The sequence below is a fragment of the Pseudopodoces humilis genome, chromosome 7, assembly GCF_049639895.1.
Source record: "Pseudopodoces humilis isolate 2021_Gansu_Grassland_sample_001 chromosome 7, ASM4963989v1, whole genome shotgun sequence".
In the NCBI taxonomy this organism is placed as follows: domain Eukaryota; kingdom Metazoa; phylum Chordata; class Aves; order Passeriformes; family Paridae; genus Pseudopodoces; species Pseudopodoces humilis.
In genome coordinates this window covers 46812785-47029399 of record NC_142206.1, presented here as the reverse complement: position 1 = coordinate 47029399, position 216615 = coordinate 46812785, and the positions used below count along the sequence as shown (strand labels likewise).

General features: G+C 39.3%; 3 protein-coding genes across 4 annotated transcripts; all 3 read left to right on the top strand.

Moving 5' to 3' along the window:
- Positions 1-41643: 41643 nt before the first annotated feature.
- Positions 41644-83097, top strand: PPP4R3A (protein phosphatase 4 regulatory subunit 3A). The gene is made up of 15 exons (XM_005520189.3): positions 41644-42527; positions 49815-49870; positions 59053-59151; positions 61560-62177; positions 70947-71024; positions 71128-71244; positions 71737-71853; positions 72132-72263; positions 72347-72449; positions 73364-73522; positions 74660-74829; positions 76350-76492; positions 79050-79240; positions 79756-79982; positions 82218-83097. The coding sequence occupies exons 1-15, from the start codon at positions 42386-42388 to the stop codon at positions 82329-82331; spliced, it is 2466 nt and encodes an 821-aa protein (XP_005520246.1). The 5' UTR covers positions 41644-42385; the 3' UTR covers positions 82332-83097.
- Positions 83098-92863: 9766 nt separating this feature from the next.
- Positions 92864-188843, top strand: CCDC88C (coiled-coil and HOOK domain protein 88C). Of its 2 annotated transcripts, XM_014249934.2 has the most exons (31): positions 92864-93308; positions 93412-93512; positions 100737-100845; positions 131647-131716; positions 140808-140866; positions 142454-142537; positions 143847-143987; positions 144696-144880; positions 145412-145493; positions 145930-146088; positions 152362-152508; positions 154886-155030; positions 157670-157851; positions 160902-161039; positions 162477-163547; positions 165735-165862; positions 166767-166908; positions 167496-167684; positions 168069-168230; positions 169341-169618; positions 173398-173541; positions 174917-175103; positions 175329-175474; positions 176642-176731; positions 177507-177748; positions 181665-181847; positions 182210-182278; positions 183065-183133; positions 183915-184216; positions 185162-185377; positions 186582-188843. In XM_014249934.2, exons 1-31 carry the CDS (start codon positions 93249-93251, stop codon positions 187590-187592), a joined length of 6291 nt encoding a protein of 2096 aa, XP_014105409.1. In that variant the 5' UTR covers positions 92864-93248; the 3' UTR covers positions 187593-188843. The 2 variants fall into 2 exon arrangements, with proteins under 2 accessions (XP_014105409.1, XP_005520247.2); XM_005520190.3 differs by lacking the exon at positions 185162-185377.
- Positions 188844-199364: 10521 nt separating this feature from the next.
- On the top strand, positions 199365-216008 carry GPR68 (G protein-coupled receptor 68). Its single transcript, XM_088057885.1, has 4 exons — positions 199365-199490; positions 200126-200183; positions 200790-200896; positions 213926-216008. The coding sequence occupies exon 4, from the start codon at positions 214060-214062 to the stop codon at positions 215134-215136; it is 1077 nt and encodes a 358-aa protein (XP_087914011.1). The 5' UTR covers positions 199365-199490; positions 200126-200183; positions 200790-200896; positions 213926-214059; the 3' UTR covers positions 215137-216008.
- The last annotated feature ends 607 nt before the right edge of the window (positions 216009-216615 follow it).

The window sequence follows — 216615 nt, the reverse complement described above, 5'->3', positions numbered from 1 at the left end:
TAGTAATGTTTCCCCCTTCTTTACCTGGTATTGAGACCAGCATTATAAATGTATAATTTGCTATTTAAAGAACTAGCTACAGGCAGAAGGCTTTCATCCTAGGGCTTGACTTCTGTCTGATGCTCTACATGTATGAGCTACCTTTGTTCACAGCTTCAATGTTACGGTTCTTTTGGTGCTCCCCAAATTTCTGTGTTGTCAACCTCCATTGAATACAACAATGGGACAAATTTTTGTAATTTTGTAATTTTTTGTGAGTACCTGGGTGTCTTCATTTGCCTTTTTCATCCTCTAAAAATTCCCTTAGGAAATAATTTTGTGCAATGAGAAGTAGCAAACTGTGCTTCTGACCTTTGAGGACAGTAGTGTTGTTTGACTGCCACTGCAGTGCTTTGAGACAGAGGAAGGCTCAAGGAAGAGTCATAAAAAGCTGCACCTCCAGGTGGAGGGAGGCCTGTATCCCCTTCATGTATGATCTGGGAAACCCTCATTAGCCTGGGGACTGGGATCCCTTGTCAGACTGTCAGATTGTATTTTTTATCCTTATCTTGCAAAACTTTCTGGAGCTATGGAGTGGCTAAATAGAGACATTTTCCACAGGAGGAATGATATGGTTCACATATTTCTGTGAGGCAGAGAACCGATTAAAAGATCTTGGAGGTTTTCGAAGAAAACAGTCATGGGAATGTACTTCTTTGTTTTAATCCGGCCAAGCTTTGTTGTACAGACAGCATTGTCATAGGACAAGAGTGGATTCATACTTTGTGAAACACAGCAAAAGAAAAGGGCACATGCACCCCAAAAGAGGGCTGGCTTTCCTCTGCATTGGTATCATTAGTCCTTTTAACGTGAAGGTGGAACTATATATGCTTAGCTGCCTCTTTTCCTGCAGTAAGGGCAAGTTGGCTTGGAAATTGTTTAAAGGGATGTAATGAAGGGGGTAAAATAAAAGCAGTGCTTTTGTTTTGAAAAACATTGCTTCTCAATGCAATGTAATATGCCTGTAACTATTGACAAAGGTTTTATTTGACATAATTAAAGATAGATGCTTACGCATTTAGCTATTTGCTTAAGTTCCACCAATACTTCTTGGCATGAGACTGGATTCATCCTCTCTATTTATATAACACTTCATTCTGCTGTGTTCATTGACCTTTGAGCTCTAGAGCTAAGTATGCCTGATTTCCTATGGATTCATCCCTCATGGCTGATTGACTTTGGTGTGCCAATCAGGGTAGACTTCTTGCACCTTTCTGCTGCACATCACATAATTACAAAGTTTCTGTCTCTGATGGATTCTCCCCTTTCTAATAAGCAGTAAGCTTATGGCAGTTATTCTTTCACCTGAGAAACTGGGAAAGGGCTCTCTCTCTTCTACCTGAATTTTCTTGGGTTTTCTTAAATCCTTTGAAGACAGAATAATCTGTGGCATCTCTTCCATCAGTCAAATTTGGCTGTAATAACTAATGGGTTTAAAAAATATTGTGGACCTTGGAAGAGAAATAAGTGAAAGCAAGCTCTGCTACTTCAGGACCCTGGGGCTTAGCTGTTTTTACCTCTGTTCTGCCACAGGCCAGAAAAGCTTTTCAGATCATTGCTGATCATGATTCCAGCAATACTAACTCTCAAGGCAGCTCAAGCAGTCTTTCTAAAGACACCTTTCTTAAATCATGGACATGTTCTTGAAACCTGTCCCTCTGTATGAACAGATCAAATCACCAGTACAAGCATATGAGCCATGCCACCTGCATCAACACTTCAGCAGGAATTTTGGCAGTACAAGCCATGAATCCAGTATTCAGGTGTAGATCCTCAGGTGGTTCAATAGTCTAGTAAACTGAACTATGCATTGGTAGATCCGAGCCAGCTCATCTTATCTGGGGGTCTGGACATGCGAGCCACAGGAACTAGAAAGAAAGAAAATTGTGACTGTCACTGTTCATGTCTCAGAAAGCTTCAGTAGGGTGTATCAAGGTCTCAGAAGTATGTGCTCAGGGCTGGAAATACATTTTCAACAACTCACATGGAAGACCAGAACACACCTGGAAACTGAGATAAGAAACTGCGACACTGCAAACCAAATTTGTGATAATACTACTGGACTTTGCAAAGCAGTGGTATCCAGCTCACAGAAGCTCCTATAGGTATACTAAGGCTACGATTACATAGGCAAACCAAAATATTAGAATAAAGAACAAAGGCAGAATAAAGGCAGGTAACACTAATGAAGAGGCTGTAGGAGAAAAACCCACAGTGTTTCTCCATACTACCCAAATGGCACAACCTAAGACAAAGTTCAGCATTTTGATAAAGATGCAAAACCTGCAGTAGACTGGACAGCCACCCAGGAGATTCCTCATTCAAGTACCCTGGGGAGAGATGTAGCAGTGACACTGCTACACCAAAGGAATTTTTCGTAGTGGAAGGGTCAGGGGACCATGTTGCGACACATAAAGCACATGGTTCTCATGAAACCACATAAGCTACTGACTGCTATTAGGCAGGGTCACAGAGTGAAAGCCAAGAAATTTATGAGACTGTGTTTATGGTGAAAAGTGGCATCCAACTGCCTTGGTGTCAGTTAGAGCCAGAGATGGCAAAGAAAAAATCCTGATATTCTGGAGTTTTGGGACCTGTCTTACTTGGCACCACACACACACACACACAGAGACACACACACACATAGACTGGGGGACAAATGGTTTAGGCAGCAGCCTCACAGGACGTGGTCCTGATGTTGAGTGAATTTGTTACTGAGAATAGAAGTAAACCAGCCAAAAAAAAAAAAAAAAAAAAAAAATCCAACTTTCTTCAAAAGCCATATCACTAAAGAGCACATTTTGTTTAGGAAGAGAGAATATCTATGATCTCCCCTGGTGAAGTTGTCGTATTTCTCTACAGCTATCAATCTGGCAGTCATTCACTGCCAGACATATAGTCCTCACAAGCCTATGCTGAGTATTTTCACAGGAAAAGGCTGTTTAACACTTTGACAGCAGGCCTTTTTGGTAAGTGTAGACAGAAGGTGCAAAACAAACTGAAGTGCAAAGGGAGCATAGCACAGTATCACATTTGTATGGAGACACTACAGATTCAGCCAACTATCAGAAAGAAAGACACATTTTGGTACCACGCAGCCATTGGGGTATGATATGTCCGCACTGATTCTTTATAGTCCATTCAATTTTGAGTGTGCAATCATGTCAGGGATAATATTCCAGTGTGCTGAAGTTAATTGCTTAATTTGTGTTTATCCAAGCTGATTGCAGGCCTCCCAAATTACATACACCCTTAAAATATTGAAACATCTCCTGACAGCTGTAAGAAATTAGCCTGCTGTTGTAATTTACAGGAAGGAGACAGTAAGGACAAAACTATAGCACAGTAATTTCTGGAGGTTGATACTGAAAGCACAGATGGGCACAGCACACATTTTCAGAGAGTGAAACTGGTATTTTGTGCTTCAGAATGAAGATTCTTGAGCTGGCAATATATTCATGTTATATTCATGTCAAAATAAATAAATACATAAATAAAAAGGGAAGTACCATCCTGAGACCATAGTTAAGAGTTTTGCACAAATGAGGCAGTTATGCATTGCTTCAGTTTCTGGGCTGGGAAAGGGAAAGCCCCAGCTGCAGAATAGTGTTGAGCTATAGTCATCATCTTTCAAGACAGATACAGAAAAAAACAGAGAGAGTTTAAAGGAAATGATCATATCAAGAATAAGAAAATCTGACTTGTGAGTAAGGAGTAAGGTACTGGGTGACTTAAGATGGAAAAGAGAAAACACTGAAATAAAATTCTAATATTCTAAAATGCAAATGTTTGTAGAAAAGGAAGACAAAGATTGACTGTTCTCTGTGTCACTAGGGATGAACTGAATACTCATATCATCAGAGATTACAAGGAATTTTCAGCTAGAAAATATCTGCTTTGTTTTTTTAAATGGCCCAGCAATGTTTTACCATCTCTATAAAATACTGAAGCAAAAAGAATGTTCTCAGATACAACCTGACTATTGTAAAAGTTTGATTATTACTGAAGATGAATGAGAAGGTGGTTTCCTCTACTTCTCTAGTCTGCTGTCCTGCAGAAGAGTCTTTAAAAAACAGTTCTTACCAGGAGTTCAAAAATTATATATGGGCAGTTCTAGTGACATCAAAATTATATCTCTTTTTTACTGGCTTTTTAATCCTTTCCTGAAAGTTTGGCAGTATTCAGAAGTAAGACTGACCAAAAGTTAATTTTGCAAAGGGATTGTGATGCACTCACCTACCTCACTGCTGATGAGGAAATAATCTTACGCAATTCACCCTTTGGGTAGATATTTATTTCTGATACAATAATGGTCCACATGGTAAATATAATGTTAGTATTATTATAAAGCACAACTTTCAGTAAACACGGTTTCTCCACTTTTGTTTAATCCACTAATTCCCTACTGTCTGTTCTGTCCCACAAACATTGCTCTGTAAAAGCTTTCCATTACATCAGGTATGAACAAAAAGCTAAAACAAAGGTTTCATTGACTTCCTCAGTCAGGGGCCTCATCACGCCTTCCTTGGGCACCTTTCATTGCAAGGGGTGTGTCAAGTATGCACAGGGTTCCTTGTCAGGCCACCAGCCAGAATTATGAGTTTATAAAGTACTACTGAAAAAGTTTAGCAAATGTTGTTTTCTGATCTTCTAGTGATTTTCACTACCCAGGCCCACTTTCATCAGTGTAGTTATTAACAGTGACTTTGAATGAAACAAGATCAAGCTGCCTGCAGAAAAATCATGGTGGTATACAACCAGGGTGGAATTTCTTCCAGTTCCCTCTCCTGAAACAAATGGGATCATACTGAAATCAGTAAAAATGTTTTAGAGGGTTTTTTTTTATTCTTTTTAGGTGTCATCCCATAGTACCATCAGTTTCTTTTTCACTTAGAAGCTGGAATTTGATGTTTCTGTATATTGGGATGGCAAGGATTTTGTCAGAGAGAACAGCTATGATAATAATGTGGAACAGAACACTGTCAGCAAGAAAATATAGTCTGTTCTTGTTAATTTGCCTTAACATGGTGAACTGTGGGCTGCTCTGAACTTGAATATGCTTTGACTTGGTAACAAGTAAAAGGTAATTTAAAAATTCCCACTTTCTGTATTAATGGGACACATGCATGGGGAAAAGTTTAAGAAGGTACCTTTTGCTTACATATCTGTAATGCATAGTTGGAAACCTGAGCAGAACCACCGGAGACTTTTAAAATTAATTTATTTGCATTTCAGTCCCAATCTATCCACATTTGTAGTATAGTCTGTAGCATATGCAGATGAAATTGATTAAACACATCCTGAATTTCAAAGCCCTTCTGTGTCCAGTCATATTTGCTAAGAGTTTGACGCACAAGCAGCTTTGCTGATTCCCAAACAAGTTCAGGTATAACAGGACCAGGCTTACCATGTCTCATGTTGATTTTCTGATTATGATATTTTATTACACTTCATTTCTACATTGAAACCATTTCTTTTTTTCTAGAGTGCTTCCTGTTGGCAATGTGCCACTGTGTGAATGGCATACAGTCTTGATGCCTTTTGTAGTATCACATGGTCTAATGCCAACTTTCTGTTTAAAAAGGGTGTGAAAGGATTTAGTCTATGAGAAAATGATGCTAAGCATTAGCTGTGACATCATTTGAGTACCTGCCTCATGAATAACCCCGGATACACTCAGAGATACAGAGTAGAACTGAAATCTTTTTCATCAATTTCAACAAAAATTCTGCTATAAAATCCCAATGTCCTTTCTATCTTTAGTTTCTAGCTTAAGTAAAAGATTTGTTCTTGTTCATAAACAAATTCAAGCCGATACCGAATACCTAAGTACTATAAATGTATGCTCTGGACAAAGGCCAACTATGATAACCATACTTGGCCTCAGTAAGTGTCAAATTAATTTCCAAAGCTGTTTAATGTGGTTATCAATTTCCCATCTCCATTTGTTATGCAGCGTTGCTAAGTGCTCTTATAACACCTTTAATACAACCTCTGCTCAGCTGATTTTGTGAGATTTCCTCTGGCCATAGAAAGCTTTTAAAATGCATAGGTTGTGTTACAGCAATAAAAACATCACAACAGAAATTACGAATAGATATTTTTACAGATGAAAATGAATATACAGATGATCTAGTTTATTTTCTAATAACTTAGACCTTCTTCCTTGGAATGAATATTAATTTAAATAAAAAACAATGACTATAAATGGTTCCAAGATTTGTATGTGAAGCTGTGCATGAAAAACGGAACAGAATTAAGTGACTTTATCGAGTACTTACTGTCATGTTCTCTTCATAAGATGTTTTCTTGTGGAACAGACAAAACAAAATATTATTATTTAGGTCCACTGCTAATTTTTTGTCAAAAGTTTAGGTCTCAAGATAAGGTCTTAGTCCCTTAGAAACCAATTGACTTACTTTCAGTAATTTCTATTACTGGTCTTTTCCTAAGGAGAATATGTCTGTTAATAAGAAATGACAGAATCCTCATTAATTTTATTTATTTTCTTGATAGACTATTCATTGCCTTAGGTATATTCCACAAAGATGGAATAAGAGAGAAGCAGAAGACTTAAGAATAAGCCATGCCCAAATGACTATGGGGTAGTAGAAGATGATGTGAGCATCTCTGTGAAAGTTCATGCATCTGATTTGTGTGTATCTACAGAGGAATCTGCAGAAGGAACTGTAGAAGAAACTGGCAGAAGGACCACAAGATCGTTTTGTCTAGATTAAGGCCCCCAGAAAAACAGAGAAGCGCAAAAGATATCAGGCAGCTGACACACAGTCAATAGAGCTGAGCTTGGCTAGACACTTGTGCTACTCTGGCAATATCAACTATTTCTGAAGACTATTTGATTTTTCAGTGTGCTCTGGCTGCTTTAAGATGCTTCAGAGTAAAGCAAACCAAAGAAACAGTTTTTTTCATAATTATCAAGTTAAAGCAGGAGATGGAATTAATTTTCATGCTCAAATGATGCATTTTTCTTATTGTTTATGTGCTACTTTTTCATTAACCTTAATTACAAGTTTCTTTCATTTATCATTTTTAGTTTAGGAGTAATAACAACATCATTCTAAAGTCATCTGGAAAAAATTGTCTGAATTTTATTCTACATTATGAAATCCACTTTCAAGTAGTTTTGTCAGGGACTAATTTCCAGCATTGGTTGAAATAGCTTTTGCGGAAAATTAGATCTTTATTAAATGCACATTTTTAAACAAAAAGACTGATTTCTGGAGAAAAAATTGTTTTCTTTTAAATTAACTAATTAAATACTCAGAAATAGTCTCTTAGTCAAAAACTGAAAAGCCTCACTTTGGAAAGACTCCCTTATCTTCCTATGGGAGCTGTAGCTCAAATGACTCATTGTCCTCTATTAGGAGTTGCTCTATGTAAGGAGACTGCAACTCCAAGGAATCACTGCAGGAAATCAACACAACAGGAGACTGACAGACATAGTCACAAGCCAAACCTGAACCCTCAGGTACAGCTCCAAGGAACCAGCAGGATGACATTTTTTAGACTCTAGCTGTTAGGGGATAGCTGGAAATGTGTATCTTGTATTCCAAGATTCTACACCTTTTCCTGCAACATAAAATTTCCAAGACCAATGGAATAAAAGTTACTATCAACTTGTCTTTCTCTTTGCTCCTTTGAAACTAACATTATTCACACACTGGAACATGAGAACTGTACAAGGTTTCAATGTTGTGGGAATTTGGCACTGGTAGTACTGGTCCCACTATCTTCCAGAAGTGTCATCTGACAGCTAACTTAAATCATGTTATACCCAGTGTCTGCACATTTGTTTGCATATACCAATTAGAATTTATATAACCCTAAACTATATTGTAAAGAAAGTTCATCCACAAAATATCCATCAGCACAGCTTAATAAACAGTCTTATCTTACATTAGGCTTCTACTCTTTCCCATTCAACATATGGTTTCACTTTGAAAGAGCAGACTTACAATAAATGGTATCATCAGTAGGCTGATAAATGCTGTAATTCCTTACAGGACATCTGTTTAAGGAAGATTTCCCATGCCTAGTCAATGCTTAATTGCTTTCTAAAATATTAACTTTTGCTATATATTTAGGCAATGAGTACTGTATATAGGAAAAGAAATTATGGTTCTTGCCCATCTCTCCAACAATTTTAGTATTTCTTTTATTTTATATGTACATGCTGGTGTTTGGATACTTAACAGAATTGCTAACCTTAACTGCACTTAAGAGACAAATAGAATCTTGTATAACTCTACCGTAATGGCCCTGGGTTTGCTGCTCTTGTAATGTGGCACATAAAAAGTTCTGAGTAGTGAAATTTACATTTCACGGTGCAAATGTAGTGGAATCACCAGGTCCTACACTGGGTGCTGCAAGGTCCCTGAAAACCTATTGGCCCAGATGAAGACTTGGGCCTGCCTTCATGAAACATTTTCCTTGGAGGTCAGATGAGGTGCAGAGCTGACAGAGATCCTTGAGGTTTCTGAGGTTCCCTTGTGACTTTTTTAGTCTTTCTCCCTTTTGTGACATCACCAGAACACATACAGTTTCCATGTGAACCATCAATGCCTTTTGCCTAGGCAGTGAAATAGGTCATTGCAGTGAGACTATTTCTCTATGGTAATTGTGGACGTATCTACACAGCTCCCAAATGAAAAAAAGCACACATGCCTTCAAAATAACTTCAAAATAAGGCTAGTGTGGGTCTATGCTCAGTGCTTTTTCTTATAGACATGAGTCTGCAAAGAAGTGCTCCCAGGAGAGTGCTCAGATAAGTCATACATAGAGTGGTATGAAGACCGAGCACATCGTAGGGCTTGGAGTCTGCCTGGTAATGTACTGTCGTGACCTGTAAACATGGAAAAGGATTAAGGTTCTATCAACACACTGATGTGGGAGGTTTATGACTAAGTCAATCATTCTGTTTAAAATACAAACTTGTGCTCATCAGAAAAACATACAAAGGGGCCATTAGTACTGCATGGAGCCAGAAATTTCCAGGTTCTGCTCGCATAGAGCAGCTGGCAAAGACAGATTCTGAAGATGAAACAGAGGCAAGGCAGGAGATGATGGGACTAGAAAACCAGTAACCCCTTCCCCAGGTGGTATAGGATTCTAAGTCTAGAGAAATCATCAGCCCATGTCAGGCATTGGATGCAAACCTATGCCTCAGGATAGCAAGTCCTGGATCATTTGGCAAATGAAAGAGTCAAACCCCAACCAAGATTTCCATCAATCTTATCACTTTATTAAATATAATAACACTAAAATAATATCATAAAATAAATATATACTAATAAATATACTCAATGTAATATAATAAATATAAGATAATATAGCATAATATGATACAATAGATAATAAATGCGTAATATAATAACATTAAGATACATTTTGTAACACCCTCAGGTGAATGAGGTCACAATACAAATGCTGATCCTGAAGGTATTTGCCAAAGAACATGCTCCATTTGGGGATATTCCAGCCTCTTGAGAAGGAAACAATTCCCAATATAATTATCATTCTTGCACATTTTTTGGCATGGGACCATTAGAGCACTGAAAGGCTTTTTCTTCTATGTCCCCAAATCAAAGCTTTACCAGCTAATAGTGGAGACATTTGGACATCCAGATATGATGGAATGAACAGTTTTTCCTTCAACCTCTTGACAAGTGAATAGCATACCAAGCTGGTATCATGCTTTAGGCTGATGAACTGCCACATTGACTTGGGAAGGCAGGGTACCTGGAAAAATTTAGATTCACTGTCAAATTCTACAGCTTCAAAATCAACCTGTAACTGAATAGACAAGCAGAAATTTGGTATAGACTAATGCCTGTTTATTAAGTGCTTCTCTGTTTTTTACTTTGCAGTGCATAATGAAATCCAGTCTCAAAAGACCACCAATTTAAGAGGCCTATGTATAAAGATCATTAATAGCTCATTGTGAATTTAGCAAATTTGAATCACTTTTAGATTTTTTTCCTTACTCTAGGAACTTCTGTTTGTTCCATTTGGCCATTTCTGATGTGGATTCTGCTTCCTCATTCCATGTACACCCAAAGCTCTCTCTTCAAGTTTAGACAGATAATCAGGTGTTCAGGAAGTAGGATCAGTCTTGTCATAGTAATTTCTTGCAGCAACAGTGTCTTCAGTTGATCAACATTAAACTTCCTCACAGTTCTTTCCTGTTTAGTTGCAAACCTGTTTAACCTGTAACAAGTGCAAAGGTGTTGCTTGTAGAAGTGAGGGTCTTAAGAGTCTTATGCAGGCCAGCTCAGTTTTTAGCAAACAGCCCCACTGAGATTAATGCCCACATTCATGGACACACATTATACATGTTTCATAAAAGCCAGGCTATCTGCATATTGTCTTTCATAACTAATATCATAGCTCTGGTAAGACTGCCAGGAGAAACAGGAGACAAACATTTTGGCCATTGAAATGTTGCACTGGTTTGCAAGACATATGTCCTCTCCAAACAAGGTATAAGGCAAAGATCCATTACAGAATTCCTAATCATTTCCCACACAAGCAAATAAGGAAGGAATAATTGTATTTGCATTCTTTATTTTTTTTTTAATTTTCATGGGTTTATATAAAAAAAAACAATTGCTGAAAATCTGGATCATGTTTCTTGAAACTTTTGCAAATCCATACGGGTGTTTTTGTGCTTTTGCTTTTTTGTAGTCTTGGATTTCAACATCAATTGTTTCCATGGTAATGTTCAACACCGTTGTCTAAACACAGTCTGGTATCACCTCAAGTGTGTTTTGGCACAATGACTCCTTTTAAGTGTTGTAGGTTTGGATGGTTTTGGCATGATTTTGTCTTTTAGTATGTCAATACTAAAGCAAATGGCTGAGACTGTAGCTTATTACACACACTACATCATAAACAATCATTTTTCTCTTTTATTTTGTATTACCCAATTCTGTGTTTACATGTGTTGCCTACAAGCACACTGAGCTGGTGCCATCTTTCCCCTATATGTATGATTAATTCAAAGAGACACTGACTCACTCCTGAAGCTTTTAGTATCTAATTCAAAATTAACATTACAAAAAACAAGAGAAAACATTTTCTACTTAAACACCAGGCCAAGTCATATATACTGTGACTATAACTCCTTTCAGCGTCAATCTTAAATACCGAAGTGCAGCTAATTAAAATCCTGTCTGTCCTTCAGATGTCTTTCCTGCTGTTGTGTGTGGATAATGACATACTAGCTTCTCACTTCAGTTGCCAAACTAAACAAATGCAAAATAATTCTGGTTTGGGAAAACATTTTAGTCAACCCAAAACAAGAGTTTATTTTTATGTCTTTTTATGCATTACCTGGAAAATCAACTTTTAAATGAAAATGTGACTTCACAACTACAGTTTTGTCCCAGTTTTGCAGCAACAACATGCATAGTCCTTTTCTGTATTGTTTACGGGTATCCAGAAAACATTTCTTATTAAGTGGCATATGACTGTTAATAATTACTATGTTCTGCAAGCATGTTTTTCAGGAAATCTATTATTTGCTACGAATACGAATCCCTAGCCTGCTGGATTTTAAGAAGGGGAAAGCCATTTAATTTTTCTCCCTGTGCCAAAGAGGAACTCCCTGGAGTTTTATTTATTATCTTCTGTTGAGAAGATTAATTTTATATTCAGCTGTCCTGTGCATCCCGGCAGTTCCTGCTCAGAACCAGCTTGGCCCGGACCCGCAGCCGCATCCCGCAGCCGCCCCTGCGGAGCTGCCCCGGGCACGACTCCGCCGCACCCCCCGCTCTGTGAGGGGCGGGCAGCGAGGCCGGGGCCGCCGCCCTCGGCAGTGCCAGTCCGTGCCTCTACCCCTGCTCAACTCAGCTTCGAGCTGCCTGCTCCCGGGTCCTTTCGTCCCACTAATGTTAACCACCAGCAGACAGCGGCACACCCGGCCGCGGGCCTTGGCTATCTCCCCGCCGATGCCGGTGCCCGACCCCCGGGTCCCCACGCCGCCCGTAGGGAGACAAGATGGCGCCCGTCCCACGCCGGCGGCCGCGCTCTGCCCACCTCCAGGGCTGCCCGCCGCAGAAAATAAACTATCCTCTTGATCTCTCCTGCCACACAGTGGCTGCTGTGGAGAACTGTCGGGAAACCGCGTGTTAGGCCTCGGATAAATCGGGAGGTTTGAGGACAGATTGAGTTCCCCCGCCCTGTTGTGGTTAGTTCGAAGTACAAACCCACCCACCCCCGCTGCTTTCTCAGCTCCGGCTCCATCCAGGCTCGCACATCGACATGCTCCGGAGCCAGTTCACAGGTTGTTCCCAAGCTCCTCGGCTGTTCTTTTCTTTTAGGGGGGAAATAAACACTAAGATTGATGAGTTTGATTTATTCTAACACCATTATCTGTTAAATTGAGCAAGGGGCCAGAGCCGCATTGGAAGCCAGGAGCGGCTGGGGATGGTCTGAGGCGGCAGGACCAGGGTGGCCCACAGAGTGCTGCATGCATCAGGGCTGCCAAACCCATCTCCGCTCCTTCAGGGGTCCTGTGCCCCCTCACAGTGGTGCTGAGCAGCACTGGGCTCTTTGGGCTTAACAAGTGCTTGTTAGCTCCAGTCTGACAATGCACAATGGCATTGCATAGTACTGACACCGCTCTAGGGACTGCCACAGTTGCAAGCAGAAACAACCGCTATCAGGGAGTCGTCGACCAACAAAAGCAATTCCTATAGGTGAGTAAGTAGCCCTATATCCTCTTATAGATGATTCAAAGGTAATTAGGCCTTCTAAAATTAGTTTGGCAATTTCAGCAGATGTTGCTGCCTTCAGTCAGGTGAGAGAACCTGCTTCGTTCCTCATTGCAGAGGGTATCAATAAGGAGTCTCTTTTGATTTATAATGCACAGAACTGGAGTTATGGTGTCCACAGAGTCTTTGGTAAGGAGCCATCTGATGCATTTGCCTGATGAGCTGGAAACACCCAGATTTAATCACTGTTCTGGACCTACCTCAGAACACACATCAATTGGGAAATATTTCTCTTTGCCAGCCCACCTTCTCTTACCTAAAGAAGATACACAGAGAGACTACATTAGGCTAGTTCCCATTTACCCCATTGTCCAGGAAGGCTTTTAAGCCAGTGTCTTGCTTTCCATCCCATTTCTAATACTACTTGGCAGAATTAATTCATGATCTTCCTTGAAAAGGAATTCTCTCCATTTAAGGTCACAAAATGTACAGTCAGGATCGTATTAATTTTAATTTATATGTCCAAGAAAAGTACAGTTTAGAAATACGTCTTAGTTGTGCCATTTCGTTTGCTGAAAAAAAATGAGTTTCCATGTTACTTGAAAAGGAAGACTGATGGCCCTGTGCTTCCAACAATTCAAATACACATGTGCAAAACAGATGGATTCTGGGTTGACTTTTCCATCTTTCTAGCATCCAGACTGACAAGAGAGACACTTTAAATTATTTTTATCCTTGAAATAGACGCTTAGAACCTGTTGAGACCCTCTTTTCAGATATTACTCCCTAAGGACCATATTCCATATCACTGAGGAGTCTTATTTATTGTCCATTGAAGCCAATGGCAAATTTTCCCTTAACTGACCCAGTGGTCACAGATGAGGGCCAGGCAGGGAGCAGGCCTCTTCTTCTGCCAAGTTTCAGCTAAAGACACACACAGCAATACCTCTCCCAGAGAACTTAGAATCTAAGATAAGAGGTAACAGCAATCTGCCATTTCCTAATGTTTCCAAAAACAGTTTGAAGGTTCATAAATTTCAAATACTTCACTGCAAAAAAAAATCTTTTAATTTAACACAGAATTATAGAATGGATGGAACATAACTGGGCTGATAAAGTTCACCTAGGACATTCTGAAAGTTTTCTCTCCCCCATCTAATGATGATTCCAGCATTAGCTGAGAAACACTTATTAGCACTTGAATGAACTTTCAAAAAAATTCCTTTTTAAATGGATGTACTAAGCCAAGCACTTCCCATGTTGCCTCTGCTAATTCTGGAGCTAAGTGTATTTGAAGAGAAATGTATCTCCTTAACGTTTGTTTTCTCATTTGGTTGAGTCTACAGTGATCCTGTGTTCCATGTTTGCAAAATGAGCTTTGCTGCCAGTTTTACTGCAGGGTCAAGTATGATGAAAAAATATGTAGAGAGAAAGCCAAATCCTTCTTAAAACACAGATGTCTTTAATTTTCCAGATGTCATCCATGTTTAGTGAATAGAGTGCACGGCTGGATGCTGATGGATTGACCATGAGTGGTCAACTTTTGTTAGACCACTGGTCCTAAAGAAGCACACAACAGTGAGAATTACCAATTACACGTTTGTATTTGATTCTATAAAATATGCTTGGTGGTCATGACCCATTTCACAGTGAACAAATCTGCACTTCTTAAAAACCTGCAGCAATATAAGAACTCCTTATCACAAATATCAACTTATACAACCCTTTTTTCTTTCAGCATCAGATCCTTTAGATTAGATTTGGGGGAGAAGCATATATTATTCTGAAGTGGCACTTCTGCTGCTGCTAAGCAGTTCAGGTCTCGGGAATGCAAAAAAGGGCACCCAGTAATAGCAAGAAATTTAGAAAATACGAAGTCAGACAGAACTATTTTATGGAAACTTATAGAGATTAGACTTGGGGACACCACTAACCTTTAGATTTCTGTGATAGGGAAGGAGTGTGCTATTTACAGTAAGTATTTGGAAAGCTCTCTCAGCTTCCTTGAGACTAAGAAATTGATTTGGCAATATGGGCTATGACCTTCTTTATATTTCCCAGTGACTGTTGGGGTTTTTTCATGATTAACTTTCTGGTGAGAACTAAACTTAGAAGATTACTCTTAAGTGGTTTCTTTCATTTGAATTAGAATTCTCTAATATAAAAGTTTCTTTTATTTCTAATTTTAGTCTTCAAATAGTCTTTTCTGCTGTTTTAAGTGGCAGTTTTCCTTACTAAGTACAACTTTCCACTGTTTATTTTAATTGTCATGTTTTATTGGCTTATCATTGCTTTTGCAACACTATGTTTGGCAAGCATTGTTCTCCTACACTGATAATATACCGGTATCACAATGACAACATGATCTTATTTTTGAGAGAGTCAGCCAACAGGTTCTGTAATACATAAAAACCTTTTTACTACCGTTGTGCTTTGCATCAGTGTTTGATATCAGAAATTGAAATTCTGAGATCAAAAGTCTTTTCCTGGCTATGTCACAGACATTTTTAGATTAATTAGGGGCAGTAGTTTTCACCACGGTGTCTCATTTTCTCCAACACACTGAGCTTGTCTGGTTCTTAGGCACATTGGAACTTGCTGATATTTTTATAATACTGTAACATATTTGCGAGTGTTACTTGCAATTACTATTAACTCTATGAGCTGAGCATTGTAATACAGAGATATTAAGATGTTCTGATGTGTATGTTGTGGGAACTGTAGAAGACTCACTGCTGTTGTGACTTAAGCAATCCCATTGACTTACGAACTTGGCTGTTCTGATGTTTTATAAATATCTATTTTTGTATGTATGTATACATTTACATTAATATGTACAGGGCATATATTGGCTATGCAGGGCAGTAGTGTCACTACTGGTTTTATTCCTTCAATTTCTGCTTCCACCTGTTGAACTTCCTCATTTTGAACTTTGTTCCAGGATATTTGCCACAGGTGATCAATTATTTTCTGGTTTTATTACCCTGTATTTGAAGTTCTTTCCTTTGCAACTTGGGAGGGCATCACCTGTGAGTAAGGCTTTCCTATGGGTTTGTGTTTGGCCAGCTGGTAGAACTGTACTCACGTCAGCAGTGTATTACTGCACAGCTGTTTATGGTACAGTAACCTGCTTGTCCACACTTGGCTCCCTGTTCTGTAAGAGAGAGAAAATGCTAAGCATTCAGAGCTGACTGATGCTGTGATCTTTACTCACTGTCTATAGAAGGATAAATATGGATACTTCTAAAAGAAATTATATCTTTAAAAAATAGGGGTGTTAGTTATTCTCTTTAGATTTTGTTCTTTTGTACCTCTGGCCTGGAGTACACAAAACCTGCCATAAATCCTTCAGAGGGAATAACGTACCTCATAACAATTAACAGTATGAGCAGATGATTGCAAGCAGATGTGTGAGGGCTGCTTCAGATGCTGCTGACCCCTCCATTCAGCTGGCTGTGAGCATACATCTTATTGTTTCCAAGGTGAAATGAAATGTGTTAGCTCCCCAGGAGGCGAGATTGGCAGCAGGCAGCTCTGATTGTCAACATTTTTAAACTGCTGCTGCTGGTCTTCACAGGGTCAGATGTGAAATGCAGGTGAATTTCAGCTCAGTGATTGAAGCCATTGAGGCAATACTCCTAGTCCAAGGGGTGAAAGGAGACAGTCAATAGCCTTTACTCTTAGGGGGATCTGGGTATCAGAGAGGCATTACCAGTAGCAAATTTAAAATGTAATGTATGTTTTTCTGTGCTAGTAACCTTATTGTAAATTATTTCACATTTGAGAGGTAGACTACTGTTTTGATTTTGGTGATGACCACATGTCATTTAAAAATTAGATTTTCTTAGGCATAGGATAATGACTTTTCTTTTATATGCACGTTCTTTATTGAAGTAAGGGTATTATTAAATATCTGTTTAGTCTGTTGAGAGAAGTTATCACACAAACCAGTCTGTGGTATGTGATTTACAAAATTTTTTAACTGAAGGATGGAATGCACTGAACAGAATTATTTAATTAAATGTGACTGGTAGTGAGTGATCTCAAAATTTATCATCAGTCATATACTTGTCATGGTTTTTCAATGAAAAATATAACTGGAAACATGCACTTGCTGTCGGATGTGACATCCTAGCATGGTCCTGGGCAATAAACTCAAAGTGGTCCTGCTTGAACAGGGGTGTTGGACCAGGTGCCCTTCGGCAGTCTCTTCCAACTCCAGCCCTTCTGTGATTCTGTAGTCAGAAGTCTTTGTGCGTATTTTGAGTGTGAATTCAGCCTGCCACAGCACTGACTACACCACAGTTTCTTTTTTGTACCAGTAGCAAGCTCACTAGCTATCAGTCTTGCACTCTGATTTCGGTTATGAAACTTAAATTTCCACCTTGAAAATACATATTTGTAATCTTCGATTAATCGCAACCTATGATTTTCAATTTGATCCTCAATGTCTTCCACTCATAAATTTGTATTTTTGCATAAAACACATAACTTGCATATGTTAACTTTAGCCTGAAAGTAATGATGTGTAGGAGGTTGTTTTCACCAAGATTATGGCTACTCTGATCCCAGAATTTCTACAGCACATCAGCTTTCAAGGAAAGAAAAGGTCTGTACTGAGAATTTAACCAATTCAATCAGTTATTCATATATGAAGCCTATGAAGTGTTTTATCAGTTTAATTGCAAAGAAATAATAGCAGAAAACTTCTCAAGGTAAAACATGTATTTTTCTAAGAAAACCAGCTATTATTTATATAGGATAAATGAAGAGAATAACATGGAGATGAGAAAGAAGCTTTCACTGGTGTATAACTCTGCAGGGCCTGTTCCCAACAAAGAGATCATGAGCAACACCCATTCTTGCATCTTCCACTTTAAAATGAAATCGAACTGGTGATGTCCACTTTTTCCCAGTACATATGTGATTTCCATGAGTTATAAATTAGTTTTAATGACAATGCTGACACACTTGTTTCATTAATTTTCCTGTGTTGCCACAGGTCTTGTAGGACTATATAGATACCCCTGCCTGTCATTTATTCTTTGTATTGTCTGCTAGGCATCTTTGCAAGTCTCTCAAAGCTGGAGACCATTACAAGAGAAATTATGTTTTTAAATAAGCCTTCATTCACTCTCATTCCTTCAATAGTGATACAGTGTTTTGAAGTTCAGTGCTAAGAAACTTGATGATAGCTAATTGAAGGTGAGCTGAATAGTGGCAGGTAGCAGCTGTTTATTTCAAAGAGGTGAGTTGCAGAATAGAAACAAGTTTGGAGTGGTAAGCTAGAAGCTGAAACTTCCAGACAAATGGATGTACTGAACATGTGTTGCCTAGAAAAGATCGAGAGTACATTTTAGAGTAGGTCAAACAACTCTGAATTGTAACCCTGGTGTTTAGTTGCAGCTACTTGAATTTATCTGGGATGTTACCAGTGAATATTCTTATAAGAATGCAAAGGGATGTTTTTAAACAGAATGAACAAAGCTTTGATCTTCTGTATAATCAGAATAATTAGATCTCCAGCGGGGGGTGGTGGTGCTGCAGTTGTTTGTTTATGTTCAGGCATTTCAGTCTCCTGACTAGGAGAATAATTCATGTGCTATTTCCTTGGAGGTCTTTCAGAGTGCTAACTAGATTCCATCTTTTTTGCCTTGAGAAACTTTTAAGTGATCGAGCTATACACAAATAAAATTAACCATTCGTTTTGCCTGTTATTATATTTGTCTGAAAGTTAACTTGCATGATTTCTAGATTTATTTTATGTCAGAGAGATACAATCACTACTGATTTCTTTCTATTTGTCAGGGAACGATCGTTTTGCTATGCAGCGCCGCCTAGTGCACAGACTTGCTGCTGCATCCAGGGCCAGCTGCGACGCTTGGCACGGCTGGGAGGGATGAGGAGCCTTTCCCGGATAGCTCATGGCAAGCAACGTTACTCAGATCTTGAGAAAAAGAAACTTTTTTATTTCCAGCTTTATTTCTCCAACACGTGCAGTATTTGCCTTCTCCTGACTTTAAATTCATTCCTAGCTTAAGTATAGTCTACTCTTACTTTCTTGGTGGTCTGTATAATAAGCTGCAGGGCCATTAGGCTACTACCTGTTAATGCTTAATGTGTTATATTTCTTCAGCACAAGTCCATGGTTATTGTTTACAATATAGGAGGCCACAAACTGGAAACCCACATTGCCAAGGTTTGTATTTCCAAACACCAGACTTTTACCACATGGAATGCTTTTTCACATAGTAATTTCTCTCTGTTTATGGAAATGAGGTATGTATACAAAGAAAGTAATTTTGAATTTAAGTGTAACATAACCTTTTCCTTTTTTTTCCCCTTAAGTAGTAAAGATGTAAGTGGTCAAAATCCAAAACTGTTAAAACTGTTTTGGCAAAGTTTCAGAGGAACTTACAGAGGAACCAAGCTCAAAATTATTAATTTCACGCATTTTCAATTACTGGACACACTGTTTTGCACGGTGTGTACTATTTCTATCAGTGGTCTCATTTAAATTGCAAAAATTTCTAAAATAATAGTTATTCACCATCAATACCATCAGTAGAAATTGATCTTTAGTGTGGAGATCTTTCATTTTAGGCTTTTGTAGAGACTACTGATGAAGCTGTCTGTAAATCAGTTTTTGTTACAAAGAAATCTCAAATCAACAGGGAGAGGTTTCTTTATAAATGGCATCCTGTGTCCAGCCAGTTTAGTCTATGCACAGTAGTTTACAGACAATTATGAAAATAAATGGCACTTTTACACTTGATGAAACTCTTTTCAGAAAATATTAATTAACTAAAAAGCAATCTCTGCAGTGGCCCTGCCTCTAAGTATATGTAATGATTCCGAGTGCTATTTATTTAACCGGTGTGGCTATCTAGTGATGGAGGCAATTGTTTTCAATCATTGAATCTTGAAGATGAAAAAATTATAAAAGCAAATATGTATGTACAGTCATTCAGTCACCTTCATGAGTGATAAGGGAAGCCTTTTCTTCCCAAAGGCAGGTGCAGAATTTAAACCTACTTTTGCCATGAAGTATGGCATGACAGCTACACGAAAAAGCTTCTGCATTAGCCAGTCTTCACACATACTTTGTTAATATTGTTTTACCATAAACATGTTCTCTACAGAAACATTAATTCTTCCTGTTAGTAAGCTCTGAGCGAAATTCCACGTTAGAATACTTGATAAAGAGAGAGGATTTGTAGAAAGCAGTAGTAATGTGCTTATTTAGTTGTGTAGTTGGCAGAATCAAGCACAATCCTTCACCTAGTTGAAGAGCAGCAGGCTCCAGACAAAGTATTACGGTGATACTGACACACAAACAAGGAAAGTGTAGTCTGTGACCGTGCTAAGCATGAGCAGTTATGCTTCATTACTTGCTGAGAGGTCATCAAAGGACATAGCAAACTCATCAGTCATATAACATATATTCCTTGTTCATCTGCTACAGAATGCAGATGGCTTTAATTAAATAACTCATATATTGTTACTGTATGGATTGAATCTTGACAGAGAGATTCTCTCCCCTTCCAGTTGTTGTAGTGTGCTAAATATAACATACTAGCATAACATTGGCTTATATAGATGATTTCAGGAAAGTATAGATTTAATTCAGCTGTATTTTAATTAATCTCTTCACTTGACAAAAAGTAGCTTGTGTAAGGAGAGAACTCTTTAGAAGACACTTTCTGTGACAGAACAGTGATTCACCAATCCAAGAACTGATTTTAATTAAATGTTTTGGTACTATGTTTTGCCATGAAGGAGAATAAAATGTGTCATTTTTGTGTGATGAAAGCTCTGTGAGAGACAAAATCCCTTTGGCTCACTGCATCTCTACTATACAAAGAAACCTATCAAGTTCAACATACATACATAAATTTCACTGAGGGAGGTGTGAACTGATACCTTAGGAAGAAGGAAATTGAGTACAGAAGATTATTGAAATCAGTGGGAATTTTGCCATTACTTTTGCCATGCTTTGAGTTAGCCCTATGTTTTCCAATCTATAGATAAGTATATAGATACAAAGCCCTTTATTCTTGTAGAACCTTCCTGAATTTATTACATGTAAGTCTCCACTCCAATGACCACTGCAGGATAATGTACATGGTATCTTTTCAAGTATCTTAGGAAAAAAACATTCTGTTTTGTTAACTTGTCTATTTGCTTTGAAAAGATTTTTTTCTTCCCCTTGCCAGTTTGCTCTGAAAGTGTTTCTTTAGGTGTGTGCCAAAGCAAGAGATCTGACTGAAGCACTGAACCTCAGTTCCACTGTGTATCATCTTAAGCGGTACAACTTTTGCTTCTCTTCATGTGATTATTTCTAATTTGTTTCCTGTATTTCAGTTTTGTGTGTTTGGAAACATTTGCCAGGTCTGAGACTAACAGCAAGTGTTGTCAGTTTGTACTGTGATCATTTAGGAGCTTTGTATCTAACTACTTTAAGTCAAAATCTGGTAGGCTGGAAATTAAGAAGTTAAATGTTTTAAAGACAGTGTAGGTGAGCTGTCAAAAAAAAATCAAATAAGTGTTGTAAAATATCCTTTAAATCTGCAAGGAACAGTTTGCTTGTCATTGTACACAACTTCAAGAAGATTTGATTTCTGCAAGGAATTGAATAAAAAATATCTTTATTGTATGAAGAAATGCCAGACTATTGCATATATACAGCTGTATGTACATTTTAAATGTATAAGCTGGACTGTGTGACAACAGTAATGCAGTCAGAGCAAAATTCAGGTAAGAGATAGCTATGAATCCTTCAGTACCAGTCCCCATTTTATCACAAAGAGAATGATTTGACCTCTGTATTTAGAGCCCCTCTTCAGTTCCCTCCAAATTGAGTGTACTTGAAAAGGCTTTTTCATCCAGCTGGTGCAGCCAGGTTACCCTTGCCTGATGCAGAGGGCTTTGTGCATTCACCTCACCCTTGGAACACAGCTCGGTGTTGCTGCATAGGCAGACAGTACTGTACATGAAAAATTACACTTCTGACTTACACCTTTTCACTTACCCACTTTGAATTTCACCTGCTCTTTCATAATCAGTCTTATTATACCATGACATCTCTCTGCAACTCTTCATAGGCAAACACAGTCTGCACTCTGCTTAGAATCATTAGTGACATTCATCACCTTATTTTTCGTTCCTTTCCAATTTAGTTTTGAATAATTTGAAAACAAACATACAGAATGCAAGGAGTGGGGTACTGTACAAGTCACCTCTCTCCCATGAGATGCAGTGCTACTACCTGTACTGGCATAGGTAAATCCTCTTTGCATACTTTGTTCCTGACAGTACTGTTCTGCTGACAACAGCATGGTCAGAATATTACACCTACTGAATCAATTTACACAGTACTAGCCATCATGCAGTAATACAATCCTTTTGTACCATCTACTACTCATTTTTGCTAACAATTTAAATGATCAGTAAGAAAATATTCTAATACCTTTTATGCTATTTAGAGGTTTTTGACAACAGTCACACAATCCAGCTAGTCCTTTGCTATAAAAAAGAAATACTTATGGTATTATAGATTCTACCATCGAGATCAAATAAAGGAAACTTTGAAAAGGATGCCTGAAAGGTGTTTATGGACACCATGTCCATTACAGTGTGAAGAAAGAGCCTTTTTTATAAAAACTAAGAATTTACATTATTTCAAAGTCACAAGAACTTTTTTTATTTAATTATGTTGCATCAAAATTAATTTATATATAATAGTAGAAATTGAGAATAAATAACTTTTTTTTTTACCTTTTAGTAAGCAAACAAATTATTTGACCATGTATTGTACCCATGATATATCACTAAGCAGCAAATAATATTTTTTGAGCATAATTCAACCAGAATGAAAGGCAATCTCAAGAGCTCAAAAATTCATAGCCTCTGTATAGGCTAAGTGATACAATATTGGTAAGATGAGGATACTTAATATGTTAGTATTTAATACTTTCAAACAGTAACAAGCAAAACAGTGTTGGCCAAGTACTTCAGAACTTCCATTTTTACTTTTTTGATATCGTGTTTTAGAAGTTACAAGCAAATAATAATTGCTCTAACACATGTGAAAATTCACAGTTTGATTGTGGAAGTATGGTCAAATATGACATTCTTTATGAATATTTACTTTTTCAGCTCTTCAAAAGCAGACCCACCAGCAGCAATTCTGATTCACCAAAGCACCTCTGCTTTTGAAGGAAGCAAGTTCTGAAAGCAAGGGCACAGCCTGTTTAGAACAAACTACTGGGTCTGCCTTTAGCTCAGTGTTAATGATATCAATGCCATCAGACTATTTGACGATATCAGAGTATCACTCACTCCCCCTTCCCTTCCTCCCAGTGGAGGGCTGAAGAGGAGAACTGGGGGCACAAAAGGCAAAGATCACAGGTTGAGAGAAAAACAAATTACTGTGAACAGCAATGAGATAAGAAAACCACCAATAACAGCAGCAGTATTAATAATAAAATACTCTCCCCACACCCAGAAAATGACAGAGGCATTCTAGAATAAATTCCATGTCCTAGACTCTGTCCCCTCCTGACTACTGCAAAAATTAACCCTGTCTTGGCTGGAACCAGGACACTTAGCCACCTACATGATTCATATAGAACTCTGGAAAAATCAGGAGATCCTTCCCTGCATGATCTCAAAAACAGATGCCATACGTAACAGACAGTGTCTTACTTTTTGAGTATTTATGCAACTCAGCCTAAACAAAATAGTTCTGTTATCAGTGCTAAAGGTGTGTTGTGTTGTTGTTATTTTTTTATCAGAAGCTTTCAGACACACAGCAAGAAACAGAAAGTTATATAGCATTAGTGAGTATAGTAGATTATTAGTACCAAAACTACCTGAGAAAATATCTTAGGTTACCACTACTTGTTATAATCCATCATACCTGCTAACAAAATCAGTTTGACAGACATTTTAAAAGATGTCAATCAATCCTGAGAGATTTGTATCCTTAGCTACCCCTTTCTAGGAAACCATCTGAACTCTTCTCAGAAGCTGCATATTTTCAATAGGTAGATACTCTGTGGTTTCTACCTATCTTCTCGTTTATTAGGTAAGTATTTCTCTTCCACAAGAGTTCCTTGAATTCACAACCATGGCCCTGTGTGAAGTGATTTGTCACTTGTGTCCACTGTTAAACTGATGTATTTTATCTTTCTCTGCTGCTGTATCAGGTTTTTCTGATCTATTCCAAATTTTTAGAGGTAGGTGCAAGGGGGAATAAACATGGAGGGGAGATAGGACATTCAATCCCATATTGCATTTTAAAGGAAAATTTGCTTAGCAGCATTTACTGCAGTCATTGATAAAAAAACAGAGTAAAAATTAGGTGGTCTTTTAGCACTATTTCTCCACCATACTCTGTCTTCCATAATGTTCACACGTGCAGCATAATCTAACCTTCTTCATACAATTCTAAAGGTCTGGGTGGTTTTTTAAGAAATGTTGTCATTTAAAAGTAAGCAATTCCCACATGTTTTGTCTTCCCCAAACCACAAATCTGTGTAGAAATTGTTTCTCTGTACATTTCAGATGTCATTGTAATTTTTGTGAATTTTTTTCCATTCTCTGCTGTCTTTATGGACCTATTTAAGGACCAGGCAATTTCAGCTGATGTATGTACCACCTTACATGAATGTGTGCTCCAAAACAGCTCTCTCAGATGTCACAAGGCACTTCACCATGCATTTTAGCAAAGTAAAAACAACTTCTGCTTTTCATGAGTACTCCCATAAGGAGGAGAGATTATGGAACTGTATTCTGTGTGTACATGCATGCAGATATCCTGGCGATATCTCTGCATACAGACAGACTATAAACAATTTTAGCTTGACTTTTTAGTTTGAATTTGATACAGCTGTTCCACTTACTGAACAGCTCAGGACCTTCTGCCGATAACTGTGGCAAAAGCTGCAGAATATATATGGACAAGGCTGTGTGAACTCTATTTACTAGAAAGAAGGTAAGTAATTGCTCTTTGTCTTTTTCAGCAGACAGGCAAAGGACATACAATCACAGAATCTAAGCCTGTCCCACCATCTGGCAGCATTATGAGGACCTACTCTCAAATATTGTTTCATCTGTGCAGGTCACCTGGCATCCACATCTGGTATTTTCCTGTTTGTTTTGACTGCAGAATTTTTTTCTTCAAAATCTTTAAAGATTGTGTAAAAGACACACAATTTTACTTAGGGAATTATCCAAAACAATAAGAAAATTATACTTCTTGTCATTATTGGCCAGTTGGAACAGCTCTGGTAGTCACAGACTTCTCACTGGGACATTGTTCACATTATTTATCCTCTGTGATTGTCAGTGTTCTGGAGAAGTTTCCCATTGAATCTGAGGAAAGCAGTCCCTGCATAAACATATGTTAACTATTATGAAGAATTTAGAGGACACTGGCATTTCTAATCCCAGTAAGATGCAGATGCATTTGAACATGAGTCCTTAATTTGTTACAGTAAAGGGTGCTTTAATATATGTTCTTTCTTTTTTCAAGCTGTGAATTGTGGTCCTCTATTGCAATACTGCTGTTTCCTATTCAGAATAGGTTCACCACTTCTTTGGAAGCTTCATATGGAATGCAAGTTCCAAAGAGCATAATAGCTAAATAGTCATTGCTTTTAGCAGATGCAAAGTATTTTACATCCCTGACAATTAGCAGCAGCTCCCAGATCACAGCTTCTCCTCAGTTCAGACATCAGCAGGACTCAAAAGATCCTACACCTTATAGATGCAAAATTTACTTCTTGGTAGCTTGTCAGATCCCAATGCTCTGACTGGCTGCCTTTAGATATTCCACATGAGGAGTGTTTAATGTTTAATATCAAATTTACTTATTTGGTATAGTTGGCATTACATGGCAGTTCAATTTAGCAGAGTGATACAAAAATCATTTGAAATCACAGCACAAGCTTAATATAGCAGTTGCAATGTTCAGCTGTAGTTAAATCTTTGTTGTAGTTTGATTCTCATTAGTGGTCCCCATATGCTCACTGTCTTGACACGGCATCCCCAGTCACTAAGAAAGAATAAATGGATGAAAGCCAGATCAAGCCTGTTGCTCTCTTCAAAATGTATAATTTGTCCAATTTTTATGCTTTATTTTGTGCCAAGCTACCTGTGCACCGCCCCACCACCCCCATCCCCCAGTGTGGGTATGGCTGGTCACAAAGGCACTGCTCTTTGTTATTAGTTTTGGAAACTGATGATTCACTGATCCAGCTGTCTGTAACTAAAACCAAGGTTACTGTCCAGTTTACCTGATATCCAAGTTCAGCTTCCTTTATATTACATTATTCCCTGACCTCACTGGGATTTGCCCTTCTTTGGCCTCTCCTCCAGTGCAGGGCTGTGTGGGTTGGTTACAGAGCTGAGCTGCCAAAGCCCCTACTGAGTCCAGCAGTCAGTGCATGTTGGTATTTTGTGGCTTTGCCTTCCCTGAGCAACCGTAATACACTTACAGAGGTCCTTACTGAACCACGTCACCACACAGCCCAAAGTGCTACAAGTAGCCTGGTCTTGTGAATAGCAAGGGATGTCAGAAGCTATTGCACCATGAGCAGCAGCTCTTGCCTCACATTTTTGCTGAGCTTGTAACCTAAGCTTTTAAACTCATAAAAATTTGGATTTAAATGCATAAACATTTCCCATTTATTTAAAGCATGCATATAAATATGGCTATAGCTGTCTATAAACAAATACGCCCAAAACTGTTTTTTTTCTTATTTGTGATGTGCTTTGAATATTGTCATATAATCATTTCAGAAATTACTATAGTAACTAGTGGTCACTATAGAGGCATCTGCATCTGGTGCTGGGTGATATGGCTTAGTGGTTTAGAGGTTACAGTGATAGTCCTGGGTTTGCAATTAAACTTCATGTTCTTAAAGGTTTCTTCCAACCTTGATAATTCCATGCTTCTATAGTACATTAAGATGTCAACTACAAGGTGATCACTTCAATACCTCATTTTCCTTAATGTTTATTCTGCTAATTCTTGGCTAATTGCTCCTTTTTCTCTGAGTTTTTGCTTATTCCTTCTACTTCACCTTCCCTGAGGCAACACTCCATTTCAGCCAATTTCTACTCTTTGGGCATAGTTTGTACTCCACTTTTCCCCATGACTTTGAGGCAGAGGCCCCTCAGATTTTGTCTCTTTCAGAAAGAAGCTGACTCTTTATATTGCTCTTCCTGAAAGGTGATTTCCATACCTAGGAGTACTACAAGTCTAGTAAATTTGTAACATTCTTATCTTTTGTCAGCTCATAGTCCTGATGAGGTTTAAAAGAACCTTACTGTAAACAACCCTTTCCAGCAAGGCAACGGTTCGTATTCCATGTGGACACAGTTACTGTCTCTCACTCACATACACAACTTCTTAAATAGCTGGTGCTTAGCAGATCACTGAATAGGTCAAATTAATAGAAGAGAAGCAAAATGAATGTAACAGAGATCAGTACACAAACAGGATCTTACTCTAAGAAAAAAATGTGTATAGTTTGATAATTATTTTAATTGCATGAAAAAATTGTGGATGTTGGTGAGGTATGACTTGTAAAGAAAGTTATTTCTATTGCTAAAAGTTTGCATGATAAATTGTTTAGGAGGAGATTGTCTTAATTACTAATTACTCTTACCCAAGCTTGAGAAGGGCAACTTTGCAGTAATTTGTCTTCACTAGTTAAAGTTGGAGTTTACTCTGAGTGACAATTTGTTGGAAAGACAAGCAGATGGTATTAGCAGTGTTCAAATCACTAAGGAAACCAGTGTCTAGATACTAGAACTTAACATTCTAAATCAGGAGGAAAAAATACTTCAAAGACCTATTTCCTACAGATTCCAGCATTTATGAATGGAGATCCCTTTAGGAAATTTGCAAAATTTATGCTCTTAGATCCCAAAAAACACCTTTGAAAATCCCAGCTCTCAGAGGAGACAAAATCCTGTCCCATGCATCTGATGTGATGTGAGCTACACTTAACCCATTGGGGAGGCAGGAAGGAATTCAAGGTGCTCTTGACCAGGTGTTCTTGACACAGCAGTCCTTTATCCTATAATCAAGCACCCTGGTGATGATCAGAGTAACACCAGGATTTATAGCAGATCATGATGGAGTAGGTGATCTGTCAAGATGCTTATACAGTACACATACCCTTCAAGAATGCTAAAATCTTGATAGTTTGTTAGTTTCAGGCCTAGTTATTAGTCTCAGTAATACCTCTTCTGCTTCTTAAAGGAAAAACAAGTAACTGTGCTGCTGCCACTGATGCTTGTCTACTCGAAAAAACATACTGATAGTCTTGCATTGTTTGCTGTGGCTGAAATTCTGGCTGAAATTGTTCCCTCCCATAACTACCTGATACACATTCTCTGTATGAGCCCTTCATTCTGGATTCTCACTCACTGCACAATGATTTTGCAGCCTAATCATTGAACCCAGGTCTCTGGTCTTGAAACTTGTTATTAGTCACTGGAGTAGGAAATCAAAACCAGTTCCAGCTATCAGTCAGGAATTTAGGACCCTCTTCCTACCACAGTGTTACAGGTTGAACCACCATGCTTCCTCACACATGCTGTATTTCTGGCTTCGTGTCCCTGTGTAAATGCCCAAGAGCAACAATTTCTGCACTAGGAAAAATAGAGTAACATCCTCACTCAGCTTTATAAGCTAAAGTCAGGATTGTCTCTTGAGAAAAGGGTTTGGGTTGAACACAGGGCTGAAACTTTCTGAGTGAGTGCTCTGACTAGTAGAGTTGTACTGCCAACAACCAGCACACGCAGCAACAGCTGGCTTTGGAAAACTAAAATAGCTACACACACATTTTAAAATTGAAGAGGGGCACCTAGGATTCCTTTTACCCAACTCCATGTGCCAACAAAACAGATCTCCTTAGGAAACTGATGTGCCACCACCTACATTTGGATCCTTATTGACTTATGTGGGAGCTGGGAGGTTATTTGCATAGACCACAGCAGGCTTGGTAATGCTCAGACAGGGTTGAAAAAAGACAATGGCAAAGGCAATGGTCACAAAAGGAAGGACAGGAAATTCCATTTAAACATAAGAAAAAACTATTTTACTGTGAGAATGCTTAAATACCACTTGGGGACTCTCCATCCTTGGAGATATTCAAAACCTAACTGGACAAGATCCAGAGCAGCCCTTTCTAGTGGATTCTATTTTGTGCAGGGGATTTAGACCAGGCAGTCTGCAGAAGTCCCTTCCAGCTTCAATTATTCTGTGTTTCTGTGAATACTGAGAATTTGAAGGCAAGAAAGGCAAACTCTGACCCCAGACTCAGCTTTTTGTTCTTGAAACTCAGATAAATCCTATTTTTAGTATCCAAATCCTCACTGAGATCAAAGCAAAGAAAACCAGCTGTGAGAATTTCCTTTACACTTGCGTGTATTTTCTTTCATGCATTAACATGGTTAAAAAGAAATGTGTATAGTGTGGGGGTGGATGGGTGTGTGGGTGGATGGGTGTGTGTGTGTTAAAAAAGAAACAACAAAAAGAGGGAGGGAGCTGCCTTGTAAGAAAGAATTAAACCCAAGGGATGAAAAGCTCTGAGCAGTTGAAGTCAGAAAAGAAACTTTCAAATCTACACTTTGTACAGATTTTAAAGCTTAAAATAAGTGGAGATGCAAGGGCTACAGACAAAAAAAAAAAAAGTTAAATATCCTTCCACAGTTACTTTCATTTCCTTGGCTACACTACAATAAAGGACTAGCTAGCCAGTCAGCCAAACTGGCAAAGAAGCAATAACTGGTGTTGTGGAGGGAGTAGGCACAGTTATGATGAAGAAATTTTCCATATTCCATTCACATAGCTTTGAATAGAAGTGAGTTCTAAAGTTTGAATTATTTTTTTCCTTTCCTCGGGATTTGCTTAAACTACAGAGTACTAAACACATATATTTGCTTTCTTGCTCAATTTCATAGCTTATCTAATACTTCAAGTGTGTTTAATAAACCTTCTTGTTGGCAGTCAATCACTAGTGGATGTGAATGCAAAAGAGGACTGGGATTAAATGGATAGCTACACACTGAAATTCTCTGTTTGCAGCAAAGTCATTACATTTACAAAATGCATCCATTACAAGCCATTAAGAGAGAAAAAATTAATTCTGATCAATAGCTTTGCTTCCACATTTTTTTATTCTGAATGGTTGTTCAAATACAAATTATTTTCTGAATAGTTTTGGGAAATGGGAGAGTTATGTTGAGACGGAGTCAAAAAAGTAATTATTTATTTTATGTAGAGTAAAAAAAAGTTATATAAAATTTTACTGAAATTCCCTAGTCAACCTTCCTCGGTCCCTCGATAGTATATTAATATATGTCGACAAGGCATTCCTCTACACAATGAAAACTGTTCAAAAAATGTTATCCTTCATGAAACTTCAGGTAAAGGAAATGTCCCTCTTCTGGTTTTGGTTCAGTCTTGTTACTTTATTATTATTTCTTATATTCCTTCATATCGTACTCCAAATAGTCAGTTTCTTTCTGGTCTTTCTGTTTGATTCCATAGAGATGTGCATTTAATTATAAATGTCTCATCAGATGTAGTTCAGAAAGACTGACGGAAATCAAACTATAGGCATTGGGTGGGATTACAATCTTTGTAAGGATGCCTTCTGATGGAATGGAACGACTTTAATGATAAGGGAAATCTTTCATGGGTAGTGGGACATTTCAAGAATTGAAAAATAATATGAGAACTCTCTTATTAACTTATGATTCATCATAACGAAAGGTTGTCAATTAATCAGTTAAAGAAATAGTAAATGACTGCCAGGACATGGAAAGGTCATTCAAGAATTTTAAACATTAGATTCCTCACTTGAAAACTGTGGTGTTTAACCCAACATTTCATTAACCAGGAGAACAGGAAATGACAGACATGTCACCAGTTTTTAAAAACTGCTAATCTCAGGGGTTATCTGAGGAGTAACAATACCCAAGCTCTGACTTTCATGGGTGGCAAACTAATTGAAATTATTGTAAAATAGAAGAAGTAGAAATTTGAGTAAATTAAAATATGAAGGAACAATCAATATGGCATTTGAGAAAGGAATTTGTATAGCAAATGTAGTAATCATGAGGTTGACTTGTGATTTTTATGTACTTGGATTTGTAAAATGCCTCTTTGATAAAGGCACCTCACTAAGAACTTACAAAGAAATTAACTTTTCATGGAATGGGAGCAAAGATTGGGTAAACAACTGGATGGGAGATACAAAAAAAATATTATTTTCTGCAAATAACAAAGAAAATAGGGTTCCAGTGGCTCTACAGCTGTCCAGATCCTGCTGTACAATCTATTCACAAATGACAACATAAAGGTGTATACTGAAGCTCTGAAAGTTTGCAAAGATAACAAGCTGTGCATCAAAGTCACAACTAAAGCAGACAGCAAGGATTTGAAGAAAGTTTTAGCCAAAGCTGAGCAGCCAGACAGTAAAACCTCTCATACAATATATGCTTATCAAATTCAAACACAGACACTTGAAAGAAAAATACAAAACAGAGAACTCTTAGCTGTAACTGCTCATGAAAGGGATTTGGGGGTTATTTGAATAGGCAACACCATGCCCTGTGGCAAGAAAAGACAAACTGAGTATTACAATTATTTCCTTATGAAAAGAACAGAGAGCAAACCAGGAAAACATAATGATGCTGTTGTAGCAACCTTGAATCTCAAATACATGCACTTCTTGTGGATGGTGGTTATTGATCTCCAAGACCAATGTAGTAGCACTAGATAAGATACAGGTAAGTTAAGCTGTAGGGATCAGAAATAATGAATAGGTTCTATTCAAGGGAAACCGAACAGCACATTTCTTCATGGAAAAAAGATGATCAAAGGTGGAGAGAACATAAAATCAATTGTATAACTATGGTGATTCATTGTTTCTCAGAAGCACAAAAGCTATATAGTAATTTGAAACACACAAAAGGAAACACTTTCTTTCAAACATCACTTAGTTGTACAGAATGCTGAAACAGATGGACCTTTGATCTGACCAGTGTGGCAGGTCTTACAGTCTTATGACTGACACATTTCTCTGACTGAGTTCAGTGTCATGTTGAGGCAACATCAGTTGAGCAATATGAGAAGCTCAGTATAAAAATAACATCCTTTTCAAAGTATTCTTTCCATTTGTATCTACCATCCCTCTCTACTGTGACAGGCATTGCCAATAGCTAAAAATATGTGAGCACATAAATAACATCAACGCCTATCATGTGGCTGTGATCTGCTTGTACCATACTTGTCCACGTCATTTCTGTTACCAGTTTTACCAATTCATAATTGGCAACTGCTCCTCCCAAGTACTCTGGTAAAAGTATGGTCTTGCCACATACACTGAGAACTAACAAAATCAGGCTTTTATTATGTTAAATGTAGAACTATGAGCTCTTCAAAGACAGAGGAATCAGTGAAATGGTCTTCTGATCATTACTGTAGGAGCATTATAGAAGAAGAAAGCCGGTTTTGAAATGAGTGGTCCCAAAAGAAATTCAAACAAGTCCCTTTATACCTTTGCACTAGATTAGTAGGCAGGAGGAGCAAATTTTGCAATGCAGATGTATCTGTCAGTGCAAAGATGGTATTTACTGCATTCTTTTAAATGTCTATCTTTGCTTTGGAAGTTACTAACTTATTTTCACAACACAGCTATCTATAGCGTAAATCTATAACAACTGTGATTATCCCAGAAACCTTGTGTATTTGGGATATGGTAGCATATATTATAGCACAGAAGAGTGACAGCATATGTAGGAAATTAATTTGTTGCATTCCTCCAGTTCCACTGACTCCTGAACTGTGGCTACAGAAAGATAGAAAAGATGAAAATGGTTTTCCTCTCCTCAAAGAACTGCTGTTAAGACAGTTAAGACACCATTAGGTGGTGCCTAGGAATTGATGTAACAAGAGAAGAACATCCTACCTTGCACATTAATTTCTGCAAAAGAGCCATGAGCCTGTCTATTCTTATGCGCACATTTACCTGAAGTTGTCAACAGCCTACAAATTTCTTTAAGGAGAATGCACTGTGCAGAAATAAATCAACAGCAAAATCAGAGACTAGACTGAAAAAGTGCATAAAATTAGTCTAATTTTAATATATGCTAAAATATGCCTTTTGATATTTAAGATGAATAAATTATACTGCTATTTTCCATGTAACCCTATGACCTCCTGGGGGTTATTTTCAGTACAGTGTTTTGGAGGGGGAAAAAAATCCCTCAGGATCTCTAAGTTCTTCTGCTATGAAAGATCTGAACTGAGATAGCTGGAGGCAAGAAACAGCACAGTTCCCAATTCTGATACCATTCAGTGTACTACTATTAGAAAAGTGTCGTTTAATTGTCATTTCAAAAGCATCTCCTCTTTAAATGGCTGAAGTCTTGTTTTGCTAAAAAGTTTTTGTTTCATTTTGTGAAATGCGTGGATTTGAGTTCAGACTTCTATAAAATTGCATAATATGTCCTGTGCTTAAAATGCAGTTGATTAACAAAACTTGTATATCCTATTAAACTCATATTTCTGATATTCCCCGTACTGTTACTTTTCCCATGTCCATGCCTTCATCATAGTTGTGGCTACAGTGAATTCTTTATACAGTTATTTTGCAATATCGTCAGGGATCTTCTGACACTTGCCACTCCTCATGCCTACAAAGAGGCTATACTGAACTGAATGACAAGGTTATGTGCTAGAATCCCCAAAAAGTCACTTCCTGGGAAAACTGAGAACAATATTTGCAATGTGAAGAAGAAAAGCACCACACATGGGATAAACCAGAGGGTGATACATGCCAATTGGTAGAGGAAGGCTTTCAAGGCAAGTATACAACAGGGAAGAGAAGGATAGGAAAAAAACTGAAAATCTATTTGGCTTGAGGGGGAACCAAGTTGTGCAGGACCTTGCAAGCACAGAGATTATTCCTATCGCAGGGAATGTAGTTCAGCAGTGATTTCAAACTAGTGGCAGCTATGAGCAGGAAGGCAGGTGAGAACATAACTTAAGCACAACTCATCTGGATGTGCAGAACAGAATTGGCAGGAATGTAGTAGAGATATAAAGAGGGCAGCTGTATGAGTAAAGGAGGGAGATGAGCTTGATTGGGTCCATGGTTTCCTCGGTGAGAAGGTCAGGGAAGGGATTTAGGGCTGGTCCATGTCATATATAAAAGGTAACAGGAAAGTATAAATCATAATCCCCATGATTTGGGATTATGAGAAGTGAGAAGCACAGAGGAAAGCAGGAAGGGATCAAGGTTTCAGCTTTACTGACTGGAATTAGTCTTGTTTTCCTTTATCTCTAGTTGCCCCAGAATACTCTCATGGCTGCAAAGCACTGTAAGATCTTTAGATGATCAAGGCTCTAGGGCGGTTGTTTCAGGGGACCTCAACAAATGCCAGCTGGCAATTCTATTGTCTCCATACAAGCACATTACACTGAATGGCTATATTATACCACATACCTGAAATTGTAGAGAATGTCTTGACATCAGGGAACCTCAAACACCTATCTACGAGAGAATGGATGTTTACAAAATTTTTATGCAGAAGATTTCAGAAAATTTAAAGTATTCTCACTATACTATTTTAGTCAGTATTAAACACAAACACATAGAACTGTGATATATTTTGATAGATTATACATGCTCTCATTATTATTTTGTCAGGTTCTGTTACTAATGAAAGCCATAAACATCACAAATCCTACACGTTAATTAGTTTAGACAATTGTTAGTGAATATTTAATATCTATAATTCTAATAATATAATATAGTAACTATATAGTGACAAGCAATGATGATTAATGAAATGGTATGCACTTACACTCTCTTTATAGTAATGTCCAAGTGTGGGCCCAGCTTTATTTATTTAGGACTACTCATTCTCCCTGTGGATTTAGCCCCACTGTCCTTTACCCGCCAGTGCATAGCAGAACCATGTCACTGCAGTCACCTCACACTTCAACACCCTGGAGCATGAAAGCTGCCAGACCCCCTTTGCACCTCACTGCTCCAGACCTTCCTGGCGCACACACCATTCCCAACCTTCTTCCTCCTGCGCATCCGTTGATAATCCCCACATGCCTCTAATGCCTTTGCCCATTAGTCACAAGTGTCTGACTTGAGAGCTCTGCTTTGAGGCCACCCATGCTCTGCAAGAGACACTCATAGTAGATTAGTACATTGGACTACTAAGTTTGATTTCAGCATCAATGTTTCCTTGCAGCAGAGCATTCCATCAGTTTCTTCAATGAGCTATGAAAAAGAGCAATTATTCTTGTTTTGACCATCCCACCTACATGCTGGACTTCCTGCTCCTTAGTTCTCATATTGGAGGGGACATTAAACAACTGACCCTTACTGACTTTCTTCATGCTTTTCAAGATGTTACACATGTTTGCCAAATCCTATCTCGGGTGTGAGCCCAAATCCTATCTCTGGTGTCAACCAGAAGAGAGGTAACATATATGGAAAAAGAGGAGGCTAGGCTGAGAATGTAGAATCAGAGGAATTTCTATGTTGCTACTGAGGCGAACCCATTCCATAACAATTTAAGTTGTTTTTCTAGGTAACAATAATAGCAAAGCCTCCAGTGTTGGTCTACTTAGCTTTGCTTTTAGCTAGAGAAGGGGTGCAAAGTGAGGACAATGCACATTTCCCTCCCTAAATGCTTGGCCTCTTTTGCTGCAGAGCTCATCCACAGAGCCTGGTGTCAGGTTCTCACCTCTACTTTGTTGGCTTCATATGCAAAATGGAAGACATTAGAAGCAGCTAAGATAATTAGTAATCTCTTGAGTAGCTGGATGTGCTCCCGATCTGTTTATATTACTTAGTTGCAACTTGCCCCACAATCATTCCTGTTCTGTGCAAGTGTTGAGTTATTTGCATCTCTATGACTATCATTGTCACAAACACTGAAGTGACTCATTTTAAAACTAGAAAAAACAAACTTATATTTGAATTGCTGTCAGTACAATGGCTGATTCTAAATTACTTTCTTAAAAAAACTTACCTGCCTCCTTTTTTTTCAGGACATTTTTTCAGGTTTCTGTCATATTTTTACATTTATTACACTTTATTACATACAGGTATATTGTCACTCTTGCTAGCTTTTGTCCAGGAACCTGAGCCTAAATTTCCACAGGCCCAGTCCAGTCGTCCCAGATGACTGCTCTAATTGAAGTACCAACCTGCTGAGACTCTGTGTGTGTGAGTGTCCACTACCTGTGTCCATGTGCTGCTGTCTTGTTCTGGCTCTGACAATGTCCCTTCTCCATCTCTTTTGGCCTTTCCCCCTTTTTACTCTAAATCCACCTATGTAGTTCCTCTTTACACAAACTGGAAACACATCCAACAGTTCCCACACTCACCTCAGCATGTGCCTAAGGTATTGAGGAATTTATTTGAATGAGAGTATTGCAGCAGATAGTAATTTTTTAGGTGATTAGGTAGAGATATAATAGAAAAATTGAGGTAGTTTTTACCCTTATGGGTTTCTGATGGACTTTCAAAGCTTCCTGGAAACAAAGTTATGATTTGGATCTCATGCTTCCTGCCTCTCTGTCCATCACTTTCTCAAAAGACCATCAAATATATGAGTCTAAGAGAAGCCTGTTGTAGCCCAAATTACAGATGAAGTACTGGAAACCTTATTCTTAAAAAATACCTGGGAGCAAAATTTATGAACAGGAAGTCTGCCATAGAAAAAGGGAAAAAAGGACTCAATAACTCTTATAAAAACTTTACAAACACAGTCAACGGGCAAAATAATACATGTAAAAATAGAAATATATACTGTGTAGGGACAGCCAGCATAATTCAGATGTCTTGGAGTTCCCCTTGCAGAAGGAGGGGGAATTTTCACTGCTGGATGAAATAAATGACCCAGGCACATTCTCTGCATCATGAGTGCTTTGAAATTCTTCAGTCTGTTGATAATGAGGCCTACGTATTTAGATAAATAGCATTTCCAGAGAGGCATACAGGAATTCAAAACAAATATAGACTTTGCATGACTGTGCAGTTGCAGAGAGCTCTTTAAAGGAAGCTCCACTTGGAAGACAAGGGTCTTTTCAATACTGTGAAAATTAAGACAACGATAGGGATTGGAAGAAAAGAGATGACATTTCTGTTGAAGGGATTCATATGCACATTATGTAGGAGGAAGAGTCACAGAATCTTAACTGCTGACCTTCATAAGTTCATGTTTGTGGTTTAGGTACAAGAACAGGGCTACTCCTTCTTAGGGATCTGTGGCAGGATGTGAAAGTTGAGCAGCAGCATCTGAGACATGATTCAGAGCGTATGGCTGCAAAAAAGTGCATGCTGCAGGAATTTGAGATTTTGGAGTGCAACAAATGGATCTGAAAAAAAAAGAATAAAGCTCTTCAGAGCAATCCTTTCTGATCTATTTCAATTTCTTAAAATTTGTTAACATTGAGGACACCAGAATTACAGAATATGGCATTAAAGCTACTTTCATTCCTGATGTTACATTCTTCCACAGTGTGCTAGTTTACAATATACCCCAAAGGCATATTATAGGATCTTACAGACACAGAGCAGTATCAGAAGTTTGTGTTGGGTCGCTTGTTTCCTGTGCAGCCTTGCCTCTTTCAGAGCTGCCTTACTATATATTCCCATAGATATCACCCTGTATTTGGCTGTATCTGAAGGGTCCTGTCTAGGAGGTGTGGGTCAGAGCACAACCAGACCACAACCTGACTGCCTGAGCTGCTCATCTATCAGATCTTGAACAAATACTGTTTACAGCTCAAAATTTTATGTGAAAATGTCATTGCTTGCCTTAAAAATGCAGTGATTACTGGGAAGCACTGATGAGCTCACAGACATTTGTAAAGCTGGCATAAGCCAGAAGCAGCTGCCAGGAACCTTCCCAGCTGTCCTAGGCTAAGCCATGCTTTCTACATCAGCATCTTCAGTAAGTGAACCTGTCTGTTTCTGACCCTTATGTCCTTATCCATTTCTTGCCATTCTTCCAGGCTCTCCAAGTCAAACACAGCTTTTTATGCACAGAGATTTTACATTGACTTTCTAAACATTACAAGAAATCCTAAATAGCATCCGTCCTACTCTTGATTTCTCACAATCATCTAGGATCATCTCCACAGATCAATAATTCCTTTTGAGCTATGCCAGTCACCTCAAATCTAACCTGTGCAATGTGAGTTTTCTTCACAGAGTACAATTTTAACTTTCCAGAAAAGTACCTGAGAACTATCCATGTATAGTATATCTGCACCATTACCCTTATGAGAAGCTTTGTAATTTAACAATAAATTAAACATTTTTCTCCCTAAATCCACATTAGCTGCTGCTGCTATAAGCCCATCTTATAATTGTTTATTGCGTTCTGTGTGAGCATTTATTGTCTGTGACTGATGTCAGATAAATTAGTCTACTATTATCTGGGTTCTTACTTGTCCAATTTGAATACTTACAGTCAGTCTTCATGTCTTGCAGAATTTCTGCAATAATTTAAGCTTTATTATAAGTTAGTAAAGTTTCATGCTTCCTGAGATCACGCTTGCAAGCCTTCTTAGGACTCTCAAATTCAAGTTTTTTAGGACCTGCCATACTTGAATATGTTTCTATCTAAGAAAAGTTGTTAAATATCCTTCTAAAAAAGGACCAGGAAAGCACCAAGTCATCATCATATGATAGAAATACATCACACATTCTTTCAAGGACAAAACAAAATTATTTATTTATTAAACGATTCTATTTTTTTTTTTTGTATCAATAGTAACATTTTTAAAAATCTTGATATAATAGGCCGATAATAGTGTTAAGATTTAGGAAACACAATGTGCTCCTAAAACTACCAACCATGCAAATTTCTTGCCATCCTTATCCATTTTTTCTGTGGTAATAACTTGTAAGGACTGCTAGGTTTGCTTTTTGTCTACTGTATGTACTTATTTCAAACTGCTGTGTTTTACTTCCCCACTGAAATAGAAACATATTTTTTCTGAATCTCCCCTCTTTCTTGATCACAATATTCTGACTCCTTTATAGCCATCTTCTTTATAGCCTCCCCCTATAATGATAATTTTTCTATTTAATTTTTTTCTTTTTACTCAGACATTCGTTTTCCACAGCTTTTTGGGGCACATGTCAGAATATATGCCTTGGGAGCAAGAAGACATAGCGAGTGTCTGTGTGTGCGTGTGTAGTGTGGATTGTAATCTTGTTTGCACATACCGAGTGTAGCATATCTATATACTCAGGCAAGCATAGACTTTCATTCTCGCAAAAATGTTCACCATAATAAAGTCTGAAGTTGTTAGTTTCCCTAATATAATTTTTTTTTTGTTCAGAAAATAGCTAGCTAGGAGTTTAAGGAGCTGTAATAATGTCTTGGTACATAAGACCAAATTTATATGCGTGACCCGAAGTTCTTCACAATAACAATTCAATTTTGTTTTCCAAAATTATTATTAGGCGCTGAAAGAAAAAGTTACCTTGTTCTTTAGTCTTGACTGCTGTGCAGGAAAGTAGCTCTCTGTGGTAAACCCAGTTTAAGTTTACTCTTGTTTCATCGATCTATGTGTAGTTACTTTCCTAGGAATATGAAAGTTTAAAACTTTCATATACTCTCAAGTATTCAACTCTGTATCTCATCATTTATTACACAATTCCTGGTAGGCAAAAGTTTCTGTCAGGGCTAAGTCCTCTATTATTTAAAGGAACTAAAGGAGCCTAAACCTTTTAACTCAGGTAATGACAGCCTCTCCTGATGCCTGAAGGTATTTCTTTCTGGACACAAACTTTCAAACTGGTAGAAATGGAGAGAAGGATTTGAGGAGTGACCTGACAGACTTGCTTTCTAACTCATGATTCCAAGAAAAATAAACAGAATGTTTCTTTCTTTCCAAACTACTTTCCAGCATGGGAAGTTGTTCTCAATGCCCTACCTTTTTTTTTCTGGAATGACTGGGGTAGAAATGTTCAAAAAAAACACAAAACCTTTAATATAATGAGAATTGGTTTAAAACCTGACAGGCACTATTTTTGGACTGAGCTTTGTTCAGACTGGTACCAAAATAACACAAGGCCCATTAAAAGAAGCTGAGCCCAACATTTTCATAAAGCAAACTATGCAAACTGAAATCTGATTAAGTTCTTGTTTTCAATTCACAAAAATAAATAATTAAATAAATAAATAGATAAATAAACATTGCAGTGAGCACTGTGGTCTCTATTTAATCTGATGGCCACAAGAGGGTACAATTTGTAAATGGAACGTGAATATAACAGTCCTACAGAGTTTTCTCTAAGTGACATCAATCTTTTTCTGAAGTCACAAAAATCCATCTCTAGGCTGGCCTGAGGGAAATTTTGGCACAGCGCCTGTGCCCAGGAACATCCTCTCGAGAGCTGCCCAGGCCACCAAGTGAAGGCAACGAGCATCTTGCTGTGTGGTGGTTCCCCTTCTGCCAGGGCCACAGTCCACAATTCCCAGACATCTGAATCTCTTCAAACCTGTCGCTGCTTTAGCCAAGAACACCATGCTGAGAACAAGAAGCACAACATCCTTCCAGCTATGTCACAGGCACATACAACACCTTGGAGGCTCCTGTATTCTTAACCAGCCCTTGGGCATCAGAGCAAAGGCTTTGTCTGGACACATCAGGAATCACAGAATACTCTGATTTGGAAGGGACCCATCAGGACCATAGAATCCAACTCCTGGCCCTGCACAGGACATCCCAAGAGTCACAGCAGGTGCCTGAGGGCATTGTCCAAACACCTCTTGAACTCTGTCAGGCTGCTGCTGTGACCCTGGGAACCTTGTTCGGGAAACTGCATATCAATTCTGCAACCAAACACTCTCACAGGGCAAAAGAAATAAAAGACGGACAAAGGAAAACAGGGCTTGACTAGAGGCTTCGTTGTGATACATAATTAATTCTGGTGAAAGCTGCAAATTTGTGGTTTTGGCTCAAACCACCCTTAATAGGACTCACTTTGACAAACGAGTATCAGGACTTGTTCAAAAGCATAAAATAACGGAGTGTATATTGCAGTGAGCTCCCATGTACACTGTGTATCTAGAATGTACTGTGAAAGGGACTCTCTTCTGCTGTAGTGCTGGTGGGGTCCCAAACGCACCAGTGTTTTCACATATTTTAGGGAAATCTGTCAAACATATGCTCAGATGTTGGCAGCAGTGGCAGAAGCAGAGCCTCGACAGCTTCTGTTATTGGAATTTTTTGATCCCACCTATGACTGCAGAGATCCAACAGACATTCAACCAAAAGCTGTTAAACTTTGGGATCACTCGGAAAGGTGTAACAGGAGGAAGAAAAAAAGGAAAAAAAAAAAAAAAAGAAGGAGAAGAAAAGAGAAAACCACAAAGCCGGGGTCCGCCAGTGCCTGCCCCAGGCCCGCGGTACCGGCGCGGCCACAGCCGCACGCGCGTTCCCCGCGCGGGGCCGCTGGCCCTTTAAATGCCGGCGGGCGGCCCGTGCCGCCGCTGGCTGGGAGACCCCGCGCCTCCAGTGAGAGGTGAAACCAAGATGGCGGCCGTGCAGTGACTGAGGCGGAGCCGGGGCCGGAGGGAGCCGGGCCGCACCAACCGCTGCCGATCGCCCCCTCCCTCCGCAGAGCACAGCGTTTCTCTGTCGGCCGGACCGCCGAACGCCTGGAATTGCAGCCACGTCGCAAGGCGCGCAGGGGGGTCGGGACTGAGCCGCCGCAGCACCGGGAGAAGGAGGAGGAGGAGGAGGAGGAGGAAGAAGAAGAACATGGCGGCGGAGTCAGGCTGGGAGTGAAGGCGCTGTTTGCGACCGGAGCCCATGGGGAAGACGGGACGCTGAGCTCAGTCGGCCGTTCACCCCGTCCTGGGACGGGCAGTGTCCGCAGGCCACAGGCGGGAAGGAGGGCGGCTCCTTGAGCCCCGCGCTGACGGACGGCGAGCGAGGGGCTTCAGGCCTGGGCAGCTGCTGCACAATAGAGCCGGGCTACAGGCCACGGCTAGCGGCCCCTCTCCCGCCTGCCTCCCTTCCTCTGATTCCCTCCGGCCTCACCAGCCTCCCCCCTGTTTTCCTCGGCAGGGCTCCGGCTTCCAGGAACGCCTGCTCCTGTCACGCTGGGCCGGCTGTAGTCCGCCGCTGCTTCCACTACCGCGGACCCGCTTCTCCTCCGGGATCTCTTTTTCACCGTCTCTCCTGCCTGCCCTTCTCCCTGCAAGGAGCCTCTCTTCTCTCTGCGGCTCTCCCTGCCTAGGTTTACTCGCCTTTTGTGCAGCGTCTGACTGTACCTGAAAGAGCAGCTCCCCTTTTCACATCTTCACCTCTTGTTTCCCCCTCCTCCCCGATCCTCTGTTAGCCTCAATAATGAGGATCCCGTTGGGGCACTGAAGAGGAGTAAGAAGAGCTTGCTTGGCGTGCCCGTGTGGGGCTGCTCCCTTCTTTCCCGCTCCCCTCCCCAGAGGGGGGCCTGGCCCCCGACCAGCCCTCTGCTCCTCCAGCGATTGCAAGCCAGAGTGGTGGCTGCGGTGTGGCAGGCGGCAGGATGACGGACACCCGGCGGAGGGTGAAGGTTTACACGCTAAATGAGGACCGCCAGTGGGATGATCGAGGCACAGGGCATGTGTCCTCTTGCTACGTGGAGAGGCTCAAGGGCATGTCCCTGCTAGTCAGGGCAGAGAGTGATGGTAAGTGTGTACGGCTGAAGGTACGGTCTTTCCTCGTCCTACCCAGAAAAGGAACTGGGTGTAGCTTTGTGTCTGTTGCCTTAATGTTTTGCTGCATAATTCAAATGGTATTCCTAAAAGCAAGTAGGCAGTAACCAGGGTTCATTCGTGCTAGGCCAAGTGAAAGAAACAGAAGATTGCCATCAAGTGCAAGCGTAGTAGGCATTTGTTGAATACAGTGTTGCATGCAAAAGGCGTTCGAGTCTCGTAAATCTTGCATGGGTTTGGATATCTACTGGTCTTGTTTCAAAACTGGTCATTGGATGTTTCTGGAAGCGATCCCCTCATGGAAGTTGTTCAAAACTTAGATTTTGGTTTTTAGTATTTGTTTTTAGAAGATCGTTGGATGGCTAACACCCTTCTGTTTCCATCTGCCCTTTTCTTTGGTAGCTTTTAGAATTATGTAAAACATTCTAACAGCTACCAACGGTTTTCAAAGTACGGTTATGGTAGGAAAGACAGTACAATGGACAGAACAGCATTTTCAGAGACGCCTTTTTTTGTTGTTTTTTTTTTTTAATGGAATGGGAGTTCTCAGTCCTCCAGTGGTTCTAGGTTTTCCTGAAAATAAATTTAAAATTATAGATTAACTTCTTTCACGTTTTCTGGCAACATATGTCAGTTGTATATATTAAGTAGTAATAACTAGCCCTGTAGCTACATGTTTGGGCTAGTCTTGACAGTTGGTTGAGTTCACGACTGCTGTGATCAGTGATTTTAAAATATGTACTTAACAGTATCAAGCTTGTATCATTTGGCTTTTAAAGTCTGTCAGTGCATGACTTAATACTTCATTAGATGTATAACTACTGTATTTAGCGACTTGTAGATCTAGTTGTGTGACTGTCAACAGACCTTGTAATTTTATTTACTGAGCTTTTTTATTGTAGGGAGTAGGATGAAAAGCAACTTGAGAATCATTAATCCTTTCTTTTTGAGAAAGTTCTGATAAACTGTACAATATGTAATCTCTATGGCAAAGATCAAAACTGATTTGGAGGAATAAGTCATCTAACCAGGATTTTGGTAACTGAGCTTCTGCTAAGTTCCCAGAGAGATCTTGTAGTTTCTTGATTTTATTTTAAAAGGTTAAACTGATACCTGATTTTTATTTATTTTACAGTGAGGAAGATGCATTTAAACCTTGAGCAGCTTCATAGTGAAAGAAAAAACATTTGAATTGGGAATAGATTTAGTTTAATTTCAACATGAGGAGGGAATTAAAAAAATAATCACTAAATTTTTAGGCTAATTTTTACAGTGTGTTTTGTCATAGATACTGTCCTGGCTGCCTACATGGTTGTTTGGGTCATATTTAAAAACCTGTCATGTCTCCTGTGTGTTAAAAATTTTCTGTTTTGTGGTGGTGTTGTTTGGGGGATTTTTGTTTGTTTTTTTAAAAATATTTTTAGAAAATAAATCAAAAGATCCGTGGTTCCTAACCTGCTTGTGAAGAAGAAATAGCTCATTCGAACTGAAACCCATTTATTAACTAACCTTCAGTGGGATATGTGTGCTTCAGACTGACTGAACTGAGTTGAACTGTTGTTGCCAGCTCTCTTGTAAATGAACATCTTTAGGAAGGAAGATACAAATTGGTATAAAAACTAAGTCATTGTTTTATCTTGCATAGCTGAAATACTCTAATCAAAGCAGAACTGTCTCAAATTTACTAATTGCACCTCATGCACAGATGTTTATTTGGTAGGATATACACTTTAGATCTCTCTCCATCTGTGTACTTTGTTCTTCAAAGTATTGACTACTACACAGAGTTAAAGTTCTTAATATAGTAGGTAGTATCAGTCCTGGGTAAATGTGCACTCTATTAATAGGCTAGTTTTTCTAACTTGCTTGTGTAAACACCTCATAAAATTTGATTTCTATTTTGTTTACTCCCAATGTCTATTGTTTGTGTGCTAATTTTGAAGGCAAATAGTCATTTTTACATGTGAGCAAATAATCTGGAAAAAGGTAATGCCATAACTGTGCTTTATATACTGTGCAATTTGTGTTTCCTTGCATGCTTTTTTAACTAAATGAAATAGTTGACTGTGATTTTTAACTTTTTCCCAGTTAACAAAGACATACAGGTAGTAGGAACCGAATTGTACACCATTTGCCTCCATGTTTCCATTGCATTCTTGTATTGTCTTTCTTTGTCAGCTCCTCCTCTTTTCACAATGAAACTTCTTCCTTCCTGCATTTCTAAACCAGCTTTTCCTAGCCTTTGAGCTGAAATTCATCCTGTGCACACTGGCATATTCTTATTGACTTACTCCAGGAAGCTGACAGAAAACCTCGGGATCTGCCTGAAGGTGAAGGCTCCATTTCCTGAGTAGGGGGAGGTGCTGGGGATGTCAGCAGTAGTTTCTTCTTATGTGTGTGGGAAATTCCCACTCCTGTTAAAGGACCAGTTTGGCTATGCACAGATCAACAGCAGAATTACCAGTGGTTTCTTTGGCTGACCATGTGGGCTAGCACACGGTTCAGTCTTTGGATTTTGCAGCTGTGACTTGGTGTAGTAGGCTGCTTTACAAATGGTCGAGATTTTATAGAGCAGTCAGGGTGTTCAGATAAGGCAAGTACAATCAGTATGCCACGTCCAGTGTAAGCTATCATTTGGAACTGGAGGAATAAAAACTGAATAAAAGGCTTTTTTATCTGTAGAAGTGTTTTTTTTTAAGTTGTGCTGGTGTTTAACACCATCATAAAAGAAAATAATTTAGAGTAGATGAGTGAGTTATGTTGCTAGCTGCATGTCTAATGTTGCCAGGCACTAAACTGTTAAGAGTCATTGCAGACAATTTGGAATAATCAATTTTAGTACAGAAATACCATAAACTGCTTTCATATCAGGTATATTACGCTTTGAAGCATGAAATTGTAATTTTTTTACTCTTTAATAGCTATTCAATTTTTCTTTAAAACCTTGGAAAGTTTCTCTGTGTGATTCCTAGTTGTAATGTATTCTACTTGAATTGCAGCAGAGCAAGAGTGAAATATTTTCTTACAAATTATCACCTACCATGTGAGTTTCTTTGTGTCATCAGAAGCCTTTGATTTCTTACCTGTTTCTGACATGGCATTTTAGGCTACGGTGGCCCACCTTATTCTTAAAATATCTTTGTGCTTCTTGGGGTTTACTGCATGGTTTCAGATCACCTTTTTTTTTCTCAGCCCAGATGAGTGAAGTGACCTCTAAAGAGAATGTTTCTGTTCAAGTAATTTGTGTTAATTTGAAAGCTTAAACCTTTAATTAAAACTTATTGGTCCTATATCTGAAAGTTAATCCCTCCATTACATGCCATATTTGTGAGCTCTCTTTTAGGAACGCTCATAATTTTCATTCAGAAGTTGCAGTTAGCTGATGACTTCTGCCAAAGGGCAAGCACCTATCCTTGCTGTTTCTGTAGTACAGGTATCAGTAAACCTGTACAGCTAGCAGGCTTAGACAAAACTTGGCTTAAGTTTTTTTTACCTTGTTCAAACTCAAGGGACTGATTTTATTGACTTGTTTTTAGGCAAGCAACACATTGTTTATCTTTGATCAAAATAAAAAAAAGAATGGGGGAAGATGATCTTGTTGCTTTTCTCCTGGTTCTCCCCTTTCCTTAATATTTGTGTTTGACCCTCCAGAAGTGTCTTAGACTCGGGAATATTCTCTTTGAATTGTAGAACACTTTCTACAATTTCTACAAAAACAATTTGAGCTGTTTCTTGAGTTTCTGAGGATTAGTTTCTGATTCAGTTGCAGCAGAACTGATTGCAGAACTTAAACCTCTGTGTGCATCTTGCAAGAAGCAGCTCTGGAATTTAAACTTTCATTTAAATGTAAACATGTTTATACTGGTGAGGGGTAATGAGCAGCACTTTTTTTTTCTGCTTTTGAGGAAGACTCTATGTAGTAGTTGGGTGGGAGAGGAGCAGTGTTCCACATTAACTGGTCTCTTCCAAATACACATTTGTAAACAAAGCTACAAATTTGTTGTTTAATAAGACTGTTGAATTGGGATATTTGATGTCTCTAAATAGGATTGAAAATAGCATTGAATGTCTGTATGTGATCTCTTTTGAGCAAGTCCTTCCCTATACACACATTCCTTCTGGAGCACAGAATGTTGTTTTCTACTAACAAAACCCCCAGCTGTGCTGTATTGCATTACAGTGGCAGGTAAAAGAATTCTGCAAGTCAGTTTTCTTTTTTATACGTGGTTTTAGGGATTATTTTTTGGCTCCAGTGTTTTGCAGTTACCTTTACAAATTCATTCAATGCTGTAATTTAAAAAGTAACTAGATCTGCATGATTTTGGAACATTTATTAAAAACATAGCTTGCATACAGGTGAGTTTTCAGGTCTTACCTAACTTTGAATAGAGTCACTGGGTCAAGATGAAGTTTTGTTACTGTATTTTTATGAAGTAGGCTGGACGGTTTTAACATTTTCTGGGATAGTACCAATGGAAAAATACCTACCTAGAAAGTAATGCTTATGACAGAAGCATCTCAGACAAGTGATAATTACTTTGAATGGAAGTTTATTTGTGGTGTGTTACATTTCTGTAATCTTTTTCTAAATAATATATCTCTGTTTCAGACATCTGTTGCTACTGTCTGGTTTCCACATGCAAGTAACAAAGATTTAACGTTGCTTCATACCAGGAAGGAGCCTGATCCTGTAAAATTTAGTGTATGAAATAAACTCACTGAACTAACTAGTAGATTAGTCACTGATCTTTGACTTGTTGAACCCTTTTTGGGGAACTTCCTGCACAAGTGGAGCGTCTTATTCTCCAGAAGGATGGATTTGGGGCTGTTACTAGTTATACAGCGCAATTTACCCTTCAGTATGTTTCTATCTCCAGATCAATATTTTTCTAGTTTTTGTCCAAAATGTTGAGGAATAAGTTGAATCACATGGTAATGAGAAGCAATTCAAGCCTTAAAAAGCTTGATTTGTCTTTCCTGCAAGCATCAGGTTTAGTAGACAAGAATAAATGCTCTTTTTTTGGTAAGTCTAGTAATGAAGTAATTTTCTATTGTCTGCTTCTAGCTTGGAAAATGAAGTGTCTGCATTCAGTCATTTTCAGTTTTTTAAATAGTATTTTGTCAAACATGGCATTCAGGTTATGTATGATATTCTTCTAAGGTTGGGACCTACGTGTCTGTAGGTCTGTGTTCAGCCATTAAAATATGATGTTGAAATTATCAATCAATCAATGAAATTAAGAATCTTAGAAGATTCTAGTTCATACTTGCTACTATTAAATATTTCTAGAAAGTAAAGACTTTATAGGAGTTTGTCAACCAATTTAATAGCACAAATAATATTCTAAGACGTTGTGTAGTAAAAGCTGTGACTTTGAAAACACAACTGACTCTGTATCCGATGATTGTAATGGAAAAGGCTGGTTTTAGATGTTCATTAGACAAACTCAAAATGCAAAGCTTGAGGGTATGGCCAGAGTATGAGCGATGTATTGGATTAGTGTAAACCCCATCTTAGATGTTTTCCTTCTCTGTCCTGCTGTGTGGTTTGTGATTATTTTTTTCTTTAGTTACGCAGTTACACTTAAGCAAATAAGCTGCTTTGGTAACAGAGCTGGTGCATGTCAGAAAACTGGAAAAACTCCAAAAAACCTGAATAGTATATTTGGGCTGAGGCAAGGGAGCTTTTTCTGTGTGTCTTGTTTTCCCTTGAGGGGTATTTATTTCAGTTTTGTTGTTGAATTGTATCTGAGTTTGTAAACAGCTTTTACTCCAAGAGCAGTTGAGACAGGGTGATAGCTTCTCAAGCCAACTTCATTAGTGAAGGCTGCCTCTTGTAGAAAACAGACTTAGAAGTTAGGAACAAGCAGCCTTCACAGGTACATTAATTTGAAAAAAATACTTAATTGTATCTGATGATCACATACATAGTAAGCTAGTGGATATAAAAATCATTGGTAAAGCTTCTAAATTCGTCAAGTAGTAACATTTCTCATCAGACAGTGGTATGTTCTGATATTTATGTAATTATTTAATGATACACCACTCTTACAGGAAGTGAAGTTCTGTGATCTGGTTCTTCAGTCTCTTCCCTCACATCCCCAGGGCTAACATCATCATCAGTGTCAGACAGAGGGATTGAGTGTACCCTCAGCAGTTTTACAGGTGACACCAAGCTGCAGTGGTGTGGTTGACATGCCTAAGGGATAGGAAGGATACCATCCACATGAACCTGCACAAGCTTGAGAAGTGGGCCCTTGTGAACCTTATGGGGTGCAAGGTGCTGCACCTGGGTCAGTGCAGCACCCTGTTCTCAGTCCAGGCTAGGGAATGAACAGATGGGGAGCAGTCCATATTTTAATTATACATTTGCCTTAGAACTATAGTGATGAAACTGAGAAGTTAACACTTTTCTTAGAGAAAGTTTGGACTTTTCTTAAAGCCTAAATTTAACCAGGCAAGTAAATGGAGAAATGCCACTTTAAATGGGTGCTTGTAGCCTTACGTTTTAATTATGTGACTGACAATGCAAGTTAATTTATCAGTATTTCTTCCTGTAAGCTGAGTGAAGCTCTGCAGATATGTCTGTTAGTCATGCACTGGCATTAGTGCAGCTGAGTAGCAAGGTGGATGAAGGAAGTGATTGGTCCAAAAATAAAGTCAGTTTTAAAAGTTGTTTTTGCATAGATCAATGCTTCTGGTTGTTTAAATATGACACGAGGATGCTAACATGCAAAAGGAAGGGAAAGAAGACACAGACATGAGAATGGAATTGCTGTTCTGTGTCTTACATCAGTAAAACCTGCTGTGAAACAGTTGTTCCTGAGTGTATTGTGGGAAGTTTTCTGGTATTAGCAGTCACAATGGTTACTGCTCTAAGCATTTGTTTCTAGGAAAATAAGTGTTTTAGCTAACCTTTAAGTACAAATGCCACATTATTAGAATTTTCACACAAAACAACCATAGGTAATCTCTGGAATGTTACTGAAATTCTTTTGGCATGCTGACTTAAGACTTTATCATGTCTAAAAAAATTTCTGTGGAAAAGTTACTATTCAGAATAAGAAAGGTTTAAAATTCAGTCCTCAGAGCATTATTCTATACTATGTGAACAATGTCTTTGAGGGACAAATGAAATATAAAGCTCAAGGGTAGGGGTTAGGAGACTTATTGTTGATCAAGGAAAGAGTGATAAGAAAGTTAATGTGGAGATTAAAATTTTAGCACACATATAAATAAGTGGAACTTTTTTTTTTCTAGGCTCTCTTCTTTTGGAGTCCAAAATTAATCCGAACACTGCATACCAGAAGCAACAGGTAAACATACTTTTCTTTTCCTCATGTTTAAAGGCAGGGTCTTTAAGAGTGTACAACCAACAGTGTAGCAATATAGTAATTTTTTGGCTCTCTTGCAAGTTATATTTTATGTTCTTGTGCCAAAAATAGGTGGAGTAGTTTGCACCATTTTTGTCCATTACATGATCATGTGTTACTTCTCTGCATTTTTTGTGAAGTTATACACTCTGTTTTGCAACAGAAATTGCTTTGGAGGAGACAGTCAAAACATAGTTGGAACAACCACAAAGTAGCCGAGGTTACTGAGGGTTATAGTATCTGAAACTTAGTATCATCTATCTTTTTTCTTTATATTTCAGATATTATAACTTTAAATGTATTTTTAGTCAAGGAAAGACTAGAAGGCTTTAAAGCTATTTACATGTTAACCGTTGTTTATCTTTTACTTATAAGGTGGGTATGGGTTACTACTGCTCCAGAGCATTCTGTGTGCATAAAAGCAGCTTCTCACCTTCAGTTTGAAGCACGTTGCTTCTATTACTTAAGCCATACACTGTGAATCCCTAAAGAATGCTTCTGAGAAGTGAACTGTGTAGGTTTTATACTTTATTTCCTGTGCTTATTTCATGGATGCTTGGAATTGCCCTTACAGGTTTAAAAATGCTGAGCCAGATTGTATTTTGTTGCCTGTTTGGTCAGCTCAGACTTGTTAAAATCTTGTCAGGTACAATTAATGTATTAAAACAGTTTTCAGTCTTTCAGCTTTATTAGTTTATTACAGGAATGGATATACTGTTGTTCTGTTCACAGGCAGTCCTAGTAGTTGTGTCACTGCAGTTGTTTGTATGATTGTATTTTTAAATAAATGGGGAGAACCAGTATGGGCCAAAAATACCCTTCCTTAAAAAATTTAACCTGTATCTATCTCTTGATGTATTCGTAATGCAGTGTATAGGCAGCCCATACTGAACAAATGATAAGGCCATTGTGGGTCTGGAGAATCAATTCCAGAGTGTAAGACCTGCAAAAATGCTAAGCAGACTTAAGTTTTAGCTGTAATCCTGACTAGCTTGAGGTCATGGTTCTATGATACAGTAACTTGAGCTTTAAAACCCTGAAGTGACACTGAATATTTCACAGCTCTGTGGCATAAAGTGCTGATCTGGTGTAAACTTGCTTTGCTGGCTTTAATTGGTTAAAAGAGTACTGAGGAGTGAGTTTTCTGTCTAAATTGGCTTTATGCCACATTAGACATGAAAGCTTCTTCTGGTAGGCATAAAATTGTAAGACTGGTGCAAACCACCACACATGCCAGTCAGTGTAATAGCATTTCCTCCTCTGGGTCAGGCATATATTGTAATCTAGTGCTGCATAAATCATACTGGTCATTGTGGAAACATGGTTAGAGAAATAAAAATAATTAACATGAATCTGTCCCATTGGAACAGCAGTGTACATTCTCTGTGCTGGAGAAGGAAAAGTGCTGTTTTTAAAGCTTTCAAATGCTGCATAGACAGAAATTTATATTTGCAAATGGATTGTTCATATTATTTAAGCCAACCAGTTTCTAATATAGATTGGATATCGGGCTCCACTCTGAGCCTTAGAAATATCAAATGTTTCTTGGTGTGTGCGTTAAATCCGTTCTGTAGCCTGTTTTCTTTTGTGTGAGGCCTACTTATCCTTTCCCTTAGTAAAAGGCAAGTTCAGAGTTTAAACCTGATTCCATATGAGCTAAGCTTGGAGCTTAGCAGCTGAAAGAAAGAGTAAGTTTTTTCCAGCTCTGCTCCTTGAACTCTGGCTTAAACTTACTAAAGCACAAGAAAATCAACTTGGTACTTCAAATCCCTCTTCAAAAACTGGTAACTCTCTATGCTGGCAGAACTTTCAAACCACCTTACAGAGGATCCATTTGTGGAACTGAGATGGAAGAGGGAGTGAGATCTTTCTTTTTTGATTGCAGAAGGCCACTTAGGTCACTTCACTACCAGTGAAATTGTAGATAGAAGACTTGCTTTTCAGCTTGCCTGCTGTTGTTAGTTGCACTTAGAAAATTTCAGGAAAAAATCTCCCAGAAGTCTAAGACTTAAAACTTCCAAGTGGCTATGTTACAATCTTACCAGTCTTTTATCTCAGAATTTTGTCGTGAGGGTAAACCTCCTTGCTGTTTTAAGGGGTACACAGCAGCACATGCATTTCTGCCGTGACGCAGCATGCAGCTTGCGAGCACTTTGAATACCTAATGGAATAAATGGATGAGTTCTGACTTTTGTCTAAGCTGACTTGAGGCTTGTAAGAAGAAACAGTCTTTTACTGGATCAACTGCAACAGTCTGTGGTTGGAAGCAAGGAGAGATAATGTGTACTAAACTCTTGGGAAACTTTGCTATGCCAGTTGTGTTGGATCCTTCAGCAAAAGAAGCCTGTATATACCTTTGTGATAAACAGTGAAGTCCTTCAACTGGTAAAAGACCCTTCTACCTATGCTGATCTGTTAGTGCTAGTGTGAAGTAGATAGTCTTGTTAATTGTTGATACCACAAATTATGCAATCTCATGGTTTATGTATGTGTGTTTTAATAACTGGATAGCTTAGATAATTATTTATCAAAATGCTGTTGGGAAGACCTGAGGACAAGTTTGCCTTGCTGTCTCTGTTCCTTTGGAAACATCTTGAGTCCTGCTTAGGGACTCATTTTTCATACATCAACCTGAGATTCTTCAGTTTGCACAGTCCAGTTCCCAGTCTTCCCAGACTTACCTGCCACCTGGAGGTTTGAAATAATTCATTAAAGCATGAAATTCAGAGATAGTCTTTTGAATACCTTTTCAGTAGTCAAATTAATTAGTCTGTGACAATGAAGAGCCATTTTCTGCCATGTTCAAAAAGAAAGATAAGTTTATGCATCTCATCCTGCAACATAGAATTGCGACCAGATTGGAAGTTCATCGATGCTCTGAACCATGCACTTCCTGGCAGACTCATCACTATTTATACTATAACTAGAAGAAAGGAAGCCATATGAGGAAAAAAAGCTAGAAATAAAACAACTTGAGAAACTAATGTCCTGTGGCTCAAAAACAGGACTTACTATTTCTTATGTCAATGTACTATTTGTAGGCAGAAACTTCTTCAGAAAAAGCAAAATTTGCACAGTACAGCCACATGAGCACCTTATTTTTATTCTTGTTTACAGCTCTGTGTTAAGTTTTGTTGGTGTTTTGTTTTTTTTTAATGTTACAATAATGGTCCTATAACTTTGCCATGGAATATTACTGGATTTAATTACTGAGTAGGTGGTAGTATTCACCTTAAAAGCAAATTTTGTTTAGTAAGAGTAATTTAATTATACAAGGAATTGCTGGGTCACAAGTGGAATACTTAGCTTTTTTGTTGTTGGTTGTTTTCTTCATAGTCTAGTAAAGGTAGAAGATATTTTAATTGTGGGTTGGGGGTTTAAGGTACTGAAATTTCAAAATGTTAATGACAAAGATGCTGTTCTTAAACAAGTGATCCTTATTCAGAAAATGAATAATTGCACTAGTATATTAGGACAACACCTATTCCTATGCAGCCCTAAATGATTAAAAAACCTTCTGTACATGTAGCATTTATCTAGGGAGAAACCTGATATGAGTGTGGACTGGTGTATAGCTTTTCAGTATACTTTGGCAATGCTTTAAAAATAGAACAGTAAAGACCTGTATCCTCAGCTTTTTTAGATGCATCCATGAGCATCCTGTAACATAGTGATGAAGTATGTATTGCATCCCTTTCTGTGCCTGATACAAAGAAGACTTATTTACAGCTTCCACCTACAGAGTCCTGCCTCTGCCCTAGATGTGTCTTGTGTCTTTTGCTTTTGCAGTCTTTTTTTTTCAGTTACTCACAAGAATAAAAAGATGAAGTTAATCCAGCTACTATTGCTATGTAACTTGAAGGTGGCCATCCTTGAATATTGGAGAGCAGACTTCATATAAAAAAGCCAAGTTTTGAAAATATCCAAAAGGGCACTGACCAAATGCTCAGAGAAGATGAGCTTCATACCTTTGCTGTCATGACAAGCAATCCAGCAGTGAAACTATTTCAATAAAATTTGTGCATATTGTAGCTAAGGATAGTAAGGAAAAGTGTGTGGCTCTGTGGGGTGAGGGAATAAACAAGTGGAAGGGCGGGCTGCTCTTGGGTTTGGGGTGGGGCGGTTCATCTCTTTTAAATTAACATACATTTCATGTCCCTTCATGTCACAATTCCTGTGTATTCTGATTTTTCTGCTGTTGCTGAGTACAGCCAGTAAATCAAGTTTCTGCTGCAGAACTAATAAACTGATTTTATTCCATGTGATTCATGGAAATGCAGCTACGAAATCACTCATTGAAAAGTTGTGTGTAACTGTTGTGCTTTCACAGAAGCTAGTAGAACACAATTTGAGTATGCCTTTGACATGTTAATTAGTTTTTTGAATAAATTGTTAGCACATCCAGGTTCTAGTTGAAAAAGTGAGTGAAACCAAATGCAGAACTGAAAATTTATATTACATTACTTGGGTGGGGTGTTTTAGCTTGAATATTCTGCCATGGCCTACCACACTGACTATATTTAACTTAAAAAGCCTGGGTAGTCCAAGTAGTTTAATTCATAAAGAGAAACCTGAAATTATGAAGCTGTACTTTTTGATTATAAATATTTAGATAGCAAGATGCTGAAAGGTGGGTTGGTATGTCCAGGGAAGTGTCTGTGACTGTAAACAACCTAAGGACTTGGATAAGGAGCTAGCAATCAGGCAGTCCAGGAGGTGAAGAAACAGCCTGGCTGTGTTGAACCTTGTGGAAGCCAGGAAAATGTCATAAGCCTGAACCATGTGAGGGCTCATAGGAAGAGATTCATTTGCTTTTTAAGGCTGAAAGTAAGAATTTATGAAATACCTAATTTAGGGCATCACTATTTCATGTGTGTAGATTGAATTTCATAGAGCTGCCAAGAGAATGTTTTGGAGTTAACGGAGAAGACTTGTCCCTGGACGTGGACAGTAGTGAGAGTCCATTATCAAGCAGTAACAGTTTTGTTAATCATGGCAGAATCAAATCCTGAATACTAGCTGCTCTGAAATTCTTCATGATGAAATCCCAGAGCTTGCTTTTGGGAGATCTGTGTGAGTGCTGTACAAGACACCTACTAATCAGCTTTCTAATAGTTAAATAAAACTGATAAAATGTCTAATAAAAGTTGATCTTCAGTGAGTGCTGTGCCAAGAACTTTAGACTGACAGTATATATCAAACACTTTTTACTCTTGAAGTAAGTCAGAAGCTTTTTGGCAATAGTTTCAAAAAAACTAAAAGCCATAGGGTAGATGCTAAACCTTACCCTTCTTCAGTGCAATTTCTGCTATTTCCTGGGTTAAATTATTGCATGTTAGATTCTGAGGCGTGATGTCTCAAATAAAACTGTAGCACACAATAGTGCCTCTGGAGCCCCTCTGACTAACCAGAGCTTACTTCGTGTGAGCTTGATGCGGCCAGCAGAGAGAGAAGCAGCACAGGAATCACCAACTGTATTCTGAATTTTTGCTTGGGTTGTGCCCTTGTAAGGACCAGAGTGTACAAAGCTGTCCTCCACTGATAGAAATGATTGATACTGCCTTACGGGAATGTTAAGTACATAGATCTTCTAAAATGAGGCCATATTCAGAACTTCTGTTTAAATTTTAAAATTCCTCAATTTGTGTCATAATGAGCACTATTGTAACAGAAAACAAATTCATATAAATGGTCCTAAAGAGACAGCAAACTTTGCATGGGCTAAGATAATGATGACATATCCAACTGGCACTATTGTCAAAACATTTTTTTTGCAAAGCAGCAAATGATTTTTCAATCTTTGAATAAGATCATGAACTCTACATAAATAGCTCCTGATTATCATCCTGTTTAAAAAAGATCTCGCCAAGAACTGTGATGCATCTTGAAAATATGAGGAGCTAGAATGCTGAGGTTCTTACAGAGAACTCAGCATAAGATCCATCAATAATAAAACCTTTGTCCAGGTTTGTGACAGTTAACACAGTGTAGTTATGATTTAATACTGCAGTTTCATATTTTAATTGTTTACAAAGAACTAGATAAGAAATGCAACAACAAAGGACATGTCTTTGATCCAGCTGAGCCAGAACTGCTATTGTGAATCAAAGTAAAATTGAAGATGTTATGCTCATCAAGATGTAATGTGCAAGACATATCTCCTTACCTCCTGAGCAATTGCCACTATTACTAAGTATATTTATCCTTACTTCTGTTTTCTCTTTGAATGGAGGAGGCATTATTAAGAAATTTCAGTTGCTTTCTGGAGTTTCAAGAAGTAATGTTTGACATTTGGAAGCAACAGATACTCCAATTGCATAGCTGAGAGAGCCAGAGTAGTTAGTGGACTCAACTTACACTGGAAATATCAGATCAAGCACATACAAAGATTTCTTAAAATAAAATAAACAGAAAGTAGACTGTTATTGAGGTGTTCTTCTATCTTTAACTGCATCAAGAATTTCCTTCACTCTTCATACATGTGTAAGTCCTGTACTGTTCTTTTTTATGGTTATAAGCTTTGTAGGATTAACAAAATGGAAATTATAGTCACAACTGTCTGCATTTAACAGTGAATTTAAAGTTAGACAAACTGTATATTGTGCAACAGAGTGAAGTGCTTTTTGTTTCATGTTCTCTTTTTAAAAGCTCTTTGATGCAAGATAGATTGTACAAACAAATACCATTTACTGAAGATCATCCAGAGAGTAGCAATTGATAGATTCCTGTTGAGGAACCATAATATATGAAATACTTGTGTGATGTGACAACAAATACTAATAATTTCAAATTTTTACATTGGAAATTGGAAAACACTTTTCTAATACTGAGAAAAAAACTGGAAGATGATTGTTCTGCTGCTCAAATGATTTCTTTAAGTAATTTTTTGCTTTGTTTTTCAAAGAAGAAATAACTGAAAAAAAATTGGACTGTATGGAGGTGTGAGCTTCTATGTTTAGTAGTAGATGATCTTGTTAAAGGGGAAAATTGCTATGCTATGGCCAAATACACTTCTCTACATCTGTGACTGTAGTTTCCAAAAGCAGGTTTAATTTTCTGTCTTTAATTTTTCTCAGCCTGCCTTCATTTCTCTGTCTTGATCTGTTGCTGAATTTTATTCAGAGACTTAGAGCTTTTGTTTATTAAACATAAGCAGTTAAAGTAAATAGCACTGCTCTTACTAGTATTCTTTCAGTCATTTCCCCACTTGTTAGTTGTGTTCTTTATCAAGAACAAAATACGTTTTGGTCTTTGGAAATGACATGCTTGCAAATCTAACCACTTTCACCTGGATGGAAATGTAATTATATGGGAATGTTGCAAGTTCTGCTAGGGTCTACTTAAAATTTGGTGTTAGGGTTGTTTGGGTTTTTTTAATAAATAAGCACTACTCAGTGTGAAGCTAAGGAGAGAGTGGCCTTAAAAATTACTGCAGTAGAAGTACAGTTGGAGAGATAAATGTATTAGAATTTAAACCTGATAGTGACACTTAATATGCAGTAAGATACATACTGTTTTTAAAATACGGTAAAGAAATAATTTTTTTGGGACCATCACTTTTCAGATTTTTGTAAACTGATTTTTTTTTTTTTGCTCTATTGGAGTCAGCAGTACCAGGTGCTGTCAATCTGTTATTACCAGAGAATGTGCTCCGTGACCTGTCTTGTAGAGAATACACTATTAATTATGACTTTTTTCTTCCTTTTGTATTTTGGAGGTGGTCTTCCTAAATCCCTTTCTTCTGTGTACCACCTCTTCCTCAACCCTTTGGAAAAGGAAAAGGTAAACTATTTGCCATTTACAAGGTAAAACCATTAGTGCCTCTGAAGCAGTATAGCTGCTCTGGTAATGGCAAATTGATTATATTGTATTGCTTGACAGTCCCATTGGAGCTGGCTGATTGTGCTGTTTAGATTATAGTTTAGTTTAAGGTGTTTCCTGGTAAGTGCATATCAAAATCTAAATGTAAGGTTTCTTTTTATTGTCAGTATTCATTTTAATACCACTCTAAAGAAAATCTGTACTCAGTGAAGTAGAAATTCTGTATTTTATGTATAAGAAAAATTCTCATGTCTCTTGTCCTAGTGAGTGAATGCATGGTTTAGCACTTGGCTGAAATAATGCAGTTTCGTGGAGCTATGTGTATTGACTGTGGCTATATTTCAGCTGTTACAAGAAGACAAAAGACTAACAATAAAACCTGATTCAATACATGTAAACAATGTTGATTTTATTTTCTTCTTTTATTAATTTAGTTTTATTTTCTATTTAGTTATTCTAAGTGTTATTTAGTAGACTCTCTGTAATCTACATCAAACACCTTGTCAGTGTGTGACATTGCTGTTTGCAGCATCAGCTTCCACTTTCATATATTGTTTTTGCATGCAGTACGAGGGCTCTGATAAACTCTTGAACTATCCTAATAAGTAGATGAGAGCTTCAGTGTCTGGGAAGTGAACATAGCTAAGTGTGGTTTCATGTGATTTCTAGAAATGTAGGGAAGAACTTCCTTCCAGAATTGTAGTTTGGAATAAACTTTCTTGCATGCCTGGGTGCATGTAGTCCCAGGCAGTGAACTGTGCTGTTTCTCTTCTTTAAAGTTTGTAGCCATCTTGGGACTAGCTTTTAAACAGCTGTTCTGTGCATTAGCAGACTGTCTTCTGACGCCTACAAAAAGGAAAATATATATTATAACTTTGATTCTACAGGAAAAGCAAGTTTTATATGGTCCAACTGAGACATTAAAAAAAACCCGTTACATAAACTCCTACAAAATCTGTTGCTTTTGTTATTGTATTTTATTAGAGAATGCATTTGAGGTTGAAGTGCATTTTCTAAGTCAAACTTTTTGAGATTTACAATATTATGGTCACATAAAGTAAGAACAAAAACTTTTGATGTCTTTCTGGAACTTTTTTGTTCTGATTTATGCAGGAATGTTTTTAATCATATGATTAAACATATAAAAATTTTATGAAGTGTGATGGTTACATTTGTATTGTAATACTGACCTGTCCTAATTAGGTGTCAGGCTGTTTTGATTTTAAAATTTTACTCTTTAAACAGTAGTTAGGTTAATAAAATCTGAAATATATTGCCTGAAAATACTCTTCCTCTCTTTAAAGGATACCTTGATTGTGTGGTCTGAAGCTGAAAATTATGATTTGGCACTTAGCTTTCAAGAAAAAGCGGGTTGTGATGAAATATGGGAAAAAATATGTCAGGTAAGTTTGATAAATATAAGGTTGAACGTCCTAATTAATTTTAATATTTGTGTTCAAAACTTAAAGGCTGTTCTGAGAGGTGAATTTGAGCAACAGTAGATAGAAAGTAAAAACTACCTCTTCAGCCATCTCTCCCAGATTCTGCATTTTTACATTTGAAAACTTTCTCGTTCCTCCAGAAATTTAATACAAACCTAATATAAGTTTTGGGTACTTTTTTAAGATAATTTTCAAGTTTTTCTACTCAATGTAACTTTTTAGTTGTGTTTTCATCCAAGGAAATGAAGCTCAAAATGAGTTAGAAATTTGCCTAACAAGTAATGTCATAATTAACTTTTTTCAGGATAGCCCTAAGGGAAAAGATTACCTATGAAGTTTTATTGTAGAGAGAAGAATGCTTGTGAGCTCTTAGTGAGTTTTATAGTGTACTTCTTCCAGAATATACTGCAATATATAAATTTTATATGGTATATTTAATAAAACCATATTTTATTTACATTTCTCTTCCTGCATTTCTCATTCTTCTGTTTCAGGTGAGGGGAATATTGAGTTTCTCTCAGAACTTTTTTCTATGTAAATGTTTCCAGGCTATGAGAGATTGATCTGATAGTAGGAGATAGCTCCATCCCTTTATCATCACCTTAATGTTTTAAGAAATCAAACAATATATATGTAGCATGTGTATATTTTAACATACATTTTACCACCACAACCAGATGACTGTATAGTCACTGAATCAGTGTTGTTTGTAATATTTGTTTGGGTATTAACTATTGACCCAAAAGAGTTTCATCAATACATTCACTGATGTTAGTTCACTTTCTCAGTTCTTGTTTAGGTATTTTCTTCCCTTCAGAGTATTGCAACTTTTCTTAATTCTGTGCTACATTATGATGCTAGTATGATATGGGATTTCTCTAAATCATTCTAAATTTTTCTTTGCACTCTATTTCTGTTCTTAACTAACATCTAGCTCTCCCCACTCTGTTTTGAAGTTCATTCTTATCGATTACAGAAACAAAGCAAAAGAAATCTGGATTCACAATTACATGTGTATAGATTGTTCCTTTTTTTAAGAATGAGTCTTTTCAGCAGCTTACCAGTTACATAAATAAGTACAGAAACATTTCTAAGAACCTTAGCAGTCAATGGCCCAAAACCTGGGGACAGAAACAAAGTGGGGAAGGGGGAAGTTTTGTTCTTAGGAAACACCCAGATAAGAAGCCCAGTTTCCTCACCCTAATGTAAAGGTCTAATATTTTTGTAGGAAACCAGTGTCTTTACATCCTGTTTTGAGGCCATGCTATTGTAATTGTGTCTGGTGTACTTCACAGATCTTAAGCTTCCTCAGTCATTAAAACTTCTTCTAAAAGGAAAGCTTTGATACCATTTATAGAGAAAGTGGTTGCTGCTGTGTAAGCAGAAAAATATGTTTGGTTTAGCAGCATTCTGAGTATTAGTTTGCTGTTATAAATGAAACATTATTTCTCCCAGGGGTCTTTTGCTGATTTTCAAGATTAAAAGCAACAGCACCTTCTACTGTTCTGCACAGCAGTGCTTCTCTGAATTTGACACATCAGACTCCAAGCAGGTGCTAAAATTAAGATGTCATTAAAGATGATACACTCTGGTGCCCAAGCATCTGTGTATTTTTTTACTAATTCATACTTTCCGCAGTTTCCTCATATCTCTGGAGAGATCTTTGCGAGTCCTGTGCGTTCTTTTTCTGACAGTCAATTTTCCACTATTCTTTTGTCAGTGTTGGTTTGAGATCTTTTGTTCTTCAGAGAAGATTCTGTGTCTCTGTTGAGTAGTTAGAAAGTGCACAGTAACAGATTTTGACTTGCAGCTCTCCAGAACTAAAAACAACAGATAAATTAGCAAGACTGGCCTCTCTCCTCTGTTTGAGGTAGTGGAAGCTTTGAAAAGCATCAAGAGCAGTTAATAACTATGACTATAATAACTACAGATAAATGTTTAAAGCTATCACTAGAATAATGTAATACTGATTTGCATTTGAAAATCTGTCTGCAGAGAATAAAGACTGGAAACAAATGGCTTAGTTCAGTAGTCTATTAAGAAGTTGCCATCCATATTAATAACGCGAATTTCTGGGTTTTTTTTTAAGTACTCAGAAAATGTAGGTTTTTTCTTTATTCTTCTTCCCATTTTTAGAAAACAAAGTTAGATGTCTAATGTAGGAACAGTTCTATAAAGCTTTCTATTTGAAGAAATCTTCTCATTATCTCTTTTATTTTCCAAACCAGCTATACTCAGTGTCAGACTAGATTTGCATTTCTGTTTTGCCCATACAAAATAAAAATGTGTGATACTTAGATGTTATTTTTTAGAATGTGTTCAAGTAACAGTAAAATGAAACTCCATTTTTGACACATTTTATTTTGCAGGTTCAAGGCAAAGACCCTTCTGTTGATATTACTCAGGATCTTGTTGATGAATCTGAGGAGGAACGCTTTGATGATATGTCATCACCAGGTCTAGAATTGCCATCCTGTGAACTCAGCCGGCTAGAAGAAATCGCAGAACTTGTGGCATCTTCACTGCCTTCACCGTTACGTCGTGAAAAACTCGCACTAGCACTGGAAAATGAGGGTTATATTAAGAAGCTCTTAGAAATTTTTCATGTGTGCGAAGACTTGGAGAACATTGAAGGACTACACCACTTATATGAAATTATTAAGGGAATCTTCCTTTTGAACAGAACTGCACTTTTTGAAGTCATGTTTTCCGAGGAATGTATAATGGATGTAATTGGATGCCTAGAATATGATCCGTCTTTATCACAGTCACGGAAACACAGGGAATTTCTGACTAAAACAGCAAAATTTAAAGAGGTGATACCTATATCTGATCCAGAGCTGAAGCAAAAAATACATCAGACATACAGAGTACAGTATATTCAAGATATGGTCCTACCCACTCCCTCAGTTTTTGAGGAAAATATGCTATCAACACTTCATTCTTTCATCTTTTTTAATAAAGTCGAAATAGTTGGCATGTTACAGGTAAGTTTCAAAAATTCATAGTCTCGTGCTTTCTTGGGCAAAGAAAGTCAGGTGATTATTCCTGGGAAGATTGAGGTGCTTCAGTGGAACCTTCACTTCTGTGATTGTGTAAGTGATTGTGGAGTGTGACAGAAAAGGCATGGATTTGAGTACTGAGTTGTCAAATACACGTTCTTTAGTTTCTGGATTTGGACTAGATTCTCTGTAACTGATTTAAATGGAGCAAACATGTAGAATATTGAATGAGGTTCTTTGGAATGAGTAGTACTGTTTGCACTTTGAATCTTTGATTTACATTAACAGTAGTTTTGAGGGTCATTGTTTTTGTGTTTTGGGACTTTCTAGTCACTAGACTTAGAGATATCTTTTGTCACGTTACCATAAAAAAAAACCCCATTGCCTAAATTTCACAATATAATCTTCTATCGTGATGTAGCTGTTGCTGATTTTAAATTAAGTCAGCTGTTTGGAAAGTACAGATTAAGAACATACGACCACTTTATATGCATGAATGTTTTCTTACTTTGTCTTAATAAATCCCTAAATAATGGTGCTTGGAATTATCAGTTTTTCATTAAATATGTCTTACTGCAAATGTAAAGAGATTATGTGATGCTTTACATAGTTTACCAATATCTTAGGTGTTCTGCACCAACCCATGAACTTTCTGTATGGCATTAGAAGTTGGTGGCAGATCTCTGTAAGAGGAGCTTTCAGCTAACTCAACGAAGTGTTACAGCACATATATTTTGGTTTGTAGAAGTTAATTATCATTATCTTATTTCTCCCAGGGTTTAATCAATGAATAGTCACTGTTGTTGTAGGGGCTGTCTGATCTGGAGAAATGGACCAAGTGTTAGATGTTACTGACTACTTTAACCATATTTATCTCAGTTTGACTCGCAGGATATACCCTGTATAATTTCATGGAAAATACATAGCAAAGGAGAGTAGAAATTCCTTTTGCAAGCTCCCAGAGCAAATAATTGTCAAAACTAAGCCTCACAATTTTTCCTCCATCACACTCGGTTATCAGAATACTGATATTACTTAATCCACTCACTTGGAGCTTTAATCTGTCAGATGAAATACCTTGGGCATCTTCAGTAGTACTAGGCCCCAGTTTATGCCCTGGTGAACCAAACTGTTCGTGTCTGTATGTGTATCCTTGATAAACAAAGTCACAGTTGCTTATCTGAAACAGTCAGAAGGCCTTGTTTGGAGTTGCCAATTTGAAGAAGTTTACAAGTCTGACTTCGAGAGAATATTGAAAAAGATTCAGTTAAGGGGTCTCTTACTGGAGCATCCAGTATGACTATTGTCTCAAAAATGTCTTGCCCTCTTTGCAAGGGTTGCTAAAAGCAATTTTTTGAAGTTTATACATTTTGACTTGGGCTGGGGGCGGGGGGAGGAATTTTTCAGGACAGTGAAAAATTGGTTGGTGACAGTGGCTGATTCTGAGAGGAATCTTGAGCTTCGGAAAAGAAACTGGGCGAGGGAAAAGAGGGCCTGATCCTGCAAATCATTGAGAGTGTGTTTGCCAGACATCCCAAGATAACTTTATTGAGGACTAGAGACTGATGAGTTTCCTTTCTTCTTTCTCTTACAACTTGTGTTAGGTTAATAGATGTGGGGTAGGCTTAAGTTAGAATATCAAGTTTTTGTGTTGTTGCCAGACTTGTTAGTTGCAGTTTACAGTTGAAATGAAGGCTCAGATCTGATTTTGATTTGTTGTGGGACAGCAGATTTTTGAACATTATCTTCACTGCTGTTCTCTATGGTTGAGAGTAAAGTATACTTCATGTATGTTGGAGCCAGAAGAACTGACATTTCATTTCAAAGTTAGATAAACTTTTGGAATTGTTGAAGTGCTTTCCTCAGCTTTGAGGAACCCAGAATGAGAGCACACAAGGAACATAATACACCCTATGCTAGGAAATGCTATACTGCATTTCCTAGTACTTCCACAGTATAGCTCTCTATCAAGGAGGGAGAGCTCCCTGAGTTTATAAGAATCTGTCGGAAGTAATATGACATTGTTGATCAGTTTTTGGTTTTGAGGCAGTTAAAAAAGACTCACAAATTATGTGTCCTGAGAGTTTAAAAGGCTTGATTGGTTGATTGATTGATTCATTCATTCATTCATTTTTCAAGTTCTTGCAGTGTAGCTCTAACCCAAGGTTTCAGCCTACTTACCTGACATTTATTTATTCATTTATTCATAGAGCTGTAGGCCAGGTTGCATTTTTCTGTATTTTCTGCATTCTAGTTTCATTTCATTCCCCCATTCCTATAGTCCGTGTATAAAATATATGATACTATTTCTTCCCATTTCTTTTTGCAGAATAAATAATGCTCTGAGAACTGAATTAAGAGGCTGGTTTTGGTGATTTCACTTCCATAACTAATTCCTAAGGGCTTTCTTCCATTCATGTGTGGTTTAACATCATGTGCTCCTGCAGCTGGTATTCCAATACTTAGGATGTGTGGAGGGGGTTTTACTTCATGAAGGATGTAGAGTTCTCTGTAGTTCCTGGCATTCATTATTTTAGATCTTCTGAGATCTTAATACTCACTAACCTTACACGTATACTTAAGACGTGGTTTCTTTTAGAAGTCTGAAAAGAAGAGACTTTTCTTTAGAAGAAAAGACTCTGGGATGCCTCATGGTAGTTTATTGCAAGCCGTGGATGAGTCTCAAGTTCTTAGTACATGCATAATAAAGGCTGTTAATGTCTCTGCTGTTGACTTTAGATTGTCTCTCTTGGACCATTGAGGATTTGGCAAAAGAGATCTCTTCTAGGGAAATTTCAGTTGACAGAATAAAAGTAAACTTCCTGAGTAGCTGATATCCCATGACATCCTGCAACTCTTGTGTGTACAACTGAGTTGCTGGGAATTCTTTTCTCTCTGTCTGGCTGTGAAGGAAAGGAAAAGAAAAACTCCTACGTCACGGCAAAAAGCCAGCTGTAATGAGGCCTTTCCGTGTCAGGCTGTGTATTAACCAAAGTGGCACTTTACAGTACTCTGAATTAACTCAGCCGTACTGTAGTTTCAGAGAAGTGACTAGAAGCTTGTACAAGACTGTACAGATAGTGTCTTATGCTTCTTGACAAACTGAGTGACTTCACTCAAAACTACCTCTTTTATTTAAGGCATTTACTGTCAAGATAGGCCATTTATGGTCATTAAAGGTCACCTACATTTAAAGTTAGTTTTTCAGTTATAATTTATATTACAGATGAGAATATGCTGATTCTTCAGAGTTCTGGCTTTATTAGAGAGACTTTGCATGAGTTTAAAAAAATAAATTCTGTACTATGGGAAGATACTTGGTTCGATCATTTTGCTTGCTTTGGTAGGTAAAATAACTGTTGCCCTTTTGTGCTAAAACCAAAAATAGCAAATAAGTAACCCTTGGCATTAGGGTTATGAACCACATTTTTCTGTTCTTCTTCAAGGTTAGCTTTCTCATGAGCTTTATAAAAATGTGGTTACATTGATGGGCTTTTCTGAGAACTGGAGGTTAGTTTGTTTGTGGCTTAATTTTATAAGTAGTTTTAAGTGAGCATGTCAGCATCTCATTAAACGACATACTGTTGCATGATGAATAGTAAAGCCATGAAAATAGTATTCCCAGCCTGCAGAATTAACTGCTGTGAAAATCTACTCAATTACAGATTTTGTCATTCACAGTGTGCAAAATATGAAAGAGGTATATAACATTTTTTTGCAATTTCAGCCCCTCCTAATATGCTCTTACTGCTTGGGGTCCAGCCTGTTCTAGTCTTGAGATGTCATAGCCACCAAGAAACCTTGCTGAAACATGGAGTTGGCCAAGTTTTGAGAGTGGGGGTGGGACAGGTAAGTGGTGTTTCTTGCTTTATATGACGCTCTTTTGCAATTTAAAAAAATACATACTAATGTGCACACTGGAGGCCACCAGTTCTTTCCCTTTGTATTATTAACTAGTTCATAAAAAACAAACAACTTGCAAAACTGCGCCATAGAGTGAGCAAACACTATTTCCGTCTGTTCTCTCCCCCTTTTCTCATTGGTGTGTTTTTTTTTAGCCAGCAAGACCATGCAATGTCTTTATCTTCCAGAATTAAAGATTATTAGGATTACTTTTGGGTATGTGCACTTAGACTTGAAGATCTTTAATTTTCAGGAAAGTGGAGAGTAGAAGGGGAAAATTTGACATACGTTATAATAGGTTTTGTGTCTGGTAGAGCAGTGATCAGATGGTATTATTGTACTGGTAAATCAGAATTTTTAAATACAGAAGGCATATTACTGATAGTCCCTATATTTCTTTTCAAGAGCTAAAAAGTTGCAGGTATTTAGGTACATCTGTATATTTTACTGTATTTATGTACAATGATAGGCAGGTTTTCATTTTGAAACTGGTTTTACAGATAGTTGCTTATTCTTAACAGAGTTCTGTAGATGCAAACATAATTATCTGTAGTTGTTTTAGAGGAAGATTTGTGTTAGTGCATACTGATAGTTTTGCTCAAATCCAGTCTGCTTTCTTACAGTAGTTGGCTAAGGAATGACTGGAGATTTACTTTCAGCAAAATTCACTTTGCAGTAAAGTGAATTCCTTCTTTCTGGGGTAAATGACTTGGTGAAAGGCATTTGCAAGTGGTGCATGCTCGTGATTTTTGGGATTAACTTCTTCATTGTAGAAAATTATGTAGAAAATTATTTTCCACATGTTCAGAAACTATGAAAGTGGTTTGGTTGATCTTGCTACTTTTCCAGCATGTTGATTCAAGTAAAAGTAACGCATGATAAAGGCATGTGTGGAAGGATAGTCTGATATAAAGATTTTAAACTAAGAAATCTTTTATGTGGTAGCAGGAAGGAATGTATGTTTGAAGTGATAATCATCTGTTTGCTAGTAATATTTTATGAAAATTTCACTTTATGTGTTAACACATTGTTTCAGCCCAAAATGAATATGGAGGTGGAATATAGGATGGAATGTGTGCTGTCTTTCCAGTTTAGGTGGTGTTGAGTTTCATGGATTTATTTTTTTTATTGAGAAAAGTATGTTTTATGTCATTTATCTGTAATCACAGACACAAAAATACCTGGTGACTGAATGTTAATTACAATTAAGGTTTTACACTTAAGGCCTGGTTTTGAGGAATCCTTTTTTAAGTGCCCTTTGTAAGGAGGAGGACTACTTTGGAAGTTGAATCACAAATGTAAATAGTGTCCTTTTTCGTGACCCTGGCTTATCTGTGGGTTTTTTTGTTTTTAAAGTCATAAATGATGGAGTGAGTAGTTGGCCCGGCTTCTTTTTATCTTCATGAGCTTTTAAATGTATTAAATATAGAAGCATCTACTTATGAGTATACTTAGTGTCTGGTATATAAACATGGTTTAAGTATTGCACCTTGTAATAATTTCTGTGCCTGTGGAAAGTACCTAGAATCCACAATTACATCATAAACTATTGTTTGCAGTCTGGTTTTCTTGGAAAACAGTTGTAACCATGACAGCTTCTAAGGCACAGCTAAAAGCATATTGATACTTGTCTGCATGAAAAGATCACATACTGCAGAGAATTGTGTGTTTGCACTGTGTTCACAGACATACTTGGAGGGATTTTTGCAAGTTGGAAAAAAAAAAAAAAAAAATTGTGTAATTCTGTCATTCTGTGTTGGTGCTTTGTGACTTCCAAAATATGTGAACTCTGCTCTCAGGCTGTGCATTTCCACGGATCTTGGCAGTATTGTTCAGGAATGTTTCTTTAGATATATTGCTCTTGTCAGTAATTTGTCAGCTTGAGAGATAGAATCTTGTATTTAGAATGTTCTTTGCAATGACAATTTTTCTATATATGTGAGAGGATTGGGTCTTTTCTCATGAACAGCAACCTGTCTGCCTTTCATTAAGCATCTGGAATGTGATAAAGGCTAAATGCTTTTCAGGGCTAAGCTGTAAGTGTGAAATTAGTAATAAGTTGTTTTTATTTTCCTGGAGTAAGTGTAATTTACTGCATATTATCCATTCAAGGGTGGGATGTTTCAATCACTCAGATCCATCTTAATTTGTCTGATTTTAAATAGGTCATGGTTGTTCTGGGGCCTAGAGATTTCAGGTAATCTTGTTAGTTTAAAAGTGCAAGGTATTTGATGGGGTTTGGGAGAGGACATGACATGGAGAATGTTTCAGTATTATATTTCATGCAGAATTGTAAAAATACTACATTGCAGTCTATATTTGGAGCGCTGGAAAACAGTTATGTACTGACCTTCTGCAAATTCTTCTGAAACATTAAGTGCTAGCACTGAAATCTTAATCACTTGCCAGTTTTAAGTTCCCTCTACAAGTCCCACAGGTTTGCAAGCCCAATACCAGGGTAAGCATGTTGGCCTCTGCTGCAGACAGCCATGTCTTGGACAGGTCAGGGATGTGGTGGGATCTGGTCAGAGAGCTGAGCTGGGCTCCTGCTGTGCTGCTCTGCCACGTAGTGCCAGATGTGCAGCTTCCCCATCTGAGTGTCTCTGGGCACTGAAGTGGATCATAAATGAGACCCACATATCACCAACAGTAAAGGGTCTCTTCTTCCACAGCATAAAACCCCCAGACTGATGCTTGAGTAATACTGTATACATTCTTTTTTTTTTTTTTTTTTTGTTTTTCCTCCAGAGGTACACTGCTTACCGCTCTTACATATGTAAGAGCCATGATTATCTGCTGCTGAAGTTTCCATTATTCTTTCACGGTGATCACTCTAAGATATTCTGTAATATTGACTTCCCTTACTCTGAGATATCATGGAAGAGGTGAAAAGTTGCTTTCACAGTGAGAATGGAAATAAGGGGTTATGCTTTCCAACTGTGCTAAGTATGCATCTTCTCCATAGTTTTCATAGATAAGATTAGCTCTATATCTTGATCAAAACAGTGAAAAGAGAAAGGAAAGCAAACTATGTGGCCTTCTCCTAAATGCACTGCTAATCATGGAAAAGAACCTGAATATTCTTCAAAAGAACTGGGTTTTATGGGGTTTTGTTTTGTTTGGGTTTGTTGGTTTTTATTTTTAATTTCAGTGTCTGAATATGTCAGTATGTCTACTGTGGGTTACTTATATTGCCTGTGATGTCTAATGAGTTAAATATTAGACCAGAAAACTTACAAAGCTGTATAACAGCTGGATAGCAGGTAGTCAAACATCCTTGAATTCTCCCATCAAAGCTTGAGGTATGTTTCTTGAAATCAAATCCCTTAGTAGTTGTTTTGAACATATTTCACTGTTGATATCTGCAAGTCAAAATTTATATAGGTACTTGATCCTCCAGAGTGAATTTTGGTATATTTCAAATGAGGCCTCTCCTATCTCCTTTTGTTTTGATTTTGAAGCAGTCACAGAGGCAGCGCCTGAACTTGTGTCCAGAAATCATTCTTTTTCTTTGTCTGTTGGGTCAGGCTAGGAGCACAGCTCAGCATCACACAAGAGAAACATGGCATGTTCTAAATACAAGGTTTACCTTATAATGAGTGCAGTGAGACACAGTAGCTCATGACAACCTGTTTTGGGTTTATCTGTTATGCAGTGCCATGTAGAGATGCCAGTTGTGTTGTGGCAGTGTCTTTGCAGACTTAGCATGGTGTGCTGTCAGAACTGAGGTGCTCACTTCCTCAGCAAGGCTGCATGGATGACATACTGAGATAATTCACAACATAAGGTTTTGTGTGTGTATCTGAAGTACTTTCATGGTTTTGTTTTACGCAGTGCAAACATGAACAAAGCAGCTTGGATTTCTGGCACTGGTTTTGGGATGGAAGGATGTTGCACATCCATGTGTTACTGACCTCACAAGAAACAACAGTGGCAGCTTTCTGAAAAAAATGTATTAGTACCTGATGTACAGGAACCTTTCTCAAGCAAGTGCTGCCTTAACTACTGCATAATACTGGGAAAAGGATGGGAGAAGGTTTATTTCTATCATAATAATCTCCTAGTTGTTAGGACTGTAAAGGTTATGGAAAGCTAAATATTGCTACTTCTTTCAATCTAAATACACATTTGTACTGTGTTTGCAGCTGTTTGTAGCTTTGCTAAGGTACAGCCGCATGAAGATAATGGAATGGATTTTGATTGCTGTCAGCCAGAATGTGCCCAATAAATTCTGTATGTAATAGGAGCAGTTGTTCTGATTTGGTCTCTAGAATTCACCCTTTTCACAACATTGAGGGGGAGGGAATCTCACCTCATTCCTTCTATTAGACCGCTTTCCCTTCATTGCGTCCTTGTTTTGTTCTGTTTCAGAGATCTAATAGTATTCCAAAGACACACATATATGGGTGCTTGTGTGTAGGGCTGCGTGGGAGATGTTGTTTATCAGTGTGTGTAAACAGTATGTAGTTTGTAAACAAACTACAAGGGTAGTGTGATTTAGAGGGACTGGCATGTAACAAGGGGGAAGGAAGTTGAAGAAGTCAGAGATAAAACAATGAGAGTTGCAGTAGAAAGCAGAAAAGGTGCAACTAGAAGGCAATGCAACAAACATATTTGAGAGTGAATTGTTGGGGGGTGGGGTGATGGTGAGCATGATTAAAGCTCAAAAACAAGATGCATATTAATGTGCTTGAAAATTGAATTAGAAAGTTGATATTGGTGTGATTAACTACAGTATACAAACATATGTTCTCTTCATTCCAGGAAGCATGGTCCAGAAGAACTTGATATTATACTTGGATGCCTTTTGATATTGTTAAATAAACAAATGGTATTGTTTTGCTTTTGTAGGAAGATGAAAAATTTCTGACAGACTTGTTTGCACAACTAACAGATGAAGCCACAGATGAGGAGAAAAGACAGGAATTGGTAAGAAATATGTAAAATATGTGACAGTTACCACAAAGTGACACGTTAATCGTTTTTTGTTGGTTTTTTTTAATGACTAAACTAGTATATTCCTGGTTTTCAGGTAAACTTTCTGAAAGAGTTTTGTGCATTCTCTCAAACACTGCAACCTCAAAATAGAGATGCATTTTTCAAAACTTTGTCAAATATGGGCATACTGCCTGCACTAGAAGTCATATTGGTAAGTCATTTCACTTTTATTTGTCATAACAATTTTGTTCATCTTCAGAGCTTTTTTTTTTTTTTAAGTAACTTCAGCACAAACTTCAGCAAATGGTTTTCTTTTTGTTTGCTTCATTTGGCTTGTCCTAGCTTAAGATCCAGAATGTTCAAAATATTTCTGTATAACTTAAAAGCTTTTACAATATGACATTGATAAGTGCCTTGGCATTCTTCAGTTTTTGATTTCCTATTTCCTTTCATAGCTTTGCTTGCCTTTTGGTATCCAAATAAGAAAGAAAATTGGGAAATCAATCAAAGGGCAGGGAAATCATAAAATTTATTTCGTTCAACTGCTGTCAAATTTAAAGAGAAGTGAGAGTTGGCTTAGTTTTAGAATATGGTTTTAGCAATAGTTAGGTGTGATTTGTGAGAAGGAATTAAAGCTGTGTGTTTTCTGATTCCATTTAACCCTTTCAAGAAAACAAAATGAGGGTTTTTTTTACTTTTCCAGGGTATGGATGATGCACAAGTACGAAGTGCAGCCACTGATATATTCTCATATTTGGTTGAATACAACCCTTCCATGGTACGAGAATTTGTCATGCAGGAAGCACAGCAGAATGATGATGTAAGTAGAGAGTCCTCAGAAACGGGTGTATTGTTTTTGAAATGACTGGGGTTTGAAGTTACTGGTGAATTATTCTGTGAATGACATGAGCCCTAGTTTTGAAGAAGTAATTTGGAATTTGGTAAGAGGACACTGAACTGCTGTGTTTTAAAGAGTTCTGTTAGGTGAGATGAGTTCACCTGTTCACAGATATTCATTGCATTGTATAATTTCGGATTTAGTGCAAGGGAATTGAAAAGTGCAATTTGAATTGATTTTTTTCTTTCCCCCTCTCTTAGGATATATTACTCATTAACCTCATTATAGAACACATGATTTGTGACACAGATCCAGAACTTGGAGGAGCAGTGCTACTTATGGGTTTGCTTCGTACTTTAGTTGATCCAGAAAATATGCTTGCCACTGCCAATGTAAGTAAATACCTTCAAATGAAATCTGATTTTTTTAGGGTATTTGATGATATGTGTTACATATCCTTTCTTTCATTCCTTAGAAAACAGAAAAGACAGAGTTCTTGGGTTTCTTCTACAAACATTGTATGCATGTTCTGACAGCCCCTTTATTGGCCAATACTACAGAGGACAAGCCTAGCAAAGGTAATGATGCTCTGGATTTTGGGCACATAAAGGCTGTTGGATGTCAATATTTAGAATAAGTGTCAAAGGACATTTTCTGTTTAAAAAATTTGAGTCTGAGATGATGAAACATAGTTCAAAGTAAAATGCTGATTCAGTATTTAGTCATTTGAAAAATGCATAAACACAAAACTCTGCAGAGAGACCTGATTTAAGAAGTGAACAACATGTGCTGCAAATTTGGCTTTAGCAAAAAATAAAATACTTGTATAATTTTTAGGAACTCGTGGGGGGTAGTTCACTGACATACACTTCTAAACATGTATAAATGGCTTCCTAAGGTCAGGGATTACAAGAAATGTTGCAATATTTCTCCTGGAAAGGTGTGCTGAATTTGGGAGTATTGTTTCTTCATCAGACTAAGAAAGCAGAGATCAGTGATGAAGTAATTGTTCATGCTGGCTACTAGCAGCAGTTCCTACTACAAGTGTTAAAAGACCCCAAGATATTTCTTGTATAGTACTTTAGTTAAAAGGCATTATAGATCACATTTCTGGTGCAGACTTAGTCAAGACACTGCATATGGGGTGATAGTATATGAGCTAGATGTGTGGACATCATAATGTAATTTAGTTAAATAAGCCTGATTACTCATGTTAGGGTTAAGTTCTGTACTCTGAACCTTCAAACACAAATTTAGAAAAATGTAATTGGTTCCATATTTTAAGAGAGTTTCCTGCATATCTATATTCATATAACAAATTTGTTCAATTTTTGTTTTAAAGACTATATCCCGCAGCATGTTCCATAAAATGTGTATGGGGAAAATAAAAAAACTGAGAAATGTTTACTGGAGTGCAGTTGGATATTTGAAGTTTGCTTCTGAAGGCAGTATTCCAGATAGGTTTAATTACTCTGGTTTTGTTTTATTACAGATGATTTTCAGACAGCCCAACTCTTGGCATTAATACTGGAATTGCTAACTTTCTGTGTGGAACATCATACCTATCACATAAAAAACTACATTATTAACAAAGATATCCTGCGAAGGGTACTCGTTCTCATGGCCTCGAAGCATGCTTTCTTGGCATTGTGTAAGTTTGAAAGCTAAGGAATAAACTTGAATTTTATGAATGTGAACTGATACATATCTTCACTCTGCTGGAAGAAAACTGTTCATTACAATTCTTGACTGAATACAGAGATTCTAGTTATAGTCCATGTTTCTCATACATAGATTATAGATATATCAGCTACTGTTAGTAAATAATTTTGCATTTATAGATGCATTTTTATCCTAAAAAAGGGATTTTGCTTCATCTCAGTGGAGAGGGGAATTGAAGAGATGGTATGTCAGTATATATTGAATATACTAAGAGAACATTGTAAGTTTTGATTTTTTTTTTAGTAGAAATTATCAGAGGTACTTAATTAAGAGCTATGACCACCTGACTGCATTAAACTGCACAGAAGTTCAAACTGTGGTAGTTTCTTGGCCATGCTCACTTCAGTAGTATCAAAGCAGACTTAATTTTGGAGGCAAGTAAGAGATTTTCTCTGTAATTCTGTTGTGCACATGGAGTTAAAAAAACAAAGCCTTAAGTTGACTGAGCAGTACCATACAATAAGTACCTTTTTACATTTTGTAACCGAATAACCTGTACACATGGTTGCTAAGCAAAATGTACTGCCATGTGATACTGTACTTTATGCATGGACATTCTCTCACTTGTGTACACTTTGGAGTTTCAGAAAGAGCTTTAAGTCAAGCCTTTGCCTTACTATGTGTGTGAATAAAATGTCGTATACCAGTTTTAAAATGAGGTCATTTATACTCTAATCAGATAAAGTAATTAAATCTAATCAAACATTTGAATAACAGGGATGATAAGCAAATTTCTGAGTTCTTTTACTGAGAAAATGTTTTACCTTTATCATAAGTAGTTCTAAAAATCAAAAATAGATTTTTATATATATAAATATAAACAATATTATATGAATTCTTCAATGAACTGAGGTGTTTTCGTTTGTACAGTTACAGTGGAGGATTTTATTATGCTAGAACAGGTAAGTAATCTTAAGCAGTGTAGTCAAGACTATGGAGAAGCAGAGAACAACTCAATATTGCTGTATATGAAATGAGGCTGTAAATTGCTCTAACTAATGCTGAGTAATTCCTGCAATTTTGCTTTTAAATTTAAAAACTCGTTTTAAAAAAACATGTGTTTCAGGTGCCCTTCGTTTCAAGAGAAAGATAATTGGGCTAAAGGATGAATTCTACAACCGTTATATAATGAAAAGTTTTTTGTTTGAACCCGTGGTCAAAGCATTTCTAAATAATGGTTCCCGTTATAATCTGATGAACTCTGCCATAATAGAGATGTTCGAATTTATCAGAGTGGTGAGTGCTATTATATGCTGAAGATAATTACTGTATTGTTTAGTCTTGTCATTCAAGATTGCTTTTCTTTTGCTGTTGCCCTAAATTATGCTATCATAATGGGACCATGTATTTATATGAACCTTGTTTTATATCACTATTGCATATTTGTACATGTTCTTTCTTACATTCAAACAGTACCATCACTTGAAGATTAAATTCACTTGATACTGTACTCACAGAACCCAGATTTGCAAAGCCAGCACTAATAAAATTTCATCATGCATATTGGATGGACTTGTTATGACAGGAATGTAATTAGAAACTATTGCTGCAAACCCATCAAATATAGCTGTGCTCTGTAATGTCAATTAAGTGGAATATGGAATTATACAGAATAGATACCAATCTCTTTTGATTATTTTAATGGAGTCCTACCAAGTTCCCTCCATGAAGATCCTCTTAAATATTCATGCCAGTTTTGGCTGTCTGCTCAGTACTATTTCCTTGCTGTTGTTTGCATCCAGATTTTGACAAGATGCTGTGCAGAGTGTAAATGTGGTTACATGGGGCCAAGCTAGGGTGCAGACAGTTGGGAGGAGTAAGTCACCATGCACTGTCACCTCTTGAAATCTTTAGTGTTGATCACCTCTTTCTTCTTTGATTTGGGACTCTGATCATCATGGAAGAGCTGATTGAAAACTGGTTTTGAAGCTATGAAAAAAGTTTATCTATATATAAGTGGTCATGACTTGTACAGTGGTGTATTGGGTTTGCAGTGGCAGTGGTTGGCAGTGGCTAAAAGGGTGGCTTCTGTAGAAGCTGTTGGAAGCTTCCCCTGTGTTCAATAGAGCCAATGCCACGTGGCTCCAAGATGAATGTGCCACTGGCTCAGGTCGGAACAGGGATTGCCCTGCAGCTCACGGTGATGTCCATGGTAATGGCGATGTCCATGGTGAGGCAGCTGTCCCCCTGTAGCCCACTGGAGGTCTGTGGTGGAGCAGAGATCCGCCTGCAGCCTGTGGACGACCCCAGGCCAGAGCAGGTGGATGCCTGAAGAAGGAGGCTCAGACCCCTTCAAGAAGCCTGTGCTGGAACAGGCTCCTGGCAGGACCTGTGGCCCTATGGAGGGAGGAGCCCACACTGGAGCAGGTTCACTGACAAGACTTGCGAGCCCTTGCTGGAGCAGCCTGTTCCTGAAGGACTGCACACCATGCTATCAGTGTAGAAATATCTCTGGGTTACAGTGAAAAGACTAATTTTAGGATTGGGTTTGGTATAGTTTTTATTGGTTCTGTTACATAGTTTTAGGTTCTGTTATATTTTGAAGGAGATACTGCTAGAAAATTTATGCCATTTTGCTAATCAAACACTTGAGGCTCTAGAGTTTTAATTACACTTATATGCATGATACTCATTTTTGCATAAGTTAATTAATACAGTTCCTGCTATGGCATTCTCATTTCAGATACTTTTTATATTGTATTAAATAAACTAATTTGAATGAAAATAAGCAACTTTATGTTTGTTTCTTCCTATAGGAAGATATAAAATCGTTAACAGCTCATGTAATTGAAAATTACTGGAAAGCACTGGAAGATGTGGATTATGTGCAGACATTCAAAGGACTGAAACTTCGATTTGAACAACAAAGGGAAAGACAAGATAATCCAAAACTTGACAGGTAAAATACACTAAATGCTCTTAATAGCATATTGATGCTTTAATTCTCTTATCAGACTATTGATGGGTTGTTCTCTTATACTGGGAAATATAGATAAAGTAGGGTGCTGCTTTCATCTCAAGCCTTGCTGAATTTACTTGATTAAAAATGTGATTCTCAAATATGTTGCTACAGACTTTTGATCAACTTTCAGCAAATGTTATTTGCTGAACCCCCAGTCATAACACTAATTTATCATATCTTAAACTTATGTGCAGTACTTTAATGAGGCTGGAAGCCTACCAAATATCTCTAACAAATTGATTTGTTTAAGTTAGCAGATTCCCACTGTTGATTTGAAAGACTGTTCAGTTGTGAATTATCTTCTGTGGATTTTTCCTTCAAAAATTTACCCGTCAGGTTTCCTTTTATTTTAGTTGTGGGAATAATAGTTAGATAAGCTTTATCAAGATGGCTGAGGAATAGAACATACAAAGAAATTTTCATAGAATGCTTTTTTGTCCATGTAGATTTGCTGATGGAGTAAAAAGCAATCTGATGCAAAGCTTGGATCACTCCTTCTGTATGCCAGAGTAAAAGTTCCCATCCTTAGTACACAGTTGCCCAACGTTAAAAGGTTGAGATGTATAAAATTAGGAAGTTTAGGCCTTTTTGCTCCATTTATTTTTGCTTTATGTCTAGTTGCATAAAAACAAAATGATTGCTTGGGTGAACAGATGAGTTACTCTTAAGAATTGTTAGCAAGATCTGTTCTTGTTTTGTTTCTTAAATTAGTTTGAAAACATATTAAAATTAATTCTTGTTAGTCCAACTAGGATATCTTGACATTTCAGACTCTTATTTCTTGCCACAAGATTTCTTAATACTTAAATTTAAGAGCTGTACAATTAAAATGAGTCTATAAGTGTAGATATATTTTAAAACATTGAAGCACTTCCAAGAGCATGTGCAGGATCTGCAGTTTTGAGTACTAAGGTGTTAAAAGTGATATGTTATTACTTTGGCTTATGTCAGTTGAGCTTATGATTTAAACAGGTGTGAAATCCAAGGCTGTGATTCTTACTTACATTAAAGCGTATGTGGAAAACAACACCCAGCTGCTTTCTTCAGTAATTTCCATCCAGTATAGCAAGTAACATTGTAGTTCTTTTCTTGGCTTAAGTTGAGCTAAGTGGTAATGCTGCATGAGTTTTTCCTACAGAAAACAGAGCTCCAGGAGGTCTGTAGCTCAACCTTCTTCCTACATCTTATATAGTGGCTGCACAAGTCCTGTCCCTGTCACAATGCATTTAATTTTTAAAGTGAAAACCCAGAAATAATAAAATGCACAAATAACAAGAACCTATTTACATATTTTAGCAAAGAATAGTTCTGTAAGGACGGAGCCCAACATATTGTTGACACAGGCCACAAAAGTATTCATTGGAGTTCTTCTTAAGTCATAGTTTTGTGCTGTTAGCAGAACTTGAGTTTAAATACAATGTAAAATTATGCAGTATGTATAGATGTATGATAATGCTTACATTATAAGTAAGTTTACTTATAACTAGATTTATTATTAAAAGTATATTTAGCATTTATACTCAATAGCTTGTAATGTTCTAATTTTTCCCTTCTGGCTTTTTCCTGCACTCAGTAATGCAAATATCTAGGTTGTATTATTAACATTTTGATCCCAGTAACAGACGTTTTATGAAAAACATGAAATTTCATCCAGTAAATTGTGAAGTGCTTCCTCAAGAGTTTCATGCTGCTGTTGGAAACTGTTAAAATCAACATCTAGCAATGAATATGTTTTCAACGTGTCTTCCACTTCTCCCCATTCTTCAAGGACCACATCCCTGTCCCTCTGCTCCGAGACCATAACACTGCTTCTGTAAGAGAAGAGAAAAGGAAAGTGGAGCTGAGATAAACCAACATTGATAATAGATCAAATAGGGAGAGAGAGGTAGCAGTTCACATCCAAGGCTCTGAAAAATGGAAAATTCTGATAAGTGACCAAAAGTTATAACAGGTGGATGTGGCAGAGAGAGAGAGCTTTCTCTTAAATGTATCTGCTTAAAACTGGAGTCATACTTCAGTTAGATTTTTATTACTTCTTTTTAACTTGGAACCTGAATACTAACAGGTTACGAAGTATTTTCAGAGAATAAGTCTATATTTCTAAACTCTGTTTTACAGCTTTTTATTTACCAGTGCAAACTGGTAAACCAAGCTTGAATGCAACACTTCAGTGAGCTTTATTAAAATTACTTTTAATATTTCTGTTTATATGCTACAGAATTTTGTACTGATCAAGTAATCTGAATGTGCTATTAGCAGTTTATTTGTACTGTATTAGCAGTTATTAGTACTTTATTTGATTCTTTATACAGAGAAATTTTTAATGATATTTTCATTGAAAATACAAAGGTTCATATTAGGGAATGATTTGCTGGTGTTTTTATGGCTCTGCAATGTATAGATCTGTAAGCTGTCACTGAGTATCAAGTAGAAGTTTTATTATTAATATAAGTTGATTTTTGAATCTAAGCTTTTAAAACTTACTGTTCTGCAGCATGCGCTCCATTTTGAGAAACCACAGGTACCGAAGGGATGCAAGAACCCTTGAGGATGAGGAGGAAATGTGGTTTAATACTGATGAGGATGATATGGAAGATGGAGAGGCAGTGGTGCCCCCTTCTGACAAGCCTAAAAATGATGAAGATATTATGGACCCTATCAGTAAATTCATGGAACGAAAAAAATGTAGGTGATAGAAGATGAATGCTATAACTTGTATTATTTAGTCCTACTGCAATGAAAGATTTGTATGTATTTATTTTGAAATTGCAGCATCCATTTGGTAGACAGCACTTCAAAAAAGTTTTGTTGTCTTTAAGAGTAGAATGATACACAATGTGTTGCAGATTTCTTAAAGCATTTGAATTAAAATCTTAGCTGATAGGCAAGTTTTTCTGTGTTTTATTTGGGTTATAATTCAATGTTATGTATTGAATATACATAACATTTATAACTCAAAATTTTCTACATAAATGTTCAGGTGATACCTTTGGTAAAACAAAAGTGTTCATTCCTGGCCAGCGACAAATGCTGGTAGGTGATACAGTAGTATGGAAAAAAAGTCATATGATGATGCACTTAACTGTGTTACACAGAAAGTATTAAGCCTTTTCCCAAACAGTGAAATGATTTGTAATGAAGTGTTTCACTCAATAATACTGCTTTACATTTGCCTTTTTTTTTTTTTCTTTTCTTTCTAGTGAAAGAGAGTGAAGAAAAGGAAGTTCTTCTGAAAACTAACCTTTCAGGTCGTCAGAGCCCGAGTTTCAAACTTTCTTTTTCCAGTGGTACAAAATCTAATCTTACCAGCCAGTCATCTGCAAGTAATCTGCCGGGATCCCCTGGGTCCCCTGGGTCTCCAGGGTCCCCTGGCTCACCTGGATCAGTTTCTAAAAGCACATCTCAGATGGCAGCTATTACAACTAAGGTAATTATGAATGGTTGTGGTTGACTTCATTGTTACAGAGTAGGAATTTGCTTTTGCATCTCTCTGAAGTTTGTGAGTCCTGACAAGTTAAGCAGTAATGGACTGTCTGGTTTGTGTGTACTTCTTGTGTACTTCTTGTCCAGCCTTCAGCATTTTTAATGAGATTTTTCATGTATATGAAAGAAATAAAAGCTCTTTTAATGCCCAGACTGGTCAAGTAGGAAGCATGCCACTGGTTACTCTTAGCAGTGCTATTTACTGTGGAATACAGACAACACTGTGTTTACATTAAATTGCACAGCATTATTTGACTGGTAAAAATAAATATTTTTGGAACATAGCCAAATTGTGGTACATACCACAATGCCCTGCCACATCCATTGAGGATTTCTACTTATCACCATTTTAATATTGTTCAAACTTTTATAACTGACCTATGTGGAAGAAATAAGTTGCATTGGACAATGATTGCTGTGAGCCACAACAATTTTTAATACCCCAGTGTGACATTTTTACCGTAGGACTAACTTATAGTTTTGGTTTGGAACATTCTGAAGTAGAAGAGGAAGGCCATTTTAAAAGAGCATTGTAACTTGGAGTGAATATTCAAAACTAGCATTTTTAGGACACCGTTGGATTTTATCAGATTTTATACAGATTTTATCAGACTAATAAAAATGTTTGAACTGAGTTGGTAAACTAGAGTTGTGTGTTTTTCCAGCACAGGGGGCAGATAAGGTAATGTTGGTATAGTGCAGTTCAGGTAATGGGAATTTATTTTCATAACAAGTGTTTCCATTTCTGAAAGGTATGTATGTCAATTGTAAGACAGTCTTGGAATAACACTGTTTCATCCTTGTTTTGTAATGCTACCATACTGCTTGTTCACCTAACTTCTAGTGAAGATAAATAGGGGTTTAGGTTTGTTTATTTTTTTCTACTCAGCATGACTTAAGAGTTTGTATTTGGATTGCATTCTCTTGAAAATACCTGAATGAAAATACTTTGGCTGATGGAAGAACCTAAGGACACTTCCTCTAAATCCCCCTGTGGGGGAAACTCCCTGCATAACCAAGAGTTAGTCAAGTGCTTTTTAAAAGGGATGGAATTGGCTTGCAAATCCATTCAGTCTATTAGAGGTTTTTCTCTCTCAGACAATGTAATAATTCCTTGAGTCTGAAATGGAGTCTTTACATAAGGAACATATTGGATACAGTGTTGACTCCACAAATTCAAATAGTGGTGACAAAGGAAAAATGTTCAGGATACAAAGGAGAACATGCAGCACACTGAAAAACACTTGTGGATTCAGGCAGAAGGTAAAATGTGCCACAGTCACAAACTAGAAACAGTGTTGAAATTGGGTTTTTCATTAATTACCTGATATTGTTACTTTAGGTGTCGTTTACTCAGTGTTATGTGTATGTGACTGTACAGAATATGTGTAATTGTTTATCGGGTTGTATTTTGGTATACAGTTGACTGAAATGTTCTGGTTTGGGTGTCCATTATTAGGTACCTGAGTAAGTAATAGGACCTTTGAGTAAAGTATTTGACTACAACTGTCATTGTAGTCAAATGCTGGTTAAGCTTCAGAAATTGCAGCATAGGTGGGGGAAGTTTCAGAAGTTCATGCTGCTTCTTCAGGGGTCCAAAGCTTCCTAATCTTAAATTTGTGGCTATTTGCAATGCAAGAGGGTTTTTAATGATACTAGATACATTTTCATTTTCAGCTGACAAGTTATTTAAACTTTGTAACCTGTACACATCATACAGTTATATTATTGCAAAAAATTAATCGTCACTATACACTTTAACTTTTGTGAAGACGAACTGTGTTCTAAAAGTATCATAATTCAAAAATTCAAATTGAAGGGCATTCTGCATTTGTTTTTGAAGTGCTTCCAGATTGTTCAATGCAGTCAGCTGAGCTCAGTAAAAATAAACTGTATCTTTACACATGGAGCTGCAGTGACACTTGGCAAAGTCATGTAGACTTTTGGCTTTATTTGAATTTCAACTGGAAATATTTCCAGTTCATTTAAACATTTCTCAGATAATATAGTTTTCATTCATACTGAAGGATTTATTTTTGTTCTGCATCATTTTATTCAAAACCTTCTGAACCAGCATGCTTATGGCAATATTCCGTGCAAACATCATGGTACAATGCAGTTGTGAATTACTGATATACAAACATTCTCTTAATTATAATAATTTGGTCTGTTTTTGTAGGGAGGCCTTGTTGGGCTTGTAGATTATCCTGATGATGATGAAGAGGATGATGAAGATGAAGATAAAGAGGAAACTTTACCTTTGTCAAAGAAAGCAAAGCTTGAGTCATCATAATGGCAACTGCTGAAGAACATTACCAGTTGGGGAAGGATTTTTTTTCCAAAAACAAAACATACCCACAGCAAAGCAGCAATCTTTTGTGAATTACTGTGTATGACACAGATCAACCTATACAAATGGATTTCTGCCAATCAAGTGCCAATTCAAAGGAGCAGAAGAAGGAGAAATACTTCATTTAGGGGAAAGACTGATGCCTTTGAGCTCTCCAGCTTGGACCACATGTTGCCCTTTTCTCAGGGAAGGAAATGGAAAACAAAACAAACAAAAAAAACAACAAAAAACAAACAAACAAAAAGCCAACAGGGCAGGAGTTTTGTTAGTGGAACTCTGGATTGGCTGGTCAGTTGCTACAATCAGAATATGCTTTCTTGGACCATGTATGAGACTTCTGAAGAAAAGGCAGGTTTTGCCATAATTCTTCACTAGTTAAGAATGCCAGCAGTTTCTTTGTATAAAAGAGACCTGCCTTTGAAATCGTACATTCTGAACATTTTACTCGAGCTACAACAGGTTTTAAAAACCTCTGTGGGGGAGGGCCGAATATAAAGTTTCCTCTTTTTTTTTAAATCTGTTCCCTTTGCCCTTTAAACTGCAGAATTTTTTTTTGAGGTGGGGGATTTGTTTGTCCCTTCTTGATTAAAGATTGAGTGGAATTCTAGATGTGGTCACTTTTGTGTCATAATTTTTTTTGCCCCCCTGAGTGTATGCTTAGTTGTTGAGTATATATTTGGGACCATTAAAATTTTTTGATGTAATATAATCTCACTGTTGTGCTGGTACCTGTTTCACACTGTGTAATTTTGTTCTGCATCACAGTTCTTAATATGTTGAGGATTTTATGGAAGATGGTGTAGTTTTTATTGGAGAAAAAAATCTTGCAACAATGTGCATAAAAGCAATACTATTTTGTGACTAAATATTTTATATTAAATTTTACAGCAGCACCTGTTGAGAGAAAAATCAGGGAAATAGGATGAAATAAAAAAAAATTAAACCTGTAGATAGGAAATTAGTACTCCAAAGAGACTGAAATTTCATAATGCAGAACAGTGATGGTAACTAACTCATCAAAATGCAAGATGGATGAATTAGGAATACCAATATACTGACTCATTTGACTTAGAAAAATAAAAAAGAAATCATTAAAGCTGAAGGAAAATAGCATTAATGGTATTTTTTAAAAATCTATGATCCCCTTTTGAATACCAGTTTTAGTGAATAAAAGATGGTTGTAGAATAAACTATTCACAAGGACACCATCTTTCGAAAGTTATTCTAATACTCAGTTGAAAAACAGCAGTTAACTTGGTCTAAATCAATGACCATCTTCTTTCCCCTTTTCCCAAAAGTCTAAATAATACTAATTTGAAATAGGCATTATATCCTGCTTCCTTACTGAGGATGGATTTGCACAGCAGTGCCTCCTATGAAGGGACATTTACTCAGTTCCTTTGCAAAAGAAAGACCTTTTCTTTCATCTGTTTTCAAGAACTGATTTCTTTTTGGGCATTCAAAGCACCAGTGTTGCAGCAATCATGATATTTAATATGTAAATGTATCAATACAAATAGAAATAAGAGAAATGAGAATCTGTGGCAGGATCACAGGTAATCACGCCCAAGGGTAGACGAGCACTTTGTTTCTGAATGTTGTAGATGGCGTGGCAGGTTCTGTGCCAAACACAAAAGGCAAAGCTTCAGTGCTTGGGCTTTGTGAGTATATACCAGCCAGTTTGGATTTAAATAAAAGAGTGCATTAGGGAGAAATTATTAGCCATCTTTTCCTCCAAGAGTTAATTTGTAATCACTTTGTAAGGGTGAATTTTTACAATGTATTTGAAATGTCTGTGTTAGGGCAGTTCTCAGCAGTAAGTTTTACAGAGTTCAGGAGTTGTGTATGTGGTCACTACAGGATTAGACACAATCTGCTGCTGCAGGCTGAGTCCCCGTGCTGTTTCAACAAACTGTCCAAAACTTGATTTTTGCAACTTTGGTGTCAGAGCTGACATTGTGACAAGGAAATCTGCAATTTTGCAGGTTTTCTTAATTAGCCAGAACCTAAATCCAGCTCAGGCTGTTAAACTTTTCTTGACCATAAAGCTCTCAAAATTCATCCTTAAACTCATCTGCAGGTCTTCCAGGCTCCATCTCAGGAAACCATTCTGAGTTGGTCGAAGGAACACTTTTGTTAAATTTTTTTTCTGTTCCTTTAGCAATCGAGTGCTTGGATCTTGTGATGTTTGATGCTGCAGTCTTCCAGACTTTCAGATACTTTCATAATACTTGTAGAAATCTTGGATTTTGAAGCATTGCATTTAACAGAGGAAATGTTATGCTGAAATTATTGGGCTTGGTCAAAATAATAATGAAGAAGTTTTTGAAGTTTTTATATTTTTATGAAGCTCTAAAAGACTGGTAAAACATTAGGCTGCGTGTCTTTTAGTGCTGTCTAACTTGTGGTTAGATAGTTATCTTCCCAGTTATCTAATGCTCGTAGCCTGACAGGACATGTCTGCACTGAGATAATATATTCATGAAAGTTGGAAGTAGATGGATGGTGGGTATACTCTTGCCCAGTGACATTCACTTTGGTATTCATGGAAATCTTGAAATGTATTTTAGGAAGGAAAAAAATACTGGGATTGTGAGAAGTGATGGATAATTCTTTTTTTGAAAAGTGAGTTTGAGTTTATAGGTGGAAAAAATTACATTAGGAAATAGTACTCTGTTCTAGATCTTTCTTTGGGCTGATTTTTTAAAAACCATTTGTCCTCATCTCAAGAGAGCTGCATGTAAAATGTACTAAGCATGGCTCAGTCATTCTAGTTGCATTTTAATTGTACCCTGAAGTATAGTTTACAGGACAAACCCTTCAGTATTTACAGACAAGAGCCAGGGTGTTTGAATCATCCATACATGCCCCTCTATTCATTCAGTGGCTGAAAGACTTGATACTGATTCCTCAGATGAACTTCCAAGCTTTGAGCCTCAACTTGCTGGGAATACCAGACAGAATGTATGTGAACTACCTGGTCCCTCAAGGAACCCACACACTAAGGAAAGTAATTCCTGGAGATCTGGAATATTTCCAGATTTTCTTCTAATGTGTGCAGAGTGTGGCTGTATTTGAGTTAACAGTGCACATCACCACAAAGGAGATCTGTATCATGAAGGTGAAAGGACTAAAACCTGATGTATCTAAACAGTGAGTTGTCTCTAGAATGTGCTCTCTGTGATGTGCCTGCTTGGCAGCAAAGATCAGGCTATTTGTTCATTCACCTCTCGTAGCCCAGCCAGGTGAGGCATCGTGTTCTCATGGAATGAAGTGCCAAGTAGGCCCAATCCTTTTCATGTATTAAGGATGAAACTGTTCCGATCGGGTTTGCCTGTGATTTTACATCCCTGCAGAGGTGTTTAATTGGAGAACTGACGGGGCTCTCTTCTCATGTTGCTGCTGTGGCACTATCAGACAAGCAGCTGCCTTTTTAACCCAGGAAAATGAAGTTGGTTACCTTGCTCAGTGGTGTTTCCTGGCATCTGTAGAGTGGCCACAGAAGTTCAGCCTTACCCCCTAAACCTTTTTACAGTTGCAGAGGCATGCTGGAGCAGTGCTGTCAATGCCAGAGCAGCACTGCAATTCCCCTGCTTTGAGGACATCAACTCCCATTCCAGGTAAGTTGTGAAAGCAGGAGATGAGATGGGTCACCCACAGCCTATGTGCAAAACCAGGTAAGCATTCAAAGAAGAGAAGTTGCCACAACTGAAATTTTTCTAGAGAAGTTGTCCATGTGCATGATCTCCACCACTTTATCTTTTTGGAGTCCAGAAGAAATGCTGGAATATACAGCTCATAGTTCAGTTCAGAAAGGAGACAGGGCATATGGGCATGCTGCAGATACAGGAAAACCTCCCTGTGGGAAGGCCTGTAATGCCCACCTTCAATCAGAGCCATAATTTAATGTCTTAATTCATGTGAGGGAGGCATAACTTAATGTATTTTGGGGTTGTCTTGTACAGAGTCAGGAGCTGGACTCAACTCTTGTGGGTCACTTCCAACTCATGATATTCTGTGGTTCTATTCTGTGGTTCTGTTCCATGATTTTCATCAGTGCCTGGCTACATGATGAGCTTGTAGATTTGATTTGATGTTTCTCTAGTTGCAATCACATTCACTGAGTATGAATGTTGTGGGGGTTTAATAGAAATGACTAGAGCAATTGAAAGCTGAAATGAAACCCTGTGGATTGCTGGAAAAAAAAGGTCATTAAAATAGGGAGGGTGAAGATGACACCTTCTGTATGCCAATTGTATTTATGGACAGTGTAAAAATAATATATAAACCAGTAGGTAATATTTAAAAAGCAGAATGCTACTGGCAAATGATTAAAATAGCCACTGATTTACAGTGACTTTAGATGTATATTGGTGGCTTTGCTGTGCACTGTAAAATGTCCCAGGGAGGTACAGTATCTGTCTGTCCCAGGACTCTGAAATGGCTCCATGGGAACAGCTGTTAGTGGCTTAGGTTGCAGTCTGGAAATTACCTGGTACAGGATGGAACTATGCTTATGAAATGTGCATCTGTAATACAGATGGGGGATGATTTGGGCTGAAGAGCACTGATCTTCTAAGCAAGTGTAAAGTATGTGTATAAAGATCCAGTGGGTGAGCTGCCCACCTGAGAGGGCTCAGCAGCATTCCCTGGTCAGGTGTACCAGTGTGGGTTAGCGTTCCTGCTAGAAGTACATGCATCCTGGAGCCCATACATCATGCTGCCAAATGTTTAGACAAGGCTGGTCTTTTCTCTTGTGTCTGGCAGCTTGCAGCATCCTACTGGGCTTTGTAAAATATCTAGCAAAGTATGACTAGGGGCTGATGTAGGTCAGGAAGAGAGGCTGTAGCACTACAACTTGTCTGATTCTCTCTGTGCTTTTTGGATACCTCAGGTATGAAATACATAAAATAGTGAAAGAACTGAGTTATGTTAATTGATCAATCTGCCTACAGGTCTTGCATCAGAGGATAAAGACAGGTAGGAGATGTGAATAGCCAAGTTAAAAAAAATGGGGTTTGAACAGTATTGTCACCACAGGAGAGTCCTCATGTGCTCTGCAGTGAGTCTGCAGTCACTCCAGTATCTGTGAAATACCGGTGTTATAATGAAAATAACAATTCTCTAAAGCATCTGTAATTAAAAAAGTCTCACTTTTAAGGGAGTAAGTCAAGTCCATGTGATTTGAAATCAGTTTTTGTCCACACTGACCTTCTCTAAATAACATTAAATTTTTATATAATTAGAATTAAAGCCACCTTCTGTACTTCTGCGTATTAAGTGACTGCACATGATATATGAAGTACTGACCACCAATTTTTACCATATTCTTTTAAAACAACTATATCTCACTCTGTCACTAGACAACCTTAGTTTTGTGCCTTCTGTCACAACGCCTCAAAACTGGAGTCTTTCATCAGTTCCTCAAATTCTTCTTCCCACATCTGTGGCTCTTGCACACAAGTGAATTCAGGGTGCTATTTGAGAAGGTAGCAGGGACACAAATTTCCTCATCGCCATGTTGTTCACTGTTCCAAGAAATGGCTCTGCCCTTGGTAGGTATGAGAGGTGGTGGTCCCAGCCTTGCTGCCATCTGTCTCCCTGGTTTTGTTAACTTCTCCCTGGAGTGTTTTCCTTCCACATGAATTTACACTTCAACTCCAGCCAGCCTAAGTTTTCCCAAAGATGCTTATAAAACTTTTGTGTATGCTTGCCTGTTATTTTTACCTCACCCCCAGTGTCATCAATTTAGATATTGATACAATCTTGTATAACTAAAGTGTCAAAACAGCAGTCTGAAAACCTAAAATTCCCTGAAGTGCTGGACCTTCAAAATCACATTCTGTTCTTCTAAGGATATTTGCTAGTTAAGATTGACAGGAAGCAATACTTATGTTTTCAAATATTTTTCATATTAATAAAACAATCAAAATATGTTCTAGTTAATAAATTTTAGTTCATTCTACGCTTTCTATACTTCCCTATTTTTCCTTTAAAGCAGTCAACAACAGTTCCTAGGGTGGTTCTACAGGTCCTTTTTCTTGTCTCATGATCCCCAGTTAACACTGCTGATGTAGTTCTTCTTTTACCTCCCAACAGAGAAAGAAACTGAGAAACATACATGGCAATCTTCTGCCTGGGGTATGTTCCCTGCCCTGATCAGAACACAAGGTTTGGGCTAAGGTGCCCACTATAGTAACCACTATTCAGTAATCACCTTCTCAACAGACCAGGGCCTATTGTGTCTTTAAAACCTGCAAGACACCTTCTCCTTGCTGCTGCTCCAGAGGACATTTTTCCTGATTTCCTGGACACAAAGTTTCCACCCTGCTGTGTCCCCTGAGCTCACTGTATTAGATCACGAGGACCAGCCTTTGCTTCTAGCACCTCTTTAGGTTATGAATCTAACTAAAATTAATTTCTTCTCTCTTCTTGCAGGCATTCCTCCACTGCTGTGTCCCTCGTTGCACCTCTGAAGGGTTCAAGTCAAGGAGGTTTTATCACCATTTTGTGTTTGCCTGGGATGTTGAGTACTCCTCCTTTGCTGTCAAGTTCATGCAATGAGCCATAAACCGTTGGGGCCCCTTCATCTCCTCCCCATATCTTTTGCTTGTATTAACTTTATTGTTTGCCTTGTGTATTTCACTCTCTATTTATTTTCTATGGACTCAGAGGTTTATGAGATACTCTGCCCAAACTCTCTCTCCTTGTATTTTAGATTCTATATTATGTTATCCTCTTCAGGAGCCTAAGGAGCTAGCTTAAATTTCAGCACAGAACAAACATGTGCCAAAAGTTAATTCTATTTTTTTTCTGGAAGTTTCTCTCTGAATGTTTCAGATACCAGCCATAGATTGTAAATCACCGGCATCTGTCCCCACTCCCACCCCGTATTCAGATTGATCCAAGGCACATTAGCAAATACTTCGGGGATTTTGTTTGTGTTTTGGTAGCACATACAGGTTTGTTTCTTTTTACTCTCATTCAAATTTCTTTATCACCTTTGTCTAAACAAGATGAACAATAATTAAAACAGCATTTCAGAATCTAATCTTGTGAGGACCAAAGCTATCTTCTGACCACCTTCTTTTTCTCCTGGCACCCATTGTTTACAGCTTCATGGTCTACTTAAAACAAACTTGCTCCATAGCTGAGAAGTTGGTTGATGAACAGTCAAGTCATATTTACAAGAAAGCTGCTTAACAACAGTCTCAAGCAAAGGAGGAGAAAAAGCTCTTTCCTGATTACCATGAGTTTAACTCTCTTGTATTGTAACCTCATGAATTCTGTTATTCCCATCCCTCAGCAACTTACACTTCAGACAGCAGATGAATGGTGGAGCTTTGTTGATGGTTGTACTCGTTGCTAGGGGACAGTCTGAGCGGGGTGAATCATGCCATTTACAGTCAGCCTAAAGGAACATTTGGAAATGTTTGAGCTTAAAGTTCCTTCTGTAGTCTGTGTCGTTGAAAATCGAGTGCTTTGTGGCTGTGAAAACTGCTTTAGAAATAGGCATGATGATAACGGAGGCATTAAACACGCTGGTGTGTTTAGTCGCTTGTGCCTATGTATGTGTCCTAAATCACAGTTCTGGCGCTTCTTAATTCTTTGATAATTATGTTCTTAGTTAAAAGCTGACCATGTGAAATGGTATCAAAACAAAATTATTGCAAATCACATTAAAATTAAATACTACAAATTTTCATCCTTGCTGTACTGTAAGAAGCATGATTTCTAAATGTGTTTGCTTGTGTATGTCTGGATCTGAACTTTCTTGGATATATTCGTTGGTACTTGTTTTATCTGCTCTGGGAAGGCGGCAGCTTCAGGTACCATCAGAAAAGAGAACTTGATCTGGTGAGGTTTTACAAGATATATCTTTGGTGGAACACAAGGTGGGTGAGTAAACGTGCTCTCGCTATAAATGCTAAGGCAGAGAACGCGGAGGACGCGCACGCCCAGCTGGGGCTGGTAGGTGTGACACAGAATTACCGAGGGGAAGCCCCTCCACACGCATTTTGGGGGCTCATAGCCAGGGTATGTGTTCTGCCCAAGGCGGGCAGCCTGCCCTCCGCAACCCTGTGTCCAGGGCTGCTCTCGGCGGAGCTTCGGGCAAGCCTGGGCTTGATGCTGCCCGGGCAGCGGCGCTCTGCCGCCCGCAGCCTGAGCCCCGGGGCTCGGGGGAGACTCGCGGCCGCTCAGCATCTCCCAGCGTGCGTCCCCGCGGCCCTTCGCAACACCGCATTCCCCTTGCCCCGAAGCATTTTATCAGCATTTTCCAGACTCCGTCAGCGCTCCCAGAGCATTTCAAAGCAAGTGAGGCGTTATTTCCCTCTGCCGCTCGGCTTTCGGCATCCGACCTGAGCGCGCAGCCGCTTCCCGCGCAGCCGCCAGAGGGCGCCCGGCCCCCGCCCGCCACGGCCGAGCCGGCGGCATGCGCGTCCCCGAGCGCGTCCCCGGCCCCTGCCCGTCCTGCTGCTGCGGCTGCACCTCAGGCACCCGCCTCCATACTGCCCGAGCCCAAATATTTTCTGTAACACAGGCAGTCAGTCACCTTGAATAACGCGGGAGCATTTGGCAGCTAACAGCGTCCCCAGGAACGTTTCCTCGATAAGAAATTTGGTTTTTACAACCGTGCTCCATGATGAGCCTTCCGTTTCAATTGTCTCACTCCTGGGAATACCTGGATGGGACTATCCAGCTGTTGCTTCTTTTCAGGAGTCTGTCCTATGAACGAGTTGCATCCAAGTTGTGAAAAGTGGGAAAGGATTCTTGCAAAGTATTCTGTCTCCTGTGAATAGGTCTATATAGTTTTCAAATACTAAGTTGTTTTTATTTTGATTCTATTGATTAACACATCTGTTGTAAGCACTGCAATAGCTGCTTTGAAAATTTATTTAGTGAAATCTTTCCATGAAACAGGAAATCAAAAGGCTTCAAGAAATCAAAGCATGATAGTCCATCTCTCTGAAGTGTTGAGAAACTATTAACCATTCTTTTTCTCTCCATGGCTGTTACACTCAAAAGCATACCTATTTCTCCATCCAACTACAACAGACAGTGTGCTTGCAAAGCTTCCTTCTTTTCAGGTCCTGAAACGACTGCACCACATTACTCACATAGTAAAGGGTTAATTTAATCATTTGTCCCCTTCTGGTATCTCCTCTCATGAAACTGAGCTAAACAGCTTGTAAACAGGTTGCAATTCACATGTACCAGGGTAGCAAGCGGGAGTTATCCCTCCTTGTCTACAGGGCTGCCTAAAATAAGGATCCTCATGAAGCAGATCATTAAACCCGATCTTTAGTGGGACAAACAGGCGTCTACAATGAACACCAGTGTCTACCAGTCAGTAATAGCTTGCTTGCAAACTGCTCTGGTCCCTCAGGCACAGCAACAGATGTCTCTCCTTCAGCCTTTGCACAAACACACGTGTACCCAGCCCCTCACCAAAAATACGTATCAAAGGTAATTGGTTAATAATAACCAGAATTTCACATGTCTCGTCTGACTGTGCAAGATACAAAATTTATTTTGTGAGTTCAGTATGGTCGAACAAGAAATAGGCAGAATGCACGAAGAAGTGGCTGATGCACTTACTGATAAATACCAGAGATAAACGATTACATCTGTGAAAAGTAGAGCACACTGTCAAACAGAAATCCTGACAGAACCAAGCCCCGCTATGTGACACCGTCCATTACACTGCTCAGCTTCATGACTGAATTATTTCTCTTGAAGTTCTGAGCCTGGGATAAATAAAGCAGCAATCATCCAGACTACCTGGCATTATTTATTTTTCTAGCTAAAGACGGGACAGCTTCTGCCCGACAGGAGCACGGTGGGCGCTGTGGCAGAGGCACGGGCAGTTCCCCGGGCTCGGGCCGGCCCTGTCCCGGCGGCGGGAGCGCCACGGGCACCTGCTCCCGGTTCATTCCGAGCGGGAGCGCAACAGACTGTGCCGCTCGCCTTGCCCCGAGTTTTCCCTCTTAGTTCTTTGAGCTGCACCGAGGGGTTTCCGCTGCACGTCTGGAAGCACCCCTGAAAAGCACTTTGTGGGGAATTTCGTGCTTTTTAAAGGGTAAACTTCGGACCCGCGCGCTCCCGCTCGGCGCTGGCGCCGTTCCCAGCGGAGGAGGGCGCGGTGCCGGGCGGCTCCCAGCAGGTACAGCCGCCCCCGGCGCGGCCCCGCGGGCGAGTTTCCTGGCGAGGCCGCGCACCTCCTGGGTTACAGCGGGAAGGAGGTGCAGCCGTCAGGCCGCCCCCGCCGGGCGGGCAGCGGCCGCGGCCGCTCTGCGGGCGATGCCCCGACCCCACACCGCGGCCCGCCCCCACGGCCGCCGCCCATTGGCCGCCGCCGGGCCCCTCCGCCCCTCCGCCCCTCCCATTGGCCACGGTCGCTGCCCGTCACGCCGCCGCCGCCGCCCGGGTCTAATTGCCGGGGCTCGGGCGCGCCCCGCCGCAGGTACCGGGGCGGCCGGAGCGGAGCGGCTGTGGGGCTGCTCGGAGCCGTCCCGCGGGAGCTCCGCGCCTTTGCTCGGGGGCATTCGCCGTGACGAGCCTCCCTGAACCCCCCCCTCTCTCCTCCACCCCCGGCTTCTCTCCTCTTTCCCGGCGTGGCTCGCTCTTGCTTGGGGAACCCCGAGTGCATCCGCGGAGCGAGTTCGGCGGGGGAGGACCGGCCTGTTGCCGTCGGGAGGAGGGACCCCGCGTGTGCCCCCGGCGCGGGGCGGGGGAGCGATGAGCCGCGCATTGTTTGCCCTGTAGGCAGCGCCCGGCGGGCAGCGGGGCGGCGGGCCATGGGCTCCGCGCCTTTGTCTCCCGAGTGAGCCGGCCCCGAGCCCGCAGCCTCCCGGCGACATGGACGTGACCGTCTCCGAGCTCCTGGAGCTCTTCCTGCAGAGCCCCTTAGTGACCTGGGTGAGCAGAGCGGGGCGGCGGGGAGCGAGGGGGCAGCCCTGTGCTGCCGGGGGTGTCTGGGTCCGCCCGCCATCCCCCAGCCCTCCTGTCTTTCCTCCGGCAGGTGAAAACCTTCGGGGACCTGGGGAGCGAGGACCAGGACAACCTCGGGGTGTACATGGACCTGGTGGATGGCGTCGTCCTGAACAAAATCATGCTGCAAATGTGAGTGGGGTCGAGGGGTCCGGCCCGTGTTGGGGTGTCGGGGCTCCGGCCCGGAGCTCTCCTCAGGCGCGGAGGGCGGCCTGGGGCCGGAGCGATTCTCATTTCGGTTGCTCATCGAAATTAACAAAAAACAGTGGAGGAAAAAAAGCTCGGAACTAATCCAGTTCCATATTTCTTTAACTTCTTTTTCTAATCTTTTTGTGTGGTATTTGTGTGTTTTCCTTTTTTTTTTTTTTTTTTTTTTTTCCCTCCTAGTTGTCTTAGTTAATGCTACAGTGGAAGATGTGTGGCAGTTCAAAGAAGGAAATGAAAGTACAGTATCGTATAAAGCTTTACTGGGAGGGTTTCATCTGAACTTTGTCTGCTCTTGCGTAAACTTTGATACTAAAGACATAATTTGGAAAAGCCTTTTAGTGCTACCTCTTTCCAGCGGCACTGTGAGACCATATGTTGAGAGAACTTAGAAACTGGTTAAAAGATGGGAGTGCTGAAAACACCCTAACATCGAAGTGAATCGTTGTGAAGACTTGCACTATTTTTTTTTAACCACATCCTTTCCTGTTGCTTATCTACTGTGCTGCATGCAGAACCTGTTTTCTCTTTTCTCTGTATTTTATTTTAAATATTCTGAAATACATCTGAGAGAGTTTGTAGGGACAAGTATCTGGCTTTCAGAGAAGGAGACTTTGGAAGTCACTCAGTTCTGGTGGTGTACTCTCTTAAGTGACAGAAATCAATTGAAGCTGGACCAGTGATTTGCAGTGTTAGTCCAAGCATTTAAATGAAGAATTCCTATTAGAATCCTTTAAAATCTTGAGAAATAACATTAAGTCTGACAATTAGTGCCTCAACCACTCAGATTGTCAAGTTTTGTTATCTTCTGGTACCTGGCTGCTCTGTGTGAGAAGGTAATAATTTTTTCTTTTGATTTGATGTTACCAGGAGTGAAAATTGTGAACTGGAGCTTAAATAGTGAAGCTGGGGAAAATCCATGATTCAGAACAGAACCCAGATCAGCCAGCACATTAAGATAACAAACTAGTGGTGTAAAATGTTAGCAGGCTAGAAGCTTCTTGTAAAGAGAAGGCATAATTTCCAGCATTTTTAAAGGAATAATTACACTTTAAAAAGATTATTTTCTGAAAATTAGAGCCTCAAATACGAACGTTTAGGTTCAGGCTTATAGCTTTCCGACATGTGGGAAATTGGCTGTTGTGTTTGGCACAGAGATGAATAACCTATCAAGAAGCAACAGCTGAGTTGGCTGCAAGTTTAACCAAACTACACTTTATCTAATACATTTATATATTTAGATGTGCAATAGTTGTCCTATTTTGAAACAAGAAGAATTAACCAAATCATACATGAATTTATGAAGTTATGTGGCTTTTGAATGACTGTAGCGTTGTTAGGAGAGTTTTGTTAGGTGGTGTGTGCAAATTTAAATATTTTTAATTGGCCATTGAACTGTGTGTAAGGAGGTAAGAGTTATTAAAGTCAAGGGAGCAACTGAACAATGGTCTGGGGACAAGGAGAAAATGGTAAGATCTCATGGAAATAAAGAAGATAAGCATAGAGGCTGGCTGAGTGCAGTGACACTAGCTGGCATTTTGTCTGATCTCTTGTGATTGTGAGAGATGCCCTGGCATGTTTACTAGTTTTAAGCTGTCAGGTAAATAAGTTGGTGGGGCTTCGGTTTTTCTTTGTTTTCCCAACAAACATCTCTGCCAGTGGCGTTGCAGAAAGTGCTGGAGGTTCCACGAGCACTGTGGAGTAGGAAAGTTTCATTATGCACAATCGGGCCTTTCCTCCCCCCCTTTTTAGGCAGCTTTAGCAGTGCTTCTAGCGCTGACTAAAGAGATTGAAACCAAAAGCTTTGTACCAAGAGCCCAAGATTGTTGAATTTAGGAAGGATTGCAATTTCATTTGTGTATCCTTGCAAGGTGCTCAGGAGAGGTGCTGACTGACCTTTACTTTTCCCTGATTTTAACTTGGGAAATTGCAGTGCAATTACTGCTTACATGTAAGTCAGACAAGTCTTGCAAGGAATGTTTCTGCCCCACAAAGCTTTCAGAGTAAAACAATAAATGTGTTTTTAAAAAATCTTGCTCATCTATTTTTTTAAGTCCTGGTTCCTGAAGATGGCTTTCAGTGCTTGGTGGAGGTTTCTTCCTGCTGAAAGCCTATTAATGAGGGTCTTTGATAAATCTGGAATTGGATTTTCCCTGCTGTTATAGTGTTGATTGCTTGAAAGCACAGATGCAGGCATGCACGCACATGTAGAGAGCAGGGGGTGGCAGGGTGAAAGCTGGGCTCCTGGTGTGGACAGCTGCCTCATCACTTGTGTGTGATTTCACTTGTAACTTTTTTATCCCTCTTGCCTGATTACTGGAATAGAAATAACAGGGCATGCAAGCTTGCATCTAAACACCAGGTGTGATGCAGTACTTTGCTGCAAATCAATCTGTTTTTTTCAGTGAAGATTTCAAAAGCCAGATTCTTGGGAAAATCATTACTAAAAATACAACATATCTGCCCTGCAGCAAAGCAGATTTTAAGCTTAATTCAGGGAAAAAAAGACAGGTGGATCTGTGAAGAAATCCAGATATACCTGTTGAGTGGAGATTGCTGAGCGAAAGTAAGGCTTTAGCTGTTTGAATCGTGGGTGGGCTGTAGGAGTTCAGTCAGCCCCTAATTTCTATTTTAATACTTCAGGTTTTCCCAAAATGCTGTCTGGCAGCTTTGGGTGGAGAAGATCTCAGCTGCTTTCTGTTGTGGTGTCAACGTTTTTTAGGTGGTGGGTTCATCTCAGCAAGGCAGCTGTGTCACCAGAGAGATATGTGACAGCTATCTACTGCTTTTCCAGGCTGCCAGGTCCCTCCTGGCTCTGTGACAGGAGGTGAAAATAGGGCTGTGCCTTAACTTCATCCTCCTCAGGAATGAGCTGCCCCCAGGAATGCCAGCCCTGAATAAAATGTGGTTTGTTCAGGCTTGCCAAATGTAGCTATGGCACAAGGGCAGAGGGGGAACCTGGCCTGGGCTTAGGCAGACTGTAGTCAGTAGGACACCAGCTGTTGGGCCTTGCTGGTGATCCCTTTGCTTACTGGTGATCTCTAAAACAAGCAAGACTGTTTTTGAGAAAGCTGGACGTTGTTTGGTTCTCAGCAGGGGCACCTATCTGTTAAACGAGTTAAATTTAGTAGCAAGAGTCAGACAGCAGTGTTTGGTTTCCCCAGTTAGATTTTTTAAAAAAGACAAATGATTCTTCAAATAACTCTGTTGTAAATGAATGGTTTCCTTTGCCTGTGGCCTGCTCAAGTGTATATCCCAACCTGATCATGCATGAAGGACAACGTTGATTTTTGCAGACTTGCAGTACTGGCTGGATGTTCTGCATACAGAAATGTTTGTTAATCTTCAAAGTGGAACTGCTGTGTTTCAAGCTTGTGTTGCTGATGGATTTATGTCTACCAGGTTAATGAGATTCTCTGCAGACATAGTTTAAAGAACTTTTTTCAGATGGCTTTTGTCACTTCCTGGTATGAAATTAGCACGTGGTGGTACTGTAATGACTGCCTTCAGTGTTACAGTTTCAGCTGTGGCATAATACCTACAAGCATAAGCAAATATTTGCCCCATTTGACTTCCCAAATAAAACTTCCTATATGAAATGATTTGGAGGTTTATGCAGACATGTTTTCACATTAGCTTGTTCTAATTCTTCTAATTGAAAATAGACTGCTTTTCTGTCAAAACATTTAGTAAACAGGAACATGTGTTAGGAATACTACTGATAATGCTATTTGTGTTAAAATCCTGTTATAACAACACCTAATAATAGGTTTTTCCATTTCAGTTGCTGTCATGGTTTGTGGTACCGTTGATCTGTTGTCTTTAATTTAGACCACGTGACAGGACCAGCCACGTTGTGAGTGCCTGCTCCTCGCGGTTTGTAGCAGATGGCACCAATACCAGGAGATGTGTTAGAGATGTGCATCCACTTAATATAAAATTTTAGAATGTTATGTAGAAGTGCATTTTTCCACCATTTTCCAGGCAATTTAGGAGTCTGCCAGCCGTAGTGGCATTGTCTCACTTGATAGAGGAAGAGGTTGAATGGTGGGAGAGTAAGAGTAGCCCCAGTGTGGTGTATTTTTGTTTAGTGCCTTGCCTGCAGAGTAAAGTGCCACAGGATGCTAGGCCAGTCAGCCCCTTCTGGCATCTTGTAACCCTTGGGCCTGACTTGAGAGCTTTCCCCTTGCTCATAAAAATGGTTTGTCAGAAATTGTAGGAATGGGATTGTTGTTTTGAATTTTAAAATTTAAATAGTTTTTTTTGTTACTTTTATGAATTGGTGACTTAGGGGATTGCATCGTCATGCACTTGTGTTGGTGGCCCCACGCCTGCTGAACTTGTCACTTGATCTGTGTCTCCTGACGCTCCCTTTCCTCTCTGTTCCTAGAAGACTTGTGAGCATGTACAAACCAGACAACTTCTTTAAAATATTTAGGTATATAGTGAGGTTTGAGTCTTTCTTTCTATTTGGCTTGGGTTTGTGGAGTACTTCCGTATGTCACACCTTAGCCATGCTGTCTCAGCCTTATTTAGATAACTTTTTTGATCTTGAGAAGTAGGTGGTTTTTTAAAAAAAAGAAATGTAGTTTTCATTTTATTTGTGTGTGAGGGGAAGCGCAAACATCAAAGGACTGAAAAGGCCAAAGGAGTGAAGTGGTGTTCAGGCATTTTTCAGGTATATCCAGATATGAATTTGTTTGGATTACCTGGTTAGTGTTGTGGGAAAAAAAAACCCTCTTTAATTTTCAATGTGATCTTAAGAGTTTCTTTCTGTAAAATTCTCAATGACCGAGTTTCACCATACAGACAGGTGCTATAATGTACAAAGTGTGGTACCAACAACTCTGTCTTCTTTAGGGTAGGATTGTCTTTAAGCACAGAAAGAAAAAACGGGATCTTGCTTGTTGAGAGGAAATTGTTCTATTTTCCTGAGAAGACAAAAAGCTCTGTGGCAGTTTGAAGTGTAGGCTGTGCTGGGCTTCCGCATCAGAGGGTCCTCTCTGAACTAAGCTGAGGTGCTGTGAGAAGCTGGTTATGCAACATGTTCAGAAAACATATTTTTGAGCTACATTCTATTTTCAGAAAAGCTTTTAACTCCTTTGTGATGGAGAAGTGGCAGGAGTGCCAGAGCTACACTATGCTGCAGCTTGGCTGCTGGTTAAGAGGACCCTGAGGTCAGTGGCATTAAGGGCTCTTGGAGCAATCAATTACCCTTAACGAAGATGATAGGATAAAAGCTCTGGAATTGCTCCTAAGGGCCTGGTCCTGCTAGTGCCTATGTTCTTGTAACACAGTGTCCCCTGTGCAAAAATGAGCAGATCTTGTCTAGGAAGTAGTTGTTCTGTCTTCTGTGCCTTTGAAAACTTCATCTAGGTCCCGCAGTTCCACTGCTGCAGCCATTGGAGAAATAGCTTCTGCTTTCCTGGGGCTGGTGTTTTGTGTTTTTGTGGATTTTTGCCCCCTTTTGTGCATTTCTGGGAAGGGCTGTGGAGTAGTGACTGGTAGCCAGTCAAAGATGTCACTTCCTGGCCACAAACCTGGGAATGCTGCCAGACAGTGACCAGTGGTGTGGCAGTGTGCTGCCTACATGAGCTTTCACATGGAAATGAGAACTGTAGGCTTGAGCCTTCTCTTTGGCCACCTTCTCTTTACTGAATGTTTCTTCCCTTTTAGCTTCCCAATTTGTTGTCATGGCCTTGCCTAAAAAAGCTTTGTCCAGCTTCCTCTGAGGTACAGCATCTGCTCAGACAGTACTGAAGGCAAGGGTGCTGCCTGAGCTCAAGCCCAGGCATTTATGCTTCTCCCTCACCGAGGATCCATCCTGTCAACTGTTACAAGTATGGCTTCTGCACTCCTATATCCGAGCAGCAGTAACATGGAACACTTACTACAGATTTTACTTTAAAAGCTGGTTGCAGTTGCCTCTTTTTGTTCTTTCTTTCATAATTTATTATAGTATAAATCTGTATACAAAATCGTTTGCTGCTGGAAAGGCTGTGTAGTGTCTTGCTAGTTTATGCCAGTATTGCTCATATGCTTAAATCCATGTACATAAATACTATGTCTGATGTTATCTGCTGTCAAGGCAGTTTTCTCTCATCTCTGAAATACCTAGGTATTTTGTCATACTTATTCCCATAGCACTGCTTTCACACAAGAGGTTCTCTGGAATGGATGTGCATTTAAGAAAAAAGTACAAACTCTTTGACATATTTATGTAAACGTTGGCAGATATATTTTAAAAATAAATACTGGATCAGTTCCTCTTTTATTTCCTTGTCAACGCCCGAGTTCAATAATTGGCCCTGGAAAAGCTGTGAATGGCTTAATTAACAGCCAGAGCAGAGCTCTGGGAAGCAGGTGTTTGGATTGTGTAGGAGTCTGCTGATAAGAGTCATTATTAGAGGGCAAACACAAAACTTTGATCTGTGCTATTGGCAGATAAAGATTTTCATGTGCCTTTCTTTTCAACTCGGCTCCTTAGAGTGTAGGGAGATGATCTGAAGGTGTACATTTGTATGCAATTATTTCCAGCTTTTTTCCTGTGTCTTATTTTTTATTTTAGAAATAAATTTCTTCAGGTACAATTTTGATTTGTTTCCAAAATCAAACAAAAAACTTAGCGTGTGTATGAGAGATCTGGTTAGATGATATGGGGGGAATAAGTGCAATATTTTTTTCCCTTCAGTTTATAATACATCTGGTCTTCACAGTTTTTACGGTAATCACTGATCAAGTATTAATACCCTCTTGTCATGAAACACCAAAGCTGAGAAAGGCATGATAGAATTTCCTAGACTTGCCTTTATTTGTATAAGGGAAATCCCGTGTTATCAGAGACTGCTTTGATCTAGCTTGCACAAACTAGATATGATTTTTTTTTTTCAGGGAAATATTGGTAAGAAGGGAAGCTGACCTAAAATACTGTGTAGGTTGCAGTAGTGTACTTTGTGACATGCAGAATATATTTCCAGCTTACACATAGGTGCAGAGGTAATGAGCTTATTCTGTCATGAATTAATGCATATGTACCCTGTATAATTTTCAGTGTATTTAATTAATAAACTTATCTTATTGAGTGTTATTAATGTGTTAAGTCTTAATATTGGTTTAATTAGTAATATTTTTTATTTTCTTCCTTTTTAATAGAGATCCTCGACCAACCAACCAACGTGTCAACAAGCACGTAAATAATGATACCTATCTTCGGGTTCAAAACCTGACCATCTTGATCAGAAACATTAAGACTTACTATCAGGTGAGATTTCTGCTCTCTGCTAATTTATCTGTGATGCTGTACTGTTTTAGCTAGTGCAGGAGCTGGCGACTCAAAGAAGCTTGCTACAGGAAATGGAGAGGAAATTGTGTTTATGTAAAAGTACTTTCAGCCATGCTTTTTCTTCTGAAAATGACAGTACAGTTATCTTCTCCATCTATTCCTCATCTTCTCCATCTATTCCTCATGGCCAGAGGCAGCTTCCTTGCCTTCCTCTTTTTTTGTTTTTAAAGAAGTTGTTGTCCTCAAAGACTGTCATAGCATTTGGAGATGGGTGTACTAAAAGGGCTGTTTTGTGGTAGGGTTGTGTATGTGAAGGGGTTTGATGAAATGGAAGTAGTGTTTCTAGGTATAAAACTTTATAAAAACAGGAAACCTTTTCTTAAAGGGGCTGCTAGAAAATAAAATTCTGATGAAGAAATGTTTTTAAAACTAGAACATAAACCTTAAATTGATAGGAAAAATCTGTGCTTAGCTTGAAGATAGACTTTTTACATTCTGTACTTTGGTGTTCAAGCAGTTGTTTGTTCAGAACCCCTCTAAGACAGAGAAGTGCAGGAATGACTGCAGAGTCTCACATTGCACTTGTTGGGTGTCATTCTTGAACTGTCAGTGTTCCTTGACTGTAAAAGTGCTCTCCTAAAACCAGAGTGGTGACAGCTGAGTGCTTTTGCAGAGTTATGAGCATGTTGGCTGCTGCTGGAGAGCCATGGCACGAACTCAGGTACTCTAAACAGGATTTCTGTATGCACACTGTTGTGTATATTTGGACCTCTTAGTGAGGTGGGAACTGTTCTGCTGTTTCCTTCTATACATCTTTTGCCAGATTTGAATGCTGTGCAATGTATAAACCAGGCTGAAACCACTTAGGATAGTTAAAATGCTTCTCTGCATGTCTTAATCATATAATGAAGAAGCCAATTGTAGGAATTGATGTCAGTGTGTTTACGCTGGACATTTCATCTTTTCTGTATATATAGAAGAGACTGTGTATTGGTTTTGTCTTCAAAATACAGAAGAAATGTAGAGTAGTGCCTTTTCATGCCATTCTCTTCCAAAGCTTGCCTACGACTCTTCTATGTGATTGACACAACTCTGCTCCTGAACTTGCTTAGGGAAACCTGAGAGAGGCACTTGTGAAAAATGACAAAGTCAGATGCACTGTGTGACTCACCTGTGCAAGTTCCAGTAGCCTGCTGGGAAAACAAAGTAACTCAGGTTTGAGATGATGTAGGGGAGGATATCATGTATTCCTGAAGTTAACTGATCTGTGTCTCTTGAAATCTGGAGATGCTGATGAAATTTGATGTTGTTCTTGAGACTTGTGATTTCTAAGGGGAAATTCCATTTGGTCATAACTAGAGGCTGAAGTTTGGGGTTTAGTGAGTTGGTTTTTTGTTTTGTCTTGTTATTTCTGTAACTCTGTAAATAGTTTAAATACATATGGAGTCTACAAGAGAGATTAGTCCTAACTTTCTTCGTGCCCCCACAAAATTTACTGTCTGAGAGTCTGGTCCTTAAGGTGTTGAAGCTTTCATTCATTAACTTTTTTTTTTTTTTTTTTTTCCTTTCTCAAAGCTGATACTCTGACCTCTTTTAAAAGTACCAGGAGCAAGATCAGAGTCAGGAAAAAAGAAAAGTGATTCAGAGTCATGTGTTATGTTGCTTGTTGACCTAGCTGTTGAGCTAATCCAATAAAGCTAGCAACAACTAAAATAGGTTAAGACACAGAAATTTCAATGGGAAACAGTAGCTGAGGCTTGCAGTAGCAGTGATGTTCCTATTGTAGTTCAGAAATTAAATACAGTGAATCTTGCTGCCTGAGGACTATATATATATATACTGTATGTAAAGAAAGCAGTCATGAGAGCTCATCAGTCTTTGTTGTAATTATGTTTTCAGGACCAAATGCGAAGTTTAAATTTTTTTTTTTGTGGTAATAACATTATATAAGGAACTTATTTTTCCTTGACACAATCATATCTTCAGGGCAAATCCAAGGTCTTGATGTTAATCTGAGATTCCCTTTCATGTGGTGTGTGCAGCCTTCAACTCACCATAGTCTGGGGGTAGTTGAGGCCATCTATGCTGTAATTGAGCTGTGTGTGAGATTGATGCTGAGTATAATGTTGCATCTGTACTCATGTCTCTGTTAGATGTTTGGTTCTTGTCATTTAGTATATGATTAAGTAGGTTTTACTAGAGTTGTTTATAACATGCAACCAAATAGATGCTTTAAGATATTAAGTAGTCTTAATAATTAAATATTGTTAGGCTACTCCTCTCCTGACTATTAGAGTTTTTTTTAAACAGTCTGAAGTTGTAGGCATTGTTTAGTGAAGTAGTATAAATACATTAGCCTAAGTTAAAGTGAGGGTAGTGTCTTACTGACAATACATTTACAGACTGTGAGGGAAAAGCTCCTGACAAACAATAGGAACACAAGTTTTCCGTTGGCTCAAGAGAAACAAAAGGTTCTAAAAATACGATATTGACCTTGACATTTTACATTCCTCTTTGCTTAATGGACCAAAGTCAAGTTTATGGCATAAATGCTGAATTTGGTGGACCAGATTGTCTAGAATGAAGCAGCATTTTAGTGAATCTTTTTTGAAGGACATTGGTAAGTATGAAAGAATCCTTGCCCTTCTCTGTACTGGGCAGGAGCAATCAAGAGTGTGACATAAATTTATGGTACTGTAAACAGTATCTGAGGAAGGTGACATAAGTGCCTACTAAAATTAATGCTGATATTCAGAAGGTAGTTGATATTCAGAAGGTAATTGACATTTCAGATCATGTAATTGTCCATTCTGTTGGTATCTAATACCAGATTTCTCATGTATCTATATAGCCGATCTCTTCATTAAAGCAAAAATCTCATTAATACAGATAATACTACTTCAGAAAACAAGGCCAGGTCTGATCCAGAAGCACAGTTACAAGTATTACAGTGTTGGCACTTTGCTGATCTCATAAGCTGAGGGTTTCTGCTGGAGATAAAGCATGAGCAAAGCAGGTTATTGGTGGAATTTGGGTTTGATTTAAGCTTTAAAGATCAGCCCCATATGTGTTTCACCAGGCATAACTTTGGATGGTTAAGTGCAATGAAGAGGCCTTTTTTTCTGTTTGAATAACCTCTCTAGTTTAGAAGTTTGCTAACTTGTTAATTTACAATTTTCTGAAAAGTTGCTGTCTTGCAACTTTGACCTGCAGGAGGCTTTATTGCTGGTGGCTACTAAGAAAAACAATGTCAAGACTCTTAAAAGGGAGGACAACCGTGGTTGCTGCTGGCTTTGGTGGTTTTTATTTATTTGTTGGCTATGTGATACTTGTTACCAGTGGATACTGTGCAACATCTTTGTATTTCCTACTCTCTCAACAGTTGTACCTTTGCAGGTTTTATTGACTTGAGAGTCAATACCCCTCTTTTGAAACCAAACGTATGACTCATTTTGCTGGAGGATTTTATGAGCATTCAAGACAATGTCATTAATTGCATTTAATAATGGTTACACTACCGGTTCACTGGAGAAATGGCTGATCATAAAACTTCTGGAATTGGTGCCATATCTTGGAAAAGGCTGAACACAGCAGAAAGTTTTCTTTGCTCATAGTGTGAAGTTTATGTAACTCTTCTTGCTCTGATTGAATTCCAATGCTTGTTTGTCTTTAAACTGAAAGATGATGGAAGAATGATAGAAAATCTGAAGGGTGTTAGCTCTCCCTTTGCTGTGTTGTAGAGAATATTTAAATCCTGTAGGTGCTACTACTTGAAGATTCCATCTAAAAGCAGCACCTGATACCTGTAATGCTTGGATAATGTGCTCATATCTGTAGAGTTTTGGGAGCAGCCTATGGCATGCTGGCAGGAAAGCTTGAGCTGTCTTTATTGTGCTTCCTCTGCTCATGTATCAGTCTTTGGGTTTAGTGTTTTTTTTTCTAAGGAAATAAAAATCACTTTGATACCAATTAATAAAAAAGGAGTTTTATGAAAGGGTCTGTTTTGAAAGCAGCTAGTTTCCTCACCTTCAAAAATGTCAGTAATCACTCCAACAGTATATCCTCCACTCTTAAGCAGAAATTCCTTGCATTTACATGAAAAACTTGAAGCTGACAGAAGAATGTAATCATCCCTCGGCTATGTGTGGATGGGTATTATGGTCACATCTGGAGTATGTGGATGAAAAATGCTGGTGGAAGAAATGCTACAGTGTGGTCATGACTGTATTTTTGTTGCCTCTATTCCCTGCAGTTGTGGCCACTAAATACCTGGCAGATTACCTCATGTTTCTAAAAGGTTGAAAATATCTATTAAAAAACAAGTTGTACTGAGACACAATCCTGAGAAGAGTTGTGATTGTGTGGCATGTGCAACTTCAGTAAGAAACCCATGAAAACCCTTGGTGTTCTCATTAAAGTAAGGGGGTGTGGGTAAAGGGGAAGCAAATCATTCAATTTTTAGAGACTATATTACCACAATTCCTATTGTCCCCACCTAAATCACTTAGCTGGGCCCAGAGATCATGGAAGGCAAGGATGCCTTACTTGTAAGGCATATTTCTTCTGACCTGTGTCCTCCTTTTACTTCGCTGCTCTATACTTGTGTAAAGCAAGTACAAGCAGCAGAGTTTTTATCAGGTATGTTAAAAGATGTTAGCTGCCCAACAATTGCTGAGGCTGTTTCTAACCTCTGGAATACAGATGAGTTTGTTTTTAGGTGGAGGCAAATACTGTTTTTCCCTGTGGATCAGCAAAGGTCTTGCAATACCAGCAGCTTCCAGATCAGTAAACACCCCCCACTTCTGTAGTTGAAGCACTGAGTCGGGTTTAGAGCTCTTAGCTCAACTGCGAAGAGGAATTCAAATTTGGAGCTCCAGATTTGGGCACAGCCTAGGGACTGGCAACTGTACTCAAGCTATAAATAAAGTTCTGGAAGTAGCAGTGTCCTCCTGTGTGAGCTGGAATCTTTCCCTACTAGGCAGGCTACTTCTAGTGGGCTAGTAATCTAGTCCTTAGCAAAGTAAACAGCAGAATGCAAAAAAATGCACATAAATGCACTCACCCTGAAGTCAAAAAAGTATTTTTCTGTTCTTAGGGGGAAAGTTCGTACCCCTAATGCCCTACGGAACTACTTTTTTGCTAGCTTTGATAATTTGACAGATTTAAGCTATACTGTGCCTGAGTGACTGCTGTCCTTTGACTCCTGTTCCCTAGGGAACAGTTTTGGCTTGGGGACAACCTTTCTTCATTTTGAGCTTTAAATTCTGAAATTATTAACAGAGTGTCAGCTTTCTCATGAACAAGGTATCCAAAGCTTCAACAGAAACTGTTTAATTCACATGCTTTGCTGACCTCATTCATGCCTAAGTGCAGTTCTCTCCCTTTTCTTTACAGCTGAGTGGGCTGTATTCATAGTTTCCAAAATTTTCTGCATTGGCAATTGTACTGTTGCACCTACCAGAGATAGTGTGCATGTTCTTGTGGCCTGAAGTTACAGATGCCCAAAGCAGCAACAGTGAGCAGCCATGAAGCCTCTGTTTTTCACAAGTCTACAGTAAATAAACAAGCTTCTATGACAAATAAGTTATTTGTAAGGCACAATTGTAGGGGTGGTCTGTGTTTCAGTAAGGCAGTGGGCCTTTCAGGACTTGAGATTCTGCCACTGGCACAACCTGGAGTAGAACCTTATTAGCTGTGTATTTGCTTCCGCTTCTGTTCTTCATTAGACTAGTAGTTAGTTTAAACTTGCTACAGGCACAAACTGTCTATATGGATTTATGCAGTACTGAGCTTAATGGAGCTTTCTTGGTCTGGCAGTGACAAAAATATTTTGAGTTAGGCTTTCTCTTCTGCAGGAGAATGATTATGAGACATGGCTGGGTGTAAGACTGGTATTGTCCAGAGGGAATTGTGAAGACATTCACTTACTGTGGTGCTGGGTGCAGGGCAAGGGAATGACTGACCTTGGTGCAGCCATTCTGGGAAATGCTGAACCAACCAGTGATGTTAGTCTTTGATTTAGTTCTTCAGCTGAAAATATCTACCACTCTGCTGCAGTGAACAAACACAAGAAGCACAAAAATCATGATAATTTTGTGTAGGTCCTGTTATCAGGTATTTCAATGGGAAAGAGGCAGACAGGTGATTCATCACTAACAGCCAGACTGTCTGATGCTTTGTTAGTGAAAATTGTCTTGATCATTTCCAGAAGAACTAAACAAACATTTCTGCTTCAGAGTTGAAATAAGTTTCTGCAGAGGTCAGTTTTAAATGTTCCCAGGCTGGTGAGAGGTACCATTCCAAGTGACTTAATAGTGTGCTGTTGGACACCTGATTGAGATTACTGGCTGTGATTCTAGGAAGCATTTGGCTGATAGATTGAATTCTATCTGGAAATTGAAGGGATGACTGATTTTAGAGACATGTTTTTTTCCCTTAAGGCTCTATGTGGATTTCAGTGCAGAATGAAATAGTGACCTCAAAGAGATGGAAGAGAATGGGTTGACTTTTAAACTACTTCTTTCCTGGAGCTTTGTCCTGGTTTAGGGCAAATTTGGGAGAAAACCTCCAATGGGGGCCCCCACCCCAGGAAGCAAACCCATGTGGCCCTTTTCTTCCACCCCCCAACCGGTTCAGGAAGAGATTTCTCTGAGAGAAGTGGAAAAAACCTGTTTATTTCACAGGCACAGCATTACCCAGCACAAAAATGAACGATATCAAATTACAAAACCTCTCGCCCTTCAGAAGAGATGACAAACTTCAGAGGGTCTCTTTCCTGTGGGTGTTCGCTCTGTTATCAGTCCCTCTGGCGCTGGAAAATGCCGCTGCCCAGGCTGGGCTCCCGGTAGTCCACGGGTGCAAGCTCCTGGTGCTCCCCCGAGTCCCCAGTCCAGAGCAGGTTCGATTTGTTTCAGAAAAAGGGAAAGAAAACAGTCCAGGAAGACCTCTCTGCTCCGGCTAGTTGGAAAGCCAAGGCGATCTGTCTCTTGTTGTCTGTCTGTGCTGTAGTCAAAACTCCCGATGTGGGGGGAGCAAGTACAGTCTCTGATAACAGACTCGGTGCTTCTTTTCCACTCATTTTTACTCTGAGATGGAATTTTAAGAATACAAAACCTGTGTTTGGGTTAGGTGGACGAATGGGGATACAATTTAGCATCATAATCAACCCAGGACATTCCACCCCTTATCCCCGTATTGTCGACTTACTGCCAAAACTAACATTCCAACTCTGCACACATTTACATACATAGAAACTTCCCCTCCGTTCCACCCAAAAAATACAAGCAATATATCCATCATGCCCCTGTCATGCCCCACACTAAGCTACTGAATCCAGACCCCTATGCTGGAGAGCTGCAGGATTCCCCACTCTCTCATTTTACTCACTCAAAACACCATCTTTCACTTGCTCATACCTTCAACACTTACACATTTCCTTCTATTTCATGTCTGTGTGGTTTAATGTACAGACAATGGCAGTAACCTTTTACCCAATGATCAGGTCTCCCTGAGGTACACATCGTGTTGTTCCATCTTTCTGCATTATCCACCATGTACAACCTGGTCCTTGAGCAAAGACAACCCCACAAATGGGTTTGTCTGTGCTCGAGGTAGAATTGACCCAAACCCTCTTCCCTAGCAGACCTCTGACATGTACCACTGGGACTTTGTCTCCATCTACTACATGCAAAGACTCAGACTGGGCAGGACCTGCTCGGTTGGTGGAACCTCTGGTGTTGACTAACCAGGTGGCCTTTGCTAGATGTTGCTCCCAGTTTTTAAAAGATCCTCCACCCAGTGCCTTTAAGGTGGTTTTTAACAGTCCATTGTACCTCTCCACTTTCCCAGCTGCTGGTGCATGGTAAGGGATATGGTACACCCACTCAATGCCATGTTCCCTAGCCCAGCTGTTTATAAGGCTGTTCTTGAAATGTGGGAATGGGCAGAGTAGCCTGACATATGTCTGCAGTCTTGTCTTTGTTTTTCTTAATAGGCTAGAGGGGTGTGAGTATATTGTGCAGACAAATGAAGAAACTGAGCCAAGAAAAGAGAGTAGTGCCCTAAAATACAGTGGCAGATGGAGGTGACCTGTAAAATTTTACAGTATGGAATAGCTGTTTGGTTCCCACACAGCAGCATTTATTTAACCTCTGACATGTTAATTGAGAGTGATTCTTGGGATGTCTGAACTGCAGAACACATCCACAGTATCCTTCATATGGCTTAAAAAAGAGTAATCTGAGAGTGTGTGTGACTTTCCTTAGTGAAAGCCAAGGCCTGATGTTAATCTCCTTGACTGTTGCTGTTATTACCAATGCTAAAGCCACAGAGTATTTCAGTCCCCTGTTACATATGTATTTTTGGATATTAGGTTTGAGATGTAAGCCACTGTTCAGACAGCCATGTTCAGTCCTGCTGCCTCAATTTTGGGCAAATGCTCTATTTTTGTTGGCTGAAATTTTGCAAAGGGGTGAATTAAGTTTTGTAGAGCCTACCAATTTTGGGTAAGTAAGAAAACGGTCTTCATGCCACTTACAGCGGAAAATAGTTTTGAGGTTAATTTTTTGCTAAAACACAGTAAAAAAAATTAAAGCTAAAGTTTGCTTTATTGCCTGTGTTTCTGTAATGAATTCCATGTCATTTAGTACTTTTCATTAAAATGTCTTTAAAGAGAGAAGATGAATTCCACAAATATATAAAGTATGATTGCTAAACAGTCCCCTAATTGCATACCAGTTTCCAAAGCAAATAACTTCTGCTCTTTAATGGCAGGTAGTAAAGGAAAGTGATTTATATTCTTATTTTATTGGCATGTTCTGCCTGTTAAAGTGTTACTTAACCTCAATGAAAGCGACGCTGAATTATTGTCACATTCTGTATTGTGACACACAGGGTTCAGTCCACAGTCTTGATTTCACACAACTCTGACTCCAGATTAATGTTGGGTGCCCAGGCTCATTCCAGGCAGTGATCTGTGGCCCTGTGGTGTGGAGCAAGCAAAGGTGTCTCTTTGTGCCTGTAACTCAGCTGGCTTTGGCTTTCCACTCAACAGCATCCTAGTTCAGCTTTTGATACAAAGCTCTGTAATGAGCTTTCACCTTTTTGTACACTGTTCTTTTTAATAGTTTATTAGACCTGTAAGCAATTCTTCCACAGTGTATTTTCATCTGAGAGAGGTATTTGAGATGTCTTTTAAAGCAGTGCTTCACTGTTCTTTGAAGGAGTGTCGGGTTTCAGAATGGTGTGAGAGATCTTAGATCTAACGCAGAGTTTTATTTACTTCTAAAACTTCTGTGGCTTGTTGTAAAGGTCTGCTTGAGTTTGTTGACCTCCTGTACTTTCAACAAATGTGAGTTCTCTTGGGCCAAGAAATCCACATGAAGGCTGTGGAGATACCTACCCTGGTTAGGAATGATGGGATTTACCCCACTGAGCAGGTCACTGGACCTGAGAAAGTCACAAACCTGGGGACAGGAGGGAGTTTTAGTGTGCTAGTTTCTTTGCTGAAGGTAACTCACAGGAAAGGGGAAATGTCCTATTTTACATAGTGTATGGACTTTACACCAGTGCAGTTTAAGGAAGGCACCAGCTCATGAATGCACAGAAATTGGAATGCTATCACTTCCTCATGCATGCATGCAACTCCCATTTGCACGTGTGTTGGTTTTTGAAGAGAAGGATTTATAAAATGAGCAAACTCTAAGGAGCAAATAAAGCAGCAAATTAAACTATGTGCACATTATACTTTGAGTAAGCAGAATGACTTTTTGAAATAGCTGTTTAGATGGCCTATTTGAATATGAGCTGTGTGAGCTGGTGCCTCTCTGTTTTCTGTTATGGTTAAGAGACGGAGTTGAAGGAGAGTGAAGTGTTTAAATTCTGCTGTGTCCTCATATGGCCAGTAAAACTGCCTAAATAAAAATCTGCTCAGCAGACAGAAATGGCCCCTGTGGACCTGCCACTATCTCTTCTCTTTCATAATTAGCATTATTAAAAGTCTCTAGATGTTTATTTAATTCGTTTTTTAGACTTAAATGACATAATTTGTGTGTGTTAGGTGATCAAGATAACATTGATAGACATCTGCCCCTTTGGGAGCTGGTAGGAAAGACTCAGCACAAACAAAAAATATTGTATGAATTCCATTTCATTTTCACAGGACAGGAAAATATTTATTTAGTGGGTTGTTTATATTTTTCAACTACAGTGGGTGATGCTCTTTCTCTAAAAAATTCACCTTTATTTACCTTACATTAAAGAACTGACTTCAAAAACATTGAAGTTGTTTGCTGTATGTATAAGAAGCAAAAGAAGATAAGTGGAACCTTAAGAGTAGTTCTTGGGTGTCTTTTTTTTCTTTTTTTTTTTTAATGATGCTCCTATCTGTAATATATCTACTAGAAAAGTATTTGCAAGGGAGTGTAGCACCAAATGTGTATCCCAGAAAGACCTGTTAGTGTGCAGTATGTGTTACAGGAGGGGAGGTTTGTGCTGAGTTTGATGCCTGGGTCATTTTGGAGCAGCTGTGTTACAGTAAAGCTAAATGACTGGGGTCCCAAGGGAGGCATGAGCATTTTTTGGTAGAAACTGGAAGGAGGTGAATTTCTTTTAGGATTTTTTGATACTATAGGCAGAACAACCAAGTCTGCTAAAATGCTCATTTGTCAGGATGAAGTTTCTGAAGAAACAGCATCAGTCCCAGGAAGCAGTTACTCTAAAAGTAAAAAACACTTCACTTGAAAAAACCCCAAAACCAACCAAGCATAAAAAAATTAAAAACTATTAAAAAAACCCAAGCAAAACCAAACCAACAAAAGCCACCACTCCAACAAAAACTGCAGTCACCAAAAAACCCCTATAGCCAAACCCCTTCTAATTTGACTAGTAACCTGTTTGTGTTACTTGGAGTCTCTCAAGGCTGTGCACTTACTTCTAAGCAAAACAATTCAACTACAAGGAGTTGCCTTTTTAAGGTAGTAAGTGTCTCAAGGTCACTTCTTTAATGTTGATATTTTAAAAAGTGAAAGAAAACCCCCAACAACCAAACCAGATAAGTCCCACTCTGTCTTCTGTGTTTTCCTGAATATGCAAAAGCTGTGTGTCAGTATTGAAAGCTTCCTCTTTGTTTTCAGAGTTTGTGGCAAATGCTTATCTGAACAGCATGTGGATGTATCTTTACAGTTTTACATGCAGAAGGAATAATTCTGTAGTAGAGGACCACAAAAGCTGCCATTATTAGAAGCCTTGCTTACACTTCAGTGCTCTGGCACTTAATCTAGCTCCCAGCTTTCAGTCATGCAGAAGAAACTAAACCAGAGTGCTCTAATTCTCAAACTTGGTTGAGCTGTCTCACATTTCTTCCAGTATGCATTTCCTTTGTAGCATGAGCCAAAGTCTTGATTGGAGAGGTGATTTTCATCCCCTTTTTTCACTTAGCCCGTTCTTTTTTTATAAATTTCTAGATCCAAATTCTGTGCAATTGAGGAGTTCAGATTTCAAATAATTTGTTGTTGCTTGAAGATTTGTCTTCCCTTAGACACAGCTGCAGTTTGGCCTTTTGTTTCCTGAAGCATTTCAGTTAACTTGCAATTGTCCTTTCGTTGTATGCCTTAGGAGCTGATTTTTAGTGACACTGACTTGACAGACTAGAGGTGCTGAGCATCTTGCATATCAGGGTCTTCAAACAGTTTTGCTTTGATACTCTTGCATATTGTGGGACCAGAGCTTTCTTGCCAGATTGTGATTTGTTTTGGTTCCTCTTGACATATTGCTAGCATATTGCAGCTTTTACCAGTGTCAAAGTATGTATCACACTTTTTCAGTGCTTAGAGGTTTTGCAGTGTTTATGGCAGCCATTTGGGCATCTGCAGAAGATACACTGGCTTGCTTTCCAAGTCTTGAGCTTAGCAGGACACCTAATTTTGGAGGCTTTGAGTGCTCTGCCAAACCTGCTGTAAGACAGACACACTCAGATGAGAGAGCTGAGTTGGCATGAGAGAGTAAAAAGCAGTTGTTTTTCTAACCCAGTAAACTGCTGTGCTCCTTTAGCACACAGACTTTGCAGTCAGCACTGTCACCCATTTGTAAAGGACAGCTCATTTAAAGCTTCTTTTCAGTAGGCTTTTAAACAAGTAGAAATATAATTGAGCAGATATAGAATAATTACCAACCGTATTATTATAACTAAAGGAATAATCTTAAATACCAAATATGTAAAAAAAATCCCAACTTCAACAACAAAAAAAACCCAAACCCACAAGTCACTTTGATCTTACTGATACTCATGCAAGTCTCTCCCTTCAGGTTGCATAAATCTTAATTCCCCTAAGTGTTTTGTAAGTTAAGAAAGTTAACGGTGAAGAGAGATTTATTTTTAGTTAATTAAATGCCACTGAATGGTGCTTAAATCACAAACAAGTTCCTGATCAACTGTTTTTTCTGTAATAGGTAGCATATAATTCCCAGCTTAAAACTTAAGCAGTAACTCAAGTAAAATACTTCAGCTGCTTCCACCAACTATATTTAATATGCAAAGGAGGTGAGAAGCAGATCGGCCTTCAGCACATTTCTTTTAAATAAGCTTTTCTATGTGTGATAATTTTGAATTAGTGAATCTGGGATTTTAAAGCAGCTGTCTGACCAGTGTGCCAACGGAGGTTATCAGGTCAACACTAGATTTAAGTCATTATATTTGTGGGGCGTTTTTGTTCTGTGTGGGGTTTGTTTATTTTGTTTTTAATGTATAGTGTTGCAGTTTGAGTAGTTTGTGTAACTGGTTAAGAGGTGCTGAAAGATCTATTCTGCCTAAGCAGAGGCTAGGAAATACTCAGTCCTTGGTTTTCATCCCCAAAACAAAGCCATATTAAAAATTAAATCTCACACATACACAAACTTCTTCCCCCATAAATTTACAACAAAGACTAGCTTTCTGAACTGTGGGTTTCATTGCATTTGTGTGTGTGTAGTTTTTGGGGTAGTGGTTAGGGTTTTTTTCTTCTCTTCTTAAGAAAGAGTAAATCCACTCTGCTGGTATATGCTGTGAACTTGCAGTTGCTTCCCTGTTTTACCTCTTTGGTGCCTGTGATGGGGAGTATTTCACTGCCACAGTGTTCTTTTGTTGGAGTGTTTTCTTTGCTGAGATGATAAGGAATGGGTCCTGCCTAACCTGGTACCAACAAATTGTGAAAGGGACAAGCGTGCGGATCCGGAGAAATGTACCTGGAGCTCCTTTCATCTCCAGAAATAAAGATTTCTGGTACAGTCAAGTTAGTCTGAGTTACAATGAAGGGTGCTCGAGTGTAAAGAGAGATTAAACTGCAAAAATGTAGTGCTTAGTATTTCGTACTGGTCAGCTGAGATATGTTTGAGGTGTTTAATGTCACACTTGTTTAATACTTCAAATATCTGTTTGATTCTACAGCAACAAAAATTACCTATGAGTACATATGATGGATTTTGAAACTATTTTTATGCATTGTAATAATTTGATTTTCATTGTTGTCTTATTCCACTTTCAACTAGGACTAGGTTTTTTTTTTTTAAGTCCTTCTTCCTCTTTCCTACCTTTTTAACTGTCAGATGAAAGTTTGACTTGTCCCAAATTAATTAATTTAATTAAAGATTTCAGGTCACTTGTAAGAAAAGAGGTAGTTCCACAAAATGAGAAAAGGTGGTATTAAAGTACGTCTGTGTGACTCAAGTGAGATAAGTTAAGGACATGAAATAAATTAAATGGAACAGTAGTCAGAGGAAAAGACCCTAGAGTATTTGCGCTCTAAATGTTGATAGGTTTACCTGGAAGAAGGGGAAAAATCTGAGATACAATCCCATTTGCTGGATTTGATCTTTGAAATCTTTGCTTTATTGCTAGGTAGATCTGCTGGTGTTGATGGTGACTTTGACTTCCTTAAAGCCTGAATCTGTACAAACTGAAATGTACAGCTTCTCAAATTCCTAGACCTTGCAGCACAAACCTTCTGTCAGATGAGTACCAGGTTCTAAGGACTGGTTTTCTGTCTGTTGGGTGTGTTGTGACTGTGCTGGGTACAAAACCTTTCCAGCTGGGCTCATGTGGGGTAGGGCACAAGACCTCAGGCAGTAGGGACCATGCCTGGAAGCAGAGACCCTTGGTATTAATTACTCCCTCTGTATGTGAAGAAGCATTCAAATGTCATGATGGAGGTGCAGTGCTTTTTGCTTGGTGTTACAGTAAGTCTCCTAGAAGGGTCTCCTTCTGGACTCGTTCTGCTAGTCTTAACTTAGAAAAGGATTTTAAAGGATTTTTAAATTTTACTAAGCTGTGATGCAAATCTTAAGGCCTTATGGAAGCTGTGTGTTCATAAAAAGGCAGAATTTTGTTAACTGGGATCAGCTCACTGCACTTATTGAGGGGAGAGGGAGGTTATTTCACTGTTAGTCAGTTTAAGCACTCCCAGTTTGTTTAATCATCATTCTCTCTCTGTGATGCAGGCCCTTTTGAGTTCTACATATTTGGCATACGCTGCTGCTGCTCTATCAGAGAAATTATGAATGAGGTGAACTGGTTTCCTGACACTTGGGAAGCCATTGAAGTTTGTGCTTAACAGAACAACCATACTGAGTAATGTAATACAATATTAAATACACAGCAGCCTAAAATAATTTCTATTTGCAGAGTGGGGCCAAGCCTTTTTTGTTGATTTTTTTAGCATATCATCAAAACAACTATTAAAAGGGAAAAATAATAATTAAAAAAATTATTGTCCTTCCAAGGAACCAGCTAGAAGGGGGTAGAGTTTAACTACTACCTCTCACCTTTTTAATGACAAGTCATTAATTTTTCTTTGATATTCAGAGCAAGTCTGTTCCAGTTCCCAAGACACAGGCTGTATGCCCTTGAGGAGTAAAGCAATTAAGAATTACAAGGAGTATTATGTATTGCAGAAATAAGCAACCTGCTGAAATAGTAACCTGCCATGTGCTCCTAAGTCTCTCTGTATGAATCAGGGCTTTAAAGTGGTGACTGATACATGAAGAATATGTCATCTTTGAGATTAACAGGACAGCTGCACTTGAGAGGAGGAACACATTTATTTTCATGTTCTGTAACACTGACCTTCCTTCATGCAATAAGATTCAGGCTTGAGTAACCACCTAAACTGCTGCCACAGTCCTTGAGATAATATTGCTCTTCTGGTGAGACAAAGCAGGCTACTATCAGGTTTAGCTGAACATACTTCATTGCACTGTAGCTCTAGTACCACAAACTCTCAATTCCTGAATGTATTAACTGCCTGGCATTCTTTCAGAGACTTCCTCCATTGCAGAAATAGGCCATTTAAGTTAGTCTTGCTGTCTTGGGTAACTGGTCTCTGTAATGATTTCTCTAGCTTTCTCTCAGTTGGATAAGTAACCCTGATGATTCTTATGATGTTTCAATACCCCATGGTATAGCAGTACCTCCTGGTATGGAGTAGTGTCTCATTCTTGGCCACTGGATTTTATGCAGATTGGTTTGGGAAGAGCTTGGGAAAGCAATAATTCACTTTGAAGAATTGCTGTGGATCTGTATTTCACGTCTGTCTGAACTCAGGAATTTAAACACTGTCCTCTGTATTAACCACTGGACTGCTGTTTTCCTCAATTATATATATGTGAAGAGCAGAACACTTGATGAGACAGATGCACTGGAAACACATCAAAGTTTATTAAAACATACATCAACATTTAATAAAAAAATTGCCTTGTGAAAAAAGTTAGTGTTAATTAAAGAATTTGTGATTATTAAGAGTTCAGAATCGAAAGTTCATGTTGCTTGGCTGCCAGATATCACAAAAATAAATTCTGTGAGAGGTCCAAAGAGGGAGAGCTTACACATCTGACTCTATATAACTGAGATATTTTTAATCCATAATGAGGAGTGGTGTGTTACAAAGCAGTGGAAACCACTTTGCACTGTCTGCATTCATAAAGAGGTGCTCATTAAAAATGCACTTTTAGTCACCACCTGTTATTTGTTTAATTTGGTGCTTTACTGCAGCGCTGTATTATTTTTGTCATCCTTCTTTTCTGAAGCACATTATTTATCACTTTGAACCATATGGCCAGAAATATATTCTGAACATCTGATTTCTGTACTGACCATTCCCTGAGGAAAAAGCCTCGTGTCCATGTTTATGACCGATCACCGAAGCCTTTCCTGTCATCTTTTCATGAACATTTCTTAACCTTTTGCATACTAAAGATGCAATTAGGAGATTCACAGCTGTGATGCTACAAGGCAACAAGGGGCTTGCGCTTGATTAGGCAGAAAAGGCCTCTCTGCTCAAATTCATAAATAAAAAACAAGTATTATGGGAACAGGGGAGAGCTTTCTGCAGGTCCTGTGTTCTCCACTTCCCTTTCCCATGGCAGCAGGCACCTTCTGAGGGAGGTGTGTGCAGCGAGGTGTGCAATGACCTGGCTGCTGCTTGCTGTGGTAGCCTTTGCTCTTTCCTTGCCTGGGGTGATACCCAAGGGTCGCCCCTGGCAAAATTTCATAGAAACTTGTAAACAAGTTTGATTCTTCTGGATTGGTCTCATAAAAATCAATATGAAAGATGCCTGTGGAATTGTTTTAATTTGTTTTCCTTGTCTACTCCAAATGTTCTGTAATGTACAAGCATAACTGGAGATAAAGAACCCCATTAAAAGTGCTGCAGCTCTGCATTTCAGGACTCTGGCTTTATTGACTGTGCATATCTCCTCTGTTTGGAGATAAGATGTTGGCATGGTGCTGTCTCCCACTTATCTTTTGTGATAGCAGTGTGTCCGGTAATGCTTGCATGAGCTGTGCACTCTGAACAGGGCATGTGTGCAGTGTACTACAGTGAATTTTTCCTTTAATGGAGGGCAATGGAATGAATAGATGGCAAAGTGTCCTTTTCTTTCAGTCTGGTGTGAAATCTTGTATTTAACATGGCTAGTGGGCAGGTTTCGTTCTTATTCTGGCCTGAGCACGTATCAAAAACCTGCCATACAACCTGGTGTAATCAGCAGTCTGCTCACAGGAGGCCCAAAGTTTGAAACAGCAGGAGTTTTGCAGCTTGGAGCTGAATGGTGTTGGCAGAGCTGTTTGAAGAAGTTTGCTTAGTTCCTGCCTGCATTGTGCTGAGCCAATTTCAAAGGGCCTGTTGCCTCTACCTCGTGAGAATGACTTCCAGTCAAAATTCACAAGGAATCATGTATCTACTAGTCTGAAATGCAGCAAATACTCTTTTTATTTTCAGTTGTGCCTGTTTTTGTACTGCTGCTTAGAAAGTAGCATCAGTGAATACAAATTTAGTTTGGGGGAAATTCTGGTCTTTACTGCTGTGTGTTGATGTTCAACTTATATTTCCACTATCAAAAGAAATTGCTTCATTTGGAGGTTCGAATTAAAATGCCGGATTTTAGCACCCTATATTTACTGTGTATCTTAATGTTGTGGAAATACAAACTTTGTCTTATGATGACATTTAGAGGAACAGTAAATTTGGGTATGGCAGCTGAGGTGTGCCAGAGTACCTAGATTTGTGTTAAGGTACTGTATTATAGTTGTTGGATTTCTGATTGCTTTCTCCGGGTAGCAAGCTTCTATTTCTCCCTTTATAATTTGTGGGAGCTGCATGTTTTCTGAGCACTGTGAAGTAAGGCCATTAGTTTTGATGCCCAGCTTCAAAATGCAGACTATCCCTATAGGTTTGAAGAGCACAATTTATTTTACTGTAACATTCTTTTGGTGAGTGACTGTGCCAGTTCCCATAGGGCTCCAGTTTCTGATCAGCCATTCATCACTGAACTAATTCATGGTACTCTGAGACAAACAGGTTTGTCAGAGTAATTCGATGCCTCCACCAAAGTATGTTTAAACAATGATGCAGAGCCATTTTAATAAGTTACGTGAAAAGCTGCTACTAAGCCAGAATAAGATAGTCCTTACTCCAGCATTTAACGTCATTGTCATTCCAGAGTTTGCAGTGGAGCTCACATGGCTCCTTTTCCTGTTTTATAGTGGAACTCCATGCCAAGGTGTTTTACCGAGGTGAAGGGTGTAAATACTGTCTTTGTAGATAAAAATATTGCCTGTACTACATTTTTCTGATTGTAGTGTCTCTTAAAATTTCATTGGAAGCTGCTTCTAGGAATCGGACTTCTTCTGGACCACCAAGGAGGTTCAGGATGCTTTCAGTGCTGCTAGGCTTCAATCTGGTGCTCAGTAGATGTAACAGCATAAACTTCTACAAAAGCATAAGCTTTTGTATACCCCGTATCTTTTGAAATACTGATAATCTTTATTTCTACAAAGCAACGCAGTCCAGATGTGCTGGATGGGAGGTGTTTCTGTTCTTTGCAGCCTGAGGCTTGAATTTCCAGTGCCTAGAGCAATTTTTCTGGGGATTTACCTCCCCTCTTCTGCTTCCAGCTCATAAGGGTTGCACTGCTGTTGTTTTGTGATCTGGTTGATAGGGAGCTCGAAGTCACTTGATACTTCATATTGGGTTTCCTTCCATTATATTGCTTAAATAATAAACCTGAGCTTTGCTGATGGAGGTAAGGGATATGAGCCACGTGTGAGGCAGCTTGGAAATTGCTGAGAGACATACATGCCTGCCACCTTAGAGTGCCTTTCAAGGACACTGAAAATTAAGTAGCATGATTGAAAAAATGGCGCTATTAATAAAGAAGGAGGTTGGTAGTATGCATAGTTCTGCTTTTTCTACCTATAGCCAAGGCAGCTCCTTGTGTTTAGGGGCACTTGCTGACTTTGAGTGTTTTGTGACCATTTTTTAAGGTTTTCCTCAGAAAATACAAGGTCTCGAAAGTTGCTTTTACTTTCATTTCAAAAATGAGGTTTTTGTCTGAACATGTAATAGACTGACATTCTCTCTCAGGAAAGCAGTAAATGTCACAGCTTAGATGGAAACTGTATTTTGTTGACAAAAAAAAAAAGAAAAAAAATAAGTGGTCAGAAGCCTAAAAACTGGCATAGTAGTGTTAGAAGTTAATCTATCCTAAATGTAAGTAATAGCATAGTGGCACATGCTTATGATTGTTTCTCTCACAGGTAGCATAAAGAAAGGATTTTCTAGGATGTTGCATTATCTGTCACATTTTTTTCTCTTATCATGGGTATTTCCAGGGTATTGCATGCATTGAGTGTGTGCTGTGACTACTGATCACTCCTGATGAAGAAAAGTATAAAATGTGGGGGAAAGTCTTCTCTTAAAACACAATCATTACTTCACTGTTTTCTGTATCAGAAGCTCACCATTGCTGCTTAACTCTGGAAGCCTGCTAGGGCTGTAGTGAAAGAACACTTAAATTGAGCTGTGTTATGAGGCTGGTGGGGGAGCAAGAAGGGTAAAGCTCTGCTGAATTAATTAATGTTAACAGTTATGAGTTATCTGCAAGATTCACAGTAGATTACACAGATTGTATTAAGCAGGGTTAATCAGTCCTTCCAGGTACTTAAAGGAGCACTGTTAAGAGCTGGCAAGACTGAAAGATCTTCTTGAGAGTGTTTGCATGTGCAAGTATGCATGCATATGTGTGTGAATGCATAGCTTGGATTACCATTGAAAAGTAAATTTTTTCCTAGCAGCTACAACACAGGGATATTGGCTATTTCCTGGTCTGTGTATAGGTGAAATTGTGGCAGCTGTTGGAAGGGTTAACATTCCTTTTATCTATTTTTGGTCATAACTCTTTTTGTGAAATAGTTCTTCTGCTGTGTGGTAAGGAGATCTTTGTTACCCTGTGATATTAACTGCTCTTTGAATTGTGGACTCGGTGTGGCTTCACAGTTTTTCAGCATTAATTTTTAATTACTTTCTCTTACAAATCTGTGAAATAAGATGTGAAAGGTAAGGGGGGTTTGTAAGTGTGTAGAGGGTGAATTCATCCCAAAGAAGAATTTGATAAATGCAGATGTAAAATCTTTGTATACCACAGCACCTTGTGTTATGGTTTTCCATATTTGTTCAAAATATGTGTTCATTTTTTTAAAGCAAGTGTTATAGCAACTATTTTTTGGTGCAAATTCTCAGATTCTAGGTAAGTTGAATAACTGACCCGACTCTGAAAGACTAATCAAGCATGCAACATGTCACAGGGGTTTTTTCATCACTTCAGCAGACCTTTCTGTGTTGTGCGTTTAGGAAGCCACCTTGTTGCAGTGTGGTGTGGGGTAAGACTCCTGAAGCTCTTATTGCTGAGCCATGGGGACTCCAAATGATTGGATGTAGGGGACAGTCTTGCTTTTATAGCAAATCAGATGGAGCTTCCAGAAGGATTTTGTCTGTTACAGGTTTGAGCAGTTATAATAATCCCAGAGTAATGGGGAGAAATAGCAGAAACACATATACACAAAACCCAGTATGTGTAGATGTATACAGATACATATGTGTGTATCTATTTCTTGTTAGAGGGCAGTGTTTCTGTTACTATGGGGTGCCCAGAAGGCAGGGGCAACAAGTGAACTTGCCTGAGATGGGGATGGCACAGGAGAGGGCGAGTCCCCCTGTGTCCTGGGATGGAGGATGTCCTGAGGCTGCCCCAGGTCCCCTCCTGGAGCGGCTTGCTTTGGGTGGGTGCTGAGCACTCAGCATCGAGAAGCACCATCGCCTTTTGTCCTGGTAGCTCCAGGCTGGCAGTTTGAAAAGGGATCAGACGCCAACGAGAGATCTCCGTGGGGTGGGATCGAGGACGACGCTCCTCTGTCACCTCCCTGGTGGCAACAGGTTGGGCAAATCAGGAAGGCTGTTCTTGGCAGCTTGACCTGGTAATTGCCTGTGGGTTGTGCCTGACCTGGCTTTGCCGAGGTGCAAATTACTGGCAGTAAACTCTGTGAATAGCCAAGTGTCAGCTGCAAATAACTGTGTCTCCTCTCTGTAGGTACCTGTACCCCCCCTCCCAGGGACATGCAGTAATTCTTCAGATGGAAATGTTGCTTGCCTTTGAAAACAAATGAACATAGAAAATCCAGAAAGGGAATGATGAGAACCCAGAGGCTATTTTAAGGACATGGCTTCATTTTCCTACCCTCTCATTTTATTCATTGTTAGATTCCGTGGTCATCTTTCTTTTTTTTCTTTCTTTTTTTTTTTTTCCTTCTATTGTAACTGCAACTCGGTGCTAATGGTAAAACTGACTATTATCACAGTAAATGCTGTGAGTGTTTTCTTTCCCAAGGGTGCTTGGGTTACCTTTAGAAAGTCACACGAAATTTATTGCAGCTTCTCCACCTGTATAATGCAAGAAGTGTTGATGGGTCTTGAAAATTCTCTGCATGTTCCCTGCCTGGGGCAATCTGCTAGCTGTAAAGGAACACCATTTCTTGTTTGAATGTTTGTGCATGAGACAACCATCTGATCTGACTTGAAGCTTCTCCCTTTACCCAGCTTAAGAAAAAATTGGAGACTGTTGCTACAATGGTAAAGCATCTGGTGAGGGATGTGTGGGTATTTGTTGAACTTGTTAATATTGGGTAAATTAGACGATAGTGATAATGCAGTGACACATTGATGTTATGATGTTGGATATAAATTCTGCTTCAGTCTAGGTGGAAACCTCATAACATTAACCTGCAATGATAGAGGTTTTTTAGGAGTATTTGAGAGGGGCGTGCCTGAACTGCAAGGACTCTCTGCATTACTGGTGTTAAAGTTTTTAGTGCCTTTGGTAACTGGGTGGTAATTGGAGTTTGCCTACAAGAGAACATCGGGTGCTTGTAGCAGAAAGCACCTAACATAATCAAATGTTTAGCAAGTACAGACTCTTCTGGTTTTGTTTTAACCTACAGACTTTACCATAAAACCTTCTGTTACCTCTACTTCCCCAATCACCTCATTTGTCCCACAGCACCACACTGTAGGATCAGGGATCCCTGTAGGGCGGAACAGCTTGTTCCCTGGACCCTCTCCTCTTCCAGCCAGCTGAAAACTTCCCTCTTCTGTAAATCCAACATGGATTTTTGCATGGTTATCTGCAAATGCCTCAAGGACTTCTCTTTCCAAGGCTGCATTCTCTGTTGCAGTTAGATAATAAGCTGATGACATAGTGACTGTGTGCATGCTTCCTGAAACATTAATTTATTGTCCAATACTAGGTTATGTGTAAGCTGCCCAAACACAACTTTCAAGCTTGTTGGAAACTCATGGTTAAAAATCTTTAAAATTAGCTTTTGGAAATTAGTTGGTTTAATTTAAACTTAATTGATTTTTTTTTTTTCTTTCACATTTATAAACATGCTAGGCAGTAAAAGTAGGATGAGTGTTGACACACCAGTTGCTCAGTTCTCTTACAGTTATTCCTCAAGCACTGTCACAACCCTTTTCTTCACTGAAAAAAATTGTTCTGCAAATACTGTTTCTCCTGAGTTAGAGACAAAGATTTTCATGCATTTCAAAGTGAGCTTAACAATATCCTAAATGTTTATCCCATAAAATTCCTGTTGGTCATCACTGCTTAAATACTGTCCATGTATTTACAGTTTCTCAGTTTCTAGGTGCCTTTTTACTGTATTCCTCCAGTGCCACCCACTTGGGTTTCTGAAAATGGTTTACCATTTTGTAATGTGATGTGAATTAAATCTTGTTTGTTCAGGGAGTATTATCCTGGAAAGACTGAGCATGTTTGTGCTTGTTTCTGAGCCTTTAACTACCTTATATTTGAGCAGCTCTGAGGATGTTTGGATGTAGTGAAGGCAAAGCATGGCACCTTTTGCTAACTAGAAATATTTTTCTCTGTGAGCTGCCCCCATGGCTGTTAAGATGGCTGAGACAGTAGGATGTTACTCAGCATTAGTAAGAGTGGCAGGGTAAAGCAGCTTGTTTCTTTTGGGGACTGAGAGGTAGATCAAAAGTTTTTCATGAGTTCCTGCTTCAAACAGGATGTAAGAATATCAGATGGGTAACAGTCAACTTGGATGTTTCAGTTTATTTTATGTGAATTGGTATCATGTGCCCAGTTAGGCATTTACTGTGTATGTTTCATATAAACACATAAGTTTTAGAAATGTTTGTAATAGGAGGAATGGCAAAAAACAGATCTTATACATAGCCTTCCTTAGATAGGCTTTTATTGTGTTGGTGTTTGTTTCTTGATAACAAGCTGTATTTTAATATAATTGTTTTCAGTCGAGTGATCAAGGGCAGTGGAGCAGAGTTTGTACCTTGGAGCTCTGCATGGCTGATGTGTTTTGGTATCAGGCTTCGTGTTAAGCTTAAATATAGTTGCTCAGTTTTAGAGTTGGATGTGAAATTTTTTTATTACCCCAATAAAATATGCCCAGTGTATGGGAAAAACTGACTCACTTTTAAAACAAGTGAGTGTGCTTGGTGCTGAGTTTCAGAGAATTTCAGTGGTGCTTTAAGTCTGTTCTGATGGCTTGTGGTGTTTTTTTTACTGTGTGTTAAGGTGAATTATGATGGTCCTTAGAGACCACTGTAGATTAGCTGGAAGTGTGTTCAACAGATGGATTGCATTTTAGCTGGTTAGATTTGTAATGCCGAGTGACAAGCCTTTAACACAGCACATTTCATATTCCCTGTTACTGCATAAAGCACTGCAGGACAAATCTAAGAAGAAATAAAATAGAAGTCAAGAGTAATTTGTCAGGACACTACTACAAACATGTGTAGTCACTTGCACATGATCTGAAAAGAGAAGTTGAGGATAAATCAAATAGGCTTTTTATTTGCAGCAAAAGTAGGTAAATTAGTCAAAGGTGCTGCTGGCAATAAAAGCAGGAAAACACAGTGCTCCACAATTGAATTTTCTCCTCTTTGGGTCAAATCAATATTGCCACTAGGCACAACCATAAAGCTGTATGTTTTATTAACATAGGTGATTCACCCTGCAGTTAATGAAACTAGGATAAAAAAATCCGCTGCTGTACATTTCATTGTTCAGAAGTAAATGTACACTTTTGTATTTAGTTTGATTAAAAAATAAAATTCGTGTGCAGCCAATGTGTGTCAGCTTCTCCATTATTTATTCCACTTGACTAGAAGTAAAACTAATTGTGTCCTCAAATACTTTTTACATATATAAATATATATATATATAAAAGTACTTTTATTTAAATACACAATTTTTTATTTTTTTTGTGATGTGAACAATGTGCATTGTGAACAATTTAATCTTAAAGCAAGATGTGTTTATTAGGACTTGTTTTTCTTCCCATGTCCTCTGATATTTGGAGTGATTTTAATTCTTTCCAGCCTGGATGAGTTGATTTAACCAGTTCATAAAGCAGTGAGAATGTACACAATGGATTATATTATAGCCACCTAGCCACAAACTCTTATTTTCATTTCCTTCTTCCATTGCGTGTTACTAATTTTTTTCTCTTGTTACTAAATTACTGATCCTTGAGTATATATAAGAAGTTCTTTATTCCAGGGATGTCTCGCTCTTTGTGTTGCTCAGCTGGATGAGATTTTACTCCTGGATGGGACCTCTGCACTACTCTAATACAAATAATAAAACCTGAGCTATAACAATGAGTTAGATGGATGGTTATGCCTGGGTCCTTCTAGGTTTTTTGGGGGGTTTTATATAATAATCTATTATACACCATCCAAATCTCATATGTGTAATATTTTAAAATAAAATGCAGTCTTACACGGTGTATATACATGTAATATATATTACATGTGAGTGTAGTTTTGTCATTTAGTGGGTTGTCTGCATCCTGCACAGACTGAGAACAGTTAAGACTAGGTATGATTCCTTCACATCCCCTCCCACTGAGATTCCAGTCTACGATTGTCAGAACGGATTATTTTCAGCAGATGAGGCCACAGTTATTTTAGTGGCTTTTGGGTTTACACTTGAAGGGTCTTTAGAAATGTGCTTTGTAATTTGCTGGTTTTCAGAAGAAAAAAAAAATCCATTTAAAGACAGCTAATCCTCTAGTCCATCACATAACGAGTACAATTGTTGCAGAGATGAGCAAAGTTCTTAAGCAAATTTTGCCATGTATATAATGTGTTGGCAGGAAAGCAGTACTGAGTCACATACATGGTGTCATCAGGCATGCTTGCATGGTAAGATGTACATGGAAAACATGTCAATAAAACACTTGTGTTTCACTTCCTTGTTATTTCTGCGCAACAACTTGTTTCATCTTGTCTAATCTTCTGTGATACCCTGCCATACAGTTCACAGAATCTTGCTATGATTTCTTGGACACCATTAATAACTGCTCAGATAATTACAGCAAACCCCCCTGCCCCCCACCTTTATGAAGTTTATATCTATTGGAAGACAAATATATTTTTTTGTCTAAAATACGACCTCTTTGTAGGCTGCAAAATAGCTTTTCATTATTATTTTAATACAAAACTGGAAACTTTAAAAAAAAAGACAAAAACAACCCTTGTGTCTCAATTAGCTGTTTAAAATGTGTTTTATTTTAAAGCATGTTTACTTTTCCTTAGAAATCTGATTCTAGAAAAGCTTGCATTTGATTGTCCCTTGCACTTGGAGTGCACTTTGCCTGGGAAATGCAGCTCCCAGCCTGTCCTTGTGGTAGCATCCAAAGGGCCCTTAAAAGGTGTAGAGGCAAAGCTGCCACCCCATCCTGCTGCTAGGAGGCTTTGGGCTGGTGCAGATGGCCACTGACTCCTGCTGAGCCCTTCTCCAAGGATTCAGTGTTTCACCAAATGTTTCCCAGTCTGAGCATGTTTGTGAGATCAGATCCATACTGAGGTTATGGGAGGAAGGTGTTGGCTGTGCTGCAGATAGGACGGCTGAACTTCCCTGCTCTGTTGGCCTGAGTTGCAGCTAAAATGTAAGCCAAATTCCCTGGCTTGGTACTGTTTGCTTTTGCTGGTATAAATAAAGCTGCTGATGGTTTTTCCTCATGGACACTTTAAGTAGGAAAGCACCATTTGGCTTCCAGTCAGCTGGGCAATTAGCATTTTCTAGCTAAGCAATATACTTAAATGGAATTGCTTGGCTTGAGCATTGAATTACAATGACTGTTAGACTGCCTCTCTCCTTACATAATTTATTTAGTAACTCGCTTCTTCTTTAGGATTCAGGCAGAGGTTAATTTAATTCTGCTTGAGAAGCTAGTAGTTACTCCTACATTAATGCTGTGCTGTATGGTAATGCAGGGGAAGGTTTTTGTGTAAAGCTTATGTTTGCTGGGTCTCTCAGCTGTGGAAAGGACAATTTTGCCTACTCCTTTCCTAGCAATTCAATCTTTGCAAGAGCTGTTGGCACACTTAAATTGGGACTAAAAAAGTACATTCAAGAATAGTATCTTAAGACCATTTTATTCAATGTTGTTTCACATGTATTTTTAAGAAACAAATATGTATTGAACTATAGTGTGGACCAAGGAGACTTTGCTCCTACGAAATTATGAGAGGCCCACTTACCCTGTTACAGATAAATAGAGTGTTAATATGTGACCATGGTGACTTGATAGGGAGAGCTTCCTCTGCATCTCTTCTGAGAATCTAAGGCAAAGAGCAAACATCCGGTGTATGTGATCTTGGAGTATAAAAAGAGGACGTAGGATATGCCTCAGCACTCCAAGAATGATTAGAAACTTTCAGATGGAGGGAATGAATGTGTTTATTCATGCATTTAGTAAGCCTAAATGCTTAATTTGGTGCTTAGAATTTTATCCTTAATCTTGTATATGTCTTGTTTTTTCTTAAGGCCCTTGTCTGTTAGAATCAATGTGGGGGAATTTTGACTTTATTTTGTCTTAAGCTTCTTTTAAAAAAAGTGATTGCAAAGAGCTCACAAGTGTCAAGCAAGTTCACAGCAGAGGCTTAGACACCAGAAGGCTGCTGAGAGAAACAGAGCATTTATATTTATGTTTAACCTTACTTTTAGGTAGCTCACTGATGTTTCTTGGTGTAGCAGTCCTCGAGTGCCTGGGTGCTTTCAGCAAAACTCACCTCTGGCTTAGGCAGTATCCCACTTGTTGCTGGGGTGCCACGATTGTCCCAGCCAGCTTCAGGGTCCATGAATGTGAGAGCAAGCATAGCAGTTGAGGTCTGAACACCCAGTGTGACCTTCACTTGAGAAGCCCTCCTTATCAATACAGGGTCATGTAACTGCATGCTCAAACCTTTGTGGGCTTTGTCTACTGCATTTGGGTGTCTGGCTCAAGGAGTGTAACACTTGGCTGCTGATCCTTATACTTTGTGATCATGGTGTTGGATGTCTAACTAGAAGTATCCGTCCTTGAAACCATTGCTGCTGTCAAAAGACATGGGACAAATCTCTTCAAGCTTAATATATCCTGGTCTTCGGGCAAGGAGCATTTCAGAAACCTACAGGCACTGCATTGAGGCCTGACAGGGATTTTGATTCATTAAATAGCACTTCTGATACCAACATTATTTTTTCACGGAAACCTCATTAGCAACAAAAAGTAAATAAAAAAGACAAACTGTAGTCTGAGGGAGGTGATTGCTGACTTGCAGTAGCTGGCTTCTGAGTTGGTTAAGCTGTAAATCTGGCAACTCAATTTCTAATGGTTTTAATAATCTAGGAAATGGTTACCATGTGTTGTTGTTGTAACCTTTACTGTTTTAACCAAGCTTTAGTTGTGCTGTAAAAATGATTAAAAGGCTTCTCACAGGAGGAATTAGACTTTTTGCTTGTACAGTTGCTCTCCAGGGTACTTTGGGTTGCTGTGGGCTATTTAAAATGTTTGAAAACCCTGTTTCCCTCTCCAGCAGCTCCTGCCTGGATGTGTTGCCCCTAGCCATGCTGGTTGCCTGAGGCAGAAGGATACACATACGCCATCTCTGCCTCTGCTGCGGAGTCTCACAGCTGTTTGATTTCAAGAGTAACAGCATCCTTTACATGTAATGCAATATTATAACTTGCTGCCCCTGTGGGAAAATGGGTCATTTTATCTACCATTTCTTTTTTTGTCTGGGTTTCAGCAGTGTGTCCAGGTTAACACAATGCCCAGAGTAGATGTACACTGGTTGGGTCCATGAGGCCCTTTAATTCTCAGTGCCAGTTCACAGGCTGGAAACAGCCCAGCTCCGTGCCTGAAGCCTAAGTTTGACCTCATGTGGTCTTCAAGGAGGAATGATAAGATGTGAGGGGAGCTGAGAGGCCAGGCTGAGGCACAGCATTTTACTTGTGTAAAATGTTTTTATTGTGTAATAATCTGTGTTACTGCTGCTTCAGAGAAGGAAAACAAGAAAACATTGATAAATGATAGACGCTGAAGAATTCCTGATTTGCTCTTGGGGGGATGTTAGTTCTATTTCCAGATGTGGGATTTTGGGCAATTGAGCTGACACATGGTCACGTTATATCCCTGTCAGTCACAGAGAGTCAGCAGAGCTTCACTCACTTTCTGGGGCTTCAGTCTGGACAAAATCTGAGCTAAACTCATCAGTGTAGGAGCATTCCCTTAACACATTTTATCTCATGCTTGCAGCTATGTGAGCGGATGGTTCACTGGTACATTGGTGATAGTTTATTAAACTAAAGAGATGATAGTTTATTAAACTGAAATAACTTAATTTCTCTGACTTGCTTCCCTGAGCTGAAAAAGGAGAGCAGTGACATTGACCTTCCTTTATGAAGTGTTGAGATCTGCTGGTGAGCTGCACTGTGTAACAGTCAGGTGTTATCATCACAAACACTAATCTGAAGGCAGAGGCTTTTAGAATACTACAGATAATCATCTGTTTAAATATTTTACTTTAAAAATAAACGGGTCAGAGTATCACTTCTTGCTACAGTCCGAATCTTTCAATCTGAATTAACAAATCACTCTTCCAAGCTTGGGGCCATTTCAGCTTCTATTCAGTGACTGTCAGATTCTTGCCAGAAGATACTGAGCTCAGACAATTATGAGGGAGTTCAATCATGGTTGTGTTGGGCGGTATATTCAAATAATTTTTCAGGAGTAGCTCATGGGAATGTTAACAGCACAAAGGTTAGAGGTAATGTCTTTTGTGTCTGCCAGTTAAATGGCTAGCGATCTGATGATTACACAAAGACAACGCAAATTCCTTATGCATTCCTGCCTCAGTGCTGGTGCTGGGTGACTGGAAGCAGAATTCTTTCTCTTTTTTTGCCATGGAAATTGCTGGCTAAACCTCAACACTTCACTATATGCAAAGTCTGATTTTTTTTGTCTAAAGCCTCAGTGCCATGGTCTATTGTCATAGCACATGTTGCAGTCAAGCCATGTGCTCTTACATCCAATAGATTTTGCACCTGTTTCGGTAACTGATGCAAACAAACTTTGTTCGACGTGTCTCAAATGCCCAAAATACAAAATGCATTTGGCTAATGGGTCAGCGAATGTTTGGTTGCATTAGCCAAGTTTCACATTACATAAAGGACTGTAGAATTTCATTAACAGCTCCAAAAATCCTATTACCTGAGACACTGAGTTATTTCTACTTTATCCAAAACTGGAACTGTCAAGGAGTGTGTTCTGGAGTGGATCAGAAGGAAAAAAATTAAATGTGTCTAAAACATTTTTTTAGAATATGCACTCTGATTGCTTATCAAAGGCTGCAGGCTCTCTGAATTACTTCTTTCAATCAGGCTTAATTTTCCTCCTGTGGTATAACTTTGAAAGCAGAGAAATAACAATGGGTAGCTGGGAGGGGAAGTGTTTGGGTGAATGGGTGATTGTTTCAGGAAACGTGTTTCTCTGCTGGGCTGTTGTGCTTTTTCCCCTGGTCTGAATGCTTTGCAAGTACAATGCATGTGCCCTTCCAGTGGCCTAGGGGTAGTCTGGGAAGTAGAGACAAGCCGGAAAAAGGCACCTGCCAAACATTTGGTAGAGTTGTATCTGTGAGCTTTTGTTTCCTGAATTTCAGCACAGCGTTTCAGTCATACAACCTTTTCCTCCTTTTTATGGGAAATAAAAACCTGCCTGCAAAATGCTTTATCCAGTTTATCACAAGTGGGGGTGCTGGTAACTGCAAGTCAAAGCTAATAACTACTGCTCTGATCTTTGTTTCTGGGGTGCATAGCTGATCATATTACTGTACACAGTCCCCTTTGCAATGTGTTTATTTGAACGACTTTAAGTATTTTGACTGCCCAAGGGCTTGTAGCCTTTCTTCCCCACAAATTCTGTGATTTCAGAGCAGCTTCAGACAGCTGGTGTTGAGATCTTGAACCTGATGCACCTCCCTTCTGTCATCTCCCCCAAAATAAAATTACCCTTAAGTATGTAATGAACATAATTTAATTGTTTTACTCCTGATTAAAAACAATGCAAATAAATCTAGAACTTCATATCCAGTTTCTCTGAGCAGTGCCAGATGCCTGGTCAAGTGCTTTTCCCCACACATGCTTCCCTGGCCCATCCTTTAATTTTCAGACCCATGAAATAATTTGGGCAATTATTTGAGTTACTCAAACTTCACAGAGCGGCTTAGGTACCTTTGAACCAGCGGCATTTATATGCCCTGAAACATGGCAGCAGCCTTATGTTGCACATCAGATGAATACAGGTCATGCCTGGGGTAAAGGCATGAATGATTGGTGTGCCTGGCATGGTCATGCATTTATCCTGATTAGTGCCATGGGACCCTTTAAGTTCCATATTAGCCATTGTTGGAAGAGGCAATTAGTCTATGGTAGCTGTGCAACCTGATGCTATCTTCAAATAGTGATTTCTCTCTCAAGTGGGGCTTCCTCTTGTGACCTTTGACCTGCCAGTATGTTAAAAGCTTTATAATTGATGGAGCTTTGTGTTATTTGTGGTGGGATTGATTTGGATTCCTTCACACTGAACATTGTCTGTTCTCTTTTGTTTAGGAGGTCCTTCAGCAGCTGATTGTAATGAATTTACCAAATGTTTTAATGATTGGCAAAGATCCTCTTTCTGGTGAGTAGTTCATTGGGTTCTTCATCTGTCTCGTCTGTATTACTAAAGAAAAACTTGATTTTTTTTGTGTGTGTGTTCTTAAACTATTTTGTAATTGTGTTCTAGTTTAGGTTGGAAAGCACCTTAAAGAGTCTGGCCCTTAACACTAAACTATGTCCCTAAGTACCACATCTATGTCTTTCAAATACTTCCAGGGATGGTGACTCAGCCACTTCCCTGGGCATCCTGTTCCAATCCTTGACCACTGTTGGAGTGAAGAATTTTTTTCCTAGTATCCATAAGAGTATTCTTAAGCTTCCCCTGGTGCAACTTGAGGCCATTTCCTCTTGACCTATTGCTTGTTATTGGGAAGAAGAGATCAACCCCCACCTCACTACAACATCCTTTCAGGTAGTTGTAGAGGGCAATAAAGTCCCCAGAGCTTCCTTTTTGCCCAGGCTAAACACCCCCAGCTCTCTCAGCAGCTCCTTGTCAGACATATGCTCCAGACTCTTCCCCAGCTCTGTTGCCCTTCTCTGGACACACTCCAGCCCCTCGGTGTCTTTCTTATTGTGAGGGGCCCAGAACTAAACACAGGATTTGTGTTGTGACCTCACCAGGGACAAGGGCTTCTACAGGTGCAGGGGGACAATCCCTGCCCTGGTCCTGCTGGCCACACTATTGCTGAAACTGGTCAGGAAGCTGTTGGCCTTCTTGGCCACCTGGGCACAGCTGGCTCATGTTCAGCTGCTGTCAAATGGCACCCCCAGGTCCTTTTCCACAGGGACACTTTGCAGCCACCCTGTCCCCAGCCTGTAGCGATGCCTGGGATTGTTGTTAATCCAAGGACAGGACCACAACTGCTTTGAACCTCATACCACTGGCCTCAGCCCACCGATCCAGCCTGTCCTGATCCCTCTGCAGAGCCTTCTTACACTTCAACAGATCAACACTCCCACCCAGTTTGGTGTCATCTGCAAACTGACTGAGGGTGCCCTCGACCCCCTTGTCCAAATCATTGATAAAGAGATTAAAGGAGCTGGCCTCAATCCTGGGCACTGGGGAACCCCACTTGTGACTGGCTGCCAGCTGGATTTAACTGTGTGGACTGAGAGCTGCTCCTAAGGGACTCTGGCAATCAGCCTCCTAAAAAGGCCATAATACAAACATGCTTTTTAATGAACTGTATGTATTTGTAGGCAAACTACAAATGTTTGAACATCTTTGAATCTCACACCTTTATGTATCTAGAATGTATCACTGAGGTATTTATATACCTGTACATATAAATATACATGTATATTTGCATGTGATGCACATACATGTGTGTGAACTCACTGTTCTTGCCAAAGCCAGAACAGCAGCTGTTTGTTTGTTTGAAAGCTGTGTCTCTTCACCCCTTATTGCAAGTGACCTGGGATGTAGTCTGCTAAAAGACAAAGATGTGTTGTCTTGCAGGTGTTCTGTGTGCTCATGTAAACTCATAATGAGTTTACTTCTTTCTGTATGTATGCACCAGAGTCTCGTAGAATTGCCATTGAATTTTGCAATTTCAATTGCAATTGAAGGAACTGTTGCAGATGAAATATGGGAAGAAATATAAATGAGGCTGGAGAAAAAACAAAACTTATATGTACAAACAGGAAAAAGTAAGAAAGAGAATGGACAAAAAGAAAAACATTTCTCTGACCATATTGTTTAGATAATATCTGGTTGTACAAAGTATCACACCAGAAGTAAGGTGAAGCAAGTAAGCTCATGTCCAGAGTCCAGTGATTTTGATGAGACAAAATGAAAGTTGTTTAGCCTGAAAATTGAGTTGACTTCTTTGAAACACATTTCTGAAATGGAAAGTTGTGTTGCTGTGTTTCTTACTGTTTTTTTCTCTTTGCATTCCCATTCTGCCTCTGTTTGAGCCCAGTGCTAGTGCAGTGAGTGCTAGTGCCAAGGACATTGTATTTGTTTTTACCAAAGAAGGTAAACTGAATGAACAGCAGTGAACACTGTCAGCAGTGGTGGGAATGACATGGTAATCAGCATCTCCAGAACAAACAAATGGCAGAAACCTTGGCAGAAGATTCTACTTTGCTGCTCTTAGCAGCTGTAGAGTGCATATCTACAAAAAAACATTTATCAGAAAATAATATTAGCAGACGTTGGATCACTGAAACTCATTCACACTTCTGTGTTAAAATCAGGAGGTGAGTTGGAGTTGAAAGTAAGGAATTCACTTCTTCAGCAAGCAGAATAAAGTCTGCAAGTATTAATTGGGCTGTACAGGCTACTGTTATGGGCAAGGAAGAAAGTCAAAATACAAGAGCTGTTGTTCTTCTTGGTCATATGGGCAATGAGCTGTTTAGCATCAAGAGTGTTACTGAATAGAAGCATCTGGGCCAGCAAAGCAGTATCTCTGCTGGCTAAGTGTCAATGGGAAAGGCTGGCTGGTTTCTTGTCACAGCCATTCCTGGGTGACAGCTGGCAGGAGACTCATAATGTGGTAAATACAGTTTTGGTTCCTGGGAAAGAGCACATTTTAAAGCTGTCCTGTATTCAGCTATAGTTTGCTGTCATTGGCCTGCTGGCTTTTGTCAGCACTGTAGATCTCTCTTTGAAGAGGGTACCTGTGTCTCTTGTTGGAAAGGCACCGGTGGCATACATGTGTTCCTGTCTTCTATATCCTTTAGCTACAACCAGAAAACTCCCTTGTCTTTCTGAGATCTTTTAAATGTGGTGGTTTGGGGTTTTTTGTTTTCTTCTTTTTTTTTTTTTTTTTTTATGTGGTCTTTTATTTTCCCTATTGCTGACTTATCACTGGCTTCTCAGAACATGAGAAGAATAAAAAATGTAATTTCTGGATTGTAATGCCTAAAGTTGATGGAGTCTGTGTGTAAAAACCCCCAACTTTCTCATTTCGCCATATTATATAATGATTTTTGAGAACTAGCCCCAGCTTAGACATAACAGAAGAAGGTGGTGAGCAAAGGAAGACTCCATATATATTTGTTTTAAATATGTTTAAGGAGGAGAATGTCTGAAAAGCTCATCTTAATCTTACTGTTGGCTAGGCATTTACTGGTAAGATATGCAGGAGAAATGGTTAGAGAAGTGGAGAGCTAGAACTTCCCTCAGGAAGGAGAACCTGGGTGAGAGGTCGTGGGAAGCTCTGAGAGAGGGAACAGGAATGAGATGGCTGAGGCAAAGGTGGCAAAGCCGATGCAAAAAGCTGAATGAAGGAATAGGCTGTGATGAGCAGTGTGAGTGATGACCGGGTGATGTCTTTGTTACTGTCCTGCAAAGAGGAGTCAGAAGAAGGCAGGAGCACTTGGAAGGGAGAAAAGAAGCAAAACAAATATATTCTTTCTCTTAGTAAGGCAGTGATGAAATCCCAGTGTTGCCTTCCCCATCCTGTAGCTAAGTTATCTCACTGAAAAGTCCCTCTTGATCAGAGGAAGAAGAATCAATCCCACAGTCACGTTCCTGGAACAAATCCAGTATTGCTTTGCACTGTTTGAGCTGGGAAGGCTCTTATTGTCTCCACAGATCCAAGACCAGAGAGCTGTTAGATCTGATTCACTGTGTAGAACTTCAGTAACTTTTTTCTTGGAACAAGCCCATGAGATGTTTTGCTATGCATGCTTTTCAGAAATTTTACTTTTGCCTTCTAAAACACAGCCAAAAGGGATGTTACAGGCATTGCATTATAAACTGAACAACGCTGAGGCTGTGAATGCTGTTCTTGCTATTTAGTTTGCATTTGGCACTCACTGGTTGGGACAACTGAGGGCTTCTGCTTCTACTCTGCTTTGAACATGAGAATATTGGAAAAACAGAGCTGCCATCGGAAAAAATGCAGTAGCACTTGGGCTTTTGCTTAGGAAAAGGCACACGTCTGCTGGGTTTATGAGCTTTACTTGCTTTCATGTCCTCTAAATAGTCTTGTTCCAGGCCATGGCAAATTTGCCTACTTCATTTGTTCATGGGCATAAAAATAGCAAAAATATTTGTTAGAAGATGAAGGCTGGACTATTTTCTAGAATATAGGGAGTTAAAAATAAACTTGGAAGTTTAATTATGGGATTTAAAAAATTTTCCCAGAAATTTGACTTGCAGAATGATGCAGCTGATGTCGGAGGATTTATTCTCTTTATTGCACTTTGTGGTAGACAGCTACTACCATTAGATTTCCTGTTCATCTTTATCTTTCCTCAATTCTTTTTCTTGCTGAACAGCTTTTTCAATTCATTACTGCGCCACAAATCCCCCTGTGCTCAGTAAGAGAATCATCAGACTATTTATCATCTATGACATACATTGTTGTAATTGCTTTTACATATTATGTCTGGTTTTAACATACCTTATAAATGGCCACTCATTCATGTGGCCACACAGGGAATATCAGAGCACAGTAATGGTTGTGAACCTCTATTAAGATGCATTTTTTAATTTCTCCATTTCTAGACATTCTTGGTTTTACACAGCTAGTGAGTGTACCTGGAAACTTATGGCAGTTAATCTTCTGGAACAGTCATAATCAGAGGGGGGAGAGATGTTAACTTGTTTTCGATCAAGGATGGAAATGAGGTTTTACTTGCCTAAAATAGGCTTATTTCTATCCCTTCAAAAAACTGCTTATTTATCTACACTTTCAAGTTACATGTTAAGTCTGTGATGAGAGACCCCAAAGTCCCTGCTAACAAGTGCCTATAGAAAACTCGTTTTCCTTAAAATTGTAAAAGTCTATTCCCACTTGGGTATGCTTCATGTATGGTTTCCTTCCTCATTTTGTTTCACAGTCCTCCAGAGGCACAACAGTTCATAAAATATAAAGTTAATAACAAAACACTGCCTCAATAGTGTAAATTTAGTATTCAAACTTTTCTCACTGAGGATGTTGCTGGAGTTGGGAAAAACAGCACTTGTGTGTTTCACCCACCCCACATTCTCTGCTCACTTCTAGCTGCCATGTGTGGCAATCCCTCTCCTGTGCTGGATGGAGTAACATCAGAGTAGAAAGATGGAGAAACAGGCAGCACATGCCCACAATTGCACTTATTTGGACCCTCTTGTTCCCATTTCCTCTGATATCTTCCCATCCCCCCTCTCATTTTTTTCATTGTTTGTGTTCTCTCTGTACCTTGATCCTCCTTTTTTTGTTGTTGCATCTCCTAATCCCTCTGCCCGCCCTTCTCCCTGAGTCCTGCCATCTGTTTTCCAGCCTCCAGCCCCATGAGAGCAGAGGGATGATCTGGCTCTGGCACAGGGAGGCTCCCAGGATGCACAAGTGGTGTCTGGGCTTTCCTTTCCTTTATTTTCCAGGAAACCTGCTGGCCTTCTCTCAAGGCTGGGAGCAGATGGGCTTTCTGCAAATGCTCCAGGTGTCTGGCTGGCTCCCTTGCAGCACAAACACAGGGTCTGAGAGCAACTGCCCTGGAATTTTAAGAAAAGGAGTAAAAGAAAATTGTTTATTTCTTAATTAGCACTTTCCTGTTTAAGTGATGGTTTGACTCTTGTCCATTTTTCTTGTGGATACCTCTCTGCAAGGAGCTAAATGTTTGCATCCTAGGTCGTAGGAGGACAGTGTCTTGGTAAGATCAGCTAATAAGCAAGAGTAGACTCAGCAGAGTTTCCCGGCTGTCTGGGGAGGACTTGTGTCATCCCAGTGAGCCAGCGTAGGGGAGCTGGCACATTCCTGCTTATGAAGTTCTACAAGGAACTTTACCATCTTATAAATGGGCAGAAATGAAGCTGTTTGAAAAACATGAGAACCGTTTAGAGGGCATGATTGAATCGGGGATGGAGGTCACTTGCTTTTCTTCAGTATGCATTGCAGGACAGAGGCGCTGTCTGGGGTGTAGAGCTTCACTGTGGTGCCCTGTAATAGTCCTAGAAGTGCTTCTGATTCATTTTGTCACCATGGGCATTCCACTGAAGTATGTGGTAGCTCAGCTCTCCTGTGGGTGAGATGAAAGGAGAGAGGGGTAATTAATCCCTTCCTGGCTTGTTTTGAGGTTTAATTGAACACTCTAAAGCACTTGAGATTGGTAGAGAGGTTTTTAATACTAATACCCTATTTTTTCTAAAAATCTCCTGTAAATAGTGTTACTCTAAAAGGCTTTAAAATATTACTCAAACCTAGCTTGAGAATGAGTGATCTGGGAGTGCCTTTATGTCAACAAACTGTCTCTTACCCATGGGAAGCAACTTCTGAATGAAAGCCCAAGGAGTGGAGCTCTTTAATCACACATGATCTTCTGAAACACTTGTGTGGCTGGTATATCTGCTCAGTGGACCTTTAAGCCTTAGAAGTGTTTCTAGTGGGTAGTACAATCTTACTTTCATTACATGATGTAGCATGTCTGCAAGCATAGAAAAAATTATTGAAAAGGAAACCATGGAATAATCCTGACAGCTAAATTTTCACTACAAGCTGCTAGGGGAGAGAGCAGACTGCCAAATGTTATGTTTAAAACATTAAGAAGCTAATAATTCATTATTATCTCAAGTCTTAATTTCTCACTTCTTCCTATAAACTCTAGCTTGTCCATCCCTGCTATGGTTTGCCATGTCTGTCTCCACTTCCTCATGGGAGGACTGGAGTGGGGTAAGGTCTCACTCAAAGGGCTCTCCCCAGGCAAGGTCAGTTCATGTTGGGAGGCCACCGTTTGTGTGAGTTGCAAAGTTGCTTTGCTGTAATAGCCAAAGGTGTTTCACCTCACATGGTCGTGCAGCAGCACCAATGCCCATCTGTTACCTCACTAAGAAAATAGCAAAGCCTTGGTGCAGAGAGGTTTAGGGTATGGTTTGAATGGCTTTAAGTAGCCCACCTGTCTTTAGGATGGTATAGATGCTGTCACAGTTGGGAAGTGGCCCTGGTGTTTTCCAAAATGAGTGATTTCAAGCCACTGTGCTCACCCCAAGGATAATTGGGATGACATGGTGCACAGACTGGAATTTATGGCTGACAGATGAAGGTGCCCAGAGCACACAAGAGTTACATCTTGTGTCTGACATGATCTCAGAGACATGCTCAAATCACTTGTTCTCCATAACTTAATGACTTGGTTTGGTGTCCCACAGGCATGCTCTGTATTTAGTACCTGGTCTGTATTGCTTTGAAGCTAATGTAGAATGAAACCCAGTGCTGAAACTAATGAAAACTCAGTTTCTTGAAAAACTACCTTCTGACCAAATGAATAGTCTCCCAGTAGTGCCCTCAAAGGAACTGTTCATGAAGTAACAGATTTTTATTTTTTTTTTGCTGTTGGTGAAGGATTTTATGTCATTGTTTATGCTTAAGATTTGTTCTTGAGATTCGTACAGAACAATCAGACTTCCACAGACTGAAATTAAATTTGTGTATTAAATTGTAACTTTTAGGGAAAGAGGAAGCCTTGTGTGCTGCTGCATACAGGGAGGAGTAAGAATAATTATAAGTCTTTCAAAACCAGTTTTTAAATATTCTGCAGAGGAATAAGCTTGTATTTGTAGGGTAAAGTATGAACTAGCATGTTTTAAAGATGAATGTTCCTGTTGAAGAGGAGTCCTGATTGCAAAATCGTAATGGTTACTAATGCAGGACCTGGATATTGAGAATTGTAGTGTTCATTCATACAGTTTACTGATGATTTTTGTAGGGACATTCTCGAGTCGTTATGAAGATGATCATACCTAAAAGTTGTTGAAAAATTTGTAGGTATGTTTGAAAACTGACTTAGCACGTTTGTGTGCCCGGAAATCAGGAAACAAGTTACTTCCTAAGCTGCCTGCATGTGGCTGTGCTGCCTTGCAAGGTTGTGGGAATGGCAGGAACCCCTGTGGTAATTTAGGTCAATGCCTTTGTGCAGCTGTGGGGCTGTGGCTGCTTAACTGATGAGTCAGATTAACTCTCCTTCCCTGGCCTTGGGTCCTGCACATGCCTCTGACTTTCTGTCAGGCCAGAGCAGCCTCACAAGGACATGCTGGTGGTGGAGGAGCACAGTTGCACTCAGTATCTATTTAGTGATAGGTGCAATTGAATAGCCAAGTAAATCAGGGTATAAAATGAAAGTGTTAGTCCCACAATTACACACTCGGGAAGAATGCACATGTGTAGGGATGAGAGCAAACTATATGTGGCCTGTTTCGTTTCTTTGTTTCTCTTTCCTCATCTTCCCCCAGTGTGGATGAGGACAGACTTTTCCTGAACCTAGATCTTTAAAGATGTTTTATTTTCTCATTGAAACTCCTTGCCTTCCTTTTGCACTCTTTGCCTTGCCCTCTGTCTAACTTTGATATACATAATTTCCTTTATTTATTGTTGGATATACATCCAACAATCCACATGAATTTTGTTGAAACAAGCTTGTTCTAAGCTGCACCAGTTCCCCTTGAGGAACTTGAGGCTTTCCCTCTCCTAACCCTAGGAAATCACCAGCAGGGCTGTGCCTCCTCTCCCCACGGCTCCCAGCATATGGTCAGCTCCTCAGGATCTCTTACACATCCCTCATTCTCTGCCCTCTTACCACATGGGGTTTACACTTCAAAGTGTGAACAGGCTTTGATGCAGAACAGGCAGAATTTATTTGCTAAAACATCTATCTCTCAGAGAGAATTTATATGCACAGAATGGTATTCAGCTTTGGGAAGTCTGATTGGCAGCTGTTTTACAGAAGGAGAATTCTGGGCAAGTTTGTTGTGAGTAATCCTCCTTTGCTTCTGCCCATGGTGTTTTTGTTTTATTTTGATGGGGTTTTTGGAGGGAGGAGAACTGTTGGTGGTTTGTTGGGCTTTTTTGCACCCTTGTTGATCACAGCTTGAGAGACAAGCATTGGTCATGTGCATTGAACTATTTAAAGGATATTTTTTCATGATGTATTAATCAGAAAAGCCTTAGAAAGTTATAGGTGAGGATAGCACATCAAGGGAAAAATGTCTTGCCAGATTTGGGATTTTAAACTAATCCATAAGAACTGCATTGTTACATAGAAAATATGGTAGTGTTATAGTAGGCATATAGATATTGTTCAGGCACTTGTTGGAAGGTCTTCTTGTTTAAGGCACATATTTTGGAGGGGATCACTTGCAAGTACTTCTCTGTTATACATATGTACTGATGACCTTTTTTCCTCTCTAGGTAAAAGTATGGATGAAATCAAGAAGCTGCTGTTGTTGGTTCTGGGATGTGCTGTGCAGGTGATCATTCATGGAAAATAAGATTTTTTTTTATCTCTTTCTTTTTCTGGAATGAGAAAATCTACCCAAAGATTAGTGCTGTATGAAGAAATCTTGAGTTCAAGACAGCTTGTGAGCTAAATTGTGAGAAACACAATAGGTGAAGGAAAGAAATGCAGGGGTGAGGAAGCACATTGTGTGATAGCAGTAGCCTCAATTTGTTGCCAGTGCTTACTCAGACACAGGATGTGTACTTTTTAACTTCAATAACACAGTGGGATGAGATAAGTTTTGAACACTGTTCTTGATATCAAGATTGTTGTTGGTTTATTTTCTTACTGTTTTAAAATACAAAGTGGGACAGTACATCTTAGTGCCAAACAAATAGTTTAACAAGTATAAACATTTCTTTAATGAATCATGATTTTATTTGCACAATATTTTGAGTCAAAAATACCAGATTAATAGATACTTTGTACATTAGTATGGGGCTCTTTGTGTGACACTTGTTTAAATAAATAGAGACAATGTATATGGGAAACTCTGGAGGAATGCACCGCAGTTACCAGATAAAGAAATCAGTGTTCTGCTCACCAAACCTCTGAGGCAGTAAACAATGGCCTCGTTGCAGCGGGCCTTTGCTGATAATTGACCTTGTTTGTAGGTCTGCCTTGTGTTTTTGTCATGCCTTAGGACACTTACCCTGCTCAGCAGTGTCAGCTCAATTATGTCAGGGTAAATCTACGTATTGCAGCTCTGAACTGTTAGTCTTGTATTGCAGCACAAAGAATCGTTTTGGCTGCTGTGCATCCTCAGATCTCATTTGCTGGTCTGAGGTTCTTCCCAAGGAGGTAAATGGTTGAGACTCAGAACCAGGCCCCAGAAGGACACTGTAAACGAGTTTAAAAAAACCCTTTTAAATACTGCTTAAGTTCTTCACAGTGCAATGTTGTTACAAGAAGGTAATAACGTTCTTAGTGCACAATCACAGATATACAGCAGATGTCTGCCTCTTCTAAAGCCTTAAGTAAAAGATTTACTAAAATCTGTTTGTCTGAAATGTCACTCATTTTTTATCCAGAATGTTTCCCGTTTTTTTATCTAAAGCATATGTTGATTTAATCCAACAAACAACATTGGGCGTTGATGTAAATAGTATCTAAAGTGATGCATCTCTTTTCATTGCCAAAGCCAAACAAAATGCAAACAGCAAAGTAGACAGGTTAAATGATGCAGTGTAAATGAAGGTTTACATTTGTGCAGCTCCATTAATGAAGCTGTGATGATTTCCTCTGGCTGTTTCCCCACCTCTTGATCACATTGCGTGCTGAACTTGTTTTTTAAAAGCAAAACCAGCCATTTAACTTAGCTTTAATTGTACTCACTAAAATGTTTAAATAATTTAATGCACATTTTGGTTAATGTTCCATATGGAGCAGTGAAGTGTTATACCTTCTAGTATAACATATATAGAGTAGATCATGAACAGTTTTTTATTAGCACTGTAGGTTGAGTTTGTTTGGGTTTTTTTTAAATTTAAATGAAAAATGGAGCACTAAGTTTTAGGGTTCGTAGCACTGTTTCAGTATGTATGCTTTCTTTTAACAGTGTGAAAGAAAAGAAGAGTTTATTGACAGAATAAAACAACTGGATATCGAAACCCAAGCTGCCATTGTGTCACACATTCAGGAGGTAGGATTCTTAGTGTTGTCTATTTTGATGTTCTATCTCTCCTTTCCTTGAATTAACAGGATTTTTTGCAATAAAATATTAATGCTTAGAATTTTGTAATGGATTCATGAACTTTAAAAAAATAATTGAATATGCTACTACACTCATAAGATGGAAATTATAGGTGCTGGGATCATTACTTGGCTTAGTGGTCTTTTAAAGAGAGGCAGCGGCAAATGCCTTGCTTGCTACTTAAAGGTTATGCAGGAGGAGTTGTTGTAAGGATCCATGCGCAATATTGACAAAATCTTGTGTGACTTAGAAGCTGCAGAGCCCCATGCCCCAATGATCTAAGCACTTAGTCCCTGAGCCCTGTGGTAGGTGACACAGCCTGCCCAGTGACTTGCTTCAGACAGGGGTCTCTGAGCTAGATGCTCTTGAAGAGCCAAACTGGATGTATGTTCTCTTTAAAAAGGTGTTTGATCCAATGAAAAGCATTCTTGGATTTCTAAGGCTTCAGAAGAAGGAATGGATATGGATAGGTTTACCAAAGAGTACAGGAGGTCTCTTACTTTGGAGAGCCAAGTGGAAGTGTCCCTCGCTGGGAATGGGTGCTGCCTGTGCCCAGGTGTCATTGCATGCAGGTATAGAAAGCCTGGCACACTCAAATTTGAGGACCAAATAGGGAAAGTATTAAGACAGTATAAGTATTACATTTTCTTAATGTTTAAAAAATAGATTATTTTTCAGAAAGAAAAAAAATCGTGATGAGCTAAGCACATGGTTATAACAAAAGCTGGAACAGTCATTAATTGAACTGAGACTTGCCTGATGTTTCTGCTGAATCAATCAGAGTAAATCAATTTAGGTAGGGTAACAGTTGAAAGATACACTGCTAGCAGCAACCAGAGGTATTTCTGCAGCTGTTACTGCTCCTCCCAGCTGTATCAGCTGCACACTTCTAATATTCATTGAAATCAGGGACTCTTCTTAGTAATGTTCAGTGTGGGATTAGTCCCCTCTCTGTGGCAATCACCTCAGGGTCAGTAAGACAGCTGCACACTTCTAATATGCAAGTGTGTATGCTATTGATCATAATATTTATTTGATCACTTTTAAAAATCAGACTTAATAATTATAAAAAAATGTAAATACCAAAAATTTCTGGGTATTTTTACAGTTAAAGTAGTTGCATTTATTATTTGCAGCCTGGGTTTGGTAAAATAGATGTGGTTTTAAATTTATGAATAGAAGAAACAACTGCATATACGGTGGACAAATATTCAACTCAACCTGTGGAAAGACATACTTTTTTTGTTCCTATTCCTAGGTGACTCACAATCAGGAGAATGTCTTTGACTTGCAGTGGCTGGAGCTCCCAGATATGGCCCCAGAAGAACTAGAGTCTCTCTCCAGGAATATGGTTTTCCACCTCAGGAGGCTCATTGATGAGAGAGATGAATGCACGGAAGTATGAGGACATATCTCTCCCATATGGAGCTCATATGACAAGCAGCAGATGTGGCCTCCATTCCTTCTCTTGTGTCTTGTTTGTCTTGTTTCTATTTCTTCTGCACCTTCCTACTACACATCTGAAAATCTGTAGAAAGAATTTGACATTTCCATTGATTCTGCACTAAGATGTGGTGAAATGATTCGTGGAGGAGTTGAGCAGTCTCTTCATGAGGCAGAGACCAAATGTCTCTGCATGTCTGTGCAGTCATTCAGGCAGTGCTTGCTCATCTCTCTGTTGGCATCTAGCTTCCTGGGCTCCATTGTCTTCTCTAGTTTTTTGATTCATCGATTCCTTTCCCTTCGGATCTCTGGAGAAAACTTCTCCCTTTCTTTAACCTGTTAATCTTCTGTCATGCCTTTGACTGCAATTATGTTCATTAAAAACTGTTAGTTGTTACGGGGTTTTATGAATTCTTCCAGGAAAGCAGACTATTTATTTTGAGCATTGGAAGGGGAATATTTTACTCTTTGGAGCATAGTAGAGATTCCTTTCCACTTCTGTGTAACCTTTCACTACTGACTGTCACTTGAACTCTATCATGCCAGACTAATAATTTCCTAAAACTAAAAATAATTTTTTAGATGTATGTATATATACATTATGTATGTAATGTATAAATACACTATTTATCTCTTGGCACTACATAGTCTTCTGTATTTCCAGGTCATTGTAGATCTCACTCAAGAGAGAGATTATCTGCAATCTCAGCAACCACCAAGCCCTCTGAAAGTACCAAGTCCAGATTCTTCACCAAACCCTGCCAACCCTCTTTCTAATGAAGAAAAGCAGCACCTTGCAGTTGAGCTGGCAGACACAAAGGCTAAATTGAGAAGGATCCGTCAGGAGCTGTAAGTCACCATTATTTTGTGCTTCTAGAGAGACTTGCATATTAAGTCTTGTACATCCTGAAAATGCAGGAGCCTGTTGGCTCCAATACACTGGCTTCCATAGGAGCTCTAAGAATCACACCTTTAAAACCACAGCAGTAGGAAGCTAGTAGTATGTTCCATCTTATCATCTTTCACAATTGGCATTTAAATGTAGACTGATGGCTACTTCCATTCTTATTTTTGTCTCATCTCTCTCTTCCCCCCTTCAAAATACCAACTGCTAGCTCTGCTTTTTAACTTGAAGTGGAAGCTATCTGTGACAGCAGGTGCACCAATGAGATTTAAACACAGGAACTTAATATAAAAATAGAGTTGCAAATTTGGATCCATGATATGTGTATGGTATCATGAGAAAATGATGAAGCTGTCATAACAAAGAATATGCTGGGAGATTTTTCTTTTCCTTTACAGATTCCTGGCAGTGTCCATATAATCAATATTGTTTCAGGAAAGAAAAAAAATTACTAAGATTTTTCTAATCCTTTTCAGGGAAGAGAAGTCTGAGCAGCTTGCAGATTCTAAACATGAAGTTGAGCAGCTCACCCTAGAGCTGCAAAAAATAAAGCAAGAGGTGAGATGGGCTTGTTTTCCTGTGACAGTCTTCCCTATTTAAAAAAAAGTCCTGTTTCAGTGTTAGGCTAAAATTACTATTATGCCTGTTTTATATTGAAGAAATCATCTTAGTCCAGCAAGCTGTTTAAAGATTATGGTTGTGGCATAGAAGTGCTATGCTTCCCACTTAGCTGTTGAGAGCAGTCGCATCTGTTCAGCTTGCAAATAGCTTAGTAGTGCCTGAAGCTTATACAGCATCAGGCATTAGTAATGTCAGAGGTCCAACAACCTCTCTGTCTTGTAGTGAACTGCCTATTAGGAGAATTCTTACTCCTTAACCAGGGGAACATTATTTGTTTATGTTTACAATCAGTAAGTAAGTACAAAAAAATAAAGTTTAAAGTATGTGCTTAAAAGTATTAACTTATATTTTTCTCCCTGCTCACCCGTCACAGAACATGCACCTTGCCTCAGATGCTCGCTCTGCCCGAGCGTACAGAGATGAGCTCGATTCTCTGAGAGAGAGGGCAAACCGTGTGGAGAGACTTGAGATGGAACTGGTTCGGTGCAAAGAGAAACTTCATGATGTGGAATTTTACAAAGCCCGCATGGAGGCAAGTGAAAATTATGAGAAAGATTTGCTGAATAATCCTTAATGTTTGGCTTTTGTTGTGTTACTAGTTTGTGTCATTTCTCATTGAGCTGACCATAGCAGAACGTCAGAGCAAGTAGTTTCATAACATACAGCAATAGCTATTGACTGAGCATCATTAAAACTTCTTTCAGTAGAGGAAGTACTTGGTGCACACAAAAAAAATGCCCATTATTTTCAAAGAGCTCTGCTTAGTTCAGCATTATGTGGCTAAACAGGACAGACCTTTTCTGGATGCTTTTACTAGAGACCAGATCTTTAGTTTAGCTTTAGGTAAATACCCTCTGTTCCAGTGCTGTTCCTTGGACCAACATTTTAAATATCATCTATAGATTAGTTAAGTGAATGTCTGTGTGTTTTTCTTTAGGATTTTGTAGCAGACACAACTGTTGTTAAAATGGCATTTTTAAAGGTGATCTCAGATGAAATCTAGCCAACCCTTTTTGCAACTGTTACTTGTAGTAGAAAGGAGAAAAAATTTGGATCCTCCCTAGTGTCATGAGTGGGGTAGGTCAATAAGGAGTGTGTGGCTTTGTTCCAGTAGTAATGTCAGTTACTCAGCTTAGTCACCTGCAGCTATGCCCATCCTGGAATTATTAATTGAATTACATTGAAAAGACCTTGGAGATTGTCTGGCTGAACTCATTGGCCCAGCATGGCTGATGTCAAATTTAGGTAGGCCTGATCTTACTTTCTGTTCTTCCAGTTCTTTGAGGAATTCACACCAAAACTCCCAAGAATCCCACATGCATAACACTTTGGCCAAAGTCAAATAAATAACCAGATTGCTGAACAAATGGAGGTTTGGTAATTGACAGCCTCACTATCATTAGATAAAATTCCATGTCTGAGGTAGAAGAGTGATGTTGCCAGGCCTCTGGCTGAGAGCACAGACCTTATTTTTCTGCTCTATAAACTCTACTTTGTAGGTGATTTTTTTTTTTCCCCTTCTTTAACCTAAGGGGGCAGCTATGCTTCTTATGAATAGGTTCACTAAAATGGATGGTTATTAAATGTAGTAATAAACTACAAAAGCCTGTCTTGCCTCCCAGTAATTCCCAGTTTGCATTAGGAAGTACAAAGCTCTGCCTCTCTCTGTTTTCCTCCCTCAAGCTGGCAAATCAGTTATGCTCTACCCTGGCACACTGGCTATCAGTGAGCCATCCTGGTATTCCCCTTTCTGACTGTGCACTGGAGGTGTTTAGCTTTACCTGCTGCTCAGTTAATTTACCTGGAGCTCGGAGAGATTTTGTGTCCCCTTCATATGAGATCAAGGGAGTAACCTCCTTGCTTGTCCCAGAGCCAGCAGTTTCCTGCACTGCTGTCTTGCATGTCCTGCACTGCTAATCTTGCTTAACATAGCATTTGGTTAAGAGACCTTCAATTTAGTTTCAAATTTCTTCTAACTCTCCTTGCTCTCCCACCTTGTCAGTTTTTGGTGGAACTACGGAGTGTCAGAGATGAGTATCGCTCCCTGCCACACTGTCAGGGTTTAACCCCAGCCAGCAGCCGAGCCCCTCGTAGCCACTCACTCCCTACCAGTGAGATTAGAGAGCAAATTGAAAGGGTAAAAGCTGGAAAACTCATGGGTTGAGATAAAGACAGTTTGATAGGGAAAGCAAAAGCCACACGTACAAGCAAAGCACAGCAAGGAGTTAATTCACTGCTTCCCTTGGGCAGGCAGGTGTTCAGCCACCTCCAGGAGAGCAGGGCCCCATCGCAGGTTATGGTGACTTGGAGAGTGGAACACCATCACTCCAAATATCCTCCCTTTCCTCCTTCTCCCCACTTTGTATACTGAACATGATGAATATGGTCTGGAATATCCCCTTGGTCAGTTTGGGTCACCTGTTCCAGCTGTGTCTCCTCCCAGCTTCCCATGCAACCCCAACTTCTTCCTCTCCAGCATGGTAGTACAGAAAGCAGAAGAGGCCTTGGCTCTGTGTGAACCCTGCTCAACAATAATAAAACCATCTCTGCTTTATCAACACTGTGTTCAGCCAAATCCAAAACACAGCCCCATACCAGCCATTTGGCCTACCCCAGCCAAAACCAGCACAAATACAGTAGTGGGACCAGTAATATTTCCCATCAATCTGGCACATGTCTAATTTGGAGCCATAGTGTGGCCTTAGAAAAAGTCAGTATTGTAGGAGCTGAGCTTTCCTAATGGGCAACAGGATTGCACAGCTGTCTGTAGGGTGCTGGTGTGGTTTAGAATAGTCAGCAAGTTTCACATTCTCACCACTCCCTCTCCCATCACTGATCAAGTTTTGGTGCAGCCATGGACTGACAGCATTGAGCAGCAGGCAAACTCCATTGGTCTCAGGCTGGTGCATTCAGAGCATTCCACAGGGCTCTATTCTGGGTTTTTACAGTCATAGAGTAGCACAAAGGCTGTGCATATAGCCAGTATCCAGCTTTCTATGGGGCCTCAGTTTTCTGTCAAATCTGACTCAAGTCCTCTGCCTCACTGAAAGAAGAATTAATGTCTGGGGTTAGTATGGTCTCTGCTTAGATTTGTTCAGGAATGTAACATGGTAGAGATTTTTACCTCTGAACAGTACAGTGATTATTCATTTCATGGCATTTACCAGTTGCCAATAGCTTGCAAAGCTCTAACCCTTAAGACGTGAACAAATCATCCAGAGCATGCAGTGAAAATGTGTGTTCAGCATCGGCCACTTTTCTGTGGTCATGTGATACCTTAAGGCTCATAGGGTCTTGACGGGGTTGTTAATAAAGCAGTGCCAGATTGGCAGGTGAGAAGAAGAGGATTTAATGTTGTGCATCAATGCAGAAAGCTATTAAATGAGCCCTTAAAATATTTTCCTTCCTGGTATTGCAGGAGTGCAAAAGATTCAAATATGTATGTCAGTGTAACACATTTAGGGCTTGTGTGGTGTTTTCCTTCTCTGTATGTCTTGACAAATTTTTCAAGAGTGACGTTTTAGTTGGACTATTGTACAAGGAACATGAATGTCCTCTGGAGCCTTCCTGCTGGGGTGGCTTAACAAGATCACAGCTGGGAATGTGAAGGAGCAGCCCAGTGCAGGGCTTCCTCCACAGAGGTACTTCTCTGCTTCTCTTCCAGGACTCATCTCCACTGCACCTTTTGCTGTTCCACAAGACAAGATTATTTTCTAAGGCCAAGGATTATGCTTTGGTCAGTTTTCCTCCTTCTCACCATAATCAAATTTCTATGCAGGATGACAGGAGGAATATCTTGTCAGTTAAAAAAAAATAAAAGCAAAAGCATCTCTTGTATGTTGTCATATGAGTGTTCAATGTTTGATTGTCACAAGATGTTAACTGTGTTATGGCTCAGTAGCAACAGCTTCTGAACCACCTGAAGGCAAGGGTTTGAACTGGGTCTGGATGCATGTGCAAATTCTCTTCTCAGATTTAAGCAATCTCAGTGCTGCTTTAGTTTCTGAAAATGTTTCCCAGTGGCAACATGCCCTGACTGTACCACTTATCCCCAGAGTTGTAACCATCTGAATGCACAGTGCACATTCTTTAAGCTGTTTCAAGTTACGGTTAATAGGGCATCAAACCACAATATGTAATTCATTTTAGAAACTGCAAAAGCTGAGTTATACTCAGTATATTAAACAAAAAAAAAAACCACTTAAAAATCCACAGCCAATTGTTTTTGTTGCTGATTTTAAAATAAACTTATAATGTTGGTGAATTTGTTAATTCAATTACAAATGAACTTTAATTCCAGTGGAATCAGCACCACTCCATGACCACCACCTGCTGACTGTCTAACAAGTGTGATTTGTAGCCAGATAGATTTTTAGGTCAATTGTGTTATTCCAGCAACTTCTGGGAGATGTTAGTGCTGACATGTTTTAGTTAGGACAGCTTTGCTTCCCAGGCCTAGAGATGTAACCTCTACAAAGCTCCCATGGACTAATTATTTAAATTATATGAACTTTTCAATATTAAGACAACCTCAGATCATGGTGATCTGAGAATGAGCAATGTCTACCTCGTCACAGCAGGCATTTCCACCTAGTTATTAATTTAATATTTCATCAGAACTGCTTTGAACTGGCATGACTGCCCATCCTGGGTGCTCAATGGAAAGTACTTCAGTTTTCCATATACTGCAGCTCCCACTGGAGTGTGGTTTGTACCAGAGCCTGCATATTTGTACTTACTTGGCACACAGTTTGACTCTTGATGAGACACTAAAATAACTAGTTTTTGCTTGGTAGGCAGTTTTAAGGATAGTTATGATGTCATGTCTTTGAGGTCAGACACCACTTTAGTTCTTAGGGCTGTGGTCCAGATTGAGTGTGGTGATCTAGCAAAGTAAACTCTTGGCACATTGTTATTTCATTACAGATATTCTGGCAGCTTCCATAACACCTAGCCGTTTTTATGCCATGTACTTCTGGTCTGTCATCTGTTTAGTGTCAGCCTTTTAAGTCTGCCCACCTTGAAGTGACCCTGTTAGATCAGACTTGGCCCAAAATGCAGGTTCTGTAAACCTAGTGTTTCAATATTATTGTTATTTTAGTTACTTGCACACTCAGACATTTTAATTGAAGATGAACCACTTTATAAACACTGACATACTTCTCCTTTTAATGCTACTATAGTAGGGAATTTTTTTCTCTCATGATTTGCAAGTTGGTAGCTGACCCACTGAGAGATCAAGGGCAGTATGGTGCTGCATAAGGTAGACTTTACATATTATACCATGTACAGTCAAGCTGCAATAAATTATGATTATGAAGGGCTTTTAAATGATGGCCCCCTGTAGTATCAAAAGGCGAGAGGAGTGGCTATCATCAGACAGTCTTAATTCATTCTTTACATCTATCTTCCTTCTTTGTCCTTTTCTTCGTCCTTTTTTCTTTATTGTTTTTGTTTTTTTGGTTTTTTTTTTAAATAAGTGAGCCATATAAGGCTTCTTAAGGCTGATTCCACCCCAAAAAATGAGAATCCAGTCGCTGATTAAGCTATGAGAGTGATTTGCTCATGCCTGGTGATCTTTTAGGAATCTCCTTGGTTTGGATGTTTGTGGTCTGAGAGACCAGACATGAACACTGTGTCAGCAGAGACATCACATTTGAAGTCAGTTATCCAGGAATAAACTTGTCAAGTATTTTGTCCTGTTTGCACATTTTTCTGGTTTTGCATATTTAATTGGAAGAGCAAAATGGATGGGGAGAGAAGGGAGGAAATCAGAGAATGACAAAGTTTCTGTAGAGAATCAATCTGCTTCTTGCCCAATTGTAGCTCATCTGGGGAAAATTCCTTACTGTGTCCATTTAATCTTTGAAAATGCTGATGCATTCCTGCCATAGAACATTTGCCTTGGACTCAAGACTTATCTGACTATCAACAAAAGTAAAAGTTAGCAGTGAGGTATTATGGCTTAAACTGAGACATATTTGATGAATGTGTTTAAAACGTGACCAACATTTCATGGCCAGATTTCATGCTTTGGATATTTCATGTTTCCAGAATAAGATACTTAAATGCAGAGAGTTTAATTTGTTATTTGCAAGGAACAGTTGCAGTGCAGTATAATTAACCTGTTTCTAATGCTGTGGCTACAGCAAAGTAATAAATTAAGCTTCTACTCAGTAAAACCAGATCCAAAAGCTCTAATGAGTAAGCGATGTGGCTTGTGCAGTTCATGCTCATGTGTTTAGTGGGGAATTGGCAGGAGTATTAGGTGATAAGTAGAAAACAACTTCTATTGTTCAAGTGAATTAAAATTCTGTTCATGAGAGAGAGAGAAACTTTATTAACAGACATTCACACAGGAGTGTACTGAAAAAGGAATGTGGATCTTGAATGCATTGATGGATACTATTCCCCATCCCTTGAAAGTAAATAATCTATTTTGGAGCTGGGAAAAAAAGGGACTATAATGAATTGGCAAAGGAATTGGTATTATAAAAGTGGAATTGGAATTGAACATTTGCTTTTCTGTATGTATCTCTTGCTTTAGCCTTGTATAAAGCAAAAGAAATTCTGTTTAGCTTGTAAAATTCAGGGAAAAAACCCTAAGAAATATTATATTTATTTGCATAATAATTCAAAGATAATAAAACATAGTATCATCTCTCATTAAAATATTAAGTAAAAGTCTTTCTATGTAACAAACATGTTAGATTTCCTTCTTGTTTTTTTGCACTGCCACTTTATGAAAATCACTTGGTCTATGAAAAGTCAGTAAGAAATTAACACTGTTACTTTTTTTTCCTAGGAATTAAGAGAGGACAACATTGTACTGATTGAAACAAAGGCCATGTTAGAAGAACAGCTAACCATGGCAAGAGCTCGTGGTGATAAGCTGCATGAATTAGAGAAGGAAAATTTGCAGTTGAAATCCAAACTTCATGATGTGGAGCTGGTATGCACTTTCTTTTTCATTATGCTATTTTTTTAAACTTTTTTATCCTTAGATTACAAAATCAAGTCACAGAAATTGGTGGAGACAGGCAAATAAATCAATAGTACTTTTGAAGAAGTTTTTAGATTGAACTTTCTGTACATGAATTCCTGAGATAGTATAATGTTAACAGTGTAAATATTGCCAGTGCTTCTTTGTACGAGACTGAGTTTTATTTTATGCAGAAGGTATATCACAATTTTAAAATACAGACTATTTTCATTCATTTTGTTAATAGAGATACTAAAATCTGTTCAAATAGAAGTCTCTTAGATGTAGGAAATTAAATCTACTCTAGTAAATAGTCTTTCTTGTTGGAAACAAAATCCCCAGCAATTACAGAGTCTTTAAAAATCAATTACTGCTGTGAAAGACACAAAATTCCAAAATTACTTGATTTTGAAATCAGAGATATGGTTTATTGCTTCATAAATAAAAAAAAGGTAGTGAGTGGGAGACTATTGTCTACAAACAAAAGCAACACTGGACTTCATAAACCCACTAGAAATAATAAATACTCTCCTATTTCTTGTATTTTACATAACAGTCCTCCTCTTATCCCAACACGATTTGAATTCTTCTGGGTTTATCTATTCAGGGTTTTCAACAGGTTCTGTTGGAAATAAAAATGTGGAGGATGTTGTATGGGATGACATCTCAACCTATGTCAGTGACAAGGTGTGTCCCTCAGGGATCTATACTGGGCCGTGTTACTTAATATCTTTATTTATGATATTGTCAAAGGGATCAAGTGCACTGTAGCACTTGATTTGCAGGTGACACCAAGCAGAGTGCTGTGGTTGACATACCTGAAGGATGAGATGGCCATCCAGAGGGACCAGGACAAACTTGAGCAGTGGGGTCATGGGAATCTCATGTGGCTGAACAAGTGCAAGGAGCTGCACCTGGGTCAGGACAACCCCCAGTATCAACACAGGCTGGGGATGAACAGATCAGAGCAGCCCTGCTGAGAAGGACTTTGGAGTGCTGGTGGATGAGAGGTTGGACATGACCCAGCAATGTGCACTCACAGCCCAGAGAGCCAGATGTGTCCTGGGCTGCATCCAAAGCAGTGTGGGCAACAGGGGAGGGAAGGGATTCTGCCCCTCTACTCTGGTGAGACCCCACCTGCAGTGCTGCATCCAGCTCGGGGGTCCTCAGCACAGGAAGGACATTGACCTACTGGAGTGAGTCCAGGGGAGGGTCTCTGTAGTGATCAGAGGGATGGGGCACCTCTCCTGTGAGCAAAGGCTGAGAGAATTGGGAATTTCCAGCCCAGAGAAGAGGGGTCTCCAGAGTGACCTAATCACTGCCTTGCAGTACCTGGAGGGAGCCTAAAAGAAAGATGGTGGGAGACTTTTTACAAGGGCATGTGGTGATAGGACATGGGGGAACTGCTTCAAACTAAAAGAGAGTAGGTTTAGATTACATAGTAGGAAGAAGGAATTCTTTACTGTGAGGTGTTGAGGCACTGAAAGAGCTTTCCCAGAGAAGTTGTGGGTGCCTCATCCCTAGAAGTGCTCAAGGCCAGGTTGGACAGGGCTTTAAAGGAGCAATGTGGTCTAGTGAGAAGTGTCCCTTCCCATGGCAAGAACTGCATAGTCTTTAGTGTCCCATCCCAAACCATTTTATGATTTTATGATTCATGATATTATAAAGGTCGTGTCATGCTCAGGTTTTCTAAAGTTGCTGGAGATTTTGCATGCTTTTCTGAGTGACTTGATGAATTTCTGGGTTATGAAAAGTTGAGGACCACTGAGGCAGCATTTCGGTTCCCACAAAAGCAAAGTGGTTCAAATAGTCACAAGAAGCAGCAATAGATTCATTCTCCAGGTCTGTTTTCAGGAGTCAGAATTCAATTTTCAAAGCAGGTGTTGCTTGCTGATCCATATGACTGTACATATACATCAAAGTTCAATGTGATGAGTTGAAGCTCTGCAGAATTCAAGGTTCTATCTGAAGAATCTCCAGTGTGTCAGAGCATGATGCTACATGCTTTTGAAGAGCTTAGCTCTGGAGACATCTTGAAGCCAGTCTGCCATACTAGTCCAGGCTTGCAGTGGCCCTGTCATCATCCAGTGAGTTCTCACTGCCATCCCCCTCTCTCCAAGTGCATCATGGACCAGAGCTGGGGCTGAACAGGGCCAGTTGGGCTTTGCTTTCAGGGTTTATATAGGTAGCCCACAGCAAAAATTTAATGCTGAAGATGTATTTCACCATAAAACCGCAGTGCTTAAGTAGATTCTTCTACCTTGAACATACATTGTGCTTGTAGCAGCTCAGCCTAGAATCTTACAAATGAGCTGAACACGCTTTCATTCACACGTGTCTTGCACAGGACCGGGACACAGACAAGAAGAGAATTGAAGAGCTGCTGGAGGAGAACATGGTTTTGGAGATTGCACAGAAACAGAGCATGAACGAGTCTGCACACCTAGGCTGGGAACTAGAACAACTGTCTAAAAGCACTGATCTTGCAGATAGTGAGTACCAGCTGGGATAGCTGTGGTGTTTGTGGTCTGTTTCAGAATAAACAGATTGGTTGACTGAGATGGGAACAGAAGTTGAATCCAAGATTGGAAAGCTTTCCTCATTCAGACACTTGACTTTGACCTTGATTTTTTTGAACTTCTAAAATGTATTCCTTTTTCTTTCACTTTCTTTTGAAAGCATCAAAATGTCTTGCTTTTGTTTTGTTCATCACTGAGAGAGTGACTTCTAAGTATCACACTTTAATAAAAATTAAAAATAAAAAGGCTTTGTAAATTACACAGCAGAAATGTCACATTGAATATTTCTGACTGAATGGCTGGGTGGAGTCGGTGATCTTTAGTATTCTTTAGTACAGTTAATACAGACAATTAGCTGGTCTTTAAGTCCCAGGAAGTAATGCATGCTGAAGTCATTTATTTTTACTAGATACTGAAAAATGTGTGCAGTTAAAATAACTGGCTGATTTTTTTTTCCTTTGAGTGGTTGATTTGATTTCCGTAACTATCACAAACATAACTAATTCTTTCTTCACTGGTCAGGTTTTAGCATTGGTTTCTGTGTTTAACATTTATTCTGTATATCATACCAGCCTAAATAACTATTCTAAGTGGAACTTGGGAAATATAAGCTATTTCCTCTAATTTAACATGCAGCTTTTATTGACTATTCACCTTATTTTGCTAAGACTTGAATGTTTGGCTTTGTGTACCAGGAACAGTTGAACTTGAAGACAAAGGAATAAATTAGAGTAAGCAGATGTTTTCAGTGAAAGTGTCTAGAATAGCTTTGCTTTTTAAAACAGCTGTGTGTATGGCTGACAGCAATTCTGAAATCTTGCTGTCTAGGATCCAAGTTCTCTTCACTAAGATTAATGGCTAGTTAATTGTTACTTTAAAAAAAGCAGTCTTGCAAAGCAGGTTATGTTAGCCTGAGAAATGAATGTCACTGTTATTCCTCCTGTGTTACCAAGGATACTGCTCATTGTGTTAGTGGGGGGAAAACACAGTTCTCTCAAAACTTAGAAATTTTGCTCAAGAGTATTTCAGGAAAATATAAAAATTCCTAAATACTATGGCCTGTTTAAAATACCAAGTTTTGTTCCTTCCTGATCTGCTTTCACTGTTCATGTAATAGAAGGAAGAATGCTAGTTACCTTTTATTTACTAATTTCTATCAAACATAACTGTCAAAATTTGCTTGAGTGATTTATCATTGCACTGATGTTTAGAATTTTAGCACTGGAGCTTCAGAAATTCTTTTATTAACCAAAGAAAAAGAGTGAGGAACTGAGACTGTCCATAAACTTCTATTCAGTAGGAAAATAAAATCATAAAGGAGGCTGGAATTTTATTTTTTTTTTAAGATGATTTAACTTTGGACTTCTATTTCATGGGCATGCTGTTCTGATTTTACAGTACCTCTCTGTAAGAAGTTTTATTTCAATCCATGTTGCTGTTCTGAATGCAGCTTGTTTGTACAAATAGAGTCAGACTGCAAAACACTTTTGGAAAATCTCTTGTTCCTGGATATCAAGTTGAGTCTGCAAGGGTGGCAGAGAGAAGATTTAACCAGCTAGTTTGATATATTTTATTAGAAATACTTTTCCCCATGCTTATTTTTAAAATTAATTTAGGGGGACTCCGCTTCAGAACAGAACTCAACTGGAGTAGTTTAGTTAATGTTAACTATTTGAGTCTTCATTCGACCAAAGCCCTCCAGGTGATGCCCCATAAAAGAGATAAACAGGGTTTTTCCAATCTCGGAAAGTTGCCAGCTTAAAATACTCAGTTTGCTGTAGTGTTTATTTAGAAACAGTTATTAATTTTCTTAGATTTAAACACAATGTTAAAGTCAATTTCATATGAAATGTGGTTTTGAGGTGATGGGTAGCAATTATTTCATGTGAACAAGAAGGTTGCTCTTGTAATTATCCAAATTCTGGGCAGAGAGATTAATAGAGCAGTGAGACTTGGGTGATGGATTTTGAGGCTGAGAGGTAGTGACACTTTTGATCTACAAGCATTGCGTAAAATAACATCCCTGTTGTAAAGCTTGAATAAATTCTATTAGTTCTGAGATTTCAACTTCAGATACTTCTCAGATCAGCATTCTGATGGGTGTCCTGTGCCTAGTAGTAAATTATTCTCTGTGATTCAGCATACTCTTGATGAAGAAGCTGTAAAGATAAGCACTGGAATGATCTTTTTTAAGAATTTTTTCAATTACTAAATGTGATTCAATACCTGAGTTTTCACTAGCTCTTGGAAGTGCACTGCCTTGCTGTTTTAGCAAACATTTAGCAGAGGTTTACTTTCTGACTCAATTTATTTCCTGTGATGAAAGTATGAGATGGTATCAAAATATATTTTGTTATTAACAGTACACATTCTCCCAACATTACTAAATTTAAGAAGAGTTAAGAAAGTAAGCAACTTTTGAGATGGCTGGCTGTTCAGATAGTACTCTATTTATTAAAGGTATCAATATGTGAAAATGAGTTCTGTTTTTAACCAAGTATTTACTTCGCAGTCCAGCTGAAATTGTAAGACTGACAGCAATAGTCTTCATCCAAGTGGATCTATGTTTGTGAGTTGATTAATGCCACCTTCTGCTTCTCATGTTTCAACAGCCAGAAAGTCCTTTGTGTTTGAGTTGAATGAATGTGCTTCGAGTCGAATACTGAAGCTAGAGAAGGATAATCAGAGCTTGCAGAACACAATCCAAGAGCTGAGAGATGCCTCCTTGACCTCCAGAGAGAGCAGCCTAAAGTTCGTGGAACTGGAAAAGGAAAATCAGCAGCTTAGCAAAAAGGTAATTTGCTCACAGGAACAAATTGAGCTCTTAGTTTTTTTAAACACAGTGCACAAAGGGTTGTTCAGCATTCCTGAATGATGAGAGTTTTCAGGGAGTTCACCCATGATCCCCATAAGACTAACCATGATTTTGGCCCTGTGTATTTAATTGCATTCTAAAGCAGTTAAATTCTAAGAAATTTATTTAATGCCTTCTACTTCACTGCCTGCTTGTGTGCATCATTATAAGAAAAAATGACTGTTCCAGTTAAATAAAAACTAGTTTTCAGTGCCTGTTTGCCCTGTCAGATTGTACTGACTTGTTGATTGTGTCCCTTTTTGTTGTCTCACAACAGTCACTACTGGGAAAGGTCACGTTGAACTATTTTTGTTTTTTGAAAGTTTAATAATTTTTACATGTAAGTCAAATAAATTACACAGGTGAATTCAGGTTAGTATTTTCTGAATGTCTTTCTTGCTCTCCAGAGTCCTGGACCTGATTTTTCTTTTTTTTTTTTTTATTTCTTGGCTGTTATAAATTCTCTAGTGTGTGTCTCTCTCTCTGCAAAGGTATCAGTTCTTTCAGCCTTTGTAACAAACATGTAGGTCATCACTTTATAAATATACTTACATGTACGTGTGTGTTGTACTCTGTTATTAACTGTGATTACGTTTAGCTGAAATGCCAGCTCAGTGCTTGTCCTTGTGAAACACACTGCTCAGTTCACCTCCAACTACCAGCCTTATTTTTGTCTGACTAGTTACTTGAATCCTCAGTTCTGATGAATTGAGCCAAGTGCTGCTAGGAAAAAAGGATGCTTCCTATTCTGAAGTATTTTCATGTTGAATTTTTTCACGTTCCTTCTATTCATAAATTATCCAGAATACAAGGCTCATATCTCCTTTTCCTGTTACTGCTGTAACCTGTGTGAGACATTGATGCCATCAGAAATTATTTCAGTTCTGTTTGGCTTGCCTGTGAACTAGCTGAATCCCTTAAAGGACAAGAGGAGAAAGCACCTAGATATGAAATGCTACTTGTGGATTCCTAGATTATAACAAGCCCATTTCTCTACCAGGGAGAACAGTATCCAGCACTGGATCATTCCATCTTCTGGAGAGATTCATTTGCTAAGTTGAGATCAGTTCTGCTTCTTTTCCTTCTTTTGTGAACAAGGAGAGCTGCAAAGATTTTGTTCACTCTAATATTCCTTCCACACTTCTATTTATGACCTGTTGTGTATAAGTATTTCAATCCAGCTCTAATTTACATGCCTAAAATTGGAGATGGAGGCATAGAAAGCACTCAGCAGATACCTGTGGTGTACAGCAATTTAAGTCACTTGAACAATTGTGGTCAACCTCTGGCTTTGCCCCAGGTGGATTCCTGTGGGCATCTCCTGTTAAGGCACTGTATTGGTGCCAACAGTTGTGATTCCCCTAAATTAGAATACAGCAAAAGTGTAAAGTGTGCCAGGGGAAATAATAGGCAAAGTCTCTGATTTGTTGCAAAATGTTTACTACAGTGGGCAGGGGAGAGTGCAAGAGCTCTGGAGGAGTGTTAAAGTCAAGTATGTGTAAGTCATAGGACAAGAGATAAAGAAGTATTTTTCTCAAATGGTTTGTATCTTTGGGCTTCTTTTGGGTAACTTTCCTGAGATATTCATAATAAAATATTGTCTCCTTAAAGTCATTTAACTGAGCTGAGATTTCATCTACTGACACTTTCAAAAATTGTTGTTTGAATATGTTGTTAATCTGCTTGATCCAGTGGTTGATGGGATCATGTAGCCAAGACAGGATTATTCAGGTAGTACAAGAGATGTTATAAAGGAAAAGCTGTGTACATTTTTTTTTTTTCCTTTCTTTCAAGGTTTTCTGAGGAGCTAATAGTAAAAATCCTCTTTTCAGGCACACTCAAGTAGTAGCAGTCCAATCCTGTCTGTTGTCTCTGCCTTTCTGACTTACTGAAAAGAGCTGTAAACAGTACTGTCTTTCTTGCCTCCAGTTTTCTGGGAAATGCAGGTGAAGATCAGCTGAGCTACTGAGTTTGTTGCAGCTTTCTCTGAACAGCTCCTTTGAGACCAATAAACCTCCACCCCACTTGGTTACATTTCTGACTGCTGAGCCCTCCTTATCTCCAATCTGGGCAGCCCCTGCCTGTTTAAACACTTCCTGTAATGAGGGGCATGTTGACATAGGCAGAGCCCAGCCTCCAGCTATTTCCCACTTGTAAGAATTAGGTTTAATACCCCTTTCATTGACATTTTCACTGTTGGCAGAGTTGATAATAACAAAACAAAAATGAGCTGATACTTGTGCAGAGCTGTAGCTGCTCACAGTACTTTGCAAGCTTAAAAAGTAATTATTTCCTGACTTGGGGACTATAGTTCCCAGAACCTCTTGGTTCTAAGTACTGAAGAGCTACAGCTTTTCTGTTATTCATGCATTACAAGTACAACTTTCAAAATTAATAAATAAGAAAACTTTGCTTGTTGTAGGACTGGAGCCTTATTCACAAATCTTTCAAATGCTGTATTGTCACCTGCTGGGGAGAAGAACACAAGGAGTGGGAGCATAAACTTGGTCACTCCAGTGCTTTAGTGTTTTTCCTCTGTTCCTATTTTAGGTTGATGTTTTGGTCTTTTTTAGTGTTGTTGCTCACTGAAGTGTCTTAATAACTTTGTCTGCATTCACTGGTAGAGTAAGACCGTAAGTGATGGAGAGGCTAGGAGGAGGCAAGTTCCTTGGGAAGGGGAGCACCAGAAACTTAATCACTGTGGACAGGAGCATAACAGGGCATTCAGCAGTCAGTGAAATAAATGTTTCTTACTGCTGTGCCTTATATGCTCTGATCTTAAAAGGCATGAAGGAAGAGTCATAGCACTGTGTGAGAAAAACAAGAAGTCCATTTCCTCCTCTGAGACTGGTAACTGCAGGAGAGAGGGATTTAATCTTTCAGTCATAGTCCCCATCTCATTTCTCTCTGGTCTTCAAAATGACTTAAAGTGCAAACATTCCTTTTGTCTAGCTGTGGTTGATGTGTTTTGGTGTGTTCTCTTCACACAGATTGAGAAGTTGCAAAATCAAATTGAAAAAGAGAAGCAAAGCAATCAAGATTTGGAAACCTTGAGTGAGGAGCTGATAAAAGATAAAGAGCAGCTACAGGTTGTCATGGAGACTCTAAAAGCCGACAAAGACAGACAGGTGTGAACTTCTCAAGTGTAATATGACAACATGTGCTCAGTAATGGTAATTCAGTGATGCCATTTAGAGCATCTGGTTCTCTCAGGGAGACAAGACAATTTGAGAACTATTAAGTGCAGGTTGAACTTGTTCAAATCTAGGTTAAAAGCTTCTTCCAGTGTAAAAGCCCAGCATGTTCTGATTCCTGCTCTTGTTACCATAAGGGGATCTTTGGGCTATTATATGAACAGACATTCCCTCTTGAGCAAAAAATGCCCATGGACCTTACTAAATGGAATACCAACTGGTTTTAGGATGTGTAAATAAATCTCCATTTTGTTGCTAAAGATTGGTCTTCCACCACCTGTATGGTGTGACTGGTTTGGTTGAGGTTCTTTAGCCACCCAGCCTTTTTGCTCTATTTAAAAGAGATGCTGAGAAAGTACTTATGCCTTCTGGATTGATATTTTAATTGCCCTTCAGCTTTTATCACTGTTCTGCAGTTCATGTGCAATCCCTGAAAACTCTTATTGCAGGTTTTGTGCAAGTATAATCTGTACTAATTTGACAAATTAAAAAAATACAGACATAGATCATTAGAGACCGGTCTGACTATTCTCAGCCTGCATTAAAATTTACTCTAATGTTTTATGAGGTGAAAATTAAATACCAAAATGTCTTATTTGTGTAGTTCTTTTCATCTTAAAGGATTTTTACCCAGACTTCTCCCTGGGAAACTGTACTTTACCAACAAAGTCTTTCATTTTAGTTAGAGCAAATACAGAATCTCTGTGGTAGGAATTAATACATGGTTTGAAGGCAGGGCAGGAAGTAAAACAAGAAATATTTCCAGATGTTAAAAAAGAGCAGTTTGTGATTCTTTTCAGGTATAGCCCCTTTTGATTTGTATGGATGTTGTCTGGTATAAGAATCAAATGCAAATTGCAGTCTAAATTACAATTGCATGAGCTGAAATTTGACCAGTAGGGTGAGTGTACTGTCCTTACAGGAAGTGTCTTTAATGACATCTGTAACTGCTCTACATTTTCAAGTATTCTGAGGTTCCTGGCACCTTACCAGAGATAATTTCAGTCTTCAGGTCCCAAAGATGAAGGTAAACTTAGATAGAAAGATACCCTCTATTAAAAATTATTTGTAACAAAGCATCTTCGCTAAGGTGTTCTCTGAAGGTCTTCTGTCTGCTTTCTCCTTCTGCCCCAGCCTTCTTGGATGGTAGCAGGAATGTAGCACAGTTTTTAATTTGTTAAAATCATGAGTTACCAGAGGTGAAAACTTTTTTCAATAGTTTGGGTTCTTGGTTGTAGTCAGTAACTTGCTGAGAAATTTTTCTTGGATTAAATGGATATGATTTTCTTAACAATCATCTCTCTGCTTCAGTACTAATTTGTACTGCACTTGTAAGGTAAATTAATAACATTTGCACAACTGTTTATGTAGATAAAGGACCTTAAACAAGAAAATGATCACCTTAATCAAGTTGTCTTATCTCTGAGACAAAGATCACAAGTGAGCAGCGAGGCAAGAGTGAAAGATATTGAGAAAGAGAACAAAATCCTTCATGAAACAGTAACTGAGACGAGCAGCAAACTGAGCAAGCTGGAATTTGAGAAGAAACAATTGCAAAAGGATTTTGACCAGGTTAGAGAAAAAGTGGAAAGAGTAGAAGAAATGGAAAAAGAGCTCCACCGGCTGGAGAGGGAGAATGAACAGCTCACAAAGAAGGCAGCAGTGATGAAAATAGTGACAGAAAAAGTGGAAGTTCTTGAGCAAGAGAATGGCAATCTGGAAGTGGAAAATAGGAAACTAAGAAAGTCCTTGGACACATTACAAAATATTTCCATCCGGCTTGGTGATCTGGAAAGGGACAACAAGCAATTGGATGAAGAAAATTTGGAGCTTAGAAGAGTGGTAGAGACCATGAGATTTACCAGCACAAAAATGGCACAAATAGAAGCAGAAAATAAAGATTTGGAAAGGGAGAAGGAGGACTTAAGGAAAAATGTGGAAATGTTAAAAGCAATGAACAAGAAATCAGAGAGGCTGGAGCTAAGCTATCAGAGTATCAGTTCTGAAAACCAGAGACTTCAGCAAATTGTGGAGAACAGCAGTAAAAAGATCCAGGAATTAGAAAAAGAAGTTCAGGGAATGGAGAGTGAAAATCAGGTCCTTCTGAGGAACCTTGAAGAGCTAAAGGTTTCTGCCAAACAGCTAGAGAGGTTAGAAAAGGAAAACAAAGCCCTAGAACAAGGAATGTCTCAGCTAGAAAAAGACAAAAAAATGCTAGAGAAGGAAACAAAACGGCTTTGGCAGCAAGTGGAGCTGAAAGATGCTATTTTGGATGACAGTACAGTAAAGCTGGCAATTGTTGAGAAGGAAAACAAGACACTAGAAAAGGAAATTGCTCGATTCAGAGATTCGTCTAGTAAACTGAAGGAGTTTGAAAAGGACAATAAAGACCTCCTAAAGCAAGTTACAATTGATAAGAGAACACTAGCTACACTGAGAGAGGTAAGCAAAATAATTCTACTGGGTTGTATGCTGCTATTTTTTTTCAGCTCAGTGAATTACTAAAGGGATATATCTGGCCCACAGGAGATTTTCACAGCCTTAACAATACTCCCTGGAAAGTGTTGTCTTGGAAAGTGGAATATGCCAAGAACTGCACTTGGTGCAGTTTTGCCATATTCCACATTGTATCCACAATAGAGAGTCTCAAAATGATGTCTTTTTTTCATGCAGAATAACATTTTAAAACAGTTCTTATGTGGTGCCTGTCAACCAAAGACTTTGATACTTTGTCTGTGACCCAGCTCCAGCAGGGGAGATAGACTCTCAGGTCTAGGAATTTCTAGCACTTGCTGAGGACACATTGACATCCCTGTTCTGAAAGAGACAAAACCATCCCAAATGACCAACCTAAACCAGCTGCACCAAGGTGTTGCTTTACGGCTACCTTACAGCATCTTTCCCCAAATGCTTCCCTGCTGCGTGAGAGTGTGCCAAGCAGCAGTGATCTCTCCCTGCAGTGAGCATTAGGACATTGGCAATCTGAGGATGTGTGTGCTGGAACCTGACACTCTTGTAAGTGGCCTATGAGCAGATACAGATTATTGCAACTTGCTCTCATTGCCTGTCCCAGCTGCTGTTGTCCTGCTAGAAACAGGATTTCCTGTACAGGAGCATGAAAAGGAAAAAGGATTGTGCTGCAATACCTCAGTGAAATAGATAAGTTTAGCAAGATTAATACAGTCAGCAATCATTTACTTCAAGGTTTAGTTTTATTTCTGTTTTTGAAGCGTTAGTGTAATTTTGAGGAGGAGAAATAAAGTCCGTCAGAAATACTTGACATAGTTCCAAGTTATTTTTCTATCCGACTTTCATTAAAAATTAATAGAACAATATAATTTCTGAGAAGGCTCCTTTATAATTTTTCCATTCTCAGACTTTTGTGGATTTCCAGTGGTGCAGACCCATACAGTAGCCCATCTTCTTTTCATTAGTTGCTTTCTATAGATCTTGCAGAGGAAGTTCATGGATATTAAAGGCACCTCTTTACAGATCACTCAACTGGCACTGGCCTTAAACATATGCTTTTACCTTGCCATGCAAATGAATTCTTGGCTAAATTTGTGATGTCAGAGGACTATTGAATACCTACAGTTTAACAAAATATTTTTATAAAATTTTATTCTTGCTTCTGCTTGATATTCAGAATAATTTTTAAAGTTCTTCAGTAGCTTTTTTGTTCTTCATGTGTTGTTTAAGAAAACTTTTAGTAGAAATACAAGAAATTTAGATCTCTATGATTCATTTGTATTTCAGAGAATTTTGAATGGTAGGGATCTTCACACCTAGCTGTGCACCAAAAATAATTTGTCCTTTTTAGAAATACAGGTTGGCACTGTTTCCCCAGGCCATTTTCATACAAACCACTTTACTGGCATAACAGCAAAGCACTGTCCCAATATACCTTCTCGTACAGTGCTGCCAAGTTTTCTTGTATAACTTCATTGCTGGGTTCTGCTTTAGTTTCTTCCCAAAGAAACCTAAATGAAACCAGGCTACATCAGTAGATACCAGAATGAGTGATCAAGCTCTTGTATCTGGAGCTGTTCTGTCTCTTATGCTACAATGTAGTTACACTTTTGAAATTTTGGGCTGTAATGTCAGAAACTCAGTGCACTATTCACTGTTGACCCTGTTACCAAGTCCCTTGGTAATAACATCATAGCCATTATACCTCAGTTGACTTCCATACTGAAGTCCTGATGCTCCTCTGTGTGCACCAGTGCTTGCAGGGCTCTTTGTCCGAGCTGAGAAGTGGGAACTCCCTCTGCTGGTGTTCCCTGCCCTGCACACATCTCTGCGTGGCACAGAGATGGGGTGTTGTCTCCTGGCCCACATATTCCCTCCTTTGGCAGGCAGGCACAAAGCCAGTGTTGGCAGAAGTAGTTCAGTACAGAGAGTGAGACAAAGGCCAAAAGAAGCATTCTGCAGATTTATTTCAAGTGACCTATAAATAAAACCAATCAGTTTAATTCTGCACTCAGCTGTCACTGATAAAGAATTTTAGCTGACCTAGTTGAAGCTAGGATTTTATCCAATGAATTTTTCAGTACTCTTAAAAAATGTATAGTGCTGGATAATTACTCACCACCCTTTGCAAAGCAACTAATCATGATAATGCTGTTTCAGGATTTGGTCCTGGAGAAGCTGAAGAGTCAAAAGTTGTCTAGTGAGCTGGACAAACTGAGCCAGGAGCTGGAGAAGATGGGATTGAACAAAGAGCTGCTGCTGGAGGATGACAATGGCAATGATGACACGTAAGAAAACATGGCTCTTCTAGTCATTCTTTTGACTCAGCCTAAAGCCTGAAGCCCTTTGCCTTTCTTTTGGGTTCTCATCTGCCTCCTTGCCATTACCCGTAACAGTTTTAGACATAAACCACATTTTTCTGAGATAAGCTTGGCAGCATACTGTAAGTTTTTCAAAACATTTTTTTGGGTGGATGAAAGAAAGGCCACTTTCTCTGTCCATGCTAGCAGTGTTACTACAGTTCCTCTGTACTCCCCAGCAGAGTAGCTTGGTATCTATTTCAGTGTGTATTTCCCTCCGTGTTCTCTTTAACAAGTGAAAGTAGTGTCTATTAAACAGTGTCTGTCATTACTTCATGTAATTGGTGATCCAGATACCTGTTAATATAAGCACAGATGTTGCCTAAAATATATCTAAAAAATATGGCAAGGAATTCCTTTGTAAGTCCTGTAGTAATGAACACAGAAAATCCCAACAACCTGTGTGTATATTGGCTTCTTGGTAAGACCTACTTAGAGAAACATACCCATCTTGTAGGAGTCTTTAAACTGTGCATGTTCCTCCCTGTCAAGAATGTACAAAAGAGCCATAAGAAGAGTTTTCTGTAGCGTAATTATGGGAAAAAGAGAGAAACTAATTTTCTTTCAAGTTATGGAACTCTTTGGTATTTCTGTAGAACTGTGCTGGTGTTAACCTCTATTAAAAATGATTGGCTTTTTCATAAGTGAATTCCCCAGCTATAATATATCAGTAGCAATCTGCAGCAATAGAAGAAATCATTTTCCTGAAGAAGCAAGCATGTATAATTTAACATGTGGTGAGATTGGGAACGGGTTAAGGTGAAGTCTGCTATTTAGATGGTGGCTCATATCCTAGTGGCAGACATTGGAAAGCTATTATCATATTTTTCAGAAAATACAAGGTTCTAGAAAGCAAAACTGAATCAGCACTAAAATCAACTCTAGCTGTGAAAGAGGAGAAGATTGCAGTGCTGGAAGCTCAAGTGAAAGACTTCCTGAACTTGAACCAGCAGTTACAGAATGATCTAAATATGGTAAGAGCTTAAGTGAATTTTAATTTTTCACATTGCAATTCTGCATATTCACATTTGGGATTTTTTGGTTTGAGGTTTGATTTTTTTTTTTTTTTTTAAGAACGGGTTCTCTCTGCCCTTCTCTATACACATCCTTCCCAAGAACCTTTTTTCACTGGACTGCCTTTTTCTGTCCCTTTCTATATATTGACACAAAATTAATAAAAAAATTTTGGGCTGGGGCACATCAGGAGGAGTTTTCTTGGATGATTGCTCTTTTTAGATCTGTTTTCCCTTTTTTTTTTTGTTGGCATGGCTGTATTTTTCTGCTTTGTTTAGTGGAAACAGGCTGAGGAAGACTGCAGTTGAAACATCATGCCTAAGAACAGCCTGTTAGGTGTCAGTGAGCTGGAGTCTAAAGGCACCTGACTGGAGGACAAGAGAAGTGGATTCTTCCACCTGTCTGTGTCATTACTGTGAAGTAGTGTAATGGTTGTTGCCTCTCTTAAAGTCTGTACAGTGCAAGAGAGGAGTGACACATCCCATCATTATTAATGCATTATTCCAGTTCCCTCGGTGTTGAAGGTTGTTGCTTGTTGACTGTGTAGGTGAAGAAGGACTTTGATGCACTTCAGCAGACCCAGCAGGATGGGCAGTATGCTCAGAAGTCACTGAAGAATTCAGCAGAGAAGCTCATTCCCAACCAGCAAATGAATGAGAAATTGGAAAAAGGGCACCAAGAGGCTACCACAGAGCTGCTTAAACTGCAGGACAGGGCCATTGAACTGGAAAGGAATGTAAGACTCCTCCTATTTCCTCTTAGCTCATAGGCTTCTCTTGTGCTCTTGAGTTGGTTGGTGGAAACTGGATTTTTGAGCTTAAAGTAATCTGGTAGGTTTTCTGGAGCACCCAAGTCTACCAGATTCCTTGGGTGTCTCTTAGGACTGCATGGGACTTAAGTGCTTCATGTGTCTTGTGTCCATCTTGTTGCATCTTTGTAGAGATTGATCCCGTGTGTAACATCTCTCCTACCTTCATTTAATGCTTGTAAGAGGGTTTTTTTATGCCTTTGTTGCAGAATGATCATCACTTATTGGTTGTCATCTTTGATAGAACTCCAGATGATCAGGACAGCTGTTTCTTTTCTTCCTGTCACCCCTTCAATGCCATCTCTCTTTCAGAATGCAGCTCTGCATACTGAGAAGCAGCTGCTTAAGGAACAGCTAAAGCATTTGGAAACACAGAATGTCTCGTTCAACAATCAGATCCTGACACTACAAAAGCAAAATGTCTTCCTTCAGGAGCATAACACTGCCCTGCAGACACAGACAGCCAAACTCCAGGTCAGGACATCCTTATGCCTCTGTGCCAGGAGGTTGGATTTGGTTGTAGTAGTGTGGAGAAGATGGCAGCTAATAATGAAATGTTTGTGTTGGTAGGCTGATGTAACGATGGAAAGATGAGGCCCAGGAGCTGGAGCTTAGTTTGAGGTCTGAATTGAAGGGAAATTGTCTGGTATCTACCTTCAGCAAGAAGGTGGTTATTTACAGAGAACTAATTTAAACTAATACAGCAAAATCCAGATGTGTTATTCCAGAAATGACACTTGTGAAATAAAAAAAGGTTTGCTGTTTGCTTTTTTGTGTTAATGCTATGCCTGTGAAAGATCTCAGCAGAAATGGAAAAAGGATACAAGTCAGCTCCCCATAGGCATTGTAGCAAAGAGTTACAATCATAGTTTTCGACCTTTCAGACAAAATGTCAAAATTACCAGTGGAAAAGATACTCTTAAAAATTACTTGACTTTTAAAAAATTAAGCTTATTTTGAGAAAGAGACCAGTTTTAAAGAACAACATTGGATTAGCTTTATTTTTCTTGTGTGACTTTCCCTTTTCAAGCTTTGTCTCTTGCATATTCAGAGATGTTTTTTTTTTTCTCATTAATTATTTCCTATCTGTAATTGACTTATATTAGCAACATATAAAATCAGTGCACCATCTCTCTACTGAAACCAGACTTGTACTGCTCACATACACAGTGGTGCAGTTAATGTTTTTGCGATTGGGTGAACTTGAGTATCATCACTTGTATACAAATATGGGATAACTTTTGACCTTTGATAAAAGGTCAGTTTGATAATTGTCAGAGGTGCAGTTGAGTTGAGAGTATTGCAGATCATCTTGGTCTTTGGGCTCAAGAGCTGGTAGAGCAGTGTTTTTTCACTTTGGAGCTTATTTTGAAAATTTTCATACTACTGATAGCATAGCTTTATGTGGTGCATACCACCAGCAGTAATTCCAAAATGATGCCAAATTGTACACAGGTGTCTTAAGTCAACAAGGCAATGGAGGCATTCATGACTAGCTTTATATGGATATAAGCTGCTACAAAATGATTGTTGTATATACCAGTAGATATAAATAAGTAACACTTTTTACGTGTGAAACTTTAGGTAGAAAATTCAACTCTCAGTTCCCAGAATGCTTCGCTGACGGCCCAGAATGCTTTACTCCAAAATCAGCAGACAGCCAAGGAGAGTGAGAATGAAAATCTGCTGAAACAGAAGGAGCAGCTGAAAGCTGAGTATGACTCATTGCTTCAGGACCATGAACACCTTACTTCACTGCATGAACGGCAGTCTGTGGAGTATGAAAGGCTAATAAATCAGCACAGCTGCCTGAAAACATTACACAAAACCCTAGATCTGGAGCACAAAGGTCTGCGTGAGAGGTATGCTCACTGCTCAAAGGTATATTGTAGCCAGAATGTGCATATGTTACAATTTTAGCCTTAAATGTTGTTTACAATTACAAATAGAAATTACAAAGTTATTGCCCTGAAAAAGTGCCTAGTCATTCTTGTTGTCATTAGGACATTAGATGAAAATATTTGCAAAGCTCTAGATTTTAGATCTCTAAAGGTGGCAGAACAGAGGTGACTCTGGTGATATTCAGCAAACATGGGCTTGGATCTCAGGAATACTTTGTCAGAAGTAGCTTAAATGCTTCTACTGCATTTAGGGACTTGTGCTATATTAGTATACAGCCTTAAAAACATTATCCAGTTCTCTACTGTGTGGAGTCTCCTAACCATAAAGTCTGCAAGTCACCTATATGTGAGTAGTGTGTATCTTAAAAAATTTCAACCATTGAACCTTGTGGTATCTGTGTCATGTCAAAGGAAGCTCTCTGAAGGAAGCTATATTGACCTAACTATGAGATAATGATGTATTAGTTTTAATGATGTCATTAGTTTTCTTGTAGTTCTCATAATTAAAGCTTTTGCTTCGGGCCCTTCAGTTGAATTAGGAAATCAGTAAACTGTTAATTGTTTAGTCAGTGTCATTACCTGACAACTGTGCATATATTGAACAATGTACATAATGTACTACTACAGAAATGCTGCTCTGCCTGCTTCTCAGACTTCTTATATTTTTCAGTGATTTTCCTCAAAACACTTGTATTTAGGTTTCGCTTCTGTGTAATATCATCAGTTGGGTTCAGAGCAACTCAGTGGTGATTCTTGATTAGTGGACTGAAAATTGGTGCTAAACTTTTCTTCTCCAAAGACTAAGGAGCTGGCAAAGAAAATGTGCAGTAGATTTTTATAAAGTACAGAAGTAAACTATTGTGATTAAAATATCCACTGGGGCTGTGACAGGACAGCTGCTTGGCTGTCGACTAAATGAGCTGTAAGTGATTACACAGACACTGTTCCTGCTTACCAAGTCTTTCTCAGACTGATTAATGGTTCTCATTGATTCAGGCTCTGCTTGAGATTACTACACTGCAGTGTGTTAAGGCAGTTTGCTGTGTTCTTTTTTTGCTTGATGAGTACCAAACACTAAGCAGCTCTAGCCTAAGGAAAAAGTGCTTTTCAAAGAATAGGTTAACTATAGAGGTAAGTGCTCAGGTCACCACTGTAATCATTACCAGTTTGGACTCTCTGAGATCTGACTCCTAGTGAGACGTGTTGCAGGGGGAGCAGATGGTGGCCTATTCAAAACAGGTTGAGTTTGGCAGGTCTACGTGTGCAGTATCCTCCTCAGCAGATCAGTCTTAAAAGATACTTATCAAGGTGATTTGTCCAAGGACTCCATTTGGCTGTCAGGAAAAAAAAACCACAAGCTACTTTTTTTTAGCGTGTGTTTTGTTCTCCCTCCATCATGTGCTGCTGAGGGAGCAGAAGGGAGAAACAGTAGCATAAGAAAAATTTTCTTACACCTCTTCTTTTTAATTAAGGTAATTAACTGCTTTGATGAAATATTCCACTTTTTAATTCATCTAGAATGCACCACCTGCTAAATTTTCCCCAGAGCAGCTCCATGCAGCCAAGAAGTTTTCTTGTGTGGTGTTTAGGAGATGGGTTTTGCATATCACAGCTCCAAGGTGATTGGTTTTCTTCTGCAGGCGACAGTACTGTAATCATAGTTCTGTTGCTTAAGGCAGGATTGCACTTCCACACAAACCTATGACTGCAGCTTGTCTAGAAAAATCCACAGCAACTTTCGTTAGCTTGTGCACATCCAACAACATGTACAGCCAAGGTCCCAAAGGTTTGTGTAGTCCATTCTGCTGCATTCTCACCACAGAATATTTTCTGCACCTGAGCAAACTTCATTAAACTTCTTTTGGTTCTGTCTGCACAGTATTAACACTGCAGTGGGGATTTAATAATGGGTTGTGTGTAACTCCAGTGAAATGGTCTGTCATAGCCTGGCAAACCATGAATATGTGGGTTTGGCTTAGCAAGAAGAGGAAAGTTAGTATTTTAGGGTCATTTACCTTAATAGCAGTTTTTTAACTTTGAGGTGTCTGGCTGACCGTCTCTGAACGCAGAAAGGCTGGCCTCTTCTGTACTTTTAAAATGGCTTTAGATATTGCATGTTACTAAGGGAAGGTAGTACCTTTGTAGCTACAGTTGATTAACAGATCCCTAGGCATTCCTCTGTGGCTTAGTCTGGAGAAGTCTAATCCTACAGAGACACTGGGAAAAAAATCCCTGCTGTTTAGGTTACACATTGCAGGGAGTTGTATTATTATGTTACTGCTGCTGCCTGGTAATTATTTTTCTGGATTCCTTTTGCCACACTTTTATATCATAGCTGAGCATTTTCAAAGTCATTTCAGATATACCTACCTACAGTATTTCTCCTCAAAAAGCTTCAGAAAGAATGAAAGCTAAAAGGAGTAAAGGGAACTACGTTTGTTCAATCCTAGAAATGGATTGTGTCAGAGCCAAAATGGATTCTATATGCATGTATAAGAAAATATTTTTAAAGTCCTTCTGTCTAAGAGCCTGATGCTTTAAAAAGTGAAATGAACATGTGTGTTGAATAGTCTTACAGGAAGAGGAACCTGGTCCCTGGTGGTAGAGCTTGTCAGGTTGCACAGATTGTGCTCAAATTGTAGACTCCAGGCTGAATCTCTACTACAAGAAGATTTTTGCTTGAGGATTTCATTAGGACTCTGGACATGAACAATCATTTCCATTTTTACAGAGAGTCTCCTCTTTCTTACCTTTCACCTAACAGCTAGGGGAGCAGCTGTGGTTTACCTCAGGCTCAGTGTGGCAGCCTGTGGTGCTGGGCCTGGCTGGTAACACTGGACCAGTATTCTGCTTCTCTCTAAGGAGCCCTCTTTAAAGCATAGAGGGCTTGGATAAAAATGAACAGAGTAGCCCTATCATACAGAGACAGTAAAAGAATTTACAGTGCAATTTCTGCAGAGACATCCAAGGTAATCTCTGCCAAAGGACTGACTGGAGTTTGTCTTCTCAGACTCTGCATTGGCACGCAGTCTGTCTAAAATGCTTCTTGGAGCTGGATGTGAAACCTTCCTCTGCTTTCAGGTTCTTCCATTTATTGTACGGACATTGAATTTGAAATGTCCCAGAGCTGAATGGAGCAAGAAAACAAATAAATAAGGTTAATTAAACTCTACTGCTTTTACTGGGAATGAATAGCATAAAGCAGCTTTTGTATGGGAGACAGGTACTTTCCTGTGTGGCCCCTCAATGGGCTGGAATTTGGGACAGGCTGTAATTTGACCCTGGGGTGAATGGAATGGTAGCCTGAAAGAAAAAAAAGTTGGCATGAGTCAATGTATTTGGTGCTGTCTGCTGGTTTTGGTTTTGTTTTGAAGTTTTTATGACTGCAGAGTAACTGTGCTCTGCATTCATCTCTGCTGGCATGAGAGTCACTGTAAGATGATGCTTGTTCTCTTTAGCTTTTTTAAGCAATGCTACATCTTCCACCTAGATTCTGTTTTAAAATTGCTCCAAAGAATATTTTTCCATTATTGACACAGATCTATCTGATAGTTTGAGGCAGTACCCCTTTTATTACAGGGACCAAAAAATGTGTCCGTGACTTTTGACATTAACTGCACCAGTGGCTCCAGTGGCCGCTGCTGGTGTGTATGGGCACAGATTCTGACAGAAGCCACTAGAGAAAAAAATATCTGGAAACAGCTATGGGTATGTAGGGTATGCTATTCCTCTTTTTGCAGATACAACAGTTTAACGAAACACAAAGCAGAATTGGAAGAGTTGGAATTAGTTTTAAAAACTGAGAGAGAAGTTTTGCAACAAGAGAGAAGATCAAATGCAATAACCACTGGGGAAAATCAGAAGCTGAGGGAGGAACTGGACAGGTATGGTTCCTTTGCTAAATTGTTATATATATATATCAATTAAAAGTCAATTATAGAAAACACAAATGTGTTGCTTTATGTCTGAAGTACCTTCATATAATGTGTCTATTCTTTTTTCTCTGTTTTGGGATTGTTAATTTGGTAATTTTAACTTGTTAAAGATGGTCAGCTTTATGAATATTGTCAACCAATACTGTTATTTGGTGCTTCAGACTTGGGACCTTTGCTTCCAGAATAAGCTCCCAAAATAAGCTTCCACACGTGTTTGGTTCAGTTCACAAGCATTTTTTGCAATGAATTGTTCCCAGGCACTTGCCTTTAGGCAGAACTACAAATGCCCAGCCCCCTAAATTATACTGTTTTATTTCCCTTGAGGAGCCATAAAACCTTGAGGAGGTTTATGGTTTTTACACAATATGATTTTAGCTCTAGGAGTTACCATTGTTTATTTTCTGCTGCCCAGAGAAAACTGCCATTCCTGTTATTAAAAGCAGACTTAGAGACTCTTCATCAGTGCTAGCTGTTAACTTATGGCAGAGCCCCTTTCAAGAGCCACACCCCAAAACCTCCCTGTAGCCTTGTTCATACTTCAAAGGTGTTTTGAGAATCTGTTTGCTACAAATAAGGAGCAAGACCATGTCAAGTTAAAGCAATGTCAGGTTGTATCATATTTAAAAATCACATTTTATGTTGAGCTACAATTGTACAAGTGTAATTTAGAACAGTTCAGAGCCTCTCTCTCAAGTTTGCTTTTCCTAATTCATTTTGTTAGGAACAAAGATGTTGCATAATGTTGATTGCAGGGCTGGCAGAGAGCCAGGCTTATCTGTCAGCAGATATAGAACTTAATCTGTTTATAGTTATTTAATGTTATGTCTCCAATATTTGTAGACATTTTTAGATTTACCTAAAAGTGTAAAAGAATGCCACATTATCCTCTTACAACACTACAGTGTTTCACTCTTCAGGACACTTAAATGCTCATATTTCATGCATCAGGATAAAAAAATAACATGTGAGTTTAATTTGTGCCAAATAGAGCTGCCTTTGTATCCAAATGCTCTTAAATATATTGTGCCTCAGAAATTTGTGGTGTTTCTTATGTATTGAAGAAATAGCAGTTTTATTTTTCATGTATTTTCTTTTCAGTTATTTTGTAGATTTGAAACTTTTTTTTAATGTTACTACTACTTCTTAATAAAATTTTATTAAATGCTAAGAATAAAAATGTCCTTTCTGTAAGTTACTTTTAGTAAGTTACTTTTTGGTATGACATTTGATTTAGTGAGAGCTGCAAACTGATGGTGTGGTCTTTGAATGTGAGGTCATTTCTGTGAAGTGTCCTTCATAAGCCTGCTGTCTTCTTGGTGTTTAGGGTGAATTTCTTGCACAACCAACTAAAGGCAGAGTATGAAGGGCTGCATTCACACACTAAAGAGCTGAAAACTTCCTTGAACAACTCTCAGCTGGAGTTGAATCGTTGGCAAGCTCGGTATGATGAGCTGAAAGAACAGCACCAATCCATGGATATCTCTCTGACCAAGCTGGATAACCACTGTGAGGTGAGTAGCTGTTGATACCCAGCTACTGATGCTTTTGGGTTAGGGAGCTGCCATTCATTGTGTGAAGCTTTTGATATGCTGTATATAGAAAGTGAAACTATGTCAACACCCCCATATAGTCTGAAGTGAATAAGTTTGTATCTTAAGTTGCCATGCTATTGTGTTATTTTGATTATGGTGCGCTCCAGGGATGCACAGGAGAGATTAATTTGTCTTGTTTAATAGCTCCTGTCCCGTCTAAAGGGAAATCTGGAAGAAGAAAACCATCATCTCCTGAGTCAGATTCAGATGCTGAGCCAGCAGAATCAGATGTTACTGGAGCAGAACATGGAGAGCAAGGAGCAGTATCATGAAGAACAGAAACAGTACATGTAAGAAAAAATAAATTTGAATTGTGAAACCTAAAAAAGTAAGCTAGACAAATATAGAATACAAATCATCATCAGGACTAGAAGAGCAGGCAGTGGAATGATATGTCTTCTTGATATCTGTTGGAAAAGGGGATGTTTGGTAGGAGAGAAGTGTAATGGGAGAAAACACAAAATGTTTCCATGTTGCCTTACTGCAAAGGGTTGTTCATGAAACACCTGAGCAAGCACAGCTCTTTTCAAATAATACAGATGAAGCTATGTGGAAAATTCAGTTAGAAAAGATGGAATGCTAAACCCAGTAGTACTTCTCAAAGAAGAAGATTTTGGAAAACAGCTGAGTAGCGACAAAAATTTAGTCTTACGAGAGTCATTTTATATTTACATTCCTGACGAATAGCAAATATTCATACTTCTTGTTTTTTCATTTGAATTTCAAGAAATACCTGCTTTGATGTTGCTTTTAAGGATACAGACATTAATATATGTTGCTGTGTCCTTCATGCACAAGTTGACATGCTGAAGTGAGTTACCTTATTTAAAGACACTCTGAGTTTACAAAGAATCCTGTTTTCATGCAGTGAATTTCTTATAGGTATGAAAGAAGGAAGAAAAATGTTCTTAACCCCAAGAATTTTAGTTCAAGCACATCAGGATGATGTGGGAGTTACTGAGTTGAGTTTTATAGCAGTACTGCTATATGGTTGAAGTGTTAGAAATTGTTTGCTGAAATAGGCTGAATACAGTTCAGATGTACTCTGATTTGTTTATCCTGGTGTCTGACTGTTCTATGATGGAAGTTCATTTGCATTACTACTTGAATGAAAATAAGATTTGCCAACTTCCACTGTACAGGTTAACAAAATAAACAGTAAAAAAATTTAGTTAGTCTTAACATCCACCAAACAAACGCTGCCTGAGATACTAATTAGTAATCTTGCATCACCATCTACTGTTGTTCTTTCACCTTTCATGCTTTATTGCACTAAAGTCACCCATCAGCATGGTTGGTAGGCTTTTGCGTTTGACCTCTCCAAACACTGAATCCTGAAGGTTCAGGATAATAAGATATTTCAGTCTCTTTCTTCTCTTGGTGGCTTTTGCTCTTCAGTTTTTTGATTATACTTAATTTCATACAGATGACTCAGAATATACTTTTCCCCCTCACAGTGATAAATTGAATGCCTTAAGAAGACATAAGGAAAAACTTGAAGAGAAGATAATGGATCAGTACAAATTCTATGATCCTGCTCCAAAAAAGTAAGTTCCACATGGGTTTAGCTCTGCTCTACAGATTGGTGAGGGCAAGAAAGGGCTTTCCATAATTGGGGATAACAGAAATTTCGTCTGAAGAGTAACATCATCTCCACTTGTCTGTTCCCTCTCACTCTGCAAGATATTCCCTGAAGCAGCAGGTTGTGTTAACATAGAGCATAGGGCCTCATTTGGGGCCCTCTGTATTAATACAAGAATCTGAAACTCCCAAAATTAATTGGGAAAGAACCACTTTGCTCCCAGTGTGGTGACTAAGCAGCACTAGGAGCTTTCAGAGCTGCTTTTTCAAAGCAAGAGATAACCAGTCTGTTGGAGAGAAGGGACCTAAAAATTATATTAAGAACAACAAAAAAGAGCCAAGTTAATTCTACCATAGATCATTCTGACTGGTAACCTTAGCAAAGAGGCTTAAAAGCAACTTTCATTTCTTTCCTCCTCAGTCTGTTCCTGTAGTGGAGTTTTTCACACTGTAAGAATGTCTTATATGGTCCATATGTGTAGTTTAGATTTCTAGCAGAGGGAACAGTTGTCTTTCTCACATTTCTCATGCTGAAGAAATATTTCTGTAAAAGTAATTTTGACTTTAGAGGAGAAATGGATCTCAAGTGCTGTGAAATTCATGGTGCATTTTTTGAATGAATTCTTGACAGTAAACTAACAATGTAGGATGGCTTGATGACTTCAGCACAGCTGTAAAGTTCTTTGGGGAGTATTTCTTGTAGCATTTTCTGAATTCCATTCACAAAACCTGCTTTATCAGGAAAAACCCCTGGATTGGAGCCAGAGCCTTAGTCAAATTAATCAAGCCAAAAAAGGAGACTCCAAGGGAGCGATTGAAACCAGCAGCAGAAAGCTCCACATGGCATTCTGAATCCCCAGAGACAGTAAACTCTCCATCTGCCTCCCAAAAATTGAAACATCAACACGAGGTTCAGGATAATACCTCTCAAGGGTCAAACCCTGTGGAAGAGAGAGAGAACCCTGGGGGTTCTTCAAACAAAGGTAAGGAATTCCCAGCCTAAACCCATGAGCTGAATTTTTTTTAAAAATAATTAATATATAGGATATGTTAATGCCCAATCACGTTATATTGTGTGTCCTCTTTTTTTGTTTGTTTGTTTTTTGGGTTTTTTTTTTAGTTTTGTTTTTATTTTGGTTGTTTGGTTTTGTGTTTTTTGGTTTTTTTTAGTACAATAAAATTTTTAGTCTGCATAAAACCCTAAACTAGAAATTTGAGTAAACTCTAGAAGTTACTGGGTTTTGTTTCAGTTTATTTTCTTCCTTTTATCTACTACTTCTCCCTTCAGCTTCTGTTTGCCCCAGATGTAGTATTGCATGTTACTGAATAAGTTGATTCTAATACTTCATTTACTGGGGTTTTGCAGCAAAGCAGTTTAAAGCTGGATCATGGAATAGTGCGTGGTTCAGGCTCTTTGAGGGGTATGAGCTGGCTGACAGCCACTGCCAGCAGGTGGTGCACGTGCAGAACAAATAAACCATTTATTGTAAATAACCATTTTATCATAATCTGGTGATTTTGGAGGTCAATACCATGTTTTGATTTAGAATTAAACTAGGAATTTTTTCATGTAAAATGATATAATTATTTTTTTAACACTAAGGCATATATAAGGAAGATGGAATGATTTTCTGTTAAGTTAGTTTATACAGTAAATTAGGTGGTCCTAATTATGGGAAGTTTAAAAGGAAGTTCCTCAAAATAAATACTGTTCATCCTTATTAAAGGTAATATATACATCCTAAGGTCTGTTTGCTCTATTGAGATAGCTTCTGTCAGCTTCTATATATAGATTGTTATACTCCAGGAATACTTTCCAAGAAGCAATTTTGAAATTGATACTTGAATAATTCTTGTCTTCCAACTATAGGGGGTGGGAAACAGGAGGGGAGCAGCTAAGAAAAGAACTCTTGTTATGACATACTGCAAGTACCTGTCTTATCTGAAGGTTTTGTTTTGATATCTCTATCCTAATTCTTGGAGGTCATTTATTCACTTAAAGTACAAATAGATGTTTTATGGAATAAGATCACCCGTATGATTCTGGGTGTTTAACATGCATCATAAATTCAGCATAGGAAGTTGGGCTTGGGTTGCCACAGACCAAGGCCCTTGTAGAATGCCAGAGACAACAAGAAGTCTATGGAGCTTCATTCATTTTGATGTTACATGAAACACATTTATGTGGAGATGACGCTCACCAGTACTAAAGCCTAGAAGACTTTCTCTAGGAAATTTGAGTGTGTTATCTCTGAGTAACATGTACATCAATTTAATTTTATATTGTAAAGCAAAAACGTTTTGAATGATCTAACAGTAATTTCTTAGTGGACTTGCTTAAATATTGTGTGTATGTGTTAATCTATGCCTTAATCTGAGTCAGGTTAGCTGTGTTTAACTATACATTCATCAGTCCTCCATTATAGGTGTTGGTCATTGTTTAGCCTTTTCTGTTTTTACCGGTTGTGTAGTTGTTAATCTGTGTTAAGACATTTTAAGTTTATGAATAAGGCCTTTTTTTTTACTTTTTTCTTCTTCTTCTTCTTTTTGGGATACCTGGGTGATAACAATTTAGCTGCACAGCGCAGAAAGATTGCCTTTATGAGAAGCAAAAGCAAGGATAAAGAAAAGTCTCCTAAGTCTCCATCGAATCATCAGTCTTTCTCTAATCGGCTCCGGTTCTGGTCTTCTTCCGACATCCCATCCTCTCCTAATGAAACTCTTTCTTTCCCGGAACTGGGAGTTTTCTAACACATTCTCTGTAGCATTCATCTTAATTTATTTCTGACAAATATTAAAAAAAATAAAAAACCCCACATGCCATAAAAGAACACTCACATTAATAGAAACACTCAACATGTCTATACAATACTCTAAATACAAGCAAAGATTAGTGAACGTGGACTTAAGTTTTCCTGTAGAAGATGAATCACTATTGCACACTGGATCATTTCTTCAATGCAGCACACTTTAGGGGACCTCATGGCATACAGTTTGCGTATGTATATTGGCTGTGGTGCATGTTGTAAGTAAGTGAAGTTGCTATTCGCTTCAATATTTTCTTGCAATCATGTACTTACATTGTGTCCAGTTAAAGTTTCAAACTGATTTGCTGTTGCTATGCTTCCTACAGTGTGGTAGGCCTACTAAAATACAAAAACAGTCTCAAAGTCCAGAGATTTTTTTCCAATAGCCTTTGCTACTAAACGATTAAAAAAGGGAGGTTTTTGAACATCTTTTTCTGCTTTTGAAAAGTCTAGCTTTAAATATAGAATAGAAGCTACTGGAAGAATTATTCTCAGCTAAGTGTCTTGATGCTCACGTTCAAACCTGATATTTAGCAAGGTTTTGTACTTCCATTTAAGAAAACTCATCTTGAATTGAGCTGACATTTCAGTTTCAACAGATTTTTTTGGAAGAAGAATGTAAATTTGTTCTCTTAAGACTGGGAATAAGCTTCATTAATCCATTGCCCAGAATTCTTGTTGCCTAATAGTCATGACCTGGTGGCTTCAGAAATGAATGTGCATGTCCAGTCCCCACCCTGTCAGAGAATTGGATGCAGAATGGGCAGTGTGCTACCTGGGGGCTCAGCAGAGAGGCCAAAAGGTCTCCTTTCCCTTCTCACTCTCAGAACTGTCCCCACTGGCACAACCAGGGACTCTGGAAAAACAGCCTGGTTTTTTGTTGCCCATTTGGGGATCTGTGGAGAATGTTAGTGTCTGGGGCAATTAATATTTTTGGCATCCATGGAAGGTGCTAAGTGTATCTATGAAGTCAATTAGAAAAACAGATTTGCATGTGAAGCTTTAGTCAGAAGTTGCCCCTGCAGGCATGACAGAAGTTTCAATTCTGAGAGCAAGTGCTGGCCCAGTCTATGGAGCCCATGCAGACCCTAGGGAGAAAACATTGTTCCTGAATGAAGTCAGCTTCCAGGGGCCATCTAAGATGACAGCACATGGGTCCATTTCTCTAACACAACTTCGCAGCTGCTCTGTGCTTTGAACTGTCTGTCCATTGTCTCTGCAAGTTGTTTATTTCAACTGCTGCACTCTGCTGCATTTTCAACATTTAGTTTCTGTTACTTAATCAAGTATTCCATACAAATATATAGAATCTAGAACCTTGCATCTCATTAAGTGTGTTTTCTGCAGTAAATTCTTTAAATTTTGTTCTATATGTGCCTTAAAGCACTACATTGACATTACAAGAAATTAATTAACCTGCTTCATCAGCAGAAAAGAATTTTTCAGATTCTTAACCCAAGTAATATTCTAGCAGACAGTTTTTGTTCTCCTGCAGAGATCCCAGAAACTCCACTTAAAAATCATTGCACCAGGACATCTTAAGAGCAGAGTTTCAACCTTGTAAAGACTGAGCTCTTACCACAGCAAAGATATAAACCTGAAAGCAGTTAGCTTAGTGCACAGATCATGAAAGATAATTTTCAAATCAGTATTATTTTTCTTTGAGTAAGAGCATGACTACTGTCACTCTTTCCCTATTCTATTTTATTACTGAAATAAGTTCTTATAAAATGCACCTATGAGGAATAATGTTATGGGAATTTCACACCTCACTTATCTTTTCTGGATTCATGTCTTTGCTCCTTTTCTTCCTTCTTTCACAGTAATTGTTGCATGTATAATATCAACCCTCCCACCAGCACTAAGCAGCCCTTGTCACTCCCACACTTTACAGAGAGCACACATGATTGACAAGCTGGTGGCAGAAATTTCCTATCCACTACTGCACTGTTTATGGAAAAGCTTGCCAAACTAGCGCCTCTGTTGTGCAGTTTCTTTGTGCCTGTTTGTCATGTTTGTATGGGCAGATAAATACAAATCCCTTAATGCTATTTTTCATTGAGTCTTATTCATTTACCTCTCTTCCTACCAGTGCTAATGGACCTAAAGCAAAAAAGGAATTCCCATCATGGAGACAGCAATGATAATGTTGAAATCTCAGCAGACTCTGCAACAAAACCAAGCTGTGTGGAAATGGGTCCCAGGACTTACTCAACCTCAGCTATTCACATGCACACTTCCACCCCCATTTCCCGGCTCCAGAGCAGGCCAAAAGGTGTGTGGTGCGTTTGATATACCAGCTGGTAGTGCCAGGCAGGCTGCTTTATAGCTCCTGCAGTGTTGCTAGTGGCATTCAAGTACAAAACCAGAGCACTAATATTTTCACTCCTACTTTATCTGCTGAATGGTTTAATTGATGAGATGCAGGGTTTACTCACTCTTGTAATGTCATCAACTTGACAGAGCACATTTGAGTGTCAGTTCTTCAGTGGTTCTCTGCCTAGTGTTTAGAAGATGAGTCTATAAAACCTTCTTGATCACCTCAGTCTTCTACACTGCTAGAATACATGGAGATTGACCTGAAGGATTAACCTTTCTGTGTTCAATTGGCCTTTTAAGTTTTATGTTCTTTTCCAGGCTATAATTCAGAAGATAATCTATGTGAACAGTCCCCGGAGGTTGAGTTTGCAAGCACCAGACGGCACGGTAAGCTTGTAGCATGTGTGCAGCATGCTCTAAACATCTGCATTAAGACTTGTTTTATTGCATCCACATGAACTGTCCTGGAGCGTTTTAGTAACATTATTATTACAGGAGGAGGTATATTAATGCAGCACCATTTTGGGAATGGGATTCTAACTGCTTCTGGTTTTCTACTGGAGCTTTTAATGGATGTTTTGCCAAAATTTGTTATGACAAAATAATGCTGATGTTGAGGCAAGTTGCCTTCCTGTACCAACAGACCGTTTAATGTATGTCCTACAGATTTGTTACTGATTTTTTTGGAGAATGTTTAATTCCTTCCTTAAGGGAGTGAATCAGCAGTAAGAGAAATTTGGTGTGGGGCTTGTGGATGCACAGTGGGAACGCTGTTGAAGCAGCAGCACTCCCTGCTTAGACATTGTGGAATGCTTCATTTACAAGTGGCTACCAGCTCCTTCCAAAGAAAACTGAAAAAGAGACAGCAACTTATTGTTGAGCTTTTTCAGTGTCTGCATTACTTTACAGTTACTGTAAAAACCCAGAACATATTTCTTTGTGCAAAAAATGAGATAAACAAGATGAATCCTAAACAAAAATCCTAAATTGAAAAATGAAGATGTTTTCTGCTATGTACAGATTTTGGCATCCTGTGTGTGTTATGTTGTTAATGTTTTCAAAGTGACATAGTTGCACAGGTCCTATTTTCAGAAGGGAGGCTGTAGCCAAGTCTTTTAGAGAATCAGAGGAACTTCAGACCTGTTTGTTCAATGCTTGATTTGTGTTTTTCAGTGTCCAGGCCAAACAGTTTAGAGAGCAGTAGGAACGCTTCCAGCAGCAGTTCACCTCTCAATTTGAAAGGTAAAGCTTTTACAGCTGAGCTGTGATAAACAGGAAGTGAAATTCTGTGAAACTGTGTGTAAAATGCCATTTTCCTTCCAATTAATTTTGAAGACTTGTTTTGAAATGGTAGTGATTATGCAATCTGGACGTGACTGTCTTGGGAATCAAAACTGCTGGCAAGAAGAGCTTTTCTAAGATTGATTCTGGCAAGGGGTAGCTTATAAGGCAGACAGTCAAATTTTGCTTCAGTCTGACTGGCATCTTATTGTGGGAAATATCAGGCCACTCTTAGACTCTCTACAACAAGAGATCTCTGGTTCTTACTCTGCACACAGCTTGTGTATGGGATCAGTGGGCTCTGGAGATTTGCTTTTGCAAGTTGTGCATCCTTGAAGGATGCCAACAGACCTGACAATGTGGAAGAATCTGCTTTCTGCTTTCCCATTGTCAGGTTCTAGCGCTCAGGTCACGCAGCCAAGATGAGGACATCTTTCAATGACACAGGTTGTAAAGAGGCAGCTCAATATTATCTTACTAATATAAGGTTTATTAGCCCCCAGTGCTATTTTTATTCTTTGGTCAAGTAGTTGTGCTTGTTTAAGGTGCTGTAAAATATTTAGTTGTCCTGATTTTTCAAAGCTCTTATTGCTTTGAGCTCTGTAGGAGAAAAAAGGAGGGTAAAAAATGCTGCCGAGTCTGTGTGGAAATGGCCCTGGATGATAAAGTTCCTGCCTGAGTGTGAAATCTAATGAAATTATGTCAGAGCAGTGTCATTAATGGTATTTATGCTTCTCCTCAGGTTCCTTAGACCATATCCATGGTAGAACTGAGAGCCTCAGCAGTGAAGATGTGGTGCCAAGCAGAGAGGCACCAGCATTGCTCCGAGACACATATTCCCTTCACTCTGCTGCTGCTTTCTTAAGCACTGGCAGCAGGCATGAGTCCTGCTCCCACAGGAATGGTTTGATGTCCTATGATATACCTCAGAAGAGCAATCCATCTCAGTCTCACACAGGCAGGCAGCGGTCTGCCTCACCTGGCAGTGAGATGGTAACTTTGGAAGAGTTCTTGGAAGAGAGCAACAGACTGTCTCTACCAAGTGTAAGTAAATAGAGCTAGAAAGTCCATTTCAGATGTCAAAAAACTGTTGACAGCTGATTTAGGAGGTGAGGGCATAAACAAGATGATCCTTGTTCATAGATGTGTGTGCTATCAAATCTTGCAAAATGAATGATACAATTTCAATAACTAAGGTAAAATTAGCTTTCCTGTAGCACTCTGCTAATTTATTTTGGTTTATCAGCTATGGCAAGTCAGATAATTCACTGCAAGTACTGTGTATTCGACTGCTGGGGTTTCTTTGCTAGCAAATGATTGTGGTCAAGGTTTTGTATGATCAATTCTCAGCTCCAGGTATTTTTATGTTTTCTTTGTAATTTTTTGTGTGTGTGTCTGTGTAGTAATGAATGAAACCTAGGACAGTTTTCAATTGAAGTGCAAAATATGCAGTTCATAAAACCATCTCATGATCTGAAAATATCAGTGCATTTGAGTATTTTTCTTGCAAAAGGAATTTTTTGATACATTCACCATGTTTGTGTATTGACTGATACTGCCCTATTGGTTCAATGACTGCAAGAATATGTTGCTCATTGAAGTGATTTTTTCAGGAACTAAATGTTTGTTTTCAAGATGGCATTTATCTTTCACTGCTCAGACATGCTGTGCAATAGCGAGGCAGTGCACTATGGAACAGGTTAATATCTTAAAAACAGTTAAGTGTTTGACAGTGTAAGTGAACAGAGATTTCTGTTTTATGAATGCCTTGGTAAAAGTATCAAAATTAGCAGAGCTGTGCCATTTCATGGCATCAGTGAATTATGGTCCTTGAATTTTCACAGTAAAGTTTAAATATGCCTCCTACTCCCTCATTACCCTAAGTACAATTCTTAGCTTTTAGAGATGTTTAAAATTATTACTTTTGTGTGTCTGTAACTACCTGACCATGTCCATTTTCATTCTTTCTGTCATCCTGTTCCTTTTCAGCATCGGCGCAGTTTAAATGAGAGTGAAATGATTTCATTACACCAATTTCTGTTAGAAGCTGATGCACTCTATCCCCCTTGCTACTTCCCATGTTCTTCCATTCATCAGGAACATTCGCAGTCACTCGAATCGGTCCTCAGTGTTTCATATCCCGACATCGTGAGGCACAGAACAGGCAGGGGAAATAGGAGATCTGCTTCATTCTATATCCCCAGGGTATCCGTTGTTCTTACTATGAAGGCAACAGCTCCTGACTTACCACAGCTTTTACTAGCATATTAATACCTATAGAAGCATACTGTAACTCCTAGTTGTTATTTTTAAGGCTGGCAGATCACTTGCATTGATTGCTCATAAAGTATTTGCAGTGTATGTTCGTACACGTGTATTTTCAGAGGACTTGGCATTCTGTAATGTTGATGTGCATAATAGCTGTTCAAATAAAGTTAAAAATAACCTTAACACTTTAACACTTAGTTGAGCTTAGAAATTTTCACACTGCACTATTACTATTGATATTGTTTGCTAATGGAAAATGACATTTTGACTGGAAGAAATATTTGGAACACTAGTGAAATAAGTATATTAAGCTTTAAACATGCTCCCTAGAGAAGAGTAAAGAAGTAAATTTCATGAGTTTTTTCAGCATGTTGTTTGTAATGACAGCATGTCCCTTAACTGTTCTGAGCATGCCTTTTACTAATAGTACAATGGCAGCTGATCAAACATTGCCATTTTTGGATTGCATGGACCACCCCCATGAAATACTCATTGTGTATTTTCTTTTACTGCCATGTTAATTGTCTGACTTAAAATTTGCAAGTTCATTGTAGGCAAACAATTTTTCTAACAATTCTTTTGTATGTTTCATTGTATTGTACACACAGCTTTTAATGTACATAGCATATTGAGTGGGAGAGGTGAAGGGAATCAGTGGAGAAAGAATTAAACTTTTTTGTAATGCTAGCACATCTCCCCAGGATATTGACTTCTGCTACATTCCTGAAGTTACAGTAGAGAGTTATCCAGATGAACTGAATATGACAGACATGATTGATATCTGCTGATAGCAATGGCAGATGTCATCAATATGACATCAATATATTGATGTTAAAGTGACAGTGGCTGATGTGAAGGGAAGCAAAAGAGCTGCTGTCCAGGTTGCAATCAAAATTATTTAAAAATTATGACAATTAACCTGGCAAACAAGGCTGTCACAATCTAATTACAATAAGCACATTATTCCTTGCGTTGGATTTATACCCATTTTAAACATTCATCTCTTCTGTTTCCACTATGTAAAATCTATGATTGTGTTTGGCTTAAATTAAGTGGGAAGATTTTGTGAATACAAAGTTCTGCATGTTCTTTAAACAAAATATGTTGTCATTAATGTGACGTGCATATTTTCTCACACCAGGACACCTCCACTAACAGAGATCACTTGCTCAGCGATTATTTTAGGAAAGCAAATGAGCCTTCAGCTACTGGGAACTTGCTTCAGCCATCCAGAAATGAGGCTTCCAAGGTGCCCACTAGTCTTGTTGCTCCAACTGTGAAGATGGCCGTGGCCGGTGAAGAAGGAAGAACGGCTAAGCCTGACAATTACATGAAGCCAAACCTCAGACAAGTTGAACCTGATGCTCTGGCAAACCCCCAAGGGTCCCTTAAGTTTCCTCACACACCACAGCACCAGTCTGCCAGCGGGGTGCGGCAGATGGCACAGCCCCAGCAGCCTGGAACCTTGAGCAGGAGGAGTACTTCACTGAGCAGGGCATTTAGCTTGGCCTCTGCAGACCTTCTCAGGGCTGCTGGCCCAGAGGCCTACAGGCAGGAGAGCCCTCAGAAGTCAGGAGCAGAGCTACATGGGGGCAAGGACACTGTCTGTCAGAGCACCAGGGCTTCTGTGCCAACGAGCTCCCAGGCACCCTTAAGAGAGAGGCCACAGTCTGCAAAGGTGGCAGGTTCCATGCAAAGTGTCGATTCCCGCTGTCGGCAGCTTGATGCAAGGCGCCTTTCCCTGATCCCACCAAAAGATGAGAGGCCACTCTCCTTCCATCAGTTCTCTGCCTCACCCACTGCATCCACCAGCACTCTGAATGTCCAGCAGCAGGAGCGTGTGAACCCTGGACAACACTACTCATCTGCATCCCATACTCCCTCAAAAGTCAAACCCAAGTCAGCACCTCGTACTGAGGAGGTGGCCACGGTGGCCTCTGTCAGAGCTGTTTGCACCAGCACTGAGGGAAATACTTCCCCAGGGCAAGGCCAGGGTGATGCCCTAATTACCAAGTGCCAGGGTAAGCTGTTAGAAAGCAGCTCTGGGGCTGTAGATGAGCCCATGAGAGGAAGCAGTTCCAACAGCACTCCTGGGTCTCCTGACCTCCAGGGGGATCAGCAGACAGTTTGGTATGAGTATGGCTGTGTGTAACCCACAGGTGTAGCTGTAATAGGTGTATGGTATGGCTGATGTCCAGGTACCATTTATCTAGACACTGTCAGGTCTTAAAAGGCATCACCTGCAGGCTGCTCTGAGCATTCTCTGGGCACTGTTTCCTAGTTGGACAGTGTGATTAAGAGAACCAAGGAGCAAAACCCCAGTCCTGACACTGTTGTGCCTAAAACAAAGTGGAAGCCTGACCTAATCTCACAGCAATCCTAGCACCTGATTCTCACAGGTTCTGAGCACTCCACAGTCCAGCAGTTTAGCAGGGTCCTCTGTCGTTGCTGCACTGTGCACCCTTTTTGCATGCATTAAAGGAAAGTTCCACAGGTCCTATGTGTGCTAAACTCAGCCCCACCATTCATAAATAACCATACTGAAAAGCCAATCTTCTCCCCCAAAGACAGAACCAAATATGAGACTTAAGTAGCATAGAGATGAAGAGCAAAGGTGCATGGCTTTAGCCATGGATCTGGTGTAATATTTTTCTAGCCACAGACACAACTTATAGAAGGTATTGTATAGACTTCAAGGGTCACATCTCGACCTTTCCCGTTTGGACTGTGTAAACACAGAAGCCAGCATAATTACCCCACTGCCTTCACTATAGCTGCAGCTCAGTGGATGCTTGACTCTGCAGAGTGGTGCTGCCTTTTGAAACTTGCTTTATCTTTTATACAAACACTGGAACTAATGCAGCCTTTCAGGGGAGATGCCACTTCAATTGCAAGGGTGGCATCTCATGTACAAAAGTGTCTTGTAAGTATGTATATAAGAAGCTCAAGTACTGTATAAGAATGCAGTGTAAATTGTATTATTACATCCTTGTGTGCGTGACAGCCCACATCCTGTGTGGGCTTTTGTCTCTTAGAAATCCTTGTTTGTCTCCAAGAACTTTTCTCAGTATAGAAAGCAAAATAATTTTGTACACATGGGAAAGAAATATACTTTTAAAAAGATCTATTTATGTGCAAAGAGGTTTCTTGTATGTTTCTGTCCAGAGTGTCATCAGCTGCTTATGTATATATGATCAAATGTGTATCTTTAATTCCATGTTTGTAAAGGGTGTTCTTCTTGCAATAGACTAAATCCTTAAAAAAATACTTGTTTTGCTGGTTCTGATTTAATTTAGTAAAAGATAAAACTGATTCATTTGATGATGTTTTTGTTATCTAATATGTAGCAATCCCATTCTGAAAACTACAAAATTGTTTATAATAAAGATTAAAATAAAATAGATCGATATTGTTCTTTTTGTCCTTGGAAAAATAAAAACCCCCAAAAATGTGATTTGCAGTGCTGGAGATCTGTCTATAACAGCTCTTCATAAGCCTTAGTATTTGTGTCTGTGGTGAGGTTGTATTTGTTTTTATAACATAGAAGGTGTACCAGAAGTCTTTTTGTTTAGTTGTAACCTTCTTACTGAAAACTACAGGAGGATTGAAAATGAAAAATACGTGACTTACAGTTCACTCTATAATTGGACCATTAGATTTTTATGCTTCTCCAACCACTTCAGAAAAGGGTAAAGATGCTATCAATTTTGACCGAGCTTGTATCTTGTGTGGTCTATTTTGAACTTAATTCTCAGGATGCCTGAAGAAAGTAGGAAGTTATTCATCTTTCAGCATGGAGAGAATGACAAAAAAAACCTTTCTGCCTTCTCTACTATTTTAATTGAAACTATAGTTTTGCAACAAATTTAAAATTATGGGTTCTATATGGCAATTTTAGAATATAATGGATGTTCTTAGTAAACTGAAATTCTTCTTCCAGAAATTTTATCTTAAAGTGGATTTTTGGAGGACATGTGCAGGCTGGGCTGCTGAGGAAGCAATCTTACAACTTTTAACTTAAACTTGTTAGTTACTGCAGATCTGCTTTTGCTATAAATGCCTGCCCAGTCGCACACCTTAGCTGTCAGTTTCTGAGTTATTTACCTTCTCAGTTCTAGTGAGTTTGAATTAAAAAAGTACTAAATACATTTGTAGTACCATTCGGTTGTGGGATAATTCTAAATACAGAGGTTATACCATGGAACAGCTGTTGAAGCACACAGTGCTGTCTGTGCCGCTCCGGCCTTTCTGGGGCTGTTGAGGGAGGTTTTGGAGCAGGTGCCTGTCCTGGCAGGCCCGGTTATTTTGCTGTGTGCTCCGTTCATGGGGGCTCTAAGCTCTGGCCTGGCAGCCGCGATTATTTTGGGGTCTGCTCCGTTCATGGGGGCTCTCAGCTCTGCCCTGGCAGACGCGGATCCCCCCGGGCCGCGCTCCCGCCGTGCCTCGGGCACGGAGCGGGCTGGGCGGGAAAGGCCTGCCCACAGCTCCGCCTGCTGCGCTTGGTCTGCCTGAGGCGCCCAGAGGCCGCGGCAGCATGGAGCAGGCGTTCGGGTGCCTGAGGGGGAGAAAGCAATTGTATTTGGAGAGACAGGGATCAGCAAATCTCCCAGATTTGTGCAGGTGGAGGTGCCGTGAGGTGGCGGGAGCTGTGGGGAGGGGTGTTCCTGTGAGGGTAAAGGATGGCGCAGAGCTGCCCGACCCTTTCTCGATGCATTCCAAGTAGTGAAGGTGAAAGAGCAGCTGTTTCAATTCGCAGCTTGTGCGTGAGGGGCTCAGCGAGGCTGAGGCTGCCGCTGCCCCCTGGACACCGGGGAAAAGGGATCTCCAGGAGCCCCAGGCTTCGGCACTCTGCCTTTTCCCAGCTCTTCTTGGGCTGTAGGATGCTGATATTTCCTGGCAGGAGGAAAGGGTGTGTTCTCTGAAGGTTACTAATTATGTGCTAAGTGGTGCTGCGAATGGTTCTGAAGTCAACGCTCCAAGCCGTTCGGTGGCTCATTAATTCTCTAGATGGAGTTTTCTATTAAAGGACGTGTTTCTGAAGGGGATCCATCCCGAGGAGGCGGCTAAGTTGCCAGTAGTTTTCCAAGAAAGCCGAAGGGCTGTGACTTTGGCAACACCCGCTGCCTGCAGTGTGCTCAGACTCTGAGGTCAGTGAAGCTGTTTGACCCAAGGAAACATATGATGGTGTGTGTTTGAAGTAAAATAAATGGCTGTTGTGGGGGCTGCGTGCTCTGCAGTGATAAATCCTTAGCAAGAAATCTGAGGTCCTTTACAGAGACAGCGTGTCACGGAAACCTTTTTCCCGTTAGATAGTCTTCTGTTGTTCTCAGACTTGGGACCTGATTGTGAAATGAGCAGACCTTTTCTGATTTCAGTTAATTGAGTTCAGAACTTAAAACCACCCGAAGAAGAATTTGAAAAAATAGAATTTACTTTTTTCTTTCTATAATGAGGGAAGTTCTAAGTGTTAAGGACATTGTAAAAATAACTAGCACTTAGCTTAGGAAAATTGTGCATCAGCATGCGGTTGGAAATTATTTCTGATTGTCCAGGCATTTGGGGGCATATTAGCTCAGCCACAGGTAAATGACTTTTAAGACAAAACATAGAAGACATTTACCAAGAAATTGCTAGTTCATGTGAAAGTATTACAGCCTGAATGTTAAATTGATGTACAAGGAACACCACGATTTCTTTTTTTTTTTTTTTTTCTGGTTAAATATGAACTCAGGTATCCAGAGAGCATTTGATTATGGTTTTGCATTTTTAGATGATGGGGGCAGTGGAGTGTGGAATCAGCTGTAGATTTCACAAAAAAAAATATTCATCCTAAAATTTGCTTCTCTGCCCATCACAATCATGTGATTGTTCAAGACAAGGTGGAAAATTTGTGAATATTTTTGCAAATTGCCAGTACCGGGCAGAATTAACCTGATGTAACAGTGCAGAGTGACATAATTCAGTTACTGGAAATAACAAATGAAGTTACTGTTGTGAAGGGTTGCTAGACTGGAGAATTAGACTGGGCCATCAAGGTCTTTCATAGAAGCTGGTGCTAGCAGCTGCCATATGAACTAGGAGAGAATGGCATCAGCTGGAAAAGGGTGAAAAAAAATATGATTTAAGAGAGTACTGACAAGAGTTTAAAGTTACTGGAAGACACTATGGCAAGTTTTGCAAAACTAAATGGTGTTTTTCCAGTCACAAGATTTTTTTCAAAAGTATGAAGAGAACAGTAGAAAATAGATGGCTGCTGTTCAATAGCTTCTCAAATAGGAAAGTCCTTAAAAGGCTAACCTGTGTCCTAAAGACAGAAATGTGAGTTGGTAAAGTGCGACAGAAAGCTGAGGTTAGTTCAGATTAGAAGGATTGTGAAGAATCCCATTAAAGAGTAACGTGGATGAGTAAGGGGCCCCAGTGGAAGAGAACTTGTGCTTCTCTCAGCTGAAACATGGAAGAGAGTTTATTTACTGACTCCTGTGGGGGGTTAGGATGTTACAGTAGGGAATCAGAACTGGTTTTCTCCTGAGAACAGGACAATAAAAATGTGGTTATTCCATAGAAACTAGGAATGTAAAACGTGTCCAAAACAAAACACAGAATGCCATGGAAACTGTCATCTCATCATTCCCAGATGTTCTAATCAGTTCTAGTTAAAATACTTCAACATTTTTATCCAAAGATTATCATAACTGAGGATTATGTAGCTCTGATGGTGAGACCATGCCAAAGTCTGTGATGTATGTGTTGCATACCAGAATAAAAAAGAGCAGCAGATCTGAGCATTGACACCAGACTGTGACAAGCTTAATTGCAAGAGGGGAAACAAAAGCAGCCCAGCTCCCTCTGCAGTGATTGACACCCTATGGTGTGATCTGAAACTGCTAAAGGAGAGAGTACTTAGGAAAGGGAAAATGAAGCTGTTGGTGAGATTGCACCAGGCTCTTGTGAAATTAAATACATTAATAAATATCATAGTGTTATAATGGTTTTATGATGTAAGAGGGTTCATGGGAGAGCTAAACAGCCTCTGCTTCATCAGATAAAAGTATAAGAGCCTCCTGCTTCCTCTCCAACATCACGTGCTGGCTGCCTTTGGATTCCACACTTGGAACAGTGAGCACCTTCTCCATGTAAAACAGCCTGAAATTTACAAGTCAAAGATCACCTTACTTTTTGCAGTTGTTGAGTGGTGCATGGTGCACTTATGGCAAGAAAAGCGGTTTGTGTTTGGGAACACACTGCTAAGGAAGAACATGAGAGTTTGAGAAGGATATTCCAGATGGATAAGCACAACTTGCCAGTGGACTGCTAAGGCATCTCTAGAGACTTGCATTCGAGGGAACAGGGAGTTTTCTGCAAGAATTGTGGAAGTATATCTGAAGAACTGAGGTGAGCATTTCATAGGGTTACTACTGTGATTGTTTTACCATTTGGCAAGGTATTTTGAAGATTATGGGATTTGGAAGTCCATGTTCCCTTGCCATTTTAAGTATCTCTGACCAAAATTATCCCATTGTTGTTAAACCCGTGAAAAATTTCTTCCTTGCACCTTTGCAATTTTTTTCTCTAGCTATGCAAAACTGGGACTTACATTTGTGTGTACTGTGAGCCCACAAAATACCTAATCCACAGACAGTGTCTTAGAGCTGCTGGGGATGTTCAGCTGCAGTATCTCAGTCTTCTACAGGATGGAAAACTCCCAATCAGTTTGAGTGCCTCTGTAAGACACAGTTATTTATAAGTGAAAGTAGAAGAAATCATGCAGATCAGGGAAATTTATGTGACAGAAATATCTCGGGAACATTTTTTACACCTGCAGTCCTCTGAGCAAGGACTGGTTGTTCACTGGAGAGTAAAAGCCTGTCAGAGTTCAAGAAGCATCTGGATGATGCTCATAGTCATGTGACTATTAGATAGTCCTGCAAGGAGCAGGGAGTTGGACTCAATAATCCTTATGAGTCTCTTCCAGTCCAGTATATTCTATGATTCTGTGGAAAGGCAGATGGAGAGAACAGGTAGGCACAAACTGTATGGGATAGACCTTGTATCAATTTAGTTGGGATTTAACTAAAATTAAGCTAAAATTGGTAACATTCAATTAGCTCAGTCTCTTGAGCTTGCTCACAGCTTTTTTGGTCCTTCAGTAAATGATGCAAAGGGGTAGAATGCTTTAGGAATCTGTATTGATGGCATCATGTAAGCATGTACAGTTTATGTCCTCTGTTTCCATCATACCTCACAGCTTTCTGGTACAGTTGTTCCTTCTCCATGCAGAGTAGTTTTAGCTCAGTTAGAGCATTACAGGTTTGAAGCAGTATCCAGTGAGGGAATCATTGTGTACACTCCAGTATGCAGCTTTGGTACCTTCACTGGCAAGAGGGTCTCTGCTATTGCTGTTTTTTCTTGTGTTTCCACACAGTAGCATCTTGCTCCTGGATAGTTGAGGCTTAAAGGAGATGGGTTTATTATGTATGTTTGATGAGGAACAGTATATTTTTAGTGTTTTGGTGTGTTCTTAAAACTCCTTCCAACAACAACCACATGGTGTGTTGGTAGAAAATTCTTTGCATGAGGTGTTTGAACAAGCCTTCTTGCCAGATCCTGTCCTTCAGCTCAGATAGTGCAACCAGCTACTACAGTCTGGTCAAGCCCATTTCGCCTCCAGCAACTTTCCTTCCTTTGTAACTTCTCCTTGCCAGCACTAGACATCTTTCTGCTCTTCAGCCCAGTGTATTATCTTTATTCTCTATAGGAACTAGCTAAAACTTAAAAATACTCATAGGATGATGCATTTAAGAACATCCATATCACTTTTTGCATATTGAGGCAATATTGTTTCTATTTAGTCTTCAGTATTTTTAACAGTACAAGTTTCCACATCATTGTCATTGTTTTAGAATTTCCTTCCTTGCTTATTTTGGCTTCTTTAATTGAAAAAAACTTGGAATTCCTGAAGCCTAGTTCTATTACCTGCATTTAGCTCCTGTGAACACAGATCCTTTTCCTTGTTTATTTAATCAGCTATATCAATGGCAACAGAGTCCCATTTGGCAGATCTTGAATTCCCACCCTGCCCTATATGAGCATGTGCTTGTTCTATTCTTACATGATCAGGCAAATGAATGAAAACAGATACCAACAAGACTTTATTGTATCAAATTTCATCCACATGAATTTTTAAAATCAGAAGAAATGTTCCCTTCCCTGGTGTGTGGACTACCTTATAACTACAGCTCTTCTCAAACTAGAATTCCCAAATCTCTGCTACTAGGGGGAAGAGGAGCAGCACAGGAGGTCAGGTCCACATGACTGTCCCTCTTGATGAACTCCATTTACCTGTGATCAGCCTTCTTTTCCATAGTTGAATGGAAGTTCATGAATACATTTATAGTATACCAACACACCCACAATCATCCATGGGTCCTTGCAACCAAAGCCTGTGTTTCTAGGGGCACCATAACTGGGGAAATAATTAATGCCTCTGTTCTGTAGATAACAAGAGCAGAGGTATTTTAGCCTGGGTTCTGGAGTAGCTGTAATGGCTACCAATAATATCACTGCCCTTGACACCGAGATTTTGAAAAAACTTCTTTATTCATTCTCATAGGCTTGGCATAGAAATTTCTACATTCTCCATTTCCTTTGTGTCCACAACTGCGCTGTTCAGTGTTGTCAACAGAAACGGGCAGAGCTCCTGGATAGCTGTGTGATGCTCATATCACCTCATTCTTCACTCCTCTGTAAGAGTGAGGCCTTTCTGCCTTTATAGGCAAAGGGAAGAACTGGGTGCTTGCAGCTGTACCACAGAGCACTCTAGGACAGGCCAGCTGATCCTCTACAGGTCCATGATCCTCTGCAGATGATGAGTGGTAATCCACATGTAGCCACCATACTTGGTATTACTTGGTTGCCAAATTCACCAACATGAAGCCCATTTCTAGTCTGCAAAATGAGGTCTCAAAATGTTGGATATTTGCAGTCTAGGTGCAAAAGATTGTTAAATAGCATTTTCAGTGTAAATGAAACATGTTTCCTGCCTCAGGAAGGAATTAGAGAGGCATATGTTACCTGGCAAAAAACCCCAACCCTGTGGGGATGGCTTGCTGTTCCTATCTATCTTATTGAGTCCTTGCTGCCATTCCAGGTTCCTCCCTCTACTGAAGTGGGCAAAAATAGGACATTTTGAGTGATTTTGTATTTAAATTTTGAAGGGGTTTGAAAAACACCAGCGTAGCGAGGACAGAGAGAATTTCCTGCTGGTCACACGTCCCTGTGAACAACCTGTTGTCCTTCTAACTTGTGGGAAGGGTTAAAAATAACACATTGGGCAGATGGGAATAAGAGCAGAAGCAAAGGAAGATAGGAGGAAAACAGCTAGATAAAGCAAGATGCCTGGCTGCAGTGAAACCTCTGATACAAGTGAAGCGTTTTTTTGCACAGCCACCCCTCTGGACAGTGTAAGAGCTGACCCTGCAGGGACTCCAGGGTGGTACCAGCAAGAACATTAGCAAGTTCTTGTTACTCAGCTATGCAAATGGGAATGTCTCTGTGGCTTATCACTACAAAAGAGAGAATTTACGTGTTTTCCTCTTTTCCTCACCAAAATGGGTGCTTGAAAGGATTTAAATCAAATTTCATAGGAAAGTTGACCCTCATAGGCAAAGCGTAGATCAAGTACTTGGAATCAATGCCAACACTGCCAGAAAGGGCCTCTGCTGGAATATACTTAAGGAGGGATGCTGATGACTGGAAGTGAGACCACTGTGGGTGAGCAGAGACCTGGAAAACATGATCTACAAAAAACACTGGAAAAGTGAGGTTGCTTAATCTACAAAAATCTAAGACAAACAGTATGATTAATCCTCAGACATTTAAATGATCAATATTGAGAAAGGTAGCAATAGTCTGTTTTCAGGTACATTCACAGAAGGGCAATAAAAAGATAAATTAATTGGAAACATGGAGGGTAATGATTTTTATATTAGTGCAAGCTTCTTAAGAACAGCACTAGTCATGGAATGGAGGTATTGCAAGAGATGAGGCAGAATCTTCCTCAATGGCAATTTACGAGAATCATAAGCTCTAGAGGAGCTAGTCTGGCTTTCCGCAATGGGTAAGGAGATGGTCTCAATGGCCTCCTTCCTGCTGCATTTCCATGGCATCTGTGACTTTCATAAGACCAGTTTAGCTCCATTCTTTTTCAATCTTGTTGCTTCTGGTTTTGACATATGTTAGCCAAGAGCAATTAAAATCAATAGTGTTACTTAATCATCACACACTTTAAAATTATTTGACCAAAGTGAGCAAAAAGCTAGAATTGCTACTTGCAGTGAGTAATAGCTGTTTGTCAGCTTTAATAGCTACTGTATAATTCGTGAAGGTAAAAGGCTACCAAAAATGTTATTCCTTTTCATTTTGAGACTAACTAAATATGGCCAACATGCAGTGGCTGAGTGTGTGTGATGGAGGTGGCAACACATGGCTCTGCCTCCTTGGAAGTGATGAAGACAGGTCACCAAGGCCTTAAATCCCCTTATTTTAGTTACCTGCTTTACAGCATCTGCATGCTGAGACAAGCAAAATAGAATGTCTGGATGAAAAAGAAACAAACACAGGATTTTTCTGGAGTTTATTTTCCTCTGTAATTTTCTGAGAGAGAGGTTTGTGGAAGTCAGTGTTTCTGCTCCACTTACAAAGCATATTTTACCAGCTGCATGGGTCAGGTGCTGCCTTTTAGCCTGCTTTGATCGACCTGTATTGTGTTTGATGAGCAAGGTTCAGGCTGTGCCTTCTGGATATTCTGTCCACCTGTATTCAACACTGGTGTAACACATCTTTGAGCAGGTACGCACATCAGCATGACAAGACAACTGCAGCCAAGGTGGGAACCAGGAAAGAGATACAGCCCACAATATTACCTCTGCAAGTATCTCTGCTTTTTCTGGCACCCAAAGGGTAATCACTGACTGTGGTTCTTCTCAGGGCTTGTTTCCTATCTGCAGCCTGGACCCTGCAGAAGGTGCAATGCTTTCCCTGCAGCCACCAGTGAGAACTGGGTACCACATGGTGTCTGCCCTAGACAGTCTCTCAAGGAAGGCAAGTGGCCCAGTATAATGCCCTGTTGCTTTTTACTGAAGAATAGAGCATATACTTCTAAGGAAGTTACTGCACTTCATTTTCTTAATACCATCTTTTATAAAGTCTTCAAAAAAAGCCTCACAGTATCCAAGGATACATAATTTTGGATTAAGAGGTATTGAAACAAATGTTTTATGTCACTTCCTGGAAGGTCCAATCTGGTGATTTTCTTAATATGTGTATTCTTATATATGTATTTAAAAATAAATAATAAAGATTAAATGAGTACAAAATTTAAAAAAAATTAAACCACAAACAAACATCAACAACAAAAATTAATCAGAAGAGGGAGTATTTCCAGTAGTCCTAATAAATTTGACATTCATATTTCTTAATATTGCAGAGAGTGTTCAGCCTCTGGCCTCTCTTCCAGGAGATTGTGTTCAGCCAGGTGTGCTGCCTGACCTTTGACATCCTCCAAGCAGCACAGTAAGCCTGCAAAGGACAGTTCTCTGCTTGTTGCAGCCTTTCATGACCATATCCAAGAATTTCCTTTCTTTTTTTTTTTTTTTTGCTGCATGCCTCCTCAGAAATTCAGCGACGTTTCTTAACCCTGCAGATAATTAGATAATTTTAGATCTCTGACCTGCCAGAGGCCCTGGCAAAGAAAGGGCTCTGCCGTTTGGTAGCCTGTTGTACATGAAGAGCCCTTTGTCTGTGTTTGGAATGAGGAGTTATTTTTGATAATGTTTCTGATGTTAGCCATGGGTTCTCCTGGAGCATTTCCAGGTTTTCCAGATGTTCTTTTGTCTTCTCCCTGTTTTAGTTTGTTTTATTTTTTCTATTTTTTTTTCCTGTGCTTATATCACTCTGCTTTCCACCAGGTTGGAAATGGAGAACACATCTTAGAGTTCCATGCACAAGATTCCTGTTTCCAGACTCACTGTCCAGCTGTCCTCAGAGCACTGTTACCCATTGCAGTGAGCAGGAGGGAGCACTGGTTGGGTGCTGCTGTGACCATGTAGTGCCACTGGTGTCCCTACAGCTGCATGGCAGAGCACTGCATCAGGTGAGTTATGCACCTGAGTTTAGAGCCTGACCTGGTACCAGTTTTTGTTTCCAGCTTCAATGGTGTAATTTGTATTTATCTTTGTTTTTAAAAGTAATATGTTTCAGTTTGAGTGAGACAGTTTAATACATATCCCACAGTGCAGCTTTCACTCCTGTGGGAATAGGGGTAGTGGTGTGAGTTAGCAGGAGGTCAGCTTTTTCATCTGCTACACCCTTCCTGAATGACCTCGGCCAAGCCCTTCAGTCTCTTTATGCCCCAGTCTGTCTGTGCAGACGAGAGAGGAAGGCACTGCCCCCCTCACAACCCTTGCTCTTTCACAGTGAGAGAAGATATTTCTTGTGCAGAGATCCCCTTCTGCCTGTGTTTGGATGTAATGGTTTGATCATGAGCTCTAGAAACAACTGACTGTAACTGATACTAATAACAACACTAACACTCTGTGTACTTTTCAATACGCCTGCGTGAGGCAACATCTGTGTGTGTTTAGATAAGCTGGAAGCAGCTGGATTTGGCCTCTGCACCGGCTGCTGTGATCACGGTGCAGTTCTCTGCTGGTCAGTGTGTGTGCCGGTGGGGATGGCTGGGAACACCGCTCTGTGTACTTTGCGTTCTCTGTATTCAGTGCCTGCTTTTGGCACTCTCATCTCTCTCACTTATGAGTGAGTGGGTGAGGAAGGAGAGGGCTGGGCGGGGCTGACTCCTTCACAGATGAACCATAAGGAGCACAGGAGCTGAAACACAATCTCCTCCTCCTTTCCTGCACTGTTTCACGGACAGCCTTGCTCACAGCTGGGAGGAGGACAGCCTCACCAGCAGCCTGAGAAGGAGTGAGGAGAAGGGAAGTTTTGTGCTCTTCACATTGAAGGCAAAACTTCTTTGCATAAACTCTGCTAACAGGTGAGTTTGATTTTTATCTATTCATTCTTGAAAGCAAGTTAGTTTTCCATCACCGAGCAGGTCTCACCCCTGGAGAGGTGGTAAGTCAGTTTTCTAGCTGAGTTGTTAAAGCAAAACTGCGAGGTGCTCCAAGGACTCAACCAAAGCAATGTGTCCAAAAGATTCACAACTTCAAAATTAATTTCCTTGGCAAAGGTCCTGCTGGCAGGAACTTTGAATAAAGGTTTTCTCAAAAACACTTTCTTGAGTTCCAATTAGACACAAGGAGAGCTGAATGATCAAGTTGTACTGATGAAAGGAAATTGTTAAGATAAACTGAGAAACTGTTTGTTGTTTGCAGCAAGGAATCAGAGCAGTTGCCTGTAGATAAGTTCCTGGAGTCATTTTCAGAGAACTTACTAGTACTGTGTGAGTTGAATAGATAGTAGATATTTTGAAGGACTAGTAAATGACTTAAATACTTTATTTCCCCTGAGAACACAAGCTAAAGTAACACCTAACATGAAACTGCTAAACCACATATCTTTGATGTGTGGGTGCTCTGTGTACACCTATATAGTTTTGTCTTTGTATCTCAAGCATATGTCATTACTATACTTTCCAAACACTAAGCCGCTTTTCTTGCTGCTATTCAGAATCTGGCTTGGAAAACTTGAAATGTGAGGATTTGTTTAGAGAAATGAAATCCATCAGGTGAGAAATTAATCTTTTTTTTCAATAGAATAAAAACCTTTTGTTCATTATTGTAACTTGTCCTTGTTGAGAATGCTTTTCCTGTTTTTGTCAGTCTTTGGAAAGAAAAAACAAAAAACAATTCACTGAGTGATGCTTTCTTCTTTTGTGTGTTGCATGGGGAGGGAAGCTGAGAAATAGAGAATTCAGAAGGATATAACAGCTTGTCCTGTCCTCTTCTGTTCAAAACAAGTGCAGATATTTATTAATAAAAATATAAGGAAACTTAACAGTAAAGTAAGTAAAAATGGCTGCACGTAGGCTCATAAGATGTGACTGTCACTGTGAGCATTATGGGACTTTCTGAGCAGTCTGTTAGTCAGCACCCACTGTGACTTTTTCCACATTAGCACCCTGTATTCACTCTGGTCCCAGAAGAGCATAGTGTCTAACCACTTCTTCTTTCAAGTTTTCTTTAATCAAGAAGCCAGTAAAAGGTAGTCAGTCCTGTGTATTTAACACCCACTCTTTCATTTCTTCTTTGAGGAAACAAAATTTTCTACTGTCCTTGCCCCTATACTTCCTGCCTCCCCATCTTACTGCTGCTATGTTGTTCCCCCATATCAGGCTGTTCCTGTGTATGCACTTGTAAAGACTTTCTGTTGGATGAGTAAAGAGGCCTAAGAGTGCTGTTTCCAGCTTATTTTACACTCGGTGCTATACAGCTGATACAGGTAAGATGATAACATGGAAAGTACATCCCCAAAGTTTTAGAGGCCTTTACAGGGTCTAGGAAGAATACTGTAAGAAAATGCTGAGTTTAATGGATCAGACAAGTTGTTCTGTGACTGCAGAGGTGAAAAGGTCTGTATCACAGCATTGTGATTTGAATATCACAGTTTTAAATGAAGAAAGATTCGGTGGTTCCAATACCTCATTAAAAATCTTGTGTCACTTGAGACCTTAAGTGAGAGGCGTTTATTTCACTTTGTGGTTAGTGGACAAAAATTTACCCCTTTGTTCTGGATCTGAGGACTGTAAGCAATCTTACAGCATCAGGAAAAGTGGGAAGTGCGATATGGGGAAAGGGGAGAGAGGGGAGGAAAGCGAGTCTCTCCAAAGCTAGGTACACACAGGTGTCATTGTACTGGATGTCATTGATTAGGGTGAGCCTGAGGCTGCTTGTGAAGTCAGACAGACAGGAAGCTCAGCTGTGGCTGAGCAGAGTTGAACAGGGCCAGGTGTTCAAAGATGGGAGCATTAATGTAAATTTTCCTCACCTAACCAGCCTTGTGGATGGTGTCACTCAGATTAACCAGCTGATGCTCTAAATGCAGGTTTTCTTGGCATTGCAGTGAACAGTGCATGGAGAAGAAAATTTCTTGCCTTCCAGTTTTTCTAGTCCTGACCTGAGAGTGCCCTGGGGCTTCACTTCTGAGGGCTGCATTGTGTCAGTGTGGTGGTAAATAAAGAAAGTCATGTCCACTCATAAGAATATTTTCACAACTTAGTAATTATTTTTAAGGGAAGAACTGTGGAAAAAGAAGTCCAGATGTGGCAGCCTTGTGAGACTCATTACCTTATAATTAGCTGGTCGTCTTCTCTAATGCTTGTTTTTCCTATAAAGCTTATTCTGAGTGGCTTTTATTGCTTGTTATGCATTAATCTGCCAGCTGAAGCATTTGTAGAACTGCTGACCCTGACAGCTGGTGGCAATTGTTTATGAAAAGACACAGAACAGCTTGAATGTTTAGAAGAAACTGACCAATAATTTTAACTAAAGGTATTAGTAAGCAACAGCAGCTAAGAAAAACATTGCAGTTTGCTCTCTAAGGGGTACATCCACTTTTTCACCACTAGAAACACCATTCTGAACCCTGTTAATAACATAGGAAAATAAAAGCTTTTTAGGCATTTTTAATCTGGAAGCTGTAGCTAATTTCTCTGAAAAAGAGTAGATAATAAGTTAAGAACCTTGTTAGAGGGAGAGTAAGAAACAGGCTCTCCTGAAAGTATATACTCTGTTCTTCTCCATGGAGCCCTCTTGCCAGAAATTGTTTCTGTGGCAACAAACTTCTTTCCAGCTGGTTTGTCTTGGAGTTCGATCTGGGATTGCTTAGGCTCAGATCTGTCACCATGCCAGAATCAAATAGGAATGCAAAACTGATCTGACCTACATGTAACAGAGAGGACACTGCTGCTGGTACTGTTGCTACACGGGACCTGTCCTGACATTCTCCACTCAGAAATTGCTACAGACAACTATCGCTGCTAGGATGAGCCTGGACTTTTGTTTCTGAATATCGTTGCTTTATTCAGCAAGGTTTCAAGCTTCCTTCTGTTATGTTATGTCCTATAGGCCAGCAGTAAAAGACACAAAGCTTTGAAGGGAGGTTGAGTTGCCAACAGAGGAAAGGGAGATAAATAACGAATGAATTACAAAAGCAAATGTAATTGAACTATCAAAGTTCAGTCGCTTTAATGACACCTGAATAAAATACTAAAATTTCAGCAGGTAAGAATAAAAATGTTTCAGAGATCTCTTGGTTTGGCTTTCTTGTAACTCAATATTTTAGTAACCATTAGAATGTTACCATTTTATATCTGGAAACATTTAATCTTCCGTCTGCCAAGGAAGGAGAGTTTTTACTCTGTGATGGATAATGATTTAGTGTCTACTCATATCTAATTAGAGGGTGTATTTCATTTATGTTCCATATTTAAGAATATGTTCAGATATAGCTTTTAAAACAGCAATTGTCTTTTAAAAGCTTATAAGAGGCTTAAACTAAAATCCCTAAGTCTATCATGTCAGAACATTATTATTTGAAATTTGAACTTATGTCCAAATTTCAGAGCTAGTTTTACACCTCCACCCCAAAGTAGGACCTGGATTTCTGAACAGCTCTCAGTTTGGAATCTCACATCTCCTGTGCCAGCTTTTCCATCTCAAGAGCTCATCAGAACTCCCCTTAACAAGTGTTTGATTCTCTCCCTTTTCTCTAGTCAGAAGCATGTTTGGAAGTGTGAATGGTTTACAGCAAGGTTGTTGTTTTTGCTGTGAATTTCTTTGATAGCATTAAAGAAGGGGAGATTTGCATTTCTGTGAGGTCATGCCTCTCCAACTATTTTTCTCAGTTTTCATGTTGAACCTCTTTTATCCAGAAATGGAAAATCAGGAAATGGAAATGTAAGCAAACCTGCAGATACAGATGCCAACACTTTAAATAAAGTGATTAATCCACTGGGAACTAGGTTGTTGGAGTCCTGTGCCGTCAAGTGAAAAAAAAGACTGACATTTTCAATAGTCATTTAGGGAGTAAGAACAGTAATGAGGGAAAGTGCATAGAGGAAAACCTTCTGCAAGGCACACTGCTTCTCGTGAGAACACTGAGAAATAACAATAGAAGAAAACATCTTCCATGTGAATATTGACTCAGTTTTACAGGAAACTTGGTTAATCTCCAAAAGGGAAACTGAAAAAAAGGATGACATTTAATTAAAGATAGAAATAAGGAATAGTTTAATAGAGCTATGTTTCTACCAATTAGATGGGGACTATTTGAAGATGTGCACAAATACATATGCATAATGCACCCCATACACCACTACTCCAATTCTGTATCCAAGAAAGAAATACAGAACAAGAGCCAAAAAAGACTCAATTGAACCTAAAAGGAAATGAGCATAGCTAAACAGAAGTGTGTGGAAGGGCGGATGGTGTGCTAGACTAGAATGAATTGGATCTAGAACAGAAACATTTCTGAAGTGCACAATGGTGATCCGTGTAAGCCAGAAACACAAACACAGTACAAAGGCACAAAAGATTTTAGTTTTTTGGATGGCAGCAGTGCACACAGTGTTAGGTGCTTCAGTTGAACAGACTCCTATCCCATGGAGAATTTATTCTCTCTGATTAAGATAAATCCAAACAGATGAAAAATCAAAGTAAAAAAAAAAGAGGAATGGAAGGGAAAACTCTTCAAATATTATAAGCAGTTTTTCACTTTACCATGTCTTAAAACTTATGCAATACAAAATGAATCATATACTGAATCACATATGCAGAAAATGGCATTTTAAAAAGAGATTACATTATTGAATGTATCATTATTTGCTGATGCATGAAATAATGAAAATGCTAACGTTCTCCTTAAACAGGAGATCTGCTCAATCTTTTTAGACAAGCCAGAGATTCAACCACATTTCAGTTAGACCTAGCAAGCAAAATTTTTCTATCAGACAGCCTTTGCTAGTTGTCAAGTGTTATTAGTCAAACACTGGCTATGGGTGTCCCAAGCTTGTCAGCAGCACTGTGGAATAAGTCCTGTCCATTGAACTATCAGTAAACGAGAAGAAAAAATTGTGTAGATGCATGTTTGGTTGCTTTCCAAATGACTTTTAGTTAATGAGATAGTTCTGTTTAGAGGGTATGGTGTGCTGATCCTTGGGTTCAAAGTGGCATTACAAAAGATGTAAGCAGAAAGATAATTTGCTCCCTGGTTCATTCTCTAACTTGTCATCTTTTAAACAAGTTTTCCCTTGAGTGAAACTGGGGAAGCTTGACAGAAGGGACTGCCTTGCATGTTGGTGGCATTCCGTACCATTTCTGCGTGAGCATGTCGGTACAGAGAGCAAGTTGTTCTCAATACACTCCTTGGCTCCAGAGCCATGAACATCTGGCTGAAGGTAGAGGCTCACAGAGAGTGCTTAGCTCAGCCTTAGTGTGCACTGATCAGGACGAGGTGCGCTGCCCAGGACGAGGTGTGCTGCCCAGGACGGGACGCACTGCCCAGGACGGGACGCACTGCCCAGGACGGGACGCACTGCCCAGGACGGGACGCACTGCCCAGGACGGGACGCACTGCCCAGGACGGGACGCACTGCCCAGGACGAGGTGCACTGCCCAGGATGAGGTGCACTGCCCAGGATGGGGTGCGCTGACCAGGACAGGGTTCTGGCAGTGTGCTACTGCCCACAGTATGTAAATGTATGATAGCTCATGCTCAGGCAGCAGAGAAATCTTTGTGTGACTCCCATGGCTCCCTCTGGGTCGCCACTCTGTGGAGCAGGGGCTGTGTGTCAGTCCTGGGGTTACAGGAACATTCGCAATCCGAGAAAGGCAAAAGTCATTGAAATGCAATACAGATATGAGTTAAACCTGAAGTCACTGACTTCAATGCAAGATATCTGGCATTGCCTGATATCACTGTGCTGTTGTCAGAGGGGTCTGCAGCATCAAAAGAGGCAATAATACAGAGTTTAGGAAAATTAATCAGAAGGATGATTTTCCCCAAGGCTGTAGATAGTAAAATGAATCAGAATTAATTTAACTCAGAAGGGTGAAGTTCCTATTTCTCAATCCTAGGCTACAACACAGTTGTTCCAGTTGTTCCAATTAGTAATATTGTATATTGATCATGGCTTATGTGGCTTCTAATAAGCAAGACCTGTGTAATCTTGGCATTTCTTGTATTGCCCTGCTCAATGAGGATCAGTGTACAAGTTTGGAATTACAAGCAGTTCTGTTGTCTATGACTGATTATTACTTGCCTGCTGCTTCTTCTATAGAGACAGGATGGGTTTTTTTGGCTTTTGTGTCAAGGAGGATTGTGGGGGAGAGGGACATTGACTTGGTTGAGGTTTTAGTTCAGGGGAAAGGAAGATTTGGAGATTTTTCTCTGAGTAACAGGGTTTTAAGATGTCTGCAGGAAGTGGTGTGATGTGTATTTCTCCACCCGCCGTTCTGTACTCCAGCAAGTCATACACAAACATGTGCCCTGTGGGTAGGAACTAGTCACAGTAGCGCAGCAGTGAAATACTTGGAGGGTCATGTTGTCTACTTGGTTGATCTTTAACAGCAGGAAGTGAGGAGCAAATAAGGATCATTTTTTAAAGCTTTGAGGCAGCTATAGCATGACTAATTTCAGCTGTGATTCAGCTCCCTGATACTACTTGGACTTCTTGCCTGAAATTACACATTGCATGAACTTCTTATTACCATAAATAGGGATTTTCCAAAGTTATTTTTTTTTCAGCATTTTCTTGTACTCAACCAGTTGCTCAAACCTCACGTGAGGTAAAAAGGCCCTAATCTTAGATAAAGAATAAGGAGTAGTGTGAGATAGAATGAGTAATCTGAGATAACAGGCAGATGTATTTGCCAAGCTGCTGTCCATGATATCTGGGAAGCTGTGGCAGTTAGAAGTCCCAGATGACAGGAAAAATGGAAACATTGTACCCATCTTTTAAAATGATAGAAAGACAGACCCTGGGTCCTACCCAGCTGTTAGCATCACCTCTGTGCCTGGGAAAGATCATGGAACAGATCCTCCTCAGCACTCTGCTGAGGCACATCAAGGACAGGGAGTTGATTTGGCACAGCCAGCAGAGCTTTACCAAGGGCAAGTCCTGCTTCATCAGCCTATGGCCTTCTGTGATGGAGTGACTGCATCAGTGGGTAAGGAAAGGGTCACAGATATCATTTATCTGGGCTCCTGTAGAGCCTTTGACATGGTCCTCCTCAACATCCTTCTCTCTAAATTGGAAAGAGATGGATTTGGTGGGAGGACTCTTAGGCAAATAAGAAAATAGTGTAACAGTTGTATGCAGAAGGTCATGGTAAATGGCACAGAGTCCAAATGGACCTCAGTGACAAGTGGTGTCCCTCAGGGATCTGTACTGGGACCAGTGATATTGAGCATTTTCATTAATGACACAGATGAAGAAATTGAGTGCAGCCTCAGCAGATTTGTAGATGACACCAAAGAGAGGAGGGACACACCTAAAGGATGGGATGCCATCCAGAGGGACCTGGGCAAGCTCAAGAAGTGCATGGGAATCTCATGAGGTAACAAGATCAAGTGGAAGGTGCTGCACCTGGGTTGGGGCAATCCCTGGTTTCAACACAGGCTGAGGGATGAATAGATTAGAGCTCAGTTGGGGAGGACCTGAGGGTGCTGGTAGATAAGAGGCTGGACATGCTTGGACCCCAGAGAGCCAAACATGTCCTGGGCTGCATCCAAAGCAGCATGGGCAGCAGGGGAGGGAAGGGATTCTGCCCCTCCACTTCCCTCTGGTGAGACCCCACCTGCAGTGCTGCATCCAGCTCGGGGGTCCTCAGCACAGGAAGGACATTGACCTACTGGAGTGAGTCCAGGGGAGGGTCTCTGTAGTGATCAGAGGGATGGGGCACCTCTCCTGTGAGCAAAGGCTGAGAGAATTGGGAATTTCCAGCCCAGAGAAGAGGGGTCTCCAGGGTGACCTAATCGCTGCCTTGCAGTACCTGGAGGGAACTTAAAAGAAAGATGGTGAGAGATTTTTTACAAGGGTGAAAAATCTTTATATGTGGTTATAGGACATGGGGGAATGGCTTCAAACTAAAATATTTAGATTAGATGTTAGAAGGAAATTCTTTACTGTGAGGGTATTGAGGCACTGGCACAGATTGCCCAGATAAGCTGTGGATGCCCCATCCCTAAAAGTGTTCAAGGCCGAGCTGGATGGGGCTTTGAGCATCCTGGTCTGGTGGAAGGTGTTCCTGCCCATGGTTGGAACAAGGTGATTTTTAAGGTTCCTTCCACCCCAAACCATTCTCTGATTCTATGATATAGGACTAACTGTGCTAATTATCCCACCTGCCTCCCTTGCTCTTCATCTCAAGTTGTCTTTTATATGTGCAGGCATAACAAAGAAGTCCAAAGTCATAAAAACCTGAAATGGAAAGGTATAGAAACAGACCATGGAGTTCCCAGAATATCAAAAGATGAAACAAATTGAATGATTTACTCAACACTAAAAAATTGCATGTCCCTGTTAGGAAAAATTGGGCATTGATGACTAATTAGTCTTTTGTTTATGTGGATTCTGAAAAAAATGTTGCCGACTTCCTTCTTTGACAATAGGTTTATAAGACGAGTCATCTGATAATGACTAAAGTAAAGTTATTTGTAATTTACAGTACAGCTTTACAGTTCCCTTCAACTGAAACAGATATACAGAGTAATAATTATTGTACTCAGAGATTCACATTAGAAAAACCCACTTGCAATTTACAAACACTGAATGGATTGTGCATAGATGTAAATTGCTTTAGTTTAGAATCTCAATTTGGCTCCTTTTTTTCACAAAATAAAGTGTTATGTCTATTTTACCCCAATTTGTCATAATTTCTTAAACACTACCAGCAATAATTTACAAATTGCAGTAATTAAATCTCCTGGAGTGCAGGTAGTTTTTAAAAATTTCTGTTAGCCTTTGCTGATCTATTCTCCTCTATGCCCCCATCCTATTGTTAAAAATGATTTTGTTAGATACTGGTTAAAAATCCTAGTTCTAAAGATTGGAATGAAAAATAACAGGAAATATTTAAACTATCTTTATATAAATAAAAAATATTTATATACCATATAAACACATGTTTTATAAATTCTATATTATAAAAATAAATATATATATTTGTGTTTGTACTTCATATGTCTTTCTTTTCCTTTACTTATCTTGTATTAATAGAAGTATCTCTCATTACCTTTCATGGCTCTTTCTATCTGATACCCCTCTAGAATCAGAATGGTCTGGTTTGGAAGGGGCCTTTAAAGACCATCTAGTCCAACTCTCCTGCAATGAGCAGGGCCATCTTCAACTAGACCAGGTTGCTCAGAGCCCCATCAAACCTGACCCTGAATGTTTCCAGGTATGGGGCATCCATCACCTCTCTGGGCAACCTGGGCTAGTGTTTTATCACCCTCATCATAAAAATATTCATTCTTGTATGTAGTCTGACTCTGCCCTCTTGTAGTTTAAAACCATTGCCCCCTGTCCTGTTGCTAGAAGTCCTATTAAAAAAGTGTGTCCTCATGTGTCCTGGGGTGACTGTGATGCTAAATTGTATCCCCATTTGTCTGCCTAGCCAAGAAACAGGTTTTGTAATTTGGTATTGTTCATTTTTGTGCTGGGTAGTGTTTTACCTGTTAAATAAACAGTTTTTTTCCACTTCTCTTGGATAAATCTCTTCCCAAACAGGTTGCGGGGGAAGGGGCCATGTGGGTTTGCTTCCTGGAGAGAGGCCCATTGGAGGTTTTCTCCCAGATTTGGCCTAAACCAGAACACCATGTTTCTTGTAAGTTCCCTTTAGGTATTGAAAGGCTGCAACGAAGTCTTCTGAGAGCCTTCCCTTCTCCAGGCTGAACTGCTCCAACTTTCTCATCCTTTCCTCATAGGACAGGTGCTCCACCCCTCTTGTAGTTTCTGTGAGCTTCCTCCTCTGGACCTGCTCCAACAGGTCCATCTTTTACATCATAATTCTTCCGCTTAAACCCAAATATCATTGTGCCATTTCTTCATACTCAGTGGTGCACCCAAATTTCTACTTTCTACTTTTTTTTTCCCCCTCAAACTTTCTCTAAGGGTATTATCCCTTTCCTGCCCTTTTTATGTGGTTCAACCTGTCCCTAGTCTCTTCTGCTGCTCATCGCTTCCCTGTGTTCTTATCTGACCTTATGCTTCCAGGCTTTGTGAAACAGGATCAAACAATCTGACAAACCTGCAAGTGTTGAAGGAAGCTTAGCATGTGAATTTAAGGGTTGGTGTTTGTGTAGATAATTGTGGCCTGAATCGAATCCTAAACTGAAATCACCCTGGGTTTCTGATTCCGGACAGTTCAAGTCCTGCAATGGCAGCCGAGTGACTCAGGCCTGTCTGCACTGTATGACAGGTGCAAGGACAGATTAAATAGCAAGAGACCATGCAGGCACACAAGCATGCTACACTCCCTATTAATGGAAGTGGGTGCTTTGTGGATGAGACAAGCTGGGTGCACAGTGGTTGCAAATTCCAACAAGGAAGTCCTTTGGTACAGTGCCATTTGTCTCTGCCAAAAAAAACATGTAGGCCTAGTTGCAGACAGATTTAATAAAATGAAAATTGTAGCAGTGTTCACTGAAACTGAAAAGAGCCACCTGTGCTCCATGCTGCTACTTGGTCCAAGGTGCAGAGGCTTTGGTGTCAGTGCCAGTGGCTCTGGCTGCTTCCTGTGCCATTGCCAGCAGGCAGCTCTTAACACTGAACTGCCCCATGGTTCATAGTGCAGGGCAAGTCGTGTTTGTCAACAACTGAGGCACAATGGATTTGGGAAAGAAAAGAACTGATGTTGAACTCTCCAGTGAGTAATCAAGTTGGGTTGTTTAAATCATGAAAAGTAAGGCTTTCTGAAGCTCTAGGATCCTTGGCTTTATTTTTAATCCAGGAATAAGAGAATTGTTTGGAGCTCATGTAGATGGAGCTAGTCTCTATTTTATTGCCAAGACTTAGGCTTAGATGGATATCATCTAAAAGATGTGGGCATATAGGAGAGAGAAATTTTGCCTGGAAATGACTGCGGGCTCATGATACTGAAGGTGTTACATAAACTATGATGAAAAAAAAAGTTACACGGCTGCTATATCCATATTAAAATTGTCTAAAAGAAATGTCTGTGTGTTTCTGCTTTCAGCTTTATGATTGTCTGCACCCCAGATGTTTTTCATAGAGCAACTGTTTAAATTTTTCTCCTCCCTCTATCCAGATGGGGCCAAAAAGTAATGGGGGAGGTCTTTGTCTTTTTCCTTCTATACCCTGTATCACCTTTCCTCCATTTTCCACTTTTTCAGACAGCTTGTAGAATATTGTGCCACATGTTCTTAATAACAGAGTGGGCTCTTCCATAACCATTTGTTTAAACCTTCTGGTGCAGTCTCTTGATACCAGGTTTGTTGAAAAAATCCTACAGTTTCACTCCCTGGCTGGTGCAGAGCTATATTTAGTGTACCTGGTTCTGGGGAAAAGTTAAACTGCCTCTGGATTTCCATTTGGCTGCTGAGTCTGTCACTAGCCAGGCATGAGTGGTCAAAGGGTACAAAGGCAGCCCAGAGCCCACACACTGAGGGAAGGAAACTGAAACAAGGGGAAGAATTTCATGGCTCACTGTTGCCACTGACCAGAGCAGCAGTATAAGACAGCTGTTGCAGAAGAATCTGGATCGTTCTTTTTCATCCCCATCCTTGAAATTGGGGAGGGTTTTTTAGCACAAAGCAAAGAGATTTGTTACAACCAGCTTTCTCTTCCTGGCCCTTCGAAGAGCTCGCTCCAGCATTTACTCCAGGAGCAGGAAATGTTGCTGAAATCATAAGTGTATATTATAATAGCATAATATTGTATCAATAAGACTTTTGCTGCCTCCTTCACATTCTGCATTCTGGAAAGACTTTTAAACTAAGCATAAATGATTACTTATTAAAGAGAATCATATTCTCTGTATGTAAACATAATTTGATAAAAACATTTAGAATTCTTAGAGGAAAAAATATTTTTAAAAAACACTGCAGCTGTAGAGTACATCTGCTTTTCCTCATACTGTGATCCATAATAACTCACTGGGTAACACTGAATGAAACTCAGTGCTAGACATATAAAGATAATTATGAATTTTCAAAACTGTCAACAGCTTTTGAATTACTATTTGGCCTTATTGACAGGAGCTAGACACTGGCTGGGCACTGTGCTGGTTGATATGATGATAGCTCTCAGATTTCAGGTATTTTAGAGAATAACTAAAGTGTGCCAATCATCCTGTGCAGACAAACCCTTACATGTAAAAGTCACCAAATCATTATACAAAAATGCTATGAAACACAAACTCAGGCCTGGAGATGGGTTGGGGTGAGAAGGTTATCAAACCTGCCTCAGCACTGCCCTTGTCTGCAGGTGGAAGAGATATGTGGTGGTTATGAAGCCTTGGAGAACCCAGATGTTTTTACAGGGGAGCTAATGGCCCCTAGCTATCAGTGTTTGGGAAAATTTGTACATGATTTTAGTGATTGATTTCTGCTGTACATGTCAGCACTGCTAACATTGTCATATTTTTTCCAGGGGAGGGTTATGACAATCTCCTGGAGCAAACTTCAAACTGAGCCACAGGTACCTGTGACTGGGTCCCTTTAGCAGCATTTCTCCTGCTGAGCTTGATATATGAGTTGTAACTATTGTGACACTCACAGTGGAGAGCGTGAGACTCTTAAACCCCAAAGGAGCTGCTTGAGACTGAGAGATGGAGGAGAACAGAGGGCTAGACTTGAGCAGTTTTTCACACAAGTTGCGTTGGACAGTGGAGTTAAAAGTTTTGAGGGAGATGAACTTATCTTGGCCTGTTGTTTCATGACTGAGAATTTCTGAGCTCCCAAGGATATTTCCACCAAAACCAGGGCTCATGTTCTCTCTGTTGGAAAGAAAAAGTAAAGGGATGAAAACACCATCCTAATTCTTATTTGTATGTGTTTGCTGTGAATTATGTGGGGCTATGGTTGTTCAAGCTAAAAAATGAAATTCTTTGAAGGTTTGATCACTTATTTCAGCCAGGCAATTCTTTTCTGGCTTAAAGCAAGTGATTTTGTTTTCAGTTTCTACAGGAGTAAAGCCTATCACTATTAAATAAAAAACAAAAAACAAAGCATGTATTAAAAAATTATTTGACAGTAACATCCTCAAATGCTAAAGCTGGCAGTAATTTTACTGTAGTGTGGTTATGTTTTTGTAAGGGTTGCCTTGGAAGAAATTTTATGTTCCTAGATGGGACAGAAGACAATGACAAAAATGCAAATTAACATTGCAAACAGGGAAAAGCTGCAAGGCTTTATCTTATCTTTGTCTTTTGAATCCATAGCATCTGAAGCTATGAAAAGAGTATACAAATTGTTAACCTTACAAAGGTATACCCAACATCCCTGAATTTTCTGAGGAGACATTGAAAGAAATAGTCCTGCTGTTCTGCACCACCAGGTTAAAAATGCATTCCCTTCACACTAGGCACAGTTTGCCCTGCTGATCTCCAATGCTGAGCATGCTAAATGGGGTATTTCATTGTTTAGTTGAGGGTTTCATCACTGTGAGCTGGATCCAGGCTTGATCTGATAGAACTGAGTGCTAACCCATCATCAACAGTGTTTTTTGTGTATTAAATAACTATAGTATAGTTCAGTATAGCATAGCAATGGCTTCTATGGGTATGTGTTTGGATTATACCAGATTCTTCAGGTGAAAACCATTACATTCATATTCAGTGAAGATGAAAAGGAAAGATACAAATGTATAAGTCATAAATGTGTGGGTCTGGGAGTTGATGGCAAATAAGGAATATTTAATAGCATATCCTGTAGAACTGACACCTTGGCGATGCACTGTACCAGAGTTTCACCATGTCCTTCCAACAGAGGAAGACAGCTTGCTTTCAGGATTGTTTTTACAAGTAACTGTAATAAAAAATGCTAATAATTCTCCCTTTTTTCATCATCCTGCTGAATTGAACTGCATATTACATGGTATCTTGTATATAAACAGAAATTTAGGAAATGGAAATTAATAATCAAGAGTTTTGTTCACCCTACAAACTCTAAGGAAGTCTGTGTGGACTGCTGGTTTACCAGAGACATCTTTTCCATCACAGACAAATCTGATTACTGCTTTTCTGACCCATCTGTAAACCAGAGATGATATTTCTTCCATTTTAGATACCTCCAAAGCTAAAACAAAAAATATTTGTAATTTGCTTTGTGATTCTGGATCACATAATTTTCTGGCACTTGTCTGTTACATATGAGGAGTTATGTGAATCTCGATTTCCCAGACAGGATTCATCAAAGACTCAGGGCTAGGAAAAGGCAGCTTTCTGAAAAGTGTACTATATATTTAACAGTTGTATCCCTTCTAAAGATTTCCTTGTGTTTTAACTTCAGGTTATTAACATCCTGCAGCAAGTCATCACTTCAGCCTAAAGATTTGTGGAAGAAATAAACTCTACATGAAAACTGAATGTAATTAAGTCTTACATTCAGGACCCTGATGAGTGATACACAGCGAGAAGTAGAAGATGGCAAATTTCACAGAGAATGTGACTGAGAAGTGCAATATTAATCATGATATCCACGAGACATTATCCCCTGTGGTGTACATATTTGTGTTTATATTAGGCTTGCCAGCTAACTGCCTGTCACTGTACTATGGATATTTACAGATCAAAGCTAAAAATGAATTAGGTATCTACCTTTGCAATTTGACTATAGCAGACCTGCTGTACATATTTTCTTTGCCTTTTTGGCTTCAGTATGCTTTACAGCATGACAACTGGACCTATGATGAGCTGCTGTGCAAAGTTTGTGGCATCATCCTATATGAGAATATCTACATCAGCGTGGGCTTCCTGTGCTGCATCTCCATTGATCGCTACCTGGCTGTAGTGCACCCCTTTCGGTTTCAGCGCTTTCGGACCATGAAGGCTGCTGCCATTGTGAGCATCATTATCTGGGCCAAAGAAATTATGACATGCTGCTTTGTCTTCACACACGGGGAGATCAGTATGGATGCTGAGAGCCACTTGGTGTGCTTTGAGCATTACCCCATCAAGAAATGGGAGCACAATGTCAATTACTACCGCTTCTCTGCTGGCTTCCTTTTCCCCTTCTTTCTGCTGGCCTTTTCCTACTGTGGGATTTTACGAGTTGTCCACAAGAGTCCCGGCACCCAAAAGAAGAAGAAAATCCAAATTAAAAGACTGGTTTCAAGCACTGTTTGCATATTTTTAGTCTGCTTTGGACCATACCACATCCTGCTCGTGGTTCGTAGCTTGTTGGAGAACAACTGCTCATTTGCTGAGAGAATATTTAATGTTTACCATATTTCTCTCCTGTTAACTACTTTTAACTGTGTTGCTGACCCAATATTGTACTGTTTTTCCAGTGAAAGCACTTACCAGAACTTTGTCAAGATGAGAGACTCTTGTCTAACGTGTTTAGGCCATCAGAGTACTGAGACGAAGGAATCCTATCCACTGAACACTACTGAACCTCCCAACAGAACACAGCATGAGCAACAGCCAGGGTTATTACAAATACCTCTTGATGGTGCTGGAATGAAGGACTGCTTCACAACTAGTGTAGACAGCCTATAGCATTAATCAAAACGACCTTAATCCTACATCTGCAGCTATGGTCGTATTTATGTATCTGTCTGAATTATTCATGTATTACAACAGTGTGACCTCCCAAAAGCTTATGAGCAATGCTGCAGAGTGAAGCTGTTTCTGGGGGTGCTTGGACCCTGGCAATAGTGAGGAAAGTATGTGCTAGATCAGTTCAATTATAATCACACATCTGTTGCTGTGCTACCACTTAAAACCTATTTGTCTTGATGACTGCATTGACTGGAATAAGCCAGTACTCGTGGTGTGTAGTTCTGGTGAGCTCATCTTCAGCTGCCTTCTGTTTGCCCCTGTAGCACCTGGAGCAAGGAATTCTCTACAAACTGTTATCATCTGTTGAGAAGGTATGAGACAGAAAAAATCTAATGTCCCCATATATACTTTTAAAAAGAAAAAGCCCAGCAAAACACTTCTGCAACATCTCTGTAACTCTCTGAAATAACAACGTCTTCTGCCAGTTTCAAAGCCTGCAGAGACCATGCCAGAACCAGATTCCTAAAACAATCAGTCCATAGTGCATGTCATTATGGCAGAACAAAGGGCTCAGCACCTTTATTTGTTATTTGACTGTTGAATCTCAGACTGTTAAACCTCATTGTAAGGCTCCAAGAGAATTCTGGAAGTATGAGACTCTGGGCTCCAAGGGGTGTCAGTAACTTGGTTTGTTGACTTGGAAGAGAACAAGAGGTTGGTATTACCTGAGGAACTTTGATCCCATGTGCTTCTCTGAGTCATTGTGTTCAAGAATATTTATTATGTCTAAATTCTACTCCACCTTCCTAAGGTTTTGATTGTGTCCTTTGCAGTTTGTGTATCATGTGTAGCACAGGCCATACAGGCAATTAAATAACAATGCATTTGTCAGGGAAACTGTTGAATGAATCCTGTTTAAGCTCTGTTTTTGCCCACAGATAATAGAGTTTAGGGTTTGGTCATTGTTCAGTAAATACGGTATCAGATATGATGTATGAATGATCTGTGTCCTGGTTTAGACAGAAACAAAATATAGGAGTAAGTGGAGAATAATGGCTTTTAAAGACGTGGGAGTTGTGCTCCACAGTATTGTTCCTACCACCACCTCCTCTCTAGGTTTTTTTTGGTTTTTGTTGTGCTAGTTAATCCTGCATGATTCTTCTTTGTGATCTGCTCATCACACCTTCTTGTACCTGTAGCTGCTACACCATGAATATCGCCTTGTCCTTTCAATTCTCTCATTTCAGACCTTCCTCGAAACACCTCTGTCTCTGCAATCTGGAGCTGATAACTTCCAGCAGTATAATCAGTTTTGTTTCTTTGGTTTGCTTTTGAGTCAAAAGATCGTCTAAACACATGGTCTGCTCCTGAATATGTCATAGTAACATATTGCTTGCCATCAGATTCCAAAAGGAATATATTCTAACAGTTTTCTGGAAACCACCTGGAGAATGCAATATTAGATATAATTAGATG

Bases quoted from the DNA above. Each gene is read 5' to 3' on its own strand.
- PPP4R3A (XM_005520189.3), top strand. From the start codon at position 42,386: ATGACGGACACCCGGCGGAGGGTGAAGGTTTACACGCTAAATGAGGAC. The intron at 71,025-71,127 runs GTAAGAAATATG...CCTGGTTTTCAG, and splicing joins AGGAGAAAAGACAGGAATTG to GTAAACTTTCTGAAAGAGTT. The intron at 74,830-76,349 runs GTGAGTGCTATT...TTCTTCCTATAG, and splicing joins TGTTCGAATTTATCAGAGTG to GAAGATATAAAATCGTTAAC.
- CCDC88C (XM_014249934.2), top strand. From the start codon at position 93,249: ATGGACGTGACCGTCTCCGAGCTCCTGGAGCTCTTCCTGCAGAGCCCC. The intron at 167,685-168,068 runs GTAAGACTCCTC...TCTCTCTTTCAG, and splicing joins CCATTGAACTGGAAAGGAAT to AATGCAGCTCTGCATACTGA. The intron at 182,279-183,064 runs GTAAGCTTGTAG...TGTGTTTTTCAG, and splicing joins TGCAAGCACCAGACGGCACG to TGTCCAGGCCAAACAGTTTA.
- GPR68 (XM_088057885.1), top strand. From the start codon at position 214,060: ATGGCAAATTTCACAGAGAATGTGACTGAGAAGTGCAATATTAATCAT.